Source organism: Peromyscus maniculatus, chromosome 8 (assembly GCF_049852395.1).
Source record: "Peromyscus maniculatus bairdii isolate BWxNUB_F1_BW_parent chromosome 8, HU_Pman_BW_mat_3.1, whole genome shotgun sequence".
Lineage (NCBI taxonomy): Eukaryota > Metazoa > Chordata > Mammalia > Rodentia > Cricetidae > Peromyscus > Peromyscus maniculatus.
Genome location: NC_134859.1, coordinates 61,620,022 through 61,852,041, shown reverse-complemented (window position 1 = coordinate 61,852,041; position 232,020 = coordinate 61,620,022). Strand labels below are relative to the sequence as shown.

Below are 232,020 nucleotides of genomic sequence, written 5' to 3'. Positions count from 1 at the left end.
GCATATCTTTGTCTTAAGCCTCCTGTGTGCTGGGATTGCAGGTGTGCATCATAGTTCCTGGTTCCTGGCCAAAGCACATCTTATTCATTCAGCCTGCTCCCTTAGAAAAGAAAAGGAAAGGAAAGGAGAGGAGAGGAAAGGGAAGGGAAGGGAAGGGAAGGGAAGGGAAGGGAAGGGAAGGGAAGAAGGGAAGAGAAGGGAAGGGAAGGGAAGGGAAGGGAAGAGAAGAAGGGAAGGGAAGAGAAGAAGGGAAGAAGGGAAGGGAAGAAGGGAAGGGAAGGGAAGGGAAGGGAAGAGAAGAAGGGAAGGGAAGGGAAGGGAAGGGAAGGGAAGGGAAGGGAAGGGAAGGGAAGGGAAGGGAAGGGGAGGGGAGGGAAGGGAAGAAGGGAAGGGAAGGGAAGGGAAGAAGGGAAGGGAAGGGAAGGGAAGGGAAGGAAAGGAAAGGAAAGGAAAGGAAAGGAAAGGAAAGGAAAAGAAAGGAAAGGAAAGGAAAGGAAAGAAGGCCGGGTGGTAGTGGCGGCACACCTTTAATCTCAGCACTTGGGAGGCAGAGGCAGGTGGATCTCTGTGAGTTCGAGGCCAGCCTGGGCTACCTGTGAGTTCCAGGAATGGCGCAAAGCTACACAGAGAAACCCTGTCTCGAAAAACAAAAAAAAAAAAAAAAAAAAAAAAAAAAGAAGAAGAAGAAGAAAAGAAAAGAAAAGAAAAGAAAAAGAAAGAAAGAAAAGAAAAGAAGACAAGACAAGGTCCCATGTAGCCCAGACTGATCTCACACTCTCTAGGGAGTCAAGGATGGCCTTCACTTCGTGAATTCCCTATCCCTATGTCTCCATCTCCCAAGCGCTGGCATTGCTGGCAGTGCCACCTACCTTTCCCTTCTTTACTGAAGATGGCAGACTCCTTTCAATGTCCTTTGGAAACAAGGACCTTAATCTTCAGATACTCAAAGGACAAAATTCTATTTTTTAAAGCCTTTTGTTGGCATGAATACAGATAAAGGAAAGAAGAGATCTGATTGGACAGGGAGGCAGATCCTCTACACTATTTAACAGAGAACAACCTGGAACCCTGGAGGCTGGAGACTTCAAGGTGCCATGGACATGGGCACAAGCCAGCAGCCTGAGCCAGGACTGGTTTTAATCCCCTGGCTGGCTTTGCTGAAGACAGGCTGTTCCCCAGAAACAAGCGGCAGCCATGAAGGGTCCTGCCTGGCCCTAGTCTGACTTAATTCCCGTTTGGGCATCAGTTTACTTTAGTGCAAAAAACCCCACAAAAATGCAGGACTGGCATTCATTGTCAGGCAGCTTTTGTTCCTGAGGCCCTGCTGGGAGAGGCCTCAGGCTGGAAGCCAAGTTCTGGGAGGACATGGTGCCTCTGGGATCTAGGCCTAGGGGTGACGGCCCCTCTCTGAAAGGACCGCTTTGAGATGAGGCCGATCCCTGTGTAGGCTCCGTGATCTCTCTGGGCCACGCTTGTTTTGTCTAACTTACCTCCTGGTTTCTACAGACACCCCAGCTGCTCCTCAAATAAAAGCCTGTCTCCAAAACTGGGATGGGATGGCTTAGGAGAGAATCAGGTGCCTTTTTCCTTCCCCCGGTGACTTTATTTTATTTTTAAACAAGACCTTGTTGTGTAGCCCTGACTGGCCTAGAATTTCCCCCAAGCTTTAATTAGAATTTTCTGAGTAACATCCTGGGGGAAACATCTGGAATAAGATGTAGGGTGATGAAGAGTCTGCATGGCAATCTCTTTAAAGGACCTAGTATGTGTACAGTTTGAAGCTAGGTATTTGGTTCACGTCATAATCCTGGCACTTGTACGTGGTAGGCTGAAGCAGGAGAATTATCTAGAATTTCAGGCCAGCCTGTAAGATTTTTGACTTAAAAACAAAATATTTAAAATCAAAACTCGCCGGGTAGTGGTGGCACACACCTTTAATACCAGCACTCGGGAGGCAGAGCCAGGCAGATATCTGTGAGTTCGAGGCCAGCCTGGTCTACAGAGTAAGTTCCAAGACAGGCACCAAAACTACACAGAGAAACCCTGTCTTGAAAAGCCCAAAAATTAATTAATTAATTAAAAATTAAATTAAATCTAAACTCACTACTCAGGCCTTCAGAGATCGAGCCCATTTCCAGGATCTGAGCTTCAAGGTTCACGCACGGTTACATGGTAAGTCCCCTTCTCAGGCCCCTCGAGCCAGCGGTTTAGTTCTCTCTCTTTCCAAGAGCACCTCTGGTCCTGCCCCCAAGAATGCCAGGTGTCCCAGGTGAGGTCTAACCAGATAGGGTTATTGGCAGGAGATAGTAAACAATTCTGCGTGGAATGGAGCCTCACCACACTGGCCTCTGCATCATGAACAGACCTATGGTTAATTCTCCAGACCCTTCTGATTTCTGCACACATCAGTGCTAAGCAGATCTGAGAGGGAGGGAGGGAGGGAGGGAGGGAGGGAGGGAGGGAGGGAGGGAGGGAGGGAGGGAGGGAGGGAAGGAGGGACTGGTGGGTCACTCAGCTTATGCTTTGAGAGTTGCTTGGAAGTTCTCCAGAGGCAGGAGGATGCCCTGCTTGGTCTGTACCTGAAAGAGTTGGGAGAGGTTTTCTTTGTGGTCAGAGAGAACCCATACAGGTTGTAGACCAGCTACTCCCTGTGTCCAGTTTGATGATTGCCACTCCTGGGGCCCAGAAGCCGCTGTGACATCCTGGGCCAGCTGCTTAATGATACTGGTGCCAGTGAGGACATGTACCCAAAAGAGTCCCCTGGACTCACTTGAACCCTCCAAATCTGGAAGCTTCATATTCTCTTTCTTATGCTAGCAGCTTTGATGTCTCCATGGATCTTCTACCAAAATGCAGATAGTGTTCAGAATACAGCACAGAGCGTCGCAACCTGGCGTCTCAGGCTCTGGAGTCAGCAAGTCTCAAAGCAGGCAAACTCCCCACAACGATCTGCACCGAGGTGGAGTGTGGCTGTCAGAACGCAGCATGCTGGGCCTTCTCAGTCACCAGCTCCTGGGAGCAATTACTACCTTCCTGGTGTCTTTCCCAGTACGACCAGCTCACCTTTCACACCCTCAGAAAGTACAGAGGCTCCTCCTCTGACACCAGGGGTCCAGTACTGCTGAGGTGTGCAGATATTGGGATTAACCGGAGTGGGGAAGTGTGACAGACAGAATGTCCTTGCATTAGACACTTGTCTGGTACCACACACCGTGGATTTTGTAACCTGTCCCCGTGTGCCCTGGATGAAAGAACAACCTCCCAGTACCGCCCACACCAGAATGTATCCTCTGTAGAAGGGATGATCCTGGCTTTCAGTCCACCGCTAGCTGCCTTCTACCCAGCATGTGATTTGAAGACAAGGCAAGTCCCTCGGTCTCCTTATCTGAACGCGATGGATAGAGAGAAGGGAGGACTGAACTTGGCTGCCAGATCCAGTAACTCTAAACGTGGATTGTTAACAAATCTGCCCTGAGCAGGACAGATGTTTTGTCTTTGCAGAGGTGTGAACAGGGCTGTGAAGGTGGGGCCAGGGCTGTCCTCTGGTGGGGGTGTATGGCACTTGCTCAGAGCTGGCGCCTGATGGTTCCAGGACCTCAAGTAGCATTAGAAACGCCAGGGAAGTGTGGTGACTCTGCGTACTTGGTGCTGACCCTGGACATCTCGACGAGAAAAAGGCACTAAATTGGGGCAGACCCCAACGTTCCCACCGAAGAAAGGCTTCTCTGTCAAACCCAACAGGAAGGGCCACAGTCTGGTTTTTGTTGTTGTTGGGTTTGGGTTTTGTCTTGTTTTTAGAAGGGATCCCCTCAGACGGCCCAGGAGCAGAGTTTCTGAGAGTGAAAAAAAACAAAAACAAAAACAAACTGTGGCCTCCATAAGGGGGTCTTGGGTCCCAGGACAGCCAGCCACTGGGCAGCTTGCTTGCTCTCTCTCTTGGAGATCTAAGCCTGTGACACCCTCAGAACTTTCCTGCCCGGCCTGGCCACAGCCTGTTCAGCTAAGCACCCGTCCAGGGAGTGAGTCCAGGGAGTGATCAACGCCTCCGGGAGTCCGGAGGAGTAGGCCGTCTCTCTTCTGGGGCAGACCTGAGAGCCAGAGCCGGCCCTGCTGAGCCAACAGGCGGCCGGAGCCATACGAAGCGCATTAAGTATTAATAATTTCCAGTTGTTTGCTCGTCTTCCCCCCCCCCCCCCCAGGTCTCTGCAGGCTAGGACTCGGCTCTGGCTCTGGGCTGCCAGATCTAGAGATACTAGCGCCTCCCGGGGTCCGGGGGACAGGGCAAGGGGCAAGGATCCCCGCGCACCCCAGGGACAGGGTGGGGGGCCGGACGGAGCCCGGCAGCCTTGCCAGCGAGCGACGCGGCTTGCCGCGGGGGAGGGGTGCGGAGGGGGCGTCGCGGGAAGATCGGGGCGCCGGCAGGCTGGGCGGCGCGCGGCGGGAGCGCAGCGGCCCCTGGTGCACGGCCTCTCGGCGGTCACCACGGCTGGGCCGGCCCTCGAGGCGGGGCGGAGGGCGGGGCCTCGAGCGAGCGCGGTCGTCGGCGACACCCGGACAACGCGCCGGCGGCGGGGCAAGGAGGGCGGCCCGGAGGGCAGCGGCCCTGGCCCGCGTGTGCGGCCCTCTCTCGCGCTCCAGCACCGCTCTGGCTGTGCCCCGGCCCCGCCACACGCGCAGCCATGGTGGGCCGGCTGAGCCTGCAGGATGTCCCCGAGCTCGTGGACACGAAGAAGAAGGGCGACGGCGTCCTGGACAGCCCGGACTCGGGGCTGCCCCCAAGCCCTAGCCCCAGCCACTGGGGGCTCGCGGCGGCGGCGGGGGGCGGCGGTGGGGAGCGCGCTCCGGTCCCTGGGGCGCTAGAGCCCGACGCGGCGGCGACCCCAGCGATCCCGGTGAGTTGCCTCGTGCGCGGACTTCTCCCCGTCCTGGCCCACCCGGAGCCCGCCCGGGGACTCCGCAGCGCTCGCTGTCGGTGCGGCCACCCGCCCGTCGAGACGGCGTGGCCATCGCCGGGAGCCGGGGCGGGAGCGCAGCGAGAGAGCCTGGCCAGCTGGAGCCAGTGGCTGGAAAATTGTCATCGCCTGGGAGGCGCGGGAGCCCCGGGAGAGGCGAGCCGCGGTCTCCTCCCTTCGAGGTGGTGGCCCCCGGGGCTGCCAAGCTGCGGCTCGACCACATTCCTGCCGGGGCGGGCTGGGTGGGGCTCCCGGGACACGGACAGGGAACCCGGCCCTCCCCACCCGGGGGCCCACGCCCGGAGGCTTTGCTCCCAAGGCGGCCTCCCTCTGCCGGGACCTGGGAGAGGGGTGTGTTCTGGGCTCCCGGCACAAGGCGGGCTAACCTTTGGGAGCCCCTAGGAGTTATGCCGTGAGCTTTCAGTGTGCTGGTGGGCCCCGATCCTGAATACCTAACTCAGCCAGAGTTCTGATCTTAATGAGATCGGAGTCCTCCAGGTGGCCAAGGCTTTGAAAGTATTCATCCTTTTACTTAACTTTTTGCAAGAAAAACTCCAAGTCTGTTTTGCCCTGGGCTCTGTTCAGGCGGTGGTTTGCAGGCAGAGCTCAGGAGAGGCCACATCCTGCCTACAGTTGAAGCTCAAAGTAGGACTTAGGGGTGGCTGCTGACTGGGCCTCCCGTGGGGTGGTCGGTGGCAGTGTTATTCTTAAGGACCATGGTGGAGCTTTGGTGGGGTGGGCCTTCTTGACCTACTGACCCTGTGCCAGCAAGCATCCGCATCTCAGACTTCATTCCAAGGTGAAGCTTGCTTCAGCTTGGCCGTCTGGCCTTCTAGCCTCATCTTACCTGCTCTGACCACAGACCAGACACTCACGGGTGCTTCTGATGTCACTTCTTCCGCCTGACATGAATAACCTTGACCCTCACCTGTCCCATCCAAGTCCTGATGGCCCTTCCGTGCTCAGCGATGTCACCTCCTCTGGGAGCTTTCGCACACAGAACCTGTGGCTTGGTGTCAACCCTTCAGTGTGTCCTTGTGCATTTGTCTCTCATTACTACTGTTAACCCATCTCCCTCACCCTCACACACACCTAGATGCCCAGGGAGTGTCTGCCTGGGGGGCAGGAATGAGAGACAGGGGGAACGGAGCCTTGGATGAAAGTTGTCCTGGGGGTGTGGAGCACAAACCGTGGTGGCCATAGAACCGTGTAGCTTCCAGAGCTGCCTGGGATGTGCCCTCCTGATGGGGAGACTCGGGCAGCCAGAGACAGAGCAGGACCCACTGTTTCTAGGTCTGTGGCCACACCTCATTACTGACGTTGGTTTGAACCCAGAGCCACTAAGGTCCATCCTAGCCCTGGAGCAGCAGTACTCCGAGGGCTCTCAGCCGGTCCTTTCCGCTTTTGCGTCTTGTCCTGGTAACACAGTGAAGATCTCAGAGCCAGCCTTCTAGAGACATTTGCCTTCTTTGTCCTGGGGGTGGGTGGGACCCGCCACTTCCACAGCCTGGCACAGATGCAGTTCTTGCTCTTAAATTAAGCAAAGAAAATGACAGACCTCGGAAAAGCAGGGCGCACAAAGGGCCGCCGAGGTCCCTCTGCTCTGTGTTTATCTCTGCACAGAGGGCCGATTCCAGCCTGCTGGGTGACCAGAGACCGGCACCTGAGCTTCCCTGATGAGTCAAAGGCTGCGCTCTGCACACTGAGCTTCCTGGCTGGTGGGAGGTGACATGGAGCAACACCACTGTCACAGAGTTGCGGGAACCCTCTGTCAACCCCAGAAGGAAGGAGGTGGGGAAGGAGGGGTGGATCTTTACCTTTCCCTCAGCGGTAGTTGTGGCCTTCTCTAACTGTTGCTGAGACAAGGACAGCCGGGGAGGGGGGTGCTCTGCATAATTGAAGGTTCTGAAGAGTTAAGCTTGAGTTGTGGGGCTTTCTCACCACAGGGTCCCGGGGCATGGCAGCCTCTGGCTCTGGCCTCAGTCCTGATGTGGAGTTCACCATGATGCCAGCTTCCTCTTCTGCCTTTCACAACCTTCCCCCAGTGTGCAGATAAAGACCTCGGGCCGGTGCACAACTCCCCCGAGGGCACAGAGCACATTTAGGATGGACCTTGCCGAATGTGCTCCTGGGTGCAAGGCCCATCACTGAAAAGGGGAGAGGGGAGGAGTGATCTGGGATTTGAACCCTGACCTTCTGACCCTGTGCACTCCCCATGCCATGGGCCAGGCCTGTCCTTTGTAGGGACAGACTGTAGTCACCCCGGGGCCCCTTACTGGAGGCTCAGCCTTCTGTGGAGTGTGTGCTTTGGCCGGTCAGTCATAGGTCTAACCACTTTCTCCTCTCTCTCCGAAGAACCCAGCATCTCTGACCCACTCGCTGGCTGCCGGCTGCTCACCACGGCTCTGTCCCCTGTCCTTCGGCGAAGGAGTTGAGTTTGACCCCTTACCACCCAAGGAAATAAAGTGAGTGTGCTGATCCTGATACTATTTCTTAAAATGTTTTTAAAATTCCAGGTACGATCGCTTATTGTTTTAAAAAGTTAGTTATGAAGATGTACCAAAGACTATTAATAGTTTGACTTATTGTCTTGCACGATAACTCATTAAATATAGAGATACTCCATTTATTTATGAAGCTAGTTAGTTAAAGTCTTCAGATGGGGCCTTGCAAGGTCGAGTTAGCTGGCTTGGCATTCACTGTGTAGCCCCGGTTATCAAGTTTAGGATGATATTTCCGTCTCCGCCTCCTGAGTGTTAGGATTACAGGTGTGCCACGCTACACCTACCAGACACTCTTTTTAAAATAAAAGTGAGATATTGTGATGAAGTTCTTTTTTGTTTGTTTGTTTTTGTTTTTGTTTTTGTTTTTGTTTTGTTTTTCGAGACAGGGTTTCTCTGTGTAGCTTTGCGCCTTTCCTGGCACTCACTTGGTAGCCCAGGCTGGCCTCGAACTCACAGAGATCCACCTGGCTCTGCCTCCCGAGTGCTGGGATTAAAGGCGTGCGCCACCACCGCCCGGCGTGATGAAGTTCTTTATGTGTTTCATACACGCCTTTGGGTGCTAAAGACTTTGTTGAATATTACTTCCAGAAGCCAATCATCCCCTGTCCCACCTTGAAGGTGTTATGACCCTGTCTCGTGTTACGTCCCTGGACAAGTCCCCTGGGAATGATCTCACCCAGGATTATGGGGGCAAAGAGTCGTGGAGAGGTTCCAGCAAAGAGCTGTCTTTTTTAGCGAAAGGAATTTTACTTCTGGAGACTGGAGGTTTTGTAGCTGGAGTTTCAGTTGCCTGCACACAAAGGGGCCTTTGATATGGAACAGAGGGAGGTTCATCCATTTAGAGGTGAGCAGGTTAGCCTTTTATTCCCCTGGAGCTTGTGTTCCTGACAAAACTGGGACGTGACTTCGTGACATTAGCTCCCATCAGGGTCTTGTGACTCCGGGGAGAACAGACAAAATGCTGGTTCTCAGCCACGTGATGCTTGTGGAGATACTAACTAACATCTGTGGAGCTGCAATATTAATGTAGCCGAGTTGTTAGTGTGATGCTTCCAGAACACATTAACCCCGAGCCATGAAGGGTGTGTACACCTACACTAGTCAGTCCCAGCCAGCGCTCAGGAGGCTGAGGCGGGTGTGTGGAGGGGGGAGAGGGAGCTGCGGTTTCTAGTCTAGGCTGGCCTACTTAGCAAGACCTTGTCCCAAAATAATAATAATAACAACAACAACAATAATAATAATGATGCAACTGAGGGATGTAAGTGGCAAGTTAGTTTGTGGCCATCAGGGATGCACTTGGCTTTCATTGACAGAATCAGGGCCCTGGGTCCCCCAGAGTTGGTTTCCAAACCATAGTCCAGGTAGGCCAATCACTGAGGACATGGCTGTAGGCAAGCTTCTAGGACTCCTAGCACTAGGCAGTTCTGGGATCCTTCCTCTTCTCATTCAAGAGCTGGCTGGTCGTGGAGGGGATGGAGAAGTCTTTACCCCCTACAGCAGCTGACTCCACCTCATTCCATGACACAGCCCTGCTCAATGATAGATGCATCCAGAGAACAGGTCCTTAGGTCATGTCCCGGCATGATGTCTCAGTTAGGTTTCCGCTCACATCCTGAAAGGAAATCATGGCAGGAACCTGAGGCAGGAGGCACGGAGAAGAGCTGCTTACCTGCTCGCTCCTCCAAGCTTACTCAGTTTGCCTCCTTACACACCCCGGGACCACCTGCACAGGGATGGCACCGCCCACAGTGGGCTGCACCCTTCCACATCAAGAAAATGCCCCACAGGCCTGCCTACAGGGTAAACTTATGGGGTCATTTTCTCAATTGAGGTTCCTTCTTCTCAGATGACTCTAACTTGTATCAGGTCATTAAAAAACAAAACAAAAACCAAAGGAAAAAACAAAAATCCCCAGTAACCAAGGCACATGAACATGTTAACATGCACTTATACATATTAAGAAGGTGCCGCGTCACTGGACGATCTTATGGGACCACTGTCATATATGTGGCCAGTCATTGACCAAATTGTCTTTGTTCTGCATGCAGACACTGTGCCCCTCCATTGTCAGAGAGGATTCTGAGGTGTAGGCAAGTTAAGCCACTAGACTGAGGGCTTCAAGCTTATGCAGATGGGAATGGAATTCAGGGCTGTGGCCAGCTAGGGGAAATGGTGAGCTCAAGGTAAACTTTGGAAGCCTGTGCGCTGCATTTAGGGCTCAGCTCAGGCCTGGGGGCTTAGCTCGGGGTAGAGTTCTTGCTTAGCACTCAAGGCCATGATTTCTATCCCCAGCCCTGCAGATGTATCAGTCAGTCCATCCATTCATCCATCTATCCATCCATCCGCTCACACAAGTCCATCATCACTCAGGGACACTGTGACCTTCATCTCTGAATCTTGCTTTTCTCCTCCCAGGGCGTTTGGGAAGATCCCTTTAAGTCCCGTGACAAAAGTGGTTGGAGTGATATGCCTCTCATAAATACTCCCGTAGATTCTTGCTGCTTCTCTCCGGTGCAGCCAAGTTCAGTGTTTGCACCCCAGGAGAGATGAGAGGTCACACTTGGGACCCCATGCTCCTAACTCAGAGGACAGCTTCATGCTGGCTCGTATCTCCCTACAGGTACACCTCCTCAGTCAAGTACGACTCTGAGCGGCACTTCATCGATGACGTGCAGATGCCCCTGGGGCTGGCGGTGGCTTCCTGCAGCCAGACAGTCACCTGTATCCCCAATTGCACTTGGCGAAACTATAAGGCTGAGGTGCGCTTCGAGCCCCGCCACAAGGCCGCACGCTTCCTCAGCACCACCATCATCTACCCCAAGTACCCCAAGACCGTCTACACCACCACTCTGGATTACAACTGCCACAAGAAGCTGAGGAGGTTTCTGTCCAGTGTGGAGCTCGAGGCCACGGAGTTCCTGGGTAGCGACGGTCTCCCAGATGAATGCTGACTCAGTCTAGCTGCCTGAGGCTGGGCCAGCTGGTCATCCACTGCCCTGGTCCCCAGACCACTCTGGACAAGTTGGGTAACATTGCTGTTGCATATCATCCCAGCCCAGAGGAGTCTGACCTAGAGATACCTCTAAGCCTAGCCAGGGAAAGAAGAAAGAAAAAAAAAATCACTGCATCTTATAATAATAGAGAAACTTGGCTTTGTTTAAAATTTTTTCAGATAGTTTTTTTTTTAAGGAGCAGATATATGTATGTCCTGGCTGGTTGATGCAGTTTCCCCAAAGTCTCAATTTGATGAGAAAATAAAGATAGGCAGAACAATGGCATCAGGACCAGCTGAGGTGAGCTTGTCCTCCACTTTCTGACCAAGGAAGTGGGAAAGTCTCTGGAACAGAAAAAGTGGGTTTTAAGAAATTTCAGCCATGCATATCTTCATTGCCGGAAAAAAAAAAAAAAAAAAAGAGTAAAGGAGCTACCTCCGGTGGATTGTGATGCCCAGATGTGCTCAATCTGTGGAGACTCGTGTTCGGGACCATTTTTCATTTCTGCTTTATTTGTTTTTCCTGCTAATCCAAACTCTTAGTATTATCAAAATCTTTTTTTCATGATATTAGGGGAGAAAAACAGAAACCCCAGAAGGAGATGCCTTTAAAACATGAGCGCTCTGCCTGTTCCGCTGCCGTCGCTGGGTTGGGTAAACAGCTAGCCCTGTCTGGGGCACCGCAGCCGTCTGGTTCTCCAAGGTTGGTTCCAGGCGCAGGCTGTGGTGCAGCCCTGGCGTGCTTGGCATCTGGTTAACATCTCCTCAGGCTTGTGTAATTCCGCTCATAGGTATTTTGGGGTTTTGAAATACTTTCCCTTTTTTTTTTTTTTTTTTTTTTTTTCACAAGGCAAAATGCAGCAGAGGCTCTTTTTGAGAGGAATGGCATTTTAAAAGAATGCTTTGGAAAAACGCATGCTGGAACTGCGTGGAAAGGGATTCCACTGCGGGCCGCCATGCCTAAGAACAGCTGCCATAGGAGGAGGCAGATTCGAATGTGACTCAGATCATCAAGATTAACTGTCTCGATGGACTGACTCTTAGGACTTTGATAATGTCAAAACTGGGAGGAACTGGGTTTAACTCAGAGAAGCCAGGAGTATTCCTCACCATCCAGATTAAGCTAAGATGAATTCAGGAGTAAGGAGTGACAATTCAAACACCACAGCCTTGCCTCTGTGGTGATGGGGGAACATTTCTTTTGTACCACTGTATACACAGAAGTAACTATCGTGGAGTCGGGTATGAGTCAACGGTGTTTCCCAGCCAACTTCGAGAGTCCAGCTGAGCCGGCCCCAGCAGCAGGGACGATGCTGGCCCAGTGGGTGCTGTACACCAGGCTGCCGCTGCTCCCGTGCCCCTACCCCAGGCCTGGCCCTTGCTTCCTAGAACCCCCTACCAGGCCCCACAGTGCTGGAGTGAGGAAAGTGGCAAACGGATTTTTATTCCAGCACTGGAAAGAACAAGTTGTGCATATTTCCTCCGAATACTTCCAAATCATGTCAAGTGGGCTACAGAGGCTTTGCCTTCTGTGATGTCTCTGGATCTCTGAGGATGGCTTCCATCTGTCCGGAAAGCAGACTTGAGAACGTGCTGGCTCTCCCGGGGCCACGGCAGGGACGACGGTGGCGATGACTAGAGCCACACCGCCTAGCCCGTGTCTGCCCTGTAGACGGCCATGTCTGGTCTGTTGTGTTTTTAACTCATCCCCCTGGGCAGACAGGTTGCTGGCCTCGGGGTCCCAGCTGACTAGGGTGCTAGTCACTGGGGCACATGAGCTCCTCAGTCAAACTGAGAGTAACAAGTGCTACTTGGCTTTGGAAAAGCCTTTATTGACAGAAGTGGATTTTCTATCTGACTCTGTAATGTCACTGAGGTGGGAATATAATTTCTTTTTGCAAATACAATTCTTTTTTTTTTTTTGAGACAGGGTTCTTCTGTGTAGCCCTGGCTGTCCTGGAACTCACTCTGTAGACCAGGCTGCCCTTGATCTCACGGAGATCTGCCTGCCTGTCTCCCAAGTGTTGGGATTAAAGGCGTGTGCCACCCTGGCGCAAATTCAATTTTTTGTTGATGTTGTTTTGTTTTTTTGAGACAGGGTTTCTCTGTGTAGTTTTAGTACCTGTCCTGGATCTTGCTCTATAGACCAGGCTGGCCTTGAACTCACAGAGATCCGCCTGGCTCTACCTCCTGGGTGCTGGAATTAAATCATGCGCCACCACCGCCCAGCAAATACATTTTTTTTTTTTTTTTTTTGGTATTTTTCGAGACAGGGTTTCTCTGTGTAGCTTTGCGCCTTTCCTGGAGCTCTCTTGGTAGTCCAGGCTGGCCTTGAACTCACAGAGATCCACCTGGCTCTGCCTCCCGAGTGCTGGGATTAAAGGCGTGCGCCACCAACGCCCGGCGCAAATACAATTTTTTAATTAGGAAAATCACGAAGGCTTTACTCTGCCCCTTTGGAGACACTTGTTTTGAGTTCAGAATGATGATACCTTAAGACATTCTTCTCTCCCTCCCTCCCTCCCTCCCTCCCTCCCTCCTCCTCCTCCTCCTCCTCCTCCTCCTCCTCCTCCTACTCCTCCTTCTTCTCTCTCTCTCTCTCTCTCTCTCTCTCTCTCTCTCTCTCTCTCTCTCTCTCTCTCTCTCGGTCTTAGTAAGTTGGATCATGTGAAATTCAGGAGTTCAGGCAGAACCTTCTAGGTGTGGATGGAACCAGAACCATCTCAGTAAGTAGAAGTAAGCAAGTGTGGATGTCTAATGTGGATGGAAAGGCGGGTTTTATGCTGTTAGGTTATTCGCTAGGAGCCAGCTGTATGTAGCTGTTTGGAATCTTCTCGAAAGCTGCAGGCCCGGAAGCTGAGTGGCATCCTGGGACATCCTGATGGAGGTGTCACCAGCCCAGAGCAGATCCCTGATGGTTGGCAAAGTGGAAGAGGAGATTTTTTAAAACTCACACACTTGACATTCCTGAGTGTGCGTGAGAGACTGCGTGTGTTCGTTATGAAGCTTTTGCTCTGTTGTGTAAGTTATGGCTGTGGCAGAGGCTGTGTGTTTCTAGAGAAAGGTAGTTTTCCTTTCAAACGTCTGACCAAGACTTCATTTGAACCAGTATCTTTTCATTTGACACTTTTCCCGTTTTTTAAACTTAGAAAGTATTTGACACATACCAAAAGACAAAAAGTTTTAAAATTATCTTCGGCCTCTGTCCCAATCCATTTTTGCTTTGTGACTTCTTCATTTAACAATAAATTATCTAAAACCCGGGGATGCTTGCTTTAGTATTTATTCATTCTGTTTTTTAGTTGTTGTTGTTTTTTCTGGTTTTGGTTTTTTTAGTTTGTTTTGATAAGCAGACACACTACACTGTGCAGCCCTGGCTGGCCTGGAACTCACTTTGTAGCCTGGGCTGGCCTCAGACTCACAAAGACCAGTCTGTCTGTCTCCCAGGTGCTGGAATTAAAGGCATGTGCCTGGCCTGTTTTTATATTTTTTAAGTAAAATTATGATGATGGGATCAGAAATCTGAGGAAACACCTCATCCTGAGACACCCCACTCCCCTCAGAAGCCCTGTTGGTGGCCAGGCAGGCAATCTACCCCACAGCTATCCTGCCGCTGCTTGCCTCTTGAAAAAATTTGACACATTTTTGTTTGTTTGAGACAGATTCCCATGTAGCCCAGGCTAGCTTCAAATGTGCAACCAAGAATGACCTTGAATTCCTGCCTCTACTCCCTGAATGTTGGGATTACAGGCACGCGCTAGCACACCCAGCTAGACATGATTTTATTTGGCTGTTAATATGTAGCTGTGAGGAGCCTTTCTGGGGGGCAGGGGTGGATATTGATTGCTGGGCACACTTTTAATAAGGGAATTGGATTCCAGAGTGGATGTGTACTCTTCCCTGACCTTGATACTCCTGGAAATGTGGCCTTGACCTGGGATGTCAGGTCACCTCTCTCCACAGTACCTTTCAAACTGACACTTTACAGGAGAAATGCATGCCTGGGTGGGATCCACCCTGCTTTTCTTGAGATTCGAGGGAGGCTGTGGGCTGAAAACCCCTGCAGGTTCTGGACAACAAGCCAGAACTTACCTAGAACCCTCTGGAGACTTCGTGTCTACGACCGTGGGATGGAGTGAGTGTCAGGGGCACAGCAAGGCTGCCTTGAGTTGAGATGTCCCCTCACTTCCAGGGTTTCAAAATGAGGTAGTGGAGGGAATTCACATTCGATTCTAAAAAGATTCACACAGTCAGATGAAGGAAAGCCTTCCAGAGGAGCAATGGCTTCCTCTCACCTGTCCCAAGGGTCATAGCTGGCCCTTACAGCAAAAGATGATCGATTAGCAAGAGGAAAGCATACAGACTGATGTAGTGCATGCTCTCTGAGATGTGGGGCTAGCAGAAATAAAGACCTGAACGGTGGCTGCCACATCTTTTGGCATGCATGCACCTGTAATCCCAGCTCATGGGTGGTGGACGCAGGAAGATTCAGACTTTGAGGTTAGCCTGAGTTACATAATGAAGACCCAGCCATCAACCCCAAATGACACACATACACACACACCAAGTGTGTACTAGGGGTGGGGAGGTGCTTGGCATCCTACGTGGCATTCCTTCCTAGGAGTTTAAGGCAGGATGCACACCCCAAGAAGGGCTTAAGGCAGTGTTTCTCAACATGTGGTTCATGACCTCTGGGGGGGGGGGGGGGCCGCGTTGAAAGACCCTTTCACAGGGGTCACCTAAGACCAGTAGAAAGCACAATTTTTTTTTTGTTTTGTTTTTTTGTGACAGGGTTTCTCTGGGTAGATTCTTTTGCACCTGTCCCGGAACTCACTTGGTAGCCCAGCCTGGCCTCGAACTCACAGAGATCCACCTGGCTCTGCCTCCCAAGTGCTGGGATTAAAGGCATTCGCCGCTGCTGCCACCGCCACCACCACCCGGCTTGAAAACAACATATATTTACATTATGATTCATAACAATGGCAAAATTACAGTTATGAAGTAGCAACAAAAATAATTTTATGGTTGGGGATCACCACAACATGAGGAACCGTATTAAAGGGTCACAGCATTAGGAGGTTGAGAACCACTGGATTAAGGAGAGAGGGGTCAGAGAGGGACCTATCTGGGATTTTGCTTGTTTGGTCTTCTGAGACAGGGTTTCCAGATGTGGCCCAGGCTAGCCCTGAAGTTATAATGATCCTTCTAACTGCTTCCCACTGCTGGGATTCCAGCCCTGCCTTGGTTTTATGGCTTTGTCCCTGGCCAGAAGGTGAAGGAATCAGGAGTTTCATAGCCTGCTCAGAGGAGGGCGAGGAGGGTCAGAGAGAGGCCTTCCTGCCTCTCCTACATTTCCTACCGCCACACCTAGCTACCAAAGTTCCACATTTTTAAGCCAGGTTCACTTGTGAGGCTGAGGCAGGGATATCTTGAGTTTAGAGTTGGCCTGGACTGTGTGAGATGACTCGGTGTTTGCTGTACGAGTGTGAGGAACTCCCCAGGACCTAGGTGAAAAGCGGGGTGTGTGTGTGCCCACATCTGTAATCCTAGCTCCAAGAGCCAAGCAGGACATCCCCCAAGCTCACTGGCCAGCAAATTGGTGAGCTCGGTGAGAGACTTAGCCGCAAAAAACAAGATGGAGAACTGAGAAAGACGCTCAGTGTCAACCTCTGGCCTCTCTCTACACACACACACACACACACACACACACACACACACACACACACACAGGAATAACTAATAAAGGACACACAGCATGGTGGCCTCACGCTGTACTCCTACTCGGATAAAAGAAGGCTCTGAGCCTTATCTGTTTGCCTTTGAGCTATGACTCAGAAATAAATACCCAGGAATGCATAGTATCATTCCTATGATTCTTTTTCTAGTCTCTCCTATTATTTCAAGTGCAGGAGATTGAACTCAGGGCCTTACATGTGCTCAGCTATTAACCATTTACCATAAGCTGTGCCCCTAAAAATAAAATAAGTATTAAAATTGGAAGCAAAAATGCCACTTTCATCATTGTCTAAAGGTCTCCACCTTTGAGATAAGGCAAGAAAAATAAAATAGCCTTGTTGTGGGATAGCTGCACACTGTGTGAAGATGGACTCCTGTGATTGGTGCAATAAAAAGCTGAAGGGCCAATAGTTAGGCAGGAGGTATAGGTGGGACTTCCAGGCGGGGAGAGAGAGAGAAACTGGAAGGAGGAATCTAGGTGCTTGATTTCACCAGCAGACTCTGAGCAAGTTGGATGTGCCATACTAAGAAGAGATAGCCAAGCCACATGGCTGAATGTAGATTTTTTAAAAAAAAAAAAGGGTTAATTAAGTTATAAGAACTAGCTGGGGAAAAGCCTATGCCAAGGCCAAGCTTCCATAATTAATAATAAGTATCAGGGTCCAAAGATAGTCCTACAAGAAAGCTCGCTACATGTGGTAATCCCAACACTGGCCAGGCAGAGGCAAGCGGATCTCTGTGAGTTACAGGCTAGCCTGGGCTACAAAGAGAGATCTTGTCTCATAAAAAAAAGAGAGAGGAAGGGAGGAAGGAAGGAAGGAAGGAAGGAAGGAAGGAAGGAAGGAAGGAAGGAAGGAAGGAAGGAAGGAAGGAAGGGAGAGAGAGAGAGAGAAAAAGAAAGAAAGAAAGAGAGAGAAAGAGAGAAAGAGAAAGATTGAAATGAAAGGATTGGAATAAAAATGTCCTATGAAAAAGTGATATTTACATAGCTTTACTAGCAAAGATTGTTGAATGAGGATTGAACAGATCAAGGTCTCAGAGTAGATAAGAATCACTTGTGAGCCAAGCATGGTGGCCCACATCTTTAGTCACAGCACCTGGGAGGCAGATCGCTGTGAGTTCTAGGCTAGCCTGGTCTACATAACAAGTTTCAGGCCAACTAGAGCTATATAGTGAGACGAATCAGTTGTGAATAAATAGTGGTGCACACCTGTGCCTCCAGCACTTGGGAGGCTAAAGCAGGATTTTGAGTTAAGGCCAGCCTAGGTTCCATAACGATGTCCCTCACAGCACATGGCATTTCTGATTCTTAGCTGGTGAGAGGCTTCAAACTTGGGAGCAGGGGGCTTCCATTTCTTCTCTATATCCCCAGAATTATCCTTGTCTTTCTATCCTGCTTGAAGTATTAGTGAAAATAGAAATTCCCAGGAGATAAGGCACCAGTAGAGACCACTCTTTAGGGGCTGAGATTTTGATCTTGCGTGTGGGAGTAAGAGTGACAGGGGCCGAAGAGAGAGCCTAGTGGTTAAGGGAGCTTGCTGCTCCCTCTGAGGCTGGATCCCAGTACCCACATCAAACAATTCATAAGTTTGCGCACACACGCGCACAAACACACACACTTAAAAAAAAAAGTAGGCCTGGTGGTGGTGGTGCATGACTTTAATCCCAGCACTAGGGAGGCAGAGGCAGGAGGATCTCTGTGAGTTTGAGGCCAGCCTGGTCTACAGAGTGAGTTCCAGGTCAGCCGGAGCTCCACAGAGAAACCCTGTTATCAAAAAGCAAAGCAAAAAAAAAAAATTTTAAGATTTACTCATTTTATTTTACATATGAGTATTTTGTCTGCATGTATTGTATGCACCATGTTCATGCTTGGTGTCGTTGGAGATCTGAAGAGGCCATTGGCTCCCCTGGAACTGAATTAATGGAGGGTTGTGACTCACCATGTGGGTGCTAGGAATCGATTCTAGGTCCTCTGCAAGAGCAGCAAGTGCTCTTAACTCCAACTCTCCAGTCTGTAAAGATTTGTGTTTCAGAGGTTGGAGAGATGGCTCAGCAGTTAAGAGCACTTACTATTCTTGCAGAGGCCTTGAATTTGGTTCCTAGTACCTTTATCAATGACTCACACCTGCCTGAAACTCCAGTTCCAATGAATCTAACACCCTTTAGCCTTCTTGGGTACATGCACACACATCATGACCATAAACTCATACACACACACACACACACACACACACACACACACACACACACACACACACACACACCAATAAAAGGATCTTAAAAACAACAACAAAAGAACGCTCTTGGCACAGAGCATGGACAGTCACACTGTCCAGGCCAGTCTGGACTATACACAAGAGTTCAGGCTAGCTTTCAGCATAAGAGTTTCATTCCTATTAGCTCTGGTGGTTTGAATGTGAATGACCCCTATGGGCTCATACGTTTGAATGCTTGTCTCCAGTTGGTGGAACTGTTTGATATGGATTAGTGGGTGTGACCTTGTTGGAGGAGGTGTGTCAGTGGAGGTGGGCTTTGAGGTTTCAAAAGCCCATGATATTCCCAGTCAGCTCACTCTCTGCCACCAACTTGCTGATAAGATGTGAGCTCTCAGCTACCGCTCCAGCACCATGCTTACCTGCTACGATGGTCATGGACTCACCCTCTGAAACTGTAAGTGAACCCCCAGTTAAATGTTTTCTTTTGTAAGTTGCCTCATGGTGTCTCCCCACAGCAATAGAACAATAACTAAGACGCTAGGTATATGTGTTGTGTGGGTCTCTTTTCTTTTTTTTTTTGCAGTGTTGGGGCTTGAACTCAAGGCCTGGTGCATGCTAGGCAAGGGAACACAGTGCTTGTGAATGGTGGGGGTGTGAATACAGTTTTTAGCCTCCGCAGAACAGGCGCTGGATCCACATGGAGTGTGAGCAGAAAGTTTCTATTCCCTTCTGCAGGCTGCTTGTTCAGACTTGAGCATTCGGGGGCCGGTCTTGGCTGTGTCAAACCAATTGCTGCTGATGACAGGTGGCTGTCCTCCTGTGCTGCTTAAGTGCTTTGTTTGGGTCATTAAGCCAGGCAGAGAAAACTAATAGGACGTTCCCAGTGGCCAGCACCATGCCTACCACCACCACCACTACCACCAAAGAGGTCTGAGGAAGCGAGGAAGGCCCTGAGAAGTTAGCTTTCATGAACTTTCTTGCTCATCTTTCTTTAGTATGTATTTGAATCCAGCTTCTTTGAAGAAAGGGTAGGCATGACTGCATTAAAAGACGCCAGAGTGAAAGAGTAAAGGCCAGTGAGGAGAGGGATGCATTGTGGGTGAGGACATCACCGAGAGCCACACGACGAAGAGCTGATGAGAGAGCAAGACTCGACCCTGAGCTTCACCACAAGGAAGCCAGAGCAAGGAGCAGCCTGTGCGACCGGACTTTGTAAAAGGACACCAGCCCGAAGGGACAGGACAGGGCTTCCAGCTGGCGTTAAGCCCCCAAAGGACTCCGCTGGCACCTGCAGGTGTAGAGGAGCGGAAATCAAAGGCACGCACGTCCTCCCTGACCACTTCCGGTTTGGCTGTCTGCAAAGCAAGAGGCTGTTAGAGGGGCAGGTGAGTCCACGCAGACTCTGAGCCAGAAGGCCTGGGTTCAAATCACAGCTCCATCACCCTTAGCCTGTCACTTCATGTCCCCCAAACTCTGGAAAATGGAGAGAACGAGAGCTCTCCTCCCTCAGAGAGGGTGCCAGGATGAAAGGAACTGATGTGTGGGAAGTGCTTCAAACAGTCCCGGCATGAGTTCAAAGCTATGTAAAGTGTTTGTTTTAATTATCTTCTGGCTTGTAATTTCACTCCCAAGAATGTATCCAAAGCACTGGAAATTTTCTCTAAAATGTGCATATAAGGATATTCGCCGCAGAGTTGTTTAGAACAGCCAGAAAAACAGGAAACCAACTAAATGTTCAGAAAACCGGGTTGGGGGGGGAGGGGCGGGGCATGAATGAACAGTCCCTGCAATGAAATCCAATCTCTATCAAGTGTATTGGAGATGTGAGTTTAGTGGCTTGGGGAGGTGATCATGTCGTGAGTTTTTGTTGTCGCTGCCTGGCTGTTTGCTGTCTGGTTGGTTGAGGCAAGGTATCCTGTAGTCCAGGCTGGCCTTGAACTTAATATGTAGCTGAGGATGACTCCTGGCTGGCCTGAAACTCCCTATGTAGACCAGGCTGCTTTGGCTGGGGACAGGACCGGGATACCAAGTGTTGCTTATAAGAGCTGTTGACAGGGGCTGGAGAGGTGGCGCAGCAGTTAAGAGCACTCACTGGCTGCTCTTCCAGAGGACCCAAGTTCTATTCCCAGCACCCGAGTGGTGGTTCACAACTATCTATAACTCCAGTTCCAGGGGATCTGATGCCCTGTCCTGACCCCCACAAGCACCAGACATGACTGTGGTGCACAGACATGCATGCATTCAGAGCCTGAAGTATCAGTTTGAATTGCTATGACTGGGTGGGGATGGTTGATGAGGTAGGATTCCTTCCTGGTGGCATTCTGAGGGGAATAAGGCAATGTGTTTCAAGGCTGAATGTGCCCATGGACAAGTGCATAATGTGACCAGGAGACCCCTGAGATTTTTCCATCATCCTAGGGGGCCTCTGTTGCTGGTTAATGGATCTTCCCAGACCACCCCCCCACACACACACACACACCTCCACGTAGTCACAATACTCAGGAAAGACCCCTTCCTTCCAATACCATCAGTCACCAGCGACCAGACTGACAAGCGCTAGTGGGTGCCAGGCCACCTTGGTCTCTCTCCTGCTGTCCTTTGGAAGTGTGTGCATCGTGGGCCCCACCTGCTTAAAGCACCAGGATCTCTGGGAGCAGCCACACCTGGGTTGGACATCCCAGCACCTCCTCTTCCAGCCTGGGTAAGTCCTTCCCCATCCATGCCAGCTTCCTTGTGTGTACATGGAAATCACAACACCCTGCTACCCCAGAGATAACTCTGCAGAGGAAGTGAGATGGTGTTTGTTGAATGACTAACACTATGCTGGGTACTGGAGGTACCTGATACACCTTTAGTTAATATCAGTATTCTGGCAACAACCTGCCGGGAACCAACCAAATCTGGAACACTGGTTAGCCTAATGTGTCCCCCAAAGACTTGAGTCCTTTTATCAAATCCCTCAGGATCAGGGTGATTTGAGCAAGTCACCTCTTGTCTCCAAACTGCAGTTGTAAAACAGAGATAAGTCCCATTGCTCAGGGAGCAAACGTGCAAGAATTTATAAAGCTGCCGTAAAGTGTCGCAATTATACCTAAGAAGGAATACACACACACACCAGGGAAGCATAATCCAGGCAGCTACGAGCAGCTCTGGAATGCACACAGCAAGTGAAAAGACCCGGTCTCTTCCCTCCTCCCCAGTTTTATTGCCCTGTAATTAACAAAAATAAGGAAGCTGAGGTGGCCCCTTCAGTCTTATCTCGCTCTTAATCCACCCAGCAGCCACTGGCACTTGGTAGCACATGGCACCTGCACCATGGTGGAACGGTAAAAGCCCTCTCAGGGCTGACGTGTCTCAGCAGGTAAAGGGCCTTACCGCCAAAGCCTGCAGACCTGAGTTTGGTTCCCCCACCCTACCCCCAACCCCTCATGGTGAAAAGAGAGAACCTACTCCTACAAGGTGGCCTCTCCCAAGAATTCAGGAGAGCTCCTGTGCATCCCCCAATACAAGTAAATATTAACAAATAAAATGAAATAAAAGTTTCTGAGCTCAGACAGAGTGTCTGTGATGCCTGGATAAAATGTCACTTTCTTTCTTTCTTTCTTTTCTTTTTTTTTTAAAGATCTTTTTTTGTTTGTTTTGTGGCAGGGTCTGTGTCGCCTCTGACTGGCCTGGAACTCACTCTGTAGACCAGGCTGGTCTTGAACTCACAGAGATCCGCCTGCCTCTGCCTCCCTAGTGCTGGGATCAAAGGTGTGCGCCACCACCTCTGGCTACTTTATTTATGTATGTGTGTGTGTGTGTGTGTGTGTGTGTGTGCGCGCGCGCGCATCTGCAGATGCTTGGGGAGGTCCGATGAGAGCCCCGGTTCCCTGGAGCTGGGGTTGCAGGCACTCATGAGCCACCTGATGTGGGTGCTGGGAATTGAAGCCAGGGCCTCTGGGAGAGCAGCCAGTGCTCTAACCGCTGTGCTCTCTAGCTGGCCTCTGGGGTCACTGCACACACACATACAAGCAGACTGAACACCCATACACATAAAATAAAAAAATAATTTAAAAACACCCCTCCCAGTCAGGCGCTGGTGGCACACTCCTTTAATCCCAGCACTCAGGAGGCAGAGCCAGGCGGATCTCTGTGAGTTCGAGGCCAGCCTGGGCTACAGAGCGAGATCCAGGACAGGCACCAAAACTACAGAGAAACCCTGTCTTGAAAAGCAAACAAACAAACAAAACAACAAACAAAAAAAAAAAACCCCACCCCTCCCACTTCTTGGATAAGCTTGGATTTGGGGGTTTCCAGCCTTGAATAAGGGTAAGGTATGTGAGAAACAAGTAAGGCAGATGGTGGCGGGAGGCTGGCTGTCTCAGCCAGCTCTTACCACACAACAAAAGTATCGCTAAATGTAGTGATTTAAAACAACCTTATTAAGAGCTGGAGGAAGGGCTCAGCAGTTAAGAGCACTGCCTGTCCTTCCAGAGAACCAGGGTTTAGTTCCTAGTATTCACCTGGCAAATCGCAACTGTCCTTAATTCCGGTTGCAGGGGATCCAAGGCACAAACATCCATGTGAGCAAAACATATATGCTAAAAATAACATTAAAAATAACGGTCTTAGCAGGCCGGGGGTGGCACAAGCCTTTAATCCCAGCACTTGGGAGGCAGAGGCAGGCGAATCTCTGAGTTCAAGCCAGCTTGGTCTAACAGAACAGCCAGGGATACAAAGAGAAACCCTGTCTTGAAAAACCACAAGTAAGCAACAACAAAAACATTCTTATCAAGCCGAGCTTGGTGACCCATGTCTGTAGTTCCAGTTACTTGGGAGACTGGGGTGGGAAGATCACTTGAGTCCAGGAATTTGAGGCAACATATCAAGATCTTATCTCAAACTGAGGAGGAGCTGGAGAGATGACTCAGTGGACAAACACTTGCCTCACAAGCCTGGAGACCAGAGTTCAGATCCCCGGCACCCACATAAAAGCCAGCAGGAGTGCTTGGGCTCGGTGAGAGGCCCTGACTCAGGCAATCAAGTGGAAAGATGACTGAAGAAGACACCTGACATCGACCTCTGGCCTACATGAACACATGCACTCACATGTTTGCCTATATAGATGCATATCACATACACACGCAGTAAAAACAAAACAAAAGAAATCGCACGCAGCAGAAACCATCACCTTTACTGGGATGCAGTTTCTGTGGGTTGGGAACTGGGTCCAGCCAGATGGCTGCCCATGGCTCAGCTTCTGGCCTTGGCTCAGCTTCCAGCCTCTAGGCTTTAACTGCCACACTCCTTAGGTGGCCAGTCACATGCCAGTTAGTGTTCCCCAGAGCAGGAATCTTGAGACAGAGCATGTGTCCCGCGGTGTCACGGCCTACATACATCTGACTCTCAGGACTTTATTTTGTTTTTAAAAGTTTGTAATTACATTTCTTTGTTTATATGTGTGTGTGTACACACACACAAAGTAGGAGAGATCAGAAGACAACTTGTAAGATTTGGTTCTCTCCTTCTGCCATGTGGGGCCTGGGAATCGAACTTGGGTCTTCATGTTTGGCTGCAGGAGTCTTTTCTCACTGAGCCAAATCATCCACCCCACTTTCTATTCTTTAGACAGAGCCGAAAGGTTTAGTCTGGGTTGAAGGATGTGATAGCTTGAGGCAGAGATCACGGGGGTAGGGGTGGGTGTGGGGGTGCTGGGGACACAGGACAGTTACCACACAAGGCTGGAAATGAGTCCAGCGTCACCCTTAAGATGCGCACAGGGCTCAAAGGAGCACTCCTTTCCTGGGTCTTGGTCCTGATACTGGTGTCTGGGTGAAGCATCAATCTTCTGCCCTGTGAGTCAGTGTGAGCTGGTCACGTGGCTGTGACCTGCCTCAAGGTTGGGGCACTCCCTCCGCCCAACTGTCAGGCAGTCGTTAAATGGACCCAGGCAGCAGAAGGTTGTTGCTCTTCCGGAGATAGACTCCTGGCATTGGCCAAGGGTCAGACACTCCCAAAACCCTTGACCAGGCCTTAAAAAAAAAAAATCCTTCTGAGCCTAGAGTACACTGTGATCCCAGGACTTGGGAGGCAGAGGCAGGAGGATAGTGAGTGTGAGGACAGGTTGGGCTGCATAAGGAAACCCTGTCTCAAACTAGTAAAATAAAACAATAGCCATCGTTCTTTATTGGGAGGTCAGTAGATGAATCTTCTTGGCATGTCTCTAGGGTACCACTCTATATCGATGCTTTAAGCATCTGTTCAGATCATGCTGCGGAGCCCACCCTTCTCTGTCCTCCACCAACTCCTCACCATACTCTGTGTGCCCATCAAATAAATACTTCTTTGACTGCTAGGGTTCTCCCGATGATGGACATATGACCCGTGCCAGACCAGGAACCGTTGAGACTGATATGACAGTGGACAGGGACACAGGAGTCAGTCTTTCTCGTTCATAGAACTATAGAGGTTGCCTTTGCTACCCTGTGATAGCCCACCTAAACAGAGGCAATAGATGGGTGGTATGGACAGAGAGAAACCACCTCCTGGATCCAACCATGCCTGAAGCCACGTCAACTCTAGACTGCTGATGACTGTAAATAGTCATTCCTCCTGTAAGCTAGTTCTTGGTCAGCTTTCTCTTTGCTGCCACGGGAAGAGTCTTCACTGATACGGCCTAGGTGCCTTGCTGGAGTCAATTCTGGCTGCTGGCAGCCTTCATCCTTACCCACTTCCTCTGCATCATAAGTAGACGCCTGTGAGGCGCCAGTATATAAGCTGGCTATTTCCCGTCTGGTCAGAAAAAACCCTCCCCCTAACAGAACATCACTGAGGGAAGGCAGGACCTGAAGCAGAGGCCAGGGGGCAGGCTGCTTACTGGCTTGCTCCCCATGGTTTGCTCAGCATGTTTTATATACATAAATGTACACACACACACACACACACACACACACACACACACACACACAATACACATTGGCCGGGTGTGGCGGTGTACACTTTCAATCCCAGCACTTGGGAGGCAGAAGTACAAAGATCTCTGTGAGTTCGGGACCAGTCTGGTCTACATAGCAAGCTCTAGGATAGCCAGGTGTGTGTGTGTGTGTGTGTGTGTGTGTGTGTGTGTGTGTGTGTGTGTGTGTATCTCTCTATATATATATATTTTTTTTCTTAATTTAAAACATTGTTATTGTATATGCATGGGTGTTTTGCCACCATGTAAATCTGTGCACCACAGGCTAATCCCTGAGGAGGCCAGGAGTTTTTGAATCCCCTGAAATTGGAGGTCCAGACAGTTGTGAGCCACCATGTGGGTGCTGGGAATCAAGCCTAGGTCCTCTGGAAGAACAAGTGTTCTTAACCACTGAGCCATCTCTCCAGCCCTCTCCTTTTCTTTTGAGATTTATCTGTTTATTATTTTATGTGTGTATGTTTTGCCTGCATGTATGTATGTGCACCATGTACATGTCTGATATCCGTGCAGACCAGAAAAGGGCATTAGATCCCTTGAAACTAGAGTTACAGATGGTTGTGAGGATCAGTGTGGGCGCTGGGGATTGAACCTGGGTCCTCTGGAAGACCCAGCCCCTAGGAGCCAGATTTTAAACAACACATAAGAGCAAGTAGTGTATTTAATTAGAAGAATAAGGTCTCCAGCTGGGAGTGGAGCCGCACACCTGTAATCCCAGCACTTGGGAGGTGGAGGCAGGAGAATCAGGAGTTTACCGCCAAACTGGGCTGCATTCCCCTCTGAATACCCACTCGATATGAGTTCTTTTCAGGAAGTCAGCTTAAGGTTCAGAATACAGGCAGCCTACACATACTCTGTTTTGTTTACAGGCAATTTACAAACATCAAACTGTGTTAAGAAATTGAATTACTGAGATGACAGCTTACTTAAGAAAAAGGAAATTCTGATAGGCACAGCACTGTGCTCACAAAAAGAATGCTGTCCTTTTAAATTAACATTTTTACCATTTTAACCGTGTGTGTGTGTGTGTGTGTGTGTGTGTGTGTGTGTGTGTGTGTGAAGCCTGATGCAGGTGCTGGGAATAGAACTCAGGTTCTCTGGAAAAGCAGTACACACACTCTTAACTGCTGAACCATCTCTCTCTCCAGTTCCAGGGGTACCATTCTTAAAAAGGAAGGCACCAACCCCACACCACAAGCATCGGTTTCCCTCGGTTCTGGTCTGATTTCTTTTTATTATGATTCTTTTTAAACATAAAAACGTGTGGCAAGGAGGAGCTTGGCAGCAGGGCGGACAGATGTCACTCTGTCGCAGTGGTGGCTAATTCGGGGTGCAGGAGCTTTGCGGCCTCAAAGTAGCTATGCGCGTGGTCGCCCTTGGAGCTGGGCTGCTTGCTGCTGGGGCCGCAGTCTTTATCGGAGAGGTAGGGCAGGTTCTCCAAGCTCTCCTCCGTGCAGGGATCCGAGTGGAAGCCCTTGAGGGCCACTAGCCGGTACCGCTTCCTCCGGTTCAGCTTGTAGATGCGGATCCTCTCCTTTTCTGCCTCAGGGTCGGTCAGAATCCCATCCCAACGCAGACTCTCGTTGATCTGGTTGGAAAGGCTCTCTTCTATTTCGGCAAAGTAGGGGTGGCTCATGCCGCAGGAATAGGGAAGGCTGTGCCTAGTTTCTTCTTTGTCTCTGGGCTCTGCCCTCGGGCCATGGTCTTTGTGGGGATTTAAGATGTCGTGGAAAGATGAAGAGAGCGGCTGATTCTTCCGGCCTCGACTGTGATGTTTGTCTGCTGAAGAGGTGAAGAGACAAATATTTGTGCCTTCTAGAATGAATGCCCAATAAACCAGCGATGTAAGGGACGGGGTCTGCCTTTAGCCGGGGTTCAGATGGCAGGAACCTGGGACCTCACCCACTGCCTGAATGCTTTCAGTCAAGGTATTTGGGGGCAAGAGGCACCTTTTTCTTTTTGTGGGTGCACCCATGCCTTGTGCATGCTAAACATAAGCTCTGCCACAAAGCTACACCCCAACCTGAATACCAAGAGATCCTAAAGCTTCATTAACCATCAGGGCCAAGCAACAAATGGAGAAGCCAGATCTGAAGGCCCCCTGACTCCCAGTGTCCTGTTCTTCCTACGGTATCTGCTCCACTTAACCTCACTACATGCTCCTGGGTCTATGACTCTACACCCATCTAGACAGAGAGGAAATTACAAATGATGTAATTAGTAGTATACTGAACCAGGAAATGCTCTTTCTTTTCTTTAAAATTTTAAAGATGTACTTATTTTATATATGTAAGTGTGTTGCTTAAACATTGTCTGTGTACCATGTACATTCCTGGTGCCCAAGTAGGTCAGAAGAGGGCATTCGATCCCCTAGAACTGGAGTTACAGATGGTTGTGAACCACCATGTGGGTGCTGGGAATTGAACCTGGGTCCTCTGCAAGAACAAGTATTCTTAATGGTCAAGCCGTCTCTCTCTCTCTCTCTCTTCTTTCCTTTTTTTTTTTCTGAGACAGGTTTCTCTGTGTTAACAGTTCTAGCTGTCCTTGGAACTTGCTTTGCAGACCAGGCTGGCCTCAAACTCACAGAGATCTGCCTGCCTCTGCCTCTTGAGTGTTGGGATTAAAGGAGTGCACCACCACCTGGATTCTTTTTTTCTTTTGAGATGGAGTCTTACATATCCCCAGGCTGGCTTCAAGCTCCCTATTTCCTCTTTTCTCTTCTCACTTTAAAAGCACTACAGAATTGCTTGTAAAATGCTATAAATGGTGAGTCTCTCTCATCAGCTCCTCTTTCCGTTCTATTGTATAAATATCTCCTCCTCCAGAAAGGCAAGCTGGGTAAGGATAAAGGCAATAATAATAATAATAATAATAATAATAATAATAATAATAATAATAATAATAAAGTGACATTCAGTCTTGACATTTCCTTACCTTCCTATTCTCTGAAAACTACCTGGTGTCCCCTGCTGACAGTCTGAGGTACGCAACACTGTAATTCCTACAGTCAAAAGTTGCACCAAAAAGAAAACCAACGCCGTGTTTGGCTGCCACACAGACCGCTCGTTGCCTTACCCTCCCTTTAGCTCCATTCTGCCTGAAAGAATCGTTACAAGCCTCCATTGCTTTTTCCCCAAACCACCACACTTGGGGAAGCCGCTCCTTCCACTTCCCACTCTGCACGGGCAGCCAGCCGAGGCCCAGCACCTGAGCCCAGGACTAGCCACGCCTGAGTCAGAGCCAGAGCCACATGGGTGACACCAGAGTCACACCACTCCCAAGCAGGGTCATTCTGTTTCACAGCTGCCGTCTTCCTCAGAGTGGGCGGGCACTGTCTCTGCGGGGATATCTGGGTGTTCTGTGATGGAACGGAGGGAGAGGCAGGGACTCTGGGTTCCTGGAAGGTGCTGGTGTATGTGTACGCAGGTGAAGGTCTTGGTGAGTGAGACTAGAGTACCTGCGGTGGGTGTGATGTTTGGTCACTTCTAAGAATGTAAGTGCCTAGAATTCCTGTGTGGGTATAATGTTTGGGGGGTATCTATGCATGTGAGTTTCTAGAGTGCCTGTGTAGGTATGAGATACTGGTATATCTGTGTATGTGAGTGTCTAGTATCTAGGTGTGAAGTTTGTGTTGGTATCTGTGCATCTATGTAAGTGCCTAATGGAATCCACATGTGTGTAGACTGTATGTGATGCATGATGGAGCCACCATACTTTAGGTTTGTTGGATAGTGTCATATTGCTTATGGGAAGGCAATGTAAACAGTCAGTGATCCACGTGGTGGTAACTCCAGCCTTTAATCCCAGCACTCAGGAGGCAGAGGCAGGTGGATCTCTGAGTTCAAGCCCAGCCTGGTCTACAGAGTGAGTTTCAGGACAGCCCAGGCTACAAAGGGAAACCCTGTCTCCAAAAAAAAAAAAAAAAAAAAAAAAAAAAGTGTGGGTGATAACAGGAGGGAACTTCTGTGAGTATATGCAGGACACAGCTGTCCCTAGGCAGAGTCCATTCAGGGAAGAATCTGTTCATTTATTTACATGGGGGCGATTCCTACTAGAGGGGAGCCTGGCGTCTGTCAGTTCCCTGTGGGAGTGACTATCGGCTAGTATCTTCCCATCTGGGCTAGTCTCTTTATGACTCCAAACCTTGAGAAGTCTGTTTGGAAGGGTGTGTTTGCCTAAGGGGCTATGAAGTGGAAAGGAGGTGGGTATAGGAAGATCAGGCTGGAGGCTCTTGGGGTGGGTATCTGTGGGGGGGTCTCTGTGTGGGGTGGAGGATCCTTAGATCTTGAGGGCTCTCAGAGGAGGGTGTGGGGTCTTTGGATATATTGGGACTAAAGCTGGTAGAGACTTCCTTGGTAATTAAGGGGTCTCTGTGGTGATGAGCACGTGATCTTTATGGGTAGGGCTGGGCATCTGTGGGCTGCCCAAAAGTGTCCTGTGTAGGGTCTAGGGGACTGTCAGGGTGTGGTGTCTGTTTTCGGCCTGAGGTGACTTCCAGGTAGAGGGGCATCTGGGAGAGGAATCTCAGGTCCAAGAGCCAAGGCGGCCTCGCTAGCTGCTCCTCTTACCGTCGCCCTTGCCCGAACCTTTGGTCTTTTTCTTCTTCTTTTTCTTCTTCACTTTCCGTTTGGCCAGCTCGGAGGCAGTGCCCACGATGGGGGGCAGCTTGGACCCCGGGGAGCCCTCAGCGCCTCCTTCCCGCGCCTCCTCCTCCTCCTCGTCCTCGCCCTCCTCGCCATAGTCCGCCGCCCCGGTCCCACCGCGGCCGGCCATCCGCCTGCGGGACCGCAACCTGCGCCAGGAACAGCCGAGGACCCGCGCCGGGCGGGCTCCAGGCGCTCACTGCCGGCCCGGCCACGCGTCTCCATGGCGACCGCTCGGCGCCGCAAGCGCAACCCCAAAGTGGCCGCCAGGGGCCGGTTGTGGCTCTAGCTGTACGCATGCGTGTTTCGATTTGTTTGAGACCTGTGGTGAGTCAAGGTGAACAGGGCAAAGCAGGATCGCGATTGTTAACGCTTGGGCTGACATGGACGTCTCTCCTTCACTTCTGTGCCGTTCATTTGAAATGATATTTATCTCTTCTTTTTTTTTTTCTTTTGAGACAGGGTCTCATGGAATTCGAGCTGGCTGACCTTGAATTCTTCTTCCTCTCCTACCCTTTCCCAAGGGCTGGGATTACAGGCATGAACTATTGATATCTGGCTCCCCTCACCCCCAACACACACACACACACACACACACACACACACACACACACACACACAGCTGCACACACACACACACACACACACACACACACACACACACACACACACACATACACACACACAGCTGCCCAGGATGGTCTGAAGCGCTCACTGTACCCAGTAGGCCTGGAACTCAGCGTTTTCGTGCTTTAACCTCCCCTGTTAATAGGATCACAGGTATGAGACACCAGGACTGGCACCTCATAAAAATTGTTTTCCTTTAACAAATTAAGGTTTATTAATTTTCATTTTGTGTATGTTTCACCTGAATGTATATGTGTGTACCTCTCGTTGAGCTAGCTGCGTGCATGTGTTTTTGATCTGCTCGAACCCTGGTGTGAGCCAAAGTACCCAGGGCAAGACCAAGTGGAGGTTGTTCCCTGGGCTGACACCGACCTCTCTCCTCCTCTCCAGTGCTGTCTCGGAGGTGAGAAGAGCGCACCAGACTCTCTGGAACTGGAGTTACAGCTGGCTGGCTGTGAGCTGTGGTGCTGGGAACCCCAACTGGGTCCTCTGCAAGAGCAGCAAGTGCTGTGAACCGCTGAGTCACCTCTTCAGCCCCCCACCTCCACCCCCATGACAAGTCTTATCAAGACTACACCCATGGGCTGGGGACTGTAGTTCAGTGGTAGGGCACTTATATAGCATGTAGGAGATCCAAGTGTCCTGCCCAGCCAGGACCACAGATTTAAGAAGACTAAGCTTGTTAATATAATTTGAAAGGCCTGGCGTGACCTGTTGCTTGCTTTTCTTTCAGGGTTAGCCACCACATTATCCCAATATGACTGCCAGAAGCCTGAGGTGTAGCTTAGGTGATACAGTGCTCACCTCCCATACATCAAGGCCTGTATTTGATCCCCAGCACCCCACAAGCTGGGCAGGGTGGCACATGCCTGTAATCCCAGCACTTGAGAGGCAAAGACAGATGGATGAGGAAGTTCCAGGTCATCCTTGGCTCCAAATCGACTCTGAGGCCAGCCAGATTGCAGGAGACAAGACAACTGTCTAAAAACCACAACCACCAAAACCAAGTATGACTGCTATAGTATTTCTTTTTTCTTTTTTCTTTTTTTTTGGTTTTCCGAGACAGGGTTTCTCTTGTGTAGCTTTGCGCCTTTCCTGGATCTCACTTGGTAGCCCAGGCTGGCCTCGAACTCACAGAGATCCGCCTGCCTCTGCCTCCTGAGTGCTGGGATTAAAGGCGTGCGCCACCACCGCCCGGCAGTATTTCTTATCGAGTGAGCCCTTTTGGAATCTCACACTCCCAGAGAAGTAGACAGTCACACTCTCTTCCCCTTCACTCTGGGCGAATTTGTTGACTTCCTGGGAAGGAATAGTATGTGTCATGTCTGGGATGTAGCTCATTTGTTAGAATGCTTGCTTTACACGCACAAACCCTGGGTTTCCTGCCTTCACATCCCCCCACCCCACTCCCCACCCACTCTTACCCCTCTCTCTCTTACTTGCCTTATTTAAAGCTGAATTTAAAATTTTACACTTGAGTTCCGCCAGCCTGCTCTACAGAGTGAGTTCCAGGACAGCCAGGGCCACACAGAAAAACCCTGTCTCCATAAACAAAACAAAACAAAATTTAATTTATTCTGTGTGTGCATGCGTGTGCATACATGTGTCACAGCACACATGTGGAACTCAGAGGACAATCCAAGGGAGCTAGTTGTCTCCTTCCACTGCGTTCATCCCGGGGATGGACCGCAGGTCTTCCAGTTTGATGCCAGGAGTGCCCACTGAGCCAGCTTTGCCCACCGACTTGTTTATTTTTGGATTGTTTTATATGAGAGAGTGAACCCAGGGCCTCGAGAATGCTAACACTGGGCAGATGTTCTACCTCTGAGCTATGCCTTTGGCTCTGTGGTTGTCATTGTTGACTTGTAAGAGTTTTGCCTTAGGGTATTGGTGTTGGTGCTGTTGGTGTGTGTGTGTGTGTGTGTGTGTGTGTGTGTGTGTGTGTTTGGAGAAAGGGTCCAATGTAGCCCAGGCTAGTCCCAAACTTTATGTAGCCAAGGATGATCCTGAACTTCTGATTCTCCTGCTGTCTTAGTTAGGGTTTTTGTTTTTTGTTTTTTGTTTTGTTTTTCGAGACAGGGTTTCTCTGTGTAGCTTTGCGCCTTTCCTGGGACTCACTTGGTAGCCCAGGCTGGCCTCGAACTCACAGAGATCCACCTGGCTCTGTCTCCCGAGTGCTGGGATTAAAGGCGTGCGCCGCCGCCGCCCGGCCTTAGTTAGGGTTTTATTGCTGTTAGGTTTTTATGTGCCATAACCAGAGCACCTCTTAGAAAGGAAAGCTTTTGATTGGGGCTGGCTTACAGTTCAGAGCTTTAGTCCATTGTCATCATGGTGGGAAGCATGGTGGTACACAGGCAGACGTGGTCCTGGAGAAGGAGCCAAGAGTTCTACATCCGGATTGGCAGGCAGCAGGAAGAGAAAGAGACACTGGCCTGGCTTGAGCACCTGAAACCTCAAAGCCCACCCCCAGTGACACACTTCCTCCAACAAGGCCACACCTCCTAATAGTGCCACTCTACATGAGCCTGCGGGGGCCATCTTCATTCAAACCACCCCACTTGCCTTTGCCTCTCTAATGCTGGGATTATAGTCCTATGTACAGGTTATGTAGTGCTGAGAACTGAAGCCAGGGCCTTGGGCAGGTTGTGCAACATTCCACCAACTAAGCTATTACTACAGCCGCAGCCGTATATGGGCTCTTCTCAGAGCTTAGGTCCAACTCCTCTGTGGCTATAATGAATCCAAACCTGTAGCTTACCTACTTGTCTTTAAAATCTTTTTGAAGGTTTTTATTTTATGTGTTTGTTTTTCCCAAATGTATGTATGTTTACTATGTGCATGCCTGGTGTCTGAAGAGGTCAGAAGAGGGTGTCAGATCCCCAGGAACTGGAGTTACAGATGGTTGTGAGCGGCCATGTGGGTGCTGGGAATCTAACCCAGGTCCTTTGTAAGAGCAGCCAGTACTCTTAACCACTAAAGCATTTCTGAGCCTTGCTTACTGTCCTTTTGATAAATAGAAACTGAAAATTCTAATGAAGTCATATTATTGATGTTTTCTTTTCGTGTCCAGTCTAAGGAACCATAGCCACCACACAAGACAAAAAAGTGAGCGCTAAGCCAGGTGTGGTGGAGCACACCTTTAATCCCAGCACTCGGGAGGCAGAGGCAGAAGGATCTCTGTGAGTTCGAGGCCAATTAATTTGTGAGCAAAGTTAGGTGGAGATCAACTTTCATTTTTTTTCCCCCAAATGGACTTCCAGTTGTTCCCCAAACTCCCATCAAGAAGACATTCTTTTCCTTCATAGACTTTATTCAACACTTTTTTTTTTGAGACAAGGTCTTGCTATGTAGCCCAGGCTAGCCTCCAACCTACAATCCTCTTCCTGCCTCAGCCTCACAAGGGCCAGGATTACCGGCACCATGCCTGGCTTAACTCAGAACTCTTTAGAAGCCCTATCAACTTTACATATCTGTGACTGTGTCTGGACCCTCCATCACATTGCTTGTGTTTCACTGGACTGCACCTGCACCAGTACCACACTGTCTAGATGATATAGCATTATAATTATTTTTATTTTATTACTTTTATGTGTATGGGTATCTTACCTCCATATATGTTTGCGCATGCCTGGTGCCCAGAAAAGGGTGTCAGGCCCCCTGGAACTGGAGTTACAGATAGTTGTGAGCCACCATGTGGGTGCTCGGAATCAAACCTGTGTCCTCTGGAAGGGCAGCCAGTGCTCTTAGATACTGAGCCATCTCTTCAGCCCCTAGAATTAAGTCTTGATCTCACATAGTCCAAATACCCCAGCGGGGTTCATTTTGAATATTATTTAGGCTCTTGGAACTCCCTTGTTCTTGTATATATACATTTCAGATCTTCTCGTCATTTTTCACTGTTTTCAGATAGCCCAGTGAGATTTTGATGGGATTGCGTCCAATCTATGAGCTTAGTGCTCAGTGGATGCCCGTTTTCCGTATTGATCCACGTACTTGCACTGGATTCAGGGATGCATTGTTCTGCACAGGGCCCTCCAGGTAGCCTGTCAAACTCCCTAGCATGTGCAGCAGTTCCTCACACAGTGAGCATTCAGCATCCGCCTCTCGCCTGTCTGGTTATGTCCTGAAGAAGTGAGGGATGGCGGGATGGCTCAGCAGGAAAGGCAATGACCACCAAGCCTGACAGCTGGAGTTCAACCCCCAGGACCCACATGGTGGAAGGAGGGAACAGACTAGAAAGCTGTCCTTGGATCGCTTCATGCATTCACACATGTACGCATGCACACACGCTAAATAAATGCAGTAGAGACAGAGATATAAATGACAGCTGTCCTTTGTTCAGCTGACCCACTGCAAGGTGCGTCTGGGGTTTCCTTGCAGATGTCCTTCCATACTCAAGGTAGTGCTTGAATATGAGTGCCAGCAGGGCTGGCCGTTCGCTGCCTGTCTTAACTCCCAGCTGGTGCTCCTTGCCTGAAGGCTTAGCTGGCTGGAGACAGCTCAGCCATTTCTCTTCTGATTTTCATGAAGGTTACATTGAGGTTGTATGGGACCAGCCCGAGTCTATGAAGAAGGAGAAGAGTTACCCCCAGCGAGGGGATACAGCTTATAAACAATCATGCAAATTCCTTGCAAGGAAAGCTTTTGTAGGTATGTTTAAATGTTTTTATGAATTCTTTTGAGTATTCCACTGTAGGTGGAATTTTCCTCTCCTGACTGCCTGCTCCCAAATAAGCAACACGGAGACTTAATATTAATTATAAATGCTTGGCCAACAACTCAGCCTTGTTACTGACTAGCTCTTACATTTTTTGTTGTTGTTTTTGTTTTTTCCAGACAGGGTTTCTCTGTGTAGCTTTGCGCCTTTTCCTGGAACTCACTTGGTAGCCCAGGCTGGCTTCGAACTCAGAGATCTGCCTGCCTCTGCCTCCTGATTGCTGGGATTAAAGGCCTGCGCCACCACTGCCCGGCTTAGGTCTTACGTTTTTAAGTTAACCCACATTGCTTCTTTACACTCTGCAATGTGGCAGTACCTTTATTAGCATGGCACGTCATCTCCTGTTTCTCCTGCATCTGGCTGGTGACTCCTCTCCACTCTTCTTCCTCCCGGCATTCTCCTAGTCTAGCTCTCCTGCCTAACCTTATCCTGTTCAGCTATTGGCCAGTCAGCTTCTCTATTAAACCAACCACAGCGACAAGTCTTCACAGTGTACCGAAGGGTTATTCCACAGCGTTCCACACATGCTCACAATGCGTTTTGACCATATTCCCCCCGTCCAGCTCCTCTGCCTAGCCTCCCCCAGTTCTACTGTCCACTCTCTCACTTCCTCCCAACTTTGTGGCTGTCCTGGAACTCACTCTGTAGACCAGGCTGGTCTCAAACTCAGAGATCCACCTGCCTCTGCCTCCCAAGCATCTGTGCCACCCCCCCCCTTCATCCTCATCATTCTCTTCTTTATCCACTGAATCCAGTTTTTTCTGCCCATATACTCAGGGTTTGATGCCATCCACTGGAGCATGGTTGATCTACCAGGGGTCATATCCTAAAGAAAATTGGAGTCCCCCTGCCAAGGCCATCAACTGTTAATAGCTCTTCAGCTAGGGTGGGAGCCCATGTGCCACCCTCCCCACGCTGGGATGTTGATTGAATTCATCTTGTGCAGACCACCACAGCTGTTCTGAGTTCACGAGTGCAGTGGTCCTATCATGGTGAGAGCGTTAGAGGTATTTTAACTCAGTGTTGTTCAGCATGGCCTCCAGTTGTGGTCCCTGTCTCCTTACTTAGCCTGTGTCCTGGGAGTTCTAACCTATCTCTGTGCCATAATAGCTTCATAAGACCACTGTGGTTTTTTTGTTTTTTGGTTTTTTTTTGTTTTGTTTTGATCAATTCAACACAAGTTACAATCATCTGGGAAGAGGACACTCAATTAAAAAAATGTCTCCATCAGATTGGCCTATAGGCAAGTCTGTGGGGGCATTTTCTTGATTAATGACTGATGTGGGAAGGCTCACTGTGTGTAGTGCTACTGCTGGGCAGGTGGTCCTGGGTGGTGTAAGAAAACAGACTGAGAAATCTTGGAGGAATAAGCCAGTAGGCAGCACCCCTCCATGGTCTGCCGTGGGACGGTCTGTATGTCAAATTGCTCTGATTGGTCAATAAATAAAACACTGATTGGTCAGTGGCCAGGCAGGAAGTAGGTGGGACAAGGAGAGAGGAGAATTGGAGGAAGCAGAAGGCTGAGGCGGAGAGACACTGCAGCCGCCGCCATGACCAGCAGCATGTGAAGACGCCGGTAAGCCACCAGCCACGTGGCAAGGTATAGATTTATGGAAATGGATTAATTTAAGCTATAGGAACAGTTAGCAAGAAGCCTGCCACGGCCATACAGTTTGTAAGCAGTATAAGTCTCTGTGTTTACTTGGTTGGGTCTGAGCGGCTGTGGGACTGGCGGGTGACAAAGATTTGTCCTGACTGTGGGCAAGGCAGGAAAACTCTAGCTACAATGGTCCCTGCATCAGCTCCTGCCTCCAGGTTTCTACCTTGAGTTCCTGTCCTGGCTTCCCGATGATGCACTGTGACCTGTAAGTTAAACAAACCCTCTCTTCCCCAAGCTGCTTTTAGTCGTGGTGTTTTATCACAGCAACAGAAAACAAACTAAGACGATCATCAGCTCTGTTATTGGTTTTGAGCTGGGATCTCACTTTGTAACTCTGGCTGTCCTGAAACTCACTCTGTAGACCAGGGCAGCCTCAATCAAACCCAGAGAGATCCACCTGCCTATGCCTCCTAAGTGCTGGCATTAAAGGCGTGTGCCACTAAGCCTAGATTTCTTTCTCTATAAAATATTTTACTTTAAAGTGTGTGTGTGTGTGTGCGCACACGTGTGCATGTGCGTGTGTATGTGTTGTGTGTGTGTGTGTGTGTGTGTGTGTGTGTGTGTCTATGTCTGTGTGTCTATGTGTGGGTGTATACATGAATGCACATGAATGCAGGTACCCACAGGGACCTGAGGCATCGGATCACCTTGGGGCTGGAGTCACAGGGATTTGCAAGCTGCCTGATGTGGGTGCTGGGAACCGGAAGAGCAGTTCTCGACCTCTGAGCCATCTCTGCAGCCTGTCCCCCTACCCCCCAAGTGTTATGCTGGGACTCTTCTGTCGGCGTTCCTCTTTCCTCCTCACGCCTGACTGCACAGCAACATTTGACACTGCTGATGCCCCCTGCTTCCTTTTTATCTGTCATTTACATTTTTAAAAAAAGCTTGTTTCAAATCAGGGCCTTGCCATAAACTCAGGTTGGCCTTGAACTTGCAATCCTGCTGTCTTGGCCTCACAGATGCTGGGGTTTAAAGGCTTGGGCCACCAAATCCAGCTTCTCTCTCTTGAAATATTGCATTTGCTTGGCTTTTTGGACGTCTTGTGTTTCGGTCAGCTTTCCCTTCCTATAACAAATAGCTGAGCTTAAGCCAACCTACAAAGAGAAAAGATTCGCCGGACATGGTGGCTTACCTCTGTAATCCTAGTATTGGGAAACTGAGGTAGGAGGATTTCCACAAGCTTGAGGCACAGCCTGGACTACATAATAAGTTCCAGGCCATCCCAGACTACCTCTGTCTGGAAACAGCAAAACCATTTTAGAGGTTTGGACCCAGAATCAACAGGTACATTGCTCTGGGCCTGTGGGGAGACTGCCCATGGAGGGGTAAGACCAAGGCTGGTAAAATCTCCCCTATGGCTGGGAAGAGAAAGGGGAAGAGGCTGGGTCCACAAGCCCCCTGGGGGAGCCTAAGACCTCCCACTGGGCTCCACCTCAGAGGTTTTGGCACCACCAATCAGCGCTACTCTGGAGAGCAAACCTTTATCACTGGGGCTGTGGGAACAATCAGCACTGAACAGCAGCACTACATGTTGATTCTCAGGCCACTCACTACAGGCTAGTCCTCCCTTCCCAGACCCCAAACGCTGGGCTTCCTCAGTTCTCAGGGCTCTCCCTGTGTATTTTCTGGTCTCCCTCCCCCGCCCTTCATTTTTAAAAGACAAGATCTCCTTATTACCCCATGTGGAGCTATCTATGTAACCCAGGAAAGCCTCAAGCTCACAGAAATCCTCCTGCACCAGCCTCCCAACGGCTGGGACTACAGGTGTGGACTACCATGCCCAGCACAGGTTTCCTGAGCCATCCGGGTCTACACTTACAAACCTACGCCGTTCTCTCTGTGCTGTTGACTTCCAGTGTTCTGTCTTCAGCCCGAAGCCCACATAACCCGCTTATCCGCCATCCAGCATCCAGCTCAACTCCCCACTGCACAGATTCCCCAGAGCAGGCTGCCTCGGTTTCTGTGTTGCCTACTGTGTTGGTTTGAGATCCCCCCCAAAGATGACCTACATCTTGCCATGTGATGAGCATTAGTCCAAGGACAAGTCAATGCTCCAAATGTGAGAGACTCTTTGGAAACCCAATCTTTGAGATACATCCAAGAAAAACTTTTTTTTTTAGATTTAATTTTTGATTTATAGGGCAGGGAGGGAGGCATTGTGCATGTGAGCGCAGGTGTCCTCAAGAACCAGGAAGCAAAACAGAAGCAAGCTAGTGAAGGGTGGCTCTAGGGACTGTCCTCGCAAACTCCTTGGCCCCTCTAACCTGTTTGCTGACTCGTTTCTTGATCCTGGCTTCCTGACAGCAATCAGGTGCTAAGTGCAGAGACATCTCTCCCTCACCCTCGGGATTGGCACCAGGACTCCTGTGGGGTCCCCAGAACAGACTGTGTGAGCCTGCGAGGAGGCTGCAGCCTAGACAGAGTTGAAACTACTGAGCATGCGCAGGCTTCTGGGCTCCCAGTCCCGGGGCTGCCGTCAGGATGCCTGTGGCCCTCTTGCCTGTCTAGCCTAAGAGAAATAAAACTCTCCCTGCCCCGCTGCCTCCTCTCTTCACTGACTGGATCCCAGAGGCTGCAAGCGAACAGACCTAACCCGGTCCCTCAGTACAGGGGTGGGTCTCAGAAATATCATCTTAAATCAAAAGGACAGTTTTGGAGAAGGAGATGTGGAGCCAAATGGGGGATGGAAAGATGGCTTGCGGGTGAAGAGTGAACACTGATCTTCCAGAGGACGTGAGTTCAGTTCCCAGCACCCAAGTCAGGTGTCACAATGGCCTCTAAGTCCAGTCCCCAGGGGAATCTGATGCCTCGGGCCTTTGTATGCTCTATTAGTGATGGAATTATTGATGTGCAGCACCACATCCAGTTTCTGGGTAGCCCTGGCACCCCTGAACACCATGCTGGCCTTGAACTCACAGAGTTCTGCCTGCCTCTGCCTCCCAGATGCTGGGGTTACACCTGGCATGATCTGACTTTTTGAAAACTATAATTAACTTATTTTTTATTAATTTTAATATTTCATTTATTAATTTATTAATTATTTATTAATTTATTTGGTTCAATTTGGTTTTGTATCCATGGATGAACTACTGATCCTCCTGCCTCCACTCCCACGTGCCTGGATAATAAGCATGTGCCATCACACTTGATTTATACAGTTCTGAGATCTAACCCAGGACCCCCTACATACTAGGCAAGGATGCTCCCAACTGAGGTATATATATCCCCTGTCCTAAGTTTTGTTTTTCTGAGACAAGACCTTGCTGGATCCTGGACAAAGTCCAAGCCAGCCTGGAACTCTGACTCAGCAGGTCCTGCCACCAAGCCTTACCACCAAGTTCAGTCCTGGGAACCCACGTGGTGATAGGAGAGAAATGACTCCCGAAAAGCATCTTCTGAGTCTCCCTCCCCCACAACATTAGTTAATTAAAAATTCTAAAAGGAGCCGGGTGGTGGTGGCACATGCCTTTAATCCCAGCACTCAGGAGGCAGAGGCAGGCTGGTCTCTGTGAGTTCAAGGCCAGCCTGGTCTACAGAGTGAGATCTAGGACAGGCACCAAAACTACACAGAGAAACCCTGTCTTGAAAACTCAAAAACAAAAACAACAACAACAACAACAAAAAAAAAAAACCAACAAGAAACAACCAAAAAGGTTTGGGCAGAGTTGGTGGCCAATGCTTGAAATCACAGCTACTCAGGAGGCTGAGGCAGGAGGATCAGTTGAGACAACAAATGCAACATGGTCAGACTCCAGCTCAAACTGTTTTGACTTCGATTCCACTTGCTTATCTTATAAATAATTCCTACCCTGAAGAAGAGCAGTGGGCAATGGACAACTCTCAGAGAACCTTGCTGTCTGTCTCCTCTGTCTGGCCAGGTTCCTTGAGGCCAGAGCATGGGCCGTGTTTAACTGTGTTCTCCCCACAGAGCCCAGTTCCTGGCACAGAGCTGAAATGCCATCAGTGAATGAATGATGTAGGATAATGGGACCGAGGGGCTGTACTGGTATGTCCCTGCCTGATAGACAAAGAAAGAAGCACAGATTCAAAGTGGCTTGCTCCAACTTTTAACATTAATCAAGTGCTCCTGGAACCCACTGTTCCAGATCTACCATATCTGTGTGTGTGTGTGCGTGTGTGTGTGTGTGTGTGTGTGTGTGTGTCTGTGTGTCTGTGTGCATGTGAATGTGGGTGGTGGTGGTAAGGAGCTGGGATCCAAGACTCACACGTGCTCCGCATGCTCCCTGCCACTGAGCCCCCAGCCCTGTTCTGTGGCATCTCTCAGAACACAATAGTAGGCTTCACAAGATGTCCATTGACCTGCAGGGGAGCCCGTTTTCATGATCGTTTTCATGATCACTCTTGGCTTCCTTGTTTACACTTTCCCCGTCTCGGTCTCTGTGACTGTCATTGTCAAGAGTGGGTGAGGGCTGAGGTGTCTTGCTCTGTGAGAATCAGGTTTTCCCCTGCTTTGGCTAGGTTACTATAGGTAGGGTTTGTGGGTTTTTGGCTTCCTGTTGCCTGCACAGCCTGGGTCCCTTAGCAGGGCTGCTGTGCTAGGGGGCTGTCCTGCCCAGGCCATCTGTGTTTTCCCCAAGGAGGGCAGGCTGTGTCTGTGTTTTATTAGTATCAACCTTAGATTTGAGCCAGAGGAGTCCCCGATGTGGGTTTTGTGCTTCATGGGATCCAGCTCAGCCTCTGGGCCAGTGACCTCCCTTAAGGGACAGAGATGCTGTAATCAAGGCTCTTGTCCACCAGTGGTTGTCCTGTCCTCCTCCAAGCCCACAGTCTGAGTACCTGGACCTTTCAATTTCTTATCCACATGGTCCTGGCCTGCTTGGAGAAACCATGTGGGCCTCCCTCCTTGATCTACCTTCTTGGGCACCTCCAGGCCCGAGGCAACATGGGTAGAACCTGGAAAAGCAGGTCAAAGTTCCCAAAGCTGTGTGCTCAAGGGACCATTTCAGAATAAGTTGGGGACAGGAGGGGAGGGGGCAGGCTGTGGGATGGCACAGAACCCCCACGAGCTTGGAATTTGAAACTGAAATCTGGCCTGCCAGATTGGAGTGAAGGTACATTTGTCAAGGTAGGCGAATAGTACATAGTTTACTTAACACTTTGTCAATTTAATTTCTAACATTTAATACTTACGCATACGGTGCGTGGGTCCCTATGTCTGTTCTTGCCCTGGGCTTTGCAACTGTTAAAGGCAAGCCCGGGGCGAAGGATGTGTCTCAGTGGTAGTATGCTTGCATAACACATAGGGTACCCTACGTTCAACCTCTAGTCCAGAAGGGGGAAAGAGAAGAGGGGGTACCAGCATTCATTCTGGGGGCCGGGGCTGTAGCTCAGTTGGTAGATGCTTGCCTACCCAGTTCGTGAAGCCTGATGCCCCGAAGCCCTGAGTTTCATCCCCGGCACCCTATAAACTGGCTATGGTGGTACACACCTGTAATAATAGCGTAGAGGCAGGAGTTCAAAGTCACCCTTGGCCAGCAGGGGCTGTAAAAAGGCCCTTTCTGAAAAATAAAATAAAATGGGGAGGGACTGGAGAGATGGTCCAAAGGATAAGAGTGCTAGTTCTGCCGGGTGGCGGCAAGCCTTTAATCCCAGCACTCCAGAGGCAGAGCCAGGTGAATCTCTGTGAGTTCGAGGCCAGCCTGGTCTACAGATCGAGATCTAGGACAGGCTCCAAAACTACACAGAGAAACCCTGTCTTGAAAAAAAAAAAAAAAAAAAAAAGAGTGCCAGTTCTGGTCCAGCACCTAGGCTGGATGGCCCACAGCAGCCTATGGCACTAGCTCCAGGGGATCCAACGCCCTCTGCTGGCCTCCACAGCATCTGCACTGTCATGCGCTGCCCCCCTGTACAGACACATAGAGAAAAATAAAAATAAAAATTTTTTTTTTCAAGACAGGGTTTCTCTGTGTAGCTTTGTGCCTTTCCTGGAACTCACTTGGTAGCCCAAGCTGGCCTTGAACTCATAGAGATCCGCCTGCCTCTGCCTCCCGAGTGCTGGGATTAAAGGCATGCGCCACCACCGCCCAGCAAAAATAAAATTTTTAAGAGAAAAATTTAAAAATGAGCAACAGAAGTGCCTTCTCCTGTTAAAATAGAAAGAAAAAAAGCCTGCTCATTCCCATTGGTCCTTCTGCGGTCACACCCACCTCTTCTAGGGCTTCCTTCCTACCTCACATACTCTTTAAAAGGGGAAAAGATAAAGCCAGACCCTAGGACCAGGTAGACATGTTACCTCAGGTCCAGAGGGTGGCAAGTCTGGCGACTTCTCTTCTTTCCCTTCTTCCTCCTCCTCCTCTTCTTTTTGAGTCAGGTCTCACTCTGTAGACCAGGCTGGCCTCTAACTTACAAGATCTGCCTGCCTCTGCCTCCCGGATCCTGGTGTTAAAAGTATGCACTACGACACCTGGTTTGTAACTTGGAAAAAAGCAGTCAGCCTGATTTCAGGTGCTGTGGGACAAAAACTAACAGAGTAAGGTAGGGGAGAGGTGAGGGGCCAGGCAGCCTGAGGCTCACGGTCCCTGCTATGGCTTCCATACTCTTCCTAGTCCCTCCCGTGTCTGGACTGTTCCCCCGACATGCTGAGACCTTGTGTCTGTGTGTAGGGAACCCAGGGCTTCCTGAGTGCTAGGCAAGCACTCTGCCGGTCACCTGTATGTATCCTCAGCCTGGCTAGAGCATCTTGATGTAGCTTTTCTCCCTCATCCAGAGGCCTCATTTTCAAATCGGCCTTTACCTGCACCTGCCTGTACCCTTTCCTGACTGTATTCCCCCCCAGCCCTTACTGCCACTGAACGGATACACCCACCCAGTTGTCTTTCCTCAGTGGTCTGTCTGTCATTACTGGAGCATAGACTGCAAACCCTTGGTTCTGCAGGATCCCCAACCCCCAAAGCTGTGCCCAAGCATGCAACAAAGAGTGTGTGGTGAGTCATATTTGAGATCTTAGTACTGGGAGGCTGAGGCAGGAGGGCTGCTAAAAATTAGAGGCTGCTTGAATTTTACCTCAATTAAAAAAAAAAATGGCGCCGGCGGTGGTGGCGCACGCCTTTAGTCCCAGCACTTGGGAGGCAGAAGCAGGCGGATCTCTGTGATTTTGAGGCCAGCCTGATCTACAGAGCGAGATCCAGGACAGCTAAGGATACACAGAGAAACCCTATCTCGAAAACCAGGAAAAAGAAGAAGAGGTGCGCTACACAAAGGCTTAGAGCCTGTAACACCAGTTTCACATCTGGTTTGAGGAGGCAAAGTTACAGTAAAAGTATAAATGACTGAAAGAAACTAGAAACCCTCAATTCATTGTTTCGGTTGAGACAGATCTTGCTATGTAGCCCAGTCTGAACTCGAACTTTTGATCTTTCCACATTACACTCCTGAGGGCTATGTGCAGTGTATAGGCTTGTGCCACTACGCCCAGGGAAACTCTCAATTATTATTATTTTTTCCTGAGATATGGTCTCTTGTAATTCAGGCTGACCTGTAATTGTAGCTGAGAATGACCATGAACTTATTTTTAAAAATTATTTTGCCAGGAGGTGGTGGCACACACCTTTAATCCCAACACTTGGAGGCAGAGGCAGGTGGAGCTCTGTGAGTTCAAGGTCAGCCTGGCCTACAAAGTGAGTTCCAGGACAGCCAAAGCTGTTACAAAGAAACCCTGTCTCAAAAAACCAAACTATGTTTTCTATGTATAGGTATTTGCCTTCACACATGTCTGGTTACCACATGCATGCCTAGTGCTGGTAAGGAGCCAGGAGAAGGGGGACGATCCCTTGGAACTAGAGTTACAGACTGTTGTGAGCCACTGTGTGGGTGCTGGGAATTGAACCTGGGTCCTCTGGGTCCTCAGTGTTCAACTACTGAGCCATCTCTCTAGCATGACCATGAACTTTTAATTCTCCTTCCTCTACCTCCCAAATGCTGGAATTACAGATGTGTGCCACCATGCTTGGATTTAAAACAATATTTATTTATTCATTTATTTTTCTGTGAGTGTGAGTGTTTTACCTGCATGTATGTCTTTGTACCACATGTGTGCCTGGTGCTGGCAGAGGCCAGAAGAGGATGTCAGATTCCCAGGAACTGGAGTTGTACACAGTTGTAAGTTGCCATGTGGGTGCTGGGAATCAAACCCTGGTCCTCTGGAAGAGCAGCCAGTGCTCTTAACCACTGAGCCACCTCTCCAGGCCCCCGGATTTTTATGTTTTCCACCCTATACTCCTCATTAATGTCTTCTTATGAGTCAATTTTTTCCTCTGCTTTAATTCGTATGTCCTAACCCCCAGTACTTTACTAAGCAGCCATGTTTGGATATAGGACCCGTGAGGATTTATAAAAGCTAAATGCTGTAAGATGCACCATTGATCCTGGCTACTTGGAAGGCTGGGCAGGAAGATTGCCAGAGCCCAGGAGTTTGAGACCCGTCTGGGCAATTAGGCAAGAGCCTGTTCAAGGGGGATGGGGCCTGATAATAAGGTTACTTCGTGGGCCTGAATCGTGCTAGGTGCCCTATAAGGAAAACAGACTAGACACAGCCCCACAGAGGAGACGAGGGCAGACAGCCATCAGCAAGCTAAGGTAAGACCTCAGAAGAAGTCTGCCTGTGGCCTCTCCGTCTCAGGCTTCCGGCTAGAGAGCTCAGAGCCAACATAACTCTCCTCAATGAGTGCTGTGGCTCTTGTCCATGCCCTGTCTGAGGGGGGCTTCCTTGTGGCTGCCCCAGAAAACAGGGCAGCTCCTTTTGTCCTCCTCCTCCACCCCCCTCGGGGGCACGAGGGGCGGAGGGGGATGGGAACCACAGCTTTACTTACTGTTTGCTGTTCTCACCTGGGACCTGGTGCACCCCGTGACTTCCTGGTGTATTTTAGCCATCAGAGCAGAGAAGCTCAGCCTAGTTAATGGTGGGTATGGAAGGACTCCCTGTCACCTCTGTCCATCTCTAGATTTTGACATTTTCAAACCCCATCTTTGAGGGTTTGGGCCTTGGCTAGGCAGGAGCTGGGGCTCCAGAAAGCGATGCGGACAGTGTTAAGAAGGGGTGGGAGTGGGCTGGGGGAGGGGAGTCACCCGACTGCCCACTTGTCCCCTCCGGAGGCTGCATCCTGTTCAGCTACGTGCAGGTTACTCAGGTTTGAGCCTAGTGTTGCTGTTTATTTGCTATGCTGTTAGGAATTTAAGGTTACTGGGGATTTTTACCCAGCTCAAGGCCCCAACAATCGAGTATAAACCACCCATCACACTCTGCCAATTAAAGGGATAACTAGTTGGGGTTGAGGAAATGGCTTAGTTAGTACCTGCCAACCAAGCTCCAGGACGGTCAGGACTCAGTAAAAGCCTGGCTTGGAGTGGGTCTGTAGCCCCAGAGCTGTGGGTGGGAGACAGGCAAATTCTTGGAGTTCATGGGCCAGCAAACCCAGGGAATTGATGAGCTCCAGGTGGAGATCAAGGAAGACACCTGGTATTGGCCTCTGGCCTCTGCACACAGATATCCATGTACACACACAACCGCATGTGTACACACACTGTCTTAGGGTTTCTATTTCTGGGAAGAGACACCATGACCGTGGCAACTCTTACGAAGGAAAATATTTAACTGTGGTGGTGGCTTACAGTTAGAGAGGTTTAATCCATGATCATCATGGCAGGGAGCATGGCGGCTGGGAGTGTGTTGGTGTGCAGACAGACATGGTGCTGGAGAATTCTACATCTTGATCCAAAGTCAACAGGAGGTGAACTGAGACACTGGGGGTGGCTTGAGCATCTATGAGACCTGGAAGTTCACCCCCACAGTGGTACATTTCCTCTGACAAGGCCATATCTACTCCAACAAAGCCACACCTAATAGTGCCATTCCCTTTGGGGGCCATTTTCTTTCAAACCACCACACATACTTACATGAAGGCTCCACATGAACACCTGTATACAACACACACACACACACACACACACACACACACACACACACACACACACACACACACACACAAGCATTAATGGTAAAAAGGAGTAGAAGCAGATTTAACCAATGTGGCCTGTTGGGTAGAGGCACAGATAAATGGGTGCAGTTAACCCACGTTCGTATTCTGAGCCCCGACATGAACTTTAGATTTAAATTGAGGAAAATCTGGGGCAGAGGAAGAAGGCTGCCAAATCAGGCCGTCTTAGTTACAGTTACAGAGGTTGTAAGAGGCTTGGTTACAGAGGTCTCTGCCACACTGTCTCACTTCTGGTTCTGCAAGGTGTTGGGGAAGTTGTAATCACTGTGGTCACCCAAGCGGCCAATTAGTTCCCAGGAGAGCACACCTGGGTGCAGACTTGACAACATCATCATAGACAGGCTCCCTTCTTTTGAGGGGTGGGTATTGTCCTGCCAAGAGTCTTCCTGTTGCTTACAGGTAATTTCTATTTTGTTTGTTTGCTTTTTATTTATTATGTATACAGTGTATCCCTGCAGGCCAGAAGAGGGCACCAGATCTCATTACAGATGGTTGTGAGCCACCATGTGGTTGCTGGGAATTGAACTCGGGACCTCTGGAAGAGCAGCATGTGCTCTTCACCTCTGAACCATCTCTCCAGCCTCAGTAATCTGGAGAGATTTAATGATAAAGCTGTGCTTACCCATCAGCCCTGATGTTCCTTAAATCTAAGGTGACTGCAGGTTTAGGGCAATGACTGAATGCCAGGCCTATGCCAACTTGTAGTTGCCTTGTGGGCCAAGTGAAAAGCAATGCTTTTTTTTTTTTTTTTTTTTTTTTTTTTTTTATCAAAAGCAGTTTCTAAGTGCCCATTTTAAAGTGAACTTGGGCAAATTATAGAGTCTTTCTGTAACTCAGTTTTCTCCTGTGTCTGTGTGTGCGTCAGAGGTTTATCAATCTCTACCTTGTTTTTTGATTTATTTTAAAAATGTATTTTTATGTAAGATGTATTTATTTTAAAAGATGTATTTATATTCTTGTGTATGAGTGTTTGCTTGCATGTATGTACGTGCACCACACACACGGAGTGTCCTTGGAGGCCAGAAGGGGGCGTCAGATCCTCTGGAACTGGAGGTACAGACTATGGTGGCCCTGTGGGTTCTGGGATTTGAACCCAGATCTCTGCGAGAGCAGCACCGAGTGCTCTTACCCGCCGAGTCCTCTCCCAGCCCCATTTGTGTTTGTTTTCTTGAGACAGGGTCTCACTGTGTAGCCCTGGCCGTCCTGGGGCCCAGCTCTATCCTCCAAGCCAAAGTCCTTATAGTTCCACCTGTCTGTTTGCAAAACATCATCACAGCTGGGCTGCCTGACTGCTGACATCCAGCCGTTCCTTCACACAGCTGTGTGCAATTTTACCCTAATTCTACATATGTGTGTGTGTATGTGTGCACGTCACGGGGAGGGGGAGGCTGGAAGAGTCACGGTCTATGTGACTACAGGGAAGCCATCATCCATGCTGGCTGAAGACTTTCCTGTGCACTGCTTGGAGTTACTTCAGCTCTGGTGAAGCCTAAGGTGAGCTGTGGTGGAACTGTCGTTTAGTTTGTCCTTAAGAGATGGTGATAGATATTGTTTTCTCTTTCTTTCTTCTTTTTCTTTCTTTCTTTCTTTCTTTCTTTCTTTCTTTCTTTCTTTCTTTCTTTCTTTCTTTCTTTCTTTCTTTCTTTCTTTCTTCTTTCCTTCTTTTTCGAGACAGGGTTTCTCTGTACACTTTGTGCCTTTCCTGGAACTCACTCTGTAGACCAGGCTGGCCTCAAACTCACAGAGATCCGCCTGGCTCTGTCCCCCGAGTGCTGGGATTAAAGGCATGCCCACCTCCGCCCGGCGCGGTGGATATTGTTCATAGCCCTCCAGTGGAAGAATCTGAGCCATCACTCTACCAACTTAGCCACCTCCCCACGCCCAATTTTTTCACTTTTTATTCCTTTAATTTTATTCTTTATTTCTTTTTTTAACTTTTTAAAACTTTTTGTGAGACGAGGACTCACTGGGTAGCCCTGGCTAGCCCAGAACTGTGTAGCCCAGGCTGGCTTCAGACGCATAGAGACCTGCCTGCTTCTGCCTCCTGAGGGCTAGGATTGAAGGTTTGCTCCACCAAGCTTGGCAAAAACCAACATTGTTTTTTTTTTTTTTTTTTTTTTTTTTTTTTGAAGCAAACATTTTGTGCCATCTGCCAAAGTCAGTGATAGTGACCCTGGCATCCAGGCCAGGCCTCCAGGCCCCGGCACCATGGCGTTTTGTGTGGGGACCTTGTCTCACACATGCCACAACATAGTGACTATTTCAACGGGGCCCAGAGGCGGTTGATTCTCTTTGTGTAAACTATGGACAAACGTGGCTCTGGATGAGGTCATCCAGAGTGATGGACGCAGGTTCTGCGGGTCCTCACTGTTTCTCATGTTGCCATCTGAACCATTTCTGGAGGCTTTCCCCCACTGCCAGTCCTGGGAGGCTGGGCCTCACTCACCTGGGGTTCCGCAGCCTGCTTCACCACGTGTGGTTAAGAGGAAGCAGGGAGGGTGGGGGGCTCTTTGAACTTTGGCTTCCTTCAGCAGCACGTCAATCATCGCTGTGCCTGCTCCATCACCCAGCCCCCACCGAGGCTGCTTCCGGAACACTAGACTCCAGCAGATTTATCTCCAAGAGTTGTCATTGATTCATGCTCCTGTTCCCATAGGATGTCTCCACAGGAGGAAATAGAATCAGGCCTTGCTGGTGACAGCTGCTGTGTGAGTCCGGCAGGTCGCTGGTTCCCAGGCAGCGAGGGAGCCCCAGGAAAATTCTTGGAAAGTGTTAAGAAAAACAAAGTGGAAGGCTGGAGGTTCCGGGTGCTATGCCCTTCATAATCTCTGGAGGGGGAAGAGGGAGGATTGGAAGTTCAAGGTCAGCCTGGGCTACCTATGGAGAGGTGAATGCCAACTCAGGATACAAGAGATCCTGTTTGATTCAAACACAGAGAGAGAGAGAGGAGAGAGAGAGAGAGAGAGAGAGAGAGAGAGAGAGAGAGAGAGAGAGAGAAGAAGAAGAAGAAAGAAGAAGAAGAAGAAGAAGAGAAGAGAAGAGAAGAGAAGAGAAGAGAAGAGAAGAGAAGAGAAGAGAAGAGAAGAGAAGAGAAGAGAAGAGAAGAGAAGAGAAGAGAAGAGAGAGAAGAGAAGAGCCAAGCCAGGCTAGACCTGGTGGCATAAGCCTGTAGTCTCAGCTACTTTAGAGGCTGAGACAGGAGGATTAAAATTCAAGGAGCTTGCTTGGGTACTGAACAAAATCCTAGCTTAAGGGGCTGGAGAGATGATTCAGCAGTTAAGAGCACTGGCTGCCCTAATCTTCTAAAGGTCCTGAGTTCAATTCCTAATACCCACATAGCAGCCCACAACCATCTACACTGGGGTCCAATGCCCTCTTCTGTGTGCAGGTATACATGCAGACAAAGCTCTTATATACATAAAACACATACATGAATAAACCTTGGGAGGCAGAGGCAGGTGGATCTCTATGAGTTTGAGGCCAGCCTGGTCTACACAGAGAGTTCAGGGACAGCCAGGGCTACATAGAAAGACAAGCAAATGCAAACAAAACAAAAAGACTCTGTCTTTAAAATTTTTGTTTTGTTTTGTTTGTTTTTTGGGTTCGGGTTTTTCAAGACATAGTTTCTCTGAGTAGCCCTGGCTGTCCTGGAACTCACTCTGTAGACTAGGGTGGCCTCGAACTCAGAGATCTGATTGCCTCTGCCTCCCAAATGCTGGGATTAAAGATGTATGCCACCACTTCCTGGCTTGTCTTTAAAAATTTTAAATAGAACATAGGGTAGGGATGGGGGCTGAGGTTATGGCTCAGTGGCACAGCACTTGTTTAGTGTACACAAGGCCACAGGTTCAACTCCATCACTGACAAAAGAAAACTAAGGAAGAGAGGACTCACAGTCTAAACAGTCTCTCAAACAGATACACACACAATCAATGGGTATCCTTAGCCAAGCACATTGGCCATGATATCACACCCTAGAAACTGGCACCATTATGCCTGTGGGCCCTGCTGTTCTTCCTCCTGGGATTACTTATCTTCAGGCCGTCCCCTTCTGCCTTCCCTGACTGGATGCTCATGGCCATCTCAGAAACACCATCCCTTCATCTTGGCCGCTGACCACTCTGACTGCTTCCTCAGCATGCTGGGAGATTGAGTCCATCTTCCCATTCCATGCTCCCCTCCTGTGGGAAGGCCTGAGTCTGTGGCTCTTTGGAGCCTGATTCCAAGCCCCATCCTCAAGAGACAAGACTGTGTTCTGGGCAGGTTAAACCTTGTCTTGGCCTGCTGGAACTGATATTGAAAAGCAGACAGGGTTGGGGTGTAGCTCATGAGTAGAGGGTGTGCTGTGTATGTGTGTGAGGCCCTGGGTTATTTTCCAGCATTGAAGAGTAAAAGGAGGTCCACTAGCAAAGAGCAAGCCCACACTGGTGTCATTCTCCCATAAAGAAATCCCAGGGCTGGAGACATAGCTCAGAGGTTAAGAGCACTGGCTGCTCTTCCAGAGGTCCCGAGTTCAATTCCTAGCACTCACATGACAGCTCACAACTGTTTGTAACTACATTTCCAGGTGATCTGGCACCCACGCACAGACATACATGTGCATTTTATAATGGGGCTGGAGAGATGGCTCAGAGGTTAAGAGCACCGACTGCTCTTCCAGAGGTCCTGAGTTCAATTCCCAGCAACCACATGGTGGTTCACAACCATCTGTAATGAGATCTGGCGCCCTCTTCTGTATACATAATAAATAAATAAATCTTTAAAAAAGAAAAAAGAAATCCCAACTCCTTGAAAATATGGCAGATTCCAGAGTTAGGGAAGGAAAACATACAAAATGAGCCTCAAGCATCTGGTAATGTCAGAAAGTAAAGTTTCCAAGATCCCATCTTCAAAACCCAAGCCCCCACATTGATAAAGATGAGTCAAAGGTCCATGGGAGCCATGTAAGAGACTGCCTAATAGTCAAAACTGGAAGAAGAGAAGCAAAAACCAAGAGGAATTGAAGTATAATCCAAGCTACAAAATAAATGTCCATGAATGCGTGCAGACACACACCAGCAACTGAGTGAACAAGCAGAGAGGAGACAGAGGTGCCCACAGTTTGTGTGGGTCCTCAAGGAGGGGAACACCAAGCCGGGTGTGGTGGCGCACACCTTTAATCCCAGCACTCAGGAAGCAGAGGCAGGTGGATCTCTGAATCTGAGGCCAGCCTGGTCTACAGAGCAATTTCCAGGACAGGGCTACACAGAGAAACCCTGTTTCAAAAAACAAAAACAAAAAAGAGAAACAAACAAATAAGGGAACACCTCTGTACTCTTAGTAGCGGCCGAGTGGGGCTTCTTTCTAAAGAACACCACATGGAAGGGGGGAACAGAGTGACCTTGCAGTGGCAAAGTCTGACAGACATCCCTCAGCCAGCTGATCAAGACCATCTATAGAAAAAAAAAATGTTGAGAGCATGTACCCGTGTGTGCGTGTGCGTGTGCGTGTGCATGTGCGCTCGAAGTACCCATGGAGACCGGAGAGGGCATCAGACTTCCTGGAATTACAGCTTATGAGCTACCCAATGTGGAAACAAATTCAGGTTTTCTACAAGAGCAATACCTGCTGTTAACCATTGAGCCATCTCTCCAGCCTGAGAATGTGCACTTCTGTAATATTTTTTAAAGGCTTTTACTTCTAAATCTGTGTGTCCACTCTAATAACCAGAAAGCTGTCAGGTAGATTCTAATAGACAGCTTTGATACATCTTAACTGGGGAAGGTCATCAGAGGCAGGGAGTCTGAGAAACCGTCACAGCCAGGAGGCCACCAAGGAGATGTGATGACTAAATTAACTGGTATCTTAGAAGGGATCCTGGGACCGAAAATGGAATTAGGCTCCATCAAAGGAAATCTGAATGAACTGTGAAGTCTAGTTAGTAAACATGTATCCGAGTTTGAATTATTCAGTATCACAAATATGAACAGGGCACCATGGCCCAAGTCTGCGGCCTCAGTACTCAGGAGGTGAAGGCAGGCAGATCAGGAGTTCAAAGCCATCTTCAACTCTATGTGAGTTCAAAACAATCTGTATTATATGTCTAAAACAAAACAAAAATTATAACAAATATACCATCCTAATGATCTAATAATTGTGAATTCTCAATAAGGATCTCTCTCTCTCCTCTTTCCCCTCTCCCTCTGTAGGCTGTAGATACCGAAATTCTATGCTGTCTGCTCATTTTTTTTTCTATATATCTAAAGCTGTTCTAAAAATAGAGGCAAGCCTGCAAGAAAAACCTGGGATTCCAGCAGGTACCAGGGCTCCCAGGCTTGCAAAGAAGGCAGGCAATGGGCGCTCTCCTCACTCACACCAGCTCCGCAGGGAGCTGGGCTGCTTGCCCTGTACCCTGGGCTGCTGGCATCCCTGCCACTCCAAGGCAACCTGCAGGGGTTTCCGAGGCCAGTAATGAGGCTGGGGCTGCCAGTCAGTGCGGCCCTGCATCATTACAGATCTAGAGACTCCTGCGCTCCTGGGATGTCCTGTTTCTGCCAAGTTGCCTACCCTGCTGCTCCCACCTCCAGTCTTGTGGACAGGGAAGTCTGAGCCCCGGTCCATTATGGGATTAAAGAATTTCAATTCTCTGGCATCACTCCTCCAACCTGGCTTGTTTCCACGGCGTAGAAACTGAAGTTCTTACTGTAGGAAGATGCCAGGGTGACTCCCGTCTTTTGTCTGCGGCATCATGGTACCATATGAACGGGAGTTGCAGGGATCTAGTGGGAGTGCAGACTCTTCTGTGACAAGTTTTAAAGGTTGATTTATGTTGTTATGTGTATGTTTATGTTGTGCATATGTGTGAGCGCTGGCATATATATAAGTGTGCCATGTGCATGCCTGGTGCCTACAGAGGGCAGAAGAGGACTTCTGATGCCCCAGAATTAGAGTCGCATGGGAAGTTGTGAGCCTCCATATGGGTGCAGGGAACTGAACCCTGGTCTTTGAAATAGCAGTAAATGCTCTTAACTGCTGAGCCATCTCTCCAGGCCCTCTATAACAACTTTCATTTTTTTTATTTTTATTTTTTTTTTTGGTTTTTTGAGACAGGGTTTCTCTGTGTAGCTTTGCGCCTTTCCCGAAACTCGCTTTGTAGCCCAGGCTGGCCTCGAACTCACAGAGATCCACCTGGCTCTGCCCCCCCCTCCCCCAGTGCTGGGATTAAAGGCGTGTGCCATCACTGCCCGGCTCATTTTTTTTTTAAATGAAGGCTTGTTGTCCTTGTTGCTGTTGTGATTTCTCTCATTCATTCATTCATTCATTCATTCATTTTTATAAATAGGGCTTCATTTAGCTCAAGCAGAATCTGAACTCATTGTTTAGCTGAGGATGGCCTTGAACTCCTAACCCTTGTGCTGGGACTCCAGATGCACACCACCATGCCTGGATCTGGCTCTTGCTCTTCCTTTCATCTATCTATCTACTAAGCCGAGTCCTCGAAACTGCAGAGGAAGGAGGCCCCTGAGTCTGGCAGGGCAACTGCTCCATAGAAGATGCTCCAGGAACGCTGTAGAAGAACAAATTGGCAGTCACAGGCAGCAGCCTTTTCTGTCAGCCCCAAACAAAGATGCTCAGAGCTCACGCCAGCGGGACTAGAGACCCTGATACATGGGCAGTTTCACCTGACTTTTTGAAATGTGAAAAAGGGATTTCTGGTTTCCTTCTACTGTTCCAGTGGTGTGTGTGTGTGTGTGTGTGTGTGTGTGTGTGTGTGTGTGTGTGTGAAGTCACAGGCAGCACATAGAAGTAGGCTTATTGTCTATTGGATCACAAGGGTGTGAAGTGCCTTGAGGCAAGGTGGAGAGAGTTCAAGGCCCAATAACTAAATTCTTCTTCTTCTTCTTCTTCTTCTTCTTCTTCTTCTTCTTCTTCTTCTTCTTCTTCTTCTTCTTCTTCTTCTTCTTCTTCTTCTTCTTCTTCTCCTTCTTCTTCTTCTTCTTCTTTTCTTCTTCTTCTTCTTCTTTTTTGGTTTTCGAGACAGGGTTTCTCTGTGTAACTTTGCGCCTTTCCTGGAACTCACTCTGTAGCCCAGGCTGGCCTCAAACTCACAGAGATCTGCCTGCCTCTGCCTCTCGAGTGCTGGGATTAAAGGCATGTGCCACCACCGCCCGGCCCAATCACTAAATTCTCACTGTGTCTCTGCTCATAGGAGCATGTCTATAACCTGACACCTAGGTATCTGTGCACAGACTGTATGTTACATAAATCAAGGGCACTTGGAAATACATGAAGCTCTGTAATGAGGATGTGTTACACTCGCATATTCATAGTCTTCAGTTAGCAAGAGATCCCACCTGTGGGATCTGATATTCATTTATCTATGTAATCTGATACGTATTTATCCTTGTCTTGTGGATTCAATAGGAAGGAGGCAACACACACACACACACACACACACACACACACACACACACACACACACACACTCTGCTGGTTCTCTTCTTTGAAATTAGAGTTCAAGTAGCCCAGGCTGGCCTCTAACTCTGTGTAGCTGAGGATGACCATGGACTCCGACCCTCCCGTGTCTACTTCCTGAGTTGTGAGGTTTCAGGCATGTGCCACCCACCGTGCCTGGTTTGATTCCGGGCTAGGAATGAACTCAGGGTCCTGTGCACAGTAGGCAAGCGTTTGATCAGCTGACTGAGCTACATTCTCAGCCCTGATATTTTCTGCTGGCACCTCAAGATTTAAGTGTCTAGGCTGCAGGCCATTGATTATTAGGCCCTTCCCATTAGCCCCCGACAGCTCGATTTTCTGCTCTGTCTGCCCATTTTCTACAACCTTCCATCATTCTGCTGTCTTCCTCTGTGTTATTCCCAGTGTCTCATGTCCTTCTCCACATGGGCCTATTTGCAGACTCCTATTCATCCTTCACGTCTCTACCCCAGGGTTTCCTAGGGGAAGCTCCTCATGTCCTTCCACACTGAGGCTTATATTTGTGTCTTTCTGTCTCTATTCCCTCAGCTCTGGGGTTACAGGAATGCCCTGCCTCTCCCAGCTCTTATGTGTGCTGTGGGACTGAATTTCTCATGATCATGTGGCAAACACTTTATTGACTGATACTCCTCCCTCAGCACCACTGCCACTTAAAAAAATCAAATTATGTGTAGGTGTGTGTGTGTGTGTGTGTGTGTGTGTGTGTGTGTGTGTTTCTATGCATGTGAATGCTGGTGCCTTCAGGGACCAGAGCCATTGGGTCCCCTTGGAGCAGGCATGGCAGGAGGTTATGAGCTACCTGATATTAATGTTGGGAACCAAACTCGGGTCCTCTGCAAGAGCCGTGTGTGCTCATAATCACGGAGCTGTCTCTCCAATCCCCTCCGCCCCTTGGTTTTTGGGAAAGGTTTTACTCTAGCTCAGAATGGCCTTGATCTTACACCCATGCTGAGGTGACAGGCATGAGCTACTCTCCTGGCTCCTCCCAGCTCTTGGTGGCACTGACTAGCCTTTTGTATGTCTTCATTCCTTGAGTGTCTGTCTTCTCCTTTACATGCATGACCCTCACATGTGGTCCTTCTCATGGGGTGTCGGGCCTATTAGATATTGAGGATATCTCGCTGTGAAATCCTTAATTTAAGGTCTGCTTAATTCTTTTTTTTTTTTTTTTTTTTTGAGACAAGGTTTCTCTATGTAGTGGCTGTTCTGGAACTCTCTATGTAGACCAGGCTGGCCTCGAACTCACAGAGATCCACCTGCCTTTGCCTCCCAAGTGCTGGGATTACAGGCGTGCAACCACCACACCTGGCTCCTTTTTGCTTTTTCTCTTTCTTTCTCTTTGTTTGTTTTTACAAAACAGTTCAGTCACAGTTCTGGGTTTGCCATAGTCGTATTTTCCAGACCTCATTCAATCCCACAGATCTAAGTTCTACTGTCTTCCAATTCTACTTCTTTCCCCCAGCAGAGAGGAAGACGGCTTTCCCTTCTTTATCCTTTTGTCTCCTCCAGACTCCAGTTTGTGGGGGCTTTTCAGGAGACCCCAGGAGTGTGATGGTCTCTGAGACAGCTGCGTGACTCCTTCTGGACACTTACTTGCCTATAGAGGTCACCCCTCAACCTCTACAGGCTGGAGTTCCCCAGGCCCCTGGTGCCTTCTTGACCTGGGATCATCCAGGACTATTGGACCCCCAGCTGCTGTCTGCAGGTCATTCTTGGCTTTTGGGCGTCTCTCCTGGAGATGCAGGCCTGCCCTTCCCTGCCCTCCCCCTCCCTTCACCGCCCTCCTCTGCCCTCCCCTGCCCTGCTCTGCCCTGCGCTTCGAGCTGCCCGGCTCCTCACCTTCCCTTTCATAATCTGCTAGTCTGGAAACCAGCCCTGGGTACTTGGTTCTCACTGGGAAGAGGGGTGTTGATGTGGGAGGAAGGGAGGAAGGTGACCCTGCCAGAGGACATTCAGCAGTGTCTGGAGACACTACTATTAAAAGTAAAGGCTAGGGAGCTGCTAACCAACCCGTTATGAACAGGATAACTAACCCCTACAATAAAGAAGTCCCTTGATGAAATGACAGTGTGGTGGCTGAGTGACTTCTCTACCTCCATGCCTATCCTAAACTTCGGGATGAAGACCCAGTTCTCAAGAAATGTCTTCTCCCGGTAGGCTCTGCTTCTCCAGGGGCAGCGGTTCTGGGTTCTTGTGATGTTCTGCCAGGGAGCTGCCCTCTCACAGGCATCCTGGATGGCCTGGAAGGGTCTTCAGCGTGGCATGATGGTGAAGGAGGAGGTACAGGGGGCGTGAAAGAGGAGCCTGCTTTCCCATGACTCCCTCCCAGGAACTCAGCAGCTCTCAGTGGCCGTGGGGGTTAATGACGGTGGGGGTTCAGGGCCAAGGACCACATTGGTCTCTTAGGGAGTCTTGGCAAGGGTCCTTATCTGTCCATCTCACTGGGAAGTTCCAGTCGGAGTTACGAGATGAGGGGAAGCACACTAGTCAGCCGACACCAGAGATCGCTTCCTTGTCTGAGTGCATTCTCCTCTCCGCTGGGAAAGCTCTGGTGAGGCAGAAGCTCCTCCAGTTTAGTTACCCGTGTCCCCGCACCTCAACATAATTACTCTGTTGCAAAACAATGGCATTCTGTTGACAGTGAATGAAGAGTCTGCCTTATTTAGAGAACAGGTGGATTTGCAGCTGGCAAGGATGCCGGCTGGGGCTGTGACTCGGTTGGTAAGGTGCTTGCTTGGCACACACAAGACTCTGCATTTGATCCCAAGCACTACATGAACCAGGTGTGGGGGCTCAAACCTGAAACCCCAGCACTCAGAAGGCAGAGGGAAGAGGATCAAGAATTCAAGAGCACCTCCTGCTACATATGGAGTTTGAGGCCAGCCTGGGATACAGGGTCTTAAAAAAATGGGCCTGTGATTTTTTTTTTTTAACAAGGTCTTTACTATATTTCTCATTTTTTCCAGGATGACATTGGTGGCCTTGAACTTGTGATCCTTTTGCCTTGATCTGCCGAGTAGCTGGGAATTCAGATGGACACCACACCCTGATTTTTGTTTCTTCCCTCAGGCTTAGGATCAAAGGCAGGTGCACTCTGCCACCGAGCTACACCCTGGTCCCATTCTAAGAAAGAAAAGAGTTTGCTGGGCTCAAAGAGCAAAAATGAATTTTGCCAAGCAAATGAGGAGGAGGCTCTCTCCTCCAGGATGGGGAGAAGAGTTGGCAAGAAGAAAAGGACCGTGGAGCAAGAGCCCGTGCAGTGGGGGACTGGCCTATGGCAGTGCATGCATTCACATGTGTGGGCTTTCTCTCACACACACACAGACAGACAGACAGATAGACATGTGGAAGTGTGCCTCCCCCAGTCTGTGGGCATGTGGGAGCCACCAGTGAGAATGAGGCCATCTCACACTGAGGCAGGACAGGAGGGCTAGGCTGTGTCTCTTTTCATATACTAGATGCCTTCTCACCCCAGAACAGCCACACAAGGGCAATTGGTTGTGCCACTGCCGGGAGCCCTGTGTGGGACACTTAGGAATAAAAATTAATGAAACTGTTGCGCAAAAGTCCTCAGTCCAACGCAAGCCCGCGGCTGAAGTGCCTGCCACGATCGCCCACCAGAAGCTTTGCTAGCTGCCGGTTGAAGCTCTAGCTAAAGCTAGGCGCTACACAAGGCAGTCAGGATATCGACCACTTTCTCATGGTCCATCTTCCAAAGAGAGGCTGGGTCGCCTCAGAGACTGAGTGTGCTGGAACATGCAGTACCCTAAGCAGCTGCTGGAGTGAGCTTGTGCGTGAACCGGTAGCCCTGCATCCTTGAGATCCGGGGGTTAGGGAAATGACCAGTGTGAAGATGATGACATTACCAACTCCCACTATTGACCCTTACAGTGAGCCAGCCTTGGGTTCGGGGCTTCGCCTGCATTTAGTTCTCATTCCTCTCTCCCATCTGCACAGAAAGACCGAAGCTTGGACTTCACTGCCCAATAATAAATACACAGTGGCAATTTAGATTACGTCAAATTAAATGAAGTAATTGCATTCAATAGCGCGTTTGCTACTGGCGAGGGCAGCTATGCCAATTTCTGTACTAAGGAAAGTTTTCTGGCAGGTCTCACAGATTCACACAAGATCACATTTCCCATGGGAAAGATTCAGAACCCAGATGAAAGTCGATATGACGTCTGGGGTTGCTGAGTTAATATGGCAACCAGGAGTCCCAGGCTTTTCAGTGGGCTATTGATTTCCAAGATCATCTGAGGGTCCCCCCCTCCCCCCCTAAACATTTAGTCTTGGGGCTGGAGAAATGGCTCCACTCCACTCGGATGCACAGGCACCATTCAGGCTCAAAGTGGCTTGATTCCTTTTGAACTGGTGGAGCCAAGACAAAGCGGACAGGGGCTTAGGCTCCGTGTGGCTGCTTCCTTTGCAGGCTGTAGCACACTGCCTCGGTTCGTGCCTCCCCCGACCATTCATTCAACAAACACACATGGAGCTCCAGCTGGTGTCAGGTACCGCTGCAGTTTCCAGAAACCCTACCTATCTTTTGCCTCCTGGGGTTGCTAGGAGGGGAAAAGACGGAGCTGTTCGTTATCTGCAACAACCAAAAAAGGAGCCCTCGAGATCCATTCTGTGTCAAGAAGAGTCATCTAAAGGGGATGGTACCTATCAGATGGCCTCAGGCCCGGGCTCTGCAGCTGGCAGGAACAGGTCCCAGGTCAGAGGGGGCGGACCGGGGCGGGGCGCGCTCCCCGGTACCTGCGGTGGCCGCCAGAGGGCAGCCAGGGAGCGCGCCCGGCCGGGGCGAACCCCCCAGGTAAGTGTGGCTGAAGTGGGGCCGCCCCCCTTTCAGGGCCCAGTCTCTCTGGGCCCGTGTGTGTGTTTGTGTGTGTGTTTGGCTCCAAGATGGGGGGGCCAGAGCGCGTGCACCGGATGGCCCCGTAGCTAGCGCTCAGATCCTGGAGATGTTGGAACCCGGGGTGGGGACGGTCCCTGGTCACCGTTGGGGCGCGGACAGGGCCTGGGCGCCGAGCTTGCTCCCGGGCTTGCTCGCCTTCACTCTCTCCCTTGCCCGAGACTCCGGGCTGCACGCGGAGCTGTCCCGGGACAGCGCCGCGACCCGCTCCGCCACCGCGCTCTCACTCCGGGGATTTGGCCCACGGCCCGGGAGGTGGGTGGTGCCTCGTGCGGCCCCGAGTGTGTCCCCGGCGCGGGGCGGGGGCGGCCGGTGGGGGAGGGGAGCGCGGAGGAGCGGGCGGCGCGGACGGCAGGCGGCGCTGGGGCGAGCGCGCCCGCGAGCGAGTCAACAAGTGCGGAGCCCGGCGAGCGCGCACGTGCGGCGGGAGGAGCCTGCGGGGGGTGGCGGGCGCCGCTGTCCCTCCAGGTCCCTCCGGGTCAGCGGCAGGGGTCCAGTGCTTTCGGTTATTAGCGTGTGGGCGTGGGTGTCCTTGGCCCTGGACACTCGGCTCGAACCCGCTGGCCCGCGTTCGGGAGTGGGAAGCCGAAAGCACGTGGAGCCCTTGGGTGTGTAGGTGCGGGGTGGAGGTTCTTTTCCTTGGGGAACCCGTTCTGCCCCTGGAAGCCCCCTCGCCGCTGTCAGACAGGTTTGGGGGAGTGTTTCGATCCAGGCGGGGCGCCGTCGCGCGCTCAGAATGGTGACCCCCCTCCCCCGCGCGCCCGCCGGCCCCCAGGGGTCTCAGTCCGTCTGCGCACTCCGGGGTGGTTACCGCCGGCCTGGGCTGCTCTAGGGCAGAGCGACCCGATTTTCCACCCGTGTGCCCGGATGCGCCTTAGCGGTCCTCCTGGGGGAAGGTGGGATGCTGAAGGTGGAAACCCGATCTCTGAGATCTGAGCCAGGGGGATCTAGGTGAAAGGTCGCTGTCCGGCGCTTTGTGCAGCCGGGAAGCTTTGATCCTCGAGGCAGCAGAGGGCAGGGGAGGAGGGAACGGGGCGTCCCTGAGGCCCCAGAGTGAGGCGAGAGCCTCTTGCAGAAGCCAGTCCCGTAGCTCAGGGTCGGGCCCGCCCCCACCCGGAGAGATTGCGCCCTCCACCGCTGCCTCGCTCAGCCACTTGGCTCCCACCTGAAAAAAGCAGAACCGTGAGGTGAGCTGTAAGCTTTGCTCTCCCGGTTACATTTTCTCCACAAGTGCTCTCTGCACCTGCCGCCCTTCCCATAATTCCTCAGCCTGACTGCTGTCCTGCTGCTTAGCTGAAGCTGCTAACTGGCTTTCCTGCCAGCCTCCCGCCCCCCCCCCCCCCCGTCCCCGTCTCCCCACCCATCCCCGGGTGTACACAGTGCCGCCTTTCCCACGGGCGGTCTTTGTTTCTGGGCAGGCCTCCCTCCGTTCTGTTTTTCTCCAATGGTTACTTTTCTGAGCCCCTTTTTTCCCGTGCTTCTGGTTTCCAGGCCCAGTTCACGGCTTCTGGCGCAGTGGTCTTGGGGAGGCGTCTGGGTCACACTGTCTGGTGTCGAGTCCTGTCCAGGCTTTCCTTGGGATGCCCCACAGTCACTCAGAGTCTGTGGCTGGACAGGTGTCCTGGAACAGTGTAGGGCCGAATACAGTCTTCGGCTGCCGGCCTCACGCAGCAAGCTGTCTGGCTTGTCACCTCTACAATCCGTGGCCCTTGACCTTTCACTGGCGCCTAAGAAATTCTCCGAGTCTCTGGATTTTCTCGGGCCTTTCAGGCTCCGCTCCTTTGCTGGGATTCACTGGCTCCCAGTCCTGGTACTGGCTTCCAGTCCTGAACCATCTCGCTTCCCTGCACAGTTCCCCTTGTCCTTCCCTGCACTACCTGGCTCAGGTGTTAATGCCCGAGAAAGCTCGATCCCCTGCCTTCTCCAAATCGCACTGGTCCAGGACGGCTTTCCTGGCTCTGTGTCCTTATCCACCGCTGTCATGCAGTTCCCTGATGGCGGGACCTTCCTTTGTCCTCGGGATTCTTAGCACTGTACATCCTGTAGGTGTTTGGCAAACTACCCCCAGATTTCTGAGAACTCTCCATCTCATCATCTGGAACCCTGTTCGAACTAAATCTCCCTCCAGAAGCTCCCGATTCTTCCAGATTCCAGGCCTTCTGCTACTCCGGGCTCATGGATGGCTTGGTTGCAGGGTACTGTGCATTTTAATCCTGAGTGTTCTCTGCTGTTAGCTTCTTAACCACAGGCTGCGCTTACCCAGCAGGCATTCTGTGTCCTGTGTTGGGCAGCGGACCAGGGGTCCAGCCCTTCACTGGTTTTGTGTTCTTGAGGCACCCAGAGAGGTAGATATCAAGATTACTGTCTTCATTCTGCCCATTACATCCAAACTCAGAGAGGCCCTGGGACCTGTCTGAATCCCACAGCTTGTGGTTGGGCAGAGCTGAGGTGGAACTCGGTCCAGTAGGCTCAAAGCTATCTTAAGATACAGGGTTCATGCACGCCTTTAATCCCAGCACTCGGGAGGCAGAGGCAGGCGGATCTCTGTGAGTTTGAGGCCAGCCTGGGCTACAGAGTGAGTTCCAGGAAAGGTTCCAAAGCTACACAGAGAAACCCTGTCTCGAAAAGAAAAAAAATAAAAAAGATATAGGGTTTGTTCTTTGTCCCTAAAGTGTATGTGGTCCACGGCTCCGGTGTCCTCCTAGTGTGCAGGGCATATGGGTGGCTTGGGACTCCCCTGGACTCTAGGAAAGGACTTAATAACAGACAGATGGGTAATGGGATCCCTGACTCCAGAGGCTATGACATCAGTCAGGGGCCCCTGGAAGCATGCTGTTTTCTGATCTGGCTTTATAGTTATGAAGTAGAGAGCTGTGCAGTGAGGAGGGGACTTGAGGGGGGGTCCCCTCAGGTCTACCCTTCTGGAGCTCCTTAAGGACACTTTCAGCCGCCCTCTTTGAACCTTCAACTAAGTTTCTTTAGAAGGCGCCCTTCCTGTCTCTTGCAGACCACTGTCATAGGAAAATGAGCTCCTGCTGTGAAATCCTGTTACCATAGTAACCAGTACTTGGAGGCCCAAGTCTCCTGCTCCTAGGTCTCTGCATTGTGTGCTTGGAGGGGCTTTTTCTGTGTTTGTTGCCTGGAGAAATTAAATATTCCCCTTCACTTTCCTTTTGTGTAGATATTAAATTCTTTTTGTTTCTTCAAACCAGTGACTTCTGGGCACTGTGGGTGTCCCAGCAGGTTGTCGCCAGGCAGCTGGCACACCATTAGTGATGACCCCAGGGTGATGACCCTGGGTTAGCTCACATTTTGAGTGATACCCACTGCTCTATGGTAAAAGCTCTGCGTCTCTCATCTTGGATGCTTGTCAGGAAAGAGGTAAAGCAGGTGCTCGGGGTGGGCAAGCCAGTGTTCTTCAGCCGATGTCAGAGGCGGTGTCCACAGACACGACCCAGACCAGAACAGGACAGTTCAGAAGGTGAAGGGAGACAGGGGTGCTTTGGCAGTGATCACAAGCTATTAATACGGACCAAGTGTGGGCTGGAGAGATGACTTAGCGGTTAATAAGTCCAGAGTTCAATTCCCAGCACCCACATGGCAGCTCATAGCTGCCTGTAACTCCAGTTCCAGGGGATCTGACACCCTCACACAGACATACATGCAGGCAAAACGCCAATGCACATAAAATAAATAAATCTTAAAAAATACTTTAAAAAAACAAAAACAAGCAAACGAAAAAGAAAGGAAAACAGAAAAAAGATATGGGCCAAGCACTTCCACATGTGGTTTCCTTATTTAATTCGATACCAAGGGGAGTTAAAAGTATTAATATTATCCCCTTTTTACAGGTAAGAAACTGAGGCCCTAGAGGAGTTCAGTGTTTGCCAGATGACACACAGCAAGTATATGATGGAGGTGGACTTTAGTCCTGGAAAGTCTGTCTTTGGTGGCTAAGGCTCTGTGAGCTGCTGCTGATGGACAATGGAAATTTTGATTATGATTTAAGGATGACAGGGTGAATTGGAGAGGAACAGACTGGCTTTTCTAAGATTCGAGGTGGAGAGCGCTAGTTTTCAACATTGTATAAGTGTCTCCTTGAAAAGGAATGTTAAATTCACACTGGCGCTGCTAAATAACCAATCAAACTGGAAAGGACTCAGAGTCCACAGCAGAGAATGGACATAGGAATCAGGGCTAGCGTAGACACTAGAACTCCACTGTGGGTGAGAATGGGCGGTCTGCAGCCACATGCTGCACCGTGGATGAGTCACACAGGCAGAAATCTGAGGCAGCTACAAGTATTATGCTACTCCAGGAGGCTAGCTGAAGGCCTGCTATGTGCCCTGGCTAGCCCTAAACTCGGTTCAAGTGATCCTCCTGCCTCGGCTCCACCTGGCTTTTTTTTTTTTTAATCTGATTGGTCACATGTTGTATCCATGCTGTCAGGATTCATCAATCCCCCCCACCACACCCCACCCCCACCCCCCGTACCGAGAACGGAGCTCAGAGCCTCCTGCATGTAAGCAAAGACTGTAACTGAACTATACCCTAAACCCAGAATTCACTCATCGGTGTTTGGTGTGTCCTTCTCTGTATGCATTTCAATAAAATGTACTGAAACAGAAAAAGGGCCACAGGGAGCCTAACCCTGGGGTGTGGACTCCATTCCCTTATAGAAGGGCCACACCTCTCACCTCACTGACTTTACCTGGAATCCTAGTTTTTTGTGAAGGTGGCATGAGAACGGACTTCCATGTTCTAGACGGAGTTGGCGTGGCTATGTGCCCCTTGCACAGCACCGACTCTGTAGGAAAGCTCACGTAACTAACAGGTAGCTACTTGGCTTGGGCGCTGTCCCCATTCTGCTCTCCGGATGGGCCGGGGGTGATCGAGTGAGGGGACACGTGTCTCCACTGGCCAGTGGCCAGGTGCTGGGTCTTCCTGGGTGTTGCAGCAGCCCTGGCCCAGACCTCAGACCTCAGCAGCGAGCTGCCAACAAAAGAGCATTGCAAGGCCCGTGCAGAGCCCCAGCATGTGCTTAGAGAGCGCCGCTCTGTTCGCACTGCATTTCCATGCGGCTAAAAATACCAGAGTGCCTTATGTAAGACTGCAGGTACCGTGTAGAAGACACCTTATGTAAAAGCACTCCTCAGACCCTGGACGGTCAGTCACATGTCCCGCGACCATTGTGGCACAGTTGTGAAGCCGGTGGGTTTTCTTGTCAAGGAAGAGAGCAGTCATTGGTGCCCTGCCCCGTGAGCAGGGTCTCTGCATCCGTCACATGGTGGTGTGTTTTTGTCGTTGGGTGTGGCCCGTCTGAGCAGTCGAGTTGATGCTAGGCTCTGTGAGATTTGCCCTTCTGCTGGTCCCAGGTCACTGACCATGGATCCTCTGCTTCAGCAAGATGCAGCATCATAGAGTTAAAGAGTCCCCTGCATCCTCCAGGACTCCCTTCCATCATACTAGGTGACCGTTTGATTTGCCTTGAATGCTCGTGGTGATGGGGACAGCCCATCTCGTTGGTTGGCTGTGATTTAATAGGAAGAAGAAAGGCTGAAAACTAAGGCATGCGATGCTGGGCTGAAACCAGGAGAAATTTCACAGGGCCTGACCGGTACGTCCATGGGTCCTGAGGCCTGGAAAGGGGGATCACTGTGGATGTAGTGTGTGTGTGTGTGTGTGTGTGTGTGTGTGTGTGTGTGTGTGTGTGTGCAGCATGTGTGTGGAGGATGTGTCAGAGGAAAGCTTATGGGAGTCGCTTCTCTCCTGTCATTTGCGTCCTGGGATCGCACTCAGACTGTCAGGCTTGGAGGTAAGTGCCTTCACCCACTACGCCATCCTGACAACCCTAGGTGGATTTCTGAAGTAGTGTTTTGCTTATGTAGCTCAGATTGGCCCGGAACTCACAATCCTGCAGCCTTGGTCTCCTGAGTGTTTTAATTACAGCCATATGCTTCCATGGCATGCCTAGGTATACGTGGCAGGCTCTGTCTGGGACAGCCTTTCTGCATGTTGTAAGTGATGGAAAAACACTTGGTTTACTGGGAGTGTGGCGGTAGAATACCCACATGAGCTTAAATTTTCGTACCTTGGAGTACTCTGCAGCCTGAGAGGAAGCAGATCTTGTCAGCACAACATGCGCATGTCTTAGGCTTGTCCAAGGAAGAGAGAGGACAAGTGACAAAGGAGATCTAGAGCTTTTATAGAAATGTTCATATAGGGGCTGGGCTGATGGCTCAGCAGTTAAGAATGCTTGCTGCTCTTGCAAAGGACCCAGGTTTGGTTCCAAGTACCCACATGGCAGCTCACTGTCTGTAACCATAGGTTACTCTGGTTTCAGAGGATCTGATGCCCTCTTCTGGCTTCATGGACAACAGGCACACACACAGTAAACATATATACATGCAGACAAAACACTCATACATGTAAAACAAAATGGTGTATAGCTCAATTATAGAGCCCTTCCCTGGCATATTCAAATTCCTGGGTTCCATCTCTAGCACATATATGCTACCTCTACTAATATATATGCATATATATATATATATACATATAAATAAGGGAATATAAATACATGTCATACATGTAAAAGAAAATATCTAGTATAATAACTATTATCTACAGGCACTACACACATTTGATACAGACATACATGTAGGCAAAACACGTGTGTGTGTGTGTGTGTGTGTGTGTGTGTGTGTGTGTATAATAAAAAGAATGAAAAAATATTTTTATATGTATATGTATGAGCCTGCAGGAGTTTATGTGCACCACATATAATCAGGAACCCTAGGAGGCTAGAAAACATCCTCCTCCTTGGAACTGGAGTTACAGGTGATTGTGAGCCACTGTGTGGGTGCTGAGAACTGAATGTGGGTTCTCTATAGAAGTAGCAAGTGCTCTTAACTACTGAGCCATCTCTTCAGCCCATAACTTTACTTTTCTTTTCCTTTCTTCCTTCCTTCCTTCCTTTCTTTTTTTGAGACTAGGTCTCATGTAACTTAGACTGGCCTCAAATTTGCTATGTGGCAAAGGATGACCTTGAACTTCTGATCTGCCTTCCTCCATCCCGAGTGCTAGAATTATAGATTATAGGAGTGCACCACTCTGCTAGGTTTATTTGATGCTAGAGAGAGAAGGCAAGGTGTCATGGATGTGGACAACCACTCTAACAATGGGTCTTCATCCAGCCCTGTGCTACCAAGCCCTATACTTTTAATTTAAAGACATCATTTTATTGAGGTAAAGTGTGTGTGTGTGTGTGTGTGTGTGTGTGTGTGTGTGTGTGTGTGTGTGTGTGTTGTTAGAATTCAAACTCAGTACTTTGGGCATGCCAGGCAGGTACTCTCCACTAAGTCAGTCTTTGAGGTATATGTAGTACAAAGTCATCCATTTAAAAGCATGTCTTAATTAGGGTTTCTATTGCTGTGAAGAGACACCGTGACCACAGCAACTCTTATAAAGGAAAACATTTAATTGCGGCTTACTTACAGTTGAAAGGTTTAGTCCATTATTGGCATGGCAGGAAACATGGCGGCATGAAGGTAGACATGGTGCTGGAAAGGTAGCCAAGAGTTCTACATCGGATTGGCAGGCAGCAGGAAGAGAGTGAACCACAAAGCCTGGCTTGAGCTTCTGAAACCTCAAAGCCCATCCCCAGTGACACACTTCCTCCAACAAGGTCACACCTCCTAATAGTGCCACTCTCTATGGGCCTATGTGGGCCATTTTTATTCAAACCACCACATTCTACTCCCTGGCTCCCATAGGCTTGTAGCTGTACCATAATGCCAAATACATTCAGTCCAACTTCCAAAGTCCCCATAGTCTATTACATAGTCTCAAACTTGTTTAAAAGACCAAAGTGTCTTCCAAACTCATGGCAATCTCTTAACTGTAACCCCTGTAAAACCAAAGTGAAAAAGCAGATCACACACTTCCAACATACAATGGCACAGGATATATATTACCATTCCAAAATGGAGGAAAGGGAACATAATGAGGAAATACTGGACTAAAGCAAGACCCAAAACCAGCTGGGCAAACTCCAAACTCTGCATCTCCCTGTATGATGTCAGAGCACTCTTCAGATCTCCAGCTCCTTTCAGCTTTGTTGACTCCAACACACTTTTCTGTCTTGGGCTGGTTCCACTCCCTGTTAGCAGCTCTCCTTGACAGGTATCCCATGACTCTCCAACATTCTGGGGTCTCTAAGGCAACCCAGGCTTCACAGCTTCACACAGTGGCCGCTCTAGGCCTCCATGCAGGGACACAGGTGGAGTATCCATAACCCCAGCGCTAGGGAGGCTGGAGGCAAGTGGTGAGTTCAGTCTCCAGCTGCGCTTCATAGTGATCAGGCCAGCCTGCGATACAGCCTGAACCTGTATCAAAGACAAGAGGGCCCACAACAAAAGGTGAAAAAAAATTAATATGTTTGCTTATTCATGAAAGTGTTGACTGACATGTAACAAACATTTTTCTTTTAATTTGATGTTTTTCTTTATTATTATCATTATTATAACAGAGACTTTTAAATGTTTATGGACTAAATGTGTTCCCAGAGTTCATTGTCAAGACCCTATCTTAGGGCTGGAGAGATGGTTCAGAGGTTAAGAGCACAGACTGCTCTTCCAGTGGTCCTGAGTTCAATTCCCAGCAACCACATGGTGGCTCACAACCACCTGTAATGAGATCTGGTGCCCTCTTCTGGCCTGCAGTCATATATGCTGTATACATAATAAATAAATAAATAAAAATCTTTAAAAAAAAACAAAAAACCCTATCTTAGTTTGGATTTCAATTGCTGTGATAAAGCTCCATAACCAAGAGCAGCATGGGGAGGGAAGAGATCATTTCAGCTTATACCTCCAGGTGACAGTCCATCCTTCCAAGTGCTGGGATTAAAGGTATGTGCGCTGCTGCTTAGCTCAGCCTGCTTTCTTATAGTACCCAGGACCATCAGCCCAGGGGTGGCACCACTCACAGTGAACTGGGCCCTCTCACATCAATCGTCAATCAAGAAAATGCGCCTCAAGCCAATCTGGTGGTGGTCATTTCCTCAAATGAGGTTCTTTCTTCTCAAACAACTCAGGCTGAGAACTATCCAGGGCATCTGACCACATGCATGGAGTAAGGAGTTCATAAAAGCCCTGAGAAGTTGGAGATGTGGCTTAGAACACTTACCCAGCATTCCTGAAGCTCTGGTTCCTGTGTTCCATCCTCTTTATCAGAAAGAAAAAGGAAGAAGGAGGGATGGATGAAATGAGGGTAGAGCTCCTGTCTGATGAGATTGGTGTCCAGAGAGCTCTGTGCCTCCGGCCCCCACACACCCTCACAGACACGCCAGGAGGGGTCTGTGAAGACACAAAGAGCCATCCACTGCCCAGGAAGTGAACCCCCAGCAGGAACCTAGTCACCAGACTTCTTGACCCCAGACTTCTAGCCCTAGAGAAACCAATGCCTGGTTTAAGCCACCCATCCCATCGACAGTGCTTTTCTGAGGCCCAGGCTGACAGACACACGTGGTTAGATCAGCTAGCCCGTCCCCAGTTTTAACATCTCTTCCTTTGCTTTTGGGTTTGAAAGGTCTACCCTGTTCCAAGGGTCAGTTACGTATTCTCCTATATCTTCTCTTGGTTCCTTCTGTTCCATGTTCCTCTCCAGTCCTGTCCAAATTTATTTTGGTTTAGGATGGGAGGGAAGACTCTTTCTTGATTTTATATTTGAAACCTCATTAGCTGGGCCTCTACTCTCTGTTTCTCACACATTCTTATCTTCCAAACTCCCACCAGACTGGCCCAATCACTGTTGCTTACAGACTTGAGGATTTTTGTAGCCCTAAATTTTAAACTTTACATCACTCCTACAAACCAGTTTCAAGGGCTTTCGAACCTCGCATACCACGGCAGTGGTCTAACTTCTGGTATCAGTTTTCTGAACTGATAGCATTTCAGGTTGCTTCAACAAAATATCCAACAAAAGCAACTCAGTTGGCTCACAGTTTGAGTTTACAGTCCATGTTGGCGGGGAGGGAATGGCTGAAGGAGCCTGAAGCAGCTGGTCACATGACCTCTGCAGGCAGGAAACAGGAAGTGATGAGTGCTGGTGCTAGCTTTCTCTTTTTTTATGCAATCTAGGACCTGAGCCTAGGGATTGGTACTGCCCACATTTAAGAAGGATCTTTCCACCTCAGTTAACCCAATCAAGATAATCTCCCACAGATGTGCTCAGAGGCTCTTGTCTCCATCATCATTCTAGAGCTTGTCAAGTTAACAGAACTGTGTAGCCAGTATAGCCATACTGTTAAAAATTCAAGGTATAAAAGACAGGTGTTGAGAGCTTCCTTCTTCCCACATCCCTCAGCCCCCGGATGCAGTAACCAGGGTTACTAGATCTGACAGGTCCTCTCCTCTTTCTTCTGACATGGAATGTCCGCTTTACTATAGCATACAAACACACAACTTTCCGGGTTTTCTGTTTTCTCCTTAATCTCTCCCTTTTCCTCCTCTGTCACTTTTATTATTTGATGTTGTTTTTGTTTTGAGACAGGGTCTCACTGTGTAGCCCAGGATGGCCTGGAACTCACTTTGTATCGGAGGATGAGTCTTAACTCTTTGTCCCCGTGTGTCTACCTCCCGAGTGCTAGGATCACAGACACGTACCACCATGCCTCGCTCTACTGTCACATTTTTTTTTTTTTTTATAATTTTATTTATTTTTATTTTATGTGCATTGGTATTTTTGCCTGCATGTACGTCTGTGTGAAGGTGTCAGATTTTGGAGTTATAGACAGTTGTAAGCTGCCATGTGGGTGCTGGGAATTGAACCTGAGTCCTCTGGAAGAGCAGTCGGTGCTCTTAACCACTGAGCCATCTCCCCAAGCCCTACTGTCACATTTTTTATTCCGACTTTATATATGCTAATGTCTAGACATGCAAACCCTTGTTCTTAATTTCCTTGGTTATGCTTGTCTGTGTATTCATTATTCTTTATGAAGTCTATAATAATTTCATTGCATTTTCAGCAAGTATCATTAAAATCCCATTTGGAATTGCATTTCTGAAATAATAAATAGATAGAGTTTTTCAGTCCAGGAACATAGTCTTTCTCTTAGTTGTGTCTTCATTTCTATTTCCTGTTAGAGCGCCCAGTAGGTTTCATGATTTTTGTTTGATTTTTTTTTTAATGGAGGTGGTGCATGTTTCTTCTTAGGTGTTCAGTGTTTTTAAGACAATTTGTAAAATTGTGTATTTATTATTAGCATATTATTAGCATGTAAATGTGGAGGTGGCTCCCTCCTTCTATCATGTGGGTCCCAGAGATCACACTCAGGCTTGGTGGCAAGCCTCTTGACGCATTGAGCCGTCTCGCCAGCCTCATGTTGGTAGGTTTTGTTGCTGCTGGTACGTAGAGTGCCTTTCTCAGCTATCCAGTCAGCCCTCCCTCCCTCCCTCCCTCCTCCCCTCCCTCTCTCACTTCCTTTTGGTGGTGCTGGGGATGGAACCTAGGGACTCACTTTACTACTGAACTATCCTTCCATCCTCTCATTTTCATGGTGATTAAATATTATTGAAATAAAAGCAAGTTACCGACTTCTTCTTTTTTCTTTTTTTAAGTCTTACTATGTTGCCGGGCGGTGGTGGCGCACGCCTTTAATCCCAGCACTTGGGAGGCAGAGCCAGGCGGATCTCTGTGAGTTCGAGGCCAGCCTGGGCTACCAAGTGAGTTCCAGGAAAAGGCGCAAAGCTACACAGAGAAACCCTGTCTCGAAAAACCAAAAAAAAAAAAAAAAGTCTTACTATGTCACTTAGGCTGGTCTTGAAGTCACCGACTCAAGATATCCTCCTGCCTCGGCCTCTGAAGTTGCTGGGACCACAGGTATACATCACAGTGCCTAGCTAGAAGTTACTAATTTTTAAATAATTATTAAATATATACCGAAAGCATACAAACACATGAGCAGTGTGAGAAGAATGATAAGGTAGACATGGCTGACTTAACACACTGATACCTCTCCTCAAACAGATTTGTCCACCCTGTCCCCAAGGGACAGGCTGGCTGGAATGCTATTTAATCATTAACTGCTCTTTATACGTAACCTCAGGTTTATAGCTTTAATGCACTGTTTGATTTTGCATGCATTTAAGCTTTTGTAAATGGAGCCATACGTGTTCCACTTTCTTGATAGCCACATTGGTGTGCGTGCGTATTCTGGGGCTTGCCCTCTACTTGCCTGTTGCCATGGTTTCTTTTCTATGACTCTCAGTAAAACGTCCACCTTCTTCATCCCTTCCACTTGCAGATGGAAGGACTGGCTGTTCCCCCTTCCTAGGTTATGGCCAGCATCCTTTCCAGGTGCAAGTTTCTCTGGGCTCTTGTCCCCAAGAGTGGAAGGACAGGGGTCACATAGTGTTGCTCCTCGACGTCTGAAGCAGCGTGTGTTCCTTCCAGAGTGCATGCTGCACCCTCTCACATCCTCCCTGTACTCCCATCATCCACACTTTGATTTATGCCGCCCGGCCTGGGTGCACTGATCTCTCATTGGGTATTGTGGGGGTGCCTGGTTGCACTGATCTCTCATTGGGTATTGTGGGGGTGGCGTGTGTTCCTGGGTTATTTCTTTCTTTCTTTTTTTGGGGGGGCAGGGGCTTTCAAGACAGGGTTTCTCTGTGTAGTTTTGGTGCCTGTCCTGGATCTCGCTCTCTAGACCAGCCTGGCCTCGAGCTCACAGAGATCCGCCTGGCTCTGCCTCCCGAGTGCTAGGATTAAAGGCGTGCGCTACCACTGCCAGGCTTCCTGGGTTATTTGTGTTCCCTCATTTACTCTCCTGTATTCCCCTCCATTCAGATTCTTACTGATTCACGGGAGATCTTCCTGCATCCCCATGGTGGCACTAATCCGACACCTGCTTCTGTGCTGCAGATTCTTCTCTGGGATGTGGCTTTTCACTGTCTTAATAGCATCCTTTGAAGAATAAAACAGTTGGGTTCTTCAGTGAGCCTGCATCAACCCAAATCCGGTGTTTGTTTCTGATCCTGTTCTATGGTTTTTGAGGCTCAGACCACATCATTCCTGAGATGCCGCACATATAATAAAGTCCCCAAGCCTGATGTGTCCCATCTGGTGAGCTCAGACAGAGGGGCCCTTTTATTTGTTTATTTTTGAGATGAAGTTTCACTTGGTAGCTCAGGCTGGCTTTGAACTCATGAGTCTCTTTAATGCTGGGATTATAAGTGTGGGCCATCATGCCTGGCTTCTTTCACATGATTTGCCTCTGTGAGGAGCAGGATGGCTGGTTCCTAGGCGAGGTGCAGCTGTGTGTGTGTGTGTGTGTGTGTGTGTGTGTGTGTTGTGTGTTCACACGTGTGCTTCCACGTGCACAGATAGTGGAAGCTGATGCCAGGCGCCTTCCTCTTTCCACCTCCACCTTGGGTCTCACTGAACTTGGGTCTCACTGAGCTACACTGGCTGGCCAGCAAGCCTCTGGATTTGCCTGACTCTGGCCCCGACCCTGCTCTAGGATTATAGGTGGTTGCTGGGAATTGAACTCGGGTCCTCATTCTGGCCCAGCAAGCCCCTTTGCTCACTCAGCCATCTTCCCATAACATCCACTCAGAAAGCTGCAAAGTCAGGGGTATACAGTGGATCTCATTTTACAGAGTGAGTGTACCTCTGAGGCCATCTCCCAGGTCCTAGAGGGACCTTGGCCCACTCTATGGTGTGTCCCTGGCCTGTCCCTGAGCTGCACCCTGGCTTGGTAATGCTGGCATGGGAAAGATATTAGAGCTAATGTTCCCATCATGGTAGCTGATAAGCTCAGGACCCAGCCTGTCGTTTTAACATCAGAATCTTCCGTCTTCCCATAGACAGCTGAACTACAACATGCTTCTCTAGAAAGTTTGTTTCTACGTCACTCAACCCAATTTGGTTCCCGTTGTTCACAACTAAAGATCCCTGTTGAGTACAGTGTGCCCAATTGGCAGCTAGACCCAAAGACGATGGAATGTTGTCTCTCACATTGCTGAACGCTGATTACAAATCAGTTGCCTAACAGTTGGTTAAAGCCAAACCCAAGGTTCTTGTTTATATGACACTGTTTGAGTCTGTGTGTGTGTATGGTTTTTGTTTGTTTGTTTGTTTGTTTTGTGTTTTGATGCTAGGGAGTGGACCTAGGGCCTTCTCCATGCTAGGCAAGTGCTCTGCCATTGATCTGTATGTATCTAGAGGCCTGTGACTCTATTTGGGCTGTTGTATTCTTGGGCTGACTAGCTAAACCCTCAAGAGGCAGTCACTTAGTGGAGAGAGGGCTCAGTGGTTAGGGCATTTGTCACTTTTTTTTGGGGGGGGGGACAGAGTTTCCCCATGTAGTTTTGGTGCCTTTCCTGGATCTCGTTCTGTAGACCAGGCTGGCCTTGAACTCACAGAGATCTGCTCTGTGCTTTTGAGTGCTGGGATTAAAGGTTGTGTCACCACCACCCAGCCTGGCACTTGTCACTCTTACAGAGGATCTGGGTTCAGTTCCTAGCACCTAGATGGTAATTCCAGTGCCAGGCCATCAGACACCCTCTTCCGACCTGTATAAATACTAAGTGTACATGTGGTTCACATACATACACAGAAGCAAAACATTGATGCACATAAAATAAAATAAATAACTCTAAAGAAGAAAAGAGTTAACTGGAGGCTGGCTTTGAATGGTGGTACACACATTTAATCCCAGCACTAGGGAGGCAGAAGCAGGTGGATTTCTGTGAGTCAAAGGCCAGCCTAGGCCACATAATGAGTTTTCAGCCAGTCAGGGCTTCTGTGGTGAGACCCTGTTCTAGCATCCAGGCCAAGTTACCTATAACCACGTGTAATTCCAATTCCAGGGGATCTGACATCTCTTCTTTGCTCTGTGGGCACCTGCACACACGTACACATGACAGACACTCATACACACACACAAATAAAACAACATCTTTTAAAAAGGAAGTTAACTGAAAATGTTTGCAACCAGCCAGAAATGGATTGGTAGATACTCTTGTCTGGTATGTACAAGCCCTGGATTTGATTTTAGTGCTCCTTCAGTGTCCCCAAAAGTTAGTGGCAAACCGTGTTAAACATCTGGTCTTGGTGTTTTTTGACCCGCCCCCCCCCCCATCCTTACTTTAAATTCAATTCCGAATTTTAAAGCAATTTTCTCTCAGTCCCTTGCGGCAAGCTAATGAAGAGCACTGGCTTAATTTAGAAGGAGAAATGTAGGAGTCTGTCTTATTCTCCAGACTCCGTTTTTTGGAACTTAGGTTCAGCCCCTCTCCATCCCTGATGAGCAACATATTATGTGAGGAGGTGTTGGGGTCAGGGGTCAGAAAGCCAGGGTTCTGGACAAAGCAGTTCTCCCCCACCGTCACAAGGGACCGTGCCTTCTAGAAGGTTCCTGTCTAAATTGCTGTGCTCTGAGCACAGTCTCATCTGAAAGTAAAAAAAGAAAATGAATTCTCTTCTGGTTTCTTTCTTTCTATTTTTTTTTTTAATGTCATCAAATCACACAGATTGGTGACAGGGAACGACCCAGTTTCAACTGGTCTCTGAATTGTCACAGCACTTGTCCTTGTTAATGTCAAGGTCTGGGAGATATTTGATCAGGGGAAGGGACCCTGGGTGAGGCTGGCAGAGGAAAGGTCAGAGATGAATGTGAAATTTTCTCAAGCCCCCCTGGTAAGCAGCCCAGGCAGTCTGGCAGCTCACACAGCTGGCCCTCTTGTTCCAGAGTTCGTTCCCCGGTCCCTCGTGGCCCCTTTCGGAGCTGGTTGCTGTGGTGGCCTTTCTAACTCTGCTGCAGGGCTTCCTCATCTCCACAAGCACTTCTCAGAGTCCTTTGCCCTCAGCTCAGGCACAGAGACTTCTCTCCCCGTGTTCTGACCACACACATTTGACTTGAGCTAAGCAGAAGCCAGACATCATAATTCTCAGGATTCTCTGCCTTCGTCCATGTGGGCGACTGTATCCACACGTTACAAACCCTGTGTGTTGCTTATAAACGGCAGGAATGGGCTCCTCATCATCCGGGAGGCTGAGGAATTTAAGATGAAAGGCCTGGGCAGATTCAGTGAGTGGTGAGGGTCCCTGCCTGTTTTGTAGATGGTGCCTTCACACTGTGTTCACGTGATGGGGAGGGCGCTGAACTCCAGAGGGCAGCTTGGGCTTTTGCTGTTGCTTGTGCCCAGTGTGTGTGTGTGTGTGTGTGTGTGTGTGTGTGTGTGTGTGTGTGTGTGTGTCATTAGGTGTCTTCCTCGATTGTTTTCCCTTACTTTTTGTGTTTTTAACTTTTCCTTTTATTTTTGAGATTATAATATGATTACATTATTTTCCCTTCCCTCCTTCCAACCTCTCTCATAAACTCCTCCTCACTCTCTTTCAAAGTCATGGCCTCTTTTTTTCACTAATAGTGTTGTGACGTGCATATATGTGTAGGTATATACATATATATTTCCAAATACAGCGTGCTCAGGCTCATATTACTCCTGTGTATGTTCAGGGCTGACTGGTGTTGGATAACCAGGCGGTGTGCTGGTCCCTGGGGAAGACTGTTCCTCCCACTCTCGACAATCCTCAGCTGCCTGTGGCTCTTGGGTAGGGTTGAGGCCTCATGAGCTTTCCCCATCCACTTCCAGTTGTCCTTGTTCAGCTCATGTTTAGGCAGTCACATTGGTGAGACTTTATGGATAAAGCTTCTGACATCACTAGAAGACACAATCTCACAGCAAGTTCCCTGATCCTCTTCCCCCTCTTCCAGAATGTTCCCTGAGCCTTTGGCGGGGGAGTGTTTTGTAGATGTATCTACTGGGACTAGGCTCCACAGTTCTGCATTTGATTGGTTGTGGTTTTATTTAATGGTCTCTGCCTGTTGCAAAGAGGCAGTTTCCTTGGTGAGGGCTGAGGACTACACTTACCTGTGGACGTAAGGACCAGTGCTTAGAATGTAGTTAGGGATTGTGCTGCTTTAGTAAACTGGTGATTGTAGATTCTTCTCCAAGATCCGTGACTTGACTGGCCCTTCACAGCTGGCCGGGTTTCCAGTAGCAGGCCTGATCTCCCTCTTGCTGAGCAGGTCTTCAGTCCAGTTAGAGAGCTGTGGGTGACCAGCAAGGTATGTGTACCACTCCTGCAGCCTTCGAGTTCTCCTGCCATGCTGGATGCTGTGAGTCAGAGGCGTTAGTCCTGGGTAGGACTGTTGGTTGCTCCCCTCCCCTGGAAGCTTGCACAGCACCTACTTGTACCATGAAGCTAGTCTTCTGGTCAGTTCCAGCTCAGGAACCTCTGGTCTCTGTGTCTGAAGTGCATGACGTCTTCAGCAGTAGGGACTTACCTTCCACTTCTGAGGGAGAACCAAGAGCAAACACAATAGGCAGTATAAGCAATCATACCCTCAACAGTTTATCTTAAAAACAGCCCTATAATATATGTAATTCTGTGTATAAATACAGATATATAACTTAAGTGGAATTTTCTTATCTGGGCTGACCTTGTTCCCTCTAAGGCCTGAAGACCACTTAACAAAACTCCCAATACCAGGGATGAGAGGCTGCCTTTTGAGTTGTGGGTTAGGTTGTCCAAGAGACTCCCAAAACACCTTATTTTTTGAGATGGGGAGGGGATCTCTCACTGAACCTGGAGCTTGTTGATTTTGCGAGACTTATTGGCCAGAACCCCCTGAGGAATCCTCCTGTCTCCGCATTTCCCAGCAGTGGGGTTGCAGATGGACCCACAGCTCTTGGCTTTTTTTTTTTTTTTTCTTGGATGCTTGGGTTCCAAAGCCAGGCTATCATGTTTGAGTGGCAAGCACTTTACCGGCCCCTAGGGCATCTTCCATAGGATCATTAATCTCATCATGAGGGCCCCACCCTCATGGTCTGATCACCTCCCAAAGACCTGACATCCTAGCTCTGTTACCTTAGGATTTCAGTGTGATCCGATCCCGGCAGGCCCTCGGGCACCACCAGAGAGGTTTCTGCTGTGAACATCTTGCTGGGCTAGAGACGCCGCCGCTGGTTGTGGACATGGTGGGTGTGCCAAGGTCACTTCTGTAAGTTATATGCCATATGGGGACCCTGTGTGGAAGGCAGCTTTGGTCTGAGTGTTTTATTATGGCAGTTTGCTAACAAAGGATGTGAAGTACCTTGTTTTAATCTTTTTAGTGTGTTTTGTTTGATTGGTTTTTGGTATTTATTTATTTATTTATTTATTTATTTATTTATTTTTGAGATGGGGTTTCTCTGTGTAACAGTTCTGGCTGTCCTGGAACTCACTTTATAGGCCAGATTGGCCTTGAACTCACAGAGATCCACCTGCCTCTGCCTTCCTGGGATTAAAGGTGCACACCACCATCGTCAGGTGTCTTTTCAGTGGTTTACCCTGATAGCTGGTTTGCCCTTTGTTTTGGGGAGACAGGATCTTGCTGTGAGCCAGGCTGGCCTGGAGCCTATAGTCTTGTTCAGCATCCATATGGGATTATAGGGATGTGCCGCCATGCTTGGCTACTGCTATGGTTTCTGAGTGCCTGGGGCAGAGATGTCCCTGGAGAAACATCTCTGATGATTGTGTGCAGAAATGCCCTGTGGACTGGGCTGGCCTTAGATTCCCCCTCCTGCCTCCCCTACCACCCAACTCCATCTTCAGGTTCTGGTATCAAGGGGAAATGAGTCACCCTTGGTAGAATGATCAGGAAATATTAATAATTTAGCAACATGGAATAGCTGAGGATGCAGAGGCTCCACATGGAATTGAAACTGCCATTGTGGACCTGAAAGCCCCATCCAGCTCACACAGTGAGAGCAGGGTGGAAAGAATAGGTCAGGGGGCAGCCAGGATGAACTGTGTGCTGACCCTGCACTGTTGCGGGACCTGGGTCCAGAGCCTGGGCCTGTGTGGTAGCTGAGCACAATCAGAGGTATGCACTATGGCGTCTACTGCCTTTAAGAAGGGTCACTGTGTGACATTCTCAGATGTGAGCTCTACTAACAGATGCAGAACAGGGACCCTGAGGGTGGCTTTGGCCTAGGGGACAGACACATGGGAACAAGTCAGAAGAGAGCACACAGCAGAAGGCTCAGCTGGAAATGGAACATGTTCGGGGTCTATGAGTGGAGAAGAGACTTATTTGTAAAACATGACAGGTGGGCATCCCTGCAGGCCATCTGCAGGGGGCCACCAGAAGGTAACGGGATCCCGACCTACAGGCAAGGCCAGCAACGGCCATCTCAGGACAGATCTTTAGGAGTGAAGAGAATCAAGTCTCTGTGGGGGAAGGGCTGGACTAGAAGGGGCCTGGCCCTCTGGGCTGAGGATGTGGCTCACGGGAAGAGGGCCCTGGGCTGTTTTCACCTCGATTCTCTTGCTTCTGTTCTCAGCCGCCCTCTGTGGACCCCGATTTCCTCATCTATCAACTGGGTATCTGTGGTATTGGCTGTAGGCATCGTGAGAAATCATATACAACAGTTAGAACTGCTCTCTGCCCGTGGGGGTGGCTCGTGTCAATATTAGGGTGTCCCCAGTGTGCCCCAGGGGTGTCCTGTTACTCCTGGAATCACGGTGAAAGGGGTTCATACTCAGAACCACCACTGTCTGACTATGAGTGAGTGGTATTGCGTGACCTCAGTACTCACCTGAGTACTGAGTCAGACATGATGCTCAGCTTAACCATGGAACATCCCTTAAGCTTGGTTCCTGTTTTCTTTTATCTTTGTTTATTTTTTTTAGAGCATTTAGCACCCAAATTGCCTTCAGTGTTCCTCAAAATAGGCAGTTGTACATTCGTACTGCGTAAATGCATCCTCCATCACACATTAACTCAATTGCAAGTGAGAGTGCCGCTGGCCCATAGCCTGTTACTCTGAGAGACAAGCTGTAAAAGGTCTGCCCTTGAACAGGTGAGGGTGCACAACCTTCCCCACACCCACATTTGAACCTCCAGCCTTGGGCATTCTGCGCAAACTTTCTGCCACTGAGCTCTGTCCCCAGCCTCAGTCCCGTCATGCCCCTGTGGTATGCCTGGCACCGTGCTAGGTCCTTAGTAGATGCCTGACTGCTGCTGGATGCGTATTGCAGTAGCGGGATCAGAAGTCTGGGAAGCTGATCCTGTGAGCTCTGCTAATGTGTTCCGGGAACACAGACCCTAGGCTGCTGGTTTGGGCTTCTGAGATGGGGCTGGGCCTGGGAACAGTCATCCGGGAAGGATGTGGAAGCTCAGGTGGTGGGGGCTAACTAGGGTGGGGGTGTAGGACTGCCTAGGGAATCAATCTGCAACCCTGTGGGGCCACATGAAGGACACACAGACAAGGTGTCCCTAGGACATTCTCCCAGTCTGCAGGCTCTCCAGCGCGAGCATCTCGTCGTCGTCGTCGTCGTCGTCGTCGTCACCTCATGCTGTGTGGCACAAACACCCAAACCTGCTGGCCTCAGCTAGTGCTTATTTCTCAATCTGTGAGTCAAAGGAGGTTTCACTGACCTGGGCTGTTTTCAGTGAGCTGTGGTTGGCTTTTTACAGTGTGAGTGGGTTAAAAAAAAAAATCTATCCCGTGTGACCAGTGACCACACCAGGCTTGTCTGACTTGGGGAGGTGGGATCTGGAGTGCAGGGAGCTAACTCAGTCATACAAGAGGCCAGGTCATTTCACACGTCATATTCGTGAGCATCTTATTGGCCACAACAAGTCACATGGCCACACCTGAAGTGTGGGGACAGGGAACTACACTTCCCACCAGAAAGATCATGTCAGGACAAGGCTGTTGAGTATTGTTTCAGGAGTGACGGGTTGAGTGCAGTAATGCAGCCTCCTCTGTGGTGAGTACCATTCATTCCCTGGAAGTCTATGGCATGCCAGGCTCTGCCGCTGCCAGGAGGAGAGCTGGTTCTTGTCTTCTAGAACTGAGATGTGAATAATGGGCGAACGCACTGACAGCTCCATTTGCCGTTCATCATTTAATTCCATCTGTGATCATCACTACAGAGGAGGATCACAGAGCACAGACTGCGGGTGTCGAAGAGCCTGGCCTTGTCTAGAGAAGAGATGGCCGAGCTCAAATTGAAGAGTTAAAGCTCCTTAAGAATAGACAGGAAAGTCGGATCTGCTGGTACACACCAGCAACTCCAAAGCTGAGGCAGGAGGATTACAAGTGCAAGGTTAGCCTGGGCTACATAGTGAGACCCTGGTTCAAAAAAATGTACATGTGATATAATAATAAAAAAAGAAAATTAGACAAGTAATCCTTAGGAAGTTTATACTGGGCTAGCAAGATGCCTCCGAGGGTGAAGTCACTTGCTACTAATCCAGATAACCTGGGTTCAACCTCCAGATTATACACGATGGGAGAGAACCGATTCCCACAAGTTGTCCTCTGGCCTCCCCGTGTGTACCATGGTGTTCATGTGTGTATGCACATGTGTAAATAAACAGATATTAAAAAGAAAAAAAAACACAGGTAAAGCTTAGCAAGCCTAGTGCTAGCCACGGAGTGAGAAAGCGGCGTGATGGTGTAGTCACAGGCTGCTGGAAGGACTGCCAGTCAAGAACCTCACATCCTGAAAAGCTACCTTCAAAATGAAGGAGTGGTTAAGGGTCTGGAGAGGTGGCTCAGTGGTCAGGAGCACTGACTGATCTTCCAGAGGGCCCTGGTTCTTGTCCCAGAACCCACATGGTGATTCTGGGTCCGGGGAATCTAATGCCCTCTTCTGGCCCCTGCTGGCACCAGGTCCACTTAGTACATAGCATCCATGGAGGCAAACACCCATCCACACAACATGCAAATTAAAATAAACAAATAATAACACAAAGGAAAAATTAAAGTACACAGCATCCATGGAGTCAAACACCCATACACATAACATACAAATTAAAATAAACAAATAATAACACAGAGGAAAAATTAAAGTACACAGCATCCATGGAGGCAAACACCCATACACATAACATACAAATTAAAATAAACAAATAAATAACACCACGGAAAAATTAAAACATTTCAGATAACTTATTTTACAAAAGAGAATTGGGGGCGCTGGAGAGATGGCTCAGTGGTTAAGAGCACTGGCTGTTCTTCCAGAGGTCCTGGATTCAATTCCCAGCACCCACATGGCAGCTCACAACTGTCTGTAACTCCAGTTCCAGGGGCTCTGACACCAATGCACATAAAATAAAGTTAAATAAATTAAAAAAAATTACCAGGCAGTGGCAGCACATGCCTTTAATCCCAGCACTCAGGAGGCAGAGGCAGGCTGTTCTCTATGAGTTTAAGGCCAGCCTGGTCCACAGAGTGAGTTCCAGGACAGCCAGGGCTACACAGAGAAACCCTGTTTCAAAAAACCAAAAAAGAGAAAAAAGAAAGAAAGAAAAAGATTTGAGAAAGTTTGTCATCAGCAGATATGTCCTGTAAGAAATTTTAAAATGAATCCTTAGGCTATAATTATAAAGAATACTATACTCACATAAATCCATGTGAGAAAAGAAAGAGCACCTTGCAAGACACAAACACATTTTGTTTACATTTCTTCTATCTGATTAGTAAGACCACTGTATAAAGAGGTAATTATAAAACTGCTAATAGGCTTATGCCATAAAAAGATAATTTGTATGACAATAATAGCCCAGAGGACGGGGGAGGGGGGAGATTAAGTCACATTCCACTTAGCAGGTCCAGGTTCTGAGAAGTCCATTGCTAGGCAGTTTATCACTGTGCTGACATCATGGCGAGTGTAAACCGAGATGACTACCGTCTCACTAGGTGATGTGGTTTCCTGGGACCGCTGTGGTTCACATGGTCCATGTTGACTGAGGCAACAGTATGCAGCACATGACTGTGTAGTAGAGCAAAGCTTTTGTATTTTATTGAAACCAAATCAGTGTTAATCCAAGCTGGATGGTTTTAAATTAAAATGTTAATTGAACGGGCTGGGGATGTGGCTCGGTGATAGAGAATCTGCCTGTCACGTGCACAGCCCTGGGTTTGATTCCTAACACCACACACACACACACACACACACACACACACACACACACACACACACACAGAGTAATTTAAATTATAATCTATAATTATAATCTCTAAGGTAATCAGTTAGGAATCAGCTTAAGATGGAATAAAAGATGATTAATGAAAAGTTACAGTAGGAAAAAGGGGCCCAGTTAGATGGCTGTGAGGCCTGACCACCTCGCTTCAGTCCCCACTGCTGGAGGCAGAGAAGCAATTCTTGGAAGACGTCCTCTGCCTGATCTCCACTTGCATGCCTCGGGATGCATGTATGCATGTGTGTGTACGTGCATGTGCACACACACAGACAATAAATGTAAAAGAGAGCGGAAATGCCTATAAAATATCAGAGAGAATAAACTTGAAGAATAAACTGGGACTGGGAATGCAGCGCAGTGGTGGAGCGCCTGCCTAGTACGGACAACACCAGCACTGTGGCCGGGGTGGGAGTGCGCCAAGGCTCCTCACTGGTGGTACTGGGAAGGTGTCTCAGTGGGTGGGCTGCTTTCGGTACAAAGATGCGGGCTTGAGTTCACTCCCCAGCACCCGTGTGAAAGCCTGGCGTGGCCGTGGATGCCTGTAACCCCGTGCTGGGTGGCAGAGAAAGGAGGATCATGGGAGTTCACTGGCCTTACGTCCTTGCCTAAATGGAGAACTTCAGGTTCAGCGGAGACCTTCAGCCTCAAGGGAATAAAGTGGAGAGCATTTGAGGAAGATACTTGATGTCCTCCTCTTAGCCTCCCCATGTATGTATGCACTTGGGTGTGTGTATGTATGCACAGTGACTTGTGCACACACACACACATTACACACACACCATTACTGAAATGAATAAGGACATTTAAGATGCTAAAAAGTCAATGGAAACTATAACCATTATATATATATATGTATATATATATATACATATATATATATACATATTCACACACACTCAATAACTACTATAGAAAGCAAAATTAACAGCAATGATGAGGGGAATGGGAAAGTCAACAATGATCGTTGCAGACTTCCAGTTCTTCTGCTTTACTTTTAATTATTTATTTTATTTTATTTTTGAGACAAAGTCTCACACTAGGTAGTCCTCACTGGCCTGGAACTCTCTATATAGACCAGGCTGGCCTCGAACTCACAGAGATCCATTTGCCTCTGCCTGCCAAGTGTTGGGATCAAAGGCGTGCGCCACCACACCCAGCTGTTTTAGTTTTTGGAACAAGGTCTTGTTGTATGGCACAGGCTGGCCTTGAACTTGCAATCCTCTTACCTCAGCCTCCTGAATGCTGGGGTTACAGGCATGTGCCACCATTCCTGGATTCGAGATCTTGTTTGCAATGATGGATGTATATATAGGCAGAGGATCAATAAGGAAATAAGACCTGACATTATAAACCAATGAGGCTTAGCAGACACCTATAGAGTTCTCTAGCCAACAGCAGCCGAGTCTTCATAAGCATACGTGAAGCATTGTCCAGGAGAGACTACATGTTAGGCTAGAAAACACGTCTCAGTAGATTTAAAGGAATTGAAATCATATAAAGTGTGTTCTCTAACTATACTGGAATGTAAGTTAGGACATCAAGGCTAAAGGAGATTGGGGGAATTCACACATATGTAGAAAGTAATTTCCTTCAAATACTAAAAGGAGAACTCACAAGTGAAATTAGAAAGTGCTTTAGGGAGAGAGAGGGCCGGGAGTGGGGGGTGGGGTGGGAGGAAATGTAACATGTTAAAGTGCTGGAGAGACGGCTCATTAGTTAAGAGTGCTTGCTGCTCTTCCAGAGGACCCGGGCTCAGTTCCTAGCCTCCACATCAGGTGGTTCACAGCCATCTGTAACTCCAGTTCCAGGGGATCCGACGCCTCCTTGGGCACCTGCACTCACAAATATACACATACAGATAATTAAAAATAAAAGAAATCTTTAAAACTTACAGAATATATAATTGTGGATGTCTATATTAAAAAAAAGGGAAAGGCTTTAGGTCAATAATCTTGTGCTGTAAGAAACCAGCCAAGGAGCAGAAAACTAACCCCAAAGCAAGCAAAGGAGAGAAGTAATAAAGATTAGAACAGGAACAAAATGAAATTGTGAATAAAAAGGTCATGCATTGTATGACTCCATTTATATGCAGCACCCAGAATATGCAAATCCACAAGACAGAAAGTAGATCAGTCTTTTCCAGGGGCTGAGAAGAGAGATTGGAGTGACTGCTAATGCTTTTTTTCTGGGGCGTTGAAAATGTCCTGAAATTCAACACTGGTGATAGTTGCACAGCCCTGTGACTATGCAGAAACCCACTGGGCTGGAAACTTGAAAAGGGTGAGTGTTATGATTTGTGAATTGTGTCTCCATAATGGTGCTAACAACAACCAACATTTTTTTAAAAACAGGGATAACTAGGTGAAAGAGATTGCATCAGGGTTCCTGAAGGCCTGAGGGAAGAGTGTGTCATTAAGGGACACACAGAGGCCCCAGGTAGGTAGGAAAGTTTGGGCTTTCTGCAAACAGCCATAGGAAGCCACTGGGGCAGGGCGGTTGCGTGCTAGGACTGGCCTTTTGAGACGTTCACTGTGACAGGAGCTGGGATGGCCAGCTGCAGTGGTGCAGCAAGGTTCTGGGGACATAGAAGCTGTTACCCAGGCGCATCGAACCGCATTTCCAAAGGTTTGGTGTTCAAGGTCACCCTGCTAGATGCTTTGTGCAGCCTGCCTGGTGCACAAAACCTCTGCTCACCCTAATGCTGCTCTAGACGCCCCCGGGTCGTCTTTGCTCAGGGTTGTAGGGGGAGCAGGGAAATGTGTGACATATGAAGCATGCCACTGAGTACCTGTGGCTGACCTGGGTTGGTGGCAAATGGTAACGCTTGCCCCGAAAGAAGAATTCACTATCCTGGCACCGGAGCAGCTCACAGAAGCTGAGGAGGTTTGCCCACCCAGATCCTGGAAGACTGAATGGGGCCCGTGCTCTGGAAGGAAGCCTGGCACCTGCTTCCGTCTCTGGATTGGCTCCCTGCTCTCCTAACTCTGCAGACTCTGTTTCTCATAGCTGGACACACGGCTCAGGCTCAATCCCTCCCCCTAACTCTGTGCTTTTGCTGCCTGAGATCTAACCTTGGGCTTCATGCTCCCTCAGCATGTGCTCCACCACTGAGCTGTACCCTATCTCCCACCATCACCCCCCAGTCTCTCAGGTTATTAAGGGAGGGACTTAGAGGTGCTAACTTGGCTTGGGTATGGCCTGAGGGGGCTGGGTGGCCACAGTGTAAACTCAGAGCTTCTGGGGCCGTACTTGGTGGTGGCTAGGCCATTAGACAGAATGCCAGGTTACCTATTTGGTAAGCTCAACATTCCCATCAGTCTGCCCCAAGAGGCTAACCACAGCCGCCTCTGTCACTTGAATTCATTTGCAGACACAGACTTCCATCTCTCATCCTCCCCTTTCCAACCTTTATCTGGGCAGGTAAGATTCTAGAATGTCAGAAGTCTTACTTCCTTTGCAAAATTGTTAGTTACCCCTCCCCCGAAAGCAAAGGCCTGGACTGTGTCCCCCTGAAAAAACTTGTTGGAAAGGCTCTCTGTCGGGCCATTGTCTCCTTGCTGCCTGCTGTTTGAAATGCAGAGCCCTGGTGATCTTGGAATAAATAGGCTTATAACTGGGGACCGGAGGGGATGGAAACGGGCTGTGAAGTCTGTGGGAGGCTGTGTGAGGAGCACCTGCCCACACTGCCCTGCTGTTTCCTGGCCTGGCTCACCCTCCTCCTTCAGCTGGCCCACAGGGGCTGCATGCTGTGCCACCCTTTCTGTGGGTACCCCGGGATCAGGGGGCTGCCAGGCCCAAGCCCTTCATGCTGGGGGCCGCGACTCAGGTCCCGAGCAGTGTGATTGATCTTGGCTGGGGTTTCCTCTCTTGCTGGGAGAAGCAAAGCGTGCAAGTCCTCTGGTCCGCCACTGCTCTCAGACATCAGAGGGGAACAGGGACGGTCTGAATGCAGATGCAGGTTGTGAGCGTCTCCCGCGCTTAGAACTCCTGCAGCATTTCTAAGGAAGCTGTGCCGTTTGCTGTCTCATTATTCATGGCCCGATGCTGTTGTCTTTCTAGAATGTTGCTTCCAATACTAATTGCCAGCCCTGTGCACGGAGCTGATGTCGGCGCTCACAGCCACTAACCTCTGCATTTAATTTGCTGCCGCTGAGTGGAGAGAATGGGGGCAGGCTGTGTTAGAGGCATCTAATCGCTGACAAAACCTCAGGGTGGCTGGGCAGGGAGGGGTGGGTATGTGGGTCATTTTCCCCTTCCCAGCAGAGTTAGCTGACAAGAGCTTCTGTGAATAGCCTGGCTTCTGATCGCTGGTACCCCGTTCCTCCCAGGGCCCGACTGTATTTCAACACCTTCAGGCAGAGACTGTGCCCGCCCTCTGCTTTGTTATTTTCCTCTCTGTTATCCATCTATATACTTACCTCTCCACTCAGTACTCCATCATGTCGCACATAGAAATTGAGACTGCCTAGAGACTGTTTCCCCACATGTCATATGTAAGAAATATACAAATATGTATTTATAATAAAAAGATAAAGTAGGGTGCTATGTACCAGACCTGTGTATAGATAATAGTATGTGTACAGATACACATTTATATTATCTGTTTACATGAGCATATGTAATTAAATAGAAGCTCATAAAAATAAGATCAGAAAAATATAGACAAACCAAAACGACAAAACCAGGGAGAGACTTAGAATATGTATCCAGGCCATAGAGTTCAATACATTTTACTCTATTTGAATCAGAATTATAATTCTGGTGGATAATCAAGACAGGAAGACAGTATTAGTGGCATGGTTTGCGTGGTGTGTAGGAGGGAGACACGGAGCATGTTACACCTGAAGGAAATGTCACACTTGGGTGGTCACCGATTGGAGCCTCAGTGAGGAAAATGTGTGGCATAAAACATACGGAAAGCATGTGTGTGGTGATATTTTATTTGTGCTGAAATGTGATTTTTATTTGTATGTTAATAAATAAAGTTGCCTGGGAGTCAGAACTAAGAGCAAGCCATAGCAGAAGTCTGGCAGTGGTAGCACACGCCCTTAATCCAGATCATATGGCAGGCAGAGTCTGTGTGTTTAAGGACATAGCCAGCTTGGAAACACACGCCTTTAATCTCAATACCAACCATAGAGACCTGGAGGTCTGTATAGACAGGCAGTGACGAGGAGGTCATGTGGTTGGGTTTACAACCAATGAGAAGGCAGAACAGAAAGTCAATAAAAAGACAGACACACAGGAAGTAGGTCTCTTTCTCAGGGGAAGGACGACAGTGACAGCGAGGGGTAAGAAGGTGGTCTTGGTCTTAGCTCTTGGCTGCTGCTCGATCTCTGTGTTTGGCTCTGTGTTTCTTATTTAATAAGACCTTTCAGAATTACATCTACACGAGTGCCATGCTCTCCTCCTGCACACACAGTGGACATCACTAATTGATCACTTCCACTCGGAGACTAGGGCTGCTCTTCAAAGCCTAATACTCCAGGCAGTCATTACTACTTACTTAGAATCTACATGCTATATGAACCCCACTTATTCTTCCAGTATGAGGGATGGTGACAGTATCAGGGGACTGATGGGGGGGATTCTGAGTGGAGAGACACATTAAGTTGTGGGGTCCTCTTTGGATATGGTGGGAAAGAGCTGGGAAACGGGCTTAGGAGTGACAGAGGTCTTACCCCAGCAGAATGCATCCTAACCCCTCTGCACCCACTGGCCTGAGGAGCGACCCCACCTACAGCAGGCTCTAGTCCTGCTGTGCCAGTCACTCTCCCAGTGACCCAGATTGTCCTTCCAGGAGGACTTCTTACAGCTAGTTCACAGGAACAACACGTTTTTGTTTAAAACGCGTGTTTGTAATGTGTCTTCACCCAAGTTTCTTGTAATTTGCAGTTGTGGCTGTTTTCCATATTTCCCTCCTATGAGCTTTTGCTTTCCTTTTCTCCTCTCTCCCTTCCTTCTTCCCTCTCTCTCTCTTCCTCCACCCCTTCCTTTCTTTCATGACAAACTTCATGCAGCCCAGGCTGGCTTTGAACTCATGGTGTAGCAAAGTATGACCTTGAGCTCCTTGCCCTCATGCCTCTTCCTCCATGGTGTTGGGATTCCAGGTGTGCACCACCACGCTTAATTCTCTCAAACTTTTTTTTGTGTGTGTGTGTGTGTGTGTGTCTGTGTGTGTGCGCGCACACGCGCACGCTTATTTATGTGTATGAATGTGGGTGCAGGCATGCCATGGCATGCATGTGGAGCTCGGGGGACAGCCTTGGGTATGAGTCCCCACTCACCTTCCACTTTGTTTGAGACTGGGTCTCTGTTGTCTTTCCACTTACTACCCCAGGCTGTCCTGCCTTGGTATACCAGGTTAGATGACCCTCGAACTTCCTAGGTTTGATGTTGAGTCCTGATTGTCAACTTGGCAGGATTTGGAATCACTGAGGAGACATGCCTTCAGGCATGCTTGGGAGGGATTGTTTAGATTAAGTTAGTTTCTGACCATGCTTATGAGAGATTATATAGATTAATTGAGGTGCGAAAACACCACCCAAATAGTGAACAGCACCATTCCCTGGGCTCGTGTCCTAGACTGTGTAAAGAGAACAAAACTAATGGCATTAGCTCTCATCTTCCTCCACTCCTGACTGTAGATGCAATGGGACCAGCTGCCTCGGCTCCTGCCATCACTCATCCACCATGACTGTGAACCAAAACACATCCTTCCTTGTATAAGTTGCTTCTTGTCAGTATGTTGGGGTCTTTTCTATTACTATGATAAGACACCGTGACCAAGGCAACTTGCAGAAGAAAGAGTAAATTGGCTTATAGTTTCAGAGGGTGAATCCAGGACCATCATGGCAGGGAGCATGGCAGCAGGCAGGCAGGCATGGTGCTAGAGCAGTAGCTGAGAGCTTACATCCTTATCTGCAATAGGAGGCAGAGAGCTAAACTGAGAAATGACATGGATTTTTGAAACCTCAAAGCCCATTCCCAAGTGACATATCCCCTCCAATAAGGCCACACCTCCTATTCCTTCCCAAACAGTTCCACCAAATGAGAACCAAGCATTCAAATATATGAGCCTTTGGGGGCTATTCTCATCCAAACCCACCACAGGAATTTTGTTGCAGCATTGAGATAAGTAAGATGTGGGATTCTCTTGTCTGTGCTTCCCATTTCCCCTTAGGAGCTCTGGAATCATAGATGATTTTACTGCTGTGTCTGGCCTTTATGTGGGTTCTGGGGCTTCAAACTGGGGTCCCAAGGCTTGCGTGGTAAGTGATTTTCACTCACTGAGCCATCTTCCCAACTTCTCCTGAGCTTTTCAAAGGGTCTCAGTCACTACGTTAGCAACTTCACTTCATAAGTGTATTAATTACCAAATTACTTAATTTTCCTATGTGAATCACTGTTTATCATCTTTGCCTCCTTCTTGCAAACTTTGCATGTTCATGGATTAAGCAATTTAGCATTAACTTCTCTGTTTGGAGAGTGAGAAAGCAGCAGTCACAGAGGCCTGGGCTGTGACTCCTGGCCTGACAGGCACTTAAGCCAGTGTGTTAAACCAGGAACCCTCAGGATCCTGCTGAGGGTGCTCATGTCCGAAAGGCTCCTTCTTTCTCGTGATCATTCTGGGTGACTCAGTCTCAGTATACAACCTGGGAGATGGGCCAGGGTCTGGGATGAGCTGGGACAGGATCTCTCTGGGGGAATCATTGGAGATATAGACAGGTGTAATATGAAGAGAGTAAGTAGATCACACATGGTGACAGAGACACCATCCAGGGACCACACAGAGAAAACACAGGGAGCCAGGGCTCCCTTTAGACCCCATGGCTACGGCAGAAGAGCAAAGTCAGCCAAGGAAAGAACACTGGGGATTGGAAGGAAGGCAGTCTCTGTTCTGGCATCTCTGGGCCAGAATGCTGCTGAGCCAGGCCTCAGAGGGCAGTTGGCTGCAGGAGCAGATAGCTCTCCCCAGGGCTGAGTCAATTTAGCATCTGCATGAATTCTACCGTCTCCTCAGTTCTGCATAGGCGATTTTCTCAGAGTTCATGATTGCAAATGAGGGCCCCGCTCAAACTACCTGAAGCAAAAATGGGACCCCATGAGCCTGGCAACTTGGGAACCGTAAAAGTGGGTCAGGCTTGGCCGCATCCAGTGACTGACAGTGTCTACAGGAGTATTTACCTCCATCTGCTGGCTCCCCAAGCATCCTTTCCAGACTGACTGTTTCTGAGAGGTGGCAAGATGGCTGCAGGATTTCCCACACCAGCACTGTTGGCACCATTTCCATCCCACACCACCACTCTAGCCACTGTTCACTTCCCATGCCAATCTCTACCCACCACTCACGTCCTATTGAAGGTAGAAACCTCAGTGCATACTCAGCACCAAAAAGTGCTACATCTGAATATCCATGGGAGCACACAAACATCTTTAATAGGGCACCTATCCTTTCTCTACACGGCAACACATATCCCCATCCTCTTAACTATCAGATCACCTTTGAAGCACTTTTGAACCTTTGTAACTTCCGTAACCATGTGGACACTGTACACACCAAGATGCCATATGTAGTGCTCACTTCCCGTGACACTATTACCACGGCTCACTGTCATGAAAGGTTTATTTCTCAGCAACCCAGGGAAGACATGCCTTGGCCTGATTCACATGCACAGCCTTGAGCCAGTCACTCCTCAGGAAGTGGAGAAGGATGGTGGATATCTTAATAGGTTCCTAGTCATGTCCACCCCTAAGGAGGAAGAAGCAGGGGCCAGTTTATTTTTTCCAGAAGGATGACATGATTATTTAACCATGAAGAAGGAAGCTGGACAGGCAAGATGGATGTCCATCACATACGGCCAGCAGAGGCCCATGGCCTTCGCTTTGCTAAAGGTAGAATTATCTTCTGAACCCAAAATGCATAGCTGTCTGGACCTTGGTGCTGCAGGGTTAAGGCTACCATCTACTTAGCATCTACAGTTCTGGTTCACATAGAGTGTGAACACTGGCACTCTTCACACCTTCTTGTAAGGGGCAGCCTCGGCCTTCTCCTGGAGGTTTCCCACCTCCCTGTACGGGGACTCTGGCTTTCCTGCGTAGTTCCCTCACATGGAACCATCATGTGCAATACGCTGCTGTGTGCAGGGGAAAACAGCTTTTCCCTGACATGCTTCTGTCCCAGGATGCTGGTCCCTAGCACCACGTGGCCTCTGGTGCCTCTCCTTGTCTGCCGGGCCTAGAGTCTCTTTGGGATGCTCCTTCTCGGCTCAGATCTTGAGCAGATGTTGATGTCACTTGCAATTTGTGGGTCATCCTTGCAGGGAACAGCCAGAACAGCCAGGTTGGGTCCTGACAAAGAAGAGGCCCCTGCATGGTTCTGAGCTCAGTACAGCAACTTCCCCGAGGACAGCTGCAGTGTGGCAGCTGCACCCCGCAAGCCCTGGGAACTTCGGCCTCGTCCCCCTGCTGGTGCTTCACTGAGGTTTTGTTGGTTTGCTTCTCTCTTTTCATTTTAGTATTCGTTGCTTTTCTCTCGCTGCTGTAACAAATACCCAAGGAAAGCAACTTGAAGGGGGAATGGTTTATTTGAGCTCACGGTTTCAGAAAGTTTAGTGCACCGTGACGTGGCCCCATGGGTGGGACATCCTGGTAGTGGAAGCATGTGGCAGAAGCTTCCTTTACTTCTTGGTGGGCAGGGGCAGAGAGGGGAAGGCAGTGCAGGAAGGGGCCAGGGCGAGATATGAGCCCCAGGAGAAAACCTGGGTGACCTGCTTCCTCTAGTGAGGCCCTACCTCCCCTTCGCCACCTCACTATAGTGCCATTGTATTTCGAATCTATGGAGGGATTAATCCGTCAGTAAGTCAGAACCCCCATGATCTAAGCTCTCTGGAAAAACCATCACAGGCGAACCCGGAGGTGTGCCTTCCTAATCCGGCTTTTTTAATCCACAGCTTGCTGGCTTGCCCAGACTGTCCTGCTCTTTTCTATTTCTCTGGGCTGGGGATGGAACTCGGGGTATTTGCGTCCTAGGGAAGGGCTCTGCCTAGGAGCTGCGCCCCAGCCCACTGATGATACTCATCGTAAACTGCAGACTCTTTTCTTCGGAGTCCTGCCTGGAAGTCTGAGTCGCACTGGCTGGGTTGTTTGGTTTTTCCTTTGTTTTGTTTTTAAGACAAGGTCTCACTGTGCAGCCTAGAAACTCACTGTGTCTATCAGGCTGGTCTCAAACTCACAGAAATCTGCTTGCTTCTGCCTCCCAAGTGCTGGGATTTAGGCCTATGCCACCCACCACACATGGCCCTCTGGTTGGGTTGGAAAGCTGCCCACTCCCCTCCCGCCTACCTCAGCATCCCTGAATCATATCAGCATCCTCGGGCTCCTTGGGACCCTGTTTGGGAAGCCCTGGGTGATTAGGTCCATTGGTCTCTGCTCCTAACATTTGTTTTTATCTCCATGGGGATAAGGTCGCGGTGCTTTTACCATCCAAACATTTTCCTCCTTTGCTAGCTTGTCTGTGCTGTGAAAAGGTCAGTAGGGAGCTCCTGTCATCCCCATGCTCGAATGCAGACATCTGGCGGGACCACGCTGGCTCTGGCCGCAGCAGGCCTGTCCTGCTGCGGCTTCGCTCAGCCAGCTGCCTTTGGGAGGCTCTTCTACAGCACTGGTCAGATGATCAGGGCTTCAGTTTACCTTCTTCCCAAGAAACCACAGCCAGAGGCCCCACCCCTGGCACTGGAGACTCTGGGAGGCTCTGGGATGCTCATGGCTTGGGTCCACCATGACTGGTAATACTTTCGAGAAATGTCTAGCCTCTTATGCCCTTTCTAACAACAGACAAACAAGCCCTTCAGTGCTGGCATGGTGGCACGTGCTGATAATTGCAATTACTTGGAAGGCTGAAGTAGTAGGACCCTGAGTTCAAAGCCAGCCTAGGCTATACAGCAAGACACACCACCCCTCATTTCAAAAAATGACTAATTTTTGCAATTCGTATGTGTCCAGACTGAAAACACACCCCCAGGAGGATGTAAACCTTCCCCTGGGGCCCAGCCTTGGATAGGAAACGCCCTGCATTTGTCTGCTGCTGTCTTTGTGGGACTTGGTCTCTGGTCCAGCCCTGGTGGGATGGCCTGGCCCAGCTTCCCTGCATCAGGGAGAGAATCCAGGCCTGAGTTTGGCTCCAGCTGGGCCTTCCACCAGAGCTGTTACTTATTGAGTTAAGTCAGAGTGGTTCAAATGTTGATGTGCCGCACCTGGGTCGCCCTTGACAACCACCACTGGAGGGAGGCCCTCCTGCTACTGGGGCTCTGTGTAACTCTCTCTCGGCTGGGCCTATTGCTTCCTGGTAGGTACTTCTGGCTCTCGGGGCTCTCGGGGGCTCTAAGGACCCAGGAAGCTCTCTTTATATATCTTGCCTGGCTTGTGCCTGCAGGGGCTTTTCTAGACTTCGCTGTGGGGAAGGGGTGTACCAGGCTAGGGAAAAAATGTTTGGTAAATGGTTCACAGAGACTTGACTGGCAGTGGAAAGGTAGTAGGTTGGAGGACAGCTAGAAACCGCCACCTCAGACGCTACGTTCTGTCTGTACCATCCTTCATACTACTGCCCACCAAGGACAGGACGGATGTGAGGTCGTGGGTGATGGCTCCTGAGTTCTGGTGGAAAGTTGGACAGCAGGTGGACCAAGGGCCAGGCTGCTATGGAGTGGGGCTATGGAGCTGGCAAATCACCCTCCTCTGCACGCTTGTGACGAGCTGAGCTCTCTAGAGGAGAGCGGGGGGAGTAGGATGTCTGTGCCTGGTGTCCGCTTGTGAGGTCAGCTATCATAAAACTGAAAAAGACCCCCAGATAACCACGAGACAGTGCCAAACCCCAAAGGCCCCAGAGACAACAATAAATACAGAGAAGAGCGGTGTTTCTTAGAACACTTGGAAGGGCCGGAGAGATGGGCTTTTAAAGCATTTTGCCGATCGATTTGCTACCCTGGGTGTTTTGTTTTGCTGTGCTGAGATTTGAACCCAGGACCTTGTATTTTAATGTATGTTAGAACACACCCACCCCCATAGCCTTTCTTTATGCAAATGATGTGGTTTCTTACTTATGGTAAAGGTGGAAAGCTTCCTTTGAAAACAAATTTGAGTAAAAGCAGGAGTTGATAAAGGAAAATACAGAGGAGCCCTCCGAGACTTGGGAGAAGCTGTCTAGAATGCAGTGGAAGGGAAAGGGTGGGGAGTGAGGTGGGCTGGGGAGGGACAGGACCAGTAAGGTGGAGCTGGGAAGGAGAGAGAGAGAGAGACTGGATCCATAGGTCTAGAGATGTGGCCACAGATCTTGGTGTGGTCCATTTGAGTTGCAATGGATAAGACCTGTAGGGACTACAGGGTGAACCGGACTGTATTATAAGGAACCACCAGTTTCAGGGTGTAGACTCCTAATTCAGGAGGCGTAGGAAGCCACTGAAGGAATTAGAAAAGAGGGGCTCATGACTGTCCTTTTGAGATGGGTTCCAGGACTTGGAGTCAGGATGACCAGGCTGAGGCTTAAGTAAATATATTATTATGAGGTCAAATTAGGGCCATCGCCCCACAGCTCATCACCCGAAGTACTGGCTAGAGTCAGGTCCGAGGCAGATGAGACCAGCCTTGGTCTGTGGGTTAGAAAGGATGCTGAGCATGGTAGATCAGAAGCTGAGGACTGAAACTGGGGCTGGGGGTTGTCTGGGATGTCCTGGGAGAAGGATAGGGGAGGAGGGCCCAGTGACTGCCCCTGGTGCCTCCTGGCCTAGCACAGAATGTTCTGGAATGCTGTGAAGGAAGTAGGTGGGGTGAGCTGAAGGAAGCTTTTCTGTGGCTAGACCAGGAAGCGTGCAGTTTCCTGCCTGGGTTTGGTTCAGACGGCCCTGGCTGACAGCCCAGGGTCAGGGTTTCATTCACCAGCAGGGCCCTGTGTGCACCCGAGTCACCTTTAATCTGTTTGTTTATGACTGTCCCATTCCTTCCTTCCCGCAGGAGAACTCCATCAGTTCAGGCACCAACTTGGTTTAAAACCCCAGGCATTCACCCTTTTCCTTTGAGGGCCTTCCCAGTGCCAGGCAGCAGGGGAGGCCTGCCCGGGCCAGGTGATACGGTAGGTGGGCTGTAGGGATCCACTCCGAACGGGCAGCTTCTGTTGTCCCGAGCTTCCAGATCACAGGCGAATCGAATCTTCTTCTACCCGGGAACACAAATAATTCTGTTCCTCTGTGAATGTGGGGGCTGCCCCTGCAGGGTGCGGGGCTGTGAAGTGTGGGGCCCGCCCGATCTCAGTCCTGGGCAGCAACATTTGGAGGGCTGATTCATCTGGGACTGTAGGTGAGATGTAAGGATGATGTTAGCATAAGCCTGGGGTCTGCACAGGCCTGGCCATTTGTTCTACCGGAAGATGTCTTGGGAATGGATTCCTCAGGGTGGGAAAAAGATGCTTTTACATTTATTTTTTGCATTCTTTTAATTTTTAAAATAATTTCAGCATCTGAGGGGATTGGTCTAGAGCAGTGGTTCTCAACTTTCCTCATGCTGAGACCCTTTAATATAGTTCCTCATGTTATGGTGACCCCCCCAACCATAAATTATTTCACTGCTACTTCATAGCTGTAATTTTGCTACTGTCATGAATCATAACTTAAATATCTGATATGCGCCCCGAAGGGGTCGCGACCCACAGGTTGAGAACTGCTGGTGTAGACATGTGCTCCTTGGCCTGGATGTTGGGAGATGAATGTACACTTGCTGACGCCCTCTCTAGGCAGCCTTACTTCTGGGGAAGCTTGAGAATCGGGGTGCCCGGGCTACTTTCAAGGTTCTCTGGAGCCCCTGCTCTGCCCAGGGTTGGTGCTAGGAGCCCTGTGAACTCAGGCTGGTACAATCGCTCCCCTGTCCAACAGGTTTCCTTCCTGCCCGCCAGTCTGGGCCAGTCTGGTTCTCTGCGTTCCTTTCTGCCTCAGCGATCAGGAGGCCACAACCAGGCTTCCTCCCTGGCGCCTCTGGGAGGGCAGTCCCAAGAAAGCTGGCCCCAGGCCGGGTGCCTGTCAGGCTCCTCCACTTCAGGGAAGCCCTCCCCCTCCTCCTCTGTAGTTCTGAGACTGCAGCAGGGCAGAATCAGAACGGTCTGTCATTGTGCCTTTCCTGTGCCCCGCCTCCGTTCACACAGCCCCAGAATTTATTCACATTATCGTCTGGTTAATTCCAGATGCATCCCATGCTCCTAGCAATCCAGACGTGTGTTCCTAGCAGACACAATAGAGGAGACCCTTCTCCCTGGGGACCTTGTGGAAATTAACAAGTAAACAAAGAAATACATCTCTGTGTCCCTAGGGAGGACATGGTGGGGATGCGGTGGACATTAGAGAGATAAAGACACAAAGCATTCCGAGTCTAGTATAATGAGGGCCTATTGGCCATCACCGTGAGAGTTCTCCCAATGGGGGGACAGTGCGGGGTGTGTTGATGGCAGGCAGGACACTCATGTTGGGAAGATTGCAGTGGGTTTGTTTTGGCCTGTGGAGCAGGAAAAAAAAATGTTTTTCATCAGAAAAGTTTAAAGTTTCTTTTCTTTTTTTTCTTTTTTTTTTTTTTTTTTTTTTTTTTTGATTTTTTGAGACAGGGTTTCTCTGTGTAGTTTTGGTGCCTGTTCTGGAATTCACTCTGTAGACCAGGCTGGCCTTGAACTCACAGAGATCCGCCTGGCTCTGCCTCCCGAGTGCTGGGATTAAAGGTATTCGCCACCACTTCCCAGCTTTTCTCTTTTTTGAGAAAGAGTTCACATAGCCCAAGCTGGCCTGGAAGTTGCTAGGCATCTCAGGCTGGCCCTGAATTTACGATCTTCCTGTCTCTGCCTCCCGAAATTCTGGGATCACAGTCATAGGCCACCATGCCTGACTGTATGATTTGTACAATGATACGTGCTATATTGTTAAAAAAAAAAAAGTGATTACTTTAATATTTCCAGAAATGAAGTAAAGTGACATAGAATAAATTTAAGGTGGCGATCATCTCATATTTTTCAAAAGCTAGGTCAGAGACCATGCCAACCAGCCTCTCTTTTTCAACCTGCTTTGGGGAGGGGCCCACAAGGAGTTACAAACATATTATACAGCACTAAGGTTTCACAAGGGAGCAGTTTATCAGTTCCGAGGCTCCTGTCTGCTGGGAGACGGCAGGTGTAGATGGACCTTGTAAATTATAAGTTAAGCTTAATTGGGTCATCACTTGGCACACATTAGCATGGACCTGCCCAGCAAAGCTATGGTATTCATTTCCCAGTGCTGTGTGATGGGGGCAGTGATTGGCATTTGAGAGGGTTGAGATTGGCAGGGAGGGAAGAGCAGCAGTGGCAGCTGCTGGACGTGGATGAGGCAGCTGGTCCTTAATCTTTGGGACCTCAGATGAAACACCTCTGGGAATGTTTGGTTGAAATGACATGATGTTCAGATGAACTCCTTGTCTATGTGTGCTGCTTAGACTCGAACTCCTGGCCTTGAACATGCTAGGCAAATATTCTACCCTTACCACATTCTTTTTTTTTTTTTTTTTGGAGGGGAGGGGGCTTTCTTTTGTTTGCAGGGCTGGTGCTTGAACTCAGGGTGTCGTTCATGCCAGGCAAGCCCTCTGTCACTGAACTGTCTCCTTAGCCCTCCTTTTAACTTTCATTTTGGGGCTGGGTATCTTGAAGCTGCCCAAGCTAGCATGGAACTTAATGGATAACTCAGGATGCCTCTACCCAGCATGAACTTTCTTTTTTTCTTTTTTGAGACAGGGTTTCTCTATGTAGGTCTGACTGTCCTAGAACTCACTATGTAGACTAGGCTGGCCTCGAACACACAGAGACCCACCTACCTTTGCCTCCCAAGTGTGCAGAACACAAGTGTGCGCCACCACATCCAGCATGAACTCTTTTAAACAAACAGAAAACTTCTATTTGCGTTTATCTTATGCCGAATCTCTTCCCACATCCTAGGTGTCTCTTTCTTCCGTTGCTTCTGGGGTAGCTTTTGTTCTGTGTTGGCTCCTCTTCTGGTTTGGGACAGTGTGTCTTTTCAGTGAGATGCGTTCTATGTGACAGGGTGCTCATTGATGCTAATCCCGCCTGGCGCTCTGTGACTATAGAAGTGCGTCTTGGGCTTTGTTCACCCGGAGATGCTGAGCCGGGAAATCTGCATCCAAAACCTGACATTAAGCTGTTGCATTTGTAAGCATGTGAAGCAGACATGCAGTACTGTTTGGGGGGCTAATGACCCTGTGTCCAGCCCGTGTCCAGCTGGGGCACACACCCCATGGCTCCCTTTGGAATGGTCTGTGGAGCGACATCTTTTGCTTTGGTAGCTTTTCAGATATGTATGCTCTGGGTTCTGGATGGCCCAGGCAACTTCACAGGTGGTGTGTGTGTGTGTGTGTGTGTGTGTGTGTGTGTGTGTGTGTGTGTGTGTGTGTGGTTTTTCAAGACAGGGTTTCTCTGTGTAGCTCTGGCTGTCCCAGAACTTACTTTGTAGACCAGGCTGGCCTCAAACTTACAGTGATCGTCTGCCTCTAACTCCCCAGTGCTGGGATTAAAGGCGTGCGACACCACACTCAGCCTCACAGGTGTTCTTAAAGTGTACAGGGAAATCTGAAGCTCTTGATGAGCTTGATTTTGTGAGATTTTCAGGGAGAAAGTAGGTGATAATTTTCACAGGTGTCTTGGTTAGCTTTTGCCAAGTAGACACTAATGAGAGTCATCTGAGAAGAGGAACCTCAGCTGAGAAAATGTCCCCTTTGGTTAATGATAGATGTGGGAGGGTCCAGGCCACTGTTCGTGGGGCCATCCTGAGCTCTCTGTCAGTTCCTGCCTCAGCTCCCCTCAATAGACTATGGCCTGGGATATGGAAGCCAAATAAGCCCTTTCATCCCCATGTTTTTTATTTTGTTTGGTTTGGTTTGGTCTTTATCATGGTGATAGACACCGATCTAAGGCAGTGGGTGGGCTTAGGCCACTTATGGAAAAAAATCTGGCAGTTAAATGTGTGATTTTGTGTTGCTTCAAGGTGATGAGGGGGAGAAAAAAAAGCTAGAGTTATAGACAGCTAGAGTAATACTAAGTAGGAGTAATAGTTAGAGTGATGTGTTTGAGTGTGTGTGTGTGTGCACTTGCGTGTGTGCAGGCATGTGTGTGTGCAGGCATGCGTGTGTCCACATAAATGTGCGTTATATATGTGATGAGACAGAACAGAGTTTGTCTGCTCCTTCCCCCTCCCTCACTCCACCCCCCCCCCATTTTTCTTTCTCTCCTCCTCCTACCCTCATGCTGGCCTCAAACTTAATTCAGTAGCTGAGGATGACCTTGAACTTCTGATCTTTGTGCCTTCCAAGTTCTGGGTGGGATTACAGGAATGCGCTAACAGACTGGGTTTATGCAGTGCTGGAGATCCAACCCAGGGCAAGCACTCTTCCAACTGAGCTACACCCTCAGCTACTGCTTCGCGTGTTCTGAGGATGGAAACCCGGTCCTCTGTATGCCAATCAAGTGCTCTACCACTGAGGCACATAATTGAAAAAGTAGGAAAACATCCCTTACAACGATGCATAGTTGATTGCTACAGAGAGCCAATTTATTACTTAGGTTAATGTTCCGGGTTTGGGAGGAAGGGTTCTGCAGTGGGAGTTCACTCGCTCCTGCGTTATGCACAGTTGGACGGCAGTTACTTTGTTGTCCAGTTAGTGAAACAAGATGGAGTCAGTACAGCTGTAATGTTCCAAGTTGTCCCCTGGGGCCTCGCCTTCAGAGTGGCCTGATTTCCTGTCTCTGCACACCGGAGATGCATTCTCAGGCATGCCTCAGCCAGACACAGCCGTGTGGCCAACTCCTCCTACCTCTTACGTCTCCCTGGAGGGCAGTGCCATGTTTTGTTTGTTTTTTGTTTGGGTTGTTTTCAAATTATGAGTAAGCATATATATATGTATATGTATATGTGTGTGTCTATATATATCAATCAGTGTGATGTGGGTGTAACTTTTCTATTTTTTTGTATAAACACCACCAAGTACAGTAAGACTGTAATCTTCTAGTGTTCTGTCCAGGGTCTCATTTTAACATTTTCAGTTCCCAATGGTGAACTGAAAAGGGGGAGGGAGGATACTGATTTATCCTTTATTCTAGTATATTGTTACAATTTTATTTTAAGATTTATTTGTGTGTGTGTGTGTGTGTATGTGTATGTCACGTGTGCAGGTGCCTATGAAAGGTAGAAGAGGGTGTCACATCTGGAGGTACAAGCAGTTGGGAGCTCCCTGATGTGAGCGCTGGGAACTGAGTGTGGGTCCCCTGGAATCCTCTGAAGAGCAGCAAACGTTCTTAGGCCTGAGCTAGCTCTTGAGCCGGTAGTTTTTGAGAAGCGCGTGTGGAGGCCAGAAGTTGATGTTGGGTGTCCTCCTCAAACACTTTGCATTTACTGAGGCAATTTCTGATGAACTAAGAGCTTGCCAGTTCCAGCTTACCCCGGGGACAACTTGTCTCTGTTATCTGGGAGCTGGGCTCACATGGGCTCTCAGGATCTGAGCTCCAGTCCTCATGAGTGCATGGCAAACACTTACCTACTGATCAATTTCCCCAGCCCAGAGTTGTATCTATTAGCAGTATTGTTAAACTCCCCCTCTCCCTCTATGTAACCCAGGCTGGACTTGAACTCCCAATGATCAATCCTCCTAGCTTAGCCTCCCAGGTGCTGGGATTATAGATACGTGCTACCACACCTGTAATTTCTAAATTAAACTCTGTCATAGTTTGGTCTGTATAGGAATGAAAACAGCACATACAGAGTTTGATTCTGTCTGTGGGTTCAGGCATCCCTGGGGGTCGGGAGTGTTTGATGCTGTCTGTGGGTTCAGGCATCCCTGGGGGTCGGGAGTGTTTGACCTGTCTGTGGGTTCAGGCATCCCTGGGGGTCAGGAGTGTTTGACACTGTCTGTGGGTTCAGGCATCCACTTCAGGACTGGGAAGGTTGGCCCTGTCGACTATTTGTTTAATTCTGTAAAAAGCAACTTTCCAAATTGGTTGTGCCTGTGGGGACAGAGGAAGGAGTGAGTGAAGTCCTGAGTCAGTCAGTGTGTGTTGTCCACACAGGCACAGCCATGTCAAGGACCTGTGAGAGTCACAACGCCCTCCCTGGGTGAGGCACAGAGGGAGGGCAAAGCCTTCCTCAGGGAGCTGAGTGGGAGCATTGACAGCGTGCGCAGAAAATTCCCCATAGTGTCTCTCCCAACCTCACATTTACAGCCAGAAGGCTGCGCAATACTTACACTGACAGAAATAAAACCAGCCTCCTTGATCCAGCTGTGTGCCACAAACCCCGCCTCCTTGTTTATCTGGATGTAATGGCCCCGCCTCCTTGACGCATCTGTATGCAATAAACCCACCTCTCTGTTCAACTCCGTGTAATAAACACGGTGAGCTTCCAGGGTGCTGTGATTTCTCCATCAGAGGGCCCAGGTCACCTGGTCCCAGCTTTCTGTCCATATGTGTCTGTCTGTCTGTCTTCATTCCCTCACCACTCCAGTCAGGTCTACCCCTGGGGCCATGCTAGACATCATGTGCCACCTTACAGTGATGGTGCTGGTTGCTCAATTTCCTCGTTGGTATTTGACGTCAGACTTGGGATTTTGGCTGTTCAATTATGTGTGGTATTATCCTTGTTGTAATTTGTAATTCCCTAAGATATGATGTTGAACTTTTTTTCATGTGCTTATTTGCCATTCATACAGCCTTTTTTTTTTTTTTTTTTTAAATTATGGCCATGCCTTTAATTCAGGAGGCAGAGGCAGGTGGATCTCTGTGAGTTTGAGGCTAGCCTGGTCTACAAAGCGAGTTCCAGGACAGCCAGGGCTACACAAAGAAACCCTGTCTTAAAAAACAAAACAAAACAAAAAATTAAAAAATGAAATTACATTTATTTATTCTTGTGGAGTAAGGAGAGCAGGTGCACACCATGGTGTGTTTATGTGGGGGTCAGAGGTCAAACTTGGGAGTTGGTTCTCAGCTTTTTACCATTATGGGTCCAGGAATCCAATTCAGTTGCCAGGCTTGTCCGTTGGAAACTATGTGCAGAGGCATCTCACCAGCTCCTAATCATCCAGTGTGTGGTGTGTGTGTGTGTGTGTGTGTGTGTGTGTGTGTGTGCGTGTGCGTGCACATGCTTCCTTTGTGTGAGTCCTGAGGATTGAACTCATGTTGCCAGGCTTGCCCTACAAGCACCATACCCTCTGGGCCATCTCAGTGCTTCTAGTCATAATTTTTTTGATATTTTATTGGGGTTCTGACACCCCAAGGAAGCGTCTGCCACTGAACAATACCTCTAGCCCCTGCTCGGAGCTTATGCCCACTTTTAGCTCGGTTGTGTGTTCTTACTGTTGAAAAAAAAAGTATTTTGCACTTAATGTTTTAATCATTGCTTCTAACTTATTCAACAGTATAGAGCAGTGGTTCTCAGCCTTCCTAACGCCTTCCTAACGCTCCTCATGTTGTGGTGACCCCCAACTGTAAAATTATTTTCATTGCTACTTTATAACGGTAATTTTGCTACTGTTGTGAATTGTGACATCTGATATGCAGTGTATCTGATGTGGGGCCCCAGTGAGAGGGTCACAGAACTCCCGAAGGGGTTGCAACCCTCAGGTCGAGAAGCCCTGCTCCCCATGTTCTAACCCCTGCACCTTTGCTCTGTCCTGTCCTGTTCTGTTTGGTTTTGAGACCGGCTCTCACCATGTAGCCTAGACTGGCCTAGAACTGTTAGCCCTGTCACCTCGGCCTCCTGAGTGCTTCTTGGATGATACCTGCATCACCATGCCCACCTGTTTTTATTTTTAAGGACTTACTTTATTTTTTAATTAAATGTATGTATGTATATGTGGGGGTGGGGAGCGTGCGCATGCGTGCAGGTGCCGGTGGCGGTCAGAGACATCTGATCCCCTGGAGCTGCAGTTAGCAGGCAGCTGTGAGCCACAGGGGTGCTAGGGACTAGCCTCTGCTCTTCTGTAAGAGCAGTGTTCTTTCCAGATCCGGCCTCACAGCATGTCACCTGCCCCTTCTAGGAAGGTCATGTGACCTCTCCCTTCTGCTGATTCCTCTCTAGATAGAAATGGCCCTCGCTGGGAAGTTCCCAAAAGTGGAAAAGGGAAGGCCTAGAAACTGGCCGCTTGGAGCTGAGAGCCCGGGCCATGCTCTGGGGTTCCTCAAGCAGTGGTCAGAGGAACAGCAGGCCTGGCCTCCCATCGACAGACGTTTGCAAATATTTTCTCCCATTCTGCGGGTTCTCTTGCCACAGTCTTGACAGTGTTGCTCAGGTGTTTTGGTTCTGACGAAGTCTTTCCGCTGTCGTCACAAGTGAGGCAGTGAGTTTGGAGTAGTGGGAGGCACAGACTGGGGCGTGACACCAGCTGTTCCTGTCCAGAGAGAGACAGGGCAGCGGAGGTGGAGCCCCGGGACGGCCATGAACTCCCAGGCAAGGACACTGGACTTGATCCTCAACAACTGTCTGAGCAATGTGGGGCCCTCCAAAGGCTGCCTGGGGAGGGTAACAGGTTGACCGAGGTCTGGAGAAGCAGTAGCCTTCTCCAAGACTTATTTCGGGGCCCAAGAGGGTCAACAGCGGCATTGCAGCAAGCTAGCAAAGGTCCCTGAGCCTGTCTGGCACCTCTCATCCAAGCCACTGAACACTCTTTGTTAGCTGAGACAGCCTACCTCCTCAGTAACACCCTTCACTCTGCTCTGGCCTTTGGCCACTTCCTGCCCCACTCAGCTTCTGAGAGCCCCTGGCAGAGTGTGTGGTCGGGGCTTGACAACCCGCTCCCACCGCCCTCTGGTTTATTGCTTTTGTTAGACACCATCTGCCAGCAGCCAGGTCTTCCTGGAGGCAGGGAAAGTCGGGAAAGCCCCAGGGCTCAGCCCAGCTCAGATCAAAGTAGGCCACTCATGGCAGCTATGGGCAACCAGGGGTGGCTGCAGCTGTCTGGGGCTGGTTCCTTTGTCTCTATAAGGGAATAGTGGTCTTATGGTCCCCATGGACCTGTGCCGCTATCGGCCTGCGGCAAATGCCCAGGGGCAGGCAGCACCTGGAATCCTGGCTGCTTTGCCTCTTCCTGGCAGCTCAGGGTCGTGTTGAACATGCGTATGTGCGGTTTCCAATTTGTTTGGAGATGCCCAGCTAGGTACCATTTGGTTTTGGCTGGACCCTCCTCCTACACCTCTTTACCAAGTCCTATTTTGAGGTCCCCCCCCCACTGTTGCCTGGAGCCTAGGAGGCTGACACTGGGGATGTCATGGTGGTCATTTTTATTTATTTGGGGTCTTAGGTAGCCCGCAGAGAAGTGGACAGCTGTCTCCTCGGCAGTGTGGCACTTAACCTTGGAGTTGGAACAGAGAAACGTCTGTTTGTGTTTCCAGGAACAAGAGGGGACAGCTGGCTGGCAGATAGCGGGCTAGGTCAGCTGAGGGTTGCCTTGGCGGCTGGCTTTAAGCAAACAGCCGGGGCCAGGAGATTGGGCGGAAGGAGGATGGAGAAGTGCCTGGTGGGACCGAGGACGATCTAAGAGCTTTCTAGCTGGGAGAGGCAGGGTGAGGGAGACTACTCCTGGACGGGACCCAGAGGACCACCCACCAAGGAACTGAGAATCAGGCCTGGCAGGTAAGGAGAGGGTTTCCTTTCAAGGGTTTCTGTCTCCTGGTGAGTTTTGTGTAGCTCCTTCAATAATCAGTACCCAGGTGGGAACAAAAATCAGATTTCCTTTGCAGAAATTGTGTTGGCCTGGGGCTTTCCAGGCCCCATAACTCTCACAATGGAAGCAGGTTGTAGTTCTGGATGGGGAGCTCTGGGTGATGGCTCATGCTCCAGTCCCAGCACTCAGGAAGCGCAAGCAGGGGAGCTGTAGAGTTCCAGGCTCACATAGACTCCAGGGTAAAACTTGAGACAGAGTGAGAGAGACAGAGACAGAGACAGAGACAGAGAGAGAACAGAGACAGAGAGAATGAGAGAGAGATGACAGAGAGACAGAGAGAGAGAGAATGAGAGATGACAGAGAGAGAGACACAGAGAGAACAGAGAGAGAGAGAATGAGAGAGAGAGATGACAGAGAGACAGAGAGAGGCAGAGAGAGAGAGAATGAGAGATGACAGAGAGAGAGACACACACACACACACAGAACAGAGACAGAGAGAATAAGAGATGACAGAGAGAGAGAGACACAGAGAACAGAGAGAGAATGAGAGAGAGATGACAGAGAGGCAGAGAGAGGCAGAGACAAAAGAGACAGAGAGACAGACACACAAAGGGAGAGAGAGAAGGAGAGACAGAGATACACAGAGACACAGACTGACACACACAGAAACATGGACAGATACAGACACGGACAGACACACACAAAGAGAGACACACACACCCATATAGAGAACCATACACACCCACAGAAACACACACACACACACACACACACACACACACACACACACACAGACCTACACACACATATACACAGACCCACAGAGACCCAGACAGATCTAGACACACACATAGAGACAAGACACACACAGAGAAATACACACACACAGAGAAAGATACACTCACACACAGAGACACACCCACACACAGACACCCACAGAGATACACATGGACACACAGAAACATACAGACACACATACAGAGATACACAGATACGCAGAGACACACAGACATACACACACACAGAGACACAGACATACACACAAACAGTAACACAGACACACATGCATACAGACACATGTACACAGAGACACAGACACACACGCTCACAGATACACAGTGACACAGGCACCCACACCCACAGAGACACATCCACAAAGATACACACAGATACACACACAAACCCACAGAGACCCAGACAGACACAGAGACACTGGCACAAATAGAGACACAAACACACATACACACAGGCACACACACACAGAAGACACACACACACACAGAAGACACACATATAGAGAAAGAGACACATGGACACCCACACACAAGGACACATGGACACACAGACAGACACACACAGACAGATACACACATGCACAGAGACACAGACACACACACAGACAGACACACATATGGACAAACACACACACAGACACACACACAGACAGATAGACACACACAGACACACACACGGACAGACACACATATGAACAGACACACGCACAGACAGATACACACACACAGACACACACACACAGGCACACACACACACACACACACACACACACACACACACACACACAGCATCAATACACTTCAGTGCATGACTCAAGCCAGTTTTTGGAGCCCCTGGGAGGTCCTAGCATTTTCTGGGCAGACGCTTGCTTTCCCTGACAACGTGATGTTATCCCCATAACTGTTAAACCAGATTCTACTTCCATTTCCATATGTATGTACTCTACTTTTTGACAGTCTGGTTAAGTAATGTTTTTATTTTGTTTACTGAGGTTTTTTTAAATTACATTTGTTCACCCAGTGTGTATTCATGTGCACGGTCATGCCATGGTACATGTATAAGTCAGAGGACAACTTTCAGAATCTCCCTGCATCATATGAATCCCAGGGATTGAACCCAGGCTATCAAGCTTGGCAGCAAGAACCCTAATTCACTGGCTCATCATGTAGGCTGTGTGTGTGTGTGTGTGTGTGTGTGTGTGTGTGTTCAAATGGGTATGCGCACATGTATGTTATGTGTGTTCCTGCCTGCAGAGCCCAGAATTCCTTGTCCAGTGCCTTCCTTGTTTTGACTTATTTTTTAAGGCAGGGTGTAGGCTGGCTAGCCAGTGTGTGTGTGTGGGGGGAATCTGTCTGTCGGGTCTGCGCTCTCAGCACAGCGGCTATAGATTTGTGTGCCGCTCGATGCCACACCCTGCCATTGTTTGTTTTTCGAGACAGGGTTTCTCTGTGTAGTTTTGGTGCCTGTCCTGGAACTCACTCTGTAGACCAGGCTGGCCTCGAACTCACAGAGATCCGCCTGGCTCTGCCTCCTGAGTGCTGGGATTAAAGGCGTGCACCACACCTGGCTGTCCACACTCTGCTTTTTATGTGGATGCTGGGGATGTGAATTCAGGGCCTGATGCCCACTTACAGACAGCCTTCCCCAACCCCCACCACGTAATTTAAAGTAGAGAGGAGTGAGTGCATTCTGAGATATCTGCAGTTCTATACTGTTGGGAAAATATCTGAGCTCATGATTAAGACACCACAAATGTGACTGTGATGTGCTGGCTGTATTCGTAGTGAGAGGAAATGGAACATTCAGTTGTAGATTAATGAAAAAGCTTTTTTTTTGTTTTTGTTTTTCTAATTGAAGTTCACAGATCCCTTCCTTAACTCCCAGGGAGTGCAGTGACCAAAATGGGGTGTTTCATGCTCCCTCCCTCCCCCCCTTTCCTCACTTCCCTCCCCTCTCTGACCTTTTTATTTTTTTTAAGAGACAATGCTACTGTGTAGCCCAGGTTGGCTCATCATCTCCCTGCTTCCTACTCCCAAGTGCACACTACCACACACAGCATGGAATCTTGTGTGTGTGTGTGTGTGTGTGTGTGTGTGTGTGTGTGTGTGTGTGTGTGAACCTTGACCTCTTTGTTCCAGAAGTTGGAGCCCTTTCTTGGCCCTAACTCTTCCAGGAAATCCAGGGATGGGACGCTGTAGAACACCTTAGTCATTAGTGCACATAGTCAAATGGACCCGTGGTGCCTACTGTCCCCACCCCCATGACAAGATTGAGTCTGTTATCCTAGTGTGTTGTGGGTTGAACTGTGTCCCTTAAAAGGATATATTGATGTCCCACCTCTCAGTGCCTCTCAATGTGGCTTTTACTCGGAAATAGGGTCATTCCAGTTGTAATTATTAGATTGAGATCCTCCTGGAGTGAGATATTGTCTGATTCCAACATACTTGTAATCCCAGTACTCAGGAGGCAGAGGGAGAAGGAATGCAAGTTCTAGGCTAGTCTAGGCTATATAGTAAGTTCTGGGCTAGCCTGAGCTATATACTGGCAAGCTCCTGCCTCAGAAACAAAACAAAGAGACCATGGGCTGGGAATATAGCTTAAAGGGTCCTGGGTTCAGTCCCCAGTACAAAAGAAAAAGGGAAAAGTCAGAGCCCAGTGGCAGCACCATGTTCTAGGATCAGCACTGGGGATCCAGAGCAGGGGAAGTGGGGGAGGGGGGGAGAAAGAGGGGGGGGGACAGGGAGAGAGGAGAAAGAGGACATCTGTGTAAAGACAGGCAGGCAGACAGACAGACAGACAGACAGGAGCCTCTTGCCATGCAGATAGAACTGGGAGGGTTGCAGCTTCAGCCTTAGGAAGGCTGAGGAACCAGCAGATACCAGTGTTAAAACAGGCAAGGAACCCCTTCTGCCCCTGAGGCTGCAGATGACCCTCAGCCCTGCCCATCCCCTGCTTTCAGACTTGCTCCAGCAACTTGGTGGCAGCACCCCTAGGACACAGCTATGACCTGGTGCCAGCAGGAACAAGTGCTACTTTGGGTCTGGAAGGGGGCCTGTGCTGGCCTGTGCTGGCCTGCACAGATTCCTTCCTCGGTCTTCACGGTGATTGTTGCCCAAGGAGTGTGGTTACCCCATGATTGCCAGGATCTGAGTGTTCCCATCTACCCTATGTCAGGCTTTTTAGAAATGACAAGATCAAGCTGTGCCTCTGGGGACGCGTGGGCAGAGCCTGTGGCTCGAAAGGTTGAGGGGAGAAGGAAGATATTTTGCATCTCATTTCAGATGGAAGCTTTTGCCCTAGGAAGATGAAAAGCGTTTGTTTCCAGTTAGACAGAGAGGCAGGCAGTGACTTGAGGGTCACTGGCCTGGGCATCCCAGCCCCTTAAAGGATCCAAGGATTAAATAAAAGAAGACGCCCTTATGTTAAGGTGTCTTGTGAGTACGTGTGGGAAGCGTGCTGGATTAGGGAGGGGAGGGGAGCTGCCAAGCCCCCAGAAACTGAGCAGCTGCTGGGCCTGATGCATAGTCAGTACCCAGGGAGTCTGTTGGGCCGATGGTGTGGTGGGACCACATGTGTTGTGGAATACTATTTTAAGATGTGTTGCATTTGTTTAATGATGCAAAGATGTGTTGCATTCTTTTTAGGGTGTATTTGTTTAATTATGTGAAGCTGTGTTACTGTGCCTGTCTAAAACACCTGATTGGTCTAGTAAAGAGCTGACTGGCCAATAGCTAGGCAGGAGAGGGATAGGCGGGGCTGGCAGGCAGAGAGAATAAATAGGAGAAATCTGGGAAGAGAGCAGATGTAGGAGCGAGAGGAGGACGAGGAGGAGGACTGCAGGGGCCAGCCACCCAGCTACACAGCAAGCCACGGAGCAAGAAGTAAAGAAAGGGATACAGAAAGAGAGAAGGGTAAAAGTCCAGAGGTAAAAGGTAGAGGGGATAAATTAAGAAAAGCTGGCTAGAAATAAACCAAGCTAAGGCTGGGCATTCTTAGTAAGAATAAGACTCCATGTGATTTATTTGGGAGCCTGGTGGCGGGCCTCCCAAAAGAGCAAAGAGTTAAAAAGAAAAAACCCAACTACACACATGCTGTTCTGTTTTAGCTTGTGTGAGAGGACAGTGATGGACCCTCGGCTTTGTGACTAAGTAGGGGTGGGTGTGTCAGGGCACAGGTGTGGGGGCCCTGCCACAGCTGTGGGGTGCAGGAAGCGTGGCTGGAAGGAACTGAGCAGGGCCCTGGGGACAGTTAGGGCACTCCTGTCTGTCTACCTGCCTTAAGCCTTCCTCGGAAGGTGACTGGAGAACTAAGTTTCCTACTCTCCTGGGAAACCTGTGTCAAGTCTAGGAGGACCCCTGCTGTCTTCTCTTCTACATGCCTGTCTCCTCCTCTCCTCAGATCTGTGCTTTAATATATTAAAATCTTGAAAGCAAAAAAAAAAAATTTTTTTTTTGAGACAGTGTCTTACTGTGTAGTATTGGCTGGCCTGGAACTCACTGTGTAAACCAGGCTGTCCATAAATCCATGAAAATCTACCTGCCTCTGCCTCCCAGGTGCTGCATTAAAGGTGTGTATTATCACATCTGGCCATAAAATTTTTTTAAAAATCTTATTTATTGTATGCGTGATGGGGCACACATCTGAAAGCATCTATGTGGAGGTCATAGGGTAACTTGAAGGAATCCATTTTCTCTTCCTCCATGTGGAGTTGGAGTTCAAAAACTGATCCTCAGGTTTGGCTGCAAGCACATTTACCCACTGAGCCATTTAGCAGCCCATTAAGATCTTTTGTTTTTATTTTTACTTTTTTTTAAAGCTAGGTGTAGTGCTGATGCCTGTGACCCAGTACTTGGGAGACTGAGGGTGGAGGATTGCCATGAGTTGGAGGCCAGCTCGTGTCATAGCCTGAGCTACAGAGAGAGACCTTGTCTCAAAGAAAGGGGGGCGGGGAGGGGGTGCAAAATGAAGCAATAGCAAAGGTCCTCTTTGTAAACTCCGACTTTTCTTCATTAGCCTGAAAAAAGTTGATTAATAATTCCAGATGGCGCCCGCCCCTTTAACAATGCATGTCCCATGTGGCCTCCCGCATCCCTCCGCCTGCTGATCGGCTCCTCTTCTGCACCTCACCTTTTCTGGGTCATCTGTCACTTTTGACATTAGCTGACCTTGTGCCTGGATGCATCACTGATCATTCCTCAAGCGTCAAGGTCCTTTCTGGGTTTCCAGTTGGTGTGAACCACCTTGTCACGTGACCAGAGGCGAGCCAGGAGAGATCCACCCAAAGCCGGGTCTAGGCATGGCTGGGGCACTTGGTGGATAGGAGGGAGGTGGCTGGCCAGGCCTTGCTTTGTGGGCTGTGTTATATTGGTTCTTTGAAGGTGCGCCAAACAGTCAGCATGTTCAGGTGCTGTGCTAGTTCAGGGACACAGAGGACATCTCCAGAGTTGTCTTCACAGGGACAGCAGAGACGAAGAACCTGGAGAATACGCAGAGCAAGGTGGGGTCAGTCCAGATGTTGGCCTACAGAGAACGTGGGGCTGGGATCTATAGAGAGACAAGAAGAAGAAAGTGTCCCGGGTAAAGGCCGGTGAGATGGGTCAGTGGATAAAGTCCAATAGTGCACAAGCCAGGCAGCTTACATACACACACACACACACACACACACACAGAGAGAGAGAGAGAGAGAGAGAGAGAGAGAGAGAGAGAGAGAGAGAGAGAGAGAGAGAGAAAGAGAAAGAGAAAGAAATAATAATTAAACATTTTTAAACACGGGCCCGGGGAGATGACTCAGTGGTTAAACACTTGCCGTACAAGTAAGTATGGACCTGAATTCAGATCCCAGAACCCACATAAATGCTCCGTGGGCACGGAGGCCCCTGTCGTTCTAGCCTCAGGGAATTACAGGTGGAGTCGATGGAGATGGGTGAGCCCCGAGCAGGTTAGCCAGGGAGAGCTGCCTCGTTGAACGAGGTAGAAGAACACTAGAGGATGACCCCTGACCCCGGCCTTGGGCTTCCCCATGCACATACTGTCCCATACATGCCATTCACACAGACCCACACATGCACACTCCACACACAGAGTGGGGGCAAAAAAGGGGGCTGGTAGGATGGCCTAGCGGGTAAAGGCGCTGGTTGCCAAGCCTGACCATCTGAGTTCAGACACACAAAGTGGAGGCAGAGAGTGACGACCACTGTGGTCCTCTGCAGGCCTGCTGCACACCCACGTGCCCACAGAGACGTGCACACTACACTATACATATATGAACATGTATTTAAAAGTCAGCCTGTGGTGGCACAAGCCCTTCATCCCAGCACTCAGGAGGCAGAGGCAGGTGGATCTTTGAGTTTGAGACCAGCCTGGGCTCCAGAGTGAGTTCCAGGACAGCCAGGTCTACACAGAGAAACCCTGTCTCAAAACAAAAAATGTCCTAGATGAAAGGATGTGGGGGACAAGGCCTAGCCCTGGAATGTGTCTGAATTCTAAGTGCCCCAAATCTGATTTTTTTTTTTTAAAGGAATGTGGTAATAGGTAAAACTCCAGGAGTAGTCTGGCCTAAATCATGGACACTTTTGAATGCAGCTTGGGTTTTTTACCCTGTGGTGGTGTGGGGCCATGGATGTTTTGGGATGTTTTTTAAGCACACTCCGATCCATGCTCCTAGGGAAGATCTCTCTGGTTCCACAGGAAGGGTTTGAGTGTGAGCCCCAGGAGGTCTGACATCTGGTTAGGAAGTATTGCTACAGCATTGGCAAGAGGAGCCAAGGAAGAGGGGAGCTGACCGAAGCAGGCAGACCTGGCAGGAGGCAAATGATACGGCAAAGTTTAGGAATGTGTGTCTGACACCGGCTTCCCTGGGCCTGTTCTGTCATCTCAAATCCTCATGTCATTCCAAGACACTTGTGAGTGAGCCACGCTCTTGGCTCAGGACGGGCCTTGGAGGCCTCCAAGCCTCCTGTCTGAATCTTCCTTCCTCCCAGCACAGCCTGACAGGTGGGGCTGTTGATGTCTGGGCTCACCTCATCTTGTAGCTATCATCCTGTTTCCCGTATCATAGTAACAGAGCAGATGTCAGGCCCCGTTGCTAAGGACTCCTGGAATATTAATGCCGGGTATAGAGTGAAGGGCTTTCACACAGTGTCCAAGGCCTCAGCAAGTACTAGTGCAGTGGCGAGCATTCTTTTCTTTGTCCCAGCTTTTCCTCCCTCCCTCCCGAGACGCCCCCTCCCCACCTCCCCTCCTCTGTCACCCTCAGCCTATGCACAGATGCCTATCTTGGGAGTAACAGACTTGACAACAGCAAACGTGCACCCACTCTCCCTCCCACGCCAGGGCAGACATGACTAATGGATCACAGCATTCTCCCCATGGGGGGCTGCATGGGGACTAAGTGGATGGGGACCACAACTCCTTTGCCACACAGCTCTCTGGGTGCTGGCTCAGCTTTTGCACTCAGGATGAGGCCTCTTTCCCAGTCTCTCAAAAGCGACCTCCTCTGTCTCTAGCCCTCCTACCCCTGCTTCTTAGGGCTTGTCCTCTGTCATGTGATCAGGGAGGGACCTTTGTCTCCTCCCATTTACTTCCTCCACCTAGACTTTTGATTTTTCCACAAGTGGAAAATCAAACCTGACCTGGCTAAGGGGTTTGATTGGAGGTTAAGGTCAAGGTAAAAGGTTTTATTTGTCAAATACTATTTGTATGTGTTACATGTTGCTACATTAATATGCAGAACAATCATCGCTAGTTCAACACAGCCATTTACAACGTACCCTGAACCTGTCAGCCGGGTGGTTCTGCCACCCATGGCTGGGCCATGTGTTTCATTTAAGTGTCATGATTCAGTGACTCAGACTTCTCTCTTTAAGTGGCTGTTGGGAGGCAGGGCCTGAACTGGCTGGTTGCTTTTCATTGCCCTTTGTGTTTGGGCGCCCCCTCCAGACAGGGTTTGTGGTCTAGTTCCCATCTGCTCGCCTTTCTTTCTCATTCCCTGCATAGATCTCCTTTCTTCTCACGTGAAGATGGTATGGCTGGACTTGGGATGTGTTTCTCCGTGGGGGAGGGGGTGTCTCTCACTTGTGATGGCATCGAGGCATACCCTGGCCATTCAGATCATCTCATCTTAGGCTCAGAGTCTATCTTCCCCTTCTCCCCCTCCCATACCCCCCATCCCCCCCCCACTTCCCACTCACATTCTCCATCTCTCATTTTCCACACATCCTGGAATTCACAGGCTTGATGGCATCCTCAGAAAGGTCCCTCAGAAGAGAGCGAAGAACTGAACACCCCAGGGAGAGAGAGAGCAGGAAGGAGCTGTCTCAGGCCTGTGCCCCTCCCAGCTCCTGGGCGGGACAGGGGCTCTGGGAGTGTGTCCTGCTCCCCCTCCAAGAGCAGTTGATTTGCCCTCCAGGGATAGCATGTGTCAGGGGCAGCTGTGGGTGGGTGGTTTCCACCCTGGCATAGCTATGGTGAGTTAGGAGGTTGGGGATCAGGCAGCCATGTTTCTGGGGTCATAGGAACCCCTGGGACCCATGGTGGGAAGGGCTCTGTAGAAGGGCGTCACCTCTTCTCCCTTCCTCATGAGGTCTCTTCGCTTGCCTGTCTGTTTTTATGGTACTGGGGTAAAACCAGGGCCTCATTGTTCACTCTACCACTGTGCTCTAGCCCTCACTCCCTTTTATAGACCACCCTTAGCTCTTACGGTACCTGCCAAGGCCCATCAACCAGATGCTAAAGCCAGCCCTGGTCCTTCCAACTCTAAAGCTAAGGAGCCAGAAGCCTTCTTTAAAGTGGCTGCAAAGATTTTGCAAAGAGGAGACTTGAGGGGAGTCATATACTCTTCCACCCAATTAATTGAAGATCTATAGGCAGGCCCTTCAGAAAACGCAACGTTGACATTAGGCTGACAGGACCCTGCTGCTTCCAACAGATGTTTCCTGATGGCCAATTCTAGAGACTTCAGAGAGAGCAGGCAAGGGGCCCGCAGCTCCCAGCTTTGAGTGGCTGTGAGCGCTACTGTAGCAAAGCTGACTCAAAATGAGTTACCAAAGACTGCTCGCTCCACATCTCTTTGGAGAATTTATCCTAAGGAACTTATCAGAGATGGCCACGGAGATGTACCTCTCAGGATATGCACTCTTGTGTTGAGTATACAGAGAAAACTTGGAAGTCACCAGTGTGTCCCAGATGATGAACCATGTCTAGAATACTCTGATGTCATAAAATTACAGTGTCAAGGAATTTTGGAACGCACAGGATATAGTAGTAACCTGAATAAACAAGGTAGGCAATAAGAACTCGATTTAACTTAAAATCTGTGTAAACCCCTGGGCAAACTCGGACGGTCCTTTCTCTGTTAAGATGCTGAGTATCAACACGGGGGAGGAGAGATGAGTGAGTTTGTAGTGCTGCTTCTTTTGGGTGTGTTGAGGGGAGGGAGTCTGTCATGTGTAGCAGGCACATGTGATTGTCTGAGGACAGGTTATTAGAGTTGCTTCTCTCCATCATGTGGATCCGGGGTATCAAACTCAAGTTGTCAGGCTTGGAGGCAAATGCCTCTACCCACTGAAACAAACTCTCAGGCTCTTGCTTTTTCTTTATCATATAACATCCCATGGAGTCCAGGGCATGAAGTTCTCCATGGAGACATGGCCAGTGAACACCTGAGATGACCAGCTTTTGACTTTGGGGAGAACCTGATCTCCCAGGAACGAAGTGTTTGCTTTTACAGATCTTGCTCAGAGAGTTGCCAGGGGCTTAGGAAATTCCATCCCCTAGGAATTTTCTCAAGAAGCTGGCGTAAGCCACTCCTGTCCCTGCCTGCCCTCAGCACCCCGTAGCCTCCGCTGAAGAGCCCCTGAGTGTGTTTACTGGATGCAGCCTCTGCTCAGCTTGTCTCGCCCAGCACTGGATGAGAGACACAAGGAGGCAGCTGCTTCCCAGAAAAGGGCCCGTGGGTGCCTCAGCCCCTCCAGGGAAATCAGCTGAGCCGTCAGAACCACCCACTGCCACGTGGCAGCCAACCCATGGGGAATCTCGAGAAACAAAGATTCCCATGAACCAACCAGCCACAGAGCCTGTCTACAGCCTGTCCTGTCGGCTCTCGGCACATCTGGTTTTTTGGCTAAGTGTCTTATTTAGGAAGAGCTATCTCTCTATGAAACATGGCTCAGCTTAGCAGATAATCGCTGCAACGGACCCTGTGCCTGGCAACGAGGGATAGAGAGGAGAGGACATGGGGCCCCAGGAGCCACAATGTCGGGGGAGAGGGGATAGATGTCACTGCGGTCAGGCAAGGGCCCCTGAGCCAACCTCCAGGGTGGAGACCCCACCCCCAGCAGCAGCAGTCTTGACTTAGGTCCATCGGATATGCGCAGCCACTGTGCACATTACACACTCACACATGCCTCTCCTCTACACTCTTGCCTGTCACAGCCGAGATGACTTTAGAAGCCGTGTGCTGTCTCTCCATGGTTAATGGAGGAAGTGACGAGAGCCCCACACAGCCGTCTTTCTGTCCGGCTGCCTCTGTTCCCCTCCAGGCTAGTTCTACCCTTCTTCCTGAATGGGCAGGCTTACCCTCCTGCTCCCTCACCTTCTATGAACGCTTGTTTTGTTCCCTCCTAAGTTATTAACAAATAGGCAGGATACACATTTAACACACACAGTACTGTTGATGGAAGCTGTGAGGCCCCAATTCTGTGTGTGCATGTGTGTATGCGTGTGTGTGTGTGTGTGTGTGTGTGTGTGTGTGTGTGTGTGTGTGTTGCTAGGCACTGAATCATGGGCTTTGAGTGTGCACACTAGGCAGGCTCACTACCACTGGGCTACACCACTAGCCCTTGGTTTTTTTGAGACAGGGTCTTTCTAATGTGTCCCAGGCTGGCCTTAAACTCATAAGAATGTGTGGGCTGTCGTCTTCCCTGAGGCCCTCGGTGAGGAGCAGGGCAGGCAGGCATGTTGGGTGGTGTGTATACAGTTTGGTAGAGAAGTGCTTAGGTAGAGGGGGGATGGGGGGAGTGGGGGGGGGCTCTAATTGGGTGGCAAGTCAGGGAGCTGGCAGCTAGCTCAGACCAAAGAGGTTTGGCATACCCAAGCTGGCGCTGTGGCAGGTTCCTAAAATGGGCCTCCTCGAGTTGCCCTTCCTGTCTCCCGTCTGTCCCGAGGCTGCTCTGTGTGAAGGATGGGCAGCTGGGATTTCGGAGGTGCCAGCCGCAGCCTAGGGTGGGAACAGCAGTCTCTGCGATCTTATCTCTGACCTTCATTTGAGCCACCTCTGTGAACATGCTCAGCTGCAGACTTGCCATCCAAGGGCCCCTGCCCAGCCAGGGCCGTGACCCCACGCTCTGGAAATAACATCGCTCTGCCTCTCTTGATCTCCCCGTGGATGTGACTGTAGGTTTGTCTGTCTTACAGTGGGCCCTGCCTCTCCATCCTGTGGACTGGGCTGGCGCAGGGGTTCGGTCTAGATCGGAGCGGCCCCTAGCCCCCTCCCTGGACCTGCCAGCAGCCCTGTCATATACCCGGTGTGCATCTCAGCAGTGCGATCGGGTACAGGGCAGTCCTGTCCGCAGGCCATCCCTCAGATACCAGTGGGGGAAACAGAGGCCCCAGGAAGATCGCTGATTTGTCATGCACCCTTAGGAAATGTGCAGGAACACCCATTTTTGTTCATTTGATTTTGTCTTTATTTTCTTCTATGGACCTTTTCTCCCCATCTTGGAGGCATGGGGAGCAGGGCCACTTGAGGGCTGTCAGGTAACTGCGTGGTCCTTTGATGGCCTCTTGACCCTCTCTTCTCATCTAACAGAGTAATGGTTAGATTAGAAGGACAGAACAGGATGCCCCATGGGTGCCACAGACCATATAGACTTACAGTGGGTCAGAGGGCAGGTGTGCACATCAGTCTAAGGGTTCCCTGGTTTGTGGCCTATAAAACCGTGGCACTAGGAAGTGACCTGAAGGCAGTATATTCACTCCCTAGCAATGTTTTGATGTTTGGGGGCCAGGGCTGGTTTGAAGCACCCCCACCTTCTCCCTGCTCCCTTTCATTCTCTGCCATCACGGAGGTAAGGAGTTCAAATGCCAGGTCCGTCCCCGTTTCCCCTGCCGGTCCTCTCCGCTCACCCCATCACGGGCTTCAGTTTAGAAGCTTCTGCAGAACATAAGGACTTCCCGGTGCAGAGTCCCAAAGTTCCCTGGCTTGCTCCTGTCTTCCAGGGTCACGCTGATTGCTCCTCTGCTTCTGTGGCGTGGCCAGCAGAGCATGGGGGCCACCTTCCTTCTGTGTCTAGTCACAGAGGAACTGGGCTGTCAGACTCAGGGCTTGCTGCCCTGGACACATTGGTCTGGCTATAGTGCCCCCTGCAGGCTGGGGGCAGAGCTGAGCAGCCTGTGTAGAACCTGTCTACCTGGGTCATAGCCCTTCCATTTCCTGACACTCCTAGAATGTTAGAAAGGAAAAACAAAACAAAACACACACACACACACACACACACACACACACACACACACACACACAACCCATATGAGTCGTGTGTTTTAAATATTTACTTTGAGTAGAGTAACGTATTTCACACTCCCATAGCAGTGTGACCATGCCATTCACAAGCTAACAGAAACTGAAACAAAAAATAACCCCATGGTGCCCTAGAGGCCGGGAATGGGGCACAGGTTGAAGTTTTCTAATGGACACAGCATTCTTAATTTTTCATTTGATGGATTCATTTGGGGGGACAGCACATGTGTGGAGGTCAGAGGACAGCCTGGGGCATTAGTTCTCTCCTTCCACCATGGGGGGCCTGGGGATCAAACTCAGCCCATCAGGCTGGACGAGCGCCGCTTTATGCATTGAACCATCTCTGCGCCTCCCTGTTCTTCTGGACTATATTAGCTCCATTTGGTAGAAGGTCCAGAGGTGCCTGGCTTGCTCATGGAGCCTCTGTGCCTGGCTGGTTGGGGGTTCTTTGCTGAAGTGAGGACCAAGGTGGAATGTCAAGGCCACCTGTGGGATAACAGTGCCCCGCCAGGTAGCTCTAGCCCACACGCTGCCCCCTGGTGGTCATCACGGACATGGGCCACATTGGTCTGGAAGAGCGATTCTCTAAGCATGGTACAGGGATCCCTGAGGGTCCCCAACACGTTACAGAGATCCCTAAGATCAAAACCATTTTCCTCAACATATGATCCTTGGCCTCTTTCACAAACACAGAGAAAACAGAAAGTGCTCAGATGTGGCTTCCGAAGCCGTGCTGGAACTAGTTTTTAAGCAAGTGCCGTCTGTTGAGTTTCAGTACAGAAAAACACACACCATTATCTGGGGAAGCTATTAGAATACTCCTCCGCCTTCCATCCGTCCTACACAGCCGTGAGAGCCTGGATGCCTCCCACGTGCCTCCACCGGAACTGCATCTCAGAAGGTTGAAAGAAAAGTCAGACAAGAACGCCCAGCTGTCTTCAGTTAGACCCCAAATCCAAGTGAAGGGTAGGAATATAAAAACAATCTCAGTTTCCTCAGGAGCTGCCTTTGTTTTGAAAACATGTGTTTTTCTCATAAAAGGCAGAAATTATGTGAATACCTAATAGGCATAATATCTTTAATGAAAGTTTTTAGATTTTTCAGTAAAATATCAATAGATGTAGCTCATTGTGGGAGCCCGTTCTGGGGTTCCTCGTGGCTTTACCCAGCAGGTCCAAATAGAGGATGATCAGGACCACGGGCCTGAGTGCAGGTGTCTGAGATGGTCTGCACTTGGCTGTGCTGGGGGAGGAGGTCTTTTGCTCCACCCCTTGGCGTCTCTATAAAAACCCTGGACCAGAGACAGTCCGGGCCCGTTGGAATAGGTTCCAGGCCCTCTCGAGGCTATCCTTTATTTTCTATCTGTTTATCTCCGCAAGATTCTCCGCTATAAATCCTTCTATCTAATATTTCCTGCTGCTCGCACTCAAGAAAACTCTGGGAAGCTGTGGGGGTGGTGGGTAAACGCCCCACAGAATGGCGCCGTGAACAGGGACTAAAGAAAAAAAGGGACTAAAGAAAAAAAGGGACTAAAGAAAGGGGAAAAAAGGGACTAAAGAAAGGGAAAAAAAAGGGACTAAAGAAAAAAGAACAAGCCGGGCGGTGGTGGCGCACGCCTTTAATCCCAGCACTCGGGAGGCAGAGGCAGGCGGATCTCTGTGAGTTCGAGGCCAGCCTGGGCTACCAAGTGAGTTCCAGGAAAGGCGCAAAGCTACACAGAGAAACCCTGTCTCGAAAAACCAAAAAAAAAAAAAAAAAAAAAAAAAGAAAAAAGAACAAAAAAGGGGGGACTAAAGACAAATGAACAGGGACTTAAGACAAAGTAATAGGGACTAAAGATAAAGGAAAATAATAGTTTTATTACAGAGTTTTTGGTGAAAGTGCTGAGTCAGCCCTGCCAGTGGAAAGGCATGCCGGTGTTATGGAATATATATATTTTTATATATATATATATTTTTGGTGAGGCAGGGGTTTTATCCTCGAGAGAAAAGGAAAGCGGACTGGAAGGATGTCCGATGCTGCAGCGAAATTCTCTTCTGTCAATTTTCTATCTTCTATCCCTTTCTCAATTTCTATCTGTGATAAGTATAAGATATAGGGTAGTAATATAGTTTAGGAAAAACTTAGAAGTATAAGATTGTGTAGGAAAAAATAAGTAAGGCAACTAGACAGAAAAACTCAATTTTCTAACTTTGGGGGCTTTGAAAGCAAACTGGGGAAAAAATCTTTCTTTGGGCTTTTCGGGTAGTAAAAAAGCTCTTCTTGGAGCTTATGGGGAAGGAAAAGTTTCCTATGGAAGCTTTTTGACCTGGGGACAGCTGAAATGCTAAATCCAAGCGGCAGGAGAAAGTAATTTCTCCCTGAGGCAAAAATGGGGGTGTAAGAAGTCAAAGTTTAAAGTTGGGAAGTTTTGGGAAAAGTTGGTCTTTCTCCTGGGAGGAAAGAAATCTTTCTCTTAAGCTATTAAGCTTTTCTTGGAAAATTTGGGGGGGAAAAAAACTCTCTAAAAAGCCTTAATCTTTCTCAAAAGCTCTTAAAAAACTTAAAAACTAAAGCCTTTCAGAACTTTCAGAAGGACAAAAATTAGAATCACCTGAAGATAATAGTATGGGGACCACCTGTGATTAGCTCTAAGGGAAAACAACAAACTTAAGACAGCAAAACCTAAGTTCTTTCAAGCTTTAACAATCCTCCCTGCAATGCAGGAGGCAAGGACAAGTTTCTAAAAACCCCTTCTAAGCTCTCTTCAAGCTAGTAAAAGACAGTGGGTCAGAGTACCCTGAGGGAAACGCTTGGGGAGAGCAAGGGTGAAGAGCTACAGAGAGCCCAAAAAGGGCAGGAAACTTTACCTGAGAAAAGCAAAATAGTCAAGCTTTCCAGTTACAGCCGAGCTGAGGCAGCAAAGGTTTTGAGTGAGCATTTCAGAATCGTCTTAATGCAAAGATCCCCTGTAGCAACACAAACTGTTAGCATTGTATCCTCGCTTCTGACCAAAAACCCAGAGGCGACTGGCCAGCATCTCTGAGTTGGAGTGCATTTCGGGGATACTAGGGTTCCTGCAGTGGTAAACTTCCTGGAGCACAGAGCTGAGGCAGGAAGGTGCAGGACCCAGGGGAAGATTGCTAATGAACAAACAAAGCTAAAGCCAGTGGGAACGGCACAGTTGTCCACTTTCCTACAAGTCCCGGGTTGATAGGTCCACGAATGCAAAAAGAAATCTGAGAAAAAGCTTTCCTATCAGAGAAAGGACCTTTCTGGGAAACAGTAAAGCTGAACTGTGTCTGAAGCAGTTGTGATGCTGAGTCAGAATGCTGTCTGGGGAAAGAGCCCAGCCAGGGCAGAAGAGAACTATCCAGGAGTAAAGCTTTATTTTCTGTCAGAGAAAGCATCTCTTTGAGAAAAGCTTTGTTTCAACTGACTCCCGATGAAATGAGGGAGTGTAGCCCTGAGGGGTGATTGCCTTTGGCATAAGCTCTGTCCTGAGCACCCAGACAAGCAAACACAACCCACTGGGGGACTGGGCCAGGTGAAGGCCTGATGAGGCAGAACACCTGTCCTAATGGGAGTTTAGAGATGGCGAAAACCTCCCTTGTTAAATTTTTCAGTCTGTACGCAAACCACACAGACCCTGAAAACAAACGGACAAAAAGCCCCTACCTTCAGTAGCAGGGAAAGCCGCCACTGTAGTGTCGGAAACTGTTTCTGGGGTAGAGGGGATAAATTGAGACCAAACTGGATACTGTCTGGGAGAAAGACTCTGAAGAAAGAGGGGACAGATTCCTTCCCAGAAAATGCATGACCTGACAAAGCTGCTAGAGTTTGAGGCAGATTCAGGGGGAGAAAAAAAAGCCCCTACCTCCAAAGGCAGCTAGCAGAGGTACAGAGCTGCAGACAGATACCTGAAGCTCTGCATCTGGGGGGTAAGGAATAAACAAAATGAGAATAAGATCAGTGGGAGAAAATCTCTCTGAAAGAGCTATGAAAAAGCTGTTGTAAATGATCTTGTATTTCACTGACTGGCTAAGGCAAGCACAAGCCCCGAGGAAAGTTGCTATCAGAAATGCCAGCCTCAATGCGCGCTAACGAGGCAGGTGTGGATCTGATCCGGGGGCCAGTGTCTGATGAAGGAGAGACACCTGTTGAAGCCAGCTGAGGAGAGACCAGAAACCTCCCAATGTCCCATAGCTGAAAATGTAAAATGCTTGTTCAAATCTCCCATTGCAAAAGCAAAAAACTTTGTTCAAACCTCCCGGGCAAGAATTTGTAAGCAAGTCTGGTAAAAGAGAACCAGTTGACTCTCAAACCCGATAAGAACTATGGGAAATGATATAAGGGACTGATATTATTATGGACTGATATAAGGGAAATGCATTCTGGGAAAGGTAGTTTTTCTGCTAAAGATGGCAACATTGCCCTGAAACACGTTTGTCAGCTCTAAAATTAAAATACAGCTTTTAAAAGAATAAGGGGAAAAGTTGTCTAAGGGTTTAAGTGTCAGTTCCAATGAAAAATTGAAAGAATATGGAACTAGGCGCTTCGCGGTATGGGGCTCCATTGGTAAAATGCCTTATTTACCCTAATAGCTGTGCAAAGTTTTTACGGCAGTTGGATGACAAAAAGCTACCTATAAGAGCAAACAAGTCACTTTAAAATCCTTAAAATACCACCTAATAGCTGTGCAGTATTGGCGAAGAGCTTTACAGCAACTAAATAAGATAATTTCACCCTCAGCGTGAAGTGAAGTTTTCAGAAGAGCATACCAAAAGTACTGCTGTAATAGAAATGTTTGTCTGAATTGAGGCATTTAGGGGAGCTATTATGAATTTGGGTGAAGGGACAGCCTCTAGTTAAAAAACCGTTTACCGCTGACAGTGCATCTCTGCCTGTCCGGAACTGCTGAGAGAACTCACAACTTTGGGGTGTGGCTTCGTCCTGAGAATGTTACAATCCCCTAGCAACAAGTATCACAACTCTATAATGACAACACTCACTAAATCCCAGTGCTTTATAACAAAGCTAACTATAAACTGTAAACTTTAGAAATGATGTACACACTTCCTGTCTAGTTAAGAGAATCTTTATAATAGAGATAGTGATAATAATTAAAAGTAAGAAGTAGAAAAATGAAAATAAGATATGTGAGTTTGTAGAAATTCTGTCTTGTTATATCTGTGTTAAGAAATCTTTAGGTGTTTGCTAAGTTAGATATATGTTAAGAATATAAGCTTGTAAGAAGTATTTAAGGTAGTCTTAAGACATGTAGTAATAAACTTGTAAGATGCTAGTTGTAAATGTAAGTTTAAATAAGAAATAAGATGGAATGAATATAAGTATATAAGAATTAATAAGAAATATATTTGCTAAAGTAGTTCTATAGTTTCCTTCAAGTATAAATAAGTAGATGTTAATATGTTGTATGTGAGTTTGTAAAAACGTGTAAATGTTGAATATGAGTCTAAATGCTTTGCAAGGCAAAAAATGTTATATGTGAGTTTGCGAAAAAGTGTATGTAAATGTTAAGTGTGAGTCTATTAATGTAAATGGTGAAAACACCTGAGACACAGGAGATAGTGTCCTAATAGACTGCAAAGTAGGCAGTCTGAATGGTTTCAAAAGCTCCAGAAGCCGCTAAGAAGCTAAGAAGGGTAGACGCCAGAACCAGCACAAGGCATCCGCAGCTGAGATCCGTGGAATATCAACGCAGCACAGAAAAACCTGAGCTAACAGCAAAAACGGTGCGGTTTAAAATATTACTATACTAAAAGGGTCTGTCCGTGAGAACAAGTTGCAGAGACGCTTGTTTGAACAAAAATTAACTGCAAAAAGTTTTGGTTGAAAAACATCTCTTCATATTTGGAAGTGAAAGCCTGATACCAGAATTTATTTCTTGTTTGAACTTTTTGAACTTAAAATGAGATAAAATTACAAAAATATTTTGGTTATGGATTTCTTCAAATTTGGAAGGCTAGTACCAATATTTATCATTTGAATTTTGGTACTTAAATGAAATGAACAATAGAGATTTCATTGCAATGGGACAATTTTGAGCTTACTTATAGTAATGACCTAGGAACGGTTTTCTGGAATTGGATTAAAAATGGAACTGTTTAAATGAAGAAATGTATTTCTACTTAGAATCAAGATGCAATTTTGTGTATGCATATATGCTTTATTAACTGGAGATTTATGAATTGTTTTGTGGAACAGTTTATGTAAAAATGGAATTACTTATGGAACTGGTTTTGTGTTACAAATGGAACTGTTTAAACAGAAAAGTTTGGGTTTTCTAACTAGGCTTGAGATTTTGCTTAAAAATTATTAAAAAAAAAGGAGGAGCTATGAGATTGAATTATGTTCACAGAAACCTATTGATATTAATGCACCCTGGCTTTGTGGAATTGAGGAAATGTTTAAGTTTGATGTGAATACATCGAAGTTTTTCCTATGTTCTGTTAACAAGAAAATTCAAATGACTGAGTTAAAGTTGTAAGACGGAGAAAATTGTTAACTATATATAGCACCATATATGCCAATTCTAATGGTTCTGTTAAGAGTTTGCTTTGAGTTGTAAGATTGAGAGAATTGTGACTATGTATAGCAATATTTATGTTAACCTGTTAATGGTAATGATGAAGCTAAGGGATTCTTTTAAGTTTGTAGTTGCCTTAAGAGTTTTGGTTTAGAAAGGGCTTGAGGCAGCTAAGACTGCTGTGGTCACCTTGGACCTAATTCAAAAGAGAAATGCCATCTATATCATCCTCTACTCCCATACTGGGAGGTGTAACAGCTATGGAGATTGCTGTAAGCCATTAATAGTTATTTTTTTATATATTAAGAAGGGGGGACCTGTGGGAGCCCGTTCTGGGGTTCCTCGTGGCTTTACCCAGCAGGTCCAAATAGAGGATGATCAGGACCACGGGCCTGAGTGCAGGTGTCTGAGATGGTCTGCACTTGGCTGTGCTGGGGGAGGAGGTCTTTTGCTCCACCCCTTGGCGTCTCTATAAAAACCCTGGACCAGAGACAGTCCGGGCCCGTTGGAATAGGTTCCAGGCCCTCTCGAGGCTATCCTTTATTTTCTATCTGTTTATCTCCGCAAGATTCTCCGCTATAAATCCTTCTATCTAATATTTCCTGCTGCTCGCACTCAAGAAAACTCTGGGAAGCTGTGGGGGTGGTGGGTAAACGCCCCACAGCTCATATGTTTTGGAATGTTCAAAAGTTTATTTTTCATTGTGTGTGTAAGATGTACCATGGTACATGTGTGGAGTCAGAGGGCAAGTCTGTGGGGTTGGTTCTCTTCATCCACCTTTACGTGGCTCCTGGGTCCTCAGGTCACCAGGCTCGTACAGCAAGTGCTATACTTATGAACCATCTCACCAGCCCCAAAAGGTTTTTTTTTTTTTTTTTTATAACATCTCATGAGTTGGAATCCACATATTGTAATCATCACCTCTGTCTAAGTGCAGAATGTTTTCATCACCCCACAAAGAAACCCTAAAGCCATAAGCTGTCACTGTCCTTTGTGCCAATGAATGACCACTGATCTACCTCTATAAATTTGCCTTTTCTGGACACCTCCATGAAGAACATTATACAGTATGTGAGCTTTTGTACAGGCCGGGCGTTCTTACTCAGCTTAATGTTCTCAAGGTTCAACCATGTTAGAGCAGGTCTGAGAACTTTCTTACAGCAAACTAACATTCCTTTGTATGGCTAGAGCACACATTATACCTTTATCAGTTGATGAATGATATTTTAATTGTCCCTGCTTTCGGGGCTATTGGAAGTAATGTGACTAAGAATCTTTGTGCACATGTGTTAGGAGGATATTTATTATTCTCAGTCCTCTTGAAGTTGATAACTGGGACAATTGAGTTGCTGGGTCATGTGGCGAGTCTGGTTAACATAGCAAACAAATTTCCAACCTATGTTTTTTGTTTTTGTTTTCCTTCTACTTAATTCAGTTACACAACTTTATTGGTAGCATATAAACATTTATTTTTAACTGTAACAGAAAGAAATTGTATTGACTAGTGATGATGGAACTGTGTACCCTTACCAGTCATGTTCCTGTATTCCCATGCAAAGCCCAGAGTCTGTTAAAATGTGTGCATTGTGGTTTTGACCAATAAAGACATAATTGTAGCGTTCATACAACCTTCATCTCGAGGCAGGAGGAATTCAATAAGCACAAAATTTTTATTCTGAGTTAACGTCCAGGCATTGTTCTCCAAGCAAAGTTCCTGTAGTATGATACAGTAGTGTCTCCCTTCTCAGAAGAAATCACCCCAAATCAATTGGTAGGCATGGAGAATGGAACAAAGCTCTGAGGACATCACTGTCCCACCTGATCCAACCTCAATGTTTTTAAATACTATTTTTATGTATATGTGTTTTGCCTGCATGTGTATCTGTGCACTACATACATGCAGAGCCTATGGAGGCCAGAAGAGGGCACCAGACCCCCTGAGACGGAAATTGTAGACGCCTGTAAACTGCCCTGTGGGTGCTGGGAATCAAACCTGGGTCCTCCGGAAGAGCAGCCAGTGCTCTCGACCACTGAGCCATCTCTCCAGCTTCCCCCCTCAATATTTTTGTTGTTGTTGACTATAGAGGGGTTCTGAATTTGTAATCCACTGGACTGGATTTGATTAAATCAGATTCTCCTTGTGCACACTGACCCAAGTTCATGTCTTTTCCTCCCCAACATGTGTGCCCACGCACACACACTCACACTCTCTCCCTTTAGAAGGCACAAACAACATCTTCATAATAAGCAGTCTGAGTTTGTCCTCTGTTCCGGAACATACTGAAAGCCAGCTAAGCTATAATGCATATGTTGAACCCTCAGGTTCGAGGGAGGGGTCCCTCCCCTGTAGGACTTTCAAGGATAGTCCTTGTGCACCGAGACTTAAAACTGTGCCTAGTGGAGGTGCTGGCTGTCACCCTATGCCTTGCCCTCTGAAGAACACTGTGGCTTTGATGGGGACCTCTTAGGGAGCAGAGCACAGGGCTGTGAGCTGCCATTTTGGTCCAGTGGGGGGAGGGGGAGAATCACGAGCTTGCCTCAGTGTCTTGCTATCTCCTCACGGGCCTGGCCTGTGCTCAGGGCGGTGGTGCTGTGTTGGGTGCCCTGTGTGAGTTGAAAGTTGCCGAGGAGCATGCCTTCTCCTCACCCTCCTGATTCTCACCCTCTGATGTCCCGTCTGCTCTGGCCACTTCGCCACCTGATGCACCGAGCCACCCAGTCCAGGATTCCAAGGCTTTGGAAAAGGAGCTTGGAACGAGGCCTTGCTGGAGGAGAGAGCCAGCAGGGGCCCTGTCTGCCATCAGCTCCGCAGCCATTGACACTCTCTTCCCTTCCTGTTTCAGGTGTGACCTCCACCCTGGGCGGTGCCCCCAGACATGGCGGACACCATCTTCAGCAGTGGAAATGATCAGTGGGTTTGCCCCAACGACCGGCAGCTGGCTCTGCGAGCCAAGTAGGTAGCTTTGGGGCCTGCTAGGGTGTGGGGTCCTGCCCCCCCCCCGGGGACTTGGGTCACCTCTGAAGTGGCCTGGAACCCTCTCAGCACCCTCTTTGCAGCCCATGTTTGCCCCACACTAGGGTGGCTCTTCCTTCTCCATCGGCTGCCTTCCTCCCAATCTTTTGCAAGGTTTATTCCCAGGAAGACAGTTTGGAGAGAAGTAGGTGCCCAGCAAATTTATTTATTACCCACTAAGTCCAACTGACTTGTCCCTATTTCTCAGATAAGGAAGATGAGGCCTGACCTCCTTGCCCTTATCACTTGGGAATGGCTGGGCTGGGACCCACGTCTGAGTTCCGCTGACTCCCAAACCTGTGCTCTATCACAACAATCCACAGGGAACAAAGGCCTCCTCACTGCTCCTGTCAGACTGTCATGGGGGACAGCACAGCGCACAGGCTTGTTCCCTGGATGACAGCTCCCTTTGGCAGAGACCACAGCGTCTTCCCCTTGCTCTCAGCAGGGTCTCTGTCCCTCTGTGGTTCCCTTGTGTCCCTTTGTGAGGGGGGTGCCTTGATTTTCCTGTTGCTCCTCAGCCTAGTGACCATTCAGTTCCAGTTGCGCGCGCGCGCGCGCGCGCGCGCACACACACACACACACACTGCACCTGTGGCTGGGCCTTTCAGATGCCGCTCTTGCCTCCTGGTCTCTGGTGGGCGCCGTCCCTGGCTCTGACAAGTCAGGAGCCTCCCGGCAGCTGTTAGACTGTGTCGGTACCAGAAGCCAGCATTTCCCAACCGGGACCGAGTTTAAGAAATTCACAATTAGACATCATGAGCCTGCGGGGGACGGAGCGGAGACATCAAAGGTGGATAGAAAAATTAATCTGAAGCGCTCAGGAAGAGTGGTGTCACATGTGATGTGTGAGCATCTTTGCTCCACGGCTGACTCGTTCCCTCCATCTGGGTGCCTCAGCACCCCCCCCCCACTCCACCCCTGCAGGGACAGTGACAAGGGATGAGGTTGGTCCCTCTTACCGTCTCCTCTGATGCCAGGCCAATGAGGTGACCTCCTTGGCAGGGCACATGTTGCTGGGAGACCTCAGCTCTTGCATTATGTGCAAGAGGCTGGCTGTCCCTTGACCCTTCAGTGTCCCCTTCGTTTCCTACTTCGGCTCTCGTTCAGCAGCTAAGAGCTGCCATAGCCTTCCAGAAAAGCCAGTGTGAGCGGCTCCTCCCAGGTGAAGGACAGTGTGTCTGAAGGACAGCGGCCCAGACCCCCCACTGCAGAGTTCAGTCCAGTGAACCCCCTCGGGAACCTGAAGAGTGTTCCAACCCACACTCTTCCTCCCAGGCACCCAGATGTCCCTGAACCTTCCTGAACTCATTTGGTCCTTGAAATTAAAGCAGAGATGTCAAGAGGTGAAGCTTATATGGATGCTTAGGGATGTGCAGTTCTTTTAATGCCTTTGATTGGCAGTGGGGTGGGGGTGGGGTTCTAACTGGATCCTGGACCAAGAGAGACTTCCTTTTGAGTATGATGTTTCTGTTGACCCAACGAAGTCAATGTGATGAGGAGCTATGGGGAACGGTTCCAAGCATAAGTAGCATATGCAAAGGTCCTGAGGTAGAAGGAACATGGCATACAGAGAGGCCCTGATGGGAGGCTGGTGTGGCTTGAGTGCAGAGTGTGGGGGTACCCAGTGTAAAAGGCAAGGAGGGGGCTGGGACCAGACAGGATAGGGCCTGGCCCTCCAAGACTCCCCTAGTAGACAGGGAAACAGTGGGTCCCACATTGCCTCCTACCAATGCTGACGCCAGTGATGGGCACACATCCACACCTTCAGGAATTCTCATTATGGACTCTGGACCGCAGTGTCCCGGCTGGGTCTACACCATTCTCATGGGGGCTTCGTGGGTACAACTGGGGTACTGCTGTTGCGGGCAGCCTTACCTCCAGGGCTACTATTCTCTCCCAAGGCTGCAGACAGGCTGGTCTGTGCACACATACCAGACGGAGAAGCAAAGGAGGAGCCAGTGTCTGAGCCCCGGAGAGCTGGAGGTCATCCTGCAGGTCATCCAGAGAGCAGAGCGGCTGGACATCCTGGAGCAGCAGAGGATTGGGTGAGCCAGACAGCAGCTCCAGCAGGAAAGTCAGGGCGCTGAGCAGGGAGGGGTGCTGCTGGCCAGCCACAGGCAGCGTCTCATCTGAGCCCCCCGGAATGTAGACAGCTGGGAGCTGGAGATGGTACTGATCCAGGACCCCAGGAGTGCGAGAATGAGCCCGGGAATGGGCATTTGGGATTTGGTCTCTGTGTACCCACCGGCTCAGCCAAGAGAGGGACTCAAGTGGAGGCTGATCATTGACTCACTCCACTGTGGCCCCAGCAGGAGGCGCCCTCCAGGGTGTTCTCAGCTTCTCCCCTGGCCTCTAGCACCCAGGACTCGGTCATCCAAGGTTTTGGTGTGCCTTTTTTTATCGCTGTTTGACTTGGAAGAGCTCGGGCAGGAACATGCCATGGCCCTTCGCTGCTTTGGGCGGGAGCTCGGTTTGCTCCGATCTTGTTATTTTTCTGTTCATCTTTTTCCATTAGTTCCATGATCATTTTTTAAACCAGACACAGTAGAAAGGCAGCTTTAGAAGGCGATGGCCCCACTAGAAAAATGACTGCTGTGCCAACGGCCTCCTGTATGAGCCTCAATCACACAGACGGGTCATTAGTGTGTCAGAGCGAATAGGGCTTACGTCAGAATGGCTGGGTCTCTCTTTCATCTAACCTGGCCTCTTACAGGTCTCTTCCCCAAGGGTCCTGCCAGGCTCTGGGCTAGCAATGAATGCTAGTGATTGACCACCTCCACCCCCAGCCCACTTCCAGGGCTCCATGCTCACCCCAGGATGGTGAGCAGGGAGTGGGTTGCAGGAGGCTCACACAGGCCCGCCTGTGCTGTGGAAGCTCTTTCGGGTGCCCTCAGCCAGCAGGCTGCTGTCTGGGCCTCCACAGGAAGTCCCTTCTGGGGTCTGGTGCCACCCTAAGTGCTAAGCTGCAGGGCTTAAGACCCAGAAGCAATACCGCAGATGGATTGTTCACATGGAGGAAGTGATCCTCTGCATGAGGCATGAAAACGTGACACACGCTGACAAGAGGGTTCCTGAGAGTGAATGGGTCATGCCTGGCTAGAACTGGGTTTGCCCCCAAGGCCCTACAGGTCCCTAGATGGACAACAATGCCAACATATGGAAACTGGGGGTGCTCAGTGTGGGGCATGCGGATGGAAGTGGCCTCACTGATGAGCTAGACATCCCTTGTCCCCCTTAGTGACATCCTGTCACCTCAAGAAAGTACTGGCCTGTGGTGAGGGGGGCCCTGAACCAGGCAGGTTTGGAAGTGGAGGCTCCTCTTCTTGGGAGCTTCATGACCCAGCATGCCGCCTCCTATTCCCTCCTCCAGTCTTCTCTAAAATGGGAAGTGTACTTTCCTCCCCCTGGAGGTAGGGGCGACCACCAGAGGCTTTGATGTGGCCACGTACTAGTCTTCATCCATTCAAGAGTTTCCACTGAGCATCCGCTGGGTACCAGAAGTAGAGTGGCTGGTACAAGTTGAACAGTTGCATGGAGGCTGTAGTTACAGAGCAGGGGGAGGGGGAGGGGGAGGGGGAGGGGGAGGGGGAGGGGGAGGGAGGGGGTCTATGGTACAGGGGCACCTGAGCAGACTCAGCTGGGCTCCTGAGTGTTCAGCATCCAGCAGTTTCAAAGAAAAAGTTTTTTTTCCTCTTCTGCTACAACTTCACACACACACACACACACACACACACACACACACACACACACACACACACCCCCGCCAGGTGCTCTGACCCAAAGTCTACTGTCCCTCTCATACCCGGCCTTCAACACTACCCTCTGGGATGCAGCTCGAGGCCTCCAAGCCTCCAGCCTTCTTTTGAGAGAGGCTCGGACTTCCTCCTTTCCACTCTCCTCCCCATTATCCCAGATTTCCACGGGAGCTTAGAAAAAAAGTCACTTGGATCAAATCACCTCCACACTCTTCAGCAGCTTCAGATGGAAACCAGACTCCAGCCTGTGACCTGCAAATCCCCAGGGATCTGCCTCGGCCCCCTGCCTGCCCTTCTCTGGCTTATGGACTGTTTCTCAGCCCTCTGTGTTTTCCAAGTGCCTTCCCTGGCCTCCATCTTCTGTGCCTCTGGCCCCTCATCTGTCCCTTCTTGTTCCCTCACACTTGACTTCTTTTCTTGCTTATGAATTTCCCCCCTTGTTGAACCTAAGTTCCAGGAGGGCCGGGGCTGTGTGTGTTGTCTGGCCCGTTTCCCGCAATATTCCCAGTGTCCTGCCCATCGTAGGTGCTCAGTTGATGGCAAGTGAATGAGTGATTGGGAGTTAGCCAGGGGGAGGGGCATAGGCTGAGACTCCACCAGTAGCTGTGCCCCAGCAGTCCCCAGGCTGAGGTCAGGAAGCACAGTCCCTCTGACCCTGTGTCCTGTGCCGCAGGCGTCTGGTGGAGCGGCTGGAAACGATGCAGCGGAACGTGATGGGCAATGGCCTCTCCCAGTGTCTGCTCTGCGGGGAGGTGCTGGGCTTCCTGGGCAGTGCCTCTGTCTTCTGCAAAGACTGCAGGAAGGTAAGCCCTGCTCTAGCCTTGCCCATCAGCTCCCCAGCACGGGTCAGCTCTGCCACCCCATGGCTTTGCATCCCAGTTTCCAGGACAGTGTGTGCACGCATGTGTGCATGTGTACATTTATGTATGTGGTGATATCATTTGCTGTTTGGGAGGAAGGGACTGAAGATGGCATGGCATGGCTTCTAGAGATAGCTCTGGGAAGGAGAGTGCGAGCCTGGGTGTAAATCCTGCTCGTATACCAACCATTCGACCTCAGGAAACTGGTCTGGTGTCTCATGTCTCGTTTTCTCAATCTGGAATATAGGGGCAACTATTACATGTACTCCAGGATCAGATACATTAAATGCAAAACTCATAAAGCCTTACATAGTGCTGGGCACTGGTGGTGGTGCACACTTTTAATCCTAGCACTTGGGAGGCAGAGGCAGGAGGATCTCTGTGAGTTCAAGGTCAACCTGGTCTACAGAGTGAGTTCCAGAACAGTCAGGGATGCACAAAGAAACCCTGACTCAAAACAAAAAACAAAACAAAACAAAACAAAGCCAAAAATAAACCTTACCTAGCACATAGGTGCTCAGTAAATGTTAGGCAAGTACTGTTTTCTCGGGACTGAGTAGCGCTGGCCTGGGCTTCCCTTCTGACAGTCTGCTCTCCTGATGCCAGCGAGAAAGGCAAGATCAAGTGGCTTTTCTCCTTTTCTTATACTAAACTGTGCCACGAGTTAAATCACTTCATAATGAGCCCAAGACTTTTTAATAGTTGACTTTAGTTTGTTATTTCCCAGGGAATAATGTACCTTCCAATGTTCGCATTTGTTTCTAATCTCAGTTTTACTCGCTATCCTATGAAACTCTTCTGGATTCTTCCTCTTCCAGCTATAAACTGTACTGTATAGTAATTAGCACACGACTCCCTGTCGATGCCTCCCTAGGTCAGAGACACGTCTTTTTGGTTTTACCCTAGTTTGGCTGGAACCCATCCTCAAGCAACTCCCACATGTCAGTCATTGTTCTAAGCTTGGAGTCCTTTATTGTTATTCATTTTATTTACTTATATCTCATCTGTATTGGTGTTTTCGCTGCATCTATGTCTGTGAGGGTGTTGGATCCCCTGGAACTTACAGAGAGTTGTGAGCTGCCGTGTGGGTGCTGGGAATTGAACCTGGGTCCTCTGGAAGAGCAGACAGTGCTCTTAATCACTGAGCCGTCTCTCTAGCCCCAAGCTTGGAGTTCTTAAAGTGAACAAGACAGAGGGAAAAGAATCTTCTTAAGATGACAAGCTGTAGTCAACTAGAATGGTTTCAGGGATTAATCAATCCTGGAATGGGTGGAGAGCACCAAAAAGACAGCAGAGGTGGACACACCGTAGCAGTAAACATGGGCTTGAAACATGAAGGCTTTGCAGCCTTGACAAGGGCATCAGCAGCGGCATTCCAAAGCTAACTGTGGAAGAGGTTAATATACCCAGTGAATCAGTGGGAAAGCCCAGACCTGGAGGCACAGTCTTCCCTGTGGTGATACGAGGCTAAAGGGTATGGATTGATCATCCAAGCACAGCAGAGGGGTGGTGGAGACCTGGAGGGTGTGCTGGTTCCTCTTTCACCCAGAACTAGAGACCGCATATGTGGTGGTGTGGGAACCTGGGAATGCTTTGCTCCCAGGAGTAGGACCAGGTGGGTGATGTTTTGTGACGCCAGCCTCCTGCCTCTGTGGCCCCAGCCACCAGTTTCCTCCTCCTATTTCTCCACCTTACAACTACTCTAAAGATTCCAGGCTTGTGCGACCCTGACAGGCAGTGCCTTATCTCCTCCCCGAGGGAACGTCCCAGTCTCTTCCACAAAGTGAGCTGCTGTCCCAGTTTTTAAAGAGTTAATGCCAGCTGCTCCTCAGAGAGCCATTGCCTAGGCAACGGACTGTCCCAGGGGAGGGCCTCAGCTGGATGAGGGCTGTGGGAGAAATGTTCTCCCTGACTCCCCTCCCCCACTGCCCAGTGCCCTGGGGCTGGGCTGGTCGCTGGTTGGAGAGCATTTCCATGATGTGTCTTACTCTGCCAGCGAGAAAGAGACTGAGTGCTGGTCTGGCAGAAATTTGTTCAGGGTAAAGGCGGGGTGGCTAGGAGATTGAGGGCATTGAGAGGTTTGGGGGTGTTTTCTTCATATGTCCTCAAGAAGACTGGGTGATCCATTTATAGGTAACCATTCTTTATTTCATTTTTGAGATTTCAAGACAGCGTCTCTTTGTGTAGCTCTGGCTGTCCTAGAAATCTCTCTGTAGACCAGGCTGGCTTCAAACTCACAGAGATCCACCTGCCTCTGCCTCCCGAGTGCTGGGATTAGAGGGGTGTGCCACCACACCCAGCTTGCCATTTTTTAAATAGTAGAGGGTCCACCATGTGCAGGCTGGTTCTAGGAGGTAGGCAAGACCCTTGCTGTCCCTGAAGCTGTTTTCCCAGGATTGAGAAGGGACAACAAATTTTTAGTAAGTAAACACAAAATAGTGCCAGGAAGATCGAGGGCTCTGCAGAGTGAGACAGTGATGTGACTTGGGCTACTAAGAGGACGCTTCTCTGAACTGAGCCTGGACACAAGCAAGAGTCGGTCCTGGGGGGATCTGGTGGACAGATGTTCTGGGCAGAGGGAGCTGCAGGCACACAGATTCTAGGGTAGAACTAGCTGGGCTTAAGGAACTAATGAAAGTATCTGGAACAGACTGGGCGGTGGTGGCGCAGTGCTTGGGAGGCAGAGCCAGGTGGATCTCTGTGAGTTCGAGGCCAGCCTGGTCTACAGAGCTACACACAGCAAAACTCGGTCTGGCGGGGAGGTGGTGGGGTGGAAAGTATCTGGAACTCAGAGGGGCGAGGGATGAGCTTGGGCCAGGTCCCAGAGAGCCTCATAACTCAAGGTCAGGAGCTGGAATTCTCTTACATATTTAAGAGGATGAAGCTGAGTATCGAGCATGGCATGGGGTACTGAGTAGGGATGGGGTACTGTGTGTTTTAAGTGTCGGGTGTTTTGTCCTAATGTGTGGGTCTGTGTGCTCTGAGTGCAAGCGCTGTGCAGGCCAGAAGAGGGCAGAAGACCCTCTGCAGCTGGAATGACAGTTGTGAGCCACCATAGAGTTGCCGGGACTTGAACACTGGTCCTGTGGAAGAGCAGCCAGTGCTCTTAACCACTGAGCCAGCTCTCCAGCCCCTGCTGTGTGTTTATAAGGGACAGCTCTAGCTGCTAAAGGCCAAAAAGACTGCAGGGAGGCACAGAGCACAGAGGGCAAGCTTGGTGGTGATGACTGCCCTTGAGGAATGATGGGCTTAGGGAGAAGGCATCATGGGCATGGAGACCCTTCGTTAACAGAGCATCAGTGTCTTTGGTGTGTTCTAAATAGATGAGGAAGCATTAGTTCTGAATGAGGGTTTCCTGATGGAGAGAAGAGCCCTAGAAGGCAGAAAGCGAGAATGAGAGGCCACTTGGGCTACGCTATGTCCAGAATTGCCAGTATGCTGTCCCCACACGAGCCCTGGACAGTGCCTAGGACCCCTGACTGACTGGGTGTGGCCGCGGGGAAGGAGTGCTTCTCTTTTCTTCTCTTTTCCTCACGGCGGCGGCGGGAAGAGAGGTGCCCAGAGCTGTAGCACCAGCCTGGGTTGTGTTTCCAGCTTGGCTGACCTGGAGTGCTCTGGTACCACTCACTTCACCGCTCTGGGACTTCATTTCTTTATCTGTAAGACAAGGTCACAATGCAGCCATCAGTAGATGTGAGGTGTGGATTAGCTGGTGCAGGGAAGCCCTTCACAGTCTGGTCCATCCCTAGTACCTAGCAAAGATGGGGGGACCCTGCCACCGTGACTCAGCCACCCCAGGTCCTCCCTGCTCAGACGGCATACTTGCCACAGAGCCCGGACCTGACCTTCGTGGGTCACAGGAGAGACACAGCGACACCTTAGATCCGTCAGGCAGGACTCTGTGCCTTAGCAACAGACCTTTATTTCCCCATGGCTCGGAGGACTGGGAAGTCCAAAGGCAATTCAGTCTTCCTGGCCTGCCAGATGGATGGCTTCTCCCATGTCCTCATACGGCACCAGGCAGGAGCCCTGACGTCTCTTCCTCCACAAACATTAATCAGATCAGATACAGCCTCACACTTCAGCTCTCACTTCACCTTAATTCTTTACTCTCAGGGTAACCTTTCTTCCAGCAGAGTTGCAATGGGAGTTGGGGGTCAACAGGGGAATTTTGAGGAACCCAATTCAGTCTATGGTACCCTGTGTTTTCCTTATTAGACTCCATGCTATGGTTTAGTCTCGTTTCTTTCTTTCTTTTTTTTTTTTTTTTTTTTTTTTTTAAGATGGAGTCTCAATATGTAGCCCATGGTGGCCTCAAACTCAGTCCTTCTGGCTCTGCCTTTGGAGTGCTGGGATTCCGGACGGTGCCACCGTGCCTAGAAGAACTGGTGTTTTCCCGAGCTCTGTGGTGGAGCTGCCATCATTAGTCTCTTCTTTTCCAAAGTTTAGGTAACGGAATAGAGGCCTTGGATGCCTTTGCAGTTCTCAATATCAGTGTCGAGCTGGCAGGGACCCCTTTCAGTGTGCTGGTGCCAGTGAGTCATACAGCACCGAGGAGCAGTCTCTGTGGTACTCAGGGGTGAGAGAAGAGGGGGCATTCTTCTCTCAGGTCCTGACTGCCAAGGTTAATGGGCAGTACTCTAGAGTGACACCCATATCAGTGACGTCCCACAGCCGTTGGGGACCTAGGGTTCCCAGGATTTAGCAGCCAGGAGAGCTGTCTGGAGGAGCCAGTCTCCGAAAACCAAAAGGTGGCCGGGGGCGGGGGGGGGGGGGGGGGGGGGCGGGAGGCTGGCTGAGGAGAAAAGATGCTGGGGAGATCCCTGGCATTGGAGGTGTCCAAGCCAGACCTCTTGGGGGAAGACAGGTCCTCAGGTGCTCCTGGGGACACCGATGCCCCTCCAGCAAGATCTCTGACAGTGTTCAGCAGCCACAAGCTAATGAACATCCAGGTGAGAGGCCCAGCAGCCCTGGAGCTGTGGTCCTCTAATTGGGCCTGCACACACGTGCGCACACTCACACGCTGGCTGCCTGGCCTCATTTCCCCCGGCTGTAGTGGGAAGGGAGAGGGGCTGGCTGGTTAATTAAAGAGGCCTGGTACTCCTAATTGCCTACGATCTGAGTCAACCAGCCTTCCGCCTAATTGAGAGGCTAGCTTTCTGGCCATGGGAGGCTGTGCCTGGCTGCAGGATGACCATCTGAGCCCAGGACAGTTCTGTCACCAGTCTGAGGAAGCAGTTGGAGTTTTCCCTGGTCTCAGCCAAATGGATCTCACAGCAAGGGCCCAGGAGAGGCAGCCTGACATAACCTAGATCATGTGTGCTGGGTCCTGGTAGCGGTCTGAGGTTAGCCTGCATTTTTCTTCAGTCCCTTAGCAAAAGTTCCCATGGGGGCATCATGGCCTCAGCCCACCATGGGGGAAACACTGTAAGGCAGGGTGTGGGTCACCCCTGATCCCTCCTGTCACAGACTCCGGACCATTTTGATCTAAGGAGGATCTGTGTCTCGCTGCCGAGACTGGCCATGACCATCCCAGGCTGGGTAGAGGTTGTGCCATATCCCCTGAGCCCGAGACTCCATTCTGTTCAGGGTGAGGGACTTATGGCTGCTGAGCAAGGGAAGAGCAGATGACACTTCCTTGTCACCCTCCTGCCTGCCACCAGCCTGGGCTAGCCTGGGCAATCTGAGGGAGCCGAGTCCCTCCCTACCCTCTCCGTCACCGCCTCCTCTCTTAGACCCCTAGGCAGGTTTCGGATCTGCTGGCGTAGCACTTCCTATAAAGTTCGCTGACTCTGAGCAGGGACTGGTGTGCCTCTGTGAAGATTTGGGAGTCCTCCCCAGTTAGTCCTCAGAGAGCACCTCCTGAAGGTGAAGACACCAGAGGAGTCAGAATTCAGGTGCTGGCTACTCAAAGTGCGGACTGAGGACCAGAGGCACAGACATCCCTCGGTGCTTGCCAGAAACGCAAATTCTCAGGCCCCCTTGCACCCCCTGAGCCAGACTCTGCATTTCACCAGATTTGTTAGGCATGATTTCTTCAAGTGTCATCCACACCACAGCATGTGCCTGTTGGAGTTCCTGTCCCTTATGAAGGGACTAACCTTCTGAGGTGTCTATTTGGTCATACTTTGCTGACCTAGTCATCTGTGATGGACACTTGGGATGCTCCCATGTTTTGCAGTCGATGTGACTGTGTATGCGCTTGTGCAGATCTGAGAGCCCACTTCCAAGTCCCTGGGAGTATATACTTAACAGTGACATTGCTGCATCCCACCATAGTTCAGCAATGGCTTTGTGAGAAGTTGCCATACTGCTCTGGCAATGATTTCCTGAATGATTTTACATCCTGCCACCAATGTATAAGAGTTAGAAGGTGGCCATGTTTTTTACAGGGAATTGGGGGTGTCCCTTTCCAAGCCCGATGTTAAGCCCCTCGGCCCCTGGTGTGGAGGGGGAGAAAGCATAGAAGCAGCCGCCAGCCACCTTGAGTGACAGCATATTCATCCCAGTTGCCTCAGATTGGCCTCGCTGTGTCTTTCTCTTCCTCGGCCTAATTCAATGTGGAAGACGTGTGTTTGTGCCTTATTACAAAGATGGATTCTTTCATTCGGCCACTGATGTTTCCTAAATTCCCGGAAAAAGTCACTTAATTCCTCTGCCCTGAGGGGCCGCTCTGGCTGCTTGCCTGTCGCCAAGGCTGTTTGGCAGGAATTGACTTGGCTCCTGTCGTTAGGATCAGAGGATTGGACCAGACACCAAGCTGCATCTTGGAACATCCACCTCGCCTGGGGTTGGCAAGCAGAACATCTCCATTAACGGGCACTCATCTTGCCTGGTGCCTGCAGCCAGGCTTTTCTTCCCCTAAATATAGGAACTGCCACTCAGTGCAGTTCAGAGCCCATTCTGTTCACCCCTCATGCCACCAGCACACCGCTGACCTTCTACTCGGGGTCATCTGGATAGAAGAAGGTGGGCTATGGCCCACTTGGCCAGTTAATGCCCATAACTCAGTGGACTGACTCTCCATCCCTGGCCTGTGCATCAGTTCTGCAACTCTAGACGTTGTACCTATCTGACTTCCAGGGGAGAGATGGGGATGCCAGGCCTGGCCGCCCCCACCCCACACCCCCCAGATCTCATATAGGAAAGGGAGAGCTGTAGGGGAGGAAGACAAAAGGAGCCCCAGAATAGATAACGGGGAGAAGCTGAGCAGCCTCCACTCACGGGGAGCAATGCTGGGAGGGATAACAAGGTGCCCCACAGGGCGTGGCTAGGGCGGGCATGGCTCTGGAGAGGCACAGGGCCGCTGGGCACTCTGTGTAGTTGATGGTTTGGGCAAATGGGAGACTGCGGTTGGAGGAGAGAGGAAGGGGACCTGGAGGGGGTGGCGATCCGAAAACACAGGGAAGGGCCGGGCTGAGGCATCTGTACTTGTTCCTGCATCAGTAGAGGCATCCAAGGGGGCTGAGCAGTTCTGAGGTCCACATACACACCTCTCCGGGAGATTTGGGGGGATGTGGTGCATTGGCAGGACCACCAGGATAGACACTCAGAACAAGGAAGAAAAACGATGAAACAAGTTCAAGTTACTGTGGCTTGGGGGTGCTGCTCAACTGGCAGAGTTCTTGACTGGTATGCCCAGCATGACATGAAAGTTGGCATGGTGGTGCTCTCCCCAAGGTCATCTTCAACTATACGGCAAGTTCAAGGCCAGTCTGGGCTACATAAGACCCTGTGACAGCTGCCTCCATGCCAGGCCTCCTTACCCTTTATCACCGGAGCTGCCTTGGGAGCTGGCTAGCCATACTTTTCAGGTGAGGAAAGGGATACTAAGTGGAGGCTGAAGTCCTCCTCCAGGTAGGGTCGTAATGGCCTCACCCAACAGGCTGGGTCTGAGCACAGGTGGCTGGCATGACAAGGCCAAGGCAGGAGGAGCAGGTGAAGGTGGGGTCTGTCAGCTGATGTTTTCATGACCCAATATCTCAAGGAAGCTGTTGCGATGCCAGCTTCTCTAGCCAGTAAGCCAGCCAGGGCCAGTCTCGGGGCACCTGTTGTGCATGGCCATGTCACCCAGGTTGGGAATGAAGCAAAATTGAGAGGGGACCACCCTGTGGCCCCACAAAGCTGTCCAGTGGGGCATGAAGACTAGAGGAGCATGAACAAAGAACAGGAGCTGAGCCTTCTTCTCTTCCTGGCTCCTCTGCCTAGCTCTTCAGCACCTGGGAACCGTCTTCGACAGCAGAGCCTAGGCTGCCCCAGGCTTGGCCACCAAGACCTAAGAGCGGGCTCTGGCCCTAGCCTGAGCTCTCAGCCTAAGCCCCAACCACACTGGGGCCTATACTCCGGCTTCAACTCTGTTTCCAAAACCTGTGGCACCTCCCACCTCCCTGGTCTTACGCCAGCTGCTCTGGAGCCTGCTGTGAACAGCCTGGTGGACCTGGTCCTCCCCATGCCAGGGACCAACAGCTGGTAGCACTGGATCAGGGGTCCTTCTTGCTTTGGACAACCCGTGAGCTAGAGTGGATTTTTCAAGAATTGAAAACAAATACAATGAGGAGCTTGTGGCGGGTGAAAACGGTAGGAATTTTGAATTCAGCATCCATTGCGTTGTCATGCCTATATTTGCGTATTGTCCTTGGCCACAGTAGCAGAGCTGAGAGGTGACACAGCTTGCTTCCTGGCCCTCCCTTTTCTAGCCCAGGGCACCTGATGGCTCCAGAGGGTAAGAAGGGGACTTGGAGATGTGGCTTTAGTGGGAGGACTTACCCAGCATGAGGCCCTGGCTTCATCACCAGTACTGCAGAAAACCGACAAAAACGATGTGGAAAGGGAGGAGACATCTTCTCCTGGTTATGTCATTGGTGGGGACTGGGCAAGCGGTACCAGGTCGGGTAGTTGAGCCCCAGCAGCTTAAAAACTCAGCAAGGTAGTGCTTGAGACTTGTATTTTTCCTGGATTAACTTCTTATGCAGGGCATGGGACGCAGGACCTCAAGCATGCTGGACAAGTCACTGAGCTACACTCCTGGCCATCTCTTCCTGGAGTCTTAAAAGATAATACTGCTGCCTAGGGGCTTAGGGCACTGGATTCAGTTGCTTATATTCTCCTGTCTCGATGTTCTCGCCTGGAAATTGGGGATAATCAAAGTTCTTGCCTTGGAGTGGTTATGGGGTTTGAAATGAGCTAGGCATGTGATATGCTCTTATAGGTGGTGTCTCATGCACAGCAACTGCTGGAGAATTATAAAGCATTTATATAGACGTAGGTAAAATACTAACCCAGCCCTGACCCTGGGTGTTTTTCCTTCCAAATCCTCCTCTCACGCCCAAGCGTTTGCAGATGTATATACTATATGTATACTGTGACTGGGGGTGGGGACGTGGTTCTTGAGATGGGGTCTTGCAAAGTAACCCTGGCTGGCCTGAAACTTACTGTGTAGCTGAGGATGGCCTTGATTTCTAATCTTCCCACCTTCACCTCCCAAACAATGGAACTACAGGCCTCTGCCTACTCTACCCCTGTCTATTTTCTTGATGGGACTAAATATATTCCTTATTCTATAATTTCCTTTGTTTATATTTTCTCTTCATACCACATAAGGATCAACACCCTCCCCCCACCCCACCCCCACGTGTGCTCCAATTCTGTGTTTAGGAACTATGTGATAATATAAAGGAATTTTACATACTTCTCTATAGCTACTCCTTCCTAGGCTGTTCACAGCCTGCTGGGGCCAGGGCTGGAGTGTGGTGAATAGATGCCTGCCTCCTTAGATGGCAGGCATTTCCCATCTACCTCTCTCCTGGGACCCACAGGCCTCTGCAGCTTGCCTCCTGCCTGCCCACTGCCGACACATGTACCCACTCATGTCTGAAATCCAGGTGTCACAGTTTATTTCTAGAAGGCTCCTTGGTCCTTCAGGGGGGGGGGGACGGGACTCCATTGCCTAAGTCCATCAGCATCTGCCCTCCTGCACCCACAGCTACCAGGCCACATCGAGTCACAGCACTGTCCCTTCTATGTGACCTTGGATGAAAAATCCCCCCCCCGACACACAAAACACACACACACACACACACACACACATCATCATCATCATCATCATCATCATCATCATCATCGTCATCCCTCTACCCCACTTTAGGACTACCGTGACAGGAAAGGGTTGGACCGGACAGTATCGTAGGCTGTTTGGGCAGATTCATCCTGTGAGGCTCAGGCCCACCCCGTTACCATCCACCGGCAGGGAATCTGTGTGACAGGTGCAGCTGGGAGCTGAAGCACACTTCCCATACCTCTCTGTACCTGCCCGAGTGTTCTGGAGCATCAAAGCCGCTCTAGTTCATTCCCTAGCCCTTGGGCTCGGGTTGTGACTCGTGTCCTTGGGTCAGGAGGAAGCCCACATAGTTTGGTCTGTACTCTGAGAGTCCCTCTGTCCCTTGACATTGCTGTGAAGTCCTGAGTCCCCACAACCCACCACCATCACGTGACAGGCAAAAGGCAGTGTTTAGACCATTTTCCAGATGAAGAAATGGAGGCTTGGAGATACGGCTCATTCATGGTGGTTCAGCTCAGTTCAGACGTTACCTCCATACCTGTGGTAAGGGGACAGAGCAGAAGGCGTGCAGGAGACCTCTAGAAGGAGATATGGTGCCACCTTGTAGATGGGGCTCCCCAATGCCGGAAGCAACCACAGCGCCCATGGCGGATTATAGAGTAGGGAGTGGCACCCAACACTGGCTTCCTAAGGCAGTGAGTGCCTCTTTCAAAGCGGGCTTGCCCTGGTTTGTCATGATCTGGAAATGTCTGGACAGACACACAGACTTTGCAGGGGTCCGGTTTGAGTCGTCCTGAGGCTTAGGTCCTCACCGAGTGGATAAGAGTTCCTATAGCCCAAGGATGGGAAGCAGACCTGCCTGGGCTCTGTGGGCTTGCCCAGGCTGGGTCACAGTGACCCCCACCCCCACCCCCGTGTCCACCACCCAGCTGCGGCAGTCTGGGCTCCTTCCTGCAGGTCTGGTGGATAGAGTCGTGTGAGGCTTCCGCAGCAGGAAGAGCCATTGGCCAATCTATTTAGTGGCTCTTAGCAGAGGTAATTCTGCGCATTCGCTTGTCCTCTGCTGTGGTAAATAGCAGATAATGACATTTCCAGTCCACGGTGTGGCTCAGCGCCACGCACTGCACCTCCCTGGCGGCCCTGCCAGCTGCCACGGTCCTCCGGCAGGCCTACAATTCTCCCTCACTCTCCCATCGCCCCTTTATTTCTGGAGACTTTTCCCCGATGGCTGTCAGCTGCTCACTGGCCACAGCTCAGGGTGTTTAGCCAGTTCTTCTGAACCCCAGGGGGCTCCAGGGCAGCTCTGCTGACCGGAGCTGAGGCTGGGGAGAGAGCTGGTTCTCCTCTAGGCTCCCTGTACCACCCCCTTCCACCTCAAAAATCAGACAAGATCGGGTGCGTTCAGGGTGGTAGAGCTGGAGACCCCAGCCTCAAATAATTAAAAAACCAAAGCCTGAGGACATAACTCAGTGGTAGACTGCTCTTCTAGCATGAAGGAGGCCCTGGGTTCCATCCCTAACCCCATCACCTAAAAAGAATTAGGGCTTTATAAGATGCTTTGGGGGGTTCTGTAGCCCCTCTCCTTCGAAACTCCCCCCTTTTATCCACCTCTGATGAGAAGGATGTTTCTTCCCATGGATACAGAAGGAGAATCTGAGGCTGAGTGGGTGATAAGCTGGACTTGCCCTTCTGAGAGACCACATTCCATTGTGGAGAGGAATATAGTTGGTCCTCTAGCATCTGAGACCCAAGCAGCTGGGTCCAGGGAAGGGGCCGCTTGCTGCGGGGTCCCCTTCCAGTCTCTCATCACCAGTTCTTCCTGCTCCCCAGCTCCCTCCCTGCTCCTGCCCCCTCACATCTTGCTCTGCCCACATCACTGTCCCTGTCGCCCTGAAGTCTTCAGTGGCTCCCTGCTGCTTACAGGATGAAGTCCAAATGCCTCCACATGGTGTCAGGGCCTCCAGTTCCTTCCCTGGCTGCAGCATGTTGACTTTCCCGGCATAATTGGCACTCGCTCCACCCAGGGGGCCTGTCTGCACCTGACCCTGATTGTCATTGTTTTCCGTGGAGCTCTAGGCCTGCCGTCACCAGGGTCGGTAATTAGCCATTAGTGCCTCTGCCCAGAGATTGTTAGAAGCTCTAGGATGTTTGTCTAGTCTGCTGGATTCTTCGAATGAAAACAAAACAGTTCCAAAAAGGTACCCGCTGGTCGTGTCCACAGAGCTGGAAAGAGCTGGAGGGGGAAGGTTAATGTAATCCCTGGAGACCAGAGGGGCCCCCTGTTCCTCTAGGACAGGCAGAGCTGACAAAGTAGAGATGCCATGCTGGGGCCTGGGGACTAGGCACTGGGGACAACCTACTAACTTCGGCCAGGGGTCTGTGTTGACTTTGTTTCTAGAGGTGCTTTGACCCACAACCACACCAGATCTTCTGACTCCTTACTCCGCTCTTGCGGCCTGGCCTCTCAGGTCCAGCAGGCCTAGCGCTGCCTGTGTCCAGCAGCAGTGGCCCCTTCCCCTTTTTGCATTGTCCATCCTGTCATTTGCATCCCTGTTTCCTCAAGTCTGGGGACCCCCCACACACACACACCGCCTCAAGTCCCCCTCCTGACCGGCTGGCTGCTGGTGTCCGGTGAGCCTCTGGAAGCAAGGCTGAGCTGTGCCTTCTCCCATCCCACCTGCATCTGGCCCTGCCACCAAGCTTTCTGCCACCTCATCCTGATCCCCAGGGTGCTGTTACCCTAGGGTCTGCCTCTTACTGTTTTCTTCCCTCGCATAAGCTGTTTATTGAGTCCCTAAGGCCCAGGCTGGGCTCTGGAAATAGGCAGGCAATGCCTGGCCCTCACCACAGTCTCTTCTGGGGATATTGAATCAACAATGCAATGCACTCTCTAATAGTGGAAGGATGCTGAGCCCAAGGCCTCCCCACCTCTCAGAGTTCTGATGCGTGGCAGTACTGAGGGTCCACCCTTGCCCCGGTGTCTGCAGCTCTGATCTTTCTCCCAGACCTTCCCTGTGTAGTTGTGAGGGATGGCTCTTCTAAGGAATTCTAGAGACAAAGACCGAAATACCAAAGCCCACCCCCTATCTCCTTCCTCCACCAGCCCCCCATCCTGTGGGCCAGGTCTCTGAATTAGCCTTGCTTGCCTTCCTACCTTCGAAACCCATTCTACAAGTATCTGGGAATGTTCTGGAAGACAGCTACATTCACCACTATGCATCAACATACCCTGGGAATGTTCTGGGGAAAGAACTTCTACTAAGAATACAGAGGGCATATTAGCTGGGAGAGCAACTGAGTCTCTGAAATCTCACCTCCTTAAATGCTCCACAGTCCACCGTAGGCCCAGGCATAGAACAAATCCCACCCTGTAGAATCTTGGGTTTAGCACTCAATCTTCCCTCCCCTGCCAGACAACCCTGTTCCAGGCTCCTGCTCAACACCGGAGGTTAAATATGAAAAATGTGGGCTGGGAACATGGCCCAGGAATAGAGAGAGCACTTGGCTAGCATGTGCAAGGCCTTGGTTTGTTCCCCGGAACTCACGGAAGCCATGGTCCCAGGGGGAGCTGATCACAGAAGAGACACCAGTGTGGGACATGGTCGGTAATGCTCTAATGACGGCCTCATACCTGAAAGGGGACCAGGGAAGACACTAGTCCCTCTTGGGGGAGCCCAAGGAAGGAGCCACTGAGGAGGAGACTCGTGGATGTGTCTTATGGATATGAAGATGTTTGCCAGACATGAGTGAGGCTCAGCCCAGGCAAAAACTTTGGAGACAGGAGAGTAGCCGTAGTGGCAGGGATAGAGAGTAAAACATGAGGCTGGTGTGATGGGCTAGTGAGCTGAGAGATGGGCAAGGCTGGAGAGAGCGAGCAGGACCAAACAGGGCGTCTGTCTGTCCTTCCCTCACCCCCGCCCCAGCCCAGGAGCCTGTGGACCTTACTGTCCCTCCTGCTTAATCCAGAGCCTCAGTGTCATTGTCCCTGATCTCAGCTGACATTGTTATCCAAGTTCTAGATATGACGTAGTGAGAACCAACAGAGACTCCTCCTCCACCCTCCCATGAAGACCATGAGCCTTCCAAAAACCAAGACTGGATGTCTCTGTTTTGGGGATCAGGCCCCAGCATGAGGGGGGAAAAAAACAAAAATGATTCCCAAAATGTGTGAGGATCAGCTGGGCAGCAGATTTTCTAGTTGGGAGGCCTTCAGTTCAGTCAGGTCCCACAGATCGGGGCTCAGTTCCCCAAGGCTCTACCCCACTTTGGATAGATGCTGGCCCGAAGTCCCTCTTGTGGAGTGCCAGGCCACCAGCTCAGAGTTCAGGGAGATGGACTTCCTGGGTTGTTAGGAAGGACATCGCGAAGCACTCAGATGAAAAGGTGTAGGGGAGGAGTACAGGACTTCTTAGTAGTGACCTGCATGTGTTCCACTGTCCCGAAGCCTAGAACCCCATCCTTCTGCTTTCTGTGGAGGCTGAGATAACTGATCACATTGGTGGCCATGACACCTGTCTCAATTTTCAGCCCTTTCCTCTCCTCTGAGGTTGAGGGGTGGGTGGGGACACAGTCCCAACCCTTTAACCATGCCCTGGACTTTTTGATGACTAGTCCATTCCTGGGCTGTTTTAGAAGTCACCAGCCACATCTTTAGCATATGAAAAGATATTTTTCTTTCATTTCCTTTTTTCTTGTTACATAGCCCAGACTGTACCCTTGCTCCAGCCTCCCCAGGGCTGGGATTATGTGTGGGTGTGCCACCATGCCGAGCTTCAAAAGCTGGTCTTGGGCCGCTGTGGTGACTCAGTGGAGAAACGCCTTTGCCATGCAAGCCTGAAAGTCTGAGTTTAGCCCCCCAGAACCCGTGTTAAAAACCAGATACAATAGTCCACCCTGGTCATCCCAGTGCACCTACGGCGAGGTGGGTGGTACCTCTTGGCAAGAGATTGCCTACAGGAGGCCAGGGGAACCAGGACCTGAGGCAGGATTAGCCTTGTTTTCATTCTTTTGTGCTTCTGGGGGCCCATTTTAAAGCCGAAACGGTGTTGTTGTTGTTGTTTAAGATTTATTTATTTATTATGTATGCAGAAGATGGTGCCCGATCTCATTACAGGTGGTTGTGAGCCACCATGTGGGTGCTGGGAATTGAACTCAGGACCTCTGGAAGAACAACCAGTGCTCTTAACCTCTGAGCCATCTCTCCAGCCCCAGGATTAGCCTTGGGTAGGGATCACATCCCTGTTGCGGCCAGTGTCTATCTGGGAAGTTTATCTTCAAGGGATAGCTCTATGCACTGTGTTCCCTGACCCCCTAAGAAGCAGTGACATCCATCTCTGAGCCTAGAAGCATCCTTCTTAATAAGCAGGCAGTAGAGCTCAGGTGAGCGGCAAGATTGATCGGGAGGGGGCTTTACCCTGCCCTTCCTAACCCGTGTGACCCTGACAAATATCCCAGCACCTAGACATCAGTGCTACAGTGTTGAGTTGGGTCTGGCATAAAGCACAGTTTATACAAGTACCCCCCCCACCTACACCCCCCCTCCACACATGCTGTTCCCAGCGCTGCATCAAATCAGGGCTTTGCACCTGTTACTCTACCACTGAGCTGCACCCCCAACCCACCAGGGTCTCAGGGTCCCAGCCTAGTTCTGCCCTCTCCTCCATGTGTGAACTTGGCTGAGCAGCCCAGCATCTGGGGGGGGGGGAGTGCGGGGGGAGGCGTCTTCAGCTCCTCATCCGTGATAGTCAGATCATTAAAGCCTCCCTGGCTGAGTTGTCGTGAAAAGTCACTAAGATTAAATTTGATAATGATAATGTATGCTGGGTGCTGAACGTGGCGCCAGGCATGGGATACGTGCTCAATAAATGGTGGCTATTATCATTGTTAGGAGTTGTAACTCTATGTAACCACACAGCGGGGAGCAAGACTGATGTGAATCGGTTTCCTCCATCACCCAGGCCTTCCCCACCCTCACTGCCTCCAGGCCCGAAAGTGATTTGATTGGCAAAGCTGAGGCTCCTTTGAAGAGTGGCTTGCTCCTGCTGGTCCCCAAAGGTGACAGGCCTGAGTCTTAGTCCTCTGGTGATACAGACAGGGGATGTGTGATTCGGGTCTGAACAGTTCTAAGTGCCCAGGCTGGCAAGTTGGGTAGAGAAGCAAGAAGTGGCCTTTGGAGCTGGAAGGAGCTGAGGCCTCCAGGAAGGCTTTACTTTAGCCAGACTGGTTGGTATGCAGTGTGGGGGCAGGGAACAGGGGTGTGCAGTGAGTCAGGCCCAAAGGAGTCTGGGAAGCTTGTTTTCAGGAATCCAGGGCGGCATGGTCCTGGGCATCTATGTCGGTTTCCAGTCCTTGCTCACCCCTGAGGAGTCAGTGTCGTCCGTTGCCTCCCCCTCTACGCACCATGAGACTCAGGTGTATCCTCTTTGATGTCTGAAGCACCCGAGTCCCCCCACCGGCTCGTCACCAGGAACTACTAAGCCCTTATCCCTTCTGGAAGGCTGTGGAACAGTACTGTTGAACAATTCAATCCCCAAGTGGGGTCCCTGTCAGTAAATATAGGAACCTTCCATGTTCTTTCTCCATGCTATTTGAAATTTCAAAATATCATTGTTTGATAATGATATCAAGCCTGCCCCACACTGCACACCTCTGTTCCCTCCCTCACTGTGTTCCTGTCCCCCACACTGCACACCCCTGTTCCCTGCCCCCACACTGCACACCCCTGTTCCCTGTCCCCCACACTGCACACCCCTGTTCCCTGCCCCCACACTGCACACTCCTGCTCCCTTTCTCACTCTCTTCCTATGCCCACTCTGCATACCCCCTGATTCTGTGGCCCACAAGAAAGAAGATAGAAACCCCAAATTCAATCTTTGAGCCTGGAGTGGGATGAGGAAGTTCACTGGGACCAGAAAGGGTTAAAAAGAGGACATGCTGAGTACTGTCCTTGGTACCCACCCTGGCCAGATCTGTCAGGGCCTCAGGTTATCACAGAATCTCAATGTCTTGATCAGATGCTCACCACAGAGCCACACAGGTACCGAAACAACCCAAAGCCGAATCTAGCCATGATTTCTTCTTATGGGCTGTGGGAATAATAATCAAGAGCTGGCACTGTTGCCTTTTGTAACCCTCCCCTCTGCTGGGGACACTGTGGTGACTGTGAGTGGCAGGTGGAGGGAGGCGGGTTTTGGAAGCCAAGTCCTAAAATCAGCAGGATGGTGTCTGTTGTCAGGAGAGGTAGGGTGGGGGCAGGGGGAGCTGGCACAGATCTGGGGGTTGCACGTGGTCCCTACCTTATGGGTGGCTCAGATGGAGGGGAGCCTGCCTGGCTGATTCTCCTGGCTGAGAGGGGATGGAACTGCAAGTTCCCCAGCAGGCCACCAGGGTGGGAAACCCTTCTGCAGGTCCGCTTCAGCTGCCTCCTGGCTTCTGGCTTAGTCCAGGCTGTGATGGCTGTGTCCCTTGGGGCCCTGTTTGTGACAGTATTTGAAGGTGGTCAGGAGAAGGTCTGGAATCTAGGTTCCTTTAGCTATGTCCTGGTGAGTGGGAAGAACTAGGCTGGGCCCTCTCCCATATGAGGCTCAACCTTGTTTGTACCTCTGGATGAGATGTGGGGTTCCGGGGAGTCGGCCCCGCCTTAACACTAGGTGGAGAAGGTGGAGTTGGGTCCATGTAGTAGGAAAAGTGCCCTGACCAAATGGGCCTGGCAGCTGCAGCCAAAACCAACATCTATTTCAGACAGAACCAGGCTCGCATTCTCGCTCCCCATGGCTAAATTATTCAGATTATCCCTGGGTCGTAAGACAGGACCCCGAATCCCTACTTCACAGAGATACTCTGAAAATTAAATGAGTCTACACAAAGCGGTGCCCTCGGTGCCCGGCACAGTATAAGCACCACACAAAGTGTTTAAATATTTATACCACGTACATCAATATCTGAACTGTATGTGTCAGGTTGCTTAGCAGTGGAGCCTGGGGTCCTAACACTGAATCTATGGCAACAAGACTGTCCTCCGCTCCTCTGCCTAACAAGGCTGGTGGTGCTGCTGCAGGCGCCTGGGAAAGACCTGAGGATCAAGCAAGGCTGAGCCTGCAATCAGTGGGGTTGGTGACCCAGTGTTACCTCCTGGCCTGGCTCTTCGTTTGACCAAGTAAGCCAGGCTCCTGCTGCTGTGGGCGGTCAGACTCACCCCAGCCTGCCCAAGTCCAGACCTGGGGAAGTAAAGGGCAAGTTTTTCCCAAAGTGTTCGACATGTTGTTTGTTTTTCTGAGACAGGGTTTCTCTGTGTGGCCATGGCTGTCCTGGAACTCACTCTGTAGACCAGGCTGGCCTGGAACTCAGAGATCTGCCTGCCTCTGTCTCCTGAGTGCTGGGGTTAAAGGTGTGTGCCACCTCTGCTGGGCTAGCATAGACTTCTTTTAAAAGGAATTCTGGGGTTAGGGATGTCACTCGGTGATAGAGCGCTCACCACTATAGCACGCCTGAGGTCCTGGACTCCGTCCACAGCACAGAAAGAAGGGAGGGAGAGAGGGATGAGGGAGGCAAGGGGGGAGGAATGGGAAGGAATTCTGCTTATCTTGGTGCTGGGGATTGAACCCAGCATCACACATGCCAGGCAGGCTCTGCCACGTAACTGTAGCCCAAACCTTACTGCTTATATAGGGCCAGCAAAGTGGCTGCGTAGATAAAGGCAACTGCCACCGTGCCTGACGACCCAAGTTTGGTTCATAGAACCCACGTGGTAGAAGCAAAGAACTGGTTCCCAAAAGCTGTCCTCTGATCTTCATACCTGTGCTGGGTGGCTCGTGTGTGCACACGCGCGCACACACACACGCATGCGTACGCTCGTGTATACACACACACACACACACACACACACACACACACACACACACTGTAAAATAAAATAGATTTTGACTTAGCACTATTTGATTTATGTTTTGGCTGATACCTTCCCAGAAGTCTTCTGTGTGTAGATAGACTTCTGAATCCATTACGCACACATACATATTTATACGGTAGCTTGCCTACATCAGGGTATGCCGGCTGTTTACAAGCTATTTTTTAACTTATTGTGTGCATCATCCCATTTCATTACCTACACAGCTTTGTCAGGGTTTCTTGTCACCTTTTCTGTTTACATCACCATCGTTTTCAATACTGGCATGGCTCTCCCCAGAGCACACGATGACTTAGTCATCTTTCGTGGCTTTGCTTTCAAGCATCAGTGGGGTGAGTGGCGCACTCGGAGGCTCACACTTCATGTGGCCTGTCCACGTGCTGAGACCACATTGTGTGGCTACTGCTTTGCCCTGCTTCACTGTGGCGTGTGGACAGGCCTGTCCACGTCACCTGTAGTGTAGATGAATGAGACGTGGAAACTGTCTCATTCATCAGCTCCAATACAGTGGGTCTTTTGAGAAATGACTGTGACCCTGTCTTCTAACATTGTGTATGTGTGTGGGGGGGGTGATGCTCATATATGTGGAGGTGCACTTTGTACCACAGCATGTGTGTGGAGGTCAGAGAACAACTCTCAGTAAGTGGTTCTCTCTTTCCACTGTGTGGGTTCTGGGAGTACAGAACTCAGGTTGTCAGATTTAGTAGCCAGTGCCTGCCTTTACCTACCCTACCTACCCAGCCACTGTATCATTGCATCCCAAGAGGTTTTCCTTATTTATAAACACCACCATGCCTCTTTGTCCTCAGAATGTCTATTTGTGTGTGTGTGTGTGTGTGTGTGTGTGTGTGTGTGTGTGTGTGTGTGTGTGTGTGTGTGGTTTTTAGAGACAGGGTTTCTCTGGGTAGCTTTGATGCCTGTCCTGGATCTCGCTCTGTAGACCAGGCTGGCCTCGAACTCACAGAGATCCACCTGGCTCTGCCTCCCGAGTGCTGGGATTAAAGGTGTGTGCCACCACCGCCCGGCTCTCAGAATGGCTAAAACAACACCTTATATGCAATAGTAACCATGCTCTGAAGCACTAAGTACTTTCCAATACACTATTCTAAGGGGTTTGTCCCGTAGTCCCAACTGCTCTTGAGGCTGACACAGGAGAGATTTGGATACAGCCTGGGCAACCAAGCAAGACCTCTAAAAAATAAACAAACAAACACTGGCTGTTGTTACCATCATTTCCGCAGCACAGTTTAGGTTGCTCGGCCCTCCTGGTGTGGCCTCTGAGGTGATCTCACCTCCTGGGTTGATGAAGTACCACGAGCATGAGTCTCCACGTGCTGACTGACCGTCCTTAGAAGCCCTGGCCCTTCCAGGTGTGTGCGGCCATTTGCCCCATTCTAAATACTTCCAGACAGCCGCCCTGGGAGGTGCTGGGCCTGCTCTTGGGGCAGTTTCCTTTCCTTCCCAGCCCCTCACTCCGAGCAGCTGGGCGAGCACAATCCCAGTGCAGTGCCATGGATTGCTGGGTCAGGACACCCGATGAGAACTCACAGGGACCTAGGCAAAGGCACCGGGGTTTTGATCTTCCCGGCTTTGAGAACCTTTTTAATTTTTAATTTCATTTTTTTGAGACAGGGTCTCATGTAGCCTGAGTTATCTTACCATGCAGTTGAGGATGGTCCTAAAGTCTTAATCCTCCTGCCTCTGCCTCCCCAGTGCTGAAATTACTGGAATGTTCCACCGCCCCTGGCTTGTGCAGCGCTGGGCGTGGAATCCAAGACTCCAGGGTGATGGGCAAGCTCTCTGCCGACTGAGCTCAATGCCTGTCCCTTGAAGGCTCTTTTGCCAGGCTCTCTGGCTCTTGGATTTGGTATAGGAAGGGGACAAGTGGCACTGGCTTCCTGGGCATAACTGAAGTGAGTATTAGGAGGACATTTTGAGGGGACACCAGATCCAGCCTCAGGACAGATACTATACACATAGGCAGCCTACAGGCTGTGCCGTGGGAGTGCTCTTATGAAGTAAGATGGGGAGCAAAGGATGCTCTCTGTCATTTCTTCTGAGGCCTGCCCTGCTGGATTCATGCTTCATCCCTTGAGAACAAACCCCTCCTCCCCACACCCAGCGGCGCCACCTCCTCTGGGGACCCCACACTACGTGTGCCTTTCCCCGTCTGACCCCCCAGGGTCCCACTCCTCAACACCACGGGGCACGGACCTGGCTCACGCTGCTACATGTGTGTTTCTGTGCCCCGCACCCCGGCACTTGGGCATATTCCAGGGGAGACCACATCTCGTCTTCTAGGCTGCAGTACTAAAGGGAGCTCCCATTTGCTCCTTCGTGTTTTCTGCAAATAGTCATGCCAGGCACTGGGGACAGCAAAGCAGGCAACAATAGACCTGGCCTGTGCCCTGTCTGACAGGGGTGTCTGGTGGGGACAGTGACAGTAGCCCGTCTCACACAGCAGAGGACGAACACATGACCTTGGCCGAGGGAGGAAGAGGCTAGTGCCCGCAGTGGGGTTTCTACTGGGGAAGGCAGCAGAGAAGCCCGCCTCGAAGAAGTGGTGTAAGGGACATCCTCACAGGCCGGTGAGGAAGACCGCGTGGTCAGAGGCGTCCCGGTCAAGGCCACAGCACGTAGGAAGATCCCGGGGCAGGCGCAGAGCAAGGACGAGGCACTGAGGGAAGGCCAGTGTGGCTGATGAGCGGAGTGGAGAGAGCAAGACTGTAGAGCAGGAGACGGGTAAGAACAGAGGCCAGTGGGGGAGAGGGGTCCACCCTGAACATCCCTCAACATGTGGGGGAGAGGGGGGCTTCACTCAAATGCAGCAGGAAAACTCTGAAGGCCCTTAGGCTGGCAGGGGTAGGGGAAATGACATGTTGCAGAGATCAGTCAGCTGCGTGTCATGAACTAATTGGGGGCCTGGCTGGTATGGGGGGGACACTGCTGTGGGGCCCATGGTGTAGGCTAGGCATGGTGGTGAGTGTGGATCGTGCAGAGGTGACAGAGGGGGAGTTCAGACGCCATTTGGGATTCCTAGGGAGGGATTGCTGAGTGGGGTGAGAGATAGGATGCGGGTACCTGCTGGGTTGGGCTGTGCTAAATGTATCATCCATTGAGAAGGATGTGCCGGCAAAGGACTTCATCCTGCGCTGTGCCAAGAGCCTTCCTCGATCTTGACAGTGCGGCACAGGCTGTCTATTTCCACAGATGCAGAGGGAGGAAAAGTAGAGGTTAGAGGAAGTGCAAAGGCCAAGGCTGCCTCCAAAGGGCACCGTCTGCTTCTGGCCTGCCCAAAGCCTATGTCCTCTTGGCCATCATCCCCAAGCTGGCCCCTTCCCTGTGTTCTAGGGGCTGGAACACACATCTGCAAAGGGACACACGGATGGATCGAGGAGAGTGACACAGAGCACGTAGTCTGAGGCGTTGTCGCCTCTGATCTGAGTCAGGTGTGATTTCGTTAGCCCTGATGTGATCGCAGGCTGCAAGGCTGCATGAGGCAGCCAGACCCCCAGAAGCCAGCGTTCCATTGCAGAGGGCAGTTCTGCTCGTGGGAAGCCCATCTGGGCAGGAAGCCAGTGGCTTCCCCCCGGCCCAGGCTCCTCTTGCCTGTTGGAGAGGCTGGCTTACTCTTGCTTGCACAGCCTTTCTTTCGTCCATTCTTTTTAAATACTGCCTGCTTAATTTTCTGTATTGGAATCTGAAAACAAAGACTAAACTTATAAAGGGAAATGGAAATGGTTCATTATGCCCCTCTTGATCTGAGATTTAATAGAGCGGCAATTCTGTTTGAAGTGGAGCATGTCATCTTTTGGTAGGCCCTAGTCTCTAAGGAATACCCGGCTCCCCCGCCAGCCAGGCATGCTTCAAGCATGTGAATTTGGCCCAGCGATGCCTGGGACTCCTTGTGGCTTCCCTCAGTGGTGACTGTAGCTTGGCAATAGGGCTGTGCACACGTGGGTGGATGGGTCCCATCCTGCTACCTTTCTGATCCCCTAGAGAAAACTCTAAAAGGCAAAGGGTGGGGGAGACAAACGGAGGGAACCCTCACTTCCACCCTCTCTGCCTGATGTAGGATGGGAGTGGCTTTCTCTCCACCGGGCTACCCAGTCTTGGTCGGAACCTAGGGAACAGGCAGCATTGAGCTCTCTGCTGGAGAAAGTGGGGGAGTGCATACCCCAGGATGGATGGGCCACCTGCCCCTCTTTTCCTCCTCCTACACCTGACTAGAGCTCACCCTGCTGTCTTCAGTCTGTGCCACTTCTGTCTGCAGACTTTGTCCCAGGTCTGTGGGTGGAGGGCAGGACAGTTTGGGGGGGGGGGGAGCTTTTCCCTTGTCTTCCCTGGACCTACAGCATGGATGCACCATCTATCACATGGTTTAATAAGACATGTGCACCCCATCCCTCAAAACCCTGCCTAGGGGCCAGTGAGATGACTCGGCCAATGAGGGCATTTTCCAAGCCCGCTGCCCTTGAGTTCAGTCCCTGGGACCCACGCGGCAGAAGGAGAGAACTCACTGCCCCTACAAGTTGTCCTCTGATCCCCGCACACAATAAGTAAGTGTTAAAAATTTAAAAACAAATAGCCCACTTAACTGATGCCCCCCTCACGCTTGGTGCAGCTGAGCCGCCCTCTATTTGGACAGGGTGACTCCTGAGAAAGCCCCAGCACTTCATCAGGTACACGGTACCACCTGGCCCTGCCTTTCCATGTGTGCCACCCAACCTACGCTGGCATCCCATACACACTGGGCATATGGATGGGCAAATTTGGCTAAGCAAATATTCTATCACTGAGCCTGGTCCATAATTTCACTTTAAATGATCATCCATGGCTGCCGGATCCTATACCAAATGATGGGGAGCTTGAGGAGACTCACGCAGGCCTTCAGCACAGGGTACAACAGGTGCCGCTAAAATAACAGTGCTGGGCATTGAGTGCTTTTTAAATACGGGTTGCTTTTCATATGAATTGCGGCTAATCCTCAAAGTGATGAATGGTAAACTCATTGTAGACATGAGAACTCTGAGGCCTAGACTGGCTTGGGTCGCTCACCCAAGAGTCCACCCAAAGGCTCAGCCCGGCTTGCCCCAATCAAAACCTTTGTCCCAGCATCATGACCAGCTGACTCTGCGGGAACCAGGAGCAGGGTTATAGGAACATCAAATTGGTGGCTGGGTGCTGGGTGGTGTAGGATGGAGCATGAACGACTCCAAGTAATACCAAGGTTTCCAACATGCAATGCAGAGAAAGACCCAGGCCTGAGTGGAGGCCACTAGGGACTGAATATTTGTGTCCCCTAAACCTATAATCTGATGCCCTCACCCAATAGGATACTTGGAGGTGAGGTCTTTGGGGAGTACTAGAGTTAGAGGCAGTCACAGGGTTGGGCCCATGTGCTGGGACTGGGGACTTCGTAAAAGGAGAAAGAGACCAGAACACTGTCCTCTATCCCTTGGGAATACCCATCTCCCTTCCCAGCAGTATGGAAGAAGCTTCTGTGGCTTGAGCCAGGAGCCATGGTGCATTCGTCATATCAAAGTGAGCTGATCTAGACAGGGCCTGAGGCTGTACCGTCCTCTCCCTAGGGACAGTGACCACTAGGCTGCTGTGGGCTTGCAGTGTGCCCGTGGAGGCTGCTAGGCTGAGACAGAACAAAGGGCAGAACCAGACTGGCCAAGAACCAGTCTTGGGGCATGTGTGGGTGTGCTCTGGCTACACCCCCATCCCCAGTGAACCCAGGTCTCAGAATCAGTCTGTGCTGTGACTCTGACCATAGCCCAGGTCCTTGCTGGAACAGAGCCAGCCCTCGATTGCTGTGGGTGGCATGTGGACCTGGGGGAAGGGCTGGATTGCTCTGCTGAGCTCTGGAAGTCGACGCTGCGTGGTGGCTCACAAGAAGAACAGTCTGCAGGATCTCGGAGCCCCTGTTTCTCCATCTTCCCAGGGATCACATCGCACACCTCCTCCACACTTTGTGGCTGGGGTCACTGTACCTGGCACACATAATTGCTCCATAAGTGGTGGTCATTGGTATTTTAACCACGCCTGATTTTTCAGGAGCATGGTCTCATTCAACAGCCTTAGGAGGGCAGAGCACTCTGTATTACAGGGTGAACTGTAAAAACAGCAGCAGGAACCTCTGGCCTCTCTGAGGCCTGTCCCAGAGATGGTGGTCTAGCACAGTGGTTCTCAACCTGTGGGTTGCCACCCCCTCTGGGAGTTGAATGACCCTTTCACAGCAGTGGCCTATGGCCATCAGAAATCACAGATATTTACATTACGATTCATAACAGTAGCAAAATTACAGTTATAAAGCACCAATGAAAATAATTTTATGGTTGGGGGTCACCACAGCATGAGGAACTGTATTAAAGGATCACAGCATTACGTAGGTTGAGAACCACTGGTCTAGGAGATGAGCTGCCAATCCCTGGAGAGGCTCTAGCCAGCAAAGATCCCAAAGCCAGGCAGGGCTGGCACTTAGGTAGCTGTCTGTCCCTTTAAAAGACCCTGAGAGCTCAGGGCACTCCCAGGAAGCAGCTCTGAGGAGACCTGCCTTGATGTGCTTGACCACAAATGCTGCAAACTCAGCACCTTCCTGAGAGCCAGTAAGGAACCCCTGTGCCGCCTGGGACCTAAGGGGGACCCTCCTGCCAGCTCAGGGAGACAGGACCTTAGACCAGACTCCATTTTGTTTCGACAACCAGAGAAGTGACCTTGGATGGTGGCCAATCCATGCCCCCACGAATGTGTCATAGCTTCCTTTCCGAGTGTGCTGGCTCCCGCCACTCCTGCCGAGCATAGGCTCCGCCCCCCAGTCAGGCTGGTGACACATGCTTGGAGAAGCCAAGTTGGTGACATTTCCCTCTCCGTGGAGAGATGTGTCTCTTGCTCAGTTGGCAGCCTGCAGGAAAGGCCAAACAACAGACCTATCCTACCCGCCGAGGAACCCCCTCCCTGTAGGGACAGGAGCCTCTCTACCCTCCCCCCCCCTCAGGAAAAAGCCGCCATTGCTGAATTACACACCCCTGGGAGGCTGAGAACCAGCCTCAGCCCCAACAAGTCCACCTCTGCCTCCCAGTGTTTATCCTGGCCTTCCCCACAGTGACTTGTTGCTGTGTCTCTCGGGGAAAGTGTGTGTTTAGATGTTAGGATTTAAACAACTCAACAGAAGGAAAAGCACTGGGATCTGTGGTCTGCTATTTATGTCTGGAGGGAACAAGAGGGGGTGCTCCAGAGCCGTTACCCGGCCACCTCTCCCATGCCACAGACCTTGGACAAGGTCTCAAGTCTTACCCCTCCTCTCCGCACCTCTGCCGCGGGCTTACCACCTCACCGATGAGGTCCTGGAACCCGTACATGAGAAACGTGGCACCAAGCGTGTGCTTAAGCCGTTGTTCGTATTTCTCACCGTGGTTCCTAACCTGGCAGGCGCACGTGGGAGTCTCTGGCCTGCTCCTAAGCGAGTGTGTACTTTCTCTGGGAGAGGACCATATTTCCCACCCACATCTGCAGGTAGCCGTGGTCCGCTGTAGGGAGGCAGTATCTCCTTCTGTCTTGTTTGCCTGGATCCTCCCCAGGTATTAGGCATTTGGGTGGTTTCCAGTTCTTTCTGGCTGAACACGCTGGCATTGTGGAGATCTGCTAGCTGATTTTTGATGTGGTCCCCTCAGAACAGAATTATGGGGTGCGCAATCTGTAACATGGAGCCCCATCGATGAGACAACTAGATTACAAAGTCACCCACAGGTTCCTAGGTGAGCTGTGATTTGGGGAGCCTGGCCCTTAGCTCAAAGCAAACTACCCTCTTAGAAGGTGCCAGAGTATCCCTTGGGGGCCCACTGCCCTGGCCCCACAGCCCAGGAGGAAGCAGCCAAAATACTGACACGTCTGTGTCCCTCTCTCTTGTAGAAAGTCTGCACCAAATGCGGGATCGAGGCCTCCCCTGGCCAGAAGCGGCCTCTGTGGCTGTGTAAGATCTGCAGTGAACAAAGAGAGGTAGGCCCTGAAGTGGGCTGGGCTTGGGTGGGCAGGGTCCACTTGCGTTGGGGTGCTGCTAGGAACTTCTCCAGAGGGAAGGTCCTGAGGAGGACTGCCCAGGATGTCCAGGGAAGGAGGGTGGGAAAGAAAACCTGCCAGCCTGCCAAGCCCTCACTCAAAGAGGTGAGAGTCAGCCCTGCTCTTGGTCTTTGGGGGCCTATTGTTTCCATGGATAGCCTCCCTGTGAGGATGTGTACATGTGGCTTTGGGGGGACTGTTACTGGAGTAATAGTTACCTGAGTTCAACATCTGAGCACGTGGCACTACACTAAGCTGCTTCCATTGTCCAGTCATTTCCCCTTTCACACCCCCTCCGGTGGGTGTCATTCCCATGTCTGTCCCCGGCCCCCCCCTGTTTCACACCCCCCTCGGGTGGGTGTCATCCCCCCCCCCCCCCCGTCTCCCGCCCAGTGGGGGAACACCTGAGGCCAGATAACCTTTGTATACTGAGCTAAAGGTGAGGGAGATGGGCTGGCGATTGAGTGTGGCCAAAGCCTGCCATGATACTACCACCCAGAGCCCTTTCCGGTGCCGGTGTTCTGTAGGTCCAGCTCGGCCCCTTTCTGGGGAAGTAAGTCATTCTTGGCCTGGAGGGGGTGATGAGGCCCCCAAGGTGGTAGCAGATGTGTAGGGCCTGGAACTGCTTCTCCTTCCCCCAAGCCTGGGTGTTCCTGTCTGTCCAAGGTCAGAGTGGAACCAGAGCAGGCCAAGGCAAAGGGAAGCTTTAGCTTTCCAGAGGTGGTTTTGCCTTTTTAGTTATTTTGCTCGGCACTTTTTATCTGAGGGTCTATAAAATGCTTTCTGTTCTGGAAAATTCTCAGTCCTACCATCCTTGGATATCTCTGTGAGGTCACTCCGTCTTCCTCCTGGGCCCCTTCCCGGCCCATGCTCTGTGCTCCTAGATTCTTTGGCAATTCTTTTTGCTGGGTCTGTGGGTCCTGGGAGCAGAGCCAAGCATCCCGGGTGTGAGGCGAGTATGGGAGCGTGGCCCGGCCCTGCTGTGAGGGCAGCTGCCCTTTCTGCTCCAAGCATGCTTCCTCTCACAGGCCCCTGACTTGGGACTGGGTCCTGCTCTTTGCACCCCTGTCTCCCAGGTGAGAAACCCTCTCTCTATCCTCCTTTTTAGTGACTTGGCTGTGGTCCCCCACCTCCTGTGGGAGACTTTAAGTTCTCATATCTCAGAAGAATGATCTCCCAGCTGTCTCCACCCACTGCTGGGCACTGAGCTCCCTAAGCAGGCATTTGGACACTCAAAATAGCAAGTAGCTAGGCACAGTGGCACACACCTGTAATCCTAAACACCCAGGAGGAGGCAGGAGGATCGTAAGTTGGAGGCTAGCCTAGATTGCCTAACAAGATCATATATATAAATTAAAAAAAAAAAAAGAGTAAATAGTCAAGCCTCTGATCTACTGAGGTGTACATCTTGGTTTTGAGCACAGACAAGCTTACACGTTGCTCTTAAAATAATACCACCTGTCATTGCTGTGCATCTAGAAGACAGAGGCGCGGGGCCTTGATGTGTGAACTAGAGTTTAGACCTCCCTGGAGGGCCCTTGTTCCCAAATGATGATGATGATAGCCCTTCATGGAATGGCTGGGGGTGGGGGTAGCAAGCTTAGGAAGTGTACAGACCGACTGTCTCATGCTCCGTGTTAGAGGCTGCTCCTTCCTCGCAGCCAAAGCCCCCTCTTTGAGCTGAAGTCTCTCTAGTCTTCAAGGGACCCCTTTTAAAATACAGATAAGTAGCCAGGAGGTGGTGATGCACTCCTTAAACCCGGCATTTGGGAAGTGGAGGCTGATGGATCTCTGTGAGTTTGAGGCCAGCTTGATCTGCATAGTGAGTTCCAAGACAACCAGAGCAAATAGTGAGACCCTGTTTCGGGGGCAGGTGGGGAGAGCAGATAAGCAAAGAGGAAATTTCTCTAAATAGTGTCTCTTGAAGAGACACCTCTGGATAAAATAATGGTCACAGGTGAGCAGGGATGTTGGCGGTCAAGTTGCCGTGAGGGGAAGGAATTAGATGGGAGGAAAAGAAGATTCCACCAGCTGGATCAGCTCATCACGAGTTGATGAGCTGCACATGCCTAAGAGTCCCGTTCTGGACAGACAGAGGGACATAGGGAGGGCCTCTTAGCCCATCCTAATCTCTAGGGTGCCCCAGTTCCAGAAAAGTCTAAAATAGCTTTCAGATGAATTTTCTTATCTTTCCTGAGGCGAAGAATACGAGGCTGTGCTTTACGCTATCAACTTGTCCTTGAATTTTAGAAGCCGATAAAGCTTAGCAAGATCAAAAAGGTCCCCCTCTGTGGCTCCAGGCAGTGTTGCTCGGACACTCGCTGCAGGTGAATGGGGTCACGGACGGGGTTGGGAACGTGCCTGTGGTTTATCATCTGTGGGTACCATGCCCACATGCTGGAATCTACTGTCTGGTATAGGCAGGGAGTGGGGGCAGGGCAATGGGTTTCCTGATGCCTTTTTTCTCTTCAAGAAATACCTAATCATAACAAAGAGATAGAGAGAAAGGACATTTAAACAGGCTCTAAGCACTGAGTGTAGCTGCTTTGGAGACTGTGATGGGAATTTGGAATTCTGTCCGGTGTCGGAAGGCAGGTCGTGACAGAAGATCTTGGGTTGCTGATGGACGCTCTTGTGCCGCTCTGCCTGGGCACTCTTACCCCTCTCCTCCTGGCTAGCTTCCATCAGCGCTGGCTGTAATTGCAAGTCATTTCTCTTGAGTGGGTTGAATGCTGGCTGGATGTTCTAGGCGGGCAGCTTGGCATTACTGTCTGTCTAACGCACGTGAGCAGCAGTGTGAATCTCTGTCTGTCAGATTTTGAGTTTACCACCTAATGCATTCATTCACTTGGGCATTCGGTGCATATTTATTAAGCATCTTCTATATGCCAGGTGAGACAGCTCTTATAATGAGAAAGAGGGAAGCCACAAACACAGGAAGGTCCATACTGTAACTTCACAGATGGTGATGATGTGATCCAGGGAAATGGGGGGAAATGGTAGTGCAAACAGTGGCCCCTGTTTTTTTTTTTTTTTTACGGGGGCCAGGCAGTGGGGATCACGGATGAAGTGACCTTTGAGCAAAGTTCTGAGGTATACTCCGTGGCTATGGAGGGAAATCATTGCAGAGGGCGAGGGAGATATGAAGTGTGTGCAAAGGCCCTGAGGTGGGTGTGCGATGACCGGGAGACCAAGGTGAAAGGAGCAGGGTCAAGGTCGAGGAGAGGAGGTTAAAGGTGCAGAGGGCAGTCAGATGGTGGCATTTTGTACTCCATTGTAGAGACTTTGGCTGCTATGGTCAGGAAAACGGTGGGTCTTAGAGGATCTTGAGTATGGAGTGACATGTTCTGACCTCATTTAGGGAATACTCTGGTTGTTGTGTTATATAAATTGTAGGTTACAGTAGCAGAATGTTTTGTTCTCCGTTTTTAATATTGCTCAGGGTGCCCAAGTTATCTCTTGGCAGCCTTGCAAGTGTTCATACACACACACACACACACACACACACACACACACACACACACACACACATACATACATGTACACAAGCATGCACATGCACAGGCATGCACACATGCACATAGAGAGATGGAGGACATGCACTATGTTGGCGGCACACACCTGTGATCCCAGCACTTGGGAAGTAGATGCAGGGGGATCAGAATACAAGGCCAGACTAGGCTTTATGAAGCCTTGTCTTAAAAAAAAAAATATATATTTCACTGTTTTTTTAATAACAATGTGGATAATTGAGGGATGCTGACAATACATAGAAACGTATAAAGAAATACACACAAAATCATAGCCTGACTCTAGAAACGACCACTATTAACATTTTGGTATATTACTTCCAACCTCTTTGTTGGTTTTTCCCCCCTCTAGTCTGTTGGCACTGTGTTTTAAATTAACATTCCATTCTAAGTTATTTCACAGTGTAATCAAAAACTCTGTGGAGATTCTCAGTGGTGTTCTGTCTCAAATAGCTGTCTCTCCAGTTTAGGACACGTGAATTATGTTTTGTTTTGTTCTTTAACGGGTTTTTTGAGACAGTAGCTAGCTAGCTTCAAATTTTCTATGTGGCTGGGATTAAGGATGACCTGGAACTCCTGTTCCTTCTGCCTCCATCATTAGATGGTTTCCATTTTTTCTCTGACTGGTACCTATGTGTCATTCTTTGTCTACAAGCCCTTGCAAGCTGGGACAGAACTGCTACCCTGGTGCATGGGTAGCCAAGAGTTGGCTGCGACTCCCCACCACCACCTCGCCCCTGCCCCTGCCTACAGTGTAGATTACAGCTCACTGGGGATTCCTAGGCCAGAGAGATGCCTCAGAGGATGAGAGAGCGCCACACAGCTGGGACATGGCTGTCCAGAAGAGACGGTGGAGAAGAGATAGAAGCCACGCTCGATATGCAGGAAAAAGTACAGGCAAAGTGGAAAGGAACTAAATGAAAGGTATTATCAAAGTATATTATTAATGGTCTATGAAGTTCAACTGGACTCTAGCCATTCCTACAGCAGTGAACTTGGCGGTCCCTAGAGGTGGCTACAGTGGTTGCCTTGTCCATTACATATAGATTTTTTTTTTTTATTTCCTGGTTGGTACTTCCAAGCATCTTGGCAAATATCTCCTGTTTCAACTGTCACTTGAGATTCTCCTGCCTCAGCCTCCCAAGTACTGGAATTTCACAAGTATCCCAGGCATCCCTCACGGGTCTCCAATCCCCCTGTGCCCCGGCAAGCTGCTGATACCTGTGTGCAAAATTTATAGAAACAAACTAGGGCACAAACCTGGGCCCAGGAGCCTTCATTTGATGCACTCAGGAAGAGAGGAAGAGACCAGATAAACTCCAAGGATGTGACAAGCTGAGGAGTGTGTGGCGTGAAGTGTTCTCCCAGGGGACAGCGGACACTCGGGAGAAGGCCGCAGTGGGCTGTGCTTGCTTTCTGCTTTTTTTTTTTTTTTTTTTTTTTTTTTTTTTTTTTTTTTTTTTTTTGGTTTTTCGAGACAGGGTTTCTCTGTGTAGCTTTGCGCCTTTCCTGGGACTCACTTGGTAGCCCAGGCTGGCCTCGAACTCACAGAGATCCGCCTGGCTCTGCCTCCCGAGTGCTGGGATTAAAGGCGTGCGCCACCACCGCCCGGCGCTTTCTGCTTTAATAACCCGTTGCAGTTTTATTGTATTGGACAGTTCAACTTTTTACTGACAGGACTAGGGAAGTGGCTCGGTGGGTAAAGTGTTTGCAGCACAAGCCTGAGGACCTGAGTTCAAATCCCTAGCACCCATGTAAAAAGTTGGGCATGGTGCCTGCCTGAATCCCAGTCCTGGGAGACAGGGATAAGAGGATTCCTAGAGCTCACTGGTCACTTGGCCCAGCCAGTCAGTGAGCTCTAGGTTCAGGGAGAGACCCCGTTTCAAAACATAAGGTGGTGAATGATAGAGGAAGATACTGATGTTGACCTCTGGTCTCCTTCTGCGTACATAATCACATACACACTTTTGCCTGGATAAGCCTAGAGCAAGCATACAGTATTTGGATATTTGACCCAGGAACTAGCCACTGCCCAAGTCAAGCCCTGGTCATGACCACACCTGCCTTTGAGTGCAACATCCTGCATTCGTTTTCCGTGCCTGGCTGCTTTTATCCAAAGTCGTGGTTCTGAAATTGACCATGTCGGTCCATGCAGATCGACCTGTCCTTCCTGTCTCTCTTCTCCTGCAGTGGACCCTCTCCCTCCCCCTCTTGTCCTTTCCTCCCCGTTGGTGGTTTCAGGGTCTCCGTTCCTTTGTTGTGAGGAACAGTTCTCCTCTAGCCATTCACGTATCCCTGGGAACAGAGAAGAGTTTCCCTTGGGCTGTGATGTATGCTCGTGTTTGACCTCTTCATGTGGTTCCCAATTACTTGCCAGAGAAGCCACCTGTGTTCTAATGAGCAGCGGGCATGGGTCCCCCTCCAGCCACCCCTTAGCTGTCCCTCTCCTCGATCCTGCCTCCAGCCCAGGCTCGGCTGCTGCCCTTCCCTCCCATTTCCATCCCTTCCCTTTCCCCACAGTTTTACATCATTTCCCTCATTTTTGTTTGTTTGCCTCCAACTTTCAATCCTCCTGCCTCACTCAGCCTCTTGAGTGCTGGGTTTTAAAGAGGCACCCCTGCTCCCAGCCCATCTGATTTGTTCTCCAGGCTCTGTGTCTTGGGCCAGTCTTCATCTTTTCAAGACACTAAATGGCTATCCATTCCCCCTGCCACCTGGCATGCATATCCATGCAGTTTCTAGGTTTCCCATGTATTGGGGGTCTCCAGAATGATCCCCACCCTGCTCACTTCTGTGGCAGTTTTCCCAGGTTCAAGTGCCCCCTGTTCATCAGTCTTCAGATGCAGTGAACTCAGTAGACCAGGCTTGACCAAGAAACAATAGGAAAACTTCTCTTTTTGCCTGTGACACTGCATGTCTGAGGTGGCATCTGTGATTCTCTGTGACTGTTAAGAAGGGGCAAGGACCTAACGGGCAGCCGCCCACTCTGCTCCCTCTCCTTGGCACTCCTTGGCTCTGCTCTTCCCTGAGGGAGCCTGACTGAAGGAAGTCCACCTCCCAGACGCAGTTTACATCCCAGCCTGGCTGTCTGGGAGTCTCTCGTCTCTTGAGGATAGTGGCAGAGTTGGCAGAAAAAAAGGATGGTTCTGTGTGCAGAACCACAGAGACCTACCGCTCTGCTGGGTCAGGAAGGCTTATACCCTGGCCCAGCAGGCAGGCAAGGCCTGGGTGTGACCTAACACACCTGATCCCCTCTGTCACTTGAAGTATAGACTCTGGTCCCTGCTGGTGTTCTCAGTTCACTTCCCACCTGCCTCCGTGGGTATGTCGCTTGGGGTTGGAAGAGACTGCATTGGGGCCTTCTAAACACAGACCGACAGTAGCCAATGGAAAATTCATTCATTGTTTAGCCTTTCTTCCCCATCCATTAAAAACAAAACAAAACCTGTGACTCACCCAAAGTTGCCCTGCAATCAGTGGAAAGGTTAATTAGAACCTGATTCCCCCCGGATTCTAGAAAGCCTTCCTCCAACCTCTAACGGGTAGCAGGCGTCTGAAGCTGCAGGCTTTGTTATCCAAGGGGGTGAGCTAGGAAGGGGTGAAGACCAATTTGTAAGTAATTGGAAGCTGATTAATACGATTAGAGCACTCTTCTTTAGCCTGGCCTTTCTCTGGTGCTTACACACATCCTGATTAGACCCCAGCAGAGCCCAGCTGACGCGTGCTGAGGTTCCTGCAGGTTCTGCATAGACAGGTGCCTAGGAAATGCTTGCTGATCCAAAGGGAAATTCGCAAAGGAAAGACCCTGATCATTTCAGAGCCTCCCCCTAGTGGAGTGCCTTTGATCCGACTCCCTAGTCTTATCACTGGTGACCCTGACTGGGGGCCCACAGGGGTTGACCCCCTTCCCCTCACTCCCTCTCCTCTTGGTTGATTGGCTGAAAGAGAAATTTGTGAAGCGGGGTGGGGAGGGGAGGTAGGAAAGCACCTTTTGCTTCAGCCCACCCCGCCTGGAGGTGAGTGGTACTCCCATGGGGTCATCCACGGGCAGAGCCATCCCTCATCTGGACCCCACAGACCTGAAGACGGAGGGGACGGAAGAATCAGGGACGGTCCCCTCCCTATCAAATTGCATCTCAGCCGCTGCCTCCCTGGCTGGCAGCCTGTGCCACTGCGGGCTGCCATCTGCCTCGCCATGCTAGGTGTCTCCATTGCTTGCAGTTTGGATTTTTGCTGGAAACAGCTTTGCCTGAGGGCTCCTTTCACAGGCCCGTGAGCGCACTAAGGAGTGGGTGGCTGGTGCCGGGACAGGTGGCTGCCTGAGTCCCCGGCCATCTGTGCCTGGCTTGCTCTCGGCTGCTGTGGCGACATTCCTGGGGGACCTGGATGGCCACACTTCCTCGGTGTGTTGTTGGTCACCTCCCACGCTGCCTCAGCTCTGTCAAACAGCCCCCTGTCGCTGCTATCTCCTGGCCTCCCACACAGGCCCCCAGCACAGGTCCCAGAGCAGTTTGCCTATCTGGCCGCCCCCACCGCTAGCGTCCTCACGGACAGACTGGACCATTTCCGCCATGCTAGCGCTTGCTGGAAGTGCCAGTCTGAGCCCTGCACAGGAAGTTGTACCCTGAGAGGCCAGCAGACCCTAAAGGAAAAGGACTTCATTACCACCCTGACGCAGTCCTCTGTGCCAACTGTGCACATGCTCGAGTGAGCATGCATGCACACACACACACACACACACACACACACACACACAGAGGCCAGTATCGACAGTGGATGTTCGTCATATCCAAGGAGTGAACATAGGAGTCCAGCAGAGGACTTAGAGGATCCTTTGCCCTCATGACAGATGGAATAACTGAGCCTCAGAGAAAGGAGGTCACTTGCCCAAGCCCCTAAGGAGTGATTACTGGAACCAGGAGTTGAAGCTAGATGTGCCTCCCTCCAAAACGCCTTCTAACAAGATAGTCTTCTAATCATTCATTCATTCATTCATTCACATAACACCCTTGGGTATTCACTGTGTGCCTGGCACTATTTCGGCCCGTAGAAAATGGTAATGAGCTAAGCATCCAAATGTGGATGTCCCTTTCCTGTGCTTTTGTTCTATTAGGGGCAGCACAGGTGAGAAACTTACGGTAAAACATAAGCAAACTAGTAAATAAGGATGGATGTCTTAGTTAGCATCACTAATGCTGTGATAAAACATCATGACCAAAGCAAGTTGGGGAGGGAAAGGTTTATTTGGCTTATGCTTCCAAATCATTGTTTGTCTTAGGGTTTCTGTTGCTGTGAAGAGACACCATGACCACGGCAGCTCTTACAAAGAAAAAGCATTTAATTGGGGTGGGAGCTCACATTTTCAGAGGTTTAGTCCATTATCTTCATGGTGTGACATGGTGGCATGAGGCAGACGTGATGCTGGAGCTGAGACTCCTACATCTTGATATGCAGGCAACAGGAAGTGCTCTGAGACCCTGGGTGGTATCTTGAGCATATATGAGACCTCAAAGCCTGCTTCCACAGTGACACACTTCCTCCAACAAGGCCACACCCACTCCAACAAGGCCACACCCACTCCAACAAGGCCACACCTACTCCAACAAGGCCACACCCACTCCAACAAGGCCACACCTCCTAAAAGCACCACTCCCTTTGGGGGCCATTCTCCTTCAAACCACCACACTGTTTGTCATCCAATAAAGTCAGGGCAGGAAGTCAGGCAAGCCAGGAACCTGGAGGCAGGAGCTGATGCAGAGGCCGTGGAGGGGTGCTGCTTCCTGGCTTGCCCCTCACAGCTTACTCAGCCTGCTTTCTTATAGCACCCAGGACTACCTGCCCAGGGGTGGCACCACCTGTCATGGAACAGACCCTCTCACAGCAATCACTAAGAAAATGCCCTACAGACTCGCCTACAGCCAGTTATTATGGAGACATTTTCTCAGTTGAGGTTCCCTTCTCTCTGATGACTCTGGCTTGTGTCAAGCTGACGTAGTAATCAGCTGGCCCAAATCATACAATCTGTCGGATACTGAAAGGAAAAGACCAAAGTGGAGAGGTCAGGAGAAAGCAGGAAGGATGCCATGGTGTCACACCCATTAGGGTGGCGTTTCAAAGATGGCAGGAAATCCCCACTGTTAGTGGGGGTGTGAGAAACCCAGACCGCTGTGTATTGCTGGTAAAAACACAAAGCGGTGTGGCTGCCATAGAGAATGTGGTTGATTCCTAGCACATTTATGTAGACATACCCCATTATCTAGCATGTCTACATAATGGGTACTTACATCCTTTTGTTTAGGTCGAGAGTTATTTCACCTAGGTTAAAAGCAGGGACTCAGATGCTGGATACACACATGCATGGCAGCGGTATTCACAGTGGACGCCACCCAAGTGCCTACTGGACAAGTGGTTAAATGAAATGTGTCACCCACATCACTCGGTTTGTGTGGCCTCCAAAAGGAATGAAGCTGTGACGCAGCCTCCACCATGGATGGACCTGGAGGTTATGCTGGATGACAGAAACCCGGTCACACCAGGACGAACGCTATGGGATTCCACTTCAGTGAGGCAGCGAGAGCTGGCCAATCCAGGGAGACAGGCAGGGGAATGGTAGCTGCCAGTGGCTGGAGGGGGGCACTTGGTGTGTGGTGGGTGCAGCTTCAGTTTGAGAAGCAGAAAAGAGTTCTTCGGGCAGAGGGTGGCAGCAGAGAAGTGTGTAGACACCTAACCACCCCGAACTGTAGACCTAAGGATGGTTTCAGCGGTAAATCGTGTTGTTACCACAGTTGAGAAAATAACTGGATGGGCCGATGTATACGTGGTTTACTTTCTGGTGGCCATGACTAAAGTACCCAACAAAAGCGACTTATGAAAGGAAAAGGGTTATTTTGTCTCGCAGTTTGAAGGTGTTCAGTCCATCATGGCGGCGAAGGCGTGGCAGCTGGAATGTGAGGTGGCTGGTACTATGGCGTCTATAGTCAGGAAGCAGAGAGAAGAATTATGGTGGTGGTCAGTAATGTTATCAGTTTGAGACTCTGGCCTGTTGGGATGGGTCTTCCCTCCTCAGTTAAGGCTCTCTAGAAAACTCTCGTGGATGCATCCAGAGCTGTGTCTCCTAGGTGACTCCAAATCCAGTCATGGTGACCATGAAGGCCCCTCAGAGGGTCCTTCCCAGCAGGACCCAGCAGGTTGGATTTTAGCGTAGACTTGAGGCGGGTGCAATGGGGAGGCTAATGGCCATCTGGGCAAAGAGGGGAACAACAAAGTGGAAACCCCCAAATGTGTGTTATGTCTATAGAGCTAAGGTTCCCCAATCTGTAGTCCTGGGGTCCCCTGAGGCAAGTACTGGGGCATGGTCCCCAAAGCCTCAGCTGGTTGACTCCATTCTGATACAGCATCCCATCTCGTCCCTGCCACCCTGCCTATCAGGACTGTGTGATCATGGTTTGGCTCCATCCTACGCTCACCTATAGGAAGGTGGGTAAAACGCTAAGGCGGAAGTATCTGAATTTGGTCTCTCTCTCTCACTAAATTGAATAGAATGTGATCCAAGTTTCCAGCTTGTTTTTTAGATGCCAAATGACACTGGCTGGCACAGTTGTACCCCTCCCCCTGGCCAGCTGTCTCACAGATGGTGATTTAGGAGCTGAGGGTGGACCCTCGCTTTGGGTAGTACTTATTGCGCTCCTAGGCGGTGTCCAGCCCTGAAGGAGCACCCGTTTCCTTTTCTAAAGAAATGATTTAGGACATACACCCCATAGGACTGCCAGAAAGTCCTCCTCCTGGCACAGAGGATCAGGAAGGGATGGTCTTTGCTGGGATCTTCCTGCAGGGTTGGCACAAGGCTCAAAGATGGGCATTAGTGTCCCCATTTTGCAGCAAAGTGGAGGTTCTGGGACCTTCGGTGACAAGTGTCAGGCGGCACGGCCAGCCAGGAATGGAGAGCTGTGACATGAACCTGGGATGCCAGCGCTGCATTCCCACACAAGGGCTCCTGCGATCTAGGGATACTTGGTCTCCTGACAAGTGTGTTAAGTGTGTGTTTGAAGATGGTTCTTGAATTGTGCTGTATATGGAATATGTTAGATGTCAGGAGCACACACCCAAAGGTAACAGGAAGTCACCCAAAAGACTTACCAGACAAAGTAAGAAGCTTGAATTAGTGATCCAGAGAAACACCTGTAAGGAAGAGGAGGAGGAGGAAGAGGAGGAGGGGCCAAACGGGATGAGGGAACAATGAGTGAGAAAAATAGAGGGGCCATGGGGCCTCCGGATGAGGTTTTCCCAAGAGGAAGAAAACAGATTGAAAATGAAGCACTCACCACACACACACCACTGAGAAGTCCATCCTGGCACTGAAGACCCCCATACTCCCCCACCTGAGAGCTCTGCCATCCAGGGGCCAGTGGTGTCGCTTCGGCTGGGAGTGTGTTTAAACACTGGCATATTTGTTGTTCTGGGAATTGAATCAAAATTGAGAAGCTCCTCTGAGAAGACCTGGCTTGCTATAATTGGCCTGTGCAATTTTCTGCTCACAGCCTCTATTCATTTCCTGTGTGCGGCCCACTCCATCTGGGGCCAGAGCGTGGCTTCCCCGCCAAACACCACCTGAGCATGCTCCCCCAGACCTGCGGCAGAAAAGGGAGGGGAGGTCAGTGTGGGTATTCAGAAGGATTTCACGCTGCTTATGACTTCAGAGTAAAGGCGAATATCTCTGTGGACTTGCTGATCTAGCAGGAACAGTCAGGACGGAGGGCGGAGACAGCACTCTGGACCAGAGGGAGCAGATAGTCCTTTGGGGGGCTTATGAGGACCTTCCCACATCCCAGATAGCATGGGAGCTGCAGGCCTGGAGGGATAATCCTGAGGGTGGACTACAAAGCTGGAGAGGTTAGGTCTAGAGTCAAGGTCAGCAAGCCTGTCCCTGGTGCAGGGGCATAGCCCTCTGCTTACCCATCAGGACCCTTTGGTGCCACTACCTGGTGATACTGGCAAGCTCCCTTGTTTATTACAGATGAGTAATTGCTACATGAGCAGCCCTCGCCAGAGGCTGCCTCATGGAAACCAGAGTGTTCCCTCTGGTTCTGAAATAATCCAGCCATGGTGTTTGAATTATCTACCAAAAAAAAAAAAAAAAAAAAAAGACAGCACCCCTCACAGTACTTTTTCTCACTGCAGCTCTTCCTTCCCACTGGGCTGGCGGTTGCTCAAAGCCCACTTGAACTGAAAAGGAGGCTTGCTCAGACCCTGGGAATTCAGGACTCCTTGGTACTGAGCTCAGCTTCCTGCCCTCAGGGCTCAGAGGACACAGCATCCTGAGGGCTCTGCCTTAGTTCCCAGTGTCCTGGTGAGGTTGTAGCTTTGCACCATGGGCATAGAGCCCTGAGAGGAGTTAACCATTCACCAGGGAGACAACCCAGGGGGCAGCAGAGTCTGCATTCCAGATGACTGCATCCTCCCACTGGGGTTGAGGATAGGCAGAAGCATGGTGGAGCTTTCTTCCTGACCCACCAGCACACACACATGCACACACACACACACACACACACATACACACACACACTGCACTTTAAATTATTATCCTGAGACTGATAGCATTCTCGTGGGGAAGGGATGGCTCTCGGTGGTGGAAGCCCTGCCTGACAGGCCTCCAACACATCCCCAGCACCACCAAAGAGGAAGAAAAAAATAAGTGTTATTCTTCAAAATGCAAATGTGCTAATACCCCCTGGGAGGGGTCTCAGCCTTCAGCTAACACCTCGGCTGGGAGCTAGCACTTTGGGAAGAGCTGGAAAGTTGTCTGGGTAGGGAGGGAGGGGAGCAGCCAGGGAGAGGCTGGCCCTGGCTCTCCCACACCACTCCCGTGGGTGCAGACTCTTGTTTGTGCAGAACACTGAGGGCCCTGCTCGGGAGGGATGGCTCATGGGGGGTGGGTGGGGGAGGGGGGAAGCAGCTTGTCTCTAAGAACACTTGGTTTCTGTCCCCTGAGCTCAGTCTGAACACAGGAGAGGTGGTAGATAAATGCTATCTGAATAATGCCCACAGCTCCCTCTCTAGAGGCAATGGAGCAAGCGGCGGCATGGGAAGATGGCTAACCACTCTCTCAAAACAGGCTGCAACAGAGAACAATTTAAAGGAGGAGGGCTGGGGAGAGCATCTCCTGGGCAAGCATGAGGACCCACGTAAAACCAAAACAAGCACGATGACCTACTTGTAATCCCAGTGCTGGTGGATCCCTGGGGCTCACTGGCAGACAGTGTCTGAAAAACAGGGTGGCCAGGGCCAGCAAGAGGGCTCAGCAGGTAAAGGCGCTTGCTGCCAAGTCTGATCATGCAGAGTTCAAGTCTCGAACCCCACGTGGTATAGGGAGAGAACTGACTCCTGCCAATTGTCTCCTGACCTCCACAAGTGTGTTACATCACAGACATAAATTAATAAATGTTTTCTTCTAAGAAAGGCAGCCAGTTCCTTGGGAATGGTTTTGTACCTGAGGTTGGCCATCTGACCTCCAACCCCGCCCCCCCCCACACACACACGTACTTACATTCATGCACATCTGCAAACACAAGTACATACATGCACACACACACACACACACACATGCATACACACATACATGCACACACATACATACACATATATACACATACACACAAAGTCCAGATGGGGGAAGAAAGAGACAGAAAGGGTAAGAAAATTGTTCAGGTGTAGTGCACAGCTTTAATTCCAGCACCCAGGAGGCAGAGGCAGGTGGATCTCTGTGAGTCGAGACCAGCCTGGGCTACAGAGTGAAACCTTATCTTTTTTTTCCCCCCGCCTCTTTGAGACAGGATCTCACTATGTAGCTCTGGCTGTCCTGGAATTCATTATATAGCTCAAGTTGGTCTTGAACTCACTGAAATCAGCCTGCCTCTGCCTCCCTAGTGCTGGAATTAAAGACATGCTCCCTTGAGCCCCAAGGTGGTGGCACAAGCCTTTAATCTCAGCACTCAGGAGGCAGAGGCAGGCGGGTCTCTGTGAGTTCGAGGCCAGTCTGGTCTACAAGAGCGAGATCCAGGACAGGCACCAAAACTACACAAAGAAACCCTGTCTCAGGGAAAAAAAAAAAAGACATGCTCCCTTATGCCCAGCAAGACCTTGTCTTTAAAAAAAGGTAAGAAAATGAAGTATGCTAGAGTGACAAATCTTGCCAGTCTTCAGTTTTGTTGGTTGTCATAGATGATTGACTGACTTACTGATTGATACAAATTATATATTATAACTTTTTCAATATTCAAAGCAGCAGTGTTTTATCACTTACATTATAATAGAAAAACAATTAACTCCAACACCACCATGAAAAATGAGGTTTACTTTGTAACCATTTGGTTTTCACTTACACAGTCTGGAACTTTGGATCTGATTGTTCCCTAATTCTTTTACAGCTATAGTTTGAACATAATTTCTTTCATCTTATTATATTTTGTTCTGTTCATGTTAGCTATTTAAATCAAATCCTGCCTTTATCTCCTTGGGTTCTGAATTTTCTAGTTCCACAGTCCCCTCCCCCACCTTCTGGCTTTTGAACCTTTGATTTTAATTCCTCTGGGTCAGCTGAGCTACCACACCTTTGAGCAATGTGGTTTGTTTCTTTGGTTTTTTGTTTTGTTTTGCTCTTTTTTTCTTGCTGGTTAGTGCATAGCTTCTGCTGGGTCAGAATCACAGTCCCACTGAATGCAAGACTAGAGAGAGCTCCATCTTGACCCTATGAAAGGCAGATTCCAACCTATTTCATGGTTACAAATGTGGCCACCAGGGCATGTGACCTGCTTTACACTCTTCCTCAGAGTGGGAATAGCCCTGAGCAAGATCTGGCAAGATGGCCCATCTGGAAAAGGTGCTTGCCACTCAGCCTGAGGCTCTGAGTTCAAGTCCTGGCCCCCACAGCATGTAAGGAAAGAGCCGACTCCTGCAGACTGTCCCCCGACCTCCACACAGGTGCCGCAGCACCACCCCCCCAACACATAAATAGTAAAGGTGTGGTTTTATTTTAATTTTCAAAAAGAAAACCTGAAGGGCTGGAGAAATAGCTCTGTAACTCCAGATCCAGAGGATCTAACACCCTCTTCTGGCCCCCAGGAGCAGCAGCACTCATATGCAAACATACACACACACACACACATACACACACACACACAGAGTTGAAATACATTTTTTTTTTTTTAAAGGAAAAGGAAACCTGAGCAAATAGCCCACGGTGTCTCATTAGGCGTTCTGGGTCTCTGTCCAGCTTGAACAGGCCTGGAAGCTGTGGGACAGCACGTGACTCAGCCGTTACAACTTCGGGCCTGACCCGGTTTGAGCCACAGAGCGTTTCTAGCAGAAAAGCACCAAGAGCAAACTTGTCTGTCCCGTCAGCCCAGCTTCCGCGGCTGCGATGCTGGCCAGCCTTCCGTTACCTTAACTAATAGGTGCTATGATCACCTTGTGAGGGAGAAAAGCTTGCTGCCGTGGGCTCACGGTTTCCAAGGTTTCAGTCTGATGACACAGACCTGTGCCTTTAGGCCTCTGAGCAGGAAGTGGTGGGAAACAAGCAATACTGCCCTCCTCTAGGCTGGTCCCACTATCAGCTTCAAGGAACCTTGTAGCACTGATCTGAAGGCCCACTACTAAGCCCCACCTCTTAAAGGGTCCCCACCTTCCAATGGCCCTGGGGACTGGGGGGGTCTTGGAGGGATGTACAAATCCCAATGATAGCAAGCCCAGCTTGAAACTCTGAGCTGTCGTTGTGCCTTTTCTTCCCATTCTCTTTCCTTCCTTCCTTCCTTCCTTCCTTCCTTCCTTCCTTCCTTCCTTCCTTCTTTCCTCCCTCCCTCCCTCCCTCCCTCCCTCCCTCCCTCCTTCCTTCCTTCCTTCCTTCCTTCCTTCATTTTCGTAGTTTGGATACTCAGCAGTTTTCATCCATGCCTGAAGGTTTTTGCCCGTGGTAGCAGGAACATAGGTAGGTTGTAGAGCGTGCTCAGTGACTCCTCAGACACTGCATTTTTTGAACAGATGCATCCAGGTCCAACGTGGAATGTTCCTTGTTCTGTCAGTGAGCACAGGGTAGTTCCCATCTTTGTGCCAAATTTCCCCGAGTGCCTAGGGTGCTTCCAGGAGCCCGCTCCACGGGTTCACTATGAATGGTCAACATCTTGATGATGGCAGATCAGCCCTTTGTTTTCTTGCCATTTTCTTGGCAGGAACCAGTCTTCCAGGCCCAAGTTGAAAGGGGGGAAAGCGCTAGGGATTGTGGGATGGAAAGTCACATGGCAAGTATGACTTCTGGGTCACTGAGTCGGTGGGAAGGGGCTAGATTCACCATGGCTTTGCTTTTTTTTAAGGATTTATTTATTTATGTGTATGTGTGTTTGCCTGTGTGAATGTATACATACCATGTGCATGCAGGAGTCCTAGGAGGCCAGAGGGTATGTTGGATCCCCTGGAACTGGAGTTACAGGCAGTTGTGAGCCACCTGGGAACCAAACTTGGCTCCTCTTGCTCTTAACATCGGAGCCACCTCTCCAGCCCCTCCCCACAGCTTTCATACCCTGCCTTCTCACCCCAGAAACCGAACAACCCTACAGCCTCGGGGGATGCCATGGCTTCCTTCAGCTGGGTGATGCCCCAGGCCTTTCTCCTTCCCCATCTCGCCTCAGCTGTGCTCACCTTCATCTCTGTTTCCCACTGTCAAAGTGCTGGCTCCCGGGGGGGCTGGGCGGAGACAGCAGGGTGCGGGGAAGGGCACGTCTCCTCCTATCGGGCTCCACTTACAAAAACATTTCAATTACTGCGCTCCTTCCCTCTGCTGCGCCATTAGCTTCTCTCCCTGAAGCCACATCCAGAGCCGGCATTCCAGCCAGACGCCGCTCCAGCTCCCCACATGTGGACCTGCCACGCAGCTCCAGGATTGAATAACATCAACATTCAATTACAGATCCGCTACGTTTTCGCTTTAATCAGAGGAATGCATGTGGTTTAGAAGAGAGAGAAAAAAAAATCAGATTGTTTGGCTAAGTGTCAGCCTGTAGAGGCAGACGTCTGCTAGGCCTCCCTCACCTAGTCCAGGCAGTCACTGTTCACGTGAGGGGTCTTGTCGCTCTGCTTGTGATCCCTCCACACGAGATGCCTGCTGGTGGGTGACTCATGCTGTGAGAGGTGAGGAGCCTGGCCTGGACTGCTGTTTCCTCTCTCCCTTCCCAGTTTTTGATCATTTTACTATGTTTAGCACTTTAATTATATTTGTAACTTTATGTGAGATGGTGCACCCCCATAGCATTGTTTACCCCCCCCAGCTGTGGCTGTGGAGGCGTCTATCCCTCCCTCCCCCCAATGCTCACCTCCCTGCTCTTCTAGATCTTACCTCCACTGGCAGGTTGAAGTTCTATTGTTTAACTGTCATTAATTCTTTCATTCTCAGTGTTTTGTGCCCAGGTCCTAATTTACAGAGGTGCTATGTGATTCCATGCAAAGAAGGGTCTATTACTTACAGATTCTGAGAGATGGGGGCCACCATGCTACCCAGGCCACAGGAGCAGCCAAGGGAAGGCACAGGCCACAGGGGTTTGGCTAGTTCGAGTATTTCCAGCAGCCTTTGGCCCTTCTCATGGAGTTCTTGCCTCACACCTGGGTGGAGGTGACTAAGGGCAGGTTGGCGTGATGGGTCTCTCCGTGTGGCTTCTCATTCTGAAGGTTTCCAGGGCCCTAGGTGATTCCTGCTGTCTCGGGATCTCCCACGTGCCAGGAGACAGGCAGGTCCAGAGGGGGCCATAGTACAGCCAGGCTGTCTGTCTTGCGGTGGAGAGAGGGTGAGGTTTTCTCTCTGTGGGAAGTTCTAGATAAAAGTGATTTCCCACTAGTGGAATCAGAGCTCATCTGGAGAAGGGAAGAGGACCCTCTAAAAAGATTTGGAGCCCCCCACCCCCCAAAAAAGAGCTTAGTATGTTCAAAGGAGGGAAAAGAGATGTTTAGCTGGAAGGTATTGGGGGGCGCAGGGGGCAGGGCTGTGGGCTTTTGGTGGCTGTGCTGTGGAGATTGGCTTGTCGGGTAGCTCCTGGGGAACCAGAACGCACTCACTGTGTCTGTCTTTCTGTCTGTCTGTTTGTCTGTCTGTCTCTGTCTCTCTCTCTCTCTCACTCTCTTGCTGTGTGTACGTGTATGTGCATGTATATGTACATGTGTGTGTGCATGCATGTGCATGCTCAAGTGATAGTTCAGGGCTGGCTGTCTCTCCTCTAAGATGACCTTTAAGATGACCACAGTGTTAAAAAGGACCACATTGTCACAGGCCAGTTCCTGTCGCTTTCTAGACCGGGCCAGCTTGGAGCTTATGCGGCAGGCGGGACACATTCTCCTTGAAGACGAGAGTCCACGCTCTGCCTGCTGTACCTTATCTGTTCGTTCTGCTGGCCACAGTGTAGTAGACTCCCTACTAGGCTCCGGATGGCTCAGGCACAACCCTGCCCTTGAAGAGCTCAATGTCCCAGTGAAAAGAATGGACAAAGCTGGATGTGAAGGTGCACATCTTTAATCCTAGGACTTGGGAGGCAGAGGCAGGCAGATCTCTGAGTTTGAGGCCAGCCTGGTCTACAGAGTGAGTTCCAGGACAGCCAGAACCACAGAGTGAGACTCTATCTCAGAGAGAGAGAGAGACAGAGAGACAGAGAGACAGAGACAGAGACAGAGACATACACTGGGGGCAGCAGGCAGGCAGATAACAGATACACATGAACTCCAGCCCAGGAGTGGCCTACTGTCCCCGTGGTACCCCATGGCCTTGGAAACACAGCAAGGGGGCCTTGATTCTGCCAGATCTGTCATGGAAGACTCCCAGGGGAATGTGGCTGTCATGTGGAGACCTGGTGACAGGTACTGCCAGTGTTAGGAAGCGCATGTACAAAGGTCAAACTGCCCCTACCCCTTTATTTGTGGACGGGGGCAGGGGTGGGCGGGGCGGGGCAGAGAGAATGGGCAAGCCAGGGAAATCAGTGAAGTCAGACAGTGAGACCCACCGGGAACATGGGAGACATGTAACCAGGTCCGACCAGCAAAGGGCTAAACAGTGGGCAGACTTGGGGCTTCAGCCTCCCTTTCTCCGTCCTTGCCAGCAGCCACTTCCCTTCCTTCCACCAGAGCCTGGGCAATTACCACCTGCCTCGACCACAGCCACCACAGCCATTTAGGAACCGCTGGTGATTAGCGATTGTTATTGTGGTAATTAAAATTCCCTGGGAACAGCTTGGCTAATATCCATCAGGATCTGCAGTCAGGTTGGCCGTGAGCTGAAATGGTAATTGAAACCTCGAAACCCAGCACAAAGCGGTAGTACCGGCAATGTTAAAGGCTGCCAGACGCCCCCTACGAAGCACCATGGCAGTCTTTTCTCATTAAATGGTATTTTCAAGGCTGGCTGCTTTGCTGGCCTTATCACAGCAAACCACACATGGGGAGCAGCAACACTCAGCCTCTCCAGAAGGAAGTGTTCTCCAGCCTGTGAGCCTAGCCCCCCGGGGTGGGGGTTAGACCCCACAGAAGGCTTGTTCTTGGCCCTGTTCTTGGGGGAGGGGCCAAGTGTTGGTGCCAGGCATTGAGTGATGGGCCTGGGTACCCTGGGCAGAAGTCACGTGACTGGACGCTATTGTTGTGCAGGGTTGTGTAGCGTTGGAGGGGCAGTGAGGGAAGAGAAGGTCAGGATGTGCATGGGTGGGATTGCTGCTCAGAACTTGGCCCAGCTGCCATTCCCACCACTCACCTCACCGGACTTGCTCAGCCATGTGGAAGATGATTTCCAAAATGCTGACAGTGTGTTTTGTGGACGTGTGCACAGGTACGCCTCCTGTGTTGAATGATGCACCTGTGCTCTGGACCCTCTGATGGGGGAAGGGGGACTTGGGAATTGCTGATCCCCACACTAGTCCAGGATCCCAACCATCCTGAGTGGCAGGGTAAGCCAGCAGACCGTCCACCCGGAGTGGCAGCAAGATTAGTATCAGACCAGAGTCTTTCAGAAATGACCGTTCGTTCCATTGGCTAACCACAGACCTGCCCTGGGCCCGGGGGAGACACAAGCCTGGTGGCCTGGAGGGTTGTGTACATGGAGCACACATACTGGGATGAAGTTGATACGGTTTGTACAGAGTTTGGGGGGTTGAACCGCCCCCCAAAATGTAGAGTCCTGGCAGTGGCGCGCTATTCAGCCTTGTGCTTCGGATCCTGTGTTCTTTACCCATCTTCATAAAGCACTACATTGGCGAGAGGATTTTGAAGGGAGGTGGGATGGAGACGGCTTGTTGCAGTGGCTGTAGAGCTGAAGCATGGGTTCTGGAGTGCCACTGCCAGTGAACAGCAGGAAGGGCTGGAGTGGGCACTATCAGGGAGATGCCCGGGGCTGGCTCTCCACCAGCATACTTGCTAGATGCTTCCTCTCATCCCTCTTTGGATCTGAAACAATAAGTCCATTCAGTCAACAGTCAGAACTTGGGCGAGGGGCTGGAGAGATGGCTCAGCAGTTAAGAGCACTGGCTGCTCTTCCAGAGGACCCGGATTCAATTCCCAGCACCCACATGGCAGCTCACAACTGCCTAACACCAGTTCCAGGGCTTCTGACAGCCTCACACAGACATACATGTGGCAAAAATACCAATTGACATAAAATAAAAATAAACTACATATAAAAAACTGTTAAAAAAAAAAAAAAACTTGGGTGGAACTACCAGGCCACTTCCCCGGCTGGGGACATGGCATAGTGGCAGAGCACTTTCCTGGCATACTAGACCACTTCTGCGGGTGAGGATGTGTTCCAGAAGAGTACTCACAGCCATCAGTTCTGTTTTGTAACCAGTGTTTACTGAGCACCCACTCAGCGTTGATGTGTGTTGGGAGCCTGAAGGTACAGTGGTGGGCAGACAGCCATGGCTCTCCCTCCTGGATGACAGAGCCCAGTGGAGGAGACAGCTGTACATTAAGGACCAGCCCAGAGGTGCAGGTGACCCAAGTGTCTACAGATGGATGAACATTTGCTATACAGAACGCCATGGAAATGCACGCAGTGGGACCGTCTCCAGCCTCCGATGGAATGCTGCAGCATGCATGAGCTTTGACAACCGTGCTAAGGGAAACAAGCCAGGCCCCACAGGCTAGCTTCTAGACGATTCCACTTACGTAAAGTAGCTGAAACAGACAAACTCGGGGGAAAAAGTAAAGGGTGGCTGCCAGGGGCTGAAAGACAGAGGGACAGCAGGGTGAGTCTGTCCTGTAGCACCTACATTTGGTGACCTCAAGACCCAGCCATACCTCTCCCATGGAAACTGCTTCTAAGCAAAGTGTCCACACTCAAGGGACCTGACCCAAGGTCCTTGCCCCATGTGTTTCTGTGCGTGTGGTGGATGTTCTCTTTCCTGGGGCATCGCATCGCATCTAAGCGTGTAGACGTGCCTTAGGTCTTTGAACATGATCTGAGGCTGTAGCCAACAATGAACTCATGAGTATACTGTGACGAGACCTAGCCCGGCTCTCAGAAGTAAAACAGTAGGAACAGTTCCAATGTCCTCATAGGGTCTGGATTCATTTGGCTGAACCTGAACACAGCCGACCTGATTTGGGAAGTGAGGGACAGACACCGTAGTGTTGATGGAGACCATTATTTAACATAGAACAATAGCTGTGATACATGGTGGGGAAGAGGCCAGCCTGGGTGCATGAGACCCTGTCTAAAAAAAATAGTATAATGCTGTGTTTGACTTTAGGCAAGTAGCTGAACTTGTGGAAGCCTCAGTTTTCCCATGTGGAAAACGGGGTTGATAACAAAGCTTCCTCAAGGAACTTTTGGCACCATATGCCCTGGGAAGAGGGAAGGAGACTTCCCATTTTGTGAATTTCAGACCAGAGTATACACTATTGTTTCAGTCTGTTTCCTGTTGTGATAACAAAACACCCCGAGATAGAGTAATTTATAAAGTAGAAGGTTTCTGTGGCTTGTTTCTCAGCTTTGGGAATTCCTAGAACGTGGAACCTGCGTCTGATGAGGGTCTCTGTGCTGTGTCATGTGGCGAGACTTGTTTTCACATTTTTATTTTGTGTACACGATGCATACAGAGGTCAGAGGATGACCTGTATGAGTTGGTTCTCTCCTTCCACTGTGGGACAGGTCCTCAGACTTGGCCATCTCGCCAGCTCTCCCCACCTGCCCCATTTACAAAGATTTATTTACTTTAATTTTGTGTGTATGATTGCTTGCTAGTATGTATGTGCGTGCCGTGTGCATACAGGACCCCACAGAGCCCAGAAGAGACATCACACACCCTGACAGTCGAGTTCTAGGTGGTCGTGAGCCTGCATGTGGGTGCTGGGAACTGAACCTGAGTCCTCTGCCAAAGCAGCCAGTACTCTTAACTGCCGAGCTCTCTCCCCAGCCCCTGATTTTTAGAATGTTATGTGTGTATGTGTGTGTGTGTGTGTGTGTGTGTGTGTGTGTGTGTGTGTGTGTACGCGCATGTGTAGTGGGGGCACAGGTGTCATGGGACATGTCGGGGTTGGAGGACAACTCTATGGAGTCAGGTCACAGCAAGTCTCTTTACCCTGAGCCATCTTGCTAGATCAGCACGCTACTTTTGATTCTAGGGATGGGACCCAGAGTGCTTAGGGAAGCACTCTACCGCGGAGCAATATTCTCAGCCCTCTTTTTATTTTGAGACAAAGTCTCACTAAGTTTCCCAGGCTAGCCTTGAACTCACTCTAGCTTAGACAGGCCTTGAACTAGATCTGCCTGCCTCAGCCTCCCGTGTTACTAGGATCACAGGCCTGTGCCAACAGACTCAGCTTCCTCCTCTTCTTATAAAGCCACTAAGACCACCATGGAGAACCCACCTCTAGGACCTCATCTAATCTGTTTCCCAAAGGCCTACCACTAAACGCCATCAACATACATGGAGATCAAGCTTTCTCCAGAAAAGAGAGAAGAATTCAAACCATAGCAGCTTCCAGTCCCAAGAAATCCAAATGTGGGAGGTTTTCTCATGGGGACTCCAGAGAGCATTCCTCCATTGTCTGTGCTGTGTGGGAGACTGAGCCCGGGTGGGACTCGGTGCTAGGGTGCTGCCTAGCACACTCAAGGCCCTGGGTTCCATTCCCCAGAACCACAACAGAACCATCCAAAGCCAGGCCCTCTGTACAGGCAGCAGTCACTGAGGGATGCACACCAGGTTTATGCTCTGGCTCGGAAGTCCCATGGCTCACGGTCCGGAGCCTAAGGAGACTTGTCTACCTGGGAGAACTAGCGTTCCTCCCTCAGCAAGGTCAGGTGTGGCCAGCTTATTGTTGTTCGATTTCTGCAGCAGACATGGCGTGGGGAGTGAGGTTGTGTGCTGGGTTAGGAGAGGGTGGGGGTGCAGGGTAAGGATGGTGGGGCCCAGGGGGTGCAGGTAAGGATGGGGTGTGGGGTGCAAGGGGTGTGTGTGTGTGTGTGTGTGTGCGTGCGTGCGTGCGTGCGTGCGTGCGTGTGTGTGTGTGTGTGTGTGTGTGTGTGTGTGGTGGAGGATGCATGGAGTGTGGGTGGCTAGAAAGCCATCCAGGCAGATTCCGATAGGGAACACGGTGTGTTCTTTTGCCCTATTGGAGAATGCTATGCACATTTGCACTTTAAAGGCTCAAAGAAGCCCTTCAGTGACATCTTAGTTTATCCTAGTATTTCCCAGATGCACATGACCTGGGGTAGTGTGCTTGCCCTCTGCCACTCTTCCTCCCCCTCCTCCCTGCCCCCTTCTCGGCTTTTATTATGATATGCCACGGTTTCAATATGCCCCACGGACATTTAGGGAGTAAGAAGCCACTTCATAGTCAGCCTACACTGGCACTCTGATGCTAACTCTTCATTTAAATAGGGTACTTGGCCCACAGATGACAATGCTGTCTGTGCTTGTCACATAGGGTGACCATAGTGGTTGTAACCCTGGTCTCTATGGGGCGGCTGCCCTGCACCTAGTGCAAGGCTTTGGGGTTTTAAGTCCACGTGTGGGTCTGATCCTCACGGCCACTCTGTGAGACGGTGCCGTCCCGATCTGCCTGCTGGTGGGGAAACTGAGTGTGTCCACATCACACAGCAGCGGGGTGATGGCCCCAGGACTGACTCTGAATGTCTGTGTGGAACCTGCCAAGCCTGGCTTTCCTCTGGAAAGGTGACCCCAGCCTTCCCTCACTCTGTCCCTCCTTACTCAGTACTCTGCGCACATTCCCTTCGTAGGAAAAGAGATTAAGCAGCTCTTGGCTGTTGCTGAAGCAGGCATTAAGGGTTTGGGGGACCTTATCTCAGTTACTGCTCTGAATTCTAATCTGAGACTCTTGGAGATTCCGGTCTTTCGTGTCTGTACAGAAACTCTCCAGGGAGAGCTTCCAGACACTGTGATACGGCCTAGCCTGGCTGTTCCTGAAGTCCCCGGTCACCCTTCCCAGAGCTCTAGGAGAAAGGCACCTGTGGGAGGCTGGGCACAGTGCTGGGCACTGCCAGCCTAGCAAGCATGGCTTTGCTTCACCAGTGAATGAGCACAGCTCCGAGAGGTTTAGACTCGCCCCACACGGCACAGCTCCGAGACACCCCACACGGTACAGCTCCGAGAGGTTTAGACTCACCCAACATGGCACAGCTCCGAGAGGTTTAGACTCGCCCCACACGGCACAGCCAGTGCGCGTCGAAGCTGTGGTTGGTCCCACCTTGATCAAAAGCTATTTGAGTCGTTTGATTCTTCCGCCATTGACTCTTCCAATGGCAAACAAGAAAGGGGAGCCAGAGGAGCCATCCTGGAGATGACAGGGCTCAGAGGGGTTCCCAGAGGTTTCCCTGTCATTCCTGTTCTAGACAAGGGTGGACACCTTCAACTTGTAGGGATCCATCCAGCTTTCTGGGTACCCTTCTCAACCAGCCCTGGGGTGACCTCTTCATTTCTTCCCGCTTCAGCTCTTCTCCAAGGGGAAGAGATGGGACCCAGCCAGCATCATCTACCCGTCTCCTCCCAGCAGCTCTGAGAAGCCATGAGGGCTGTGTTGAAATACAGGGAGTTCATGGGAAATCTGGGGGCTCATGGGGGGCCTGGGGGCTCAGAAGCACAAAACGGAGGTAGAAAAGGAGGAAGAGACACTGTTTGTACTCTGGGCAGCCACACCAAGCCTGAGACACTGTGGCACTACTGGCTTCTCTGCCGAGGGACAATGACATGAGCCCGAGGGATGCTGTAGAGGAGCTGGGTTAGAATAGAGAGGGACCAGGGAAATTCTCCTTGAGAAGCTGGGGCCAGAGCATGGGATCACAGGAGGCTCCATGACTGGTTGTCACTGGGTGATCTGTTTACAGCTGCTTGAGACTGGATAGGCCTGTCCTGTTCAGCCCCAGCCTCAGACCCCATGGATAGAGAAGGTGAGACAGGTGAGGCAGCTGGCCCAGCCCAGGTGAATGGGTCAGGAACCTAAGCACTTCCTGCTTGTGAGCTTTTGTGTGCTAGAAGTGGGGAAGGGTTGGGCTGGGCAGGAGGTAGCTAGGCAAGCTCTTGGATTCTGGTGGGTGATGGGTCAGATACAGTAGCAATGGGTGGTTTTCATAGCATTCCTGACATGCTCTAAGGTGTGGTACCCTGCTGCAATCCTAGTGTACAGAGAGAAGCAAGAGAATGTGGGGTCAGTTTTAAAATAGGTGTGGAGGTGAGCTGGGCACAGCAGTACACACAAATCTTCTGGAACTTGTGAAGTGGAAGCAAGAGGATGGGATGCTCCAGACCTGCCTCGTCTACATAGCAGGACCATGAATAGATGGATGGATGGATGGATGGGCAGATGGGTGGATGGACAGATGGGTGCATGGCTGCATGGCTGCATGGATGGATTCATGGATGGATGGATAGATATGGATGGATAGATAGGTGGATGGATGAATATGGATGAATGGATGGATATGGGTGGATGAATGGATGGATGGATGGATGGATGGATGGATTCATGGATGGATTCATGGATGGATTGATGGATATGAATGGATGGATGGATGGATGGACGGGCGGGCACATGGATGCATGGATGGGCACATGGATGCATGGATGGATGGATAGATGGATGGAGATGGATGGAGATGGATGGGTGGGTGGGTAGATGGATGGGTGCATAGATGGAGAGTTCATAAGACTTACTGCAATGTGTCCATCCTGGGTCCACCCTGGTCCACTGGCTCAAGAGGCCTGAGGAGAATTCTCATCTATACTCTGTTCTGGATCTCACTTTCTCGTCCCCATCACATCACTGACGAGCAGGAACAGTAGGGCTGCATAGAGAGTAGCGTGCGGGGAGGGAAGGAAGGCACCTCCACTCCCATACTCTAACACACATCTCTCCTTCACAGGTCTGGAAGAGGTCAGGGGCCTGGTTCTACAAGGGGCTCCCCAAGTACATCTTGCCCCTGAAGACACCCGGCCGGGCTGATGATCCCCATTTCCGACCTCTGCCTGTGGAACCCACAGAACCCCAGCCTCAGAGCGCTGAAACCTGCCGTGTCTACACATGGGCCCGAGGGAGAGGTACGAACCCTGTGTCCTCTGTGGGGCTCCAGGCATCTCTGACCGCAAGCACAGTGACTTCTAGCTTTACATAGACACAGCCAGAGGGTCCTTTGGGAACACTTTCCCAGCAGGACGATAGCTCAGGTGCAAGAATGCCATGAACAGCACTGTGGCTCTTTGCAGGAATGAGATGTCACTCCAAACGGTTTTGTCTTTTTTAGAATTTATTTTTAGTTTATGCGCATTGGTGTTTTGCCTGCATGCATATCTGTGTGAGGGTGTCAGATCTTGGATTTACAGACAGTTGTGAGCTGTCATGTGGGTGCTGGGAATTGAACCCAGGAAGAACATCCAGTGCTCTTAACCACTGAGCCATCTCTGTGGCCCAAGCTTTTGTCTTTTTCTTGCTTTTGGTGCTGAGGAGGGAACCCAGGGCCTTGTATAGAGTAGGCAAGTATCTCCGCAGGGAGCCATCCCCAGCCCTTAGGGGTATTCTGGTCGTCTTTCTCAAGCAGGCCTGAGGCACCTCTTCCCTTGCATGCTTTGTTTCTCTGGAGTGGGAGAGCCTAGGTCTCTAGGTCCTAATATGCAGGGTGACTTGGTGTCTGGGGGGACTGTCCAGAGGTGAGTGTGTCCTGCTACGATGGCAGATGAAGCTGTAGAGGGCTGTGCGCTGTCTCGTGGGTGCCTTTGTGTCTCTGGTTTTCAAAGTCCCTCATCTCACAGAAGCTGCAGGATGTTCTCAAAGTAGAGATTCAACAGGTCATCTTATAGCCACAAGCCTGAGGCCAAGGCTACGGGAGCAGAGCTGGGCTCCAGGGCAGGCCCTTCCCCTTGGGGTCTGGTTTCTTCTGCCCTGCGCTGGTCACACTTCATTCAGCCAGAGGGGTGAGCGGTCACCTGCCGGGGGCTTGTCTCAGAAGAGGGAGCCTCGAGATCACAGGCCCGGCGGCAGCTTTGAGAGGCTTTGGGAGATGGCCGGCCGTCTTCACGTCATGTGAGCTGTTCTTTCCTTATCAAAAGGGTAACACATGTTTGTGACAGAAAAGAAAGGTCACCCAGCAGCAGTCCTCAGAGGGTGAAACCCCTGTGAGCCACCCTCGCAAACAGAAGCATGTTGGGCACTCGCTGTCCCTTCTCGGGTGGTTTTCATCCTGTGTCACCTGGCGCTTCTCCTCAGAGCTGTCCTGGTGCCGCAGCTTCCCCCTGACAGGACCCAGGCCCATGTCTAGCTTCCCTGACGTCACAGACAGGTGTGTGGGGTGCAGGGCTGGATGCAGGGGAAGACCCGGCGTGTGTGCATGTCCTGTCCTTGTGTGTAGGGGACTGAGCGGACAGCCTGGTTGGGACACTGCCTCACAGGGACGCATGACTTGATGCATGAGGGCCCACAGGCAGCAAACAGGGCCGGGAGGGAGGGCTGCTGGTGATGGCATCTGTGCCCACACTGAGAGAGGCCACTAGGGTATGTGGTATTGGGGACGACAGGGCTGAACTCGGAAGAAGAGCTACTGGCTGAGGCAGAGGAGAGACCAGGAGAGAAGGACAGTGGAGTCACGTCAGTGCAGAAACCACAATGCAGGGTTGGCCAGAGAGCTGCAAAAGAACCCGATAGCATGTGCACTTCGACTGCTATGGCCCGTTGCCGGGCAGCTTTGGTGCTCCGTAGTCAGTCTCTGGTTTCTGGCTGAGGGCAGTCCCCTGACTGCCCCGGGTCTGGCCATGTCCTCACAGGGCCTAGCCTAGCTACTCGACCTGTGTGAGAGTAGACCAGCTGGTGTGTGGGAACCATCCTTACCTAAAGACACTCTCCAGCTATGGACTGAGGGACCTTCCAATCCCTCCCTGTTTCTTCATAGTAGCTCATGTAACCTCGAGGCGAGGTCCATGGCAGCCTCTGGGCGGGGCTCTGTCACTCCTGCCTCGGGAATCCTGGGAGCTGGCAGAGGCGGCTGTTCTGGCCTCTGGGTAGCTGCTGGACTCCAGGGAGCAGTCGGCCCTCAGCAGGCAGCTGTGAGAGTGTAGTGTGGGGCTGTCCTCATCTGTCCAGTCCTCTAATGACCACATCCCCATGGTGCTTTCCAGCTCTAAAGTGCCTTTCCCACCTTCCCCCTAGCTCACCACCAGGTGCCCAAGGGCTTGGCCGCTGGCTGGGCTCACAGCTCTGGCTCTGGCCTAGCACATATAGCTCTCACAGCGCCACATGTGGGCTGACTGAGCTCAGGAGGGGTCAGAGCAGCCATCACTGTGGGTACCATTGCTACCGCTCTGAAAAGTCCTGTGGCGGGGCCATATCTGTCCTCAGCAGGCCAGTACCGTAGCACGTAGCATAGGAGCAGCTCCATAGACATGCGAACAAGTGAGCCACATGCCTGCTTCGGAGCCTGCAAAGGAGGCCGTAGAGGGAGCTTTCATTACAGCACAGGTGCCTCTGGTCTGTGAGCTGCTAGGTGGACCCAAGAGATGCTTGAAGGCTGGTAAAGCCACCTGCTCTCACAGGGAAGCTCTCTTCCCAGCCCCAGGTCTTCAGGGACTGCACGGTCTTCCTCCTGCCACAGTTCCTCCCACAGGCACGGAGCCGAGGCTAACACCAGCTCACCAGCTCTCTTCAGCCTCTGTCTGTGACCCTCTTCCCCACCCCCATCCCAAGCCCTGGGCTCCAGCAACCTATGCCTCCCATCCTCCCCTGCTCCCATCCTAGCCAGCCCTCCCTCGTTTCCTTTCTTACGCCCTGTTGGAAATGGAGGGAAGCGACAGAGATAGGTCATAAATGGTTTGGGTTTTAATTTTGTGGGCATGGTGTATGTATGTATGTATGTATGTATTTGTGTGTGCAGGCGCACACCTGCCACAGTGCACATGTGGAGGCTAGAGGGCTGCTTTGTGGGGTGTGTCCTCTCCTTCCACCTTTACGTGGGTGCCAGAGATTGAACTCACGTCACCAGGCTTGCGCAGCAAGTGCACGGAGACATCTCCCTGGCCCCAAGCGATGAACTTTCCAATATAGGCAGGGATCTAGGAGTTAATGGATGTTTGCGAGATAGGTGCCCTCCCATCCTCTTCCACAGTTTTCTTGATTAATTTTTAATAATATAAGAATTCAAGTTAAATAATTCAGCAAGGAATGAAAACCAGTAACCTCTTCTGTTTGTCCTTAAACCATAGCCCTTGACCACACACCCACTGAATTTAGGCATTTAAATTTGCTTTGCAACAAAAATAAACAGGCTCTGTCTTGCCTGTGACGCTGTTGCTTTTCACAGTTGCATTTATTTGTTTGTTTGTTTGTTTTGAGACTGTCTCACTATGTAGCCCTGGCTGGCCTGGAACTCTTTGTGAAGACCAGGCTAGCCTTGAAATCATAGAGATTTGATTGCCTCTGTCTCAAATGACAGGATCAAAGGCGTGTGCCATCACACCATGCCTGCCACTAGAATGCCATGGGCTCCTTCCGGGCCACTGGATCTAGGTTTTACCTCCCTTTTGTGGCTGAATCAAATCCCATGAACATTGGGTTATGTTTTCATTGTTCTCTGCCGGTGGGCCTTAATGTTGTTTCTAGATTTTACCTTGAAATATCTTTAGGCCTGGAAGCTGCAAACTGAAGCTCGGGCTATGTAATATCTGAGTCATCTACCCTGCGGCAGTGAGGCTGTACATCTTTGCTGCCCTGGGATACTGATGGAGGTTCTAACCGTGGCCAGTACACAGGGAAGAAAACCATTTCATCGTTTTTATGTCCACATCCGAGTAGGTCTTCCTGTGTCTATTACTTATTGATTTTAACTCAGATGTCCTGTTTTTCAAATTGTTGCTTGAAGCCTGGCACTGTAGTGCACGCTTTCATCACATCACAGATGCCTCTGGGCCAGGAGCTGCTAGAGGGACCCAGCACTTGGGCGGCAGAGGCTTCTGATTCAAGACTGGTCTCGGTTTCAGATGAAGTTCTAGTGAGTTCAGGACTAGCCTGGGCTACAGAGTAAGCCCCAGTCTCAAAACAAAATCTTATTAACTGATAAAGCCCTGAAGAATCTCCATCATTTGATCATATTTGATCATAGTTTGACTTTGTTTCATTGTGTTTTGTATTTTTTTTCGGGTGCTTGGGATAAACCCCAGCCCTTGATTGAACTAGGCAAGTGCTCCGCCACCTTCCCAGGCTCCAGCCTTTATTAGTGTTTTGTTTTAGATTTATTTCATGTGCATGAGTGTTCTGCCTGTGTGTGTATCTGTGTGCCATGAGTGTGCCTGGTGCCCGCAGAGGTAAGAGCAGGTGTCAGATCCCAAGTAACTGGAGTTACAGACAGTTGTGAGCCACCCTGTGGGTGCTGGGAATTGAACCCGGGCCTCTTGCAAGAGCAGCCAGAGCTCTAACCACTGAACCATCTCTCCTGCCCCTTATTAGTTATTAATTAGTCAGTAAAGCAAGAAATAAGCAGCTTTCTCCCAATAGTGGAAATGAACAAAAGGAACTAAATCCATCTTCTCTGCAGTGGGTGTGTACACCAAGAACTCAGCCCACTCCAACTAATGCCCCAGGGTTAATAAAGAAATTTAGAAATTGACAAGATTTAAGGTAAATCAATTTAGCCTGGCAGTGGTGGCACACCCCTTTAGTCCTAGCACTTGGGAGGGAGAGGCAGACATACCTCTGAGTTCGAGGTCAGCATGGTCTACAGAGCAAATTCCACGACAGCCAGGGCTGCACAGAGAAACCCTGTCTTGAAAAAAAAAAAAAGATAAATCAATTTTAAAAATCAATAGCTTTAATCTGTACTAAGTAATTAAAAGTAGAAGTGAGGAGACCTATTTGTAATTGCAACAAAAAATTATTTGATGCCTGGAAGGAGACTTGAAATGGAAATTATAGGGACCAGCATGTAGAAGACTAAAGTATTATTGTATTAGTATGCTTAGGGTGCTGTAACAAAATACTACAGACTGGGTGGGTGGCTTAAGCTACAGAAATTGATTTTCTCCCAGGTCTGGTCAGTAGAGCAAGATCAGGTGCTGACAGAACTTGTCTGGTGGCCCTTGTGGTGCAGTGGGTGGCCACCTTGTTCAGTGTGTGCATGTGAGGACAGTGGGGTTAGAACTCTGGTCTCTGCTCAGGAGAATACCCACCCTGTTGAATCAGGCCCCCACCCTAGGGCTTCATTTAACTCTTCCAAACATCTGGAGTTTAGAGCTTCAACATGAATTAAGGTTGGGGACACAAACATTCAACCCACAAAAAGGATAAAAAAAAAAAAAAAACCCGAGCAGAAAATCATGTAAAAACCTCAGTCCTGCGAGGTGTTTAATCCTGGTGTTTGGGAGGCAGAGGAAGCCTCTGTGAGTTCTAAGCCAGCCTGGTCTACATAGCAAGTTCCAGGCCAGCCAGCAAGACGCTGTCTCAAAAGGAGAAAAAAATCTTAATTCTTCCATTTTTATAGCTATATAAGGTCTATCTGGTTCCCTGTGTGTATGTAGAGACAGAATATGAATGTGTATGTGTGCTATAACATGGATGTACCTGGAAAACTTCGTGCTTAAGTTAAGGAAGCCAGAGTCAAAGGCTACACACTGTATGATCCCTTTCATAGGGAACAGCTAGGCTAGGCAAACCCATAGAAAGACACATGAGCCGGGGATGGGGGAGGGAGATAGGGGAAGGGGGGGGGATAGGGGAAGGGGGGGGACTGCCAGTGAGGACAGAGGATGAAAATATTCTGAAATTGAGTAGTGATGGCAGTTGCCCAGTGTTATGATGGTACGAAAAACCACTGCATTGTACTCCCCCTGAAGAGTGAATTTTATAGGATATGAATTATGTCTCAATTTAAAAGCTTGTGAGGAACTTAGAGTAGCTATTATAGGATATACACATAGATGAATGGACGGGAATTGAAGTAGAGAAGGCCCAAGAACGCATGGAAAGCTGAACATAGGGATTTTTCAACTCAGTGGGAAAAGGCATATTGATTCCATAACTGGAGCCGGCGTGATTCAATTTCTGTGTGCGTCCAGGAACACATTATAGACCTAAATGCTAAGAAGAAAACAATGGGCCGGGGGTGGGGGTGGGGGGTGTCCTGTGCCTTTACTCCCTGCTACTCAGGAGGCTGAGGCAGGAGAATCATTTGAGCATAGAGTTTAAGATCAGCCTAGGCACCACAGTTGAGACCCTGTCTCAAAATCAGTCAATCACCGGGAGTATTAGAGATGGAGTAGATGTAGCCCTGCCCTCTGGGTTACTAAGGAGAACGGTAAGAGCTGTGGGACAGGTGGGCTGCCCTCCTGGGCCTTGGGTACCGATTTGAGACAAGGATGCCAGTTAGTGACTCCAGGGAGGCTCATCTATGATGAGACATTGGCTCTTACCCCAGGAGGCTGTAAGGAATGGCATGGCCTAGGGCGGCCCCGGGCCAGTAAATCCAGCCTTTGTGTGTACTGCCTGGTTTCAAGTTGTAGAACCAGTGCTGGGGGCTGGGGGCTCATTGTCCCTTTAGCAGGACCTACCCCTTCCCCCCACCCACAAGGTACACATACTCTCCACCTCTCCATCCCCTTAGAGATGGCAGACATCAGAAAGACCAGAGCTTGACACAGCTGCATCTGCCTCAAGCTCCCTGGAGCTCAGAGGCTAGTCTGTTCGCTCTCTAGGAAGCCTGGGTCACAGCCTGTCCTCAGAGTCCTCTGCTCCCGCCTCCCGCCTGCTCGGGTCCACTCGAATCAGGCATTTCCTTCTGGATAATACACTGGCTGCCTTCAAGATCTGCCCTAGAAAGTACTTCAGGGTCTTGGATTTGTTCCATTTGGGTAATTTCAGGAAAAATTGGGGTTTTGATGCCACTTCCCCAGCTATTAGGTTTTAAGCAAATGTTTTTAAGATCCTGAACTGAAGCGGTCTGAAGGAGTCTGCAGTCCTGTGGAAGCAAGCATCCGGGTTCCATTTGGGGTGAGCGGTCTGACTCCGCTGATCTGCAGAGGTTTACCACGGTGGCCCTTACCCGAGTAATCCTCCCCCGCCCCCACACACACACAGAGCGGACCTAGCCTCCCCACATGGGGCCAGCAGCTCCTAGAGAAGCCGAATCACTGGGGCTGCACTGGCCTTGACCAGGGCACCCTGTGATTCATGGTCATTATCTCATTTGAAGCTCAAGGCAGCTGCAGACGGTGAAATTGACTCTTCGTGATGGATGAGGAGGGAGGCTGCACAAGGTCACGTAGGCTGTCTGCTGCACGGAGGGCCAAGGACCCAGGCTCTTCCCCCTGAGTGCAGCACATGGTGAAGCTCTCCTCTCCATCACCACGTGGCTGGCTTTGCCCTGTCTGATGGTTCAGAGGATTTTTCAAGGGAGGGAGTTACTGCTGGGCTACTGAAGAGGGGGTCTTGTGACAGCCGAGGGGCAGCCAGAGCTACCCTGCCTGTCTGTGCTCTTGGCCACTCCCTCTGCCTGCTGGGTAGTTTGCATCAGGCTAAGTCCGGGGTGAGTTTCTGTACCAGCTTGGAGGGAAGCCACCGGTCCCTCATTTCTTCCCAGAGCACCCTTTTAGCATCCAGCCACCATCAGACATAATGGATGGCACAGCCAGTGTCTTCCAATTAATTACCATCCAACCACAGAACTGAGTATTTTGTCTGACAGGGTAGTGAGCTGCGTGTCAGCGAGGGCATTCGAGAGGAGGTTGGACATCACAGCGAGGGATCTTCTGCGGCAGACACTGGGAGAAGAGCTAACTGTGGGCTATTAGTGTGTTTCCTGTTTATGCCCTCACGTTAGCTCCAGTCTTAGGACGGGGAGGTAACTGTGGCCTGAGGCTGGGAAAGCCACACGGCCCCTGCAGCTTTGAACCTGCGACCTGTCTCGTTAGCACAGAGCAGCAGCCGACTGAGCTAATAAGCAGGTTCCAGAGCCACTGATTTTCCATCGAGCGCACATGCTGCTTCCTGACTCCTTAAAGCGGCAAGCTATTTATACCAGGCGATCCATTCATTCTTAATGAGCCTCGGTTGTGGATTGTAAAATGTTTTATTTTCAGACAGGATTGCTCACTGCCCAGAGCCAGCTGTTGCTATGCCTCCCTTCCTTCCCTTCTCTGTTCCTGAGAAATTAGCAGTTTTGGAAGCTCCTTGGAGCGCACACACACACAGCAGCACACTTCCCCTGTGGACTCTGACCTGTCCGTTTTTGTCACATTGGCTGGCACCCTGGTCCCCGAGTCCCCACCGCCTTCAGAGTACCTGGGAGGATATGTAGGCGCTGGGGCCCCGGCTGGCTGTAGCACATGAAAGACAAGGCAGAGCAGGAGGGCGTCCGTGTTAGGAGGTAGAATGTCACCTGTCCGTGGGGGCTGAGACTCCGCCTATGTGACAGGTCACAATCTAGCAGTGACCTGATCTGGCTAGCTACTTAAAATGCACTGTCAATTTTTTTTTAACTGCAGAGAATTCTCACTTTAAAAAAAAAAAATGGAGTTCTGGCTTCTCTTTTAAAAATCAGAAGGTCTGCCAATGCCGCCCTCTCGGAGGCAACAGCAGCACCCCCTTTTAATGATGGCGTGTTCTCGGTTTGTCCCCAGCCCTCCCTCTCGTCTCTGGCCGTCTTTCGGTGTTGCTGTACCCGATTACTCAGGAGGGAGACCTGAGGTGCAGCTCCATGGTGGAGCGCTTGCCTCGCACGCACCGGGCCCTGGCTTCCATCGCCAAACCACAAAGGAAAAAGAAGAGTAGAAATTCTCCTGGGGTCCATGCCTCTGTGAAAAGACAATCAAAGCAGGGCTCTAAGAGGCGCCTGTCGGAAGAAAGAGTGCGGGCTTCCCAGGGCTTCTCATGTCAGCCCCCAGATCGCTGTCGTGGAAGGCAGGGGCCTGGCCATGTCGCATGTGTGAGCCCCTACACCTAATCCTGACACATGGCCCTTGCCCGGAGCAGCTCTGCCTGCTGTGAGCACAGCGGAGATCACCACATAGCCATCTCCCCAGCCTTCAAGACCTGGCTTCCTGGGCCAGTCTGTAGCTCTTGGGGCCTGTGAGGCTCCTGGGAGAGAAAACCTCGGTTATGAAATGGTGTTTCCCATCAGGATGATGGGGGAGGGGCCAGAACAGGGTCTGTTCTCTTCTAGTTTTCTTATCTTGGGGTTCAAGGACCCCTCCAAGGGTAAGGGCCTTAACAGAGGCATTTCAAACAGGCAGTCGATCAGAGAGGCCTCCCGTACATTAGAGACCAGCCTTCCGTGTATCAGCCAACACTGTCACCCTTAACTTTCTCTCCCCCTCCCTCCCAGCATCGCTGCCAAGTTCCATCTCTGCTAACTTTGCTCCTTGCAGGGACCTTCTGGCCCTGGGATGCTGTGGGAAGTAACTGGGATTATTATTATTATTATTATTATTATTATTATTATTATTATTTTAATATAATGATATCTGAAGCTCCCAAACAATACACAAGGACACACAGACCAAGAAGGACCAATTAGAGAGAGGAGGAGGAAGAGCCAGTGTGAACCATCTGAGAAGGCACCATTGGTCCCACAAGTCACTGACCCTGGTCTTCATGGCTCGGGGCTGCCATTTGGGTCAAGACAATAGGTGAAAGAAAGTCGTCGTTTGTCTCAGCTGGGGGCGGGGTGGGGGACTTGAATGTCATAGGAAGAGAAACTGCTGGGGGTGCTATGGTTCCCGGGCCCACTGTGGCCTCACCAGAGGCCACCCCTGGCTCTGAGCCGGCTGCCCATCGTCTCTGTGGCTGTCTTTCTGCCAGGCCCAGCAGCTCCAGTCATCGCTGCCACGGATTCCAGGTTTGCTCATGGTAGCCTGTGTGGGGCTCTGTGCATCTGGAACTTCAGGAGGAAGCCTGGAATGGGGCACTGCCCTTGCTCACTTACAGAAGGGGATGCAAGATACAGAGTCCGCATAGCGTGTGTGGTAGTCTCCGCACAGAGAGAAGGAAATGCCTGCAGCATTCTGGAACTGCGCCTCTGCTAGCTCTCAGGGATAGAGGCCACCACTCTTGTGTGGCCACGGCCATGGTCCTGCTTTAAAAGGAAGGCCCATGCATATGGCCTCATCCTGCCTTTTGAGCCCTTGGTTATGCTGAATAGCAGTCTCAAAACGGGGCCTCTAAACAGGGAAGAGGCTCCACTCTGGGCCTCTCCCTTCTCCCAGCAGCCCCCTGCCTGTCCCAACGTCTGTGCTGGCTTAGAAATTGATTTCCCAGAGCAGAAGGCCCTCATTAGCCACACCGCAAGGGTTAGGGGCATGGCTGTCACCTCTAATTTGCCCAAACCCGATGACAGCCTCAGCGGATTAGCCCATTCCAGATGCAAGGTGGGGTCTTGAGGTGCCGTGCCCTCATGGAAGCTGTGTCTGACTCAAGTGCAGCCCAGGGGCACAGAGATGCCCCTGGGGCCAGCTGGGCTGAGCTCTCTGTACACAGTACAGTACGACTTTCTGCAGCCGCCCATCTGCCTTGCCGGCTAAACCTACAGCTTAATTCTAACTCATTCTTGACCGAATGGCCTTTGGGAACGTGGGTAAAGGGAGTGAGCCAGGTCTCCCTCCCTGCCTGGTTCCAATAAAGCCCTGGGGGTAACAGAGCAGCCTCTGCTGTATACCAGGTCCTCTCCTAGACTTCCTGTCCATGCCAGAGCAAGGTTGGCATTGCCGAGGCCCCCAGCTGATCCCTCACTTCTCTCGGGGGCCTGGCAGAGAAGAGGACCCACGAGAAAGAGGCAGCTTGTCCTGCGTTGATTGCCCCCAGAGTGGTCATCAGAGCCAGGCAAGACAGGTAGCCCATCCTCCTGCCGGAGTCTGGACACAGACACCCTAGGCTGAGGCTCTTCTAGATGGAGAACTGACAGATTATAGGAACAGAGACCCAAGGGGACTCCCGACACATGGAGACCAGAAAAGGGAGAGGGGGGGGCACAACAGCAAAGAGACAGAGAGACTTAAAAATGTGTGAGAACACACATGGTGATACCTACCTGTGACCCCAGATCTTTAATCCGCTGAGCCCTCTTACCAGCCCCAATGAGACTGTTTTCAAAACAGTACATCTGAGAAAGAGGCACAAGCCGAAGTCAGGAGGACACAAAGGCTCATGGCACCTGCCAGCCCAGACAGGCAGGAGAGACATGCTCCTGGTTGGGGCCCGCTAGAAACCAGAGCAGTCATCTGTCCCCAGCAGGACAGGGCAGACCCAAACCAGCTCCTCTCCTTCCCCCGAGGGCCTCAGCCAGAGAGCTTCCTCATCCCTAAAGAGCCCACTGCTGGGCCTGGGCTTTCCCTAGACTCTGTCTGGAAGGCCTGGCATACCCTGGGCCTATTTTTGCATCTGCTTAAATGGCATCCATTTGTAAATCCCTCCTCCTCCGGGAAGCTCTCTCTGACTTCTCTCCCCGAATACTGTCTTTCCCACACTGCCAGGCTCTGCCCCATTCTGTATAGCCCATTCTCTTGGGAGGCAGCAGCTCTTACCATCCATCCTCCTCCTATCCAGAGCGCTTCATTCGAGGTCAGGGACCACAGGGTTTCCACACCGGCAACCACATTTCTATTGATCTGTGGATTTGTCTTCATTAGCTGGTGCCTCCTCTCTGTCTGTGAGCCTGGAGGAGAGAGAAAATTAAAATCGATGTGAATGAATAAGCCAGCATGGGACCCCTCCTAGCCTCATCTCGGACTTGTCAGCTCTCTGCTGCCCACTTGCCCCTTCCTGCCTGGGGTCATCCTCGGAGCCTCTAGGGGCAGCCTGAAAGGGGTGCTAGGGAAGGAAAGCACCCCAGTACCTCACCTAGTATGCCATGGGGTCCTGTGACTGTCCCTGGCTACACAGTAGGTCCGGTGGATACATATCCTGACTCCTGTCACCTGGTCCCAGGAGGGAAGGACAGGTAGGCACTGAGTCTCTTCTGGCTGTCAATGGCCATTTCTGGAAGGACAGGTTTCCCCCCCACACAAGCCTTGGGCAGTCCTCCTTCCTGGCTGGAGCCCCGGGGGACAAAGCAGAGGAAGAGCCCTGTTCCCCTCCCAACCCTCAGGGCCCACTCATCCGGTGTCCATGGCAAGTGGCTTCCCACCCTCCACTCCAGTCCCTGTCCAGGCTGAGTGTCCTTCCTAGGAGACATGAGTGGTGCCCGTCTGGCAACACTGAGGTGACTCCAGGGCTCTAAGGTCACCTGTCCTGCTGGCCTGGTGAACTACTTCCTGGCTGACCTCGCTGCCATGCACAGCTGTCCCCCTGGGAAAGGTTCTCAGAGAACAGTCAGCAGAGGGCTTTATCTAGGGCTGGGGCCGGCTCAGGGAAGGAGATACAGGCTGGCCTTCCCCTGGGGTAGCTCCTGGCAGGGTGATGTCAGACCAGGAAAAGCAGCCAGGTGGGTGGGCTACATCTGTTCCTGGGGCAGAGGGCTATGGGCAGAAGAAACAGGGCGGAAGGGATGCCTGGGTGTTACATTGAAGTCTGATTTTTATTTTATGTGCATTGGTGTTTCGCCTGCATGTGTGTCTGTGTGAAGGTGTCAGATCCTCTGGAACTGGAGTTACAGACAGTTGTGAGCTGCCATGTGGGTGCTGGGAATTGAACCCAGGTCCTCTGGAAGAACAGCCAGTGCTCTTAACCGCTGAGCCATCTCTCCAGCCCTGATTTTTAAAAATCTTATCAGCTTGTGTAGTATTTGGGCTTTTTTTCCCCTATTGGATCTATTCTTATTGAGTTACTCTGCCTCTCTCTTCTCCTTCCTCCTGTCCATTTCACAGATGAGATGATTGAGGCTCAGAGTGAGGTATATTGCCCAGAGACATCCAATGCAGAACCAGAGTTCAAGCCAAGGCAGTGGGCATGCGTGAGACAGCCTCCCCCATGCCAGGGCCGGCAGCAAAAGACCCAGAGGACACAGAAGGGCCCTCATGGAGAGAGGGATGAACCAGACATCTGGAGGGGAGGGTTCCTGAGAGTGCTCATTAGGTGAGACAGGGGCATGGACACCATGTACATGCTGGGCAAGATGGGAGAGCAAGGATCCCAGCCAAAGATCCCAGCTCAGCTTCTAAACATCCTCTGAGGGCATGCAGCACTCTCCTCCTCCTGTGAAATATGATTGAGGGTCCATGCTCCCTCAGGAGTCAGCCTCACCCCTGGGAAGTGGGACTTGGCCCAGAGCATGGAAACTAGCCCCATACTAGGGGACATGAGCCCATGACGGATGTCCCTGATCTCTTTGAATGCTCATAGCCACTAGAGAGGAGACCATCATTCATCCATGGCTCCACCAAGCACAGATAAGAAAACAGCCTGAAGGTGCACATCTGGGAAGTGACAGGGGACGACACAACCCAAGTCTATGGCTCAGCTGGCCCCGCCTTCAGCATCCCATGATCCCTGGCTGCTGCCACCAAAACAGCCCCCCCACACACACACCTATTCTTGAATTATGGGTGCCACGGCCATCCTGGCAGGGCCAACTGCATCTTTGCTGTGCCAGCCTGGTGTCCAGGGAGGACTCACTGGGGGTGCCTGTGCCCACCCCAAGGCCCGATTATCATTCCTTTACGTTAAAAATATTTTTTGTTGTTTTTAGTATGCAAAATTTTCCACCATCTGCTGCTTCTTGGCAGGATGTTGGAAATATCTCCCTACTTCCCTAACTCCCATAGGCTTCTGGAGACTCGGGGCTCCTTGGAGCAGAACAGCCACCGCTCCCGAAGGTCTTCCAGGCTCACAGCCTGCCACCATCTTTGCAGGTAGACGTGGCATGGCCCAGGATGGGGCATGGTTTCCCAGCTTTTCAGAGAGCCACCTCAGCAGCGTATCCGCTGCTGGGCTGACCTCACACTCAGGTAGCTGCTGGGTCAGTCTCTTGGTTTTTGCCATGAATCTTGAAGAGGTGCCTGGGATCATGGACAGAGGTAATGGCTAAGCAGAGCCTGGAGACAGGTCCCCAGGCCCCCATCCCTGTCCCCTGAGCCATCCCAGCTAGGTGTCTTGACAGGACAGCAGCTGCCACATGTGTCCTGTGAGACATTCAAGGGAGAGTTTCCAAAAAGGAAGAGTTCCACCCCCCCACCCCGCCTCATGTACCAAAACTCAAGAGTTTCCATGGTGACAGTCAAATTGCAAATCCATCCAAGAATGAGCTAGAAGGGGAAAAAAAAAATAAAACTGCCCATCCCCAGAGAAACAGGCCTGGCTGGCTCTAAGCTGCCCATCCGCTGCTTATGGTGAGGGCCCAGCGTGATGGGGGAAAATCTCAGGGATGCCAGAGCCTCCAGCAAGTGGACCAGGAAGTCAGATGGCCGTGAAGGAAACCAAGATGGGAGGCTCCCCTCCTACCTCGTGGTGGAGCCCTCTGAGTGCGGGTGAGGATACCTCCCACAGGCTCTCAGACCAGTGAGTGTCTACCAGGGTTTTCCTACCTCTGTTAGAAAGGCAAAGCATGGCGGAATACAAGCGCTTGTCCCCGGACCTGTCCCAGGTCTGGCCCTTAGCCACTCCTAGCACCTTGTAGAGGATGAAGAGCAGAGGCGAAAGATTTACGAGCCTGAAAGCTTCATTTAGATGCTGGAGGATTTACAGTCCCAGCCACCATTCAGAGGGAAGGCAGCATTGGTACCCGGGTGGCAAATTACCCAAGGTTTGGGTTTTATGGGAACAGGGAAGAGAAAAGCCTGCTTCCTTGACCACTGGAAGAAGCCACGGCTACTTGGGCAACATATTCGTGAGACTCAGGAGTATGCAGCCTCTTCTTTCCCTAGTGGCCAGCCACTGGGCAACCCTGCCTTCTTTAGCTTTCTGAGAGCAGATTGGAGATGAGATTTGCGTCTTCAGAACAAAGACCTGATGGCTACAGCTTAGCCCCAGCTTAAAACCCCCGGGCATGGGGCTAGGCACATGACTCAGTCAGCGAAGTGTTTGTTGCTCGAGCCTGAGGAACCTGGGTTCTGCTGCCCGGCACCCATGTGAAAATCTGACACAGCAGCTCACACCTGAAAGCCTAGCACTGGGCAGGCAGAGACAGGCAGGTCCTGGGGCTCACCGGCCAGTGAGTCTCAAAAAAAAAGGTAGATGGTGATAGAGGAAGACATCCAGTGCCAACCTCGGACTTCTGTGTATACACACACACACACACACTTGATACCAAAGCCTGGCCCAGCTTAAAACCTCGGGTACAAAGAGGCCAGGCAAGGGGACAGAAAGAAATGAGTCTCTGGGACAGCCGGATGGTCCCCGCCCTATGATCCCATGGTGAGATCAATTGTCCGTCGAGGCTGTTCCCCCTTTTCCATGGTTGCACCCTTTGGGTTTCACAGGAGACGAAGAATGAGTCAAATGAGAGCAATGGGGGGGGGGCTTCCAGAATTTGTCTTGTTTCTGTGACTTCTTTTAACCCTCGTACAGCACAGGTGCCCTTAGGGACCAGGTGATAGGTACCTCCCCCCACCTCCAGGGCTGTGCTGTTTTGGACAGGACATACAACTCTCCATAAATCCTATCTAGCAACTTGAGCCTGCTCCCAAGCCCACTCCTGGAACATGTACAATAGACCACAGAATGCAAGGGATGCCTCCATAACCAGCTCCTGGCACATCCAACCCCATCGTCCCTGCTGGGCCCCTTGACATCTCAGAGCCCTGTCCCCAGCCCAGCCACAGGAAGATGGAATATTTCCAGATCAGGAAGTGTTGATCATGCATAAATGTCTCTGCCAGAGAGGTGGAGAGACCACCGTGGAGGTTAGTCACCAGCCCTCATAGGTACTGCCCTACCTCCATTAGCATTAGCTAGCTCCCATCCTGTGTTCCTTTATTGCCCCAGAGGGGGGGGTGCGGGACGCTGTTCCCAGCGTCTTAACAGCAGCCCCACCACTTCCTGCCCACCGCCTCCCACCTCCTGTGTCTGGGGCCCTGTGGGGTTAGTGTTTAGTCAGCACAGCAATGAGTCAAAACCACGTGTTCATAGCAGGGACGCCAGTGGGGTCTGGTCTCAGTGGATTCACGTTCAGACCCGAAAAGGAACTGCCAAGTCAGTCGGTTCTTACGTATAATTCTCATGGACCCACCCCCATCCCTCTTCATCCCTACCTCTTGGTTCTGTCTGAAACGGCCAAACCGGAAGTCTTGCCAGTGGCATATGAGAGAGAGAACCAGAGCAGGAAAGGGTAAGAGGCTGGAGCAGAGGAAGGCAGGCCAGGGACAGTCACATATTCATCACCCAGGAATGCACACAAGCCTCCTCTTGGTGGACAGGGGTGTGGACGAGATGATGGGAGTCTTTCAACAGATCTGTGTGGCTGGGACACCCTGACTGAGCAAAGAGTTGACAGACGCATCTATGGAATCTACTTTTAAAAAGGAACTGCTTGTTTTAAATAAGATAAGTAATGAAAATTTTTTGGTCTAAGTTTATCAGATGTTATTGGACTGGACATTGTTAATATATATAATGGAGTTTTTATCTGAATCTGTCAAATGTTAATGGACTAGACATCATTAATGTAATTTTTGTCTGTATATATTGTATATACTTATTAGATAGTTTTTCTTGTATTAGTTATAAGCTTTCTTTAATTTTAGACAAAAAGAGAGGAGATGTGGTGGTATTGTGTTTCTCAAAATATTGTGTACCCTAATAAATTTATCTGGGGTCAGAGAACAGACAGCCACTAGATACAAAGGCTAGAAAACGGTGGCACTCACACCTTTAATCCTAGCATTCCAGAGATAGAAATCCCTCTGGATCTCTGTGAGTTCAAGGCCACATTGGAAATAGCCAAGCATGATGACACGCCTTTAATCCCAGAAAGCCAGCCTTTAATCCCAGGGAGTGGTGGTAGAAAGCAAAAAGATATATAAGGCGTGAGGACCAGAAACTGGGAGGCTTTGGCTGGTTAAGCATTCAGGCTTTTGAGCAGTAATTCAGCTGAGACCCATTCCGGATGAGGACTCAGAGGCCTCCAGTCTGAGGAGACAAGACCAGCTGAGGATCCAGCAAGGTGAGATAGCTGTGGCTTGTTCTGTCTATCTGATCTACCAGCATTGACCCCAATAACTGTCCTCGGGTTTGATTTTATTAATAAGAACTTTTAAGTATCATGCAACACGCATCCACAGGAGGAGACACTTACGGTCATCCTGTGGAATGAGGAAGGGTCGTGGACGGAGGAAGTTAAGTCTAGTGATGATGGTGAGGAGGTGACAGACTCAGCATCTACTGAAGAGGGCTGGCGAGTGCCCAGTTGGTGGGTGCTTGCCTGGCACGCACAAAGACCTGGGTATGGGCCCCAGCATCATAAAACTAGGCATGGTGAGGGCTGGAGAGATGGCTTAATGTTAAGCCTGCATACTGCTCTTGTAGAGGACCCAAGTTTCAGTTCCATACCCCCCATATCAGATGGCTCACAACCTCCTATAATTCCAGCTTCAGGGGGATCCAATGCCTCTGGCCTTCATGGGCACCCGCACTCATGTGCATATACCTGCACTGGCATGCATGCATGCATGCGCACACACACACACTTAAACTTTAAGCAAACAGAAACATAACCATGATGGTATGTACCCAAATTCCCAGCATGTAAGTGGTAGAGGCAGGTGGATCAGAAATTCAAAATCATCCTTGGCTACATAGCAATTCAAGGCCATCCTGCCTCAAAAAAAAAAAAAAAAAAAAACATTTTGGTGGTAACCCTGACAGGACAGGTAAAGCAAGGTGAGCACTGTGTCGCATCCTCAAGCACCTACTGTGTGCTGGCTACTGCTAATCTCTGAAGGCTAAAATGTTTAGCCAGCTCCAACTTTGGCTACTTGTTTCTGTGACCTGAGACCCTCACCCAGAAAATGGCATACGCTAAGACACAGAGACTTTCTAGAAGGCTCTGGATCCAGGTGGAAGGCCCATTCCCTCCACTTATTCCCACAGAGACGTTCCCTAACTGACCAGCACTTCTGTGGATGCCTCATTGCCATCTCAGAAGATAACGCAGCCCCTAGAAAGGGCTTGGCGGGTCAGGGGGAGCCTGGTAGCCAGCCTGGACAGGGAGCAGTTGTGGTCCTCTTCCAGCAGAGGGAACCTTTGGCTCCTGAGCCTGGAGGAGGAAGCTCCCCTGCTGATAGCCTAGTGAAGTGCTTTGGGAAGCCCTCGACCCCCCCACCCCACCCCAGCACTTGGCCTTTCAGAGGAAAGCACACAGCTCTGCACCTCCTGCCTGGTGACCCATCCCTGAGTCAGTCACCTGTAAGAGAGGGCGGTTTACCTTTGAGCCTACACCTACTTATTACCTTCATTATCACTTAGTTACATGCTATGTAAATTAGTGAAGAGAGTCAGAAAAGGAGCCAGAACTGTTTCGTTAAAAGCAAGATTTTGTGAAACTTGAAGAAGCAACTTGCCTTTTTTTTTTTTTTTAAATCTATTGAATTAGGCGTGGGCAAGACAACTGTAAAAAGCAGAAGGAAGATATGGAAAAATCTAGGAAGATCCTGCTGTCAGATCTTATTTGCCATGGTCTTTAAGCTCCGGTGACCAGAATGGGACCCAGAGCCACAGGCCATGGGACGGGTTGGGCCACATGGGCCGGTTCTCAGAAGCACCCAGGCCTGCCTCAGAAGGCTGGCACACGGATGTACGTCCCTGCTAAAAATTAAAATAGAACGTTTGAAGGATGAATATATCCTGTATTATGACACCCACGGTCGGCGAACCAGCCAGAGATGGTGTCGGGTGCAGAAAAGAGGGGGTTCGGCTCCCTCTGAGCACTTGCTCTTTGTGGTTCATGACACCCCACTATGCGCCTGATGAGAGTTAAGTGGTTGGGAACCACAGCCAGTCTTCCAGAGTCAGGAGCCCATCTTCTGACTGCCATGGGCACATGCCCCAGTCTCCTGCCTGTGCAATGGGGTGGGGCTATTCCCAGCCGTTCTGAAACTTTCATGAGTTCATGTATGTGAAAGCCTGTGATAAGTTTGTTGTCCTTGAAGCCATGGCCTTGGTGTTTAGTGTGGCCAGGCAGAGGCCTCAGTGTCCCTGTGTCTACACCAAAGGAGGGCACCCACTCCTACCAAGCAAAACGGCTCCAGTCCACAGGTAGGCCATGATGCATTAGCGATGGCTGGCCAAGGGATGAGCCTTCCCTAATGATGCAAAGCATGTGGGTTCCATGTCTGCCTCCTCACACCAGATCTCACCCCCGCATATGGTGGAAAGGAGCTCCTGTTCCCCATACCATTTTATCTCATGCCCCAAACAAAAGGGTTACCTGAAATTCTAGGCCACTCTGTGGTGGCAGGTGGCCAGAGGGAGGCCTTCCCTGGCCCACTGTCCAAGCAGGAGAAAGTCATCGCGACCTCCTCTGCTCTTGTCTGTTCCAGTGGTTTCCAGTGACAGTGACTCGGACCTCAGCTCCTCCAGCCTGGAGGACAGACCCATGCCCACTGTGGTCAAGGGCACAAAAGGTGACGAGCCCAGAGGAGACTCGGGTAAGTGTGGAACGTCAGCTGTTTGCTGCCAGAGGTGCTGGGTGGCTCTTTGGTTTCTTTGGTGGCAGCTTCTCTACTGGCGTCTGAAAAGGGTCCCTGGGAAGGAGGGAGCCTGGAGGCGTGTGTGAGGGATGGGGAAGACGTGCAGGGCTGACAAGAAGCAGGGCCACTCCCTCCTCACACTCTTCCTCAGAAACACCCTGGTCAGCATCGCTCTCTACCTCTCGAGCGACAAAGGGCCACAGAAGTTAGGTACAGCTCCCTGGACCATCCTTATGACCGGCCGTATGACTGCAGTGATGTCCCCAGCATGTGCCATCACCTCCGGACTGGCACTGCCTTCTCTTCAACACAAATGAGGTGGAGCAGGCCAGCTCCAAAGACCCCTCTCAGGTTGAGCCCCTTTTGTGACTCCTGACATGGGTTAGCCTAGGCAATGAGGGAGCAGAGAGGGAAGGGAAGATGGAAGGCTTTCATCTCTTTAGGCACAAGAAAGGCCTTCAGAGAAAAGCACCAGCTTCCTCGATGTCCTCTTGGGTCTGAGCTAGGACCTTTGAAGGAAGTTTCAGGGAGGCTTGATTTTGGTGTGTAAAGAGTGGGCCTTACCGTATCTGCCCCAAGCCAGGCACACCTTTAATCCCAGCACTCAGGAGGCAGAGGCAGGCAGATCTGTGAGTTCGAGGTCAGCCTGGTCTACAGAGTGAGTTCCATGACCAGCCAGGGCTACAGAGAGAAACTCTGTCTCAAAAAAAAAAAAGAGGAACAATATCTGCCACAAACTAGAATAAGATGTCTTGATATAACAATGTATCAATGATATAATAAGCTGTCCTGTAGCTGAGACTATGACCTCAGGCCAAAGATGACATGGCAGGAATCCTTGTTGGGAATGAAAATTTGGGCTAAGTCAGAAGTGGCAAATGTCTGGCACACACACTACCACCTCTCTGTCCAGAGCCATGACAGACATTACTAGTTGATCACCGTGCTCTTTCCCTCAGAGCCCTGATGTGCCTTCAGAGTCTTTCCCCCAAGTGCTCAGTATCGGGGGATGAGGCAAGAGGTGAAAACTAGTCCTGGACTTGGCACCAGCAGCCCCAAGAGGCTCCACTAGGAGACTGTTGTACGAATTGCCTGCCAGCCTTGGTTTCAGGACAGGCGTCTCCCTCCTCCTACCTGCTGGCTCCTGGCTCCTCCCTCCACACCAGCTGTCAGCTGGGTGGGACCATCTTGAATAATTGTGTCAATTTCATACATATCTCACCCTCCCCGACTGTTCTCGTCCCCCACAGTTAGTGTTTTTATTGTTCTTATTTATTTATTGGCTTAGAGGCCACAGCGCATGTGTGAAAGCCATAGGACTACTTGTGGGAGTCAGTTCTCCCCTTCCCCCATGTGGGTCTGGGGATCAAACCCAGCGTGCCAGGCTTGTGGGCCAAGCGCCTTTCACCCAGGGAGCCATTTCTCCAGCCCCTGTCATAGATGCTGCAGTGCGTCACTCCATTTCCCATCTCCCTCCAGGTCACTCCCTCCCCATCCCAGTTCCCAGGCTCACACACAAAACCACAAATGCACGCCTATACGCCCTGGGAGTCTTTAGTGGTGAAGGTGACAAGTGCTGTCTTAATACCACCTTCTCCTGCTCGCTGCCTTCCCAGACACACAGTCCCTTCCCCACCCCTCACTCTGTGCAGGTAGGAAAGGCTCCTCATTGCCCATTCTCACATTGGTGACGCGTTACTCAGGGAAAGAGCCCCTTCTGCTGATCCAGTGTATCTTAGGTCAATCAGCAGAGGGTAGAGGTCTGGCTAGAACAGGCAGGCATGTGGGTGGGGACTGCTGGGCAGACAGGCCATAGTTACCACCCCTAACTCCAGGTAAGATTGAGCTGGCTCTTTGCTAGCAAGCTCAGTGACATCTCCATTCCCATCCACATTCGTCTCTTGCAGGTGGCAGCATGGAGTCCCCCAGGATGGGGCCTGCCTGCCCACCCAGCCATCTCTCGGGCAGCCAGAGCAGCCTGGCCAGTGAGACTGGGGCAGGTGCCACAGACCCACAGGGAGGCACCCCACCCCGGCCTGAGCCCAGGGTGCCCGGTGAGTATGGCCTTGTCTCTGCTCGTCCAGCAGCCTCTCCGCCCCCCTCCTCCCTCCCTAGTGGCCGATGACATTTTCAATTCCTCATGTTTACTGAGCTCTGTGCCAGGCAGTGGGGAACAAAGGGCAGCCAGCCCCAGCCCTGACCAGAGGGACTCAGAATGGTACCACCATCTTCTGCTCCTGTCCCTAACAGCCACAGGCAGTCCTCACTGAGCCTCGCCTGGGAACAGTGGAGTGGTGTCTGTCCTTATCCTCCAGAGCCCACCACCTCCAACGATGGCTTTCTGGGAGCCTTGACGTACACATGTGATGTACACATGTGATGTACACATGTCACGGGTGTAGAAAACAATGCTCTCCCCCTGCCTTGTGCTCACTGGTCCAGCATGGGAGCCTCATGATGTGGGGTACTTCTCATCCTCAAGCCAGAGAAAGCACAGACTCCTTTAAAGACCAGCCCCAGCTAGCCTGGGCAACCCCGGCCAACAGCCCACAGGCACAGACATGAAACAGCTTCTGATGTGTCCCTTGGGGTCTCCCTCAAGTAGCCTGAATACACCCCACTAACCATCCCGTCCCCTGTCCCCTCTCTACAGCCTCCTGCAGCCCTCTATAGGATGCATTCTAGTCCCAGCCCTAACACTGTGAGTTTGGGCACACCAGCAGTGAACCTAGGTGGTGCTAGAGGTCGAAACAGTCAGACATAGGCCAAGAGGTCACTGCCTTGAAGATGACAGACAAGGTTTGGACAGACAAACCGAAGCGCGGGTGTGCAGATAACAAGCTTGTGAGCACAGAGCACACCGACAGTGCAGCCTGGCCCTGGACCAGCCCTGGCCTCACACTTCTGTTTCCTCCCAAAGCTGGGCTGTCGCTGGGGAGGAAGCCAACCACCACCACTCACTATTCAGTGGTCTTTTTCTCTCTCTGCCAAAGGCAAAAGACAGACATGGACAACTCCTCGCTGCTGATGGGGCCACCCGGCACCCCTAGACTGAGGCAGACCCTCCAGCGGAAGATTCGGAGAATACAGAGCCAGGCCTCCTGGCTCCTTTCTGAAGGTCCTTGAGACCTCCTCACCAGCACCCTGATGGCCTTGACCGCCAACTCAACAGACCAGTGTTTGGGGACGAGTGTGCTTGCCCCCATCTAGTGCCTTGCTGCCCCCTTATCTACCACCTCACTCAGCCCCCCCCCACCTTTATTTATTGCCCTACCCACCCACCCCAGTCATCCCCATGTTTTGATTTGCTTGGGTCTTGGCTTGGGCTGGAAGGGCCTTCCTGTATGCACTGAAATTTCATCGGGACCACACAGGGCTTTCTTTGTACGAATGCTGAGAAGAAATCTAACCCTGACTGTGACCCTGCAAAGCTGAGTGACCCCCTCAGTGTGAGCCTGGAGCTGCGTGTGTCCTATCTGCCCCAGGCTACCCCAGGAGCTGGGTTTAACCCAGCTTTGAGGTTTCTCTGAAGCCCCTGTTGGCCTCCAGGTTTTTGCTCAGCCCGGGCACACAGCTCCCCTAAGACATTAAAAACACTTTTTGCTTTTCATTAGAAAACAAGGCGCCCAGCCTGCCTCGTGCTCACTGGCCCAGCCTGGGAGTTTAGCATTCTCAAACCAAAGAAGGCATGAAAAATATTCAAAATACAAATGCTTCTAGAAAACCCTTCCCTGGGTCGGGTGGGGGTGGGGTATGTGTCTATGTCCTTCCTTCCCTCTCAGTCCAGCTCCACCCCTCCCCACCACCAGCCCTTCATCCTTGGAGGTTTTCTCTCCAAGGCCTTCACTGTGAGCCTTTTGCCCTTGCTGGCAGAAGACAGAGAAACTCAGTTTCCCTGTGACATGTCATGCTTCAGCATTAAAATAATCAACATGAGACTTTTCATGGAGTCACTCTTGATCCAAAGACCACAGTTGCCACATTCCAACCTGTACTGGGGATGGCAGTGGATGGATTAAAATAAACTTTTAAAATGTACTGCTGATTCACTGAAACCCTTCCTAAAGCCTGAGTCAGAGGAATCGGTTAGATCAGGTCTCAGTGCAACTCCTAACACTAAAGCAAGCCCAGCTGTGCAAAAACGAATTAAAATGGGTTCAAGAGACCTGTACAAAAATTTTTCTAAATAGACACTGACTTCAGGCTACGTGTGACAGACTGGGCACATGCATCATCCTGTCTGTCCCACTCAACACAACCTAAAGGAGTGAAAATGGATTAAACCACAAAGACAAAGGGATCGGAGGGGGTGGGAGACGTCTGAAAAGCTGAAAAGGTGAGACAGTAAGATGCAGTCATCCTCAGCCTCCCTAACCCCCAAGATTCGGGTTGGAGGAACCAGTCGCAAACCCACCCACTTGCTCTGCATCTTCTCTAGAAGACTCAGAACCTGGAGAGACCTGGAAGTTCCGCAAGGGTCTCAAAAGCACTGGGTTTGTAAGGGATTGGCCACAGGGGCTGAGGTTGTAACTCAGTGGTAGCGAGCTCGCCTAGAATGTGGGAGCCCCAGCCAGCGCTCAATCCCCAACACTGCAAAAAAGAAGGAACAGTGAGCCCTGACCTCTGACCTCATTCCCTTCATCCTCTTCCCCATACCTACCCCATGGACTCTTGGCCCACATGGCCTGGTGACTGCCCTTCCCTAACCCCGATAACAGGTTTACTGCTGGCTAGAGCGGAACTAGAAATGCAGCCAAAGGCTGGCTAAGGTCCCTTGCTGAAATCTAGAATGATCAGTAAAAAAATCAGCCATTTGCCTGATGACAGCCAGGCCTGCTTCCTCCCTTCCCCTCCCCCAAAGCAAGATGCTTGCATTTCTCTGGGGAACTCATGATGGACCCTGGCATTAGGGAGTCCCCAAGCATCAAGTCTCGGCTCATTCTCTGCTGGGGGAGACCACAGTCTGTAAGCCCCATCCATGTGTAGAGAGCAACCTGCCTGCCTTGTTCTTCACATGGTGGGAACAGGCAAAGGCACTCAGAGCATGGTGGAGCTAATAAATAAATAAATAAATAAATAAATAAATAAATAAATAAATAAATAAATAAATAAAACCTAGAGCATCCAGCGTGCAGGAGGAAGAACTTAGGTCCTCTGAGGATACTACTACATGAAACAAGAAAATGCAGGAGTAAAGGCCCAGGTTTCATCCCTAGTGATACCAAAAATTAAAAATTAATGACAATAACAATGCTACTTTTTAGAAAAGAAATTAATGTTCTTCAAAATTAAAACTCTAAGACCACAGGAGCTAGGGAGCTGGTTCAGGAAGTACCACTCCACAGGCAGGGGGACCTCAGCTTGATCTCCAGAACCCAGGAGCATGGTGGCATGCCTTTGTATTCCCAGAGTAGGGGAGGCAGAGACAGGCAGATCCCTAGGGTCTGCTAGCCTGCCTACCTAGCGTACTTATCAAATTCCAGGCCAAATGAGAGACCCTACCTCAAAAATCAAGATGAAGAGCTCATAAGAAACAATTCACCTAAAACTGACCTCTGTGTAAAAAGATAAAACTTCAGACCGGGTGGTGGTGGCGGCGGTGGCGCACGTCTTTAATCCCAGCACTTGGGAGGCAGAGACAGGTGGATCTCTGTGAGTTTGAGGCCAGCCTGGTCCACAGAGCGAGATCCACGACAGGCATCAAAACTACACAGAGAAACTCTGTCTCGAAAAAACAAAACAAAACAAAACAAAACAAAACAAAACAAAACAAATTTAAAATGGAAGCTGAGAGGGAGATAACCTCCAGGGAAACAAGACAAAAACCAGAACTATGAAAGTGCTGGGGATGGCCGGTAGAAACCGAGGTCTTTCCCTAGCACAGCGTCATGGGCATGACTGTGCACACCTATAATCCAGCACTCGGGAGGCAGCGACGTGAGAAGTTTTTCAAGCCCATCCTCAACTACATAGCGAGTATGAGGACTACCCTGGGCTACATGAGACTGTCTGTGGGGGACGGGGCGAGGGAGGGACGAAAGAGGCTAACAGAAAAACTCCAACAATATAGAAGGTCCAACTTCCAGCTAAAGGGACCTTCAAACTGAAAAATAACAGAAGAGAGGAAATGACGAGGACTCGTGAGCGTCAGGGGCTGGAGGGATGGCTCAGTGGTTCAGAGCACTTGCGGCTTTTGCAGGGCACCTGGGTTCAGTTCCCAGCACCCATGTCCAGCAGCTCACAACCTCCAGCACCAGGGGATCCGATGTCCTGGCCTCTGTGGACACCCCCATGGAACGTGGCACACACAGATAAATAAAAATAAATCGGAAAAGAAAAATATCAAAGGAGAGAAAAGTGATGCGGGGTCTCGTGAGTGTCCCCAGCTGGGCTCTAAGTTAGTGGTGGGGAGCCCTGGCGGGCGGCTGCCCAGCAGGGGGGCTACAGAGAAGCCCCACCGTTCAAATGGCTAGAAGCAATGTTTTCAGCATCGGGAAATGGTAAAGGGAGCCGGAGAGATGGCTCAGCACACATTGCTCTTCCAGAGGACCTGATTCCATCCCCAGCACCCATGTCAGGCAGCTCACAACCGCCCGTAACTCCAGCTCCAGGGCATCCAGCCCCAGAGCACGTGGACTCACATGCACACACATGCACACACGCATATACATGAACTCCCCTAGCTTGAGAAAAATGGGGGCTGGAGAGATGGCTGCACTAAGAGCACTTGCTGGGCTTGTTGAGGGCTTGGGTTCATTCCCAGCACCCACACGGAAACTCAAAACCATCTGTAACTCCAGTTCCAGGAGATCCAGTGTCCTCTCCTGGCCTCTGTGGGCACTGCATACACATGGTGGACACGCATACAAGCAAAATACCCATATGCATAAGTTATTAAATTTTTTTTGTTTGTTAGGGACAGGGTCTCATTATATAACTCTGGCTGTCCTGGAATTCACTATATAGACCACCCTAACCTCAAACTCACAGAGCTCTGCCTGCCTCTGCCTCCCAAGTGCTGGGATTAAAAGTGTGTACCACCATGTCCAGCCTGAGTTAAAAAATATATATAAAGAAAAAGTGGTAAAAAAAAAATTTAACCTAATTTAAACATTGCAGAGTGTACACAGGTATTGAAATATCACATGGTATGCCACAAATTCATACAATTCTCAAATTTTTGATGTATCTGTTAAAAATAAATTTTAAAAACCAAATGAGTAGCTGAGGCTACAGCTCAGGGATAGAGCATGTGCCTATCATACATGAGGTTCCGGGTTCAATCCTCAGCATTACACAATTAACTAATTTACTAAGGTAATCATTATTTCTCTTACTACCGTGACCACAAATAATAACAAAAGCTAACTTAAGGGAGGAAAAGGTACTCTTAGTTCATGGTTTCCAGAGGTTTCAATCCCTGATAACAGGAAGGAACGGCAGAGCTGAGGCAGAGCTGATCTGGCCACTTGGAATGAGGAGCCCTGTTGTAGTGTTCGGGGACACAGACAGACAGACAGACAGACACATGGAAGGTGGAGGAAACAGAAAGGGGGAGGAGACAAGAGAGGATAATGGGGAAATGGGATCCAAGTACATTCTATATATATATGAAATTGTGAAGGAATAATTTTTTTTTAATTGAAAGCCAGAACACAAAGAAACCATATATTGTGAATGCCGAGGGGAAGCGATTCCTGGTCCAGACACACTCAGCCAAACGTCTGCCAAGTGTGCCGGGAGAAGGAAGGTGCTCACAGGAGTTTTTTCACCTTTCATGCAGGATGTGCTCCAACCAGACAGGAGGAGATGAGCCGGATAAGAGGGTGGAGGGTTTATCCATGAGAGCTAAGGTATGGCATACACAAGTAAACCAGAACATCTAAAACTTAAACCAGTAGACACAAAGACCGAGACACAAGGGAGCTGAAAGTCCCCAGGGCTGCCGAGGGAGGCACCTGGGGTAGACTGGGATTGCCATTTATTCGGCAAGCTAGGATACTTGAAACTCTGGAATCTTTATTAGGTAAGTACACATAATGGGGCTTGTGCATGTGCCACAGCACACATGTGGAGGTCAGAGGACAACTTCGTGGAGTCTGTTCTGTTTTTACATGACTTCAAACTCAAGTCATCACCTTTGCATGGCAAGGGCTTTACCCACTACCCATCCGGCTGGCCCCTAGAGTCTTTTAGTGGAAAGCGTACCTATCAAAATTATAAACCCAGAGAGGGCGGCCAGCAGCAGTAAGGAGCGCTCTGCCTATAGCAGGGGTGAGGCGGCGAGGAGCTGCCAAGCAGAGAGGATAACCCATGAGCTGCACTGCAGCCTCCGATGCAGGCCTCCGAGACAGTGCCATCAACTCAGGACTGCTTAGCAAGGGTGCAAAAGCAGCCCACATTCACGGAGAGCATTATGCAAATTATGCCAGGCTCACAAAGACAGATGCTCTATATATTCTCACATTGTGGTTCCTAGATTTTATACAGACACATAAAAGCTCGTGTGTTTATGGTAATACAAGAAGTGGATGGTCTAAGCCGGTGGTTCTCAACCTTCTGAACGCTGCGGCCCTTTAATACAGTTCCTCATGTTGTGGTGACTCCCCCCAACCATAAAATTATTTTCGTTGCTACTTCATAACTGTAATTTTGCTGCTGTCATGAATTGTAAGTATTTTTGGAGAGAGAGAGAGAGAGTCGCAACCCACTATTGAGAACCACTGTTCTAAGAGAAGAGAGAATGACGGGAAAGGAGAGGCAGGACGGGGAGCTGGGGAAGGGAGGGTGGAGATGTTCCACATACAATATATATGTGTGGGCTGAGAGAGGGTTGGCCCTAAGACAGCATTGCAGAGGACCCGAGTTCAATTCCTGCCAGCACTTGTCAGGCAGCTCCAGGAGGGTCTGGCCTCCTACAGCACCTGTATTCACATGCACACACCTACACACGCAAATTAAAAACAAAAATAGTATATACTTGTAAAAAGTGATTTTAAAGCACTCCTACACTCAGTAGAAACTTAGTAGGGGGTGAGTTTTCGTTTACTTTGTATGTGTTTTCATTTACATGATGTATGAACGTCTTGCCTACATACATGTCTGCGCAACACGTGCATGTAGTGCCCGAGGCAGCTAGAAGAGTGCATCAGATCCCCTGGGGCTGGAGGCTGTGAGTCACCACGTGGGTGCTGGGAATCAAGCCAGAGTCCTCGGGAAGAGCAGTCAGTGCACTTAACCGCTGAGCCATCTCTCCAGCCCCGAAACTTTGAGTTTTGTTTTTCTGTTTGGATGTTTTGTTTTTAATCTTCCACACTGATTAACTCTATACAGTCCAATTCCTCCTGCAATGTAAGCAGCGGCAGCGGCAGCCGGGCCAGCGCTGAGACCATGAGGGGAACAGCCCCGCCCCCAGCCTGCTCTGCTGCAGGCTTCCGGTATACAGAAGGACCCCATGCATTTCAACCTAGGACAGACTTGGAGGAACAGAAGCCAGCCTAGATCTGGGGGCTCCTGCATCTACACCCCAGCCTGTAGGTGGCTGTCCCCATACCTCTACTCTAAGCTCTAGGGCTCTCCCCATGCCTCTAAGAATGGTCAAAGGCCTCCCAGTCCACTGCAGCACACACATTCCACCAGACCCCAGGCCTAGCTGGACCCCTCAGCCCCCACACCCTGCAGCTCCTAAGGCAAACTACAGATGTGTTCCTGAAGACAGCTCATCTCAAAGTAACCCTGTACAGTTCGGCTTTACGGCTGAGATGGACTCCAGACCCTTCCACAAAGTCAGGGGCTGCTCCAGAGTCCAGAATCCTCTCAGCTGCCATAGAACCGACAAATCATTTCTTTACAGAATGCATTCAGGGTCCCAACCAGCCAACTTACCACTTGGAACTGAGTGATGAGTGGAGAGTGGATTGACAATGTCTGTCAAAATCCAGAAGCACAGAAGTGTCTCAGACAGCAGGTGACCTGGCAGTCTCTGAAAGAGGATGCAGGTACAATGTTTATGACCTTGGGATACCTGGTTTCCAACCGCAGCTTCACTACGTAGCACCCGAATTCACAGTTGATCTCTGTGCCTTGGTTTGCTCATTTATAAAATGGAGAGACTTCCCTCACAGGACATCTGTGGCCATTTAAAGCATAAAGGCCTGTGGGTTCCTACCAGCATGTCAGTCCCAGCTGTGAGCTGCTGCTCCTACAGGATGCAAGCATGTTGCCAATCCCAGTCATTCAGATGCCATTAGGGCATGGTGCACGGTGACCATCTAACTGATGCCCCTGCTTTGCCCTCTGCAGCTTTGAACAGTGAAGCTCACAGTGCTAATCTGGCCATCAGCTGCTTGCCAGGCAGCTGCGGGGACCAAGTGTAGTTAGAAGTTGGGGCTCAGCAGAGACAAACACAGACAAGGCCTCTACCCTCTGCCACCTCCGAGTCGCCCAGAAGACTGTGCGAACACTGGGAGCTCTCCGAGGCGTCTCTGGGTTAGAGGAACAGAACTCTCCTGGGTAGGCACCAACAAACGGCTACCTCTCCTCATAGGGTATCAACCAGACAGAGTCCAAAGTGGGGAACCCATGCATTTATTGGACTTACTCACCAGGCATAAGTGACCCCAAAGCACTTGCCCATACCCGCAGAGATGGAGTTCAGTTACCCTCCTGCTCTCCGTACCCGCTGGATGCCTTCTGAGATCTTGCATGTACCCCACATGCACTTAGGGCAGAATCACACACAGCTGGCTGGGAGGTGCAAGAGGGTGTGGCTAGAACCTCAGCTGAGGATCCAATGACCCTCCCTCCTCCCTCCTATGAGGCAGCATCAGGAGTCAACAGGCCCCATCTGTAGGGTCCCCGGCAAGTAGTCACAGCTGCCCTGATGAAGATGGCAGCTGGTATACTCAGAGAGCTGCACTCTACCACAGAGGCAGGGGCGGGGAACCACGGGACGGGACGGGGAGAGGCTGAGGGGGTCTTTTTCACACTCCAGGGGCAGGAGGTCTCCCTGTTGAAACCTCACTTTGAAGCCCGTTGGGTCTCCCAAGTGCTCTTCCCAGGGCTGACAGCCCTAATCCTGTACTGCCTATGGCACCTGGCACAGACCTTGGCAGAGGAAATGAGACCAGAAGAGAAAGCACACCTTTCTCGCAGCCCCAGGCGGGTACCTGCCTTCAGCTAGCTCCTCAGCATGCCACCCCAGCTGGAGCAGCTCTAGCACACCGAACATCTACAGACAGCAGAGTCCCCTCAGACACACTCAGCACATTTGAGCCATTTCCACCACCACCCAAAAAAAATTGGGGGCTGGTGTCCTTCGCTAATGCAAAAACACCGTGTCTGGCATCGTATCTGCCGGTTCCCGGGAGCCCCTCACTGTGTCTGCCTCAGTGAATTGTTGCTGCATTCTGGCTGAGCGCAAGGTGCACCCAGCTGAAGCTGTGGGGCTGGGAGCAAGGGAGGCCAGCATCAAGGACTCCAGGCAGCACCCTCCCTCGCTCCCCCTCTGCTCCCCCTGCCTCCTCCCGGGCTGAGCTTTGTTTGCTGACAACAAACAGCTCTCAATTCCACCCCGCCAAGGCCAGAGAGAGATGAGGCATTTTGCTGCGAGGGGAAGATAATAACCATGGTGGCCACCGTTTGTTGAGTCAGACACCGGCCACCAGCTTTAGGGGGTCATACCCACCCAGGAGTCAGGCCCTTTCACTGTCCCCATTGTACGGAGAAGGACAGCAGAGACATCAAGAGAGCCTGGTGAGGCACCCGGGGTGAACGGATGCCCAAGACTGTGCTGTGAGCCTGAGGCTGCCGTGGAGCCCGGGATTGGTGGGAACAAATCAGGATTCTGAGCGTGAAGGAAGCAGATGCAGAGCAGCCTGGCTATGTGAGCAACACACATGGGATTAGGTGGAAGGGGAGACAGTTAGCCCGTCGTCCTGCTGGAGAATTTCCTAGTGCTGATGTGACGTGAGAATAAAGCCCAGTCCCCACACACAGATTCACCCACTTGCTGGAAACTGCCTGGTGCCTATGGCCCGGGATGGTGAGAGCGCCCGGTGCTAACATCTGTCTTTGTTCACTGAGCTGGACCTAGTGAAGCTTGAGCTTACTAATGCCTGGGCTCAGTGCAAGGGGGGATTTGATTAAGAGGACTTCCAGGAGCTTCTGTCAATCGAGCATCCTCTCCAGGCTTCCGAACCCTCAAACCTGAGCATTCACAGCCTGACAGTGTGGCCAGGACATACAGATGACCCTTGAACTCCAAGAGGGCATAGCTCCCCAGAGCCTAGCTTACCTCACAAGTCCTCACAGGCACTTCATTCTCCCATGGGCAAGTGTGTGTGTGTGTGTGTGTGTGTGTGTGAAAATTACATGTAATTCGCCACTTTAACCATGTCAGGAACTCAGTTCAGTGACAGGCACTCACAACACTGCGTGTCCATCCCCACCACTCACTGGTAAACCTTTGTGGTCGCCCAAACTGTGCCCCCATTAAGCCATAGCTCCCGCACTTCCCCACTTCCGGCCCTGCCAAGCATCTACTGTCTCTTATTTTTGACTACACTAGATACCGAGTTTAAGTGGAACATGTAATACAGGCCCATTCTGTTTGCAGATTTCACTTAGGATAGCGTCTTCGAGGTCCTTCTATGTTGTGGCATGTGTCACTGCACGGATCTAATATGAGATGCTGACCCGCTCATCTATGGGCATTTGGCTGCTGGGATCACAGGGCTCTGCGTATGTGTCCAAGCTCCCCTCCTTTTAACGATTTTGTAATGGCTGTCTGGGCCATTGTCGAGCTCATTCCCTGGCACAGAAATCCCAGGAGACAATTAGAATTTTGTTACATACCTTCTCATTCCAAGTGGGAAGAACCAGGGCACAATCACAATCAGAAATAGCTGGTCACATAAACAGCCCTTAGGAGAGTCTTTGCTTCTCTCTGAAACTCCACAAGGCAGGCCTCCCAGCCCATTACCAACCGCAGCTGACTGGCAGGTGGGCCCTGCCTCATAGGTTTGCTTCTGGTGCCCATCACATCCTTATCTGGTCCAAAGCTGAGCAGGCTGGAGGCTTTTAGGGGACCCATGAGCTGGCCTGGGGGTTAGTGTCACCCAATTGACGACACAGGTTACATTCAGCTCATGGGTCCTTTTAGACTCGGCCAGGAAGGTTTCAGACTCATGCATCAAAGGCCGCTGTTACTTTGCCCAGCTTTCAACAGGAACTGACTGTGCAGATCCCACTTCCTCATGACATCTCACTACCCAAACAGGCGGCCGAGAGTCCAAGGTCACAACAAGCAGCCCCTGTAACAGAAAGCAGAAGAAAATGTGGCTCCTCAATGGGAAAAGGTCTAAAGCCATTCCTGGTGTCCCCCTGACGGGTATAGGTACCTGTATCCTCTCCTTCCTCATTCGTGACCATGAAAGAAAGGGGAACATATCTGCTCTAATCACGGGTAGACTCTTGACCACCCGTGACCTTAATGATTAATCTTATCCATGGAAAAGCCACCATTCAAAAAAAACTCTGATGTAAACATTCCCTTTGACCCATTTTTCTTGTTTGTTTTTTTATTTTTAAACACTCGGTGGATAATTTACCCAAAATCTAGAGAATATGGAATGCTTTTTCCTTAGCCTGTTGATGTCACAGCAACTGGAAAGGAAGAAAAAAAAAAAAGCAGGCATTCAGGGCATGAGAGGGCAAAACAAAAAGCAGGCTTTGAGCAGGGAAAGATAAAGAGAAGGCAGAATTTGAGAGGCCATGCAGAAAGAGCAGGCATTAAGACCCAGTGCAGGCCTCATCTCCAGCCTCCACCCAAGCAAGCTGATCTGTCCTTGCCTCCAGCTCTTACTGGCTCCTGGCAAACTGATACCAAGGCAAAGGGCCTTTCCTGTCTTCTCTGCCAACTAACCACGGCAGTGCCTGGAATCGAACCCACGGCCTCAAGTGTGTAGGCAGTCCTTCTACTGCTGAGCCCCATCCACAGCCCCCCACCCCAGCACTCACACTTCTTCCCTTCCCCGCTCCTCCATCAGTCTGGGGTCCTCCAGTGCCTGGTGTCTCCTAAAAGACCAGCAATGAGCTCTGCGCATGCAATGGGGGCATGAGGGAGGCTGGGCTGGAGAAGGGGTGTGTGTGTGGAGGGAGCATTTGCAAGGTCAGAGATGTGTCATCGGCCTCACAGTCCAGCCGAGGGAAACCCTGCTCCTGCTATCATAGCTCCTGCGAGTTCCCACATGGTGACGACTCTTTGAGGCAGGACATTCCGACCTCTCCTGAGAGCTTCAAGGGGTGAGGAGTCACGCTGGCTCCAGACGAACAACCAAAGCCCCTGGGGGAAGCTGTCTTCCACCGGGACAGGGCTTTCCCTCCTAGCTCAGGTAACTGCCTTCATTTGGAGTTCAGCCACTCCCCTGCCTGAACCCAGGGCAATCCGGCTATCACTTTCTTTACAACGGCTCAGGAAAGAGAAAGCTTCGAGAGCGGGACTTCCGGGTCTTCCATTCCCTACAAACAGCGTAGACCCAGGGCCTGCACTTAGTTCTTCACACCTCAGGGGCCAAATATCTGAGTGTGGGGTGCAGAAGCAATCGAGCAGAGGAGTGCCCTTGCCCATGGACCCTTCCCGGGTGTACTGTTCCCAGGGGGTACTGCATCGGGAGTCTGCATCCCCCAGCCTTCCACCCTGGGAGATGATGGGTTCCTTGGGATTCGGTTTGCCCTGCCTCTTGGTGCAGGCCAGGGTGGCAGCATTAGGCTCCTCTGTGATTCTCAGGGGAGAATTCTCCTTCCTCCTGTAAAAGATGGGAGTCCAAGCCTCTACTCTCCTTACTCCCGGAAGAGGTGGGGCTAACTGGGGGCTCCCACTGTGCTAGTCATGGTGGAAGGGGTCCCCTGGCTAGGAAGGGGCCCTCAGTGTCAGATGGGTCATGGATATTTGAGTCCTATGCAGTTTGCAGTTAGGTATACAACCTTGAGTAGAGGACTTCTCAGATCAGGGAGGGACCCCCAGAACTATTCCAGGGTGCTGCTGGTGGTCATCTGGAGGGCTGTGGGTTTGTTCCCTGACATAAACAAAGAACCGAACATCTAGGAAAGACAGATGACCAAGCTGCGGAGAAAGGGAAAGCTAACAGCTTCAAGTATCGGGGATAGGAGGGGCCCAAGGCTGAGAGTCTGCCAAAAACACACGTGCTTGGATATTTTAGAGAAGCCCTGGGCTTCCCCATGCCCCTATTGGTCCTGTCAAGGGAATCCCCTCCTCAGTGTGTTCTCTAAATTCCTTCTAAGAACAAAAAGCTGCTAAGTCAGGGGGGCGATTTTCCCTCTTCCCCCCCCCCCCCCCCCCCCGAGACAGGGTTTCTCTGTGTAGTTTTGGTGCCTGTCCTGGATCTCGCTCTGTAGATCAGGCTGGCCTCGAACTCACAGAGATCCACCTGGCTCTGCCTCCTGAGCGCTGGGATTAAAGGCGTGCGCCGCCACCGCATTTTCCCTCTTTTAGCCCATGCCCCTCTAACTCATCACTTTTGGATCTGAATCCGGGAGTAAAATTGATATATCCTATCATTCTATGTATTTTATTTAGATGTACAGTCTCACTATGCAGCCCAAGGGGCCTGGAGCTTGCAATCCTCCTGCCTCTGCTTCCTGAGTGCTGGGATTTCAGGCTGGCTTTCCTGGGTATACCGTCTGAGGCCCTCCAGGAGCCACCTTGCATGCCTCCAGCAGAGCCCTGGGGTCTGCCTTTGCTCCAACTCAGGCGCTAGTCTCTCGAGCCTCCCCATTAGGCCCCAGCACCAGCCCCCAGTGACCCACAGCACTGGGGGACAGGTAGGCACCCGGAAGCCTGGGGCTACTCTACAGATGGCTGGCGTCCTGCTGGCCCTGGTGCTGGCTGCAAAGGTGCTACCTCAGGGACCATGCTATGCTTCGTATTTTTCTGCTACCATCTGGGAATGCTTAATAATTTTGAAGACAAGACCCTGGGCTCTGCAAATGATACAGTAACTTTGCCCAGGTACAGTAACTTTGCACTCTGTAAATAAGGCCCCAGCGATAGCCACAGCCCTCCAGGTGAGTCCTTGAACTCTTTGCTGAAGGGCAGCCTGGGCTGGTGAGCCCCTGACTGTGTGCATCAGGGTGTCCTTAATCCTGGCGCTGCCATTGTCCTGCTCCATCTCTCCTCTGTGAAATGAGAGAGAGAAACCGTTTGGGGTTGTGCTCTCCAGAGCTCCTGGGGTGAAGAGGGATGATGGGAAGTTCCAGAGGGTGGGTTGGGATGTGTTCCTGTTGTCAACACTGCCCCCCCCAATTCATCCTCTGTTTTAAAATAGACTTCAGCCTGTGCCACCCCAAAATGCGGCACCTTAGTATAGTGGGTGCTTAAAACGGAAGGAATCTGAGACCCACACAGGAAGCCCTTTCTGACCCTATCCTGACCTCTGACCTCCCGCTTGAAGCTAGTCAGAAGATCTGCATGAGGGACCCTCCAGATCCTGCAGGAAAGCGGAGACATCCTCTGAGCCCCCACGGTGTGCCCTCAGCCCCTCTACCCTGACACCTTCATTCATGTCTGTCCATTCTCCACTGTTTCCCCACACACCACTGGGGGGATGTCCTTGTTTCCTGAGTCACATGAACCTTACATTCCATGTATGTGTCATGCTTTTCTCTTGTTAATCTGGTTTTTGGCTCAGGGGTCCCAGCCAATGAATCTAAGATGGGCAGGAGGAAAAAGGAAACATTCTACCCCTAAGACCAGGCTCCAAGCAGACAGGAAGCTGAGCCCAGGCTGGAAAGTGACCTGGCTGGCTCCCCCACCGTATGCCACCCCAGTACTCTCTCCCACCCCCACATCAGGTGACCAGATGGAAGGCCCACCTATTAGAGAGGTGCCCCAGCTACCAGCTAGAAATCCAGTGGAAAGGGCCTTCACTGGGGTGGGGGACACCACATATAAAAACTGCATACATATATGTATACACACACACACACATACAGGCATGCACTCATGTGTACACATACATGTGCACATGTTAGGACATATTGACACAGGAAAATTCAACTGTTTGCAAAATAACATGACCAATAGGTCAAACTGCCCCCTCTGAGTGCTAGCCAGAGCACCATACAGAGGGATGGAGACCAAGAGCCACTGGCTTTGCCCAGACCATATGGAGAGATGGACCCATCAGGTCCGCGGGCAGAGACTCCAGCAATACTGGATCCTGAACTGCTACAGGGAAAGACCGGGAGGCTCCAGTTTCCGTTTCTACAGGCAGCAGGAGGCTGTGTCTGCCAATGGTCAGAGCCCCAAGCTGCACACACCGGCCCCACCCCCAGGCTGTCTTCTGCAGATAGCAAAGCATTGTCTCTCTTCTCTCACACACGCGCACATGCACACGCACACACACACACACACACACACACACACACACACACGCACGCACGCACGCACGCTCACGCACGCTCATGCACGCGCACACTTGCACAGTGCCTTAAGCAGAGGGGAGGAGAGTGCCAGGTAGAGAAGTGGACCTCAGGAGCCCTGGGCCGCACACCCACAGCCAAGCTGCCACATCGCATCTTCAGGGAGCAATCGGCGGGCGGGCAGAGCAGGGGAGGCTCTGAGCTTTGATGCAGACCCCAGGATGCCCGCAGTTTCTTTGCTGCCAATTACTGGGGAAATAATTCAGCGTGCTCACCCCCTGCATCTCAGCAGACACTCTTCGGGGACATTTTAAGTCTGACTGTACCTGCTGAGCAGCTGACAAATGAAGCCTCTCCCTCCCTCCCTCCCTCCCTCCCTCCCTCCCTTCCTCCCTCCCTCCCTCCCTCCTCTCCAGCTGCCAGCTCCTTCCTCTCTGCCTTTGCTTTTCAAGGCTGGGGGGGCTGAAAGTGCAAGGTGTTGGCCTGTCCCAGGGCAAAAGCCTGGCAAATCTGCCCCTTATATCTCCTACCTGGACTACACTTCTCGAATGTGCTGGAACAGTCTTGTGTTCCTTAGGGACCATGCCGTTCACTTCCTCCTTAAAGGCGTAAGTCATGTCTTAAGCCCCTGGTTAGAGGTCCAGAAGTAGGGATTGGGGGTGAAGAGATGGCTCAAGGGCTAAGAGAACTGACTGCTCTTCCAGAGGACCCAGGCTCAAGTCCCAGCACCCACATGGTGGCTCACAACCATAAGTAACTCTAATTCCAAGGGGATCTGATGCCATCTTCTGACCTCTGTGAGCACATACACACAGGCAAAACACCCATAGACATAAAATAAAAATAAATAAATCTTTTTTTTTTTGTAGAGAAAGAAATTTTGGTGGGTGGGTAGATGGATGGCAATGGATGACTATGGATATGGATGGATGGATGGATGGATGGATGGATGGATGGATGGATGGATGGATGGATAGATGGGTGGGTGGGTGGGTGGGTGGGTGGATGGATGGATGGATGGGTGGACAGACGAATGGACGGGTGGATGGAATGCAAGTGAGCAAGTGATCGGACAGATGGAGGAATGCACTGATAAAGCATTGAGCAGATGATGAAAAGAGCCATGGTAGATATTTTGTGTAAACCAATGCACTGATAGGCATCTGACAGAATGGACAGGAAAACTGCTGGCCCATCAGAAGGATGGGTGGATACATAGATAGATGGGTAGACCAATAGGGATATGTCTATATCCAGGCCCAGCTGCTTACCATCCCTAGGGAAAAGCCAAAGGATCATGAGCCCTAACCTGAACTTCCCACAAACTCTGGGTCCCCAGTCCTTGGCTCATTCAATCCAAAACAGCCAAAAGTCCCGCCAAGAAAGAGCTGATTTTGAATTAAGCCCCAGAGGGCATTAAGAACTCAGTCTCTTGGGCCTCAGTGAGTAGCTCTTCAGGGAGCTATGCCCAAGTCTCCAAAGCAGCCCCTAACCAGAGTGGGAGTAACAGATTTGGCTCTGCTTTTCCCGAAACTGCCCACCCACTCCTCTACAAGAGCCAACCCAGCCTGGCTCCTCCCCAACCTGGGACAAAGCTGAGGGGTTCCCCACAGGGATGTGAAAGGGGCCAAGGCTGCACACCCCAGCCTTAAGCCTCACCTATTCCTCCCATCATTCCTCTTGATAATGAGTAGCACTGATTTTCACAGGTGAGAATTATTTGTTTACTTCACACAGGAGCTAGCCAACCTTAAATACAATTGCAGATCTGGACACATATTCAAATCAATCACCCAAACATGCTGTAGCTCCGTTCCCTTCTCTCAGAGTGCTCTACCAGCAAGTAAGTGTCCTGGGGCCTTGGGGTCCTGTTGCTTGAATTGCCAAAATGGTCTTTTAATAAAAAAAACCCAGAGCCAGATACTGGGGTAAATGCTGAGAGATCAGAGAGACAAAGGAACAAGCCATGTCTCACCTCACCAACTCCACAAATCCTCTGACTGAATGTCTCTGATTCCTCAGCTGAATGGTCTCCAGCCAAAAAGGACTCAGTTCCTGTCTCCTCATGCCTTATATACCTTTCTCCGCGCTCAGTCATATCACTTCCTTCCTAGTGCTGGGATTAAAGGCCTATGACTCTCAAGTACTGGGATTAAAGATGCGTGCCACCACTGCCTGGCTCTGTTTTTCTCCTAGATTGACTCAATCTCATGTAATCCAGGGTGGCTTTGAACTCACAGAGATCCAGACAGATCTCTGCCTCCCAAGTTCTAGGATTAAAAATGTGTCCTATCACTGCCTGGCATCTATGTTTAATTTAGTGGCTTGTTCTGTTCTCTGATCTTCAGGTAGATTTTATTAGGGTATACAATATATCACCACATTTCCCCTTTTTGTCTAAAATAATAAAAGAAGGTTATAACTAATATAAGAAAAACTATATACAATAAGTATATACAATATATACAGTCAAGAATTACATTAACAATGTCCAGTTCATAAACACTTGACAAATTCGGAGAAAATACTCCATTATGTATCCTATTTTGGTGAGTCCAAAATGTTGTACCTAATTTACTTTCTATCCTAACTTGTATTACCAACCCAAAACTATCTTTTGATGTCTTTCAAACTTATACACTTTTCTTTTCTGAATTTGTTAACAAGGAAAACTATAACTATATAATCTTCAACTCTCTCAGAGACCCAAGAAGGAAATAATATTACCTAAGTAAGCAGGAAGTGCAAACAAGCAACTTCCAAAGAACATGAGGAATGGCAGAAACCGCTGGCTGCCTGGACAGTCACCCAAGGTTCCTTTGCAATGTTGGGGCATCCATCTTTGGCCTACAGGCCTAGCATGTGTGACAGATTCATCTGTGAAGCAGGACTTTCTAAAGGGCCTTCCTACCTTGTCTTGGCAAGGTTTGGCAGTCCTTTCTTTTGTGTCCTGCTTGTCCATTTGGACAGCAGACTGTCAGCAGTTGGGGCAAGGGCACTTTCTTGCCCAGTGGTTAATTTTGCCACAAAGAAAGTAAACTCCATATGGAGTTTCTTCCATGTCCATCATCTTCTCTGAAGTAGATTGGTACTGCCAGGAGCAGACATGTCTCACAGTCAAAAAAAAAAAAAAAAAAAAAAAAAGAATCTATGTTATTAGAACATCTTAAATGCCATATTCTCTAGATCTCTAAAGTGTTTGAAGATGACCTGTCTATCTAAAATATATCTGTTTGACCTTGAAAACATACTTAATATGACTACAAGTTTAATTGCAATAACAACCTACTTTCATTTCTTTATATCCTAATTAGTGGGTAATAAGTGATAGACCCCAGACCCAGGGTACCTTCTCGGGTGGGCACCCCAAGAACCCAGACTCTGGTCCAGTTGATGCAAACAGCAGGAGGTTTATTGATGCGGCTGTACAGTCAGGCTCCTCTTGTTCTGAGAGCAAGAGTAGCGCCTACTGCAGCCACATGGGTACTTTTAAAGGAAAAAAAACCACAAAAGCCATAAGATTACAATTCCCATACAATTTCGTTTCGATTGATTTATGTCTAGAGACTAATTTCACAAGATCATGGCCTGATCACAGGGCGGGTACAATCACGTCCTCATGTACATTCTTCCCGAAACCTCAAGGGGGTGGGGGGTATCAGGGTGGGAGTGAGAATTACACAAAGGTTACAGTGGTCTTTCCTGGAACTCTTGCAGTTATCCCAGTCACAGTTGAGCACATCTCTTAACAGAAATCTTTTTACATTGTTACATTGTGGCAGGGGTGGTTGAGTAATGGCTGAGTCAGTTTGCCCTTGGAACTAGCTTTTTAGTTCCTCATTTTCCTGGGGCTTCAGGGATGTAAGCCTGAAGGGTTAGGGTCTTTCAATAAGAACTTTCAATGACTAGCAATTTGCATTACATTGTTAAATGAACTGTATAGGTACAATACCTTGAACAAGATTAGAAGTATATATACAGTATGTTCAAACAAAATCTCAAATTTGTAACAATATATAAAATTTGTATAGAATATACAAAAATCCAATCCAATGTAAAATATTTAAAATTAGTAGTTGCTTTTTAAAAGTAGATTCAATAATCTGCCTTTTTATCTTATCATATTTATATTCTCCTTTTATTCTTTTCAGAGTAGATTCAATAATCTACCCTTTATTCTATCATTTCTATATCTCCTTTTTTCAGAGTAGATTCAATAATCTACCTTTTATCTTATCATATCTGTATACTTTTTTCTTTTTCTTTTTTTCAAACAAGAACCCTAAATATAATATCTTTGTTTAGCTTTTTTCCCCTGACCATTACTAATAACAACTTGTAATCAACCACCCTAAACAATGACAATTATCCATAACCCATTGAACAACCAAAAACCACCCACCCCACCTCTTGGGAATGTGAACATCGTATTCTTAAAATTACTTCCTGCTGTCTGGGGGGGGGGGTGAAGGTATCTTTAAGGGATCCTGAAAAAAAATTGGGGGTTAATTGTCAAGTCCTGGGAGAGGTAGCTGTATCATTTGTTGTCTAGTCTCTGCATAAACAGTCTCTTTGTAATGGGAAAGTGCAGGGCTTGTCTCAAGTCCTGGCTAGAGTAGTCTGTAAGGCTGGATCATCTCAGCTAGCCATCTTGAAATTGTCCTCAGCAGTTTGTAGTCCAAAGCCAATCTTTGGGTGATGTTTGTCAGCTTGAGGGTGTTACCATAGTCCGTGTAGAATCGTCATTGTGGGATCCCACCATCTTTTTGGAGAATTCAGTAATCGAATTAGATCCGATTATTCTTTTCCTTGGTAATTTTTTCAGGGTAGTTTCCCCTTCTTCTTTGAATGTTTATTTGTCCAAAGGTCTTTAAATTCTTCAAGATGGTTGTTTTTATTTTGCTGCAAAGACAAAAACAAAACCCTACCCCAATCCTAACTTTGAGGAGGTTCCAAAGTTAATCTTTATCGCTTTTGATTTATGTTTTCTCCTGAATTTTTTTGTTCTCTACTCTATAGCTGTTCTATCATCCATAGTTGTAGTGTGTGTGTGTGTGTGTGTGTGTGTGTGTGTGTGTGTGTGTGTGTGTTTTACAATAGGCATTAGATTCTTTAATTGCTCTGGGAAGGAGATTCCTCCACGATGACAGGAAACGACTGAGCTGAATTTGACATGGGGGCCTGTGAGAGGCCCCTCAATGTGTTTCCCGATGGCAAAGGGTTACCTTGACGGTCCCTTGTTCATCTGCATTCACTACTTCAATGTCTGCCTTTGCCACACCTTCTGCACACTCCAGAAGGGAGGGGCGTTCTGTTGGGATTATTCTTAGCAAAATCATTGTTTCTAGGAACACCCTGTTCACAGTCTCTTTTTAGGTGACCTTGTTTACCAAAATTGAAACATTTGACATTTTGATTTTTCTTCAAAACTCTGGAAATCACCTCTCCTATCCAAGCATTAACATGGTCATGAATTCAATATTGATTGTATCTTAGATCCATTCCTCCAAGAGTGCTGCTTTTGCCTTTAATGGCCTAATTATCCTTTTGCATTGTGCATCAGCATTTTCAAATCCAGAGATTCAGTTATTATTTGTCTGGCTTCTGAATTTGGTATCAAGCAATCCCAACATTTTCAATTTACTCCCTCACCACCGACAGAGCAGACACACCTTTAGTTTTAGCCATTGACAGGAAGCTTTTAGGGAAGACGTAGAAGTCTATCCCAGAGACCACACATTAGTGAGAACAGTGGCTCCTCCTGGGAACCTTCTCTGGGATCACAGAGATGAACAGAGGAAATATTAAATGTCAGAGTATATGACAGGTGAGGCAGAGGCTGAAAAATGGTCTCCTCACAAGGCCAATGCATTCCTGTTCAAACAGAAGTCTGGGTGACTGGATAAACAACACAACAAACTCAGGCAAATCAAAGGAAAATAGGGTTTCCTGTAACACAGCATCAAAAAGTAGACGGGACAGACTAAATGTGCCAACTGGTGACAGGTAAGTCCACAGCCTACTGTGATAGGTCCTTCCGGCATCAGTCAGGTTTCTTCTCACGTTTTCTTAACATTATTTTTTATAGATGTGGTGACAATGTCAAGAGTCTAATAGGTGGGCAGGCAGGCAGGCTTCAATTATTGGTCTCAGCGCCTGTCTGTGCCATGTAGGCATCCAACTCAGCAAGTGTTCCTTAGTTTTCCACATGTATGCATCCGATTGGTTGTCCAGCTGCTCCCTGGTCAATACAGGGTGAGTGAGGGAATCTCTCCCCGGGCCATGACCTCCAAAATCCCCTCTTTCCAGACCTATTATACCCCGACCTTGGAGCAGGGTTCTGGTGGCATGTTCCCCACATAATCTCCCTGGATTATAGGTAGGCCTCTTCCTCCAATTGCTCCCCTGGCCAGGGCATGCACCTATGGGTTGGCCTAAACGTGCCTGGATGTTACTCTTACCCAGGCGCTGCATGAAGCTCTGCTTAAGTTTTTTTTTTTTTTTTTTTTTTTTTTTAAAGAATTGTTTATTTTTTAATGCCTACAGTGCTCTGCCTGCATGTGTCCCTGCAGGCCAGAAGAGGGCGCCAGATCTCATTACAGATGGTTGTGAGTCACCATGTGGGTGCTGGGATTTGAACTCAGGACCTTTGGAAGAGCAGCCAGTGCTCTTAACCTCTGAGCCATCTCTCCAGCCCCTCTGCTTAAGTTTTAATGCTGCCTGGACAGAGGGTCTATTCTCCATCTGCTGGGCCAGTCTTCTGTTTCTGGCACTGGCTAGCTGCTGCTGCTGCTGCTGCTGCGGCATCGAAGCCGGAACATTCCCTGGCATCGGCTGTTTGTTCTTCGGCGTATTAGTAAAGCCCTCATTTAGAGACGTCTCGGTGGTGCGTTTCAGCACTCGGCACTGACTGTGCAGCCATCTTCAAATCCTGAGAATCGAAGGAGAAGGACGCCAGCGCTCCTCCTGGGGTGGCCACCACGGCTGCGGCAGGCCAGTCGAACCTGAGCTGACAAGGGACCGCTCAGGTTATCTATAAACCTGATGCAAAGCTGGCTCGTTCTGGGTTGGGTATCTGGATGGCCACTCCTCCCGCTCCTCAGGGCGGCTCTCTCCTGCCTTTTGTCTGTGCCACCACAGCTGGCACCACCAACTCCCACCTGGTGTCCAAAACAAAATCCTAAGAGGTGGGGTGGAGACTCCGGCCTCGTGCAGCTCCGGCCTGTGCCGGTGGCTGCAAAGCGACAGGCAAGTTGCTTTTTTGTGAATTCGTGCCCCAAAAGTTGGACGCCAGATGTTGCTCAAATTCTAAAGGTCTTATAATAATAATAAT

The 232,020-nt window shown here is 50.2% G+C and overlaps 3 protein-coding genes, 1 long non-coding RNA gene and 1 pseudogene across 12 annotated transcripts; 2 read left to right on the top strand and 3 right to left on the bottom strand.

Moving 5' to 3' along the window:
• Positions 1 to 4,551: 4,551 nt before the first annotated feature.
• Positions 4,552 to 13,711, top strand: Rflnb (refilin B). Its single transcript, XM_006977406.4, has 3 exons — positions 4,552 to 4,892; positions 7,308 to 7,417; positions 10,077 to 13,711. The coding sequence occupies exons 1-3, from the start codon at positions 4,680 to 4,682 to the stop codon at positions 10,405 to 10,407; spliced, it is 654 nt and encodes a 217-aa protein (XP_006977468.3). The 5' UTR covers positions 4,552 to 4,679; the 3' UTR covers positions 10,408 to 13,711.
• A 12,855-nt stretch (positions 13,712 to 26,566) lies between these two features.
• Liat1 (ligand of ATE1) lies at positions 26,567 to 30,213 on the bottom strand. Of its 2 annotated transcripts, none has more exons than XM_015996204.3 (2): positions 29,921 to 30,213; positions 26,567 to 27,131 (listed from the first exon to the last, which is right to left on the bottom strand). In XM_015996204.3, exons 1-2 carry the CDS (start codon positions 30,123 to 30,125, stop codon positions 26,653 to 26,655), a joined length of 684 nt encoding a protein of 227 aa, XP_015851690.1. In that variant the 5' UTR covers positions 30,126 to 30,213; the 3' UTR covers positions 26,567 to 26,652. The 2 variants fall into 2 exon arrangements, with proteins under 2 accessions (XP_015851690.1, XP_006977469.1); XM_006977407.3 differs by having other exon boundaries at positions 26,567 to 27,134; positions 29,921 to 30,208.
• A 30,030-nt stretch (positions 30,214 to 60,243) lies between these two features.
• Rph3al (rabphilin 3A like (without C2 domains)) lies at positions 60,244 to 211,283 on the top strand. 8 transcript variants are annotated; one of them, XM_042282412.2, is made up of 10 exons: positions 94,585 to 94,796; positions 96,458 to 96,575; positions 128,850 to 128,959; positions 130,924 to 131,067; positions 133,451 to 133,580; positions 160,517 to 160,603; positions 187,586 to 187,760; positions 207,096 to 207,203; positions 209,153 to 209,299; positions 210,239 to 211,283. In XM_042282412.2, the coding sequence occupies exons 3-10, from the start codon at positions 128,883 to 128,885 to the stop codon at positions 210,271 to 210,273; spliced, it is 903 nt and encodes a 300-aa protein (XP_042138346.1). In that variant the 5' UTR covers positions 94,585 to 94,796; positions 96,458 to 96,575; positions 128,850 to 128,882; the 3' UTR covers positions 210,274 to 211,283. The 8 variants fall into 8 exon arrangements, with proteins under 8 accessions (XP_015851684.1, XP_042138345.1, XP_042138347.1 ...); XM_015996198.3 differs by lacking the exons at positions 94,585 to 94,796; positions 96,458 to 96,575 and adding an exon at positions 60,244 to 60,303; XM_042282411.2 differs by lacking the exons at positions 94,585 to 94,796; positions 96,458 to 96,575 and adding an exon at positions 61,289 to 61,589.
• LOC107401265 (uncharacterized) lies at positions 198,659 to 220,559 on the bottom strand. Its single transcript, XR_001578023.3, has 4 exons — positions 220,101 to 220,559; positions 217,131 to 217,227; positions 199,209 to 199,339; positions 198,659 to 198,787 (listed from the first exon to the last, which is right to left on the bottom strand). It is a non-coding gene; the product is annotated as an uncharacterized LOC107401265 (long non-coding RNA).
• Positions 220,560 to 230,823: 10,264 nt separating this feature from the next.
• LOC102911795 (chromatin target of PRMT1 protein-like) lies at positions 230,824 to 231,791 on the bottom strand (annotated as a pseudogene).
• Between the last annotated feature and the right edge of the window lie 229 nt (positions 231,792 to 232,020).

What these genes read in the sequence shown, in the direction of transcription:
- Rflnb (XM_006977406.4), top strand. Translation starts at nt 4,680, where the DNA reads ATGGTGGGCCGGCTGAGCCTGCAGGATGTCCCCGAGCTCGTGGACACG. An exon ending in CGGCGACCCCAGCGATCCCG is followed by an intron (nt 4,893 to 7,307) that starts GTGAGTTGCCTC and finishes CTCTCTCCGAAG; the next exon opens with AACCCAGCATCTCTGACCCA. An exon ending in TTACCACCCAAGGAAATAAA is followed by an intron (nt 7,418 to 10,076) that starts GTGAGTGTGCTG and finishes ATCTCCCTACAG; the next exon opens with GTACACCTCCTCAGTCAAGT.
- Liat1 (XM_006977407.3), bottom strand. Translation starts at nt 30,125, where the DNA reads ATGGCCGGCCGCGGTGGGACCGGGGCGGCGGACTATGGCGAGGAGGGC. An exon ending in AGGTTCGGGCAAGGGCGACG is followed by an intron (nt 27,135 to 29,920) that starts GTAAGAGGAGCA and finishes TCACCTCTTCAG; the next exon opens with CAGACAAACATCACAGTCGA.
- Rph3al (XM_015996198.3), top strand. Translation starts at nt 128,883, where the DNA reads ATGGCGGACACCATCTTCAGCAGTGGAAATGATCAGTGGGTTTGCCCC. An exon ending in CACATGGGCCCGAGGGAGAG is followed by an intron (nt 187,761 to 207,095) that starts GTACGAACCCTG and finishes TGTCTGTTCCAG; the next exon opens with TGGTTTCCAGTGACAGTGAC. An exon ending in CGAGCCCAGAGGAGACTCGG is followed by an intron (nt 207,204 to 209,152) that starts GTAAGTGTGGAA and finishes CGTCTCTTGCAG; the next exon opens with GTGGCAGCATGGAGTCCCCC.